The sequence below is a fragment of the Cupressus sempervirens genome, chromosome 3, assembly GCF_028749045.1.
Source record: "Cupressus sempervirens isolate cs-2001-9-10 chromosome 3, ASM2874904v1, whole genome shotgun sequence".
NCBI lineage: Eukaryota > Viridiplantae > Streptophyta > Pinopsida > Cupressales > Cupressaceae > Cupressus > Cupressus sempervirens.
The window spans coordinates 495,283,173-495,538,118 of record NC_143120.1 but is presented as its reverse complement, the minus strand read 5'-3'; the positions used below and the strand labels follow the sequence as shown (position 1 = coordinate 495,538,118).

General features: G+C 36.2%; 1 protein-coding gene across 1 annotated transcript; it reads left to right on the top strand.

Moving 5' to 3' along the window:
• The first annotated feature begins 28,322 nt into the window (after nt 1-28,322).
• SCY2 (SecY protein transport family protein) lies at nt 28,323-248,465 on the top strand. The gene is made up of 15 exons (XM_089820529.1): nt 28,323-28,660; nt 38,166-38,729; nt 61,231-61,319; nt 103,480-103,559; nt 103,711-103,800; nt 149,527-149,618; nt 167,507-167,590; nt 168,680-168,821; nt 191,696-191,812; nt 192,019-192,154; nt 192,718-192,841; nt 192,975-193,081; nt 247,325-247,444; nt 247,681-247,708; nt 247,860-248,465. Exons 1-13 carry the CDS (start codon nt 28,561-28,563, stop codon nt 247,412-247,414), a joined length of 1,815 nt encoding a protein of 604 aa, XP_089676655.1. The 5' UTR covers nt 28,323-28,560; the 3' UTR covers nt 247,415-247,444; nt 247,681-247,708; nt 247,860-248,465.
• The last annotated feature ends 6,481 nt before the right edge of the window (nt 248,466-254,946 follow it).

The window sequence follows — 254,946 nt, the reverse complement described above, 5'->3', positions numbered from 1 at the left end:
AGCTAGAGAATGTCCTAACAAAAAAAGTCCATTTACACTATAGTGATTGGACCAATATATTATAAGAAGTTGTTTGGGCCTATAGAACAACATGGAAGACTACTACAAGATTCACACCATTTGATCTCCTATATGGGAAAGTATTAATGCTCCCCATTGAATTTGAACATAAAACTTTAAGAATTGCTTCGGAGTTGGATATTGAACTTCCTATAGCACAAAGAGAATGTCTTCTACATCTTAACTCTCTAGATGAAATGTGCAAAGCTACTTTGGAATGCACTAAAATTATATAGAAACAAATAAAGTAGTGGCATGACTCCCACATTATTAGTAAACAATTTCAAGTTGGTGATTGGGCACTTCTATTTGATTCCAAATTTAAAAATATATGAGGCAAGCTGCAGACAAGATGGCTAGATCCATATGAAATTAATCATGTCTTTGATAATGGAGTTGTCCAATTAACTACCATTGATCCAGTGCCTTTTAAATTATTAGTCAATGGTCACAGACTCAAGTTATATAAACACCCCCAAACAAAAGAGGACTTCCTATAACAGTTCTAGTGGCCAAATTCAAATACACACCAAGTAACTCTTCCTACAGCTAAAGGTGTTAACCTTCCACCTACCGCTCTTCACACTAATTTCTTTGTGCATGCTCATAATAAAAACTTTATGCCCACATAAAGTTCTAGATTTCTCCATTCACTTTCTCATCTCATCTCATTTCTTTACCTTCCACCCATCCACCTTCAACGTCATCATTTTCTAATGCTTTCAATAAACACCGCAAGTTTGTTGATGGATGCTATCACTGCTGATGTAACTTCTACCACCTTTTGGTATATGCGACAATCAATTAATAGGTATAAGATTTTCAAATTATTATTCATTTATAGTACGCAAATTTTGTTGATTATATTTAATACTGCATTCTTTATATTATGGTGGCATTATGCCAGTTCCATACCCTGTACTAAGTCTGACAAGTGTCGACACTTGTCCATATTTCATAGGGGGCAGGGAAGGTTACTAAAACCCAATGACATTCCTATTTATTCGTAAAGATTTTTCCAAATCTTCATACTTCCTTTATTGATGAAATTCAATTATCATAAGTACACAAGTGCCTAGGTCTCGTACCCCTTATTTTTGAATGATTTTATTGTTAGGCTATGATGTGACTTGTATTTAAATTTTAAGTGATTTGAATCCCATTTTTGGACAATTTTCACACACATCCATGATTTACTCTCATTAAAGCCATATTATTGCTAAAAATGAATCGTTATGACATTAATTACTTATCAAATGAAATGTGAAAATGGGTTTGTAAAACAACAAAGGAAGCTTGAATCTGTAAAGGGGAAATAGTGCAAGTAGTGCACATAATGAAAGCATTCAACAGAAATGGGTGGACAATTACAGCAATGAGAACCCATGGAGCATATCATTTTGCTCTCAAATGTAGAGGTCATGAGGAGATTTAATGCATGTGGTTGGTTATGGTATTTCTTAAGTTTGACTACATTTGATGAAGAAGTAGCCATATAATTTACAAGGATGTTAGATGAAGGAGAAGCTTCTATATGGGGTTTAATGACTATTTCTATAGAAGAGCGTATAGTAGAAGTAACTGGGTTACCGGCAATAGGAGAACATTATCCCAATACACATGATGCAAGATCAGCCAAGGCTCAGTTTGTCATACCAATTGATCCTCAAATGGATATTACCAAGCAAGGTTACAAAAGAATTTCTTTTGTCACCATACAATGAGCTGGCCATGCACATTATCAAGTACCTCACATGCGAAGGAAGATTTTCATATTTGCATGCACATCATTTTAAATTGCTTAGTTGTATAAGGTGTAATCATCTAGTAAATGTTCCCAATTTCTTGTACAATATGTTGTGTATTAGTGCTAAAGAAACCCAAAATGGAAAGGACAATTCCATCACCCATCATGCCCTAATTAAATTACTCATAGAAAGATCACTTAGGGATGTTTCTCCCATGTCATGGGTGGAATTTGTCCAAGCTAAAACCTTACAACCCTAGGTTTCCCTTAATGAATAGCCCTTAATGAATAGCCCAATGAGGAGAATGTAGTTCCCACTAATGAACCTACTGAGCAAAGCACTCAAGAGGCTGAAGCCAAAAATGTGCAAGGCAACGTACAAGAAAATGTGCAAGAGATCATGCCTTTACATTTTCAAGAAACTTAGAAATCGACATCTAGTCAAGCAAAGAGAAAATGAAAATTGCAAGAAGAAATCTCTATTCTAGTAAAAGAAGAGCCAAACCCTACAGTTGTAAGGAAAAAGAGAACAAAGAGGGGTCCTACAGCAATTACTTCTGCAACAAAGACACCAAAAGGAAGAGGTAGGTAGAAGGTTGTGATTCCTGAAGAAACTCCTGTAAGAAGATGTCCTAGAATGAGAGGACGGATTTCTAAAGAATCCCCCTCATCCAAGCTATCTACTAAGAATCCCCCATACAGATTGTTCCTGATCACTCTCCTCCTCACCCTAAAATTGTAAACATTCCAAAAAAACCTAATGAGGAATGTAGGGTTGAAGTCAATAGAAATCCAAATGATACCCCAACAAGCTAACCAGGTACTTCGAGTAGTAAAGATGAAATAGTTCATGAGCAAGTTTATCTAAACACTACTCTAGTTCTCTATAAATCAACATGGCTTATTGATTTTGTAGAACATTTATGGATGGAATAGAGAAAGAGGAAAAGAAACCATGAAGAAGACAGTGATTCCATTACCCTACAAAACTAAGGCCTTATGGGAAGAGGAGAGGAAAAAGATGAAGAAAGTCATAGCATCCCAAGGTGAAGAAATCACAGATTTGAAAGAGCAATTAGCAAATAAAAAACAACGAATGGATCATGCCCTCAAATTGGTCAATCAAACACTTTCTTGCAAGCCACCACCTAGGATTTATGGTCTCTATTTAAAAGAACAATTTCTTTTATTCCAACTTATGCTAACCTTGAAGAATATAAATGCAAAATTTAAATCTGCCTAGGAATTTTATGGTTTATCTCAAACTCTACCATCTTGATAGTAGAATTTTCTCTATGAATTATATATGCATAATTTTGTTATCCCTTCAAAAACCCAATGGAATCCTTTACGAGATATACATTTAAGAGCTTTTATGTCCTAGATGTCTAATGAAGCAAACTATGATAGGCAACCAAATAATTACAGAGACGAGGAAAGAATAGAGCCCCTGCCATTAAGAGCTGAGAGTAGTAAACTAGAAGATGTTCTTAGGGACTAGTTTAGATTAACTTATGGGGATAAGAACAAGGGAGTAAGGGATAGAATCTTCATTGCCAGAACTAAGGCCTATGTTGATTATGAGAACTTACCCTACTTTTCTTTCCAGAGAGCCATGGATAGTGCTAGAACTAGATGGGCCAGATTACCTGAGTCACTTAAAAGGTCAGAGCCACATAGTCCCATCAACTTGGAGGCTACCCTTCATCGAGCTCCAAAGTATCTAGAGTTAGGGAAATAGGCTAGACCAAAACTATGGTGCCCACTCACTATGTAACCTCCAATGCTCATGTGGCCTTTATATGATATTAATTCTAATAGACTTGACAAGCTACAGGAGGACAACAGAAGGGAGGTTTGATGAAAGAACACGAGGATTCTATACCTTCAAGAGTAGCAGGAAAGGAAGGATAGAAGTGGGGGAATTTAGGTCACTGACTAGGAAATGCCATGCTTGAGGACAAGCATCACTTTACCAGGGGCTAGATGATGAGGCTAATTATTGCCTCTATTTTGTGATAGTTTTAAACACTTTTTTGAACACTCTATTTTATTTTCATCAGGACATTTGTGAACTTATGTTTACCTAAGCCAATGATTAACCTATGGGTAGATAGTATATCATCTTTTCCCAATATTATATATATGATGCAGTATTTCATATAATTATCAAAATGTGTTTTCTTATATTTGAATTTAATTTGATAATGCTTATTTGCAAATATCTCTGCATTATAACTAACCTGTTAGTAATGAAGCTGAAGATGACTAGAAGAATTCAAAGATGAACGTTGAAGACAACCAATAGCATTCAAGGAGAAAAGAACATTGAGGTTTAGCCACGATGGAGAAAAATCATAACGGTACTAAAGGAAATGGTTGCGAGTATGGAGGAGCTATGAAGGCTTACTACATTCTCTACATTTAGTATTATTTCAAGCGGTTGTTTAGACTTTATTATTCCCACCTTGAGCCATTATCTTTTCTTCCCACCTTGAGATGTTATCTTTCTTTCTTTCTCACCTACAGATTTGTAGCTAGTTTGTTTGCTCTTTTATTTCAGAATAAGTGTCGATCTTCTATATATAAGGACCAGACCAAGTGTGTTAGTGGAGTTAGAAGAAATTTTTTTATGAAAACAAACTATTAACTTTTGTAGTGAGTTGTTTTTACAGTTCTATGTATTGTTCCCATATAATGAATTTTTGAAACATAATGAAATTTTTTTGGCTTTTATCCTATGTTAGTAGATTAGTAGAAGCCAACCAAGGAGGCCCACTTGGGAGGTGGATTAGATTAGAGTAGTATAGATTTATTTTCAAGCATTTCTAGTATTGCAAGTAGAAGTTGTAAGTTCCTTCCTGTAGCGTCATACTTTTTGAATGTTCTTGTAGCATTTGTAAAAATAGTTATAGTAGATGAATTGAGTTGGAATATATGTTAGCATTTCATTGCATTTCCATTATTCATTTTAGTAAAGAGTTAAACATGTTAGTTTCCTATAGCAATAGCATAGGTTATTTTCCTTGCATTTTACTTTCCTGTAGCATAAGTATAATGACTCATTAAGAGATCTAGTGCACATATTGTGCCAACCATTTTAAGTATACATTCCTGGGTTGACAGGATTAAATGAACCTCATAGTGGGAAAAATAATCCTTAGAATGAATACACTATTCCTAAGCATGACCTAGAGCATGATTATTATACACCTATTGTGAGGCGGACTAGTTGGGTTGTTCATTAGATGGATGTAAAGAGTGCATTCTTGAATGGTGATGTTCTTGAAGAGATTTATATGGAGCAGCCATAGGGATTCATACAAGATTCTAATATGGTCTGTAGGTTGAAAAAGTCTAGCTATGGCCTCAAGCAAGCTCCTCGAGCTTGGTATGCCAAGATGGATTCCTTCCTCCTCTCAGCAAGATTCACTAGGTGTCATTCAGATTTGAATGTATACATTCTTTAGAGGGATGACTCACTCTTGATACTCATGCTTTATGTAGATGACTTGATCATTATAGGAAGTACTGCATCCATCATTGCCAGTATCATGACTTCTTTGCAGGAGAGATTTGCTATGATAGACTTGGGGTTTACTTCATTATTTCCTTGGTATTGAGATTACATAGTCTTAAGCTGAAATCACACTTTCTCAACCCATGTATGCTCTTGATTTACTTTCTCAATTTTGCATGAGTGATTGTAAGCCTACACCTACTCCCTTTCTTTCAGGTGTTAAGTTAGAGGCAAAGTGTTCCACTCCACTTGTTGATGCTACATTGTAAAGATAGTTGGTTGGGAGTCTCATTTACTTGACACATACAACCCCTGACATAGCTTTTGCAGTTGGCATGGTTTCTTGCTACATGCAAGAGCCACATGAGCTTCATTAGAAGGCTGCCAAACACATCTTGCACTACATACAAGGTACACATACACATGGGATACACTATGTAGTAGGTATTGGACTTTAGTTGGTTGGTTATACAGACTCAGACTATATAGGGGATCTTAATTCTCGCAAGTCTACTTTAAGTTACATGTTTCACCTTGGTTTTGGCCCCATTTGTTGGTAGAGTAAGAAGAAAAACACTATTTCTCTTTCTTCTATTGAGGCTGAGTATTGAGGAGCTATCACTATGGCTACAAAATCTATTTGGTTACAACTGTAATCACCTAAAAATGGTCATCTAGACTATTAGCCCCCTTCTCAGCATTTTGGCTAAATTAATTTAATCATTTACCTAGACCAAATTGCTAATAATCAATTTATTTGATTATAACCTATAGTTTGACTATGCTATCCTAAGTTCATTATTTGATTAAAAGAACATGTCCCCTTTTAATTAAATAAAAGACCCCATTCTTCTAACCCACTTAAAGTGCACACATAAAGTCCTTTTTCTATTTTGCAATTAAAAGAAAAGGTTTGTGAGACTTTTGTCTTATATGACAAGTCAACTTATATTCTATTGGTTGACTTGTGTGTGCACATGGATCACTCTTATTTTCGAATTCAACCGTTGATCATCCACCATCTTCATCTTGATCTCCACCGTCCGTACATCTTTAAAAGGGAGAGAGCTTTCCCCCTCAAAGGATCCATCCTCATTTGAATATTGTTATGTTGCAGGTTTTCTAATAGGTTTCTTTGGAGCTTTGTGGAGAACTTCTCATTTCTTGTCTCATTCTCTCATTCCATCACATTAGCATAAGATCATATGGCATTCTTAGCATAGTTGCATTTTAGTTTAACTTTGATTTCTTGCAATAATCTCACATAGTTTAAATATTTGGTTTTGTAACAATCTCATACATGCTTAGTATAGCTGCATTTTGCAGTATCATCTTAGCTTAGTTTCCATACTTGCATTGCATTCTTGAGGGATTCCTTGAAGATATTTGCACTCTTGCTCTTGTCTCAAAGAACCTCCCGTTGCATGGTTTACTAGCAAGAAGTACATTTTTAAGGCTTGGCTGAGAGCCTTCATGCTGAAATACTAACTCCTTGCACTCCGTGGATAGGGAGCTCTAAGCCGGCATCCAAGCATTCCAACTCATGGAATCATTTGGATAGAATGGTTTAGAGTGTGACACATTTCTAGTGTACAACAACATTTTCTAAAGGAGTTTTGATTTCACATACCTAAACCCACACTCATTCATTGTGATAATTAGAGTGCTATTGAGATCTCAAAACATCTAGTTTAGCATCAATGGACCAAACACATTGAGGTTCATGTGCACTATATCAGAGAGCTGATACATGAGCAAGTCATTGCATTGTAGTATTGTCCTACAACAAAGCAGGTTGTAGATATCTTCAACAAACCCTTCATTGAGGTCAAGTATATCCATTTACGAGATCTCTTAGGGGTGTGAGATATTTCTGAAAGGGGAGTACATTGATTTCTCTCTTCTTTCTTATGGGAGGGATTTTTTTCTAACATAAGGTCTTAAGATTCTCTCTCATCTTCTTTATTGTACTTATCTCTCTTTTTTGGGCGAGGGTTTTTCCCATGAGGTTTTCCCTCTTTCTCTATTTTCAGAGAGATTGCATTGCATTGCATCACATTATATGTAGAGCATTGCATTTGTACATAGGTATCTAACATGGCCTAGTAGCCGGGACCCATCATGCATTTTCATCCTAGCTTCTGTGAGCTTAAGTGCATTCCCCTAAGTTGCACATAAGGGGGGGTGTTAGTGTAAATAATTAATTATTATTACACTTTACTTAAGTTTACTTAGGTTAAATGCATTATTTTATTAGTTATCATATAAACACCTAGGAGGATGCATAGTCCTATGAGTTGTCTTGTTGACAACATAGGAGTTTGCATATTCATTTGAGTTGTGATGTAGACAACACAGTTGTTCACACTCTAATTAAGCACATGGTGTATACAACATCTCTTTACGAGATACACCTATGTAACCTTATCCTCTCATCATCGCACTAAGTTCTATGATCAATGGAAGATAATCCACTCATGGTGGACATGTGCTTAGTTGTGAGACTTATCACCTTGCTAAATCCTAGTCATTCTAGATGCGTTTATATATAGGCACTTCTCGTTGTGTATATACATATGATATTCTCATTATTGTTATTCTAATCATCCATTACTGGTCCATATTATGCTAGTTTTTGAGCTTCTTGATCTTGGTGTTATTTTTCCCTAAGGCAAATTCTCACAACATCAATAAAGGATTAGAGGTATTAGATGATTATGTAGGTATATGTTGTTGAGGAGCTAGATAAGCTCAATGATTGGATCGAAAAGATATACACGAAATAAAATAATGGAGGGATTGTTTGATGAAATCCAATAGATAAAGAACAAAGCTCAAGAGCAATTTTTGGAAGCAGAAAGGTACTATAGTGTTGCTAGCCTTGAGATTTTTGAGGACGAGTCAAAGACCAAGATTTTTGTGGTGTGATTCGTAATCCAAGAGTTTAGAGGAATATTTGAAGATGCTTTTTCTAATGATGACATAAGACAAACATTCAGGACTGAAGAAGCATTGTTGGAGTTGGACACCAAGCTTGAAGATTTTGCAAAGACAAGAATAGAAGTTAGTAATTATTAGCAAGTAGTAAAGGATAAGTATGAGGCTTTCGATTTACCAAAAGCTAGTCAAGTAGCAAAGATGATAGATAAATTTAAGAATAAACATCCATACATCATTTTGGTCTAAAGGGGAAGAAAACCCAGATGTTGGAAATTCAATTTTGACACTTGGACAATTTTTTGGATTTTTGGAACCTATCACCAAGGTGTGCAGGTATGCTTTTTACAAAGGTGTGCCGATAGTTTTGAAGAAGAAGTGGTGCACTGATAGTTAACTATTAGTTGCTAATTTAGATTATCCCATGCATTGAAAACACATTTTGATGATAGTTCAACTCCCAAAAACATCTATAGAAGGCCAAGATTCTCTTTTTAGAGCTTCTAAAGACTTCCAAATCATCTCACAGCTTCCTTCTTCTTTTATGCTTATTATTTAATTCTTTTGTGTCATGTAAAGGCTCATGTACCCATTAATTGATATAAACAGGTGGAGACCTACTTAGCACCATTTAGAGAGTCAATTTGTATATAATTGGATTTGTTTTATTAATTTTTACTATGAGTTTTCATTTTAAGATCTCTCACTCCTAACACAAAGGGAGGAGATGATTTCTTATAAATACATGGATGTAATATGTACTCTAGGCCATTATTTTGATACAATAATATATGTTATTGGTGCTCTCATTCTGATGTAGTTATTCTTGCCAAAGTGTGTTATTTTTATGAATGCGTGTTCATGAATAATAATGGAGCCAATGGTTTTATTGTGTTGTTATGAATGTACGACCTTTTAGTTCTAGTGTTTCCCTTGTATTAATGAATTCTACTATTCTAACAAATTGGAAAAAGGATCATCTATTGTTCTTGCACAATGTCTTGTCTCGCATCAGTGTACTTTCCATGGCCTTTCAATTTGATGAAATGTGAAACATCTTTTGGTTATTATTGAGTTCCCATCAATGATTGCACTAGTAGAGTTGAGGAAGTGCTACTCCTAATTTCATTGGTTTCCTATTCGATCCTTTTGATAATTAAATTCACAGATGTGTTGTTACCTTGGTTTATATCTGTTAGGAATTTTCGTTTCAATTATTTTCTTTAATCTCTCATTACTCTATCTTTGTTATTTTCTTTTCAAACAATTGGTTAAAATAGGAATTCATATAGTTGCATTGATAATTTGCATTCATCATAAAATGGAAAATACAAAAATATATCTCTTTTGTGGTTATATTTCAAACAACAACAGATTGTCCAAGAATGGTTTGAACCATCAAAGGCCTCCTCATGAACATACACATTTATCTTCAATTGAGTAAACCCACTAGGGTTGCAAAACCCACCCAAAACCTTCAAGTTGGTCCTTGATCAACTTTTCAAGAGAGGGATTTGAAAGTATTCCTATCATTCAACATCATGCAAAATGAAAGCTCTACACATACTAGGTAGAAGGACTAAAATACAATTTTTGGAGTGTGGTACAACTGAATAACACAAGTCATAGACTAGAGTTTTAAAATTGAAAGGTGAAGATCTATGATGATGTTGGAAATTTGATTGGTACTAGAGAACAAACAAGAGGTAACGTATTCCCTCTCTAGTCTACTAAGAATACATGTTTGATTGCAAGGATTAAAGATGTTTGGTTACAACAAAAAAGGTTATGTCATGTGAATTTTGATAACATAGTCAAGGTTAGTAGGAAGAAAAGAGTGTGAGGTTTACTAAGCCTAAGAAAACCTAATAAAGTGATGCATAAACAATGTAAGATTGATAGAATGACTAAGTCAAGTTTTAAAATCAAGGCTTACTCATCTAATTATGTACTAGAGTTGATTCATATTGATCTTTGTGGTCCTATGAAAGTAAAAAGTTATTAGGGTGATCAATATTCTATTTTATTTGTTGATGATTTCTCAAGAATGATGCATGTGATGTTTTTGAAAGAAAAATCTAATCCATTTAGAATGTTCAAATGATATAAGGCAAAGAGTTGAGAAATAAACAAGTAATAAATTGAAGTGTTTAAGGTCTAATAGAGGAGGTAAATCTATTTTTGAAGAGTTTATTATCTTTTACAATAAGAATGGAATTAAAAGACAACTCTCTACATTGAGGACCCCACACCAAAATGGTATAGTTGAAAGGAGAAACTGTTCAATCATTGATTGTGCTAGAACATTTTTGATTGAGAAGGAGGTTGTACAAATACATTGGACAGAATCAATTAACACTAGTTTTTATACCCTTAACCAAATACAACTGAATAAAGGTACAAACAAAACTCCTTATAAACTTTGGTATGGACATACATTGAATGTTAGTTAATTTAAAATATTTGGAAGTAGGTTTTATATTATGAAAGATGCTAGGGATGCAAATTTTTATTCTAAAGGTGATGAAGGTATATTCCTAGGTTACTCCACTAAGAGCAAAGCTTATAAATGTTTGAACAAGGTTAATACCAAAATCATGGAAAGTGCAGAAGTAAGGATCGATGAGTTTTCATAAAAGAATGATGAAGAAAGAAAGAAAGATCTTGAAGGCTATCAAATACAAATATATATATATATATATATATATATATATATATATATATATATATATATATATATATATATATATTGGAAGTTGCATTAAGTACCCTACTCAAGCGACAACAAGAAGTGACTAGGAAATAGCAAATGACAACCAAGCAACCTATTGAACCCCCATTGAGTGAAGAAAATGTTGAATAATAGAGAAATTAGCCTATATTAGCAAAGTGCATTAGAAGGAATCATTCACCGAACCACAAGTGGAGACAATAATGTAGGAGTGATGACAAAAAGTAGTTTGAGAGAAGATACACATCTGATTCCTGAATTTGAGCCTAGAACAGTTAAAGATGAGCTAGAAAATGAAGATTGGATTAATGCAATGAATGAAGAAATTGATCAACTTGAGAAGAAAAACACTTGGACACTAGTACTAAGACCCAAGTATAAGAATTTTATTGAGAAAAAGTGGATTTTCAGAAACAAGATAAATGAAAATGGAGAAGTGCTAAGGAACAAAGCGAGTCTAGTATGTAAGGGATATGCTTGGGAAGAAGGAATTGAATATGGTCAAACATTTTCTCCTATTTTTAGATTAGAAGGTGTGAATATTCTACTTTCATATGCTTCTTTCAAAGGATTCAAGGTTTATCAAATGGACATGAAGTCTACATTTCTTAATGGAGTTCCAGAAGAAGAAGTCTACATTACGCAACCTAAAGGATTTGTGGACTAGAGTCACAAAAATAAGGTTTTCAAACTACACAAGGATTTAAATGGATTAAAGCAAGCACCCCAAGCAAGGTATGAATGATTATACTCTTATTTGATAAAATTGGATTTGTAAGAACTTGTGAAAACAATAATCTATACTTGAAGAGTGAATATGAAGATAAGATCTTGATAGCTGAAATATTTGTTGATGATATCATACTTGGAGGACATGACCTAATGTATAGAACATTTTTTTATGAAATTAGAAAAAAAATTGAGATGTCAATGTTGGAGAGATCAAGATATTTATTGGATTACAAGTTCAACAAGTCAAGGATGAGATATGCATAACTTAGTTCAAATATATCCTAGAGATTTTGAAGACTTTTAGCATGGAAGACTCAAAACCAGTTGGTAATTGATGATCATAGTATGTAAATTATCAAACGATGATTATTCTACTGAGGTAAATGAAACACTTTACATATCAATGATTAGTAAGCTACACTATGTTGTTTAGAGCAAACTAGCAGACTACATATTGCTCATGCTATAGGTATTACGAAAATATTTTCTTCCAATCCTAAAGAAACACATATCGCTATTGTGAAGAGAATAATTAGATATATGAAAGGAACCAAATAATATGGTTTATGGTACAAAAAATATGGAGATTTTGAGTTGAGAGTCTATAGTGATGTTGATTGGACATGAAATGTGGGTGACAAAAAAAGTACAAGTGGGGGAGCTTTCTTTTTTGGAGAAAGATTGGTGACATGTAAAAGAAAGAAACAAAGTTGTATTTCATAATATATTGTAGAGGTAGAGTATGTAGGTATTTTAATAAATTGTTCTAAAATTGTGTGGATCAAACCGTTATTGGAAGGTATGAAAGAGGAAGTGACAGATCATGTTACAATCTATTGTGAAAAGACAAGTTCTATAAATATTTCAAAGAATCTAGTGATGCATGCAAGCACAAAACATATATCAATTAAGTATCATTATTTGAGAGAGAAAGTTTAGGAGAAACAAGTAAGGCTAGAGGATGTGAAGTCAAAGGAACAAATTGCAGATATATTTACAAATTTGTTACCTAAGGATACCTTTGAATATATGTGAGGTAAACTAGGGGTCATTCCCTTATCTAATGTTCACTAGAGGGAGATGTCAGATCACATCAATTCATGATTTATCAAAACATCTATTTGTGAGTTTATACAAGAGCTTATTCTTTAGGAGCAACATCGAGTAGTGTAAGGAAGCACAAGCGATCAATGCAAGCAAGGTACAAGATTAAATACATGAAAAATGAGTTTTTAGAAAAGGTTTGATGGATCCTTTTGCATTGTTGTCAAAGGGGGATAGAATTAGTAAGGGGGTGAGATATACTTGAAGATACAAGTATCCTAAGGGAGAAAATTAGAACCTAAGAATGAGTAAAGATGAAGAAAGAAGAAGGAAAAGCATAATTAAAGGGGGAGTCTTAATGATGAAACAAATGTGATGAGATTTGTTTCTGAGAATATCATAGCTAGTATTGGATGATATATTTTAAAGATGTGTTGCCATCAATGCCGAAGGGGGAGATTGTTGGATACAACTAATGCTGGTGATGAAAGTGATGATGATAAGGAATAAGGTTAGATAACCAAGCTATGAAATGTATGTAGACGAATGAGATTAGTTGTTATGATGTCATTGATGTCAAGCTGAGTGAATATATTAATTCATGTAAGTTTTAAATCATCTGAAGGATGTTGTGTTGAATACATAATGGATATCAAAAATAGAAGATGAAATGAATAAGTGATGTTAAGTATGTGAACTCAATTAGGCAACTGATGAATTGGTTTCTAGAAAGATAGTATTGGTTTGATTATTTTACATGATTTGATGAAGTGTTAAGATGATGCACAAGGAAGTTATTTTGGTCGATAAGAAAGGTATAAAGTTGTAAAGTGAAAAATTAAGCAATTAGTTAGTACCATTGATCTAGAAGAAGTGGTCAGTAAAAGAAGAGGAAGGAAGGTTAAAAAGGTAAGTTTAATTGGAAAGCAATGTTATTGAGAAATGATGGTTACCAAGTGAGCATAGTGTTAATCAAGTTTAATGTTAACCAAGTGATGGAGGTGATTGGTGAAGCAAGAACTTAGTTTGATAAAGAAGAACAGTTTATGGAAGATTGAGTAAAGGATAACATTAAGTGAAGATTTGAACTATTCTAGAAGATTCTAAGATAAGAACAAATCCAATTAGCAAGTTTGACAGATGAAATTGCAAGGTAAAATCAAATGGTGAAGATTGAAGATGTGCTTTGAGATCTGAGAAAAGTTCAAGGTCCTAGGTGAAGTTATAATTGACACAATCTATGAAATGTTTTACCTAGTGATAGATTCAACATGAATATAAGTTGGAAATTAATTGTGTGGATAAGAAAAATTCATGGAAACCCTAATGAATGTGATTAAATCAAAAAATTGTCTATATAAGGACTGAATAAAAAGGCAAATGTTGTTGGTCGAGTTGTAGGAAAAGTTGTTGAAAGAGTTGATTAAGCAGCTCAAAGTGTGAAGTGAAGTGGATTGAAGGAGATAGTGTGGTGACCAGTTAATAAGGACATATTTGAGTGAAATGGAGATTTGAAAAAAAAAAAGGTAGTTACATATTTATCGAATCATTTCACTGCTACTCTCTAACCATTATAGTAGAAAATATCTTAATCAAGTGGACTTAATAGTTCTATTAGTAAATCATTTTGTAAGGTGACATTCCATTGAATATTTCTAAGTCATTTAGATAGGACACTCATTGAAGGGTGATAATGTCTAGATAATCTTTGGTGAGAATCCCCTAACAGGGTCATATCTAGCAAATGTGTATGTAATCTTTGACAAGATTGGCTCTTAGCCAAGTTCACTTTAGAAGAGTAAATTATTTTTAGGTAATAAGTCGTAGGTGGTTTTTACCCATATTGGGTTTCCATGTTAAAAATATTGGTTTTAATGTGCATATGGATGTTTTGCATCTTATTTCCTATTTACATGTGAAAACAATTATTTATTGTTGTAATTCACTTGAATAAGGCTAATATATTTACCGAGTGAATTTGTTGATAAGTTAGAATTGTTAAAATTACTATGAATTATTTAAAGGGACTAAGGATAACTAGTTCACCCCCCTCTTAGTTATCTAACATGATGGTCAAATCAAAATTTCCATAAGACATTCCAAATATTTCTATTTTTGGTTCAGAAGTACCCTTTCAAGTGAAAATGTCGAATTTAGAAACCTTGTTGACTTTTGCAAAATTTTGATATTTTTATGATCTTGAACTCCTCAACGGATTAGGGGGATATGAGATATATCCCATATCATTTAGGGATGTTGGCATCCCATTTATTTATATTGAACCATCTTGGTATTTTTTCTCTTGGTAATGAGATTGTAATGATCCCATCTTTTAGCAGTTGACCAAGTGTGTGTGCGTTAGCCTTGTTCTACATGGTCCTGAGGGCTAACGAAGGGTTTAATGGGATCCTGGAGTGTTTTGGCCTAGTCATTTCCAGTTTGGGCCAAAACGAAGTTGATTTACTCAGTTTCAGGCATACTTACTATTTTTAGTAAGTCGGCAGGACACAGTGCAGGTCAATTTTGGTGATTGGAATTCGATACTCCTTGGTGAGAGCTTTCCGATGAGCTATCACTCGCATTATTCGGAGTCCGATTGCTAATACATTTTAATGCCTGAAGTTTTATTAAAGTAACGTCTAGTTAATTGTAAAATATTAAAGTGTTACTTTAATATTTATTTTATGGTAGTGTGTACCTAAGGGAGACATAAGGGGTATTTTAATATATGTTTTATATAGTACACATCTTTTATCCCACATTGCCCATATGAGTTGAGCAGACCCTTGGAAATAGAATAAAAGGAAGCATTTGTGGCTTCATTAGGCAGGTGGAATATGAGAAGAAATTGGTGTGTGAGTTGCAGCTTCGTTCTTGGCATTTGAGGACGTCTATCCTCTCTTGTAACATTCTAGACGTCATTCCCTTGGGGTTTTGCCTTTGGAATTCTTTCTTATTGGCTTCATTATTAGGCAGTTTAGTTGCATTTCCGGCTACAGGCAGATTTGATATTTTGCTCATATCTTCTTCACTACTTGTCCGACGCTTATGCCGCTTGGAGGGAATGGTATTATGAAGGTAGTGGATTGATTGGAGGACAAAGTATTGTAGCAGCAAGTTCGTAAGCATGGGCTGGAGTATTATGACAATATTTTTGAAGTAATTAGTGAGTTGATAAATTTGCCATGTATTTGGTTTTATGAATTCTGAAAATAACATTTTATTAGCAGCAGTTCATTTCCACTTTGCATATTATTGTAGTTTCTTTTTTGTTTATGTTGTATGATACCAATTCCATGCATGAAACACAACAAACAAATAAACGTTTGATTTCCAGAGTTATAAGGGGTTTTAAGAAGTTGAATGCAAACTGTTTGACATAATTCCTTTCAGCAATTTGGTTTAGTTTTTGGGACATCCAGGGGTGCCCATTACAGTGGTATCAGAGCTATAAGTCCTGCCATCCTGTGGAGGTCTTATAGGGAATTTGGAATAGTCGGATAGAGGGAAAAAGTGTTTGACGAAATGTCAAAACACTAAAATCAGAAATAAATAAAAAACACAGGCTAAGCATTTATGTTTGAGCATGCGACAGGGGTCTTATGATTTCCGCGATACCAGAGCAAGACAAAATAGGATTTCAGACTTGCAAAGCAAACAGTCTAGTACATTCGTGCAGGGGGACATTGAATCCAACCATACAGACACAGAGGAGATATTTTGTGATCAGGACAATAATATGGGTGATCGAGATGACAGGAATACAGGATTAGGCGGAGGCAGAAATGCTAGTCCAGATCAGGGGGAGGTACTGTTCAGACAGTTATTGGGTACATTAGAGAAGGGGCAACGTATGCAATAGGAGCAGAATAGGCAAATGGATATGATGTTGCAGCTTATGGCTAGACAAATGGGCATCAACATTGATGATTTGTATGCTGCTCCAGAGCAGAAGGTAGTTGATTCCTCAGGTGGGATCGAGACACGTATAGAGCCAGCCAGTTATGATGTTGGTGATGTGGGTATTTCGACAGAGTCTATAGAGACATGCGTGCAAAGTTAGGAGACCACATATGAAGCCTTGTCAGGGGATGATGATGTAGCAATAGTGGAATTAGGAGAATGCAAGGGAACTGTCATATCAACAACCACTTCTATGTCAGTTGAACCATCCAATGAGGAGTTTGGTAATAAGCATTCGGTTGTAGATGTGTGCTCTGATGATAGTACACTTGTTATTGCTAATGAGGTGAGCAATATAGTGACAGAGTCATATTATACTATCGATCAACAAAGTGTTAATGTTCACTCTTGGGATAATATTATGTTCAACATGGACAATCTGATGTTTGAGGCTGATGTTGATCATTCACCTGAGTGGAGTTGGGCTCAGTTTTCACTATCTACAAAGATTCAGTTTTGTGTTGCAGCAGTTGGGAGGAAGAGGTTTCATAGATCTTCTATGGAGCCACCTTCTAGTGACATCCAGACTTATACTTCATCAACACAAGTTTTGGGAGCTAACTTGCAGGACATGTGGTTGGTCCTAATGATGTTCATTTGTAATTTGTTTAATGTTTATATGGATATCACACATTACTTCAATTGGGATCCAGGTGGAGGTTGGAGTTCATTATGTTACTTAATTGCTTGAGGACAAGCAATTTCAAGGAAGGCGGATTTGTAATGATCCCATCTTTTAGCAGTTGACCAAGTGTGTGTGTGTTAGCCTTGTTCTACATGGTCCTGAGGGCTAACGAAGGGTTTAATGGGATCCTGGAGTGTTTTGGCCTAGTCATTTCCAGTTTGGGCCAAAACGAAGTTGATTTACTCAGTTTCAGGCATACTTACTATTTTTAGTAAGTCGACAGGACACAGTGCAGGTCAATTTTGGTGATTGGAATTCGATACTCCTTGGTGAGAGCTTTCCGATGAGCTATCACTCGCATTATTCGGAGTCCGATTGCTAATACATTTTAATGCCTGAAGTTTTATTAAAGTAACGTCTAGTTAATTGTAAAATATTAAAGTGTTACTTTAATATTTATTTTATGGTAGTGTGTACCTAAGGGAGACATAAGGGGTATTTTAATATATGTTTTATATAGTACACATCTTTTATCCCACATTGCCCATATGAGTTGAGCGGACCCTTGGAAATAGAATAAAAGGAAGCATTTGTGGCTTCATTAGGCAGGTGGAATATGAGAAGAAATTGGTGTGTGAGTTGCAGCTTCGTTCTTAGCATTTGAGGACGTCTATCCTCTCTTGTAACATTCTAGACGTCATTCCCTTGGGGTTTGGCCTTTGGAATTCTTTCTTATTGGCTTCATTATTAGGCAGTTTAGTTGCATTTCCGGCTACAGGCAGATTTGATATTTTGCTCATATCTTCTTCACTACTTGTCCGACGCTTATGCCGCTTGGAGGGAATGGTATTATGAAGGTAGTGGATTGATTGGAGGACAAAGTATTGTAGCAGCAAGTTCGTAAGCATGGGCTGGAGTATTATGACAATATTTTTGAAGTAATTAGTGAGTTGATAAATTTGCCATGTATTTGGTTTTATGAATTCTGAAAATAACATTTTATTAGCAGTAGTTCATTTCCACTTTGCATATTATTGTAGTTTCTTTTTTGTTTATGTTGTATGATACCAATTCCATGCACGAAACACAACAAACAAATAAACGTTTGATTTCCAGAGTTATAAGGGGTTTTAAGAAGTTGAATGCAAACTGTTTGACATAATTCCTTTTAGCAATTTGGTTTAGTTTTTGGGACATCCAGGGGTGCCCATTACAGAGATCAATAGAGCGTGATTGTGATTGATCTTATTTGTCAAGTTTCTTGCCCCTTTCATGCATGTTCTTTTCTTCTTCTTTGGGTTGTAAGATGTATGGTTAAGGCCACATCCTTGGGTGTAGTTGAATTAATCCTATTTGATAGGATCTTCAAAAATTTGTACTCTCAGTTTGTGACCAATTAAATGTCTTGTTGTACTGAAATAGAAACCTTATTCGAGCCTTCCATGTTCTCTTGGTTATGATTTCTTTTATTTTCCCTTGTATTCTTGAGGATGAGGTCACATGTGATATGTGTATGTAGGGTATTAATACTGCATCCAGACATATAGTTGAGCTATGTTGTTATGTCAAGGTCCAAATGATCTGTGATCTTGGTATTAAGACCAATTGAGTCACCATGTCGTTTATGGTTTCTATAACTTTTGAGTCTTTCTTGATTTATGCCTTGTTGCATTATTTTAGTTGTGCCTAGTTGTTATGATGAGACAATCCTAGCTGGTGTTTCAGTAGTCTCGTGGAGTGGCTCTCCAAGGTAGACTAGGACAAAAAGAGGTCCTAGGGTATCCCTTGGTAGAGTTCTTAATAAGTGAGAACTAATTAAATGAGCGAGATTAAAACTTAATGAAATTTTTTTGAAATGAATTTGTTAACTAATTAAAAGGTTTTGAAATTCATTTGTCAATACTTTTCATTTATACTTCATCACTACAAACATGATTCCCTATTTCACCTTCCTCAATACCAAGCCAAAATAGGGGGCATATAGCTAACCACGAACTTAAACATAATCCTTAATAGGTCCTATATGATTTATGTTTCTCACTAGCATGTCAGTTTTCAAGATGCAATTACTAATGGTTTTTTTCAATATATGCATTGAGGACTTTGATATATCACTTTTTATTTACCGACGTTCTTTATACTTTAGCTTGCATATCCACATAATTTCATGTCAACTAAAGTGGGGGCTAAATGCATCATACTAAATTGTAAGGACCTATGTGATCTACAATTTAATGATTGTTTAACACTGCATAATTGGATTTAATCACATCTAGTTCAATTTCATTCAATTCCCCCCTCTCTAATTAGTGTAGATAGTGAGATAGGATTTAATCTCTATGCATCATCCTTTAATTTTCCCTCTCTAACTTGTCAAAAAATCAAGCTAGGATCTAATTTCTATGCATCGTCCTCTATTTTTCCTCTAATAAAAAAAATCACTTTCCTCTTGGGATGTATCTTAGTAAAGTCATGATTTGTATGTATGTATGATCAATTTTCTTGCTTATATTTTTTATTCTCCCTAAAGCACTTAACATATTTTGAACACTGCAACATTATCTTGAAATTAACATCTTCTAGGTATAGTTCACTCTTGGGGTGACATATACTTGTAGAGGTCACACTTGGTGTGACGCATACCCCGAGAGTTTGATTTTGATGGTTATGGACCCAATGCAAGATGTTTTTATCTTTTTTCACCTAGTGAGGTTGACCTTCACAAATTTGGAACTAGGATTGCTAAAAAAGAAACACTTTGCCTCATCTTGAGAGAACTATACATGATCGAGAAAGGTGGATATCTCAATTTGACAAAAAAACATTTGCAAGGTGGGAGCCATATCTTTAAGTTATCCATTTGAAGCAAGAGGTGGATCATTCAAGAATTTTAATAAATCATCTCAATCAAGCATTTAAAAAATCACATCTACAATATGGAGTTGAAAATGGATTGTGAAGATGACTAGGTATTTTTTTTTCCTTGGGGGTTTGGTATGATTTACTTGTTAGTTTTAGACCTATGCCTTATTTCTTCATATTTACACAATTACTTGCATTCATGCACATGTTGTTTACATTTACATGCTAGGGTTTCACACTTTAGGGTTAGATTTTGGCATTTTACATTTACATTACTAGCTCTGTTGCATTCTATATATACAATATAGATACACACGTACTATCACACTTTTACACTTTTCTAACAACTATCCATAGAGGTGTGAATAACAAAAATGGGCCACCCACATGCACACTAGTTTTCTATATTTATAGGTTTTATATCTCATATTCAAATACAAATTTGAATACCCATTTGGAAGATTATCTAGTATCACTTTTCTATTTTGAATTTTGATTGTATTAGGTATAGGTGTCAAGTTTAACCTATACCTTTTAGTTAAGACCTGCATATCCAATTGTAGAACTAAAAAGACAATCTGAGAATCTTCCTAAATCCATTTTTGAGCTTCAATTTCTATCAGTCTTAGGTATAGTCTCCACAACGTTGACCTATTCTTGGAGTAGAATAAAGAATTGTAGATTTTGGTTTTGTAGTTTGCAAGTGGCCTGGTTCATAAATTAGAACATTCTGGTGTTCTGATATTCAAAAAACTAGTCTTCAAAGTATATCAATCCTCTTTCATTTTAAGGTGCACACATTCCTATCTCCTCTTCTTGCATCTGCTTTCATAGATTAGATTTATACATATGTTTCTTTTGTATTAAATTTAGGAAATATACGGACTGAGAAATCTAAGCCTTTTAGGGTCTAAATGGCATGCTTGTACCCTTGTTCATTTGGTCATCTTGTCAGATCCATCCTATCTAGCTAAGGGTTTCCTCCTTGATTACTAATATGGATGTGTGAAGTAGGGTTCTACCACTGATAACCATTTCACCATATACAAATACAAATTAGTGCATGCGATACCTACATTTTATTATTATATCAAGCAAAGGAAAAAACTACTAAATCTCATTCATTGCAATCACACTTTTAAATATTGGGTATAAACCTAAAATTATATTAAAAAACATGATAATAATAGTATTCTAATATTAATACTATAATGATATTAATTTAAATGTAATTTAATTATTATACCTTTAATTATTAATAAAATTGTATATCAATTAATATACTTGTAACATTTGTAAAATTAAAGACAAGTTTGAAGTATATCAATTAATATACTTGTAACATTTATAAAATTAATGATAAGCATTTCCCTTGGTTATATACAAACAATTATATATAATCAATCATATTGCAATTGTGAAGTAACATTTGTGCTCTTATAATTTGGACATGGTAACAAGAAATAACCAACTAGATATAATCATGATATTGAGAATCTCAAAAGATGCATTGATCAATATATAACACAATGATATTGTAACCATAGAAATAAGTTCCAAATCTTTCAAATTACACAAACTCCATAACAGTGACATCAAGGTTGTAGCGAACAATATTGTTACAACTATCATGCAACCATCGAAGACCTTGAGAATATGCACAATCCATTGAATCATAATATTGCAATTGTGAAAGAGTCATGTACACATTGCTAACAATTTATAGTTTAGTGGAAGCCTTTATGAAACACTATAACAATTACAATATGCACAATTTTGCAAAGTGAATAATTCATACACATCAAAAGAATCACTCCTCCATGGGAAAGCACTAAAAATAATTCAGGAAGACAAAACAAATCAAGTACATTATCATTGATGAGATGAGTTTCATCATACCAAAATTACTCATAAATATAGACACCAAGTTGCATGAGGCCTTTCTCAAATGACAAATTGTAAACTTTGAAGGGATATCCATAATTCTACAATTTAGGACTAATTCGACATTTGTAAGCTTACAAACCATATTTTCCAACAATGAAAAAAATCCAAAAAAATTCTGATTTTGATAGACATTAACAAATATGTAGAATGATTTTCTCGAGAGAATGGGAAACATGGACAATGTTATGAAGAACCTCATCCATAAGAGTCATGATATTTTGGGCTTCTCTATTGATAGTTTCAACAAATTTTTTGGTAAGTTGGTTCTAGTTCTCCTCTGGTCTTAGTTGTGGAAGTAGATGATGTGGCTAGACATTATTCTGGATCAGGCAGAAGGACTAAGACTATGACAAAGAAGATGATCGCCGAAGCTTTTTTGGTCCCTCTCAACATCAAAGCCTAGATATGTGTAACTTGTCAGTGCTTGAGGAAGATATAGTGGGTTGCATCAAGGAGTTGCTTTTATTTCTCTAGTTTTCTGTTGTTTGCTAGTTTATGGGTATGGGTTTTGGTTTTTTAGTAGGTTGTTCTTTCTAGTTTCAAGCTTTAGGTTTTGTTGGTTTTCAACATAGTCTCATATTGGGTTTCCTTTTGAACATCTTTATGTAACTTTTTGTAATGAGGTTTCAGGTTCCCCCAAAACCCATTTTTTCTATTAATTGAAAATAAATACTCAGAATGTAAAACCAAAACATGAGGACTCAAAAGTACTAATGATGCAGATAAGACAACAACTCACACTTGATGAAAATAAATAATTTAATAGTTCAATGAACTTATTCACCATGAATGATTTGGTAAGGTTGCATAATAAAAGGATGCTAAAATAATTAAATTGTTCAATTGTGATATGTACTCCAGTAAATGCTCAAAATAATCAAAATATTGAAGTTTATGAAGAACAAATTGACAAACATGTTCTACTATACCAATGCCAATTGATTACACTTACCACCAACATATGGACATAAATTAACCTTGTCAGTGGAGCACTTAGTGAAATTGTAACAAGGTTGATAACTCTAATGACCTACACTAAAACCCAAAAAACCTGAAGGTTGTACCAATAACACATATAACAGTAGACAATTGGAGGAAAATATCAATCACATTGGCATAAGATATTATAATTCACGAGTCTAAAGATTTAACACTATGAAAGTGACTATTTATATAAACAAAATTTAAAGACAAGGCCTAACATTCACACTATATCGAGAGTGAAATCATTAGATGGGCATATCTCACCTTGCTTGAATGTTCTATATTTTTGCATTCTGACACTTGTTCATCTTGCAGGGACACCTTGACCATAAGAGGTTTGGAGGAATTTTAGAGTCTAAAAGTAGAAAACTACATACCTTGCATTCTACGAATCTCATGACTATCTATAATTTTACTCTATTTGACGCTTCATTGTATAGACAATTCTGAAACTATTAGCATACAATTCTATTGGCACAACCATTGCATATAAACTAGTGTAAGTGCTAATATTTATAAGCTTGTTGGTTTGATAGATGGATATGTTCTCCTTGGTTAAACCCCTTTGGTAGGCTACATTAATTTTAACAAGTTATATATGGAAGACTATACATAGTCACAAATAACATAAATTTAATTTTGAGATTATTTCTACATACTAGAAATTGAACCAAATTAAACTAGAACTTCTATTTATTAGTTAAAATTAGATAATAATTTGAAAACAAAGAACAAATATCTAGCAATAAATAAAAATGAAAATGCAATTATAATTTTGAAAAGTGAATAGGAGAAGCATACAAGTAGATGTTATAACTAACTTCACATAACCATAGATCTTAAATGAGACATTGAATTTCAATGATTTTTTGGTTGTCTTCATATGCATCGTAACTACTTATAGCAATGAATAGTGCACAAAGTGATAATTTCAAAGTGTCATTCAATACCTACTTAGAGATGCCCGATAATCATGTAGATGTGTAGAATTATTTAAGATAATTTTTAATAATATATTTCTAATTTACCTATAATTAGTTGGGTAAACAATAGTAATATTTCCTTATATTAAATATATACAAGAATAAATAATAATAATACAAATTAAAAAATCAAACCACAACAACAAGAAGCAACAATAACAAAACAATTCAAGAAATCAAACAATAATAATAATTACGCTGAAGGTGTTTCCTTATTTGAAAGTAGTGAGATAAAATTATATATTGACGATTCAAAACCTACTAGAGTGGTGGAACATCATAGAAATTTGAGTGACCATTAGATTCTTCAGTCTTTGTTGCTATAGACTGACATCAACGCCTTTCTCAAAATCATCCCACTTGACATGTGGTTAATGTGACAAGTTATGGTGAAAATGCGTTGACAAGAATTTGCAACGAATGAGGGTCCAATTTTGCGAAGAGATGAGATTAAATTATTTGTGGTTGAAGCTTTCAATGTGTGTTTTCTTTTGTGAATTTGGGATTGCAATGAAATAGCTGCGATAGGAGTTGTTCACTTGATATCAATACTTATTTGACTAATGCCCAATTCTTTTGACAACATTGTACCAACACTTGTGACTTTAAAGTTGTTAATACAATGCTAATTACCCAAAATTGAATAAAATGTACCCTTAGTTATAAAAATTAATCAATGATGTGATGCCACATCAACTATTCAACTATGGGTACCCTTTATGCACGACCATCAGTCTCACTTTTTATTTGGGCTATTTTGGACAACTTGGCAAAAAGCATGTTGATGTGGCATCATAATGGGTGACGTGGACTTGAAACCTTCGTTATAAGTAGGTGACTTGCCAAGTAAGTTGCTATAAAAAAATGGGAGTGATTTGAAATTTTTATGTAGGGTTTTGATAAGTGCAAAGTTAGGGTGTTCAAGTACTAGATCCTCTCCCCTAAAGATTGTTTCCCAAATGTAATCACAACTTTCTTATAGAATGCATTTTTATGTGGCTTGGATTGAATTCCTCTTGCCTACTTTATGGCTTGGATGCCTGGTCTAACCCATTGATTGAAGCTCAGAATCTACCATTTCGACTGGGAAGACAACCTTCATCAATGCTGAGTTTGGCATGTAGGTCTCCTACACAACACTATGCCACAATGTCAGAGCCTTGGAAATGGGTCTAGAATGCCTAGGGATTCAAAAGTCTGACATTTTGCTTGTTATTTTTCCTAATGCCATTTACATTTTCTATGTATATTTGGCCATAGTCCCCATTAGAGCCATTGTAACCACTACCAATTTGCTCAACATCGAGGCTAAGATACAAAGGTAGGTCATGGGTTCAAATCAAATCCCCTCAATATTCACTCACATAGCCCATGTGACCCAACTACTTGTCATTCTCACACTTAAAACATACCCAACTGCAAATGATTGGTTATGTTTCTACACTTGACTACCTTTTTCAGGGACAATGGGGAAGAACAAAGGAGTGGTTTCCACTCACAGAAATCACATTGCAACAGTGGCAGGGTTTATGTAGAGTAGTGATCTTGAAAAGGACTTTACTTTGTGCATTGTACCATTATTTCATGTCTATTGGATTTTTCTACAAAGTTAGTGGAGTTTCCAAGGGCTCACTATGATTTTGGTGCAAAAATTTGAGTTGGCCTTGATGCTTGTCAATGTGGACAAGTACATTGATATATTATCTCACAATTGTTCTGCATTCATTTTGTTCATGATCAAATCACCTCTTGTTGTGAAGTAGGATTTGTGAACACTTACACATTTACTATTGTGGAGCCTCGCTTGGAAATGAGTTGATTGACAAGCTGATTAAAACATTCCCCCAATATTTAGGAACTAAAAATGTTTCGCTATTCCCTCAACACTCCTAGCCACTCCTCCACTTCTTGACTATTTTTCATATGTATACCATCTTGCATCCATGTCAAATCATAAAGAAAATAAGGGTGCATATAATGAGTTAAACTATGATAAAGTCAACTGATCAAAACAAAAAAACTATGATAAAGTCAAATTACACAACCTCAATAGACTTTATTGTGAAAATTAGTATTCTGCTTCCCAATATCAAGGAAATGAGTGAAAGTAATACTTAAACATGTCATGTAAGAATTTTATAATATAAATACACGATGAAGGATACAATTAAGATAGATATGTGAAATGTAACTTTTATATATGTAATTACGTGTCCACTCCATACTATGTATCATACGTTTTGTCAATTTTTATAAAGCTTATATTTGTTTACAACAAAGATGACAACAAGCATAAGTTTGCATCTACAAGCATGTATTAAAATAGATGTAGTTATTACAATTTTTTGACAAAAATCCAAAGGATGGTATGAATACATAAGGCAATATATGACTAAAATAGATAAGGAAAATGTGAACTTTTGTATAAGAAAGAATATGTCTATTCCATTCAATGTAACACATCTTTCTTCTATAGTTTTGATATGTACATTTGTTCATAATGTTTATAATAGTGTTTGTGAGTTTTCATCTTGTAGCATTATATTGAAAAAATTGTATACAGGTAAAAATATTCATTATAGTTTATGTAGTTTTCAACATTCTTCTCTTAACATACAAATTCCAAACTCTTGAGCACTATTTGTTCCGTACATGTTCATTATTCCTTTAAATTTTCCCAGAATAATGATTTCCAAGGGCACTAATGAGGGATATGAAATTGAGAAGGAGAGAGTGGAGATGGAAGGTATAAATATATAAAGAAGAGAGAATAAGGGAGGGAGAGACAAAGAGATAAAGAGAGAGGGAGATGTATAGGGTAGAGGGATATGGAGAGATAACAAGGTAGAGATAAAGATAGAGCAAGAGATGGGGAAAATGTATGGAGATGTAGAGATATTGAGAAGAGAGGAGGAGATAGAGATATATAAGAAGATAAGTGACAAGAGACATAAATTTAAGGAGATGACAAGGAAGAGGTAATCAATAAAAAAAAATAGCGATGAAGAGATAAAGAGAAAAAAAAGGATATATATATATATATATATAGAGAGAGAGAGAGAGAGAGAGAGAGAGAGAGAGAGAGAGAGAGAGAGAGAGAGGAAAATATAAACAAATGGTCAAACAAGGAGATATTATAAAAAACAAAGAGACATAGAGAGACATAATTTTACAAATTAGGTCAATCAAGTGAGAGATAAAGGAGAGAGAGAAAGACACAATGAGAATAAAGATATAGGGAGAAGGAGATTTTTGCAAGAGAGAGATCTATATTTAATTATCTATTTTTTTTCAAAAAATAAAGATAACATGTGCACTATGACAAACAATGACCAATCCAATACATAATTTGCTTAGGGACTCAACCATTGACCTTTAAGACCCCATAGTTGTACCCATCGCATATAATATTGACAATTTTTTTAGATGACAAAATTCAGCTACTCAATAAGAAAAGGAAGTAAACATTGATAAATAATGTTGATGTCCAATTTTCATGCGATGATGGGGATCTAGAATATCGGATTGACAATGCTCAAATATAACCTACCATTTACCACACATTCTTTGAATTTGTAAAAAATAATTTTATTGAAATGCAAACCACAATAAACATATGTCAATTCACTTCACATGCCTAAAATTTATAACAGTGAATCCTAGTTTATTACAAATAATGTAGATGTGTGATTTTTATACGATGATGAGGATCTAGAATATGGAATTGACAATGGTCAAATATGGCGTACCATTACAACAAATTCTTTGAATTTGCAAAAAATAATATTATTGAAATGCAAACCACAATTAACATAAAGAAATTCACTTCTCATGCATACAATTTATAATTGCGAATCATAGTTAGATTCAATGAATCAAAGAATATTCCAACTTACTTGACATATTTAAAGGTTCTTAACATGGCATGCCATTAAATATAACCTATCATGAATATTGTACAATTCTTTTCAAAGCATTGAGAGAGGTGAAGATTGAGAAGAAATGAGATATGGAGAAGAGAGGGATACATAGAGGAGCCAAGGGGGGATATATTGGTAGTGAACAAATAGAGAAGATGAGTGGAATAAGATCAAAATGACAAATGTTTAATTGACTTTTCATATTTTCCTATTACACACTAAGCTGCGATTGCTAGTAATAAGAAATCGAACAAGGCAATGGCATGGACGTCCAAATTTCTAATAGTACTACCAAAAGTTTGAGACTGATAGGGAGAACCTACGGGAGAAGTGGATAAGTAATATCTCCGAATTTCTTATCAAGTGAAATACTTGTTTTTTTTCTAAATTTTAAAGTTGTGAACAAGTGAAAATACTTCCCGGTGTATAATGGTTGGAAAGAGAAGAAAGCGGAGAGAGAGATTCTGAGAGATAGATTCTGAGGCATTCAAAAGAAGGGGAAAAAATGTCACAGGCTATAAGTCCGCTGTGCTTCAGTCATGGCAGTCATGGCCCCCGATTCACAGGACGCACGCAAACACAAATGCTTTCTCCTTCTTTCTATGGTCAGCCAAATTCTTTCAATTCCTCGGCTCTCAATTTTAGTTTCTTTGCGAGTTCCACTTCTCGGCAGTGCATTTTTTCTTCTGTTTTGATTTTTTTAACAAATTAGCTTTTTGAATGCTATAAATCCGTCAAATTGATGTTTTGGTGATATACGCTTAGCAGTTGTACACTAGACTAATTTCTAGAGAAGTATGGAAGCATGCACAGGTAAAAGACATGCATTTTGAGATATATTGAAAGAAAGAAAGAAATAAAATATTTTAATGTCCATGAGGCTAAAGATAGCCTATGGGACAGTTGGCTTCACACATTGATTTCTGCATTTCGGCTTTTTTCTTGTGCAACTTGGTGATGAGTGTCCCTAGCTGATAGTCCGTTTTTAGAATAGATTTATCCAGAGTTCGCTGTCAATAGAGTCTCAAAACTGCTTCGGCTTTTCTTGAAGGCATCACACTCTAAAATTAATTGTTTCTCTGTTTCCACTTTTCTGAAGGTGCAAAAAACACACTCCTCCCAAGTTTTTTTTAGATCTTTTGCAATGCCTGGTTTTACAGTGAAGTTAAAGAGAGTTGGTTCTTAACTGAGCAATAAGAATATTGGCTCTCAAGAGATATTGATACCAATGCAATCTTTTTGATGATGATTACAAGTTGGATTAAACTCTGCAATATTGTACTCTCTCTTTCTTGTTAATGCTTTATTCTGAGAATGCTTGTAATATTCATTCATAACAAAGACCTTTATCTCTTACTATTTGTGGGGCATGAGTTCAAGTAAATGTTTAAAAAAAAAAAACTGTTTGTTGTTTTACCGTATCCAAGTCTTCTTTCTTTTGCACAAAGTGTTGCCAAAGACAACCATAGGCCATCTACCCTCATCCATTTGCTCAATTCTTTTTAGATATCTTATGAGTCACACCATCGCAATTGGTTTGATAGAAGCAGCCCCCACCTAACTCGACATGATAAGCAACTAAACTTTTCATTTTGAACTTGTGTGAAATCAACCGTTTTTGAATTTTCTTCCCTCTAAAATCAGAAATTCTGCTGGCCCACAGTTCACATCCATAGAGAACAACTGGAACCACTAAAAGTTCAAAGAGAGTTAGGGTAGTTTTCCAATCCTATAGCACTGCCTCTCTACAGTTATTTGGGAAAGCATAAAACACTTCTCAACCTCCCAAAATGCACTTCTTTCTGCACCCGTCTCAACTTAAATGTTTTTTTGAAGTCAATTCCGAGAAGTTTTTAATCTGACACTTCTTTAAGAGTATTAACTTCGTGAAACTTATGCTAGTTCTGCTTTCTTTTATTCGAGAAAACCATCATTTTTGTCTTGTTGATATTGACTTGTATCCCATCTTTCTAGAAAAATGCTCAAGGGAATGTTGGTGTTTTTGTAAGCCAAGAGCAGAATATTCTGACATCTTCAGAGGTTCAACCGTGAGGTTTTAGAGAAGAAAGTTCATCAATATACAACAAGCAACCACTTTGTAATGGAGTTAAGAGTTACATATGGGGGATGAGTCAACATCACACAGAAAACAGATTGAAGATTGCAGGCTTCAAACTAGGGTTATCACAGTTAGATTGAAGGATAAATTCCATTATTGATAGGATTTTTGATTACTATGTTGATCTTAGATGGTGAAAACTCATGTTATCAGATTATTGTTTTGGGTTCTAGAGTTTCAAGGACAGTGTATAAAGAAAGCTCATGCAAAGAGGATGTGAAACATATTCAGATAAGAATGGGAATATGTGAATCAATAAGATCCAAACAACAGTACACAGAGCAAAGAGCTATGAGATAGATACATGTATACTCCAGGCATTGTTTTATGCATTATTCTATGTATAGTGTTAATGTGGAATTGTAAATATCCGTGAACCAATCAACTAATCAACTTAGATATAGAAATCAATAACATGGTGCAGGCCTACTTATTTAGATGAGGGTTTATGAAATCCTTAAAGGCTGTGAAACTTGGGTTGCTTCTGCAGCATTTGCTGCTACTGCAAGGATGGATTCAGCCAATATTGATCCTATAAGAAATTCTTATGGTAATAGATGCTTGGAAATTTCTCGACAAATGCTAAAACCTTCTTGATAATGATTTGAAGCAAGTGTGGAAGCTAGGCACAGCAAACAAATTTGCTTGCAAAGACTCAACTGATCCAGTACTTGTTGATCAAGTCTTCAATAAATTCTTCAATAAGTTAGCACAAATATGAACCTTGGTTTTGTTGATCAATTTCTAAATAATTTCTTCAACAAATTAGCACAAATATATGTCTTGGATGGAATCACCTCTGATGGACAACAGGGGTTTGGTCTTTTTCTGTAATAGCCTTTTTTTGGGCTGTCCAGATGAATTTACTTTTCTTCTCAAATGTTTAAAGCATGTTTTTAATTACACAGTGAATTCACTCCTCCCTTCAAGTTTATAGAACACTGTTTAAATTACATAGCGAATTTACTTTTCACTTCAAAAAGACATTATCAATGACTGTATGTGTGCACATTGTGTTTAAATGAATGCCTCACAATAGAGAAATTTAATGTAAAATGAAGGAAATTGCAATTTATAGGTAGACTTAGGCATGCTAGATGGAAGTTAAGCATGTCAACAAATTCAAAAAATTGTCAGGTATGTGTGGATATGTACCTCTGGAAAGGGCCGATGAGACTGAAATGGCCCAAGCAATAAAAATCGACAAAGATAGAAAATTGACGAAATTCAAGCCATGAATCAGAGATCAATTATATATCAGAATGTGATTACAATCAGAAATGCCTGGCAATCATGAACTATTGGCCTACTAACAATTGTTGTCCACATTGTGAGTTGCGGATACTGTTTGATATCCACTTACAATGTGCACAGGCGAGTCTCTGATGATCAGATGATATTTTGATCAGAATCTGAATGAGGTCTGTGTTGGTTTGCATGATCTCCACTGATGTATGCATGCAAACTATATTCCAGATCCATGAATGTTATGATAAGCCTCTGATCTGTGCCTTTGAAATCTGCAGGCCTTCAATCTGTGACTGTTCTCAGTAAACCTTCAATGTAATGTCCCTCACCTGAGTCAACTATCAAACTAGCAATATGCATGAAATCTTATCTTTGTTTCTGCTGATTCCTTGTCTATGTTATGAATATTCAGATTTATATGTGCCCCTTGCATTCTTGTTGCTAGTAATTTGAATATACAATTTAACACCAAAACCTTGCAAAGATAGTTATTTTGAAAATATATATCATGCACCGAAGAAATACTGAATTTCACATTTATTTGATGAAATGTGCAAATACAATTGAAGGAAATATCAAGTTGGACAATTGATACTGAAATTCCACCATGCAATTTTATTGAACTTCTAGAAAAACTGAAATTTACAAATGCAACTAATGGCACCTGATTTTTATAGCATATGCACTCTTCTCTTTCACTGATCATTGCTCAATTCTATGATAATGGCAGCCTTTGGCAAACTGCTGGCTCCAAAACATCAGATCGCAAGCTTATAATGTAGACCAAGACCCTCAAACTGAACATGCAGACCTGTTATAACAGTTTTGCAATGCCAAGAAATATGGAACGCAGGCCTTGTGCTGTGCATTTCCAGCCCTTAATAATTCGCAGCCTCCTGAATATGAATCGCAGGCACTAGAGAAATAACTTCCCTCCTCCAAGATTGATATCTCAGCTTTGGCAATGGCTGTAGATGTTAGCAATACCCAAACGTGGCCTCTAGATGAAAAATGACAATCTGAAATATGCCCAGATTGACCCTCCAATATGCAGATGCAAGCTGGTGTAGAAGACTCTAATGGATCAATTTGAACAGCTAAAAGAAAAGTATGAAAAAGAAAAAAATGAAACAAAAAGGGAAGACAACCGATGGTACAAAGGAAGACACAACCTTCATCCTTTAGAGCTAAGACAGTGGTAGGAAACGATTGGCATCGAGCTTGGAGAGTTATTTAGGATGAGATGAAACAGGTATTTAGGCATGCAAAGGTTGGCAAAGCCATACAAATGCCCATATTCAATTTCAGAGAATTCAAATAGGTCTTGAGAGCAATGCTGACTTGTTATGATCAACTCTCTCACCAGAGCACCATACCATATCAAGGACAAAGAACAGTTACCATATCCTTCTAGGCGGCAAAATTCAGTAGGGTATTCAACATACTAATTGATGGGGCCATAGTATTGAGGAAACCACCAAAGAAGTTACCAACAGAGTAGAAGAATCACCTCCTCGACTTAGTAAAATAACTTGTCTGAGAAAGAATGAAACATTCTATGGAGCAACACTAGCAGTCGTGGGGTGAAGAAGACATTCTTTGCCATTGCCACTTGGAAGTTTATTCTTGATGTTATTAAAAGCCATCTCATGGGTGCCAGTTAGGTGTTGGACATACACATAGTGGTGTGGCAAATAAATCTTATGGAAGGAGTAAGTATGTGAAAAGTGTATAATTGGGCAATGTACTTTCAGATGGAATAAGGGAGTTTTTCAATCTGGAACATAGGGCCTTTTGCATATCATATCATGCTATTGGCCTCTATCTAGATGTCATACAGACACAAGTGCTAGCAAAAGAATGGGGCACTTGGAAACCACTTAGTTGCACGGTACCTGTGATGCCACCAATTTTCTATTGGACCCACATTGACATAATGATAGGAGTTGACCCATCAAGCAGGAAAAGACCACATTAGGAGATGGTGCGCTAGGTTGAAGAGTCATTTGATAAAAACAAGGAAGAGGAAGAGATAGATGCCATTAAGATGGTGTCCCAACGAGTGATGGCTTGGTAGAAGTTACCATGACAACTATAGGTGGCGGGGAGGATGATTTAGATGAAAAGGTAGATGTGTTTAACATGACTCCTACCCCACAGGTGTTAGTATGCAACCCCCAATGTTGCTGAGACAAACACTCACAGGAAGAATATTGATAGGCGCGACCAGCAAGGAAGAAGGGCTACTTCTTACACTACCAACTAAGGGAATAGTCGAGGATGATCAACCTAAAGTGATCGAGGAAGGGGCTATACGTGTCTCCACTGATAACTAGTTGCAATTACTTGGAGTGGTCGTTGATACATCTACAAAGTCTCCTAAGCGTACACTTGCACTGCTTGAGTAGGCACAAGAGGTTGGCATTGTGATAAACAATGCCAATAATGAGAGACAAGAGGGATTAGAAGAATCTTAGGCAGGGGCGATGGATGCTTAGGCAATGAATACTTAGACACCCCATGTAGCATGCTCAGAGAGGGAATGAATGCGAGTAGAGGATACAGCGTTGTGTTACAACTTGTTTGGCCGGTTTGTGATGATCTTACGGGCACCCTCTAGAAATATGGGTGAGAGGTGGCTCACTTTATGGTCCATATGGGAGCAGCTACGAAGGGCATAGAAGTTGGCTGAAACAGAGTGATGGTAGAAAGGCTTTTAAAACTCATGAAGGAAGAATGACACCAAGAATTTACAAAATATTTTACAACTTAGGATTGGTCGCATGTAGAAAATGAGGACCTGATAGCAACCAGGCAACCTTCATCGTTGCCAATAGGTAGTCACCATGAAGGAGCCCTCTAGACATTCTACAACATAGAAAGTTGTTTTCAAGAGCTACTACTTTGCCATAATCAAGTTATTGTTGCATTGAAGAAGGCTAACACAACCAAAGGGAAGGCCATACAAACGTGGAGCAACACAAGAAAGCTTATATTGAGTTGGCACCAAAAAGCCACACAATTAACACAATACAGTCTAGAGTAACTACCTTATAGGAGGCACTCAACCAGCATTAGGAGAAAATAGGTCAAAAGAATTCACAAACGACAGGGCAGGCAGTGAAGCTGGAACAGATGAAGAAAGGAATAGACAAAGAATTGGAGAAGTTCAGGAAGTAGCTCATGGAAGTAGCCAACATGGTTTATGAAGCGAGGCAACTAGAGATGGCAGCCAACCAATGCTTCCACTGTTTGCAATAACAATCAAGTAGCCTTTCCAGTTCTAGGTACTCCCACTCGTCCCTCTCAGTAATATTTTTCTAGTTCATATCTTTTTGGTTTGTGTCATCTAGAAGACAACAAATTTTGTTTGGGGGGGGTGATGTAGACACTATTTAGGTTATATAATATTGTTGTTAGCAGGTTGGGTCATATAATAAATGATTGTTTTGAAACATCATCAATTATCGATGGTTGTGGGGCTTAACCAATGGTCAGGTCTATATCTACTCATGTCGAAACAAAGTTAGTATTATGAATGTTAGAGACTATTGTGTAAGGAACAGACATATCATTCTACCATTTACGTGTTATATGTTTCTATGCTACTTGTGTTTATGAATGGTATGCCACTATTAGTGGATAATACAATCTTGTTGTTTGGTCAATTTTGAGTTTACTCTATAAGCCAATCGAGTTAGGCATCTAATAATCCTCAAATCCGTGCATTGTCTGAGTTAAATCTCATCTGAATGCTCCATTAATACAATCTTTTTTGAATTAGTTTTTCATCTCAGCCAACGAGGGTGGTTGATCCTCTTGCAGTTTGTTCTTTCAGGGAAAAGTTAATATCACTGGTCTTGTATAGGATTGTTGGGTGTGCGATCTTCCATTTTAATTAGGGAGCAATATATTCTTCTTTGATACACAGTTAGCTTGTCACACATCCACCTTCTAGCAAAATCACTAGCTCTGATACCATTGAAATGTTCCAATCAATAATATTTTGTTTAAGTTCATTTTGTTGTTTAAGGTTTCTAAATTTAACTTGCACTTCATGCCTAACTTCAATAGACATTTCTTGGCATGGTTTAGCATCTGAACATGGTTTACATGCAAGATGCTATTTACTACTTCAATGCCTCTTGCATGCAAAGTTTGTTTTTTAATGAAAGCAAGTTATCTCTTCTTCCTTTCTGATAGTGATGTCATGTTTCCAATTAGTGTCCCTTCTAATGGGAGTTTTGGGCCTTGGCTGATATTGTACCAAAGACAATTTTTATATCTGAAGTATGCCACAATACCATATAGATAGAAAAGGTGATTAACTTCTCTGTTTAATAATTAAATCAATACAAATAAATCTAGTTTTTGCAACCACAAAACTAAAAATTTACTAGGGTTTGGTTAAATATTTAACACAACTAGGGTTTGTTCTTTGGTCCACTACAACAAAATAGAAAAATAGAAAAAAGAAATGTAAAAGAGAAATGAGGTTTTCAGTAAGAAACAAGTACCTTAAAATTACAAACTTATCTTTCAACTCTTGCTTGAAATCAATGGTGAGCTCTTCCCAATCCTTTGTAGAATCCTCTAGATACACCAAAAGTAGCTATAGACTTGCCCAAATGTGATTCAACCATCAATTTTTGCTAAATTCTCTTGTTGATTTCCCTCTAATGCAATCCATTTTTAGCTCAAAACTCTCCTTTTCCCTTCTCTTCTAGCTTGAAAATGAAATGAATTTGCTTTTAGTGCAGGTGACAAATATAAGACACTTTGATTTGAGTGAATTGCTTTCTTTACTCTAATGGCTACTTCTGTAAATGGGCTCGGGGTTTTTCCCATTGGACCCACCAAGTCCAATAAGTGCTTAGCTACTGAGACATCCAAACCTGTTTAGGGTCAATTGCCTTGTGACTTGTGAAGTTTGGTAACACTAGTTTCAACAAATCTAATCATCATATTTGAAGGATCCATTGTTATATGAAAATTTGAAGGGTTTTCTTACTTCAATAGGTTGCAAGTTCCTCTGCTGCTGAGTGGAATTGGAACACAATCACTTAAGCACAATTAATCTTTGTTAATCCCAATTTGCACTTCCTAATTACATAAGGAAGTTGACTACAAGGAATGGTCAATGAAGAATTAGGATACAACCTTCAGTGTGCCAAATTAGTTGCATTTAGTTTAGAGCTTGCTAAAGTTGGTTTATACGATGACAAAGCTTTTACGCATGATGTTCATGTGGTTGGTGGGAGTGACATTGCTATTGCTCATTGCTCAAATAAGTTAAAGTCAAATCAATTGATGACTTTTTTATGGATGCTTTTGATGGGGAGGATTTGGAAGATACAAATTATTGAATATATTTAGAATTTAAGTTTTACATGATTTGGTTCCTGAGTTTGACATATCAATATATGAAATGATAATATCAAGTTGTAATAAGGAATAAGAATTATCAACTACCTTATCAGTATAAAATTTCAAATGGTAAAATGTAGATATATGATATTTATAAAATTTCAAATAGTAAAATGTAGATATATGATATTTGCAAAATTACACATGATTCATGAAGTATGCACACACACACATGCATATGTACACACAATCACACATACATATACATACACATACAGGCACACACATTGAGTAATGAAATGTATTTTCAATTCTATTTTTTAACTTATTTTAGTATCAAGCATCAAGCTATACAATTTAATTCCTGTATATATCGACAACTATGTCCTTTCTTGCCTTACCCAAATCAATTTGAGCCTGCTTCTGTACCCATAGTAGCAACTTAGCAACTAGGTGATACTCAGTGGTAAAACACTTGGTTTTTCTAGTTCATCTTTCCTAGTACTTCTTTAGCTTGAACATTTTTTATGGCCACCAAATAGCATTGCTGCCCTACCAATATAAAGGTATTGATAATTGAATTGCAAAGCCACAATAGAGGGCCAATTTCTTCTAGAACAATTTTTTTTAACTGGATTTGTTAAATATTTCCAAGCCAAAAGTACCGTGCTAATATGACTTTAAGAGACTAAATAGCTGAATGCAAATAGGCCAAATATGAGAAAATGTCAAAAAGTGCATGATATATGAGGGTACTAACATATCAATTGACAATGAGCTCAATCTTATAGGCATGATTTCACTGTATGGAAAGATGCAATCCACTATCAAATACCTAATGTATAAATCTTGTGCCACCTGATAACAGCAAAATAAGTGTAGACATTTTTCCTACATACTACTAACAATTTTTCCTAAATGTCACTCATCAGAACGTGTGTACACAGATCATAGGACTCATAACCTAACTATACCCTTGTACTATTACGATGGGTATAGGTACATAACATCCAAGTTATCAGAAAGCACTAATGACAGCTGATAGAGAAGAGGACATCACAATGCGAGAGAAATGACCATTCTTATCAAAAGTTCAAGGTCTTGCTTACTGTTTTCTTCATGGCATTGATATTGTTGAGTATTGTTGAGTATAATTTGACCAAAGTATCATTTGCAGTAGATTTGAAATAGATTTATTAGCAATAAAAGTGATATCGATCTTTCTAAGTCAAATAAAGATTTGTTATATCAATAAGTACGAGTAGCATATAATAGTTTTGACATTGCTGAATGCTGATTTTTCATGGAACCTAATGTTTATTTTGAATCTCATGTAATGGTTTGCAAAGGAAATCTGACAGTATAGTCTGGTGTAGGTGCAATCCAGATATCAACAAAGGATAAAAAAATTGTTTTACAATCATTTTGTCGCCAACAATTATCAATCCGAACAGAATCTTTCAAGGGAAGATTTTCACCGTCATCAATGAAATGGGCTTTTCAGAGAGGTCAACAATTGCAGCAGCAGTCAACCTTCAATTCAAAAAAAAGCTTTGTCCTCCAGTGTTTGGGCTCTAGAGATGAAAATTCACAGCTGGATTTGGCTTCATTACAAGAGATACCTAATTCTGTAACTTCTGTAGATATGTTTGAAGGCAGAACCAGTTCACATCCACATTCCTCGCAGTCTGATAATAATTTTGAGGGAACATTGATCAACAAATCAAAGAAGTTTAAGAATAAATACTTAGGGTTGGTCAGATTGGGTTCAGTATTAAACAGTGCAGCAGAATCATTTTTCAAGAGTGAAATCCGGCGCAGATTATTTGTGACGGTAGTTTTGGCTGTTGCTAGTCGGGTTGGTTACTTTATTCCTTTGCCAGGATTTGATCATCGTTTGCGTTCCAAAGACTACCTTGATTTTGATTCTGGTTCTGGTGGTAAGGGTTTCTCTATTTGCACTGTTTCTTGTCACTTCCTGAATGCATGATCCTTGATCTGGTGTTTACATGTCAAGCCTAAGATGGTCCCAATGGTCAAAGCCTAAGACTCTATCATCCCATATTTCTAACAGATTTTAAAATGAATTTTATATGGATTACAGTCCAATTCGGAAAAGGTGAAATGCATTTATGTTCATGTTAAGCATCTTAACCTTCCAACAGCATTATGTTGCATATTGGACAACGAAAATATTAAATAGTTCATTAGGGGGTAACACCAAATTTTATGAAACCATGAGCATGAGCTCGAAATTAGAAATATATATATTGTGCTTTTGAACTTGTATGTACTTTTGCATTTTATTAGTATGGAAATGACTATCTATTTCATGAACATTCATTAGTTTTAAAAGCATATTTAGCTATGTACACACTCGTGCACACACATACACATATACTCAAGATTTCTACTTAATGACAGTCACGGATTATATAACCATCAAAAACAAAACTCACAGCACAGAGGCATGAACTATGTAGAGAGGAGCTTGTATCACTCAACCCAACACTCTGTAGCAGCAACACTCAGTCTCCTAGACCTTGGCATGAAAGGACGCTTCAGTGTCAGGAGTCACTTCAGCATTCCACAACAGTGATATTGACAAGCTTCCTTTCCAACTTCTGTCCACAACAACATTAGGATAAATTATGTGGATGTGATCTCTCAGCAATTGATATTCTTACAATGCTGCAATAAAGTGCCTTTAGAGATGGTAGCACCAGACTTTAGGAAAATTGCCAAATGTTAATTGAAACAATATCTGCGATCCTATGATTAATTATTCATCCAACATTATAGAAAATAGTTTTTGCGAAGTGTGGGTGGATATTTTGCAACTGACAGTTTGTAAAACTTCTATCACAAAACATGACTTCTAGCCACAACATGTGAGACAAAGTCTCTCCTACCTTATAGGGAAGGCTTCCCTTCTCATTGTTACCTAGATCAACTCAAGGTAAGGAAAAAGTTTAGAGATCCTCTTACTCACAGAGCGGGTAATGGGCAACTACACTTCTATCTTTCAATTGGAACAGTGATATTGATAAACTCAAATCAACTCACAGGCTGATTGTAAGTGTACCGGCTTAGATCTATGTCTATTTTACTAAGGATGAATAGGGAGCTCATAGACTCCTACATAATTCTTCAAAGATAAGATTACACTTATACTATTGGGGCACATAGGCTTCCAGAAGTAGATGATTTCTAATTCTAATTCCACCAACACAAATCGAGCACATAGACTTCCACAAATGATGATTTTTTGTTCCAAATCTATAAGTTATTTTAGCACATAGACATTAAAGTAATTGATTCTAATAAGATGCATGAACTAATAAAGTAATACAAATTGCATACACAACTTCCAATTTATACCACCACAATCGTTTCCATTTACAACTTTGAAACAAATTGATTTTTATATTCACTTTGCTCCAGATACTAACAAGATTTGCATGAACTAAAGAAAGTAACACAAATCATAGTGACAACTTTAGAACAAATTGCTTCTTTTATTCACTTTCTCTTTAAAACATGCACATACAAATCACATTTATATTTGCACAAATTCTGCAAAGCTCTCTTGCATATAAAAATATGATATTTACAATAGAAGCCACTCCCCTATATAGGCAAAGGAGTCAGAGGAAAAAGGAGAAAAATGTGACAGAAACTCAACCACCTTGACTAAGTCAAACAAGAAAGAAGACTTATTCAATTGCATGAATGAAGGCACATATATTTCAATTGCATGCAAATAAATTACACACAACATGTCCTCTGAATCTACAAGCTGAAAATACACCTAAACAAAAATGAAGAAAATGCTGAATCAATCATGCAGATTGTCAGCGAAGGCCTTCTACTTGGTGATGCAATCACGGATGATTGAAAGGTCAAGAGTTCCTGTGTTTCGCGCCATTGCATTCACCTTGATACCTGTGGCATTGCATTTTTTGACGACCTGATAATTCTCTTCGATAAATTGCCACAAGTGCTTTGCTGAAAATTTATTTATAATATGAACCCCAAAATCATTTGCTTCAAATAATGCATTGAGTCTATTGGTGAATTTTGAAGTTATGGTTTCCTTTGCCAATAGGTTATTATTATTAGTGAACACTTTGCATTCCATCTGATCAAGGTCATCTATTATGTCAATTTCAACAACACTGCAACTTCTAAGGCCTTCTTGCACCTTTGTCAGTACCCCTTTTATTACCTGTACCTTGTTGACCATGAGCCCCTGATGTTCATAAAACATTTCAGGGGATGAAATGATCTCTCATATGTGGTCAAGACATCCATGTCCATTTCTAGCATTTTGTCCGAGATGCTTAAGTCTCCATCCAAGGTTTTTAGTTCTTGGTTGAAGGAAGAGTGTGTACTTTTGAGCTTGGAGACAATATATTTAAGATGTCCAAGGACTTTATGTGCATTCCTTATGGTTTGAACCCCCTCTATGCCAATTCGCTTGAACCAACTCTTTTCTGCTTCAACTCTTCAGTTCACCTATTTAGAATGAGATGTGGTGACAATAGATTGTGAAGAATGCTGATGAATAACCTCATGAAGATGAGTATTCTCCAGCATGACCTGATTCATTCTTTCCTAGAGTTCATCATTGTGTTGAGACAAGGTAGAAACTAAATCTTGTGCATCCCTCTGACATCCCAACTGTGACTGCTTTCCAAGTTCATTTTTTGTGAACTTGTAATCTAAATGCTAAAGCTCTTTAGGTGGTTTGTCTACCAAGGGCTTTGCGATCTTAGCATATTTGACCTTCTTAGAATCAGGAAGAATCTGTGAGACAGTCTTGGCTTTGTGTATTGGAAGCTTGGGTTTATTCTTTTTAGGAGAAAGATTATTAGGTGGCAATTCTATCTTCCTCCTCTTTACAGTAATGTTGCTCAACCATGCTAGTAAACTGTGATCTTCCTCAGTGGACACTAGGATGGTTGTTATTGCAGACATTAATCGTGACTGTATTTTGCTGTCGTGATTTATGTATATATCTACACAATTAGTATCATGGGTGCTTGTTCAAATGATTGTCATGAACAATTTGAACCTGACGACTGAAGTATCAAGTTGGGAAACTTGACCTTCTGTGATAGTAGGAAAATTAGAGGTCTCAAAAAACATTTTCCAAATTCTCGCGTTGTTTCCTATGAGGGCAGAGGAGAAGCCACAAAAGAGATAGGTAGTGTCGAAACGTTCACTTTCGAGATGGGAATGGTGGGTACAAAAACTGTAGAAAGGGAACCCACATTGGTGTCTGAAGTGATTAAGAAAGGCTCATTTGGGATAGATGATTCTGTGACTTTTGACCATTGTGGAGGTGAAAGGATGACCACCTCATCTTTTTCATCTGAATCTTGCGCTTTTGGTAAAGTTGGAGAAGAATGAGATGCTTGAAAAATACCCTCTCGTTGTTTGATTTTCAATTTTGACTCCTTTTCTTATTCTAAAGTAGAAGAACCATCTTTCTTTTTTACCTCCAACTTGTGAATTTTGGCCTATAGGACTAAAATGATTGCAATCCGCACAAACTTTTAGCTTTATCCTTTTCAGACCCTTACTTTTTAGCCATGTGTTGGTATTCATGAGGATGGCCTTAAATATATCAAATATGGAAGTAGATTCCTTTTGTTGCCACTGGATAGGAGTAGGATGAAGCTTCACAATTTGAGTGCTATGGTACTCTAGATCCAAAAAATATCATCATCCTTAAGCCCTTATGGAATAGGAGCTAAGTGTAGATCTATGATCTCCTCCAATGTAAGCCTATATTAGTCTACTTTGATCACTTCTATCTCACTCCGAAGATGAATCCAAACATCCTCCATGCGATGAACATGGGTGAATGTTCTCTTCATCTTAGAGTTCATACCTCTATAGTCAAAATCTGCCTTGGATTTGAAGTTCCTCAATGTAATTAGCTGAAGTTCATTCTCCATACACTTGGCTTTAGGCACTATAGTGATTGCATACTTGCTGATTTGCAAAGGATTTGAGGAGGAGATCCCGAATCCTGGCTTGTGTTGAGTGGTCTAGTATGCTTGCACGATCGTGAGCTGTCTAGCCAATTCCATTAAGATGATTTGTTAGTGGGATACCTCGGTAGAGTGTAGGGTTCTTCAATGCAGCCAACACTCATGTATGTTGAAGTTGGGAACTATAGAAACAAACATCCATATTGACTTACTTTCTTCCATGCCTCATCAGATACTCTTCTCTTTGCAAACTCTCTATCAAAATGACATTTGAAATGTCCATAGAAGGCATCTTACACCCTTCTATAATGGTCCTTGCTTTGAGTAAGAGTGAGGTTTCCATCATAGTTCTAGATTGCAACTAAGGCCCTGTATCACTTGGTAGAGAGTTCAAAAAAAGTACCCATAGTTGCAGCGATGTAAACAAGGTAAGAATTCATGCTAGAAGAGAGAGTGCTCTTTACCTTAATTATTTGCTCACAAGTCGCTGTGCTTATGATCTCTCCCCAGTGGATGTGTTCTTTCCTTTCAAGGATTTGGTAGATGAACTTGTACATCCATGGTTCGAAATGATTGGACTCCTTAAGGCCACAAAATTGGCTGATAAGAGTAATCAAATCATTGACCTCGTGAGAGAAATCAGTCCTATGCATTACCTTTGGCCACCTAAAGAAATTTATGCTCTTCTTGATTAGCCAATTCTCATTGAATCACTTGATATAATCAAGTTTGTTCTCATTCCACATTTGCTGAGAATTCTCCTTTGTTAAGTTTACACATTCCATAGTCTTTGGTACTTTGAAGACTTTCTTTATAATATTTGTGTGTAAACTAAGGATGACTTTTCTACCTGCATCCTTGATTGACTTTGTTTTTGTGTCAAAATGCTCCCTGCATTCCCACGCAAACTCAGGTTCTAGGGCTGCCATTGGAAAAGTGGAAACCAAGTGAATGTTACTTCTCTTGATCCATAGCATATCCTCTTGACTGGATGTCTTGATCCTTTGTAGGAAATCTGCCATATCAACAGGGTCAATTTCTGTGTCTTAGATTCCATCGAATGAAGATGAAACCTGCGATGGAGTACTATGAGCCAACTCTTTTTCATATTGATATCTCATCTTGCCTATTCCTTTTGAAGGTGTACATTCTTCGGACATGTCACGACTTGGAGAATTTTCCGCAACATGAATGAATGATTTTAATGACGTCCACGAGACCACAGCAGTCCAAGGGACCAAATGAACACATCATTAAGCAATTCCCATATTCCTTTCCATTTCCAATCTTCTGATATGGATGTTAACCAAGAAATCCGTAGTTTGCTTGATCTTGTCGACTTCAAATAAGCTATGCATGTTGTTCGCCTTTGGGAGGACATCATAAAAAATTTAGATGTTGTTGTAAGTTGTGCACTCCGAGAGAAAATGCCATTCAGTGTCAATAGCTCTTGTCCTACAAAACATGCAAATCCTCTCCTCCCAATCCTCTTTGGGCCTCTTCCATCTACCCGTCTCGTACTTGATGTAATGGGATCCTGTCCTCAATTGTGCCACTAACAACCTTGCCTTACCTTTAATAGTAACCCCAAGGTATGCCTTCTTGTCATGATCCTCCGCTGGGTTGAATTCTTTAATGTAATATGCCTTTTGTCTACCAATGTTATTATTCCACATGGCACTTTGAAACTTCTTTCTAGCAAATTTTTTTTGGCCCACATTATTGTTCAGACACTCTTGCACCTTGATGTTCCATTTATCCATCCATTTAATGTTTTGCTTCATCCATGTTTTCTTCTTATGGTAAGAGCCTCTTCTTTCACAATTTTCAGCCAATAATGATCTTGCATGTTTTCAATCTTCTTTAAGTAGCTGAGTAACCAAATTATCGTTGAAGCCTCTAGTGGAAAAGCGTCGACCTCTAACAAATTTTTCATAGGGACGGAAGATTTGACTTTGAGATTGCTTGTGATTAAGTGTTTCTGAATTCTCTCTATTTGTGTCCATCTACATTTTGACATGCTGCTCCCCACACCTCGCAGCCATAAGGTACCATTGGCGTGACCAGCAAACCAAAGAGTCTTCTTGGTTTTCCAGTCCCATAGTTCTGCTGTCCTACATCTATTCTGAAGTAGAAATTAACCTTTCCAACCCCCTTGAGCCCTTTTCGCTCTATAAGTCTCCTAGCTGAGTTTATGATGAAAGTCAATCCCAAGGTACTTGTACTCTTTCACAATTTCTAGTGGGCTGCCTTCAAAAAGGAATGTAGTATGCTTTTCTTTTCTCCTTAGATACATGAAAGTTTCAGAGGGTGAAAACATATTCTAATGGGACTGGATACATGAGGATTAATGATGGATCTTGTTGGGTGGATATTGTGCAACTGACAATTTTGGGTAAAAATCCAGTCGCAAAATAGGATGACCAACCACAGCACGTGAGACAAAGTCTCTCCTACCTTAAAGGGAAGGCTCCCCGTGCTCATTGTTCCTTGGATCAACTCAAGGTAAGCAAGAAGTCGAGACATTATATAAAATGGGTGTTACCAATATCCTTTCTTTTTATCTTTCAAGAAATAATCCACTTACTCGTAGAGCGAGTAATGGGCAGGGTGAATCTCTAATTACACTTCTATTAAGAGCTAGAAACAGTGATACTGATAAACCTTCACTAACTCAAAGGCTAGCTGAAAATGTACCAGTTTGGCTCTAAGTCTGGTCATACTTCTATATGGCAAAGCTTTATAATTAGGGCACAAAGACTCCTAAAAGTAAGAATAACTTAACTATTTTGCGAATTAAGAAAAAAGTATAAGCTATAGACAAAGCTTCTAGCTACATATTTCCACAATTACTCCCAGTCAAAGCTTCGGCAACATGAATCAAACAAATAGGCACAAATTACAGTCAAAGCTTTTAATTTGCTCTAACACAATTGCTTCTAGTCAAAGCTTTGAATCCAATTGCTTCTTTTATTCACTTTTCTCCCAAATTCGTACTACACAATCAAAGTTATGCTTGCACAAATGTGGTAGAGCTTTCTTGCATACAACAAAAGATGATTTTTACAATGAGGGGGCCCTCCTTTATATAGGCACAAGAGTTGAGAAAAAGGTGGAGGAAAAAGTGGGAGCAACTCAACCAACTTTGACTTATTTTAACTAAAAGAGAAAATATAGGGTTATATGCAACTGTATGTGCAACTCGTATTACATCTTTTACATACACATGTACATGCAACTTGCATTATATGTAATTACATTTTTTCATGCAATGCATCCTTTTCAATTACAAACATGAAAGAAGAAGAAGAAGAAGACGGAAGAGGATTGAAACAAATCCTAGGGGTTGTCCTGAAAGGCCTTGTACTTGACGATGCAATCCCGGATGATCACAGGATCGGAAGTTCTTGTACTTTGTACCGCTGCATTCACCTTGATAATCATGTTCTTGCTTCTTTTGTAACCTTTGACTCTCTTTGATGAATTGTCCATTGTCATTTGAAAACTTGATGTGATCAAGCTTTTCTTGCTCAAGTTGTCATGAATTCTCCTTTGTAGATCAGCACAAACTAGAGTCTTTGACACTTTGAAAACCTTGATGATGTCCGGATGTGAACTCGGAATAACTTCCCATTAGCACATTTAATTTTTTTTTTTTTAAAGTAAAGTGCTTAGTGCATGAGAATGCATGCAAATGAAGATTGCTGATTTCAAAAGTGACTCAGTATTTTCAAAACATTATTGCATGAAAAATGAGTACATGTAAGTGCAACATGTAACGGGAGATGGAAAGCATGGAAAGACGTGGAAACATATATTTGCTCATGGAGGCGCTAATGCATATGGAGGGATGGAAATGGAAAATAGAAGTGAGATAATGAGTTTTATAGTCACTTTTGGTGAAAAGGAGAAGTCAAAGTACATGGGAGGTGAAAATGACATCTTTTTGACTTTTCAAAATGTGACTTTTAATCAAAATCGAACCTTTTGAATGTAATTACATGTAAGGCATTTTGTGTGATTGTGTCATGCGAATGAATGCAAAAAGTGAGATGAGTGAAATGGAAGTAGAGAATGGGATTACATGCATGTGCGGATGGTGAATGAGATGGAAAATATGTAATCGCATTTGTCGGATGAGATGTGAAGTATTGTGACATGGAAAATAGAAGTGGAATGTGATGATGCTTTCGCATGAAGTGAAGCAACAACAAGTTCTTGGAAAAGAACCAAGAACAATCGACAAGCAAGCACAAAACACAAAAACTCAAAAGAAAAATGTACCTTTGGTAAAAGTGAGATGAGTGAAATGGAAGTAGAGAATGGGATAACATGCATGTGCGGATGGTGAATGAGATGGAAAATATGTAATCGCATTTGTTGGATGAGATGTGAAGTATTGTGACATGGAAAATAGAAGTGGAATGTGATGATGCTTTCGCATGAAGTGAAGCAACAACAAGTTCTTGGGAAAGAACCAAGAACTTGTAACTTCTCCAAAGTGGAGAAAATCGGCAAGTAAGCACAAAACACAAAAAACTCAAAAGAAAAATGTACCTTTGGTATATGACTCAAACATGTCAATATGCAAATTGCTTTCTAGTGCAAATTCGAATTTGGAATTTGGAAAAATTCCAAAAGTGTGAAAATGAAAGTTTTCATCATTTTTAAAGGCAAAATGCACTTTTTATGGCATATATATGGACAAATATCAAATAACAAGCCATAATATGCATGAAAATAGCAAGATAAGTATGAATTGATGAGCAAGTTTGAAAATGTCCTCTTTGAGGTTGTGAGCCAAAATAGCAAGTTTTATAAACTTGGAAACCAATTTTTCCTCAAATCTGGATTTTCAAACAACTTTTTGACTTTTTCCGTACTTGCATTTAACAAAAATTAATGAGCAATGAAGGTTCGAATTTGACATGAAAGTGCCAAATACATGGTCTCCAAAGACAATATCATGCATTTAAAACTCAAAAATAATCCCTTTTGATCAAAGGTATGGGTTGGAAATGCATTCTTTTGAGTTTGTTAAACAAAAACATGACTTTTTAATGCAAAAATCACTTTTTAATGCAAAAATCTGGGCGGTTTTTGCGAAATGTGGCCAAAAAAATGGATTTTTTGAGTCATTTTTGACTTGTGAATGCAAAAACAACTTCCCTAAATGTATATACATGGATCAAAATGCAAAAATGTGACTCCGAAATGGAAAAAAGTGGATAAGAACCCCAATTTTCTGAGCGTTTTTAGCAAAAACGTGATTTATAAAAGGCATGAAATAAATTCATTTTTGGCTTCGAAGTGCAAAAATGTGAGCCAAGATGTATTGCAAATGCCAAAACGCCTCTTTTCGTTGCAAAAACATGATTTAAAATTTAAATCACTCAAAATGGATTTATTTGAAGATTTTTCCAAAAATGTGCCCTTGGAAGGAGTTTGAAAAATGTTTTTTTAGCAAAATAAATCAATTTTTGATTTCATTCAAAACCATCAAGTAAATCTCTCACAATCTCCAAAATCGGGTTCTTGGCGGCCAAATGCATGCATTTCTTCAAAATCGGACTTTTTGGAGGCCAATACACATATTAAAATATGTTTTCGGTCAAAATCGGACCTTTTTGGGTCACTTGCATGTTTTAAAATATGTATCTCATCAAAATCACACTTTTTGGGTGCTATTGCATATTTTAAAATATGCACATAAGCAAAATCGGACCTTTTGCGGGAGGATGCATATTTTAAAATGGAGGGATAAAAACTTCATTTTTGATGCAATTACATCAAAAAGGTTCACTTACATGATAACGTTTTAATGTAATGACATCAAAAAGGTCCACTTTTGATAACAAGTTGAACTTTATATGCAAAGACATGTAAAATGTCCACTTTTGTTGGATTAATACTTGTAAGTTGAAAACCATATGCAATGGCATGTAAAAAGTCCACTTTTGATGGATTAATACTTCTAAGTTGAAAATTTTATGCAATGGCCTGTAAAAAGTCTACTTATAATGGATTAATACTTCCAAGTTGAAAATTATATACAATGGCATTTATAAAGTCCACTTTTGATGGATTTTACATGTAATGACATATAAAATGTTCACTTTTGATGACTTAAAGTTATTTAATTCATTTAAATTTATAAAAATGTTACTAAATGGGTCATAAACAATATTTATATATCATATTAAAAAATATAACATATAAACATCATTTAAAAAGTAACATTTAAATAACCATTTGATTTAAAAATTAAAAATTAAACTGGAACTATATAGTTATCTAGTCACTTTAAGTGAAAAATTAAAAAGTAACTCAAAATTATAACATAAAGTGTGCTATAGTTACTTTAAGTGAAATCCTAATCGATAAAGTAATTTAAAAATATAACATAAAGTGAATTTAAGTTATATTCTTCAAAAAGTGAAAGTCAAATTAGAAATATAACATAATATTTTTAATTCGTATTGTTGTATCAAAAAGGTCCACTTTTTGGGCACTAAAATGGCCATATCTCTTGATTGACAACTCTGATTGAGCTCTAGGTTAGACCAAATCGAAGGGAAAAACGAAAGCCATGACATGAGCATAACCAAAGGACTTAAAACCAACAGACACAAACTCAAAAGCAAAGAAAAGGATGATGAAGGCCTCAAAAATTAAGCAAAGGCTCGATAGAAAGCAAAACGGAAAAAATTGACGAAAGCCTTCAATAAAAGGATTCATTATATCAATTGGTGCTGTTTGATTGATCAATACAAACCAATTAAATAATGAAATAAGCTTATAGAAATGCAAAACTAGTTTGAAAAAATTTCACATTGTTACCTACATTTTGTGGTGACAAAATGTAGGACAATAAATCTATGAAGAATAAGTGTTCAAAGTATGATCTAGACACTTTTTGAACTCTTAGATAGGCTGAAAATGATACAAACAACCTCTATTTTGGGCAAAAATGACCAAAATCAGGATTTTTCGGGTGGATTACATATGACCAGAATATGGTCTCTTGGCTTGAGTGGCTAAGAATGCAAGTAGATGTGGCTTGGGAGCATGTGGATAAGAGTTTTTTGAGTTTGAATATGGGTCTTTCCAAATTGGGTTTTAGTAATACATTTGCATGTGGTAAAATTTAATATTTTAAACTTATGCAAATGTGTAATCAGGTTTTAAAAGTTTGATTATTGTAAGAATTTGCCTGAGGGAAAAATTCACTCAGGAACTAAGAACTCAAACACAAGCACAACTGTAGACCAGAAAGAGAGAGTATGCTCAGAATGACGATATATTCATTCAATATGCAATGTGAAAGTACACTAGGAGTGCCTGTGTATAAAGGCCTCTTAGATACATCTAGAATGCCTCGTAATCAGCATTATGATAAGTCATACAACCAAGCACATGTCCATCAAATATGGTTTATCCTCCATTAAGCACAGAAGTAAGGGCGACGATGAGAGGATAAGCCTACAAAGGTGTAACACGCAAATCAGTGTTGTAGACACCATGTGCTAAAATAGAGTTGCATACTTTTGTGTTGTCAACATGACAACTCAAAAAGGTGCGCAAACTCCTAAGTGTCTTACAAAATAAAATAATAAAATAATACAAAATAATAAAATAATGCATTAACCTAAGTAAAGTAAGTGTAAATAGTAAATACGTATTTACACCAACACCCCCCCTTAAGTGTAACTTAGGGGAATGCCTTTAAGCTTACGAAATCTAGGATGAAGTGCATGATGGGTCCTGGCTACTAGGCCATGTTAGGTACCCATGTACATAATAAAAATGCAATCTCTCATAAAGTGGAGAAAGAGGGAAAACCTCATGGGAAAAACCCTCCCCCAAAAAGAGAAATGAATAGGGATGCATGAATGGATGGAGTAATCAAGACCCCCCCATTACGACATACATCCAATATATACAATAGTGAAGAAGGAGAAGAACAAAAACCTCATAAGAGGAAAAAGTCCCCCCCATAAGAAAAAAGAGGAAGAGAGACAAGGTAGTCCCCCCCCCCCCCCCCCAAATGAAGAATGCCTGTTAGTGAAAGTTGCTCAGATGAAAATGCTGGTCCAAGAGTGCAGAATGATGTTCCTCCCCTTAGGAAGAAACAAAGGCAAAGGTACAATCCTGAAGATGTATAGTGGCCCTGAAACTTGCTCAAATATCCCTGTGCTGATGCTGATGTTCACCCCTTCCAACTATGCTGAACAGAACAAATGCAGATCTGGCAAGGATGTCTATTGAACCTGTTCCAATGAACCATCTATCTCTTCAACTGACAAAGAGACCTCCGACAATTGCTATTCATAAGGATCCACAATCACGCCAACCTGTGAAGATTGATCATGTAGAGAATGGACATGAGGGTTAGAGTGAGCCCTCACAACAATTGTAGAAGGATCATCTTCAGCAAAGAGAAGATGTAAGTCCTCAAGACTGTCTCCCAAGTCTGCGGTGTGTGACTCCACGAACAAACCTGCAATGTCTGCCATGTAGTCATCAACTAAAGTTGGAGCTGGAAGACAATATGTACCATGTTGTGCTAGACCTTTCATTGTGGCAATGTATGCATGTGGAGTAGACTGATGATATGACCTCTCACTACAACTGTCGATAGAACCCCACGTGTTTGAATTTGTTGAAGTACTATTGCTGGTGTCACTATTAGTTTCCACAGTGTATGATGTGCAGAGAGGAGTAGAGGATAAGCTTGGTGAACTTTCTTCAAAGTGAACATCCTTGTCCACAAAAATCTGATGTGTCTCTGGATCCATAAGTCTGTAAGCCTTCATTCTGTCTTCATACCCAATAAAAGTACAAGGCCTAGGTGCTGGTGCCTTGCATCCCTTGGAAGATAGGTTTGCCCATGTTGGACAACCGAAGACTCTGAAGTGACTCACAACTGGTTTTCTGCTGCACCATGCCTCAAAAGGAGTTTTGCCATCTATGGCATTATGAGGAGACCTGTTAAGTATGTGAGTAGCACTGCTAATGGCTTCAACTTCTAATGTAGGATCAAGAGACTTGGCTTTTATCATGCAACTTGCCATGGATTTGAGGGTCCTAATCCTCATAGCTGCAACACCTGTCTTGTGCAGACTGAATGCTGGTGGATTTTGAAGATCGATTCCCTCAAGCTTGCAAAAGTCCCCAAGTCTTCTGTTCACATAACTGTTCTCATTGTCCACCCGTAGTACCTTGATGGTTTTCCTTGATTTGTGTTCAACTTGAGTCTTAAAGGCTTGAAGCTTATGAACCACTTCATTCTTGTGATGAAGGAAGTAGACCCAAGTGAATCGTGAAAAGTCATCAAGAAAAGTGAGGATGTAGTGGCCTTGGTTGACTGAAGTCATTGCAAAAGAAACTGCTAAAACCATGTGAACCAGCTGGAGAACAATTGGAGCTCTAGAAGACTTCCCTTTATCATACTTCTCCTCGAGATGCATATCCACTAAACATGATGAACACTCACCCTTAGGAAAGTTGATATTAGGTAGACCTTTGACCATGTGTTTTGAGCAAAGTTGCTGAAGATGGCGGAAGGCAAGATGACCAAACCGCTCATGCCATAAGTTGATTTGTGAAGTAGAGTGAGTCAACAAGGCTTGAGAAGGAGACTTAGGCACAAAGTGGGAGAAGGAATAAAGCCTCTTGTCATCATTGACTTTCGCCACGACAACTGATGAATCATCTCTAAGACTTTGCACCAGCACTAAATCTGGAAGGAACTCAACTTTATGACCATCTCCAAAGTGAGTGATTTGGTAAACTGATAGGAGATTGGAGCTAAGGTTTGGAACGTAGAGAACATCTTTGAATTCCCCATTTTCCATTTCCACATGTTCTTTTCCTTCAACTTCCATTTTAGTATCATCTTCCATGAAGATGTGTGGTACCTTTGACTGCTTCAATGAAGAAAAGTCTCCCTTTGAAGAACCCATATGGTAGGAGTCACTTGAGTCAAGTATCCATTCCGAATAAGAACTTGTGTTTGCCATATGTGCTTGCCCTTACCCTTTGAAGAGGTTGGAGTTGAATCTTTGGAAGTACTTGGCACTTGAATCTTGTTCATCCTGAGTAGATTTTGTAACTCATCGATTCTTTTAGTCTTGTAATGATGCTCGTCATGATTTGGCTTTTTGCAATATGCACAAAAAAGTTTGTCCTTTTCATTACTTCCCTTCTTGTTGGAAGAAGAGTTACCTTGCTGTGAGGAGGATTGTTGTGTCTCAGATTGTGATTTCTGCTTCCACTGCTTCTTGTTGTTGCTAGAACTTTTCCCTCCTTGACTTGATTGGTGCTCATCACTAGCCACCAAGGCTTTGGTCTTTGATGACTTGAGAAGTCCTAAATCCATCAAGTGAGATTGTTCAACAATCAACATCTTTGCAAATGCATCAAATGAAGGCTTTTGGTAAGCAGTTCCCATGGTCAATCTGTGAGTATTAAAACTCAAAACAAAGGAATCATACTTTGAAGGTAGCCTCTTCAGGATGTGATGAATCAACTTTTCATCCTTCATGGGATTTCCACAATCTTTAAGAAGTGCCTTATACTTATTGGCTTTGGTGATGTAATCCTGAATTGTGTCAAAATTCTTTGGATCCAAGAGAAGTAGATCATCCTCAATCTGAAATCCTTTTTCTTCATCCACGTTACTATACAATGATTCAAGTTTGCCCCAAGTTGCTTTGGATTCTGTACAATTGGCAATGTGAAAGAAGAGATCTCCATGTACACAACTCCTGATAATTCCTAAAGCTTGATGGTCTTGTCTTTTCCATTCAATGAGTTCTTTAGCATCAGTAGGTTTGGTAATTGTACCATCAACATAAAGACTATATCCTTTTTCCATTAATCTACTCCATGCAATATCATTCCATGTAGAATAATTGCGTGAAGTTAGAGGTGGACATTTAAACGAACCCATGATGCATAAATGAAAAGAGCACAAAAAAGAAACACAAGAACACAATACACCCCCCCCCTTTTCACTCAATCAAAAGACCCCCCCCCCCCCCCAAAAAGGATGCTTTTGGCACTTTATAAGTAGTGCATATATAGTGCGCCACTTGTCAAAATGAACAAAGTGGACTTTTTGATTTTGCTTTTACAACTGCCTTTTGAGGCCTAAATCTATCACTAAGCATTGTAAGTCAGATGTACAACAATTCTGAAAAGTAATCAAAGCTTTACAATGTAGAAAAAGGCCTAGTTCTGAAAGTGAGAAATTTGTCCATACAACCCTAGAATCTGACTGCAGATCTGGAAAGTAGACGAAAAAAATGCACTTTCAAAAAAAAGAACCTAAAAAGGTGACCAGATGAGCTCGTACGGAGTGTTTGAAATTGCAAAATGTAGGATTATGCAGGTACAGTCGCCAAAAAATGCAATTTCTAAAAAATCCTTGCACCAAAATCAGAAAAGAACACCACCATTGGAAAGTTCAGGAGATTCTACCCAATTTCAAAAAAAATCGCACTTGAATTGGAGTCCTGATGTCTAAGTTATGGGCTCGCAAAGTTAGGCTGCCAAATCAAAAAGCAATCTAGAGAGGGATCTGGCAGGAAAACTGCGTGCTTAAATTTGACAGTCAAACGATCGTTGCAGTAGTTATAAAATGACTAGGTTTGATGGTCAAACGACCATCAAATTTAACCTAGTGACTGGCTGACATTAGTGAAAAAAGAGCCCCTTGGTGACGTAGCACGTTGATTGGGCTGTCCGTATGGTACGAATGGTACAGATTTGCTGACGTGTACGATGTACAAGACAGTACGGACAAGTCTAGCAAAAAAATGACATGTCACGACCGCTGAGTTAGCAGGTCCTGTGATGTGGCAAAGGTCCACGTGGTGCTGTTGTAGGTTGCCATGTGGTGTAGGGCGGGTTGGTACTATGCATTGCCAAAATAGTCAAATCTTGTTGGAATGTATAATCGGCTACTGGAATATCCGCTGTCGTGACGAGAAAAAATGGCACCAAATGTGTCAATGCACGGGAGCCAAAATCAAGGAAAGGCGGTGCCGTGAAATGCACAGATTGCTGGAATTGTCCAAGATGCCGTTGGTAAATTAAAACCATGGATGGGAGCCAGTGATCAAACAACGACGGTATGGCGGGAGCAGGTATTAGTTTGAAATCCGTTAGAAAGTGTTTATGCGATGCCGAAGCCTCCAAGCATTAGTCCCACATTGCGCGTGGGTTAGGATCCGCAGGTATTTTTAAAAAAAGGTGCCCACAAGTTTAAACAAAGTAAGCAAGGCCGTTGGGAACAAGGGCTTTAGCCGCCGGTGTAGTGTTGAGGGGGCTGGAATATTAGCCGGATGTGACTGTTGTGAATGTTGTGCGGTGCCTGGAAGTAATGTTGAATGTCCGATGCGAAATTCTCTGTGACAAAATAAAATATTCCTCCAAATAGTAGAGCCGGGGTGTCACTGCCCGGTTCTATTAAAAAAAATGCAAATCCGAAAAATTAATTAAATCTGCAAAAAATGACCATACCCGAACTGCAAATTGGGGCCTTCGGGTTCCGATTTGCAAATTTTTTTTGCCTCATGGTCGACTTTGGCTGAAGATAGCCGAATTTATAGTCGATCTTCACCGAATCAGCGTTCTAGACGCAATGGCGAGGTCAGATCTGGCTCTAGACACTCCCAATTTTTGCAGTACTCCGGATTCGGGCTGAGGTGCTAAAGCAACAATGGTCTTGAACGGCTATGTGATGAGAAAATCTCCAAGCTTTGATACCATGTAAGAATTTCTCTAAGGGCAAAATTCACCTAGGAACTAAGAACTCAAACACAAGTACAACTGTAGACCAGAAAGAGAGAGTATGATTAGAATGACGATATATTCATTCAATATGCTATGTGAAAGTACACTAGGAGTGCCTATATATAAAGGCCTCTGAGATACATCTAGAATGCCTCGTAATCAACATCATGATAAGTCATACAACCAGGCACATGTCCACTAGATATGGGTTATCCTCTATTAAGCATGGAAGTAAGTGCAATGATGAGAGGATAAGCCTACAAAGGTGTAACATGCAAATCAGTGTTGTAGACACCATGTGCTAAAATAGAGTTGCGTACTTCTGTGTTGTCAACATGACAACTCAAAAAGGTGCGCAAACTCCTAAGTGTCTCACAAAATAAAATAATAAAATAATGCATTAACCTAAGTAAACTTAAATGTAAATAGTAAATACGTATTTACACCAACAATTATATATTTGAGAAACGTGGAGTTGGGCAGATTTGGAAATAGAATGAATATGAGGTTTGGAAATATGAATGGGTACTTGCATTCTTTGAGAGAAATTTCATCATTTTCTTCACAAACAAATAAAAAACAAACAAAAAAAGGCATACAAAGTACTTACAAAACAAAGAAAAGAAAAGAACATACCTCTTGCCTTGACACAAATTGATGACTTTCAACACTCCAATCTTACAAGCAATTTCATTTTTAAGAGGAAGAACCTTTTGCATTTGCAAAGAATGATAGTTTGAATTTATTTATGTTTTTAGAACAAAAATCTAGGGATTCAAATGAACAAATGGAAAGCAAAGAGCAAAAGAATGCACCAAATAAGCAACAAGAAGGAGAAATGCAAACAATACCCAAAACTTACACTTACTTGAGAGCAAAAAACAAATCTTGGAGCAAAAAAGTTAGAATGAAACTCTCTTATTGAAAATCGGGGTTTTCCAATGTATATGCATATAGCATTCAAAATCTTTTAAATATCTTTCACTTGGCCCTAAAATCGCACTTTTCCAGCTCTATTACACATTGAAATGACATTAGAATGAGTCCCTCAAGTGCAGACCGCACTTTTCATTACCCATTACACATTGCATTTTGAGTTTCTCTTGCAAATCGGACTTTCCATTTCTTTTGCATATTGAGTTTGGACATTCAAGTGCAAATCACACTTTTTGGAGGCATTTGCATATTATAAATAAGAGGCTGATTGCCAATCACAGTTTTCCAACTCATTTGCATGTTTATAAATGTGTAATTGTAAAACTTTTAAGGCAGATAGGGCATTTTGGGTTGTATTTACTATTACATGTTGCACTTGGGACCCTAAGAGGAAAATTGGGGATTTAGCAAGCATTTACACCTTGCATTTTACAAGCCAAATGCAAATCACACTTTTTGGTAGCCATTACACATTGCTCAAACATTCAAATGCCCAATTGTGGTTTTGGCCTTTATTTGCATGTTACTTTTTGCATGGAAAATGCAAGTATGAAGTCAATCACACTTTTTAGGAGTGATTGCATATTGTTTTCTTACATACAAATGGGCTAATCATGGCTTTCAAAATGGAATGCATATTTAAACTATCATGCAAAAACCAACCAGCCAAGTAGATTTTTCAGGGAAAACAAGTTTTATCAAGCCAATCGTGGTTTTGAGGGTGAAATACAGAATTGCATCTTGAAGAAATATTAGATGTAACGTGCAGTTGGCCTCCAAAAGTGCGATTTGCCTCTTAAAATGAAGCAAAACAAGCAAAATCAGACTGTTTAGATGGAAATCCATATTTAAAATAAGACATTGCACTTTTCAAGTGCATTTACATATTTCATCAAATACATATGTTGTTCTTTTCACTTGACTTCTAATTTGCATATGTCTAATTGATTCACTTAAGTGAAATCATACTTTTTGGGGTCCATTACATATTAATATATTATACATGACATTTTATGTGTCATGCATAAATGGGTTTAAAAAGTGCACTTTAAGTGATTTAAGTTATAACATAAAGTGCATTTATGATGTCTAAATAGATCAAACAGTGCACTTCATAACTTAAGTGACTTAAGTTATAACTTAAAAGATCAAAAAGTGCAGCTTTATAACTTTAAAACACATTTTAAAGTGATTTTAAGTTATAAATATCAGAATGTGCAACATAACATCAAAATATAAGGTTTGCAATCAGGGTTCTAAAGTCTGATTACACATTCACTTAATATCCTTTGATTGACAACTCCGATTAAGTCCTAAGATAGCTCAAAATGAGTGTGTGAGAGGAAGCAAGAGATTGAAGGAAACAAAAAGACCAAAACAATTAAACAAGCACGCTAAAACACAAAAAAGGATCCCGAAGGCCTAAAAAATCGAGAATATGCTTCTAGATTCGATAATTCTAATCAAGATTACAAAAACAAAAGTAACTTGACTAGAATCTTCCATAAAAAGACTCCTAATATGAATTGGGAAGGATTAATTGATCAATTTTTGCCAACCATATAATGAGTTAACTCAGAGAAATTTGAAACTTAATTGGCAAAGTTTCATTGTGTTGCCTCCGTTTTGTGGTTACAAAATGGAGGACAACACGAAGTAATGTTATGACATTAATCCCAATGTCTTCATGCTAAGTATGAACATAATAATTATTGCAATTATCAAGTATGATGCTTTGTTGAGTTACAATGATTTATTTATACCATCCAATAAATAGCCTTCATTCTTCTTATTCTGGCAGTAATCAAAGCTTAGCTGATATTGCAATAGATAAACATGGATCCCAATATTATGGTGATTGTAGATTACAGATTTTGAACCTTAGAATCATTAGCTGAATAGATTGCTTCAAAATGATAACATTCACGAGTAATGATATATTTCAATAACCTTACAATTTTGTATCTGAAAGAGACTTTACAAAATTGGAATTATTAGGCAGACTAGTGTAGATCCAAGGTCACTGGAACTGTGGATAGTAACCAAGGTTGATCACAAGACCAATGAAGAATAGATAACAAATTAATTCAAAGCAGACTCTTGTTATTTATCATTAGGTCTGTGGTCCTTTCAATAAAAAGGCTAGTTCCCTTCATAATTAGAAGGGGACATTACACATATCCAAATGCAGGAAGTATAAAATCCTTTATGGCCTGTTTGGTTGCTGGAATAGGAATAGAAAATTTGGAATACATTTTCTATTTTCAGTTTGGTTTGTCAATTGGAATAGGGAATAGGAATGCATATTCCCATTTTGCCTGTAAAATGAGCTTATACCCATTCCAAAAAAATGGCTGTTACTGGAATAGCCATTCCTATTCCCCATATGCTTTCCTATTCTCCATTCCTATGCCTGCAACCAAACAGGATATATTTGTTGTAAAAGCAGCCTTGGCATGCTTGTCAACTGTCCATCCTCTACAAACTCCCTGGTATTTTCAATGTTGAACTCTAGAAGCCTTGTGACAATTTTCCTCATAATAGGCAATGTTGGGTAATGTAGGTGCCCCATCTAATTGTGCCATAACTCACATAGATAATCACTGTTCTGAACTTAAGTTGAAATTAGTTCACTTTGTAACCTATATTGGCTTCTGTAACTTCCATAACTTTTGCTATAATTAGGCTAGATCTCTTTGGCCTGGTAAGAACTTTTTTGATCCTTCAATTCAATTGGAAAGCCTTATCCACCACTACCCAAATTGAAAGAAATCTTTTATTAAGACCAAGAACAAGATAAACATTATTTATGTTAAATTTGTGCATGCTTCATGATCATATTAAGGGATTTTTCAAATAGTTTAGACTTGTCCTGGTTTTTTCTTTCCTTTGCATACGCAACAATGACTGATGTTGACAGGACCACCATTTCAACAAACTACATATTTTGCTATCATTGAAGGTTGGGATATTGATGGATTATTTTTAATGCTTCAAAATTCTCTTTTGCACTTTTAAATTCTGAACTAAAGTGATGGTGGTGGAGTTAGTGAAGAAAATGATTGTAATTGCGAGTTATTACTCCCAACTATTTGTCTCTTTGGCATTTAAAATGAGTTTTGTGGAATTGGAGAAAGAGGACAGTGGAATGTTTTTGAATTAGCGACAAAAAGACTTGATTTAGTAGGGCTTCTTTTAGGTTTCTTATATTTGGATGACGAAAGCGAGATACAAAACAGTCATTCTCAAATGTTTAACTGGGCTCTTGGAAGAGAAGGGTTTTTAATGGTCAAAATTAGCTTTAGAATGGAAGAGGTTGAATAAAGATTTCAGAGGCTAAAGGTCTGAACATGAAATGTGAGAATGGTAACAAGTTGAATTTCTTCCTAGGAATGCTGACTTGTGAATTAGTACTGTCACTATTGGGATTTGGACCCAAAGGATAATTTTTTAAAGATCTCCATAAAGGTTCAAAGCTTTGTAGGAATAATATTATGGGAATCAAACATTGATTTTATAAAAGAAATTTTTGTTGTGGATCACATGATTATGCATATATGCTTTAATTGTAACTTGATATAAAATAGATCTTTATGCGAATTCAAACAACATTTGGAATGAATTTAGAAGAGGTAAATGAATAATTTGTGACTATCAGAAATTGATCATAATCTCCAAAATCAGACAATGAAGATTGTTGAATTATAAGAAGGATTTGTTTGGATCCATGATTTGGGAAGTTCCCAAAATGCTTATATCATTCTGCTGCCACGGTTGAAGTCAAATCCCTTTTTAAATTTTGAAATCTTTTGTTTATGAGTGTAGGGGAGGCTCATGGTTTTGAAAGAACTCATTGCTCATGATATCTGTACCTACAAACCAAACTTCCAAAACAGGGGGGATTAATGCTGAAAGGGAAAGTAGAGGTAGATGCATTGAGACACTAGGATCGAGGTATGTTGAATCATTTGTCAATTTTTTTCATCCTTCAAATTTTTAGATTCTTTTCTTTATGTGACTTTGTGGTAAAGAAAAGACTATGCTGACTTGGAACTTCACAAAACCTTTGTCACTTATGATTCAAGCAATGTTATTTCAAATGCATATTTCAAAAGAGTTTTACCTTGACACTTCACTATTCTGCTCTTTCTAGACTGAAATTCGACATTTCAGATGAGACCAAAATAATGAAAATAAAATTATAAAGCTAAAATTTTGTAATTATTAAAGTCTCCCTAAAAGACAATCTGATCATGGACCATTTGTAATAATTCTTAGTTGATTCCGAACACAGGAGTCATGATGAAAGCAATCCTTTGTATAGTTCAGAGTTCCTTGCCACACAAGAAAGCCAAACATACCCCTAGTACAATTGTGGCTTCCAACATATGAGTGGGATACAAGAAGGAAAATATTTGGTGAGGTGGCAGGGGGAAATTAATTTTGTCAGCATCACCTGCAGTATAAGATTAAATGGAGGTTTTTTTTAGCCTTCTTGTTTACACTTATTATGTGTGGCTTGGTGCATTTAGATTACAAATGCTTCTTATGAAAAGTTTGAAATAGTAGGTTAATGTTCTGTGAAGTTTCCATACTAATTAGACCATACAATAATTGTTGATTGTATGGTTATTTTGTGAATTTGGCTGTTTCTAACTTCTAGGCAATAAATTATGTGATTGATATATTCTCTTCTTTGCAGTGGATTCTGGGGACTTATCATCAGAGCTGCCACTTTCTCTTTTCCAGTTGGGTATCACTCCCTACATAACTGCATCGATTACCATACAGGTGAAATTTTGATTTCCATTCAGGAAATTAGTTTTGACATGATGCTTATAGAAGAATTGCCCACATCTTATTGCTAAGTTTTACTTTCATAGAAAGCAAAGTCAGAAGAGATTTCTGAAGTCTGAACTGATCAGTTATTCATATGTGATTTGATTCTATTTTCTTGGTTAAGGTGCTATAGCACTTATTATTGGATTACAAATATTTCTATTTATTAGAAAATCCCTGGACATATTTTCACTGGTGTAGCATAGGTTTACTTTTTAACACAGGATGATAGCAATCCTTTTCATAGGACAACAGTTATATATATAATAGGACCAAAATGGTAAACATAAATGGGCAAGTTGGTTTTGAAAGCTATCGTTTTCTCTGTTAATGCTTACTTCTTCTCTAGCACTTTCCTATCCTCATTGAATATGCCTTCGATTCCTTCACAACTTTCGTCACTTTTGGACTTAAATATAATTTCGATCTATCTTTTTCTCTCTTTAATTTTTGTAAGTAAAGAGGGTTTCAGTTAATGTGGTACTCTCTAGCAAGATATGTAACAGAAGAGCAGTTGGATCTCCAAAATATAAGGAAAGACCAGTCTAATCTGCATGGAAAAATCTTTGAGGAAAAGAAGTACTTATTGGTCTGATTGAAGCTCATAAATGAATAAATAAAATGCTACTGATATCTGATTGACTGGCAACTACATATATTAAATTTTTAGAGGCCCAATATTTGTGAAGATATCTGTTTACATTATAATAGTGCTACCTTAATTTGCATCATCAATCAAGGTAATTTTCCAGTGTTTCATAAAATCATGCTAAAGCATGATGGAAAACCAATCTAGGTGAAAGCAAGGGTAGAAATTATTTCATTTTATACCATGCACAAACTATAAGCTGAAATTGATGGAAAATGGCAATAGCTATTTTTTCCATGATTTTTTAGAGATGGAAGGAAAAATCTGCACAGCCTATTTGTTTTCATCTCTCTTTGCCGTCTTGTTTAGAAGGAAAGTATGGTTCAGCACCATATTTTATAGCCAGCTTCTTCTAAATTGTTTCACTCTGATAAACGATTAGCAGTGTAAGATATTGTCTCAAGTTGCCATCTACTTATGGAAATTTTTTATATTTTAAGCATAAGAACTTCCAACCATTGCTAGAGCTTCAGCTGTTGTTTATTTCACAACCATTTTATCCATTTCTTCTGATCTGTGCAGAGTTGAGGTATTTTATAACATCATTCACCTTATCTCTATGCTCCACCATGTTTGAGGGATGAGTACGGTAGGAGATGACGAGATGTGTTTCTGATAGGTGAGTACTTTTGAGCAATTTTAGGGGGCAATAGGGGATGGCTATTAAAAATAGAGAAATTAAAAAAATACAGAGAAATTTAAAATATTTATATCTTAACATGTTAAACTTTTCATCATAGACATTGTAGAAGCTTTATGCATAATGTTGGACTTGAAGTGAGATATGATATGAGCATTGGAAGATAAATTAACAAATGGCTTGAATTGAGATACCACTTGAATTAAGATATTGGAGCTTGAGTTTGAGTAACTGCTAGTAAAATGGGACGTCTTAGGCAATGTAGCCCCAAGTCCCCAAAAAGTTTCGGGGATGGGGATGGTGGTACCAAGGTAGGGGACGGGTCCCTATGGAGCAAAACCTTATCTTATAGAAGCATTTTCTTTTCACGGGGGTTGTAGCACTGTTTATCATCACACTAATAAATTTCTTGCTTATTGATTTTTCTACTATGGAGCTTGCTTTTAGTTTTTAGGAATAGATGAGAATACAACTTATCCTTGTGTAGTATTCCCCTAAAAATAACGAGGGCCTCTCTACCAATGGGTCATTCAGCCAAATCTAAATTTCTTGTTTGGGTTTGGGTTGAAGTTCCGGTCCAAAGAACCAGTTCACTAGTACAACAAAAGTTTGAAATGGGGTTTGAGTTTGTTAGTACAAAAACATATATACATATATGTATTTATGTATGTATGTATGGATATAGCCTAGAAGCATGAATTAAGATTAGAATGTCACATAGTATCTTAAAAAACAATAAAAATGCCAAAAACTTGTAATTATTAGTATCACATCATCAAAATTTCAAAATAATAATATTGAGTTCAAGTATCATTCTCTTGACTTTCCACGATTGGAACTTTATACTAAGTTTTAATCATCTAATTGATTATCTAAATCCTCATCTTCATCTTCCTCTTCATCGAAGGCATTAGTTGATTCACAAACAGTGCCAATGCCAATGGAATCAGCAGCACCAATAACATTTTCACTTTCCAAAGTCTCAAATGCTTATTACTTTTTCACTGTATAGAGAGCTTGTTTGTAATTAACATGCACCTGAAAAATGTTGAAAAAGTAGCTTGCAACTCCCTTCACGTATTGGAGATATTGTTTAGCGTTTAAAATATAATTTATCACTATAGAGATCTTGCAATTAATTGGGTAGGAGTCATTATCAGCAATTGGATATACAAATTTCATTGGAAGAAATCTTGAGGGATAGTTTTAATTTGATGTAATAAATGTTTGAACTTTAGCAAATTTTATTTTGGTACTATTAAAGATCTTATTCAAATTCTGTAATAATTGTTTCTAGCACTAAATTATAGAATGTTTATCAGTAGAAATGTACTTGATTTGCACTTGGTCTGCCCTGGTTTGACCTGGGTTTGGTTTGGACGAACCAGCCTACTTGGGTTCGAACCTTGGCCGAACCCACGACGATTTGGAGTCGAACCAGGAACCAGATCGAACCTTGGCCAAACCAGGGTACTAGGTAGGCAAACCGAACTTCATAGAGCGAAACACTTCACCTTGTAGGGCACCCATTGTCTTGGTATTGACGAGGGACAAACTCTAGGGAATGTTTGAAGGTTATATGGCCTAGAGAAATATTGCCATAAAAAATAGGTATCTGATTTTTGGAGGTCAATGATTTGTTGGACCAACTTCGGCATGCTACTGTTTTTACAAAGTTCAATAATAAATTTGTCTACGAAGCTGAATTAGGGGATGAATGGAAGAATAGCTTTGAAACAAAACAACGTTGTATGAATGGTTGGGTTCTTCCTTTCGTTTTTGTAAAATACACTTGCTACATTAATGAATGATGTAATGAAGCATTTGTCTCAACCACTTGAAGTCTAGGCAAATTGAAGTGTATGCAATTTGTAAAGTTTTATTGTAAGGAGGCAAGGTTGTTGCCATCTAGAAGTAAAATTGTTTTTGTAAGATATTCCTCTCATGATAATAAATGTATGCACTTGTTCAAGTAGTTAAGAGGTGTGAACATTCGTTTTTAGGCAGGAAATAATTGTTCAAATGGACCATAAATTTGTATAATATGGCTATGTAGAAGACTTGTGGGTTTAGAAGATGTTGCCAGATTTTCAGAAATGTTTCCCATTTGCATATTTTGTAGTGTTTAGGAAATTGTCTGTGTTTTCAGGCCCTTAGCTTTTTCCCGTCATACCTGATGGAGCCCAAATTTTTTTGGGCCTTCATTTGAGGAAAATGCAGCGAACAACCGGCATGAGAGAAGATTCTTGTTCCTGAGCGTAATTTTGTTGCCCAGCATGACATGATTATAATCTGATGATTCTGATCATTAGATGCAAATAAACTTGGTACTGAGGTTGATGGAATAAAAGTGGTGTTGCTGGTGAAAATATGCTGAGGGGTGTTTTGAAAATGAATTAAAAAGTTGAAACTTGTCCTGGCATTACTATTAAAAATAAGAATGACGATGTACACCTTGATGGAATCTAAGCTTTTTGCAAAATCTGAGTCTTCATAATTCATTTCACCAGCAGATACATACAAAGTCATAAATTCAGTCATCATATCAGGTTCAGTGCTGTGTATAAATTCTGAGTTACTCTGGACTGATTTTGAGGAGTGTGTGAAATTTAAATATTAGTCTAAAGTGCCTAAGTGAAGAAGTATCAACATTTTGTAATCCTTAGTCTAGCTATTTGTGTCAGTAAATATGATCTTGATTTGGAAAATCTTTTCAAAGTATCAGACACATTGACATACACACAGTAATGAAACACTCTGCCACAGTCTGTTATGATGCTCAAGATATGATAAAGATTGGCAAACTTCAGCTAGTCACTGGACATCTTCATGACATGTATGAACTATTCTCTGAGGCTTTTGTAATCCTTTAATATATCTTTGGTCCAATACATTGAGAAGTGCCTGCTTGCTGAGTGTCTGGAAATGTTGGCAAATAACTTCAAGAGTAAGGGTCAAAGAGCAGAAACAAAAAATAAAATCTTTTGCCAAAGAGGTGTCTGTTCCAGAGAAGGTAGTTGCAAGCACTGAAATGGGCCTGTCTACATTACCTACAACACCAAGATCAATATCTGGGGAGAATGAGGAGCTGGCATCTAATTTAGATGATGTTTTACCAGATATGAATGTAATGTCAACTCCTAAAACTCCTGCTGCTGAAGAGGGGAGACCCCGATCAAGGAAGAGAAAACACAAGTTTGATCAGTCCATTATTATGCAGGATGAGTGTATGAGAAAACACTTAGAATATACTGATGGCACACTTAGAGTTCAAAGAAAAGTTCCTTGCATGGTTATGGATGTTTGGAAGTCATATGGAGTTTATCGAATAGAACGATTTCTTTCAGAGCCTTCTGTTCCAAGCATGTCTAATGACCTTCGGGAGCTGAATGAGAGAGTCTTAAATGGTCAGGAATAAAAGTATTCAGTCTACAAACAAGGAGTAAAGAGGTCTTTCCAAAACCCTCCTTTGGAATTGGGAGGAACTTCTGAAGAATTGCAAGAAAATGAGCCTGCAAAGGATTTTTACGTGCCTGAAATGAAAAATGTTAGTGATTCTCATGAAGCTATGCTGTGTGACACAGTGACAAATTCTTCTAAGATGGACAGATATAGTGACCTGCAGATAACAGGAACTGGAGACGCATACATGTCATGGGGGCTCCAACGTTAACTTTTCATCAACCCGCATGTAATTATTTTGAATGATTGCAGACGTTTTATGTTTTGTTTTGCAGGGCTGAGTGCGTGGGAGAATATAAGAACCTTCCTACGGCAAGGATACTCATTCGAATATTGCTTTGCATTCCCATGTCCAGGAGCACATCGAACTTATATGTTGAAGTCTGGAGATTTATGCATGAATCAACAGGAATAATCAGAAGTCTCAGATGGGCGCGTAACAGGATATAAATGCTTAGCGATATTGAAATCTATGAAGGAAGGTTGGTCACTTGGGGACTTCATGTAAATGGCGGATATATGCATCAAGCGTGCAGTCGGGTGTAAAGAAGGGAAGGGCTTCATGCGGATGCACTGAATCGAAATTATAAAATATGACATGCTGATTATTGTTTAACGTATATGGAATTGCACAAGGTGTTGGCGGTTGTGTTTTTTTGGCTTAGATTAAAATTATAGGAGCATTGGTTAGTTTTCCTTTATGAAAGGTTGCATCGTTTGGGAAGCAACTGATTGCCCTTTTCATACTCTATAAATATATGGAATGCAAAGCAAATGGGAGAGATACACAATATTCATATTCATTCTTATATTTTAAAGTTTTACCTATCCTATGTGCTGTGATGTATTATATTTTTTAATGGGTAGAGAAGTGAATTTTTGAACTAAGCCCGTGGATTTGAGTTAGTAGGTGGATTTTGTGCGACCCGGATATGTTTGCAATAGATGGATCTTCTGTAAGGAATGTCTTTATTGTGATTTTATTTCCGACATTGTTATTTATTTTAAATTTTGGAGTTTTAAATTATTAATAAGTTGTGTCCTTTATAAATGTTTTTTATTATTTTCTATAAATATTTTAATATTCGGATAAGTGGATTGGGTCGATATTGCATTTTAAATTAGATAAACATAAATATTGTGAAACATTTACTTATTTCTGTATTTATGTCTAATTTGTCTCTGCAGGAGTTAAAGTGCATTTTAGACTAGTTTAAATTGCATTTATATAATTGATCTGTCGCATCTGAATTATTAAAATTGTTTATAGTTAAAATATATTAAACTTTATAAAGTTGTATGTTTTAACTTATAATATTGACTCTGATTGCCCATTTAATTAAGCACTGGTCTTTTACTTCTGATTCATAATCCATATGCTGGCAACTGATTCATTTCTGTCCATTGAAAAATTAATATATTCATTTGTTGCAATCATCTGTAATAATCACTTTTATTTAAAAAACATTCACACAATTATTTACTTTTATTTTAATTTGTAATTTGCAATCTTAAAGCTTTCTATAATTCTTGCTGTTTTGAAAGCTTTCATCGCATTCACGTTCTAATTGATCTGTTTTAAGTGTCTTGGATCTAAGTGTTTCGTCCAGGATCAGGTACACCCACTTTGGTCTTGCAGAATTGGAAGCACAGGGGATTTAGGTCGCATCGATCAATCTCGTCAAGTTGGCCTTAACCAGTTGGATATCCCAGCATCGAGCAGGCAAGGCTTGTAGGATTCCAATCTGCAGTTTTGAGAACCAACAATACCTATGTGGGCCCAATTTGGGTCTTGCTTCATTGTTGGTTTGCTCCTAGGTATGCCTAGGTTGCAAGTTCTTCAATTGAGTGGAATTAGAGCACATACTTCTTTATTTACTTGGTTAGGTGCAAACATTTGGGTGCACAAAAACTTGATAATTTGGTCTATGTACACTCTAACTTTCATTTCTTGTCACATAGGACACTTGAATATAATTGATGACATGACAAAGAATGTAGATCTAAGTTTTGATTGTGCTAATTTAGATGCCACAATTGCATAGCTTGCCGAAGTCTCTATAGATGAGGTAGCTTCTACTCATGATGTAGTTAGTGGGACTGTAACTCCATTTGATTGTGGTTCAAGTGAAGACTGTTAAATTTAATTCTAATTTAAAAACTTTTATTTATTGACATTTTGAGGTTTTAATTTTGTAATGTCCTGTATTCTATCCAACAACTCAATTTATTCCTATTACACCCAGAAACTTGTGTGACGACTAATTTGCTTGTAATTGTATTGAATGGAGGCAAGGATGATGTTGTACGGTGGAAAGAATTGGATGATCATACGTGGAAGGAACTGGATGGTCGTATGTTGAAGGAATTGGATGGCCATATACGGAAGGAACTGGATCGCTGTACAGGGAAGGAATTGGATGGCTATACGAGAAGGAACTGGATGGCCATACAGGAAGGAATTGGACGGCCTTACGGGGAAGGAATCGGATGAAGATACTGGACTTGGAGTGCGTAGTCGTTAATGATGTTGAGCCCTAGTGTAGATGAATGTAATAACATAAACAAGACATTTGTCACTCGCATTGATAAGTGCCAATGCCAATAATTGTAATCAAGTTAAGAAATGTAATTCTCAGACAAAATGGTGCTCCGGATGTGCCAATCTGAAGCAAAGTAATCTAGAGACAAAATAGGATGAGGATTGAATCCCACCGAAACCAGAATAGCCAAGTAGGGAAGATCTTCCACTTTCGAAATGGTGAACAAAGTAGAACTCCAATAGGAATTCAGAGTACCAAGAAATAATCCAAATCGCATACAAACAACTTCCTACATGCCACACATAAATAACCCTTCGGAGAAAACTCTCAAGGGTTTACAAAAGAATGCCGACACGACAAACACCTATGGATAATTAATAAAATTTGGGCCCCTTTATTAAATAATTGAAGGTCCAAATAATATTATTTAAATTTTGGGACCATTAATTGTTTTAAGTTTTTTATTAAAATTGGGGACATGCCAAATATTTTCAATCTTTGCAAATTAATCTATAGAAAGTTTAGAAAAGGGAGTTATAATTCCAATATTTTTTGGAGAATTTTGAAATTTTCCAAATTATTAATATTTTCTCAATCAAATTAAAGAAATTGCCAAGGATTGAATTTTTTTAGGAAAGGTTTATTTTCTGGTCTTCAAAGTAGAGTGGCCAATATCTACAATTTAGTAATTGTTGATCCATAAAATCTTAATACGAGAATTGTACTAGTTTTTTACCAAATTGTAGTAGGGGAGAGTTCTTTGTTAGAGCATCTTCTAATATTTAAGGATCTTAGTATTTAGCTCGCCTTTACCAACAAAGCATTAACTAATGACGATATGCTTAGTTCAACTGTAATTAGTGTACAATATCTGTGATTATTGTTTGCTAATATTGTTTATTTGGCTATTTAATATTTGTTTATAAGCTTTGGATGGTTATAAGTATTAGTTAGTTGAAGGTTGTGTTCATCTTGGAAATTCTTGGGCCTTTTGAAAATTTGTGTATTGTCAAGGAAAGCAATATGATCTAGTTGAATAGATTCTGATCTTTGGCTAACCATCTTTGGTCTTCTTTTGCAATAATTTCCTATATGAAAATATATTTTACTCTGGTATTTGCTATGCATTGTTATTTCTATTATTAATTCATATATCTATCTTTTCTTCTGTTCAAGATAGTTTATCAACTAGTTACAAAAGCAGTTTTCATCAAAAAACTGACTGCCAAAAAAACTAGTGAACAATTCTAAGTATGAAAGATCCTATCTCTATACTACCTATAGAGAATAATAGTATGCTTTACATATGCCTTTAGAACATTGTCATTTGATAGTATATGCCAGGATCCTGTAAACAAAATTTTACATCAAAGATATTGACAAAAATAACATAAACCACATCATTATTATTAATCGCAGCCATCATTAGTATCAACATTGCTTCTGTAATTCCGTGTCCTTTAGCTATCTTCATAGGATTCATCACTCCTTCAGATTTTGTTGTTGGTATTTCCATAGGTGCCATCGTTCCTTGAATCATCTTGAGAATCTTCATTACCTCATACTTCCTGATTTAACATTGTAGTTCCAATTGATTGTACCAAAAAGTTGTGCTTGAGTGTCCTATTCTGAATTTGAAGCTGGATTTTTGTTATTGGGCCATTGGCTCCCATGGCTGTTGTAACATCCCATTTTTCCGGGTCTAAATTAACATCTAACATACTCATAGAATACAGTTATTACTTCAATTTCAAAGGAAGACAGTTATATTAGTCATGTTCATGTGAAAGGGATGGATGGTTAAAAAAAGTTAAACAAAATTTCTTAACTAAGAACTTAAAACACCATCAATGAATTTAATATAGAAAATAAAATCCACATACCTTGGAATATGAATTGATAAATCATTGTAGGGATGCTTCTGCAACCACCCTGGTTAGTCTACAAATACCACTATAACAATATCAAATAATGAATTTCCTTCCAATATCGCTATATCAAAATCTAATGATGATTATCATTAATTACCACTATATCAAATTAGGGCATCACATACCACTGTATCAATTAGGGCATTGATTACTATTGGATCATTTAGGGCTTCTGATACCATCGTATCACTTAGGGCTTCCGATACCACTGATTCAATTAGGGCTTCCAATACAATTGATTCAATTAGGACTTTCGATACCACTATATCATTTAGGGTTCTAGTTACCACTAAATCAATTAGGGCTTTAGATACCACTGTATCATTCCTTTCCTTCCGATTGCTTAACTGTGACAATAACTCAAGATTAGAAAATATTCATATTCGATATTCATATAAATGAAAAACAATCCATAAATCTATCTCTCGCATCTAGGTGTAAAATATCTGCAATGATAAAATAACTCAATTAATCTTACCTTCTTGCATATACATCATAAAAGTAACAATACCTGTTTCCGACAACAATTGAATGTATAGCTTATCTTTGTCTGTTGTACATCCAACAACTTGGGAGGAGGTGAAACATTGTCAGGGGCTTTAACCACCCAACCTCGGACCCTAACTTATTCTCCACACAATCTCTAACGAGAAAGACTCTCCCTACTCAGAATTGGACTTGGAACATCTGTCATCTACCGAGCAATCCTGGTATCTACACCACTAAACTTGACAACAGGAGATTATAATAATAGGATTATGCATGAGCTATTTAATAATTCATATTAAAAATGATAAACATTGATATGTCATAATTGATATTGTTTCATGATATTGCAGATTCCTTTCTCTCACCTCATCACCCATTTCCTTGGCTACATAGCTAGGTGAGTCCTAGGTGTTTGGAATTCTCAGAACAACTAGTTCTGTCAATTATACAAGAAGATTACATGCATCTAGCATTTCACAATCTGTGATTACATGATTATGTTCTTAAAGGATTCCAGGATTTGTTTCTAATTTCCAGTGGCATAATAATTTATGGATCCATACCATGGTTACTTGGCTTCCACTTGCCACAAACAAGGTTAAATCTAAAGGTGGTCAATCTGTAAATATCAAACTAGATATCATCATGATTAATGTTGAGAATTGCTGCTATGAATTTTGATGTTATTGTACTTTTTATTTCAAGTTTTATTGCATTTGGAAAACTCTCCCGTAAGAGATACTATTCAACTCTTTTTAGGATGATTCTGGAAAACTATGAAAGTTCTGAAGAAAATCATTATCAATTAAATAGATTATACAACAAAGCTTATAACACGATCTTGAACAAGAAGGAAGTTTTCTGAGCCTAGCCGACTCTTATAGAAAATCGAATATAACCTGCAATCTATTGTTATGGAATTCATGAAAGCCATCAACAAGTATTCATATCATGATTCCAGTTCTATTATTAATCTCTCTTGACCTAGCCGACCACAATCGGAATTCATAAATCAGAAAGATGGAAGAATAACAGTAACTTGTTATGTATGTGGTTGGTTTTTAGATTGGATCTTGGCCTCTTACCATCCACCAACCAGTATTCTTGCTCAGCTTGATGCACCACCTACTTGTGATGATAATGCGATCCGAAAATAGGCAGGGTTTGAGAAATCCGACTCTCATACTGTGACTTAGAAAGAAATGAGCTTGGCTTGGATTGGAAAAATGCAGCAGAAAGGAAATGAATTGAGAGAGTGATAGAGATGCTGTCGTGGTTGATGTGAGGCTTGATTTGAAGGTTTAGCCATGGCTCCTCGGCTTCTATCGGTTTCAAGAAGTCCATTCGAATTCAAACATTAATTTGATTTGAAAAGAAGAGAAATAAAGAGCGAAAAGAATTGAGGAGGAGTTGAAGAGTTATAAACTTTATTTTATTATTATAATATGTTCTTATATACGTTCACATAAGTCTATTGATGAGGTGACATCATTAGATTATATTATAATAATTTATTGGTGCCATTTCATTTTTATATTTGTGTTCGTATGTAAGTGTTTATTATAATGATAAGATAAAAATTAATAAACAATCTCTAAAGGTATGTATTATATTTTAACTCAATTATTTAATGTTTCTAAATTTATTTACTTAAATAACTCATGCGGGTCCCACAGATGTATCCTGTTTCAAGTTGTTAGGTTCTCAACCCATCTGCCCAGTGATGGTGATGCTTGTGTGCCTAATTCTTTTTTGACAATGCTTCCACCCCACAATGTGTTTTCTGCAAAGAAATTCTTCGTAATTAAATTATATTATCATAATAAATTATCTAATCATAAATAATCATAACGGTTAACCATCTTCTCAATTCCATGAATTCGTGATAAATGATCAACTAACTTGTTATTCTCACTTGAAATTATAATGACTAACCATCTTACCATTTCGCAAGATTATAACAAATTAAACTGCACGAGGATAAACATTTTCTGAACCACTTGGGACATGCCAGCAAAAGAATGCATATGAGATTGCCATTTCAAGTGTTTGTTTTCATCCTTTTGTAAGATCCACACCCACATATCTTTAAGGGAGGGCTCAATAGCAAATGGGATTCCAAGATATCTGACAATGGAATGTGGGTCTGCCCATTGCTAGTTTCTGTCCTTAATCCATTGAGGAGCAGTATCATGCCAACCAATAATAGTACAATTATGGGGGCAAATTTGCTCCTGATGCCAAGCAGTAGAAATGCAATTTGTTAACTACATTATCAACTTTCCCACTGATAGTTCCACAAACAAGGTTGTATCATCTGCAAACTATTCTATAATAAGCTCTCCTTGGTTGGGAAGGGTAAAACCTTTAACAGGAGGGCCAAGTTCCTTTCCTTTGAGAATGAAAGAAGTGCATCTGTAACTAGAACAAACAATGTGAGCGCCAAAGGACACCCTTGCTTGATAGACCTGCCCAAAGGAATTAGTTTTGAGAACTCTCCACTAACTTCTATCACAGTAGAAGTCCTTGAATGGTGGGAACCCCACAGCATTCAAAAGTTCAAGCACAAATTGCTATTCAGTGTCGTCGGTAGAAATTGTGTATCAGCCGACGGGTCCCTTCGGAAAGGTTTTTGTTATGTAGCGACATGTTGTATGTGGCCGACGGACTCCTTCGGGAAAGTTCTTCGGAAAGTATTTATAACCCTTTTGAGAAGCATTGTATTCATGAGATCTTATCATTGAAGCATAATGTAATGTTCTGGCATATGCGAATAATAATCTAAGGAATTCTGCTGTTCGTGTTCATTGTCTGTGTGCAATTCTTAATTAACCTATGCGGTAAACATTTGACGCCGTTGCCCGATGAACCTGGTACGTAGGCAGGCGAATATGACTTAAATGTCGAATCAATTGAACAAAGATAAGAATAAGCTGAAGAAAAAAGATGACATACGCGTTGCACAGGAAAATTTAATTCTGGCTTAGCAGACAGAGCGCTGAAGGAGATTCCAGAAGATTGCCGACGAAAACAGGAGCGCGGAAGGATTGTTGAAGGAGACTCGACAACGGCTTGATTTGGTGGAAGAAGCGAGGGAGGAATTTTTGAACTTGCATACGCCATGGGAAGAGAATCTTGACGGAAGGAGATTGACTCGCACGGCTCAGAGTGCCGAGGAAGCACGAGCGTGGAGTGAACTCTTTGTCTGAGATATACTTCCAGAACGGACAGCTTTTGTTGACGAAACCTCTTCTTCACCAAATAGCGTGGAAGTCAAAAACAGCGCGGGTATTGCAAACAACGCGAGTGTTGAAAAAAGCACTGGTGTTGCAAACAGCGCGGGTGTGCAAAACAACACAAGTGTCCAGAACATCACGGGTGTTGGAAACAACGCGGGTGTGCAAAACAGTGCGGGTGTTCAAAATTGCGTGGGAGCTCAGAACAGCACGGGTGCTCAAAACAGTGCGGGAGTGCAAAATAGCGCAGGTACACAACAAAACCCTCAACATACAGTGATAATGGCAGGTCCAAAAGAAAAGTTGCCTAAATTTGATGGTGATGAAGCAGATGATCCCATTCGACATTGTAAAACATATGAAATGATTTGGAGGGCAAATGGCATAACAGATACAAACGAATGGATCCAACAATTTCTTGCTACCCCACGGGGTGTTGCGATTGATTGGTTTACTGATACTGATCCACAAAAGTTAAACAGTTGGGATAACATTAAGAAGGAGTTCATCGCAGAATTTCAACTTCTGTGCGACGATAATGAAATTGTAGTAGAGATATTCAATACCAAGCAAAAGAAGAATGAAACAGTACGAGTCTTCGCCAGGAGGTTGAAGGACTTAATCAGTAAAATGGAGAATAAGCCGGCAGATGGGCTCCAGAAAAGATCGTTCATTGAAGGCCTTCACTTGAAGTTGTGGAAAAAGATGAAGATCGTGCCACCATCGACATATACTGAAGCATACAATCGGGCATTGAACCTTGAAAGTGAATAGAAGACAAAGAAGAAGAAGAAGACTAGCTCATCCGATTCAGATGACGATGAGCCTTCAGGAGAAGATAGCAGCGACGATGAAGGCAGTAGCAAGAAAGTCCATTCTCTTCAGAAGGACATGCTTCGGATGATGAAAGAGTTAAAAAACATGAACAAGGAGACTAAGGGCAATGACCTATGGTGTACGAAGTGAAAGAAAGAAGGCCATACGAAGGGATCCTTCCCAAAAGATCAATTTTGTGAGATTTGCCAGATTATGGGACACTCAGTAAAGGAATGCCCTTTCAATTTGAAAACAAGAACATCGCAGCAAGTGTTCCTGACGCAGGAGGCATCCCCATCAGGAGGGAACGGGAACACCAGTACGGAAGGTGCCACATCGGGTGGATATAGAAACAACTGACACGGTCAAAACAACAACAATAGCAGCAACAACAATAATGGCGGAAGGATTCGAATTCAATATGATGCCAACAGTCGGCCGATAGTTCAATGCCGCGCATGCAATCTGTGGGGTCACTTCGCCCGAGAGTGCACAACAACAAACACACTGAAGTTGCTATGCCGATGGTGTGGACCTGGCGATCATGATGATGCTAAATGCCCGAAGTTTGGAGTAAACTTGATTACCGTCGGGACGGACGAGGAAGAAGTTCTGGCAATCACTCGGAAGCAGGCAAAGCTATACCCCGATCCGACGGAGGAAAAGAAGAGACTGGAGGAAGTACGGACAGAGATCCGGAGAGCAACACAGATAGAAACGGCACACTTGAAGGACACACCGAGTACCTCCGTACGAAACTGCGCAGAACAGAACACTGTACGGCAAATATTGCAAGTCGAGATACCCGTTAGGATAAATGATCTGTTGCTCACTATGCCTTAGCTCCGATCGGCACTCACAAACATCGTTCCCGCTGCTCAACTACTAGGAGAACATGGAACGAAGTAGGAAAGTGGAGCAAGTACAGTGGACAAAAAGGAGGAGGAAAATGGCGCAAGTGCAGAAGATCCGATGCTGTTAGCTCTTTCATCTGGACGCTATTTGGCGGTTGTTGAAATGGGCATTCTCGAGACTGTGCTAACGGACACGATCGTGGAGGGTCTGGTGTCAATGTGCTACCAGAGGATACCTGGAAAAAGTTGGGACAACCAACATTGTGGCCACCTACCTTCCAGCTGCTAACGGCTGATCAACATGGAATCAAGCCATTGGGAGTACTCACAACACAACCAGTGACGATTGGAACATAACCGTTCCTGTTGGACTTTGTCGTGATCCCACTGAAGTGGAGAGGATATGATGCCATTCTGGGCCGGGGGTGGCTGATACAAGCCAAGGTAAAGCACGATTGGAAAAAAAATACTTTATCACTTGAAAGCAAAGGCCGGAAGTATGTCATCGATCTACACACTCAGATGGTTGGAGAAGAAGCCCTATCGTCGGATTTTGAAGGAGAAGACGATGAGAGGAGGCAGAGTATGGAACCTGATCAGGAGGGAGTCCTACGATTGGAAGGAGATGACGATCTAGATTCAGTAAATGGTCTTTACCACTGGCAGATAGAGGATTACGAGCTCTTTCCAAGTTGTAATATGCTAAGGATCGACAAAGGTAAGAAAGAAGAAGGAAATGAATGTCCGAAGGAACACAGAGAAGCCGAAGGAGGAAATGAATGTCCGAAGGAACACAGAGAAGCCGACGGAGGAAATGAATGTCTGAAGGAACATGGAGAAGCCGAAGGAGGAAATGAATGTTCGAAGCAACACAGAGAAGCCGAAGAAGGAAATGCGGGTATGACTGAAGCTGAAGGAAAGAACATACAGTACGAACTCGAAAGAAGGAAAGATTCTATTGTACGACTGTGCAGGAAGAAAGTATTACGTCGAACCACAGATATAGCAGAAAGGTACCGGCAACAAGGAAGACACACGATACGGTCTGCACAGGCAACAAAGAGGAAAGGTTCAATAAAAGTTGTAGCAGTACAGAGTGAATGTGTTATTGACGGACAGAAGGGGCAGCTGACGGAGTCCATGGCAGCGAGCTTCGAGAACAAACTGGGCGATATGGAGATGGCACAGAACAGGCGTAGCAGGTTTCAACTCGGACAATGGGTGTTGAAGTACAACGACCGAAATGAGATCAAACCAGACAAGTTCAAAGTTAAGCGGGTCGGACCGTATCAAATTCGGGAAGTAGGGGACAATGGAGCAATAAAATTATGGACTTTGGATGGATAGGAAGTGCCTCAGGCGGTGAATGGCTTGAAGCTGAGGGTATACCACGGCCGAAAGACTTTTGCGTCAGAGAATGGCCTTCGGGCGATCCCTTTGTCGTTGCAAACTGACAATGCCGACGGTCGAAGGGAAAACTGACTTTGCTATTGAAAAAAAAAAAAAAAGGAAAAAAAAAAAAAAAAGTGATGAAAAAGCTACTGTATGGATTTTGGAAACAAAGCACCATATGGATTCTTAACTGTTCACCGTACGGTTTTGGAGAAAGTGTACGCTTTTTGCATATTATAAAGTCTGAGAGTGTATGGCTTTTCCTGTATAGAATTTCTAGTTCAGTGTACGGTTTTTCGTGCAGTACAGATTTCATCAAGTTTTTGCATCCTCTTGCCGTACGGCGTACGGATTTTGGAAGAAGCTGAAGTGAAGGCAATGTACGGATTTTTCTGGAGCTTGGAATAGTACGGATTTTAATATGTGATGTACGGATTTTATAACAATAATGCAATGTACGGTTTCTAAGTAAAGGTTACTGTACGGATTTTCTGAGGATTGGTTGTTGCACGGGTTTTAGACATTGTACGGATTTCTAGCAGGAGTCACCGTACGGAGTTCTGGAGTGAAGCTACCGTACGGATTTTTATAGTTAGTTTTTGATAGGCCATCATACGGATTTTAAGCTTGTGTTCTTGTACGGCTTTCTACCTCACCACACGGATGTTATAAAAATCTAAGTACCGTACGGATTTAGCAAAGCACTTGGCGAATGGACTTTCTTGACGTACGGATTTTTCAAGCAAAGCCTAGCATACAGATTTCTGAGACAAAACATGGCATACGGATTTTAAAGTTTTCATTATAGACTAATGCCGTGCGGATTCCATTTGCTGTACTGATTTGTATGGTTCTGAGGTCGCCGTACAGATTTTGCATAATATGGGGTACAATTTTTGCATAATGTGGCGAATTGATTCTATAGGTTTTGGCGTACGGCTTCTACTTGTTATTGCATTCAGACTTTGGAGGACGTTACAAGATATTGCATAAGGAGTCGATACGGTGGTAGGATGCATGGTGTAGCTGTACATTGGTAGCACAAAAGGGTGACAAGAGGTTTTAAAAAAAAAAAAAAAACGTTGACAAATCAAGAATGCTCAGAATGAGTAACGGATGATGCCACAAGGTAGAGGAAGAACTAGCAGTTGCCAGAAAGAGTGTAGAATTGGCAGAACATGACATAAACGGTGTGTTCTGTGCATTTTTCTTTGGGTTTTGGAGTGCTAATTTGGTCTTGGCGGCGAGGGGTAGCGGGGGGTCATTGCCCCCTGGACCCCTAGTCGTTGTGGATATCAGTCGTGAGAGTTTGACTAGTTGAGAAGACTTGGAGCTGCTGTAGGCATGGAGTGTCTGTGTACCAGAGGCACTGAGAGTAGGTGTTGGCTGTGAGGCGGCCTTGGCGGATGCGTAGAGAGCTCGGGAGGAGCTGATCATCTAGTTGGAGGTAGTGTAGTGACACTTGGCTTAGGGTACGGAGGAGTTGGAAGTAGAGAAAGCAGCACAGGTGGCTATCAAGGTCAGCTTGAGGAGTCAGTATTGTGTTAGCAAAGGCTATAGATGCAACGAGATGAATGTGAAAGTGATGTGGTAGATCAATATTGTTGTATTAGTTGTTTGAGTTTTGTTCTCTAGTCATCAGGAGACGACTTTTCTTTTTGGGGGGGATGATGTCGTCGGTAGAAATTGTGTATTGGCCGACAGGTCCCTTCGGAAATTGTGTATTAGCCGACGGGTCCCTTCGGAAAGGAAATTGTGTATTAGCCGACGGGTCCCTTCGGAAAGGTTCTTGTTATGTAACCGACAGGTCCCTTTGGAAAGGTTTTTGTTATGTAGCGACATGTTGTATGTGGCCGACGGACTCCTTCGGGAAAGTTCTTCGGAAAGTATTTATAACCCCTTCGGGAAGCATTGTATTCATGAGATTTTATCATTGAAGCATAATGTAATGTTCTGGCATATGCGAATAATAATCTAAGGAATTATGCTGTTCCTGTTCATGTTCATTGTCTGTGTGCAATTCTTAATTGACCTATGCGGTAAACATTCAGTTCAGTCATAAGCTTTTTTCTAAATCTAGTAAAACCATACAAACATTTTGGCCATCCTCATTTGCGAAGTGCATAGCCTCCCAACTGGTGATCAAATATTCCGAAATAAATCTCCCCTTGATGAAATCCAGTTTTAGTAACTGAAACATGTCATTCAAAATGCCTGAAAATCTCTTGGTGAGTAGTCTAGCAATTACTTTGTAAGACATGTTCAGTAATGTGATAGGTCTCCAGTTTTTAACCAGAAATTTATCCCCTTCTTTAGGGAGAAGTTTGATCAATCCTTTATCAATGTTCTCCCCTAAGGAGCCATGGTCAAAAGTCTCTTCATACACTTGCAATAGTTCCCCAGCTATCCATTCCTTGTTCTCCTTGTAAAATTCAGCTGGGATACCATACATCCCAGGATATTTGGTATTGTCCAAATATCCAATGGTATCTCCTATTTCTTTGCTATCAATCACCTAGCATAGAAGGTTAGCGTGCTCCTTATTAGCATTTCTTGTTACAAGCTGGATGTGTTGTTTTACTGCTTCTATATTCTTGGCCCCTGTACTGAAGTAAAAAGATGGCTGTAGAACTTGGTAAAGGCCTCCAAGATTTCTTGGTTATTTGAAGTCATTCCATTTTCAGTATGTATACCAGAGATCTCCTCCCTGCATTGTTTAACTCTGATGAGATTGAAAAAATATTTGGTTCCTTTATCACCATCTTTGAGCCAATTAGCTTCCACCTTGGTGCTCATCCCTTGAATTTTGAAATTTTGAAGCTTCGTTAATTGATCCTTGGTCTCCATCAATTCTTTTTCCAACTCACAGTCCTGCCCTATGTTTTGTAGAGCCTTTTTAATCTCGTTTAATTTTTTCTGATAATGATTTTCTAATTGCTTTCTATCCTTAGCCTCTTTGGAACCTATGATTTGAAATGTATTTCTCCAAGTTTTGACCATGGAGTCCCATTTATCTCTAGTAGACAACTTAGCATTGCAGAACTTGGAAAGAACGGATATTGTTTTTACAGCTTCCAGGGAGTCTTAATCTTGCAACAATGTAACATTGAGTTCGAAAAGACAGTTCCTTCTGCGCTTCATAATATCAGGAGATCCTCTGTATCTAATGTAAGTAGAGATGGGAGGGTAGTCAGACATGCTGGCCAGGGAAACTGATATGGGTGCTTGTCCTGCCAAATGTCTGCATTCAAATGTAAATTGATGGAGGTAACCCTATCCAACCTACAATAAATTCTGTTATGACTACCCTGATTATTATACCATGTATACCAAATACCATCATACACATTTTTGTTCTCCAAAAGGTCTTTAATATTGAATCTTCTCTCGAGTTTGGACAAAAAAAACAGTTCATTGCCTTTCCACTCATGTCACATCCCAAAGCATGTGTTGTGAGCACCAAAAAGTGTGTCCTTACTCATTTTATAACTATTGGGGCTTAGAGTGGCAATTTTTGCTTGAAAGCACATGATTTTCCTTCCTAAAGCCATGCCTTTACTCCTTTTTGCATGCAATTTTGAAGAGTGGCAATTTGGGCCAGAAAGCATGTGTTTTGGAGTCCAAAAAGTGTGTCTTTATTCATTTTACAAGGCATTTTTGTTTATCCAAGCATGGGCAGTGATTTTTAGATCAAAAGCATGTGTTTTTGACTTGCCAAAATCCACATAATTTGGGCATTTTTGAGAAAAACGGGATTTGCAGCAAAGGATCACTCATTTCATGGTCAATACTCAATGGATTTTTCTCTCCGTAGGGTCGTTTTTGTAGGAAAATCACCCAAATATCACTCTTAGCTATTCAAAAGTGCAGATTTAAGAGGTTTTTGTTCATATTACAGCCCATTTAGGGCATGTTTTGGTCCCAAAATGTCGTGTTTGTCTTCATCAAATCTTCAACTTTTTGGCTCAAGATAATATTTAAAGCATTGTTTATCATTTCCAGCTTGTATACAATCCTTTTCAAGTTGCATATAATGCTTTGGACACCATTTTTAATATTCACTTTTTATTTTATAGTACTTGGTTTTAATATCTCTAATTGGATATTTGCCCCAATTCTTGTAGCATACCTCAGAAATTTTTAAACAAATAAACTCATGCAATGATTTTCAGATTTCACCAGCAAAAACCCATTAAATAGCTAGGTAAAAGAAATCTCAGAATATTATGGCAATAAATCTTCAGCAGAAATACATTTTCAAAAGTAAATTTTCGATGTTAATTGAAGTTCTTCAACAAAATGACCAAGAAATCCAATCATAGATACATTAACTACAACAAGATTGGATAATAGAAAAGATGAACTTGGAATACAATGTGAAACACCTATGCTATGTCTCTAACCAACAATGGGATTCCATCCATTGTCCAAGCTTGAGTGTTTCCATCCTCTCACCTGTTGAATGCTGAAGCTTTCAAAAATAACTCTGCAAGAGAGAAAGTGAAATCCCAATCACAAGACCAAGCATGTTGAAAATGAGCTCTCTTCCCTTTTTAAGCACAAACAGGTGACTCTTTGCATTCGCCTTTCTATTTCTTTATTTCCTTCCTTTTTTAAGATAATACTTTTCTCGCACTTAAGGAAATAAAGTGCGCATACACAATAAAGTGACAATTAATAGTGTGAACTTATTTTATAAAGTCTCTTTATTAATAAATCAATCAAGTCTTCGGGCATTAAAACCTTTGATCAAATGGACCTGAATATGCATGTGTGATAGCTTGTCAAAAAGGTTTGAATGAGGCACTCCTAGTCCAACCCTGAAATGCCAAGAACGTTGAGCCTATTGGCTTACTAAAAACAGTAAGTGTCTAGAAACCCCATTGTGACAACCCTGATTAGCCTACAATTGAGACCACTTAGGCCAAAAATGCTTTGATCTCATAGAAAATGTGGTTTACCCATGGGACCAAGGCAAAATGGGCTAATAGTGCAACAAAACTCACGGGCCTAGAAAAGGGGCCATGACAGTCTTCCCTTCCCAAAGATTGCTTTCCCTCAAGCAATCCGCACTTTTAAGATGGAACTAAATGCCTAGATCCCAAATCTACCTCAAAGTTGATGCCTTGTCTAACTGTTGCGCTATACTGATTTAAACATCTCTAACCCTAGAGTCGTGAAACAATACAACATGAACCAAAACACTAGACAACTTAATATTAGGAATCCAAAACATTTCGTGTGTATGCTCAATTAGGACAAGTTGCCATGCGATGCTAGCATAAAAGAAAATGCTCTCTATTGAACTGAGTATCTCACTCTAGCTGTAATTTCACACACCTCTAATACTAAGAGGTGGCAAAAGCTCAATAGTGTACCAACCTCCATTAAGGAATGATTGCAACAAATCACTCCTCTCAACTCCTTGATCCACAACCCATGTGATGCTCCACCTGAATTCCAAGTGAGAACTTGTGTGATGTCCATGATATCTCTTACTAACTCTTGTAATACTTGCACCAATGAAGGGGATAATATCAACCCAATTGACACAATCACCACACCACCTTGCTAGAAATGGCGGGATGATCCAACAAGACATGTCACAGGGGTGAATATCCTAGTAGAGAGTAACTAAAAAGTCTACCCTATCACATCTCCCTCAGCTGGGCAAGGGTATAGACGATACCAACTATACAATGCTCACATACACACGAAGAATCCATCAAAATTAAAATGTGTTTGAGAAGATCATCGAACTCTTGTGGCTCAAATTTGATCACATCTTCACCATGCTACAAGTGGTGGAGCCCTTTAGTCAAACCTACCCAAGCTATACTGCTAACTCTATCAATACTTAGGTCCCAAAACAAACTTCTCTCCCATCCATTGGTCATAGGAGGCACAAACCACTAAAGGAATTTGCAACCTCACAACTACATCCAACCTCTACAAGACCCCTATGGAGGTATAGATTCTGCAAGTGACCCATTTGGTAGCAATTGACACCATAATCACCCTTCAAACCTGTATCTGCATGAGACCTCTGTGACATAGAAGTAAGCAACCCTTTCGAATACATATTGTTATAGTGGAAAATCGACTAGTGCCCCTAAGTAATCTCCTATCATCACCTGATTCGGATCCTTGCAACCTCTAATCTCATCTTCCAAAGATGGTAGACCTTCATCTCACAATTGTTGTGATGGTTAAGTTGTTGAGTTGTTACCCTTGCCATCAAGGTTCAAGTCTGATGGGGATGAGATCCCCCATTTGTGGCCTCAATGGTTCATAGCTCTAGGTCAAAAGCGTTTACCCCTCTTTAAAAAAAAAAAAAAAAAAAAAAAAAATTAATTTGGGGGCCTCGTGGACAGAAAGGCCCGCGGACTGAAAAGCCCCGCGAGCAACAGCCTGTCCGCAGGCGAAGTCAAAGATCCCGCGGACAACAGCCTGTCCGCGGGAGTGAAGAGGAATGTCCCCGCACAGACGCGGGTTGTTAAAAGCCCCAGGGCAGCTGTCCGTGGGCATAAAACATTCTTTGCCAAGGAAAGCCCCGCGAGCTTAAACACTTTTTTTTGTTTTTTTCCTCCGAAACCTCCTAAAATCTTCTTCGCGTGGGCAGTCTTCGCCAGTAAATAGGAAGGCCGTGGGCTTAAAAGAAAACAGTCTCACCAGAAGTCTCCGCTGGTAAAAGGAAGAGGACCGCGGGCATAGAACTTAGAAAACTCCTCCGGCCAACAGACTTCTCCACGGGAATACAAGATTTCGATGCGCTTTCTTGGGTTTTCTCCGTGCTTCAGTTGAACAACGTAACTGGCGTCGACATACAGGGGAAGGCTGTTCTCGGTCAGTTGGCCATCATTCTTTTGCCGCTTGGCGGTTCTCAATTTGTGCACTCGGCAGTTTCCATCCAGAGGATTAGGATTTCCGCCAAGAGTTTCGAGAGGCACAATAATTTCATCAGGAAGGAGAAATTGCAAAAAAAAAAAAAAAAACGACGACAGATTCAAGTTGTTTAGAATGAGTTACAGATGGTGCCAAAGGGAGTAGGTGTTGGCCGGGAGGCTATCTTGGTGGATGCGTAGAGAGCTCGGGAGGAGTTAATCATCCAGTTGGAGGCAGTGCAGCGACACTTAGCTCAGTGAACCCAGTGTTGGAAGCAGAGAAAGCAGCACAGGTGGCTATCAAGGTTAGCTTCATAAAGGAGGCAGTGTTGTGTTAGCAGAGGCTACAGGCATGGGACAAAGGTGACAGTGATGTGTCAGAAGCAGATTTCTCTTGTTGTAGTCACTTTGTTAATGTATTTTGTTTGTTAATTTGTCTCAGATATTTTGTCAGTCGTCAGGAGACGACTTTTCTTTTTGGGGGGGATGGTGTTAGTCGACTGGATGGGTCCGGCGGTGTTTTTGTAGCCGACGGATTGACTGTCGTCGGTGTTTTGTATTTTGTAGCCGACGGGTAAATAGTTTGTAGCGGATGTAATATTGTGGCCGACGGACTCCTTCGGGAAGGTTTGGCGGTAGTATTTATATCTCGTCTGGGATCATTGTAAAGCATCATTCATCTACTATTGCGAATCTTATGAAGCATATTGTATGTCTGGCGTATGCGAATATAATGTTGTTGTTCGTGTTCATTGTCTGTATATGTTGATTTCTTTACTTGTACGGTAAACAACAATGGATGATAGAATGTCTGAGTCAATGCACACCTACACCTCATCAAGTCCTCTATGTGTGGATCAAAAGAAAATGATGAGCACTCCTCACTGTATAGTCACGATAAATAACTCCAGCCTCTGTCAATGACTTCATCATAACGTACAATCTGCTTGTTAGAAGTGGATGAATCCATCTCAACTTGATCAACCCTCATGCTATCATCACTAACAACCACCTCAACGATCATATTTGAATATTGGGCTGGATTGAAGTGTGCTAATTCTAATTTCTGATTTAGCTCAACAATCTAATTTTTTGCTTCGTGGAATGCCACTAAAGTAGTGTTCAGGTTGTCCTTTGCAATCATGAGCTCATACTCTATTTATGCTTCCTTCTTCCTCAACGCTTTTGAGTAAATCTGTGTAAGGTTAAAGAGATGATCACGATTTGAAAGAAGGTGTAGGTAATCTGATTTAATAGTTTTCAACCCTTCTTGAACTATTAATAGCTGTGAAAATTCGTCTCTGAGTCCCCTTTGTTTCCCCTCCATCTCTGTCTTTCCAAAGGTGTTTTTCAAACATCCCATATATGTCATCAAAGCATGATAAAGCTGCAATAGTTTTATCTTCAATTACCTTCAGCTAATTTTCCAACATGTGAACTAGTAGGTGTATGAGAGCAACCAACTACATATGGGATAGGAAAATACATGTCGCCACACATATCAATGTTATGAGCATTATTTTCCATGTCCAAAAAAGATGTGGAGTCATCATCATTCATTGATTGGACAATCTTCTCCGTTGTGTTGTCAATATGCCCATCAAGAGCACTAGTGTAGACAGCCTCGCAAGGAATTGTAATATCCTTGTCATTAAATAAATAAATTAATACTTTTATATTTGGGGTCTTGATCGATTTATGTATATCTTGGGTCCATCTTTAATTTTTCGTTAGGTGTTTTCCGTGTTGTGTGTTCACACTTTGTTTCTCTTGAGAGTTTTCTCTCTGACGGGGTATATTTCTGTTGCTTGGATGTTTTATGTATGTGACAATTTATTTTGTATTTGCAAATTTAGTGGAATTCTACTTGGTCACCATTTCGAAAGTGCAAGACCTTCCTTACTTGGCCTGTGCAGTTTCGATGGGAATCACCCTCACCCTACTCTACTTGTATTACTGTGCTTATGATTTGGCAAATCTAGAACCCCATTTATGTCTGGAATATTAAGGAGTCTCCATATCTATACATATTGTTGTTTGGGCAATTGCAATTTCTGTTACGTACTGTGTCTGAGTGGTCCCACAATAACTCAACATCAAAGGCAAATTATATTTGGCACACCCTTTGGCACACCCTTTGTTCCTTCCCCATACTTCTGGCGATTAGTACACCCAACAATACCCTCCAAACCATTCTTCCTCTGTCTGACAGCTTATATCATCCTATCATATGACCCTCATAGCCCTTACGAATTGCCTCAAACTACAATACGTTCTCCATCCATATAGTATCCTCTACTGTATGCTAGCATCCAATCGTTGTACAACCCCCATAGACTATACAATCATTTTAGTCTACACCGTATGACAGATTTTGTCTAGCTTGTACACTTGTCTCTTGGCAACCGTACAACCACTTCTTACACCGTACATCAGGCATTACCCTCAACCAAGAACAGGTTTTGTGGTTTCACTTGGAAAGAAGAATATTATCGTGGTATCAAAGCTAGTGATTCTACTAGCCTGTGGGAGTGAATGCAAGTTTATATCTAGAGAAGAAGGTGGGATCACTCCGTTAGTAGAATGGGAGATCTAAAAGATCCTATTGAAGAAGTCAGAATCTTCTAAGAGAGCTCATCAGTAACCAAGTTTAGATCAACGAAACCTAATGGCTCATTGAAGAAACATTATAGAAATTGGCCAAAGGATAAGCAATTGGAGAAAAAAATTGGCACAATGACAACTCTGTTACGGGAAGGACAAACCCTCAACCTTCTCACTCTCGACCTTCGTTACCTATTTTCCCTTTAGGGATTGAAGTGCCGCACAAAGAACGAGATCCCACCTTCTAGGAAATGCAAGAGCAACTTCAAGAAGATTGAAGGAACGTGAATATGGAAGGCGATATATTCTACAGAGACCATGCTGATTTGAGAATGAGATACTCAAGCGGGGGAAATTGTGGTTATTTTAATGATGATCTCAAGAGGAAGATCGTCTAAGTGAACGTATCACCATTCAATGGATCTGGATCAATCTCAACATAAGCCTGGGCGTTGAAGGGAACCACATATTTCCAACTCAATCCAATGCTTGAGAGCCAACATTATTTCACCTTATTTCCGATATGCCAACATTATGAGAGCCAATGAAAAAAAAAGTATGTATTTTTGCAATACACCCTATTATTATTTGAACCATATATGAATCATTTGATGTAATTGTTTCCGCTAATATATTGGCATTTCGAAAGTCTTGGCTGAAATATTAACAAATTTTGACAAGCCTCCTGCAATAAAATCACAATATACATTTTAAAGTAAATATAATGGATTTGGCCATCTTTTAAAAAGTTCGTCTAACATTCTTGGCTAGATATAATTTTAACACTTCACTGAAATATTATGCAAATAATAACCAATGCTTGATTAATTTTCCCACGGTAAGGGAATTTTGAGAAGATATTAATCAAATAATATATTTCTTTGGGCGCAACATAACAAAGTCTAAGGTTACCTAATAACTCTTCTATCTTAGAGACAACACAAGATCACTGTATAAGCTGCTATTTTCAAATTTCTACAAATTGGATAGTCCTAGAGGTTGGCAGGATCGATGCTTTGATACCATTGTAATATCCCTAACTGAATATTTGCCCCAAATCTTATAACATATCTCAGAAATTTTTAAACAAATAAATTCATTCAATGATTTTCAGATTTCACTAGCAAAACCCCAATAACTAGCTAGGTAAAGGAAATCTCAGAATATTATGGCAATAAATCTTCAACAGAAATACATTTTCAAGAATAATGTTTCATTGAAGTTCTTCAACAAAATGACCAAGAAATCCAATTGTAGATACAATAACTACAAGAAGATTGGAGAACAGAAAAGATGAACCTGGAATACAATGTGAAACACCTATGCGATGTCTCCAACCGACAATGGGATTCCATCCATTATCCAAGCTTGAGGGTTTCTGTCCTTTCACCTATTGAAAGTTGAAGCTTTCGAAAATAATTCTCCAAGAGAGAATGTGAAATGCAAATCACAAAATCAAGTATGTTGAAAATGAGCTCCCTATTCCCTTTTTAAGCGCAAACAGGTGACTGTTCGCATTCCCCTTTCTGTTTCTTTATTTCCTTTTTTTGTAAATATGTAATGTCCCCATTTCTATTTGATGAAAGAACACTAGAACTTCTTGATTGCACTTTATTATTTTTCTTAAATTCTCACTTCTTCCAAATGTTCTCTATGATCTTCTCTAAAGTTCTGACTAATGATGTAACTTATTATTATTGACTGTGATTTTTGACACTAATACTGGTAATGCTCCTCTTGGCCTAATCACTTATATCTTACAAAAAATAGTTGATTCACTGATGAGTGATATGGTGCCTAGCTTAGCATCGATTCCTCTGAAAATTTCCTTCCTTTATGTCTGTAAAGTCATGCTAATTGTGCTTGACGATAATCTAGGCCACGTCTGATATGTTCCATATCTTATTATCTATCCTGACTTTGGCTGATGTACAAGCTCCCATTATTGGCTATATATTCAGTGCTGACTGGTCCTTATCATAACTATTGCAGTAGTACGTATAGTCTATGTCTCATTATCAGATTTGAGTTTTGATTGCTCAGTCCACTAGTGTTCTCAATATGTAAAGTCTTATGAATATGTGTGACTGAAACCCGAGAAGGTGCCTGAAACCCTTCCAATATGACAGGTATAAGAATGCCTGATTTAATATGAATGCTTGGATTAATGTGAGGAGGATTTTTCTGTAAAAATCTGTACTGGTCCTAATTCCAAGTATTTGGTAGAGGGTTTTGTTCCCAAATTAGAATCTGTATGTAATCAGTAATACTACTCCAGCAGTTCCGTCTTGCCAATATATTCTTTCAACTTCCAATAGTATTATTTGTTTGTTGCCGAGTGTGATAGATTATATTCTTTGATAATAAGAACTTAGATATTTCCTCCTGCTGTAGTAAGTTCAGAAGGCTGCCAAGATAGGATATCAAATATATTTATTAATTTGCTATTATGTCCAATTCATCCGCAAAAAGTGCTTGTTGGTTGTCTTTTATATATTCAGCCTTATCATTTTTGAATTCGATTCAGCCTTGATATGAATTCGATTCATCCCCAGGTGCTCAACATTAATTGTTTTAATAATCTATAATTATTGATTGTGCCTTTATTTATGGTGACATTATTTCTTCTTCCACATTATGAAAGGGATGCTGTGAGTTCTTTTTTCTATTTTCTGTATTCTGCATTGAGTATATTTTATAAACTATGATTCTGGTTTAAGGCTTATCCCTTCTCCCTGACTATGTAATATGATCTTCTATCTCTTTGAAGCTCCAGAACTGATTGAACAATTCTTGTGTAATATAAGTTATATTGGTCTAACTATGGTAGCAATCTTCTTTAGCTGACTTATATTTCTCTTTGTATGTTTCTCGTCTCCTCCCCAAATTATTATGGCCTTCATTAGGGCTGTCTGCTTTATACTAGATTGACTTAGATAGCCTTTCTTCAGTAACTCCTCTTGAGTATTTGAATGTGGATGCTCTCCTTAACCTCTGACTAGGATGGGCTACTTTGTCCCTGTCAATTATTCCTTTTTCGATGATTCTTTCTAAGAGTCCTCCTTGCTTCTTCCCCGATCCTATTGACTGTTCTTCTTCTCCTGTGCATTGTAGTTCCTCCCCCTCCTATTCTGCCTTCCTTCTTCAATCCTTTATAAATGCTTTCTATATACTTGCGTTGAGGTGAGAAGCCATGTTTGTAAAGGGTGCGTCTCTGCCTTAATCCTATTTAATTAATTTAGACCTTCATTTGGAGCCATGACAATATATTATTTTGTGAATTGTGGGACTGCTGTTTCTTTTCTTGCGTAAAAGATAGGCTTTGCTTTCTTTGATAGTTTTAGAGTAATTTACTATCTTGAAATATTATATTATGTCTATTATATTACTATTAATATATTATTATCACTATATATTCCTAATAACTTATTATACTAATATCTTGTATTATTCATTCTTTGTATATTCTATCATGTTCTTGTGTGATTAAAAAATACTATTATTTTATAACTATGTAATGCTTGATGACCTCTAATAATTTTCTAAATTTGGAATTATTAATATATATATTTTATTATTATTATTAAGTACCATTTACTTATTATATAATAATATAATAAAAGATTCTATCATATTATTATTTCCATATTATCACTACATCAATTGATATAATATAATATTATATCAATTTGATTAAAATATTTAATAATAAATTGCTAGAATATTTATTTAGTCGTTTATAAGATATTTATTAAATTGCTCTTTGAAATTGGGAACATCACAAAATAACACTTTTCTCACACTTAAGGAAATAAAGTGCGCTAGATAATAAATTGACAATTAATAATATGAACTTATTTTATAAAGTTACTTTATTATTTAACCAATTAAGTCTTCAAGCATTAAATTCTCTCATCAGATGACCTGGATATGCATGTGTGATAGCTGGTCGGAAAGGTCTCGATGAGGCGCTTCTAGTCCAACCTTGAGATGCAAAGAATACTGAGCCTGTTGACTTGCTAAAAATAGTAAGTGCCTGGAAACCCCATTGTGACAAACCCGATTAGCTTGCATCTGAGACTGCCTAGGCCAAAACTGCTTTGATCTTATAGAAAACCTGGTTTAGCCATGTGACCAGGGAAAAATAAGCTAATGGCACAACAAAACTCACTGGTCTAGAAAAGGGGACATGACATTGGTCAAAATGGTTGCTATTTTGATGCATTTTTAATAATGAACTTTCTACGCTTGGTAAGCTACGATTTTTACCCAAGAGTGCATTCATTTTGTAAGGATGGAATCAAGATTCAAAGTATATTAACTCTCATTCATGCAATCATTCTAAATCTGAAAATCTCTTGGACTTGCTTCAGATTTTGCCTAAAGATTTGAAGAGACTTCTTCTCTTGTTTTTGTGGAAAGAGGTAAACACTCCATGGGGCAAAGTTGTATATATGTGTTATTTTGTTTTTGTTTACAAATCTCTTTATTGCATTTTTAGATTTGCATTTGTTTTTTATATGATGTGTTCCTTCTATTTTTTGTATAAATTCTCCATGTTGCATGTGTAAGTAATTCACCTCACTTGTATGTGCAGTTGGTATTAAAAACCCCATTCTTGAAAGAAACTATCATAAAAAGTGAGCTCATTTATGATATGTTTTTCCATTCAAAAACCCCACTTCCATGCTTGCGTACAGTCCATTCATACTTTGCATACTGCTGCCACATGACTTAAAAACTTGTGATGGTGGTTGCTTGCGTGTGTTTGCACATTTACTTATAATGAAAACACAAAAGCTCATTATAAGTAGATGCCTTTCCATTCGTTTCCACACATTTTCCACTTAACATCATTGCTGTCTCCATATGCTTTCATACTCCAAAAACTCATTTTTGGGTTTTTCACCATAAAAATGCATGTTTTTGAGCTCCAACATTTGCATTCATTTGCTTTCCTAACAGTTTCCAGCAATCTCGATATGCCAAAATCTCAAAATCCATACTTATACATCAACAAGCATGCAGTGGACTCATCCATGCTTCATTTTCTCATCAAAAAACTTCTTGTCCATTCATATGCAACGCTCCTAGAAAACCCCATTTTAAAGATTTTCTGCTATTTAAGGAGCTAGTTTTACCTTAATTTCGACATCCTTCATGCTGAATAGTCCTTCAATCATGCATGTGAAGAAGAAAGAGGGACACGAGGCAAGTGAGATCACATAATGGAGCCTATAAGGAGGTGAAAAAATGATTACAAGCATAGAATGCTTTCAAGACAAAAATGGTCAACGAACACTTAACTAAACAATCAAGGATGCATATTCATATTCCGGTTTGAGATGCTTACACCAAACTTGAGCACATCATTCATAAAGCATTCCTTTGGTAGCATGAAGACCAAAAAGGATGATGTAATAGAAAGTTGTGTCTTATTAGGCACTTAGAATAATTTCATCATGAATTTGTAGTTTGTAATATGGAAAAACAAGAAGTAATTGCATATGATAGTATCACGTGCAAAGTTGTAACATGTAATTAGGTTGCAAGTGTATTAGACATGCAACTTTGAATAAGTCAAAGTTAGTTAGGAGTTGTTAGAAAATAAGTTAAGGTGGTTAAGGGTTTTCCCCATATTTCTCCATCTTTTCCCCCACTCTTTTCCTATATAAAGGAGGGAGCTCATTGTAAATAAGGATCTTTTGTGGGAAGGCAAGAAAATTTTGCCATGTGTATATGCACTATAAGACTTTGAGCTTAGAGGTAACTAAATCGCTTTCAATAAGAGGGGCAATTTGCTTTCAATAAAAGAGGCAACTTGCTTTCGAACTTTGTGTTGACTCAAGGTGTTATGTGACGACATTTTTTGAATATGGATTGTGTTGGAGCTTTGCTGATGAGGGATTTGAACTTAATTGTGTAGACTTGGAGTTGTGTATTGCTTTTAGAGCCTATTTGAACTTTTGAAGACTTTGTGCTGTAGGAGAATGAATTTTGATAGATAGTAGTGGCTTTAATCACTTAGAGCTGAAGACTTTGGTCTTTAGTTGTAACTTTGTAAGTGTTTTTACTTAATTTGAGAGAATCCACTAAGAGACTTTGTGCCTTAAAGGTTATTAGGCTTGAACCCTCATTCGAGACAAGTGCATGAGACTTTGGGTTCTTGTTTTTGTTTTACAAAATATAAAAAGTAAACTGTTTGTCCTAGTATTGTTCTTACGCCAATTCTAGGGTCAACGATATTATCGTAGCATTAAGGTACTTTTTGATAAGTTGGAAAGTTATTGTTGCATGCAAATCATTCTTGAAATTAGAGGAATTGATTAAGAGAACTGCCCTTTTTGTAATTTCAATTAAGTTCTTGTTGACTACAGTAATAATGGAGCCTCCCCTAGTGCTGAGAGGAGAGAGAAATCTCACTACACCGTTGCCTAAAGCCACAATTTCATAAGTTGTGATCATAGCAACTTCAATTTTTTTAGCCAACGTAGATCAAGACAAAAGATAGAGCTGTGGTACTATTGATTGACACACTACCTAGTTCATGGCGTGTTCCAATATGTGAACCTTTGGGTGGTTCTTTTCCATATATGCATGAGCAATGTAGAACTCAAAAGTGTTCCCATTCTCACTAAGGGTAAGCCCATGCAAAGTTAATCTCTACTTGAGATTATGTCTTCATTGCATTTTCTTATCATGCCTTGAAGGCCCCAATGGTACTTTGAAGGAGAGCTAAATTATGAATCCACCGATCTAGATGAATCACCTTGAAAGACATGAAAGCAAGTCACAAATTCCATAGTAGAGTGAGTTCATTTTTTTTTTTTTTTTGCATATCATTCTCATGTGCCTACTACCATGGGGATTGCTTGTGCAGATATTTCTTCCTATATTTACGCACATCTATTGTGATTTAGTGAATAAACCTCTAGTTCATCTTGGTTAACCATTAAGAGGGTTCAGAATTTTAGTCTGATATTATAGTAGTGTAATAAATAGTGGATGGTTTGTTATAGCTTCCACCTATTTTTACTTTGCAATTACATTCTATTTTTTCGCATATACCTAAGAGTGTAATGTGATGCTCTCAACCCAAGAAAGAAAACCATTTCCTCTCAATCTCATTCTTCAACTTTTACCAACAAATATCCAACAAATGATTGAGAAATTTATGACTATTGGCTTTTGTTGTAAGCTTGAAAACGATATGCATTGGGAAAAGACTCCATTGGATTACAAATTATTGTAGTCCATGTAGATACAAAAAACAATCACAAAGCAATATCAAAAACATTTTTCATATCTTTAGCAATTGCACTTGAACATCAAGTCATATAGGATAAGCTAAGATAAGGTAGTAGAATGTTTAAGTGGAACCTATGCCCGACCTTTTTCTACATTTGTGCAAAATAGTAAGCTTACTTTTTATCTAGAACATATCTTGCAAATTGAGGATGTTTTATTTTGTCCTTAGCGTATTGAGCATTTCGGTTATATGACATGAGGTTTTCCCTTGGCTAACTTGGGGTCTGTACCTAACAGCTATAGGTTGAGATGGATCATCATCTTCTTTGCTAGGATTGGATATATTGACTTTTCTCCCTTCAAGAGGCGGAGACTAAAGAGCATTTCATCTTCAAATGTTCCATTTACTGTGAGATTTAGGAGCAATATTAGTGCAGATAACAATGTTTCTCCTTTCTTAAGATATTTGGATTGATGGTGCTTGACCTATTATCCATGATAGACTACCATGCATCAACAGAGGTCCCTAGGGATCCTAAAGCTGTAAGGCTGATTGCATCCTTCTTCCAACACATCTAGGAGAATAACACTGTTAAATGAACTTTGGATATCACTATTTTACACATTGTCATAGGTATAGTTGTGAGATGATGTCTTACAACTTATACCTCAGCATGTTCCACCTCATCATTGTAGATCTACCCCTTGGCGGTGAGGTTTAGGTCCACTCATCTTCACTACCACCTCACTCATATTATCTCCTGTTTGTTCTGTAAATCATGCCCATCCTTGAAGCTGATTTCTTGCTCAAATGTCAAAATGCACCCACCTATTGGTTGTCATGTTCTTATGATCTAATTTGCACCCAACTTGAGCTTTCTTTCCCACCCAAGTCATGGAAATCCACCCAACATTGTAAACACTTCCAGCTTACCTTTTTAAATCGTCCTTGGAAGATGAGATTTCAAATGCAAAACATCAATAGCATAGTGTAGTGAGGTGAAATTAAGATCTCCTTCATGAATTGCTATTAATAAGAAAGCCACAATTTCATTTCAAAAAGCACAACTCAAGTGATTTAAGCTGAAATTCAGAATAGGAAGGGCAAAAATTAGAGTAGAGGTCAGTTTGGAGAATGTGCAAATATGAATTGAGTTAGAGAAGTGAGCATTCGACTTTGCAATTATAACCATCAAGCAACGGAGATTTCAAGAATATAGCTGGCCCGCTTGATTAAGATGAGAAAATTCTGAAAACCTTGAGGACGACCTAACATCAGAAATTTGCAAAGTTCGAATTGAAGATTTAAAAGGCTAGCGTTGGCTATGATTATGCAATTACAAATCCAGGTTGAAATCACCATATAAGGGATGAACGATATCATCATCCAAATCAAGTTCCAAGCAGATAAAGGGCGAGTAAGAGCAGAAATACAAATTTCAAGCAGACAAGGAGCAAAATCTCAAGTCCTAATTGCTGATTTATGACAAAACCTAGCAGAGCAGAGGCAAATCCAATCAAGTATCAAGGTGAATTTTGGAACCTAGGCAATCAAAAAGAGTAAGTTGAGTTTATTATAAAAAAAGCATTTGGGATTGGAGCTAACATGCTGATTTATTATAGTAAAACACCTTCAATATGCCTAAATAAACTTTACAAGAGTGAAAACTAAAATATTATAAAGGAAAAGGTCACTTTGTAGGAAGAAGATAATGTTAATATGAGAGGATGTGATGGAAAGGCATTAAGAGGCCATATAAGGGAAAAGTTGTAGATAAGAGCATAAATCATGTGAATTGTATATATCAAGGAATTAGTCTGAATGTAATATCCCCCTTGCAACAGTGAAATTTAATATTAAACTATGATGGAATTAAAATATCAAATAAATAAATAATAAAATAAATAATAAAAACTAAATATATATATTGATCAGTGATATTGCTTTTGATTGGAGCTTTGAACTAGTGGGGTCATGTTTGGCGGACCCCATCCCCATGGTGATATTCTAACTATTGCTAAGGCATTAACGCCTCTTAATTTTTTTTGGCTCTTGTAGACATCCAATTACCTTGAGAACATACCGCTTGAAATTCACACTTAATTAGACACCTTTCCATAGCCAATCAACATCATCTCCTTACCTTTTGTATTAACACCTTATCCCTCTATTGCAATTAACTGCAAATACCTTATATCTCCCCTTTTCATCTTATCATTCCGAGGCAACCTTATATCTCCCTCTTGTTGTTGTCTATTTACTACATTTCTGGCTAGTTGCATGTGTGTATGCAGGTCTGCAATCCAAGGATAGGGCACAAAACACGAGCTGCAGGTCAAACATCGCTGGACAAGTCACATCAAACTTGCCTACATCCCTGGGCGATCTACTCATGAATTTCAAAGCACAACTAGCTTGGGCAGGTTAAGTCACGGGGGATAGAACCATAAATTTTGTGGGGCATTTTCCATTGATGTTTGTGCATGTAGACTGACCACTATCAACAACGACGTAACCGAGAATACTCATTCATTGTGCTTGTTGGGGCTGACAAGGCTTGAAGACATGACCTGTATCATCACATGCTTGAAACATTAACTTTGTACTACGAGGTCAACCTCAATAAAATATATATTGTTTAAAATATAAAATATATAGTTAAATCCCTTATCTAACATTTTAAATATTTAATCTTTAATATTACATTATTAATATGTTTAATTAATTTTTAAAATTAATAAATTAATACTAACATTTTAAGTACCAATGATCGATTAATACCATTGAAATGTATGAAAAACAAGAAGTAATTGGAGGCTACTCTATAAAGAATTAATCACCATGATTTGATAGTAATCTGCCTTATAAAATAGACAAATAAAATTTTTTATTTAAGGAGGATCAATTTAAAAATGCAATGGAAAGAATGGTCAAGACTCTTTGTTAAGAGATGCCATTACCAGGTCATCTATAGAGATTGGCTTTCATTCCAATAGGAGAGAGGAGGCAGCAACTCCTTAATAGTTAAAGATATAATATCTTATATTTATTAATGGGTAATGAAAGAAAGTGATTAGTAATGGTCATCAAACAGCCCACTTAACATAAAGAAGATGGTGATTAGAGAGAGTGGCAAATTATATGACGTGACTCATCATTTCAGGTAAAAGGATATAAGAGGGAAATATATTTAAAGGGAAGAGGAGGAGATTGTTAGAATGGAGCATATTGAGCATTAATGAAAGGAATGGAAAATTTACAATTATCTAAGGAAGATATTATAAATATATCCAATACTCTTCAACAAAGAGTGGTGAAAAAATAAGAACTATTCATATTACTGACAAGATACTTGCCACTATATCCTACTGGAGAGAGGAATTTGTATATGGACTAATATGTATATTGTATCCATGTAGACATTTGTAATAAATGGAATCAGAATTATATATGTGTGTCTTAATAATCAGGATTATATATGTGTGTGTCTGTGTTATATTTCAGACGTGAATATATATACTAGAGGGATAAAAACCTTTATACACTCCATTATATATATTATATATTAAATGTTAACAAGGGTGAAACCCGAATTATATATATATATATATATATATATATATATATATATATATATATATATATATATATATATATATATATATATATATATATATATATATATATATATATATGTTCCATATCTCTGAATTATCTAATATTTACATATGTACCATATATACACATTAGGAATGGTGGAATCAGAACTATATATATGTTAATAGCAGTGAAATCAGATTATCATATGTATAAATATATACACACACATATACATGTACATATACATATATACATACACATACATACACATACACATACACATACCCATACACATACACATACACATACACATACATATACATGCATATATCTGATAATTATGAAATTAGGAATGTATATATGATATATTATATATTCATTTGTCCTTAAAATATAAAAGACAAATATAAATTCTCAGCCAATTCCTTAAATAATCGCTAACACCGTTAAGAGGATAGATTAGATTGTGAGGGATGGAGTAATACCACGTGATATAGGAGGAAGCTTCCAAGATTGGGGTAAAGATGTATATCATGAATCCTTGAGGACATTGTTTCAAAATAGGTAAGGCATATACATGCCACAAAGTTTTGAGGGAGCCTACTTACAAGTGGTTTTCAAATGCCAATGGATAAGTAGCTCCCCATCTTTCTTAAGGTTGTTGATTAGGAGGAAAGTAAGGAGTTAGAGCTTAAGTATGTACAAGGGTTGTTTCTTATTTTAATCTGACTTAAATAAGTTATGTATCTTAATCATTGGGAATTGACATTCTCCTTGTAAGGAACGTTTAAATTGCCATTTCCAAATGGAATCCAAACTCTAGTTGGGAATAGTGGAGTAAATTAGTGTAAATCTGACAAGGGGATGTTATAGTGGAGGTATTCGTGATATATATGTGATAATAAGGAAGGTGATAATGTGTGAGTAAAATATGATGAATGAATTATAACACATTGAAGTATATTAATATGTGATCTAATGTATATTGGTGTGTGCATATGTGTGGGTATATTTCTTATCATTTGGTTCATACTTGTTGCATATCTAAGCTCTTTCTTTTTTATCGCATAACACTGGGGTTTACTATATAATGAAAATTATAATCCCTTGGATTCCATTCTAGGCTATTCTATCAATAGTTGACCTCTTGGGATCTATTGAGGTTTAACACATACGAGTATCAACTTGATGCAATAAGTAGCTAACGAGGACCACTCATGCTCATCATAGATGGGTTTGTGGGAATCGTTATCCTTGAAATGTAGGTAAATGAGTTTGGCTCAAAAACCGTGCATAGTTAAATCTTGATAAAACATAAATACTTGATATGTTGTTAAAAATACCTCCTTGTCATTGGTAGAAAAGATGTTTATTTGGTTTTTAGTTAATTGCGCTTGGGATTAGCATCATCATCTATTAGATTAATCTTCCATTTTGTAGTTCTAATTGATGTTTATTTATTGAGAGTTTGTTTTTGAATAAATTTTAAGAGTTCTGAAAATTGTCATTCCCAATTTCCAAGTTCCAGTATTTAGTTTATTTTTTGTGGTAGATCTAGTCTTTGGATTAAATCTACATTGTATTAGACGTATTGCTTAGAAGAAAAAAACCTTCTTTGGTGGGTGCATTTACTTTTATAATGACCAGAAAAGTTGTGTTTTTACTTGTCTTAGTATTGGCTTTGCCTGTGGAGTTGTGGTTGTGTTATGTGCATTTTTCCATGTCTTACTCTTGGTGCTGTCTTTGCAAATGTGCTTATCTGCCATCTAATCTTAGTTGCTGATTCATGACATGAATCCAATTCGAGCATGTGAATTGGATCCATGGATTTGGGATTTTTTTTCCCCCAATTATGATTCGTGGAGGATTCGTGCATATATATATATATATAAATAAAATATATATGCATTATATATACTAAAAAATAGGAGAAATATACATAATTCTAAAACTAAATCATTTTATAGTATGAATCTATGATTCTAGTATGCATCTATGAATCTAGTATACTTGATCAATGACATTGATAATTAATCTATTTTCATGATTATAAAGAAAATCAACACATTCACATTGAATTACTGAAAGTGAAAGTTTGTAACATTCAAAATATAGATCATTAAACTTAAAGTTTGTAACATGATTTACTCATAAAAGAGTCAAGAGTCAAGACGAAAGTTTTTGATTTAATCATCAAATGGATTTTCAAGAAAATCCGCATTAGAGGGGTACTAATGAGTTGCAAATGCTGCATCTGTATTAGTAGAGGAACCCAAACCACTAGTAGTAGAGGGGATTGTTAACTCATAATCCTCCTCATCATCCACATCAATCAAAGTGGATCTAGCAAGATCCCTAATGGTCATATCTAAATCAGGAGTCTCGGGTGCTACATCCCAAAGCTTTTCAGGCCCCTTCTTGTACTTAGGATCCTTCCGTGACAACAAGCGCAAATTGTTGTGAATGAACACAAGGTCTTCTGATTTTTTTGGAGCCAACCGGTTGCGTTTGACTAAGTGGATAAAGGAGTAAGTACTCCAATTCTGCTCAGCTGCAGAAGAGCTGGCAACCTAAAGAGAAATTAAAAATCATCAATACAACAATCAAGATAAATAAATTAAATAATAAATTTAAGGAATTGAGAGTGTTAACCTTAAGCTTAATTTTACAAACTTACTTGGGATAGGACCTTTATGGCAAGAGGTTGGAGGTACATGAAGGCTTGCCCATGAAGGTACCATCATTTGATGGCACCCATCTTGCTTCGGTTTGTTATGGCAATAGGGTGGGAATCCTCACCTAAGTTGAAGGCAACAAATTCACTCCTCACAATTGCCCCAATCTCTGGATCTTGGGATATCTTAACTAGTGTCCTCTTATACCCATCTGCAATCTCTACATCTCTAAATGGTGGCACTCTACTTGGAAGGCGAAGTACATCTACACTATAGTACTTGGGGATAACAAAAGACAATTGAACACTATCAAATATCAATATCACAAACATTGGATAAAATAAGCACAAGCATTTGATAAGAACTACAGTACCTCGGGGATAGAGCATATGCAAGGAGGTGCAAAGGTGTGGTCATCTTGTTCCATCGATGATGAACAATTTTTTCCACCTTCTTGTAAAGGGTGTCCTCAGGATTGTTCTCCCTCCTCTGTATGACCTAGGACATGAAATATGAATAATAATTATAATTAATGAATATGTCAATCTAAACTTTAGAATCTAGATATCTCTCAAATAAAAAATTGTTGTAAAAAAGTGTAAAACTTACCATTTTAATTTTTTCTAGCATACTATCCATGGAATCATAAATATCCCCAAGGCATGGCTCATCATTGTTTGCGAAGTGAAGCATTGCCATTATTGGATCGGTGATTTCCAACACATAACTCACAAGACCCCACCAATCCTCATCTAGTATCATTCTTCTCACATTTAAGGCCCTTGTTGTATTGGAATTCTTCCAAATGCCCCATTGGGGGCTAATGACCATATGTTTCAATGCTTCATTTACCTTCACAAGTCGTCTCAAGATGATTGTGTGAGAGACAAAGCGGGTTTCAGCAGCCTAAGAACCTGTGAAACTCAAGTTAGTAATACATTTAAAGATTAAAACATGTTAATGTAAACAACAAAAATTATGGAATCCAATAATATTCAATTATATATTAAACCTTCAATAATTTCAAGCTTGAGAAACTCCTAAAAATTGCTTGTGACATGTGGTGATTTGTCACAAACATTTGAATCTCTTCAGCTTCCTCATATATCCTTTTCACCCAATCTATTTCAGTGCCAATTGCTTTCATCACTAAATTGAGAGAGTGGACGGTGCATGGTGTCCAAAAGATATGATCATATCTAGACTCTACAATTATCCCTGCAGCCCTACAAACTTTTGCATTGTCCGTGACCACTTGGACAACATTATCAGGACTCATTGACTCTATGGCATCAATGAGAATGCGTGAAATAAATTCTGCATCTTTCACTTGCCCTTCACAATCAACTGCCTTCAAGAACATTGCCCTCTTAGGGCATATAGCAATAACATTGATCAATGGAAGGTTTCTACAATCTTTCCACCCATCGGAAATAATAGACACACCCAATTGAACCCAAAAATCTCTTATTGGTTGAAGTTGAGCCTCTACATATTTCCTCTCATCATGTAATAGTGCGCAACTTCTCATAACTAGGTGGTTTGTAACCATGGGGTGCATCATTTATTGCTTCCACCATCTCCCTAAAATAAGGTGATTTCACAAAATTAAATGAAACACCATTTGCAATTAAACAACGTCCAATTTTGTGATCAGCAATGTCTCTCTTTTCATTTTGGAATGCCCTATCTAGTGGGCCTCTCTTACGGATGACTGGAGATGGGTCTTCATCTTCATCATTTGTAGTTGGCATAGGCAAACAAGGATGTTTTCTTGTGTTTGTTTGATCGGATGATGGTGTTGGTGTATTTGTTCTTTTGGAAGCACCATGTTTTGCTTTTGCAATTGCTCTATCAGCATCATCTTGCTCTTTTGCTAATGCTGCTATTTGTGCAACTGGTAACCCCTTCTTATCACCACCCTGACACATGTTAATTCCTTCAGCCATAGGGGCCAAAAAATGTAGTTTCACTCGGGAATAGGAGCTTCTATGTTGTATGTTGCAATAATTAGATTTCCATATGTATGCCCCACCCCCAAGACACTGTGTGACTCTTGTTGTGTGTCTCCATAAAGGAGACCCCTTATCAATTTTGAAGCTTGGTGATGCAGCCCCACCTCCACCCACTGAGCCTTGACTACTCATTATTCTATTCTTGCAATCTAGAAAAAAAAATGAAAGAAAACCATGCTTCACACTTACACAAAAACTTGAAAATTTGGAAAACTAAAAATAAATCAATAATCTATGAAAGGACTCAAGAATATGGTTGAAATGCATACCTTAAACACTTCTTGCAAGGTATTTGGAGCTCCACAACCGATCTCCTTCAAATTCAAGCACTTTACTTCAAACTAGCAAGTATGAGAGAGCAAAATAGAGAGTAAATGAACTTGCATTGTGACTTAGAGGGTCGTTTTTAGTGTTTAGGACCTTTAGGAAAAGAAAAAAAACATAAAAAAACTAACCTAGGCCCACTTTTTTTCATTTTTTATTGGCCCTTTCTGTGGATTCACACGGATCCTGCTTGGATCCTCACAAATCCACACGTGGATCCGGACTTGAATCGGACCTGAATTCGGATCCGGGGGTATATGCACGAATCCGGTAACTACACATCCAATATAATGGTAAGGTCTTTTTATCAAGAGAATAACTAGTGGCACTAATTTGTATATAATCATTTTAGTAGGTAAAACATGCTAAAACAAATTGCTTCCTGTATATTGTTGCCTTTGCATTGAATTCTTCTGATTTCTTGTTATCTGCTTTGTACTATCTTTGTTCCTCTTACATGAATGCCATGTATGATGGACAAAAAATTGCTCCAGATGTGGCATCTTGTTCACTTAATTACCATTACATATACAAGATGTACTTTCATTTGTTTGATAGGTTCATATGCATATGTTGTGTTACATACACTAATTTCATTTTAGTAGTTAGTGATAAAAGCAATTCACATCTTGTGGAGCCATTGTCACAGTATGGGAGTTTTAAATGAATCATTTTAAGGACTTTTATAGACTTATTAGGATGTATTATTTTATTGGCTGACCTTTTCTGGTATTTGTTGATCATTGCAGCTGCTTTGCTATTGTCTGCCTGCTCTTATCAAGGAACGGAAGGAGGGATTGAATTGGAATGAAAAAATAAAGAGATACATGTATGCACAATATTTTTTTTGAAATTTCATAATCAGGTAGCTCTGGCTGCAATAGTTACTACATTGGCTTATACACACAAGGGCTTTTCATGACTCTTTTGTGCCACTCAAGCAACTCTAAAGCTTACTGTTTCATTGATTGTGATTGAAGATGGTGGATGTCACTGGCAGTTGCAATTGTGCAATCACTAGTATTTGCATTCCTCTCACTTCCATATTCAGTATTTGCTGCTAGTCATAGGTATGTGGCATTTGATCAGAACACATTTAAAATCTTTTTCATCTTTTTATGTTCTCTAATTTGCCAGAGGAGAAAGAGAGAATATGTCTGTCTCTGTGTTGGTGCTACTTTAGGGACATTTTAATTTTTTGTGAAATTTTTTTATCTATTTTATAATTGCACGAAGAATAGCTGAAAGTAAAAATTTAGGATACAGATTCTAGAAGGGTGCCAATTAAAGAAGGAGGTGAATACGGATTTCTTAGGATAAGATTAGTAGCTAGGTTTTAGGAGAAGTAATTGTAATCCTGAGCCTATGTGCTTCTAGAAGGATCCCAAGTAGCAGTTGCGTAGGATTAAAGATAAATGAAAGCTAGAGCAGATTCAAACCAGATTGGAAGCAATGCAATTATAGCTAAGTAATTGCAGGGGAGAAAGCCTTTCTGAACCCCTCTGTATACATTTTGTAGCAAGCCTTTTCCCTGCTTGTTTGGTATGTGAGTGCTTTTATGTGTCGCACATATATTTTTTATGAACAACTGTTAAGATTCAATTGATAGCTCACTGGTTTTTTTGAGTGTATTGGGATTCTTGTGTGCCTCAAGTGAGAGGCCTTAGGACTGATATGCTGTTGCACAAGAGTATTACATGCTAACCAATATGTCATCAACATGTATAGAAAATGTGTCATGTAAATGCCTAAAGTAGTCAAGTAGACGAGAGAATCTACATAAGATGGCAACTTTGTGATATTTCCCTAGAGCTATGTACGTCCATGTCTGAAAATGCTAAAGGTAAAATACACAAGGGGAAATAAAAAGCCCAATTCAAGGTTTCTCGGTACATAAATATGGTCCACAAATATGATATGCAAAATAAAAACAAATAGATTAAGTGAATGTTTCTCATTCGATCCATTTTATTGTTATGGTAAATTGATGTTGTTGTATTTAATGAAGGAGATGAAAGGTCCTTATATAGATTTGCACAGACGATGTCTCTATAAGAAACAATCGTGAACTAAAGATAGAAATAAAATTGACCTAATAAACTAAAGATCAAGATGACCATTAAAGAAACATTATAATTTTCTAATACCCTCCCTTAATGGTCATTTGTCTAATTGTTGTCTTTTGGTCACAAATTCTTCAAAAGATTTTGCTGCTGCTGAGACCCTCCTTGGATCTGCAAAATGTTAATGACCAAGAAGCCAAAGTCCATCCAAAAAAGAAAGGAGCCCCCTTCTTTAGAAAGCTTTGCAAGAAAAGATAAGAGCCTCTCAGTAACTCTGCCATTGAGTTGAGTTTGCCACTAACCCTTCTAGAAACAACAAAACTTCTAAAGTGAATTCATCACAAACCTATAATGGAGTTGCTCTTCCCTGAAAACCCAACATAATTTTTGAGGTGAAAAATCAATCAAAACCAAATAGAATTCAAGACATAGATTAGATAATACAAAACATTTTTTTTGAGGGAAAATGGTAAAATCCAACAAATAACTTTTGAGGAAAAAATTATAAATCCACAAAAGAATCCTGCGCAACTTTGCAAATTACAAAAAAAAAAAATTGAGGAAAAAATTTATGAAAACCCATCAAATAATTAAGGGAAAAAATAATGAAAACCCACAAGAGAAACTTTCATCAGCAAAACATGAGACTTCGCATGATAAAACAACACATGCAAGTAACAAAATGCACATCCAAGCAACATGTAAGAACATGAAACTTTCATGTATATGCATGCAACTTTCGAAAATCAGAGACTTTCACCTAAACCAAGAAATCAGGCAATCATAACTTTCAACCAGGTTTGTGATTTTGGGAAAAATTCTTCAAAGACAAACCACAAATTTCATAAAATACTTCTAACGATTTTAGTTTAAAAAATCAAAAAACAAACTTCTGGAAAAATTCTAGATCAAAAGAGGCTAGAAATTTTCTTAAAAAAATTGCCAAATTTTATGACATCCCATTGACTCGCTCTGATACCATGTTATGGTAAATTGATGTTTTTGTAGTTGCATTAAACAAAGGAGATGGAAGCTCCTTAAATAGATTTACAAAGACCATGTTTCTGTAATATCCTATCCGGATATTTTCTTATTCCTCAAATGAATTGCAGAATCATAAACAAGTTTTGATAGAATAATAACTAGCAAATAACTAGTAAATGCTCTAGAATTCGTTATTGCATTATAAACCAACAATACAATAATAATCCAATTGTATAAACAGTGATAACAGTCAGATTGGATAATCACAAATGAACTTGAAATGCAACTGTGAACTTTGTCACGAATTCATCACTACTGATGAATCAGGGCTACGTCCAATCCACCCAAGAAGAACCTAAGGGTTTGCGTCCTTAGATCCTGAATAGAAGCTTAGGCTTCTTTTCTCCAAGAGAGATTTCAAATCAAATCAATATCCAAGCATGCTCAAATGAATGAAGCTTTGCTCTTTATGCTCAAAACAGTGACCCTTCAGTTCCCTTCCCTTTTCCTGTCCTTTCATCTTTTCTTTCTTTGTCACCTTTAAACCACTTTATAAGATTAATTTGACCCATTTCATAACTTTGCATTAAGCTCCCTTAAGCCAAATTACTATTATATCAATTTGAGTTCTGAATTCCTAATGTCCCAAAAAGGGGCATTACAAGTCCTCCCTACTCGAGATTGCTTGCCCTATCATGAGTCGACAATCTAATACTGGGGTCCCATATCAATATGAAGGAAGCTGCTCCACCAAGCCACTGCATAACTCTTATACAATTAACATGTCTCGAATTGTGAATATGCTCATCAATTATCCACCACAATGCACCAGTCATACTAATAACAGGATCTTGGATAACTCCATGTCCATAATCTATCAAATCAACATGCCCAGTGTTGCTATCATACATTAGAAGATGCTCAATCCAACTAAGAACCTTACTCCAACTAAGATCACAAGCACTACAGTCAAATGATGGTGGTAACTCAACATTATGCCAACCAGCTCCTTGAAATATCTGTCCATGTGATTGATCCTCCGGGATCTCACACACAAAAAGGCCATCCACCTTCCCATCACTTCATATTAAAAGACAGTAAAATGTCCAAAATATCTGGCTGCCACAACACTGCTCCTCTAACATGTATCCATACTGAAGAAGCAAACTAGATATGGCTTCCTCCTTCATGAAAAAAGGTGTAACAAACCAAGTGCTTTATTCATGCTCAACATCTATGATGGTAATGTAATTGCAGGCACTAGAAAAATGAGGAGAAGAATCAATCAATGAATTCCCAACAACACTCTCCTTTCTCCCTATGGGCTCCTTGGCCATACTGTTAGCTAGGTTACTATCCAAGCCTGATTTGTAATCAGCATTATTATGCTCCTCTGTCAAATATAATAAATCAGTCATCTTCTGGCTGAAATAAATATCAATTTGTGAATCTTGATAAAAACGTGTTCCATCCAAACTCAAATAGTGGATTCTCCACTGCCTAATCAACATCCATCTCAAAAAATGAGTTACTATGCTTTATCCAATCAGTATTATGCTGACTGAAAGTATTATCTATTAAATTTTCAGAAGATCGCTGCAAATGTAGTTACAATGCCTTTTGGGTATATGTGTTCGAAATGCAACATCCTCTTTGATTTATATGTAGAGAATAGGCCATGAATAGACATGTCTATTCATTTATCAGATAATCAATATAATAAGTACTTTAATTACACACACACACACACATATTTGTTATATAACAATAACCTTATATCTCAAATATAAAGAACACATATATAATAGGTTTATCCGACTCAAGCTATCAAACATTAACACTCCCTCTTCGCTTAGAAGGATAACCACATAAGAATAAATATTACTTCAACGTGATATTACAAATAACAATTTTAAGGATATTTCATTTAATATCCTAGAAGATTTCCACCATTTGATATTGCATTTGATATCATGAATATTGGTCTCCTAGAATATCGATGATATTCACCAAATACTATTTGAGTAATGGCCTTCTAGAATGTTTGTAATGTCCCCCACTTAGCGAGTTTGGATGTATGTTGTCGTTAGTCCACTTTTTTTTATGGTCCCGAGGGCTAACTAGGACTTCAAAAGGAATCCTGAGGTTATTTGGCCTAGACAAATTTAGTTACATGCCAGATGGAGTTCGTTTGTTGGGTTTTCACAAAGACTTACTATTTTTTAGTAAGCCAACGGGGATGCAGTACCTTCAATTTTCAGTGATAGGATGTGATGCATTTTGTTGAGCGCTTTCCGATGAGCTATTATATGTGGGATTCCGAGTTTATTTGGTATATTATTTTAATGTTTGAAGTTATAACAATAAAGTGACTATTTAAATTAAATATTATAATGTTTCATAAAGTCACTTTATTAAAAATCAAGATCTCCCTTTAGAGTACATACATGGGCTTTTGTAAAAGGGAAAAACTAATATCCCACATTGGCAAAACGGAAGCACAGTTCTAGTGAGGAAGGATTAAAAGAAAGAGGATAGCTCTCTTTCGGGTGCTTAGACTTGGAAATATCAAAGAAATTGGATAATATTCTAGAGGTTATTTCTCAATAGTTTGAAGGACGAAATCCCTTCAAGCTGGAAATCTTGACGCCATTGAAACAAATGGTCTTGAGATTCATTGAAATGGTTTGGGGTAGCGCCTGGTCAGCATTGTTTTGAGGACAACATTCATTTGCAAATTTGGTACCAAACTGGTGAATTCACAAGTCTGCCTGGAAGCACATTGGAGGTCATAAATCCATCATTCCTAGTCCAAATCACATGCTTCCGACTTTGTTGCATTGCTAGAGCCTGGGCATTTCAGAACAGGTCATTTTTGGCAGCCATTGTTGCAGCAAAAATTAATATATTTTTTTTCCATACAGTGCCGTACTGTACAGCCTGCTCCTGGACAGAATACGGACCTGCACCAAGGACAGTTCGGGGGTTGCTAAACTAGACATTCATCATCAAATTTCGATCAACAGCAATTGTATCATTTCCAAGTTCTTCTACACCCGATTATAATAGTTAGGTGAATGTATAGGTGTCATAATTGTAAAGGGGTTTGCATACTCAGTCACTGTGTAACAGTCATTGCATTATAAATTCAGTCACTTTTTGTACACAGCTATATGAAGTTTGTATATCTTGAATAGAGGATAAGTGTATGTGACATTCATGATCAGTCCATAAGAACTCTTTACATTGCATATTTGTAGTAGTGTTCAAGTGCTAAGATATTTGTCCTTGCTATTCTTTATATCATGTTGTCATTTGTTTGGTAGAGAAGCATTTTAACATCTGAACAAGAACTCAGAAATTTCAAATCAGACTTTGCACACCAACTGTTTGACAAAATGTTGTTGAGTCAAAAACTGAAAAATTCAAGGCAGAATTAGTAGGGTATGTTACAATGTTGAGATGCAAGACATTTACCATATACTCAATTTGTTTGATCTCATAATACAAGTTATTGAAAGATCATCACCTTACAGTAACTTTTGCAAATACAAGTGACATCATTTGAAAAGCGTCACTTCCTTATGATGTACATAGAGGGTAGGCTCATTAAAATCACACAGTCACGAGGTATAGTCATGCATCACAGTCCTGTTGACTTCTACAATTTATTGATCACTAGAGAATCCATCTCAACATGGTTTACTCTCTCTTAATCAATCTGACTGAGATCACCAAAGGTTGACTGAATCATATCCTCTATTTGCTCCCTCTCTTTCAAGATTGCCTCTAACGAAATGCCAGGCTCCCTCTAAATCTCAATCTTCCTCTTCTTGCAATAACATTCTTGGAGGAAAAGATCAAGGCACATAGCTCTTATAATAATGAAAATCACATATTATAATTATTCTCAATAATGTTATAAGAGCATGATGAATAAATTCCATTCCAATATTTGAAATAGTTATCAATATATTTATCATAATTTATTTTCATAAGCATATTATATATCCATAGATATATTATAATCACATATGCCTACATAAATTTATCTCAATGGACATATTTAACATCATAGTAAATTATTTCATATTTGCTATCTATTATACGTTTATAACTTAACAATTTTATTAGTTATTAACAAAACCCTCATCTCCTTTAGCATCTTCTAACAATATAGAATTTGGGCTAACATCTTTTAGTTAGGATAAGGTATCCGTAGCTCAATTGCGTAGACCCTACCTTATGTGCTTACGTGGACAGAGCACTAAAATCCCAATTGAGAAGTTCAGTTATGGATCAAAACTAACACACAAGACCATGCTGTCAATGGCATTAAATCTGACTTTGTCAAAATAATCAACCTTCAAACATATTTGTTATACTCTTAAACATATATTTATTATATGTCCCTTCCAACCCTTAATGGTCAACGGATAGTCAAACTACAAGATATTATCAATCTCGTGATCACTGTTGCACTTGATCTTATTATACATCATAAAGAAACTCATTATCATGCTGAATGGACTGATGACGAGTAGAGACAAAGCTGAAAAAATCTCCTTTATAGGCCTCCACAATTCTTCATCTGCAATAGAAAATGTGTGATCTACTTACGCCATGGATTATGACTACAAACCCTCGTAGACAGTCAAACCAAATGACTGACAAGATCGGGCGTGTGCTGTGATGCAGAGTAATTCACAAACTTGAACTTTACTCTTAGGAAACTATTATTTCTTTCAGAGGCTCAACATTTAGAAATTGAGGGCCTACGACCTTTATCATTCTGCATTTCTTTACAATGTGTGGGGTGTTAAAATTACTTCACACAACTTCCTCTTGATCCAAGCACATACACTACTTATCTTCCACATCCTTTATTGATACCTGATTCAATCACAATAACTAAGGGATTTGGGCACCGTGTGTTAAACCTTCATCTATTGTTGTCAACTCAGGCATCTCCCTCGATTTCCACTTTCCAACTTGTGGCATTTGTAATGCCCATCTCCACTTCATTCTCACAGGGACACATAACAATCACCCACAATTCGATCCATTTTCATTTGATCGGTCAACATAGTGATTCATATCAATCATATAAAATGTTTGATCTTCCGAGTCTCACAATTAAGTAGTTCGATGCTAAGACAAAACTACTTCAATAATATTTCCAGTTCCAAAGACAACATGAAATTAGATTTACTTATATGCGATAGTGAAATAAAATGAATTGCAATAATGGACGTCTAATTTTATTATAATAGTCGAATTTGAAACGTTTGTATTGCTCCCACACAACAAGCACTTGAGCTTTGGTCCATCTAACCCTATCAGCTCACAAAGACATTTGGGCACGATCCTTTGTGGGCACAGATCTATCCAGCGATATTAGCAAACAAGTATCTCTGTCTGATCCTAACATCAGCAGCCATTGCACAAACATATGATTATTCAAAGCCTGATCCATCATTGTCATTTGTAATGTAATTAAAGCCCAATCCATCTTAATTCCTTAAATCATGCTTTATCCAATTAGATTTAATCAGCCACCGAATCAACACATTCCATTATTAATAGTTTCTCATTTGCAGTGACCTAGGTCTGATACCATGTTAAATTTTTAGAAGCTCCCTGCAAATGTAGTTACATTGCCTTTTGGGTATGTGTGTTCGAAATGCAATATCCTCTTTGATTTATGTATAAAGAATAGGCCATGAATAGACATGTCTCTTCATAGGACATGTCGATACATTCATTAGATAATTAAAATTTAATATAATAACTACTTTAATTTTCTATATATAAATTTCTCATATAACAATAACTTTATATCTCAAATATAAAGAACACATATATAATAAATTTATCCAACTGAAGCTATGAAACATCAACATTATCATCATAAGAATAAATATCCTCATGCCTACCCTCCATCGCTGCTACACAAGAAGTTGATCCAAAAGTTGCTCCATCAATCCTATAATCATCATCCAATGGACATGAAGTCATAATGCATGGAGGCTCCATCAAATTTCCAGGTGGCTGATCCATAAGTGTGTCTTTTTCAACCTCATGGTCCCCCATAATACTATCAGCTTTATCTGTGTTAAGCTGCCCATATGACTGAGTTTTATCTTTTTCATCCTTCTCTATGAGCTGAAACAATTCTTTTTTTCTCCCTCTCTCAATTGTGGACCTCATTAAGAGTGATTTCAGTTTTTGCTCACATTGTTTGATGACATTGTTAATCAAACTACAAGCATCAACAAAAGTGACATGTGTTTGTTTCAAATCAGCCAATATGGTACACAAGAAGTTTTGTGAATCAACATCACTCTCTTCAATGATCAAAGACACAATCAACTGCATGAAAGATAATACATTTTGTGTGATTCCTTTTAATAGAAATAAAAATTTGATGGATCATATCATGAATTAAATCTTTACAAGCGAGATCCAACATAATGAGACAATCATGAAGTTTTGCAACTGTTTCTAAAATGCTGACTGTCTTCCCAAGCGATGAATTATTAATATTACAAATCCTTGAAAACTTTCCATCATTAGTTGGAATATCTCCTCTATAACCTCCTTGTTGTAATGATTATGTGGTGCTGTTATCCTCACAACATGAACAATACATTGGGTGACTGCAAGTTTTACCTCCCTATCAGTTGCCTCAACAATGCTGGCTTAGCCAAAGGAAGGATGTTCACTTGTTTACTCTTAGAACTTAGTATTTACCGTACAGGGTAAAGAAATACTTATCGCATTAATAGATTAGAATGTAACACAAAACAAATACTTCATTCATATAATCACATATGCAATTCCAATTACAATGATGATGATCCATAAATCCATTCGGACGATGTGCATATACTTCTTGAAGGGGTGACTCAACCATCACACAACCTTTTAGATACTAACTCAACATGTTGGCTATAATATAGTTTTTACCGACATCATCCCCCCCAAAAGAAAAGTAGTCTCCGGACGACAAAAAAGAGACAACTTCATTTACTAAATACATCAAGACTTAAAATAAACTACGAAGTAGACAGTTGCATCCTTGATCCAGCTGGTGTGGTAGATGCCCATTGTGCCTGCAACTCATGTACCTGCTGTGTCCAAGCATCCGAATTCAGTTTGACTTACATCAGGAGTTCTAGTGCTCTCTTCATCATGTTGGCTATCCTTCGGAGCTCCACTTCCTTTGTATCCGATTCTTTCTTTGCATCCCCCAATCGAGATAGAATTGCTGCCTTCTCAGCAATAAGTGTTGCCCACTCCTCCCAACCTGCCTGCTGGGTGGCCAAACTTGCTTCTACTGATGTCAGTTTGGTAGTTGTCTCCTCCCGAGCCCTTAATGCTACTACCTGATTCGCCTCACTCCTGTTCAAGTCATAGTATGCCTCCTGATACACCTGTACTGACCCTTGCCTGAGCTACTCAATTCTGTTCTCCACCACAGGCTCCTGAGTATTCCACTCCTTCCGCATCTCTCGGGTCTCTATGCTCGACCATCCTCTCGCCTTGAAACATACAAAGAACACCGCTGGACAACCAACCCTCATAAATGCCAAGACGTGCTCTTATTCCTGTATTACCGACTCTAAGGTGCATCTCTGTGCCGAGACTACTACTTGTCTACCTCGAGTCAGTACATCTGCTAAGTATGTCTTGATATTCTCCTCTATAGATGGTGAAGGGTCATATGGCATGGTGGGCTCTATGGCCATTGTTGTCTCTACTGCTTCCAACTTCCTCTTAGTCGTGGTCCCTGTTGGAGGTGGGGGTGGTGGTGGCTCCACTGTAGGACGACTCTCTGTTGGGGCTGGGGAATCTATCACCTCAGGTACCTTTCTCATGGGTGAGATAGTGACAAATGTCGGCACTACCGGTTTGATGTTGAACCTCCTACCCAAATACCAACTTAGCTCCTACTCACTTAAGTCCTCGGCTGAAGCATCCTCACTGGTCAATAATGCATCGTCTATCGTCACCACTACGCCTAGTCTAACCTATGGTGTCCTTGAACTCTCAAGACCCTCCTGCACAGGTACCTCCATTACTCCCTCCTTTGTCTCTACTTCGTTGTTGGGTGTAGCCGCGGTTGTATGTGTCTCAGCCTCTATCTTTGGTAGAACTATGATTGTAGCTGGCAAAGCCTCTTGGTTGATTGAAGGCTCAACAACCTCCGGAGGTGCTAATGCTAGTTGGGCTGATGGTTGTGCTACTGGTCTAGCTGCTATGGTGATTGTGGTCATAACCACAGGCTGCCTAAACTATCCAAATCCTAGAATGTGAATGCCTGCTGGGACTAGGTGATAGTGAGATGTAGCTGCAAGAGACCTCAGAAATAATAGTGGTGGTGTTGTGATAACCTCGACGTCCTCATCCTCCTCCTCCACCTCCTCTGAGTCATCAGTGTCTTCGAAGGATGTGTCCTGCCTCCCACTATCAGTGTTCCCATGCTTTGAGCTCTCTACCTCTTGTCGTAGCCTCTTCTGTCCAATGACCTTCTGCCCTCCTGGAGTATCAAGGTGCTTCTACTGCATGATTAGAGGCTCTCTTGGTTCTATCAAACCTGGCTTGATCTCCAGTCTATCATTAGGTATCATTTGTGCTGTGGCGTCGAGAAATAGACCGATGGCATAGTGTGACATATATAATGTTTTGTGTTGTAGTGTCATGAACTCATTCATGTGCTCAACCAATAAAGATGTCAATTCATATACTCTATCATTCACGATGTCGTTCATCATGGGCACCTGCAGAAATGAGAGATCTGATGCCCTACTCGATCCAATGAGTCTACTTTTCACTAGGTCCATCAGACTATGCCAGTGTCCTTGCTATACATTGGATTTCTTCAATCCTCTTCCCTTCGAAGTATCCATTACGGCTTTGCTTTTTGCCTGAGGTAGTTACCACATACTAGTTCTACTAGTTAAGCCTTCACTTCTCGACTTAGTTTCTTTGGATTGTTTTTAATTTTTCTCCCTCCCTATGCATGACTTGGTATGCTGAACACCCTTGTGAAATCTGCTGCTCTAAAAGATATCACGAGGTTCTGTCCCAGATACGGAAATGAACTTGTTTGTGAAAATCGATCGTAGGCTTCTAGCATGGTGCAGAGAAAATCCTTGAAGTCACGAATGCAGAATAGTGGCATCTGCAACACCTATTCCACCTATGCCCTCTGTATGCTTTCCTTAACAAAATAGTCATTCGGGGTCTCCTGCCACTATTTCCTACACTCCAACCTGTTAAAACCCTCGAACATCACATTTTGGGGTGTGAGGTGCATTGTTGCAGCTGGTTGTACTTGTGCCCTTGCTTTCTTTTTGCCTTTACTTCTTGCAATACCACTCTCGATGGTAGAGCCTGTATGTTCTTGTTCATTGTGCTACTGGCTGAATTTTCTTCTAATTTTTTCTTCCAAGTTCTCTTCCTTGCACTCTCCATGATTGTCCTTCCTTTTGTTTTGCCAAAAACGATTTTTTTGAAAATGGTTGGAACTGTTACCACACTTTCGAAATGTCTCTATACAACTTTGTACAACTTTTCGGAAAGCTTTGCTATCATTCATACAGTTCCTAGGGTTAACCTCATTGTTTTTTTGTTGTTGTACGTTGTCTCCTGCTCCTCAAGTATGCGCCTTCTCCTTTAATGCTATTGTGCACCTACAACTAAGTTGTATGGCAATTGTAGAACTAGAATACTGTACGACATTTGGAAATTTGCTTGTAGTAGAATTTATAACTGTACAACATAACCCCTTTCTTATTTTCTTATTTGTTCTAGCCGTACGACCCTTGCTTGTTCTCTCTCTCAAGCTGTATGGTAATGTTCCTTACCTATTGTCTTCGAGGCCGTGTGTCATGGTTAGCCGTACAGTATACGACGACCTTGTTTAGCTACGCTCCTTTCTCAAGACCATATGGTGCTATTCTTTTTATGTTTTCCCTATGTGTCCAACGGTTTTGTTTTCTTGCACTTCTTTCTTTCTCCAGACCATACAGTGTTCCATCTTTGTTTTGTTTCAGGCCGTAGATATATTGCATATGTTGTTCAACTTTCAAACCGTATGGTATCTTCTCACAATCTTCTGCTCTAGTCATATGGTGCCGTATGGTATCACTTGTGTATGGTATCTCCTCACAGTCTTTTGCTCTGGCTGTATGATGTCATATGGTGTCACTTGTGGCCTCTGCTTTGACCATACGGTGACCTTGGCTTTGTTTACCTTATGTCCGTATGACCGTACATTACATGCCTTCTCTCTTTTGCAAATCGTACGGTGTTCTTCCTAACTTGTAAGTGAGGCCGTACAGTGAGTTCACATATTTTTCGCCCTTCCTCTTTTCTACCGTACAGTGCATGGTCTTTCTGTCTCGGGTGGTGTCTTTGCTTGGCCGTACCGTATTCTTATCCTTGCTCTGTTACTATAATCTTTTACATAATCTTCTCCGTCTTGCTCTCATTTTGCACATATTTATTATAACTAATTGTATTTATTTATCTTATATATATTACTACTTATTATTATATTTTTATATTGGGTCTGAGTTGTTCGTCCGGGGAGTCTCCTCTTCTGACACCTTATTTCTTTCATGGTAGATTTTTAATTTCGACCCATTTACTGCATTCGTTACCTCCTTCCCATCCAACGTCCATAGTTTTATTGCTCCGTTATCGCCTACTTCTCGAATCTTGACTGGCCCGACTCACTTCACCTTAAATTTTTCAGGTTTGATTTCATTACATTTGTTGTACTTCAATACTAGTTGACCTATTGAGTTTTAAGTGCTTGTTGTGCCATACCTTGCATCTGCATTGTGAAACTTCGGTGGCCCATGGTGCTTGTAATAGGTGTTCGTCAAGTTTGTTCAAGTTGTACAATCTTTCCTTGATACTTTCCATTCCTCCCAACTTGTTTTCAATCGCTACTCGCAAACTTGGTACCATAAACTCTGTTGGTACTACGGCTTCCTGGCCATACATCAGCTAGAACGGAGTGTGTTCTATGGTGACTTTGGATGAGGTACGGTATGCCCATAATGTTGATAGCAACGTTTCCTCCCAATCCTCACCTTCAACTGCGCAAGACTTGTAGATTATTGCAACCAAGATTTTGTTTATGGCTTCCGCTTTTCCGTTTGCTCTAGGATAGTACGGGCTCGATACGGAATGGTATATTTTGAATTTTGTGGTTAGTAGCCAGATGACGTGATTGACAAAATTTCCCCCATGGTCGCTTTGTCAACTGTATTGGGATCTCGTACCTTGTGATGATTTGCTCATAGACGAATCTCTTTGTGCTCACTACAAAGTTGTCTGGTAGGGTTTGCGCCTCTACCCACTTGGTAAGGTACTTCGTTGCAACAATAGTGTACCTGCATCTCTAGGTTTTGCTCACCTCGAGGGGTTTGACAAAGTTCAATTGCGAACGTTCAAATAGTTCTTGCATGTGTGAAGGGTTCAGAGGATGAAATCCCTCTTGAGTGGCTTCCCGACCCTTTGACATGTATCGCATGCAATGACCCACTCCCTGGCATTGTTGTGCACAATTGACCACCATAACCCTACCAGAAGTATCTTCCGTGCAGTTGTATTTGGCCCCATATGTCCTCTTGCGGGTCCTTCATGTGCTTCCTTCAATACCTTTGGTATTTCTTACTCTAAAACACATTGTTGTAAAATCTGGTCGGGTCTCATCTTATACAGCAACCCGTTGATCAATTGGAACATTCGACTTCTCAGCAACAACTTCCTTTTCTTGCTTGGCAGTATTTCTCAAGGAAATTGCCCCGTCGAAAGATATTCCCCGATACTCACGTGCCAGGATGGTTGTACAACAATGTGGAATAGTTGTGCATCAGGAAAGTTATTGTTGACTCCCTCCGGCGGTTCTCCTGATTTGATCCTTGATAAATGATCCACACTTACATGGCTTTTCCTAGGCCATATCACAATTTTAAATGTAAACTCCTGTAACAATAGTAACCATTTGCTTATCCGTCCTTGGATGATCGGTTCGTTCACAAGATATAGCAGGGCTTGATGATCTACGTAGAATATGAATGGAGTCGCCAGTAGGTAGTGTCTAAATTTTTGCACAACATACACCATTCTGAGAGCCTCCCGTTTTGTTGTACTATAATTCTTTTCTGCTTTAGACAATAGTCTACTTACGAAGTACAATGGATGGTCCAATCCGTGATCACCCGTCTGTGCCAACGTTGCTCCAATTGCATAGCTCGATGCGTCAACATGTACATGGAACTCCTTGTCCCAGTTTAGGTAAGCCAAGATAGGTGCTGTGGCTAATCGTGTTTTCAATCCCTCAAAGGCTTCATTCTGCTTTGTTTCCCATTTGTAAGGTTCTCCCTTGTAGGTTAGTTTGTCAAGCGGGTAAGATATTTTCGCAAAGCTCTTAATGAACCTTCGGTAGTATCCTATGTGTCCCAGGAATGATTTTACTTTAGTCACATCTGTCGAAGGTGAAGTTTCTAGAATTACCTAGACTTTGTTAGGATCCGTCTTTAATCCTGCTTTGCATGCAATGTGCCCCAATAGTTTCCCTTGTGGTACCATAAATTTGCACTTCTTCGGATTTAGTGCTAGTCTTGCTCGTCTACATCTTTCCATGCATTCCCTGATTGCTGTCAGATGCTTGCCGTCCGCACTGAAAACTGACCAATTGTCCAAAAATGCTTTGAAGTTTCCGACTGACATCTTGTCGAAGATGTGCAGGATAATTCTTTGAAACGTTGTCGGGGCATTGCATAGATCAAACGACATTCTGTTGTAGGCATATACCCCGTCTTCTACTATGAAGGTTGTTTTGAGCCTATCTTCTTCTGCTATAGATATCTAGTTGTATCGAGAGAATCCATCCATGAATGAATAAATTTCATGCCCTGCCACTTCTTCCAAAATATTGTTAGTGAACGGTATTGGAAACAGGTCTTTAATCGTTACTGCATTCAAGCATCGAAAGTCTATACATATCCTTATTTGAGTGGTATCTTTTTTCAGAGATATCACAATTGGGGATACCCACTCACTCATCTGTACCCTAAAAATAATGCTTGCTTACAGCATCCGATTAATCTCATCTGTAACTTGTGTGACATAGTTTTTGTTCATTCAATATGGTTGCTTTCGTACGGGCACTGCTCCTATTAGTGGGATGTGATGGAAGCATAATTCTAGCGGTACCCCTTTTAGTTCCTTATACGTCCACACAAAAACATCCTTATATTCCATAAATATTTTAAATGCTGCTTCTTTCAGGACTGGATTCCAATCATCCCCTACAAATATATTTCTCGAGTTAGCCTCGTCCCCTAAGTTCATCGTCTTTACTATGGGTTCTTCATATTTAATAGGCTTTTCCTCACTAAATGTATGTGCAGGTGTTTCATCTATCTACGCCTCTTCTTTAACTTCTTTGTATTCCTTCGGGAATTCATTTTCCTCGCCTTTATCTTCTTTCTTTACACCTAACATGTGACAGCTTGGAAAGAGCTCATAGTCCTCCATTCGCCAATAGAGTAGGCTGTTCAATAAATCTAGGTCGTCATTGTTGGACTCTCCTAGTCTCAGAATTTCTTCTTCATTGGGTTCCATTTGTTTCTTCCATTCGTCATCTCCTTCACCTTCAGAATGTGATGATGTTGCCTCCTCTCCTACCATCTGTGTATGTAGGTCAATTACAAATCTACGACCTCCGCCTTCCATGGACAATGCTCTTTTTCCAATCGTGTTTTACTTTCACCTGTACTAACCAGCCTTGTTTGAGGATGGCGTCGTACCCTTTTCTTTTCAACAGAATGACCACGAAGTCCTGTAAGAATGGTTGTGTCCTAATCGTGAAAGGTTGTGCCATCAAAGTCCCTAGAGGTTTGATCCCGTGTTGATCGACGATGAGCAGCTGGAATGTAGGTGGCCATAATGTAAGTTGCCTGAACTTCTTCTATGTTTCTTTCAGTAGTACATTGACTCCTGACTCTCCATCTACAATGCTGTCCGTGAGGATAGTTCCGAGAATACCCATCTCCATTACTGTAGGGTGTCTTCCTGTGGTGAGTGTAAGTAACATTGGGTCCACCGCAGTCATTCCGCTTCCACCTTATGTGTCTTTTCCTAGCTCTTCCATTGCTTTCGGGGATGGTGTCATGTTTGGGATTGCAGTCCGTAACTAAGGCATTATAAGAAGATCATTAAGCTTCATGGGAACGTCAACTTGCATTACCTGTCGTATGATATTTTGTTCTACCTGATTCCTCCTTGAGGTGCCAATAGTATACTTTGTTTGCAATTTTTCAGCCTCCATTTCTTTTTCTAATTTTGCTTGCACTTGTTACAACCTTTTCTTTTCCTCTTCCGGATTTGGATACGTTTTCGCTTGTGCGTGAGTGATGGCTAATGTCTCTTCATCACATGTTTCTATACTTAACAGGTTCACCCCAGGGTTAGGGCATTTTGAATCCTCATGGTTTCCAGGGACACACCATCTACACAACAGTTGTGGTGTTCCCTTCATAGTACAGTCTTTGGCAAAGTGGCCCCAGAGGTTGCATGCACGACATTGTATCATTGGCCGTCCACTTGGATCATACTGTATCCGACTTTGGCCCCCATTATTGTTGTTTCCGCCTCATCCGTGTCGGTTGTTGTTTCTGTACCCTCTTGAGGTTGTTGTGTCATTGTTCGTATTTGTTCTCGCGCTCGAGGTAGATACTTCTTGCGTTAGTATTATCTGTTGGTGTCCTTTCATTTTCATATTAAATGGGCATTCCTTGGTGGAATGTTTTGCAATTTGGCAGATATTGCAAAATTGGTTCTTAGGATAGGAGCCCTTTGTGTGGCCCTCCTCCTTACAATGTGTACACTGCAATTCCCCTTCTCTCGCTTGGCCAGGATTCTTTTTCATGTTTTTGAACTCTTTCATCATACATAGCATGTCCTTCTGTAGTGCCCAAACTTTTTTACTTGATTCCTCATCACTACTGCTTTTGGAGGATGAATCTTCTGAGTACGACGATTTGTCTTTCTTCTTTTGCCTATTTTCTGCTCACTTTCCAAGTCCATCATGCGGTTATATGCATTCACATATGATGCTGGAGGTACAATTTTCATCTTTTTCTATAGTGATGGTCGTAACCCTTCGATGAACCACCTTTTTTTCAACCTGTCTACTGGTTGGTTTTCCATCTTTTCTACTAGCTCCTTTAGCCTCCTCGCGTATATGCAGACTGTTTCATTCCTGCCTTGTTTGGTACTATAGATTTCCGCTACTATATTGTTATCATCTTTGAGTAGTCAGAACTCTGCTATGAATTCTTTCTTGACGTCTGACCATGTAGTTAACTTCTTCGAGTCGGTGTCTAAAAACCAATTGGTTGCTACACCCTATAGGGTAGTCGAAAACTGTCGGACCCAGTCATCCCGTAGTCCAAATTATTTCACATGTTTTTCAATGTTTGACTAGTTCGGTCATCCCATCGCCATTAAATTTTGGCAATTTTTCCTTTGGTCCTGCCATTGTTAATTTCTTATGTATTTGCGGTACTTGTTGCACACCCATAATGTTTTACTGCGCACCTGCACTATTCTGCACACCCGTGTTGTTATGAGCACCCGTGTTGTTTTGAACACCCGCGCTGTTTTGCACAATCGCACTACTTCGGACAGCTGCATTACTTTGTGGTTTGAAGAGGTCTTCTACAAGCGAAGTTCGATTCTCAACTTGTACTTGTTCGTCAGGTGTATCGGGAATGAAGAGTTCAACCCACGCTCGTACTCCTTCAGCACCTTGAGCCGTGCGGGTTCCTTCCCTTTCTATCAGATTCTCTACCCTTGGCGTATACAAGTTTAGGAACTCGTCCCTTGTCTCTTCTACCAAATTCAATCTCTAGCGCGTCTCTTCAAGCAAGTCCTCAGCCTCCTCGGTCTACTAGGTGAATGCACTCTCTTTGTCTGTGCTCCTTCACCACTTCAGTGCCCATCAGTGAGCTGCTGAAATTTCAGTCTTTGCTCCATCTGTTGTGTGAGGATTAATGCTTCCTGTGCTGTGCATATATCATCCTTGTCTTTTATTTTATTTCTATCCTTATTGAGCAAATTTGGTATATATCTTCATAACAACTCTTTTGTACCATGTTCGACTGGCAATGGCGCCTAATGTTTACCGTACAGGGTTAAACAAATACTTATCGCATTAATAGATTAGAATGTAACACATAACAAATACTCATTAAGCACATATGCAATTCCAATTACAATGATGATGATCCATAAATCCATTCGGATGATGTACATATACTTCCTGAAGGGGTGACTGAACCGTCATGCAACCTTTCAGATACTAACTCAACTTGTCGGCTATAATATAGTTTTTACTGACAACACTTAGCTGTTCTATTGTGAGAAACAACTCTCAATCGCATCCAAGTCACCGAGTAGTCTATGCTTTGATTGTGGCAAATTTGTGAGTTTCCTTTCTATATTGAAGAGCTTTTCTTCAAGGACTTATTCCTTGTCCTTGGCAATGAATTTAGGTAACTGCCTGAACATGTTGGTTTATTGTCTTGAAATACTAGTTGCAGGCTTTGAAACCAACTTACAATACCAAATTGAATGCTTTGCAAATTCAGCAATCCACTGTTGTACCTCCCTTTGTTTGCACCCAAATTAGGGATGCACAATGACAATTGATGGGGAACTTAATCCTGCTCTGTATTTGTCCAAAGCTGAAACTGTGAGATAAGATAATGAATTCTTAGATTTTTTTCAGACCCCTGTCAAATTGATTCTCTGCCCAAAAATAGTTTGCAATATGTTGTTTGCAAGTGTTGATTTGGAAATTTGTCTGTGTTTAAGCAATTTGGAACACTGACAAACCTAATTAATTTTACAACTTCTTCCCTCTGTGATGCTCAGACTTGTAAAATGAGCAATTGATACTGAATTTTTTTCGCTCAGAACTTGCAACTTGACTAACGAAGGTTTTGAAATGAGTGTTTCAACTTGAAACTGTTTGAATCCAAAATTCCTATTGCTGATGGTCTGTTTTAGATTTCACTTGCACTTCACAATCTATTTTGGAGTAGATGTCTGGCTTACTAGTCACAAATATTTCTTATAGGGTCTGGACCAATTTTTTTTATCAATCATTTTGCTGCCAACAATAAGAAAACATTTCCACAAACATGTAGCATCAAGATGGCATGATTATTTAGATTGCAGAGATATTAGATCAAAAACATGGCACACCAGTGAATCCGCTGCTAGACTACAGGCTTGGCAATTGTGATTAGAGTTTCACACAATTTTCACTCCAGACCGGACAACTCTTTACTTAGAACTCTCAAACAAGTTTCTATTTCTCTTATTTATTTATTTTTACTTTCCTTTCATGAGCGTTTGGCTCCACACTGAAGATTGAATCTGCTTTGAGGAGACTCTGTGATTTAAGAAGTTGGTCAGTACTTTAAAATATTGAGCAACTCAATATTTGGAAAGTGCAAGTGGCTCCTCTGCCTCCCATGATTCCTTCACCACTAATCTCAATCAAGTAAATATCATCTTCATCATGCCTCCATTCTTCTGCAAACAACTAGTTACCTCCAACTCCACCCACTTCGAATAACTCCCACAATCTTAGCACATGTTAAAACGGTAATGAAAACAATGCTGGCTCAAAATCACCTTGGGCTCGACCCTCAGGAATTACTAAACCTGTAACCTTCTATCACCCGTAATCTTCTTGACCAATCACTGCAATTTGTCCTGCAATGATTCTTCTGCAATTCTACCAACTGCCAACGATTCCAGGGCTCATATTCCAGTACCGAAGCAACTGGTGCTGGGCGAGCTCTGTACACATAGATGTCACACAAAATCTGCACACATGACATTCTCTCTGCAAAAAAGACTTCCTTTTCCCTTTATTGTTGATTCTCAGAAAACTCTCTCAACAACAATTGTCGTTCAACAAATCCTTTACAACCTGTAATAACATTGATCTCCTAGTCGTTCAGTCCTTTTTATAGTATTACTTCTCCCCTCTGCAGCCTGCTGCAAGTTTGGACTATTGGTGGCAATATGCTTGGTGCGATGAGCACAATCTTATTTATTTATTTATTATTATTTTGCTGTCTTTACGGTAATGGCTCTGACCATTCAATTCCTTGAAATTCTCCAATAACATCGCCCAGGAAGGAATCCATGCTTCTCCTTCTCAAACCCAACAAGCCACAATAATACCAAACTGAACACAATCGCTGGCATACACCACCCCACACCGATCGGAGGAATCAAATTCATTTTTTGGAAGTTGTAACAACATTCTCGAAGAATTGGCCAGAAATGATAGAGCTTCGAATGCCTCTTCTCATAGATTAAAATCTCTCTGAGAAGTGGCAGATATCTCTACTTCCCGTGAGAACTTTTGTGGAATGAGAAAACTTGTGGTTTTCTGGCGAGACATTCAACCCAAGAAGAACCTTAAATTCTCGCCGATAAGTTGGCCACTTTTCTACAATAAATCGCAAACTTCTCACGATAACTTAACTACTTCTCTTGGGCAACACCAGCAAAAATGAGATGCCCAACAACTTGCCCATTTGTTGTATATTTTGTAATTTTGAGTGTTTGGAGTGGAAGAGAAGGGTTTTGGCAGAGAAAATTAGTTTTTGGCAGCCTTGTAGATCAATTACTAGTGGATTTGAACTGGATTCTAAGAAAATTCGAAGAGATTCTTAAAGCGAATCTGGATTCACAAGTAAGTTCTCTAAATTCTTTTTCTTTATAGTGGGAAGGGGAAGAGGAAGATGTAGATTAGTTTCATATTTTACTCGACATTTGTATTTGCTTATCTTTTTACAAAGATAATTTTCTATTTCTAGTTTGCTTTTTTAATTTTCTATTTCTAGTTTGCTTTAGAGTTTAGAGTCTTTGAATATGGCTGCCAATCATCAACATTCCACATGAGGATGCAATTTTGTTACATATTGCATTTATATATAGTTAGATCAGTTTGTTTGGTTTGTTTACTCATTCACTGACTCATTAGATGCATATCCTTGTTGAATTTTGCAAAAAAATGCATTTCTAATTAAATTTGTCATTTTCAAAAGTCTTGATATTTTACCGAGAAGTTGACAATTTATCTCTGATATTTTCCTCTATTGAGAAAACGATAATCTTATGTCTTGTTGATAAATATATTTATCACTTTAAAAATGATGTGATATCCCTCCTCTAGAAAATATTTAAAATAAATAATAATAAATAATAATAAATATTAATATCAAAATTAAAATAGCAAATAAATAATAAATGATAGTTATTATGAATAAAATAATTCAATAAATAATCATTGATAAGTAAATAATATTTTAAGATCAATAAATAAATTGCACAATGCTTAAGAGACTCAAGGAGCAATCAATAGCGGCTCATTCTTAATGAAAGGAACATGATCGAATAAGGGATCAATGACCAATAACAAGTCAACTTTAGAGTGCAGTGTCTTTAAGATATCAGTTTGAAGCATGTGCCTTACAAAGAGATCTATAACAAAGATTAAAGGTCGAACAGCGATCAGCGATCAGCGATTAGGAGGAAACTATTACAATAATAGATAAGTCGTCTATTATTAGTTAATGGTTATCTATTGTAAATATCTTAAGCTTTAGTTTGCTTTAGTTTTTTGCTTTCTCTAGAATAGAATGTTTCTATTCTTTACGATCGTTTCCTAAGGAAACATCGTCTCATTCTTTTGTATATATTGACCTTTCGGACTTTGTTAATATCAAGCAAGTATTTACCAATTACCTCGTAATATGGTATCAAAGCCAATACTTGAATTTTTTGGAAAATTTATAAATTTCATTCAAGATTATTTGCTAAAATTTTTCGAAATAATTCCTAAGGTTTTTCTCAAACAACCCATCTAGGGTTTTTGATTTTTGAGAAATTCATCTATGCAACTAGGTTTCTTTTTTGAAAATCACGGAAGTTTCGTTTTTGGAGTTTTTTCCTTGCAAAGTCTGCAAATCGCAGGAAGAATTTCGTCTACAACTCCCCTTTTTTTCCAAGAGACCTGTTTGCTACAAAACATCTAAAAATCGTGGCCTTTTTTTAGAAATCGTGGATTTTCTTTGGCGACAAATTGTGGTTTTTTGCATTAGTTTTGGGAGATCCGCGGCCTGCACCCGTGACTGGTCGACATTCAACTCTGCAACCGGTGAGCTTTTGATTGCAAACTCGAACTCACAACTCTGGTCTTTAAACTCACGGCTCTGCATTTTTTTAAATGCCTACTCCTGCCACATCTACCACCGTTTGGAGGTCAAACTCTATGTTTAGCGATGTCACGACCTGAAGGTGCAATCTGGGAAACAAATTTGTCTTTTTTTTACAAAAATTGTCATTTTTCTATTGTCTTTGACCTTCCAAGCCCTCGGCTAGGGTTTTGCCTGAAACCCTAATTTTTGGGGTTGAAAATTTTTTGATTGTGGATTCTTGGTAGGTTTTTCAAGAGCTCAACTGGGTTGTCTGTTTTTGTGGGTGCCTCGTTTTTCATGCCTTGATTTTTGAGCCAGCAGATTCATAAACCGATAAGAGATTCCTTCTGGGTTTTTCGAGCTCTCTTTTGGGTCACTCCGATTCTTTTGGGTCTTTTGTATTTTTTGCCTCAAAGAATGTGCCATCACAGATTTTCACAATTTTTCATTGAATAACGTGCCATGGCATCTCTGACAAATATTCTACTCAAGCATAACTCCAAATTCAATGGTCGCAATTATGGAACCTAGAAGCCATGCATCATCGCCATTTTTGAATATCGGAACACCGATCAACTTGTTCAGGGTGTTACGAAGCGTCTAACTTCTCCAGGTCCTAAATAAGATACATAGGATCTGAATATTCAAGAGGCAATGATGCTTCTCAAATTATCTGTGGTTGATGATCAACTTTCTCAGATTCCATCCGGCAAGACAACTACCGAAATTTGGACACATCTCAAAGGTCTTCATGAGACTTCTGATAAGTGCAGAGCCTTCTTTCTGAAAAACACTCTGTTATAGTGCACTTTGCTCCAGGCACACCTGAATTGGATTCAAGAAATCCGTGATCAGTTACTTGCCATCAATCGCAAGATGGAGGAAGAGGATATTGTGGTTATCACTCTTCGGAGTTTACCAAAATCCTATGAGCATTTTATCAAGACTCTCAACATCACATCTACTAGTGTTGATCTAAAGTTCACTAGTCTCTACACACTTCTGCTTCAGCAAGATCGGTGGAAACAACAATTCAGTAGCAGCTCTAGTTCCACGTCCATAGAGCAAGCCTTTGTTGCAAAATCCTTTCAGAAGGATAAGGGCAAGTTTTAGCAACCATCTCAGCAGAAGTCTTCTGCTCCAGCTTCAAATGGTCCAGAACGAAGAACATTCAATGCAACTACTACCACAAGTTTGGTCACATGAAGGGTGAATATCGGAAATGCTTAGTTGCACAATCTAAGCAGTCAGGTTCGCAGCCCAAAGCGACCAGTGTAGAGCACACTAAGCAGGCAGAATCTGCCTTTTACGCCGTCATGGCTAAAAGACCTGCAGATCATGTGAAGTCATCTGCCTGGTACATTGATTCAGGTGCCTCTTGTCATTTCACTCACCACCGAGACTGGTTTATTGACTACCAACCTTATTGAGATTCTGTTATTTTTGGTGGCGGAGAAGAGTACACAATTGTCAGTAAAGGCAACATTCAGATTCAGTCTGTTGGGAGGAATCTCATATTCCTTGATGTGTTCTATGTTCTAGGGATGAAACTAAATCTACTCTTAATCAATCAGTTGCTGCGACATTCTCCATACTTGGCAGTCACCTTTAGTTCACATCAATGCACCATCACTGATCGGGTGACTAAGTCTACTGTTGCAATAGGTCTTGAGGATCATGGTCTTTTCAGACTTTCTGATTCTGGTGATTCTCAAGACTTAGTTATGGCTGCTCGGCGATCTTCTGTCAGCACATTTTGGCATCAGCGATATGGGCACTTAAATGTGTATTATCTCTCACAGTTTGCTCAGGATGAGCTTGTTTTTGGCTTGCCAAAGATTCAGACTCAACACCTTGGAGTTTGTGATGCATGTCAGGATGGGAAGCAACATTGCACACCTTTCACTAGTGGTGATTCTTGACGAGCTTCTCAGGTACTTTAGCTTGTTCATGTCGATATCTGCAGCCCTATGGCCACTCCTTCTGTTCTTGGGTCTAAGTATTTTTTGTTGTTTGTAGATAATTTCAATAGAAAAATGTGGGTGTATTTCCTTAAAAAGAATTCAGATGCATTTACTGTATTTCAAAAGTTTAAACCCTTAGTTGAAAAATAGTTTGGGAAATCTTTTATTACTATTAGATCAAACAATGGTGGGGAATTTTGTTCTAATGCTTTCTCCAGCTTCTTGGATACACATGGCATCAAATGCCAGTTAACCACACCCTACACCACACAACAAAACAGTATTGTTGAACATCGGAACAAGACAATCACCAAGATGGCTCGTTCGATGCTCGAACAAAGACATGTTCCGAAGCAGTTTTGGGCAGAAGCAGTTAACATTGCAGTTTATTTGTTGAATTGGTCGCCCACAGTGGCAGTCAAAGGTAAAACTCCGGAAGAGGCCTGGTTAGGCCGCAAGCCTAGAATCAATCACCTGAAGGTTTTTGGCTTTCTTGCTTTTGTTTGGATCCCCGATGCTTCATGCACTATGTTGGATGCCAAGAGTCAGAAACTCATGCTTGCTAGATATAGCAGTCTTCACAAAGCCTACTGCTTGATCAATGTTGAGACATCTCGTCTCATTTGTAGTCGTGATGTAGTCTTTGATCAGCAATGAGGTCTATTCATGCCTGTTTCTCTTGTTCCTGATCCAACAAACTAGCCTATGATGGCTCATGATTCGGGAATTCAGCTTCCATTAGGTCCACCTGATGGGAGGGCTCTAGTAGCTCTTGCAGCTCCAATTATACTAGTGATACCTGTACAGACACCGCCGGCTTCTCTTGCAGGATCACCTTGCTTTGTAGATGCTTCACCTGAGTTTGATCTAGCTTCTTCTGATGAAGGTCTTGCTGATCACGCATCTTTTAGTACTATTGTTGGTCATTCTCCTATCCAGCCTAAGTGGTGGGCTAAGAAACTTGCTAATCTTCATGATGATGAACTCATTGATGGGAGAACTGCTCAGAAAAAGAGCAAAACTACAAATTTTGTTAACTTTGCTCTTATGGCCTACATTCACAGTGTGTTTGAACCTCAAACATATTCTAAGGCTAAAGGAATTCTAGAGAGGGAACAGGCCATGACATTTGAACACCAGAGCCTACTGAAGAACAACACTTGGGTCCTTTCTGATCTTCCACCGGGGAAGAAACCCATTGGCTGCAAATGGGTCTACAAAATAAATACAAATTAGATGGTACTTTGGATAAATGCAAAGCTCATTTAGTGGCAAAGGGCTTTTCTTAGCGTCAAGGCATTGATTATGAGGAGACCTTTGCTTCTACTGCAAAGATGAGCACCATTAGATTAGTCCTAGCCATGGCAGCACAGTTTGGCTGGAAGGTCCATCAGATGGATGTCAAGAGTGCTTTTTTGAATGGTGATTTCCATGAAGAGGTCTACATGATGTAGTCTCTTGGTTTCAAGGTTGATGGTAAAGACCATCAGGTTCTCAGATTGGTAAAAGCTCTCTATGGTTTGAAGCAGGCCCCTCAAGCATGGTACATCAAGATTGATAAGTATGTCAATGATCAAGGCTTCAAGAGGAGTACTTTAGACTCAAATTTGTACATCAAGACTACTAACAGTGACATCATCCTTCTGGTTATCTATGTGGATGATCTGATCATCACTAGCAGTTCAGCATCTTTGATTCAGGGAATCAAACAAAACTTATGCCAGTCTTTTGATATGATTGACCTTGGGCTCATGCATTATTGCCTAGGTGTTGAAGTTTGGCTACAGTCTTCTGGTATATTCATCTCTCAGTCCAAATATGCCAGGGCCCTGTTAGACAAATTTTCAATGCAGGATTGCAAACCTGAATCTACACCTATGGAGAAAAGTCTCAAGTTATCAGCAAAGTCTGATTCTCCTTCCGTTGGTGATACTACATACAGGCAACTAGTAGGCAGCCTCATTTACCTCTCTGCTACTAGGCCTGATATCAGCTTCGCAGTCAGCTATATTTCACGCTTTATGACAACTCCTAAGGCTAATCATTGGATGGTAGCAAAGTGTGTGCTTCGTTATGTGAAGGGCACTTCAAATTATGGACTTCTGTACTCTCGAAGTTCCAATTCTAAATTTAGTGGGTTCACAAATTCAGATTGGGTAGGTTCTGTTGATGATAAAATGTCAACATTTGGGTATGTGTTCAGTTTGGGATCCGGTGCAGTCACATGGACCAGCAAAAAGCAGCAGACAGTTTCTCTCTCTTCTACAGAGGCTGAATACAAAGGGACTGTTAAGGCAGGATGTGAAGTTGTTTGGCTTCGTCGGATGCTTGGGGATATGCAGATGTCACCGGCAGGTCGACTCCTCTGTTTGTTGATAATGAAGGTGTTATTAAGTTAGCACGGAATCCAGTCTTCCATGAATGAACGAAGCATGTGGATGTTCACTGTTATTACATACGACAGCTGGTTGAAGATGAGACTATAGATTTGCAATATGTTTCTACCACAGATCAGCCTGCAGACATTCTCACCAAGCCTCTTGGTCCTAATAAGTTTGTCAAATTCAGAGGACAGCTTGGTGTGTTAGATAGATTAACCATTAAGGGAGGGTATTACAAGAATAGATAAGTTGTCTATTATTAGTTAATGGTTATCTATTGTAAATATCTTAAGCTTTAGTTTGCTTTCTCTAGAATAAAATGTTTCTATTCTTTACGATCGTTTCCTAAGGAAACATCATCTCATTCTTTTGTATATATTGACCTTTCGGTCTCTGTTAATATCAAGCAAGTATTTACCAATTACCTCATAATAGAAACTAATCATTATAGATAATATAACCTATTACATAATGTGAAGCTGATTAATCAAATTCCAATTGCTTAATGTGTAGCCAATCAAACTAATATAATCAGCAATTTCTGTTATGATCGGAGGTGACATGATCCATGTATGAACATATGCAGTTTGTTTAGAGTGTATTGCCAACCATCAAATACAGCCATCAGCAAAAAGAAGCAAAAGGATAAATGTAGCAATAGTGACCATAAATATGATCAATTCCCACTCTATCAGCTGTCACAATAATAAGCAATAAGTGAAGTTGCAACACAGCACTTCTGTGGAGGATTTCATCGATAAATTCCTTCTGCAATGACTTATATTAACAGCAGCTATTTATTTAAGAATGACAGAAAGGCCACTTCAGCAATAAAGTTCCACATTGAGATGAAGTTGGTGATATCCAACCAGTATTCTTGTTGAGTGTATTCGTGATGGTATAATATATTAGCACCTTGAGTAATCATGGATACCATAAGTTACATTAAGTAAATAAGGGAGTGAATCAATTAGAATACAGAGATTCTACATGACACCTCCTCAATGGCCAATATATTTAGGAATGGTGTTCAGCTCTCTAAACTGCCATTAGACCATGTCTAGATTATTCTTTATTGTACTGTAACAATGAGTACAGAGAAGACTAAGTTGGTAATGCCAACAATAATCTAACCATCAATTGACTTCTCAATGACAGCTATTCATGATAACTAGACATCAACCTTGAAGAGATTAAGTAAAATGACACTAATTAGTAAGTAGACTAATTGGTTATGTATGGAATGATGCATAAGGAAAGGACACAATTATTACAAGACATGAGTCATGCCCTTTGCAAGGTATCTGAAGCCATTCATCTTTACTTAAGCAATCATTGAAAAGGAATATATAATATATCTGAGGAAGAGCTCAGAAAGGAATATATATATATATATATATATATATATATAGACACACACACACACACACCAAAGAAAAAAGGAGGGCTAGGTTTAAGAACTATTAGAATGGTGAATAGATCTTTGCTGGAAAAACAATGTTGGAGAAGAATGGAACTTGATCATTAAAAGAGAATATCTCCTTGAAACTCCTACTAAAGAGGACTTCTTTATGAGTAATCTTATCATTAATGGATCTCAAATCTAGAAAAACATTTAAAAGGCTAAAAATACTGCTACTCAACGGAAGAGATGGATTCTTGGAAATGATAAGAGAATTAGATTCTAGGATGATTGTTGGTTAAAGGATAACCCTTTGTCTGATGTGTAATGCCCACTCGCATTTTTTTTTTCCTGTTTAGATTGTCAAACTCTTTTAGACCTATTTCATGCATGTGTTAGTGTCAAAGATATTTGATTAATAGTTACATGGCATTTTTTTGTGACTCGGACTTGGATTACACACACACACACATAGATGGAATAGGAAAGAAATAGAAGACTAGGAGACTATTAAATATATATTTCATATTGATCACATGGAAGATTGATAAGAAAATTACTATTTTTATTTGGTATTCAGAAAGGAATACATATCAACAATGCCTATTAAAAGAGAATTCATGTTATAGTATTTGGCTGGCAAGTATCATAAGTCAGCATACTAATATAACTTATCTTTGAAACAATGTTGAATTGCAGAATATTATATATCTGCATTCTATTATGATCAGAGATTGTTATTTATTCTCGTGTCACAAGGTTTGGCGAATATTGGATATTGTCGAATGTGAAACTTGCCAAAAAAATTCACTAAAATCTCTTGTTGATTCAGCTGCCAAAAACGGACTTCCTATTCAGAGTCAAATAAATTTAGAAATTGCCGTATACAGGAGTTTGTAGGGTTTTCTCGAGCAGAAAAATCTATAAAATGCCATTGAAACCCCTCAAAGAGTCGAATGCGAATGCGCAAAGTTTGAGGCAGTGATTTTTTTGAGAAATTTGCAGTTCTTCCTCTCTTGCGTTGTGCCTTCCTTGGTCGTTTCCCTTCCTCGACCGTTTTCCCTCTCTCAGTGCTTTTTCGTGCACACCTATGTGAGGAGTTATAAAAAATTTGTATAGAATTTTGATGTAGTTATTAATTTTATATTTAGTTTTGTTTTTTTATATAGTTTTTACATATAATCTGTATATAGTTTTTTAATTTTTAATAAAATGTGTATAAATTTTTTATTTCATTTCATAAAGTTTTGTAATCAATTTAATTTTTTTATAATTCTTGGTAATCTATTTTGTAATAGTTAATTTAATATTTGATTTATTTTTTAAAATTGATTTAGAATAGTGATATATTAATTTTTAATTAACATAGTTCTTAAACTTTTAAAATATTAGAGTTTAGAGTCGATTAGATATATATTAATATGTTTATTTTGCTTTATAAGTTTATAATTTAATAAATAAATAGATATATTATATTATGTTTAATAAATGTATATTTCAATTTTTAAATAATATTAGTGTAAAAAGTTGAACTTTAACATGTTCAATTTTTAATTAACATTTTAAAATTATTTATTGAATTATTATGTTTTAAAGTTTGAAATAATAATATATTATTTTGTTTTTAATTTTACAAATTGTAATATGGCTCCCAAGAAATCAACTTTGGAGGTGTGGAAACATGTGCCTCGAAATGGTGCTAATAAAGCTTAGTGTAACTTGTGTCCAAAAGTTATTACTGGAAGTTTAACAAGGGTCATGGATCACTTGCTTGGTATTACGGCAGGTAAAGGTGGAAGTGTTACTGCATGTCCAGGTGTAACCCAAGAGCTTAGAGTGATTTTAGAGAAAGAGCATTCATCTTCTATTGCTGAAAAGATGACGAAGGCACAAAAGAAACAAAGAATTGAAGACATCTCTAGATTCACATCCACTATACCTTCATCTTCATGTCTGCCTCATGTTGTAAAGGCAACAAAAGAGAGTGGAACTCTGAATAGCTTTTGGAAACCATGTGAGAAACAACAAGTTGATGGTTTACTAGCTGATTTATTCTATACTAGTGCAATTCCATTCAATGTAGCTAGAAATCCACTTTATCGTTTGTATTTCAAAAGGTTGGAGAGTTTGGCAAAGGGTACATACCTCCTTTTGAGGCTTTGAGAACAACTCTCTTAGAGAGGTCAAAAGGTAGAGTGACTGATAAATTAGCTGTGGTGAAAGCCTTTTGGAAGGCAATAGGGTGCATTATATTGAGTGATGGATGGTCGGATATATGTCAAAGACTATTGATTAATGTTGTAGTGGCTTTTTTCCTGAAGGTTATTGACACTATGAATTATAAAAAAACTTCTGAATATATATTTCAGATATTAGAGGAAGCAATTCTTGAAGTAGGCATTGCAAATGTGGTTCAAGTGGTTACTGATAGTGCAGCAAATTGCGTGGGAGCTGACAAGCTGATTGTAGAGAAGTACCCAAAAATTTATTGGAGTCCATGTGCACCTCATTGTTTGGATTTGTTGCTTCATGATTTGGAAAAATTCCCTTGGATACATGAAGTAATTCATAGAGGAAGAGAAGTTGCGAATCTCATACGAAATCATCATCTCACATTGAGCCTTTATAGGCAACATGCATCTAGAGAGTTGTTGAGGCCTTGTGATACAAGATCTGCTTCGTTTGATATCACTTTGAGAAGAGTGGTTGAAGAGAAAACAGCTTTAAGATCTGTAATTTGTTCCAATGAGTGGGAAAATTCAACTCTCTCAAAAAGTGGTAAGAGAAAGATCATAGAGCAAATTGTTTTAAATAGTAACTTTTGGGAAAGTGGGGCAAAGGTCTTAAATATATGCGGACCAATTGTTGATGTGCTTCGCATCATTGATGGTGACACTCCTTGCCTTGGAATGCTTTATGAAAGCATGGACCATTACAAGGAAGCTATTCAAAGAGCACTAAATAATGTGGAAGCAGAGTACATAGAGATGTGGGAGACTATTGATTCAAGATGGAAAATGATGAACACTCCTTTACATGCAGCAGCTTGCTATTTGGAGCCTAAACTATGTCACATTGATAGACAAGGTGATGCTGAAATTATGGCAGGGTTTGTGAAGCCATTCGTAGATTTGGACCAGATCCAACAATTGCATTTCTAATTAGAGAAGAATGTTGGAAATACAGAAAAGCGGAAGGGATGTTTGGAATAGGAGCAGCCAAATATGATATGACACGAGATGAGGTACTTGGTTATAGATGGTGGATGAGCTATGGGGCAAAAACTCCTGAACTTCAGCTATTTTCCATTCGAATTTTGAGTCAAGGAGTAAGTTCATCAGCTTGTGAGAGAAATTGGAGTTGCTTTGATCACATCCATTCCAAAAACAGGAACAAGTTGTTGTTTGGAAAGTTGGGAGATCTTGTCTATGTTTGCAGCAATTTAAAATTGCTTATGAATAAATCAACAAATGAGTCATCTTCACAACAACAGACTTTAGAAGACATAGCCGTACCAGACGCAGATCAGCCTGACTTTTTTGTGGAAGAATTGGGTAGTGATATTGATGATGATGCTACACCATTTGAGCCAAGTTCTCTTGATGACTTCGAGTTTTCTTAAGCTATGAAGTCTTGACTTTTGATTGTACCTTCACAATAAAAACATATCTTTGCTATTGTGATTTCACATGTTTCTTATGTTTTGTACTTAATAAATGTCTCGTCAAGCTTATGAAGTTATGAGATCCATTTAGCAATTTTTACTATTTTGATAATTGATAAGATATATTACATACATCTAAAAAATAATTAAAATTGTATAAGGTGAATTTAATTCGAATTTTTACTCTTCCGGAACTTCATTCGAATTTTATAGTTGCCAAGCTTGAATTCAAATTTGAACCTTGTGACTTAGATTTATTCTAATATATTTGTGTGGATATATGTTATACATATATTAAATTATTGTAATACCAAAATTATCTATCTATCTATCCATACATACATACATACATACACACACACACACACATATATATATATACATAGATACATTCAAGTAGATAGATTAATCATTTATAACTTATGTATACAATCCTATTACCATTTGATTTATAGAAGGGAAGGCTGTAATGTTACCAAGGAGGGGCTTGTTTAAATTCAAGCAATGGATCTTTGTGCCAAGATAGGGTCAGTGTTCCAAAAGCCTTGAGGACAAAACCCAAGATGGGATATAGACACAAACCTGTAAACTTTGAGGGAATCCATTGCAAAGTTGGTATCTAGGAAACTTGGTTAACACCTACACCTTCCATCATTAAGTTGAATATTAATATGATTGATATGTGGGAATTAATAGATAATTTGTCCTGATTAAAGTAATGCTTTTTATGAATACCTTAGATTGAAATTATTGTATCTTAGGACATACAATGTAAGAATTTGAATTAAATATGTAATAATTATGTCTAATGTAACAGGGGACATTGCAGATGATGTGACTTAACCAATGGGAAGTAACTGAATTGTTACTACAATTGTATATATTGTTCGTGTGATAAAATCTTCCTTTGCATTGAGAGGGGAAACTCCCTCATATAATGTTATTGAGATTTTTAGGTGTGCTTTTAACCTGAAAGAGCTTAAAAGACTAACAAAAATGAAAATGAAAAAAGAAAGTGCTAATAACAAATATACAAACAATATCAGAACTTTACAAAATAACTAGGATTCCATTCATTCCACCATAAGAATCAAAGACGATGCATAAGAAACTCTATGATGAAGGTAACTTGAACTTAACACATTCTTTTCAAAATTCCTAAGAAGAATGTCCTAAAAAACTTCATTTGAATCTTGACTATTGCTTTCAGATAACCTGAGCTAAGGATTATCCACACATACATACAAAAGGTTAACAAGAAGTATAAACACCATGGAATGCTTCCAAAATATTTTGTATTAAGTTTATGAAGTTTTAAAACTCAAAATTCGTTTTGCCCTTGTATAACGTAATTTTGTGATTTTTAGGTGTGCTATTAACGCTTAAATACTAACAAAATTGAAACTGAAAATGAAAATCCTAATAAAAAATAGACAACTGCTATCAGAACTTCACAGAAAAACTAGTATTCCATTCATTCCTCCATGAGAATAAAAGACGACACACAAACTGTATTCCATGCAGAGTAGAAAAGGATTAGGCACTGCAATGAAGTCCCAGCTATTATTCCAGACCAGATGCCAGTTATTCCCGACTTGTAACAAATAAGTATACCCAGTGGTAGTCCCACTAAATAACAGTATCTGATAGCACCAAATCAGCATGATATATTGTGTGTCATAACAATATGAAGGAGACCTAATTTATATGTGGAAGCAGTTATCCATCAGACCACAAAATGGAAGATTAGCACTTTTCCAGAGATTCAGACTATTGGTAAAATTAAACTCTGTGCATATAAAAACTTTTCCAAAGATAAATTTATAGCAAATGCAAATGGTTGAGGAATTATCCATTTTGAGAGAACTCCAGACTTAGCAGCAATGGTGGTGGATTGTCCCAACAGTTTGAATATAGGCTCTGAAAAATTACTTGGTATAAACAAGAGCACTGCAGTTGCTGAAAGTATTGCAATAGATCGCTGTGTGTGCTTCAAAAGCTTGTCCACAAAATGTTCCTAGAGCAGTTTCCATTCTTAGCTGGCCTCCCAGGATTGATAAAACCAGAGACAATGAAATGTCTGATTACACTCAATCTGCAGTCCTTAGGACAATAATCTTCAACAACAATGATATCTGTCTCTCACACGAGTCTCAAACTGTACAAACCTCTCAATAAATTGATGAAAATACGATGCCCCTGTTGACTGATAGAAAAGGAAAGATGAATTATATGTGATCTATGTGTGCTCCAGGCATATCACATATAATTCATCTTTCCAGGCAGATCACATATAACTCATCTTTCCTTTTCTATCTTAGTGAAGAGCGTATATTTCCTTGAGAAAACTCTGCTATACAATAATATGTTTCTATCTTTTAATCATCTTCATTAGTTGATGCATTTGTCACATTAGTCATTGCTTTTATTCATCAGGAATACTCAAGCCATGCTACTGACAGCAGTTTCATAATTTTCACCTTGTAAATATACAACTCTTCTTTTGAGTCTTTATAAGGCTGTCAGTTCATCATCAATTATTACCAATGGAAGTGATATTCTTAGTGTTAATGACATCCATGACAATATTTTCTTAAGTCTCCAACATCATAAATGGAGGCCCAAATTTTTGCCAAAAAATAGGGCTCCATCAGGGTCAATCAAATCCAACATCCTTAATGCTGGTTATTTCAATTCTAATATGAAATCAATGCTTTATTTGACAACAAATCTCATCCACTCTCTTTTTCAAACTTCAAAATCATCTTCATAGTCGTCCCAAAGTTCCTTGATCTGAGGAAAATGTTGAAAACCAGATCTGATATTCAATTTATCTCTAACATAATCTTTCCTTTCGAAGGGGAATCTCATGGTGTAGGGATACAAATTGATTTTGGTGATTGATCTTTCAATATCCTGAGCATCTCAATTAGATTTGCAGCCTTAATAACCAATAACAATTAGAAAAGGAATTTTCCATTTATTTCTGCATATCATGTTGGCCTAGTTGACTTGCTTGCATACATAAATAAGAACTGGTTTATCATGTACAAATCTTGGTAGCATGAAGGGTATCCATCATAACCTTCAATTCCAATGTGAGTGAATCTCCGGAATTGGATGAAATAGGTTACAGACTGCTCAAGAATATCAAAATATTGTGACGTTTCTTTAATGGTCATCTTAGTCTTTGGTTTATTAGGTAGTTTCTATATTTGTCTTTAATTCACAATTGTTTCATAATAGAAAAATCATCTTTGTAAATCTATATAGAAGGAGCTTTCATCTCCTTTGTTTAATATAACACTGATTTACCATAGCATGGTATCAGAGTGGGTCAATTGGATTTCATTAAATTTGGCAAATTTATTAAGAAAAAATTGAGCCTCTTCTGATCGAATTTTTTCCTAGAAATTTGTATTTTCAATTTTGTAAAATAAAAATCATTGGAGGCATTTTATGGTAATTTAGTGGTTTTTATTCGAAAACTTTTACTGAAAATTGCAAGCTTGGTTGAGGCTTTTGATTGAGCGATTTCTTGGTTTCAAGAAAAGTTTCTGATTTTGAAGGTTGCATGTGAGTTGCATGTTTTTGCATCTACATTTTGCGAGTTGCATGTTGCTTGCATGTGCTTTTTGTGAGGTGCATATTGTTTGCATATCTTGTTTACCATGCAAGGTCTCATGTTTTGTTGCATGAAAGCTTCTATGACGGATATCTAATAATTTTTTCTCTTCAAACATTTTCTGATGGGTTTTCATAAAAAAAATTCTCTTACAAATTTCTAGTGGGTTTTAATAATTCTCTCTTTTTCAAAAGTTTGTAGTGCGCTTTGATAATTTTGTACCTTGATTTTTTTTAAATCCTTGGGTTAATAAAAATTAAGGGTTTGCTCCTATCAGCAGGGCTCTTTCATTTCTAGAAAGGTTCTACCATTTTTCTTTAAAAACAACGTTTCATATGTTCATCCATGTCTTGGATTTTGTGCCAGCCATTTGTTTGGTTTTTCAATTTTATCCTCAAAAATCATTCTTGGATTCTGTATTTCCTAAAATTGCATGGAATTCCTTTGTAGCTTTTACTAGCTTTTTAGAAAAAAAATGATGAAATGTAATCTTGGTTTTGGTATTTTTTCCTTAACAATCGTGATTTTTGCAATGTGTTCTAGGGTGTCGTGCTCTTCTACAAAAGTTTGAAGGGTTTTGCCGATTTTTTCTCAAAATCATGATAGTTGTTCTCAATGTGTGTCTCTAGCTATAGGGTTTGGGAGGGACAACTCTGTTATCCAACATCAAGTTGGACATTTTGTGATGATTTTTGGTTAGAAACTTAGAAGGGTTGTAGATTTTGGGAGGGTTAGTGGAAGACTCATCTCAGTGGAAGATTCAATAACATGATCTTGTGTCTTGTTGTAGAGCATTTTGAAGAAGGGGCACCCTTCTCTGTTTTTTAGATGAATTTGGGTTATTTATGGTCATCTTAGTTAGTCTTTGATTTATTAGGTAGTTTCTATTTTTGCCTTCAATTCACAATTGTTTCATAATAGAAACATGATCTTTGTAAATCTATATAAGGAGATTTTGTCTCTTTCATTTAATACAACATTGATTTACCATAATAGACAAGAGCCATTTTCTCTAGAGATATCTGAAGACCAATGTTTCTCTGAAGTTCTCTTACCTTAAGCATAGTGAAAACATCATTTACCCTTCAGAAAAGATGCTAACTTTGTTCTAATTGTAAATGTGGATAGTAGTAATAAATCCTAGTTGTTCTATCATAAATACTCTGACTATTGCTTCATTGCTGCAATAGCATTTAAAAGACATGATGTCATTAGAAGTACTGATTCGCTTGAAGCAAGGTTAGCTGGTCACATTGATCAAGAGGAACATCCATCCTTCAAGATATTCAAAATTCGTATTCCCCCTTAACCATTTTAGAAATTTGACCATATTGGAAACTGTAATATCCTCAGTTTGGGGAAAATTAGAAATATGATTAAAATATATTTTAATTAAAGATTGAAATTTATTGTAATAAATAATTTCCCACCAAACCACTTTACACTACACCCAATAGAAGTGTTGACTCTGGACAATACAAATCCTCTATTTGCCATGTAATCAATATTATGGAGAAATTGTCATCGTGTACATTCCAAACAAAGATAAGAAACCACATGTGCTATAGTTGACTTCTTATGTGGAAGAAGAGAAATTCTATACATTTTCATCAGAGGTCATATTCCATATAATTGTATAAGTTGACTAAATTAAGACAAGAATGGCAACAAAGGAAGTAGTACTGATATAATGAAGGCATTAATTATGTGGAAGTGTTGAAGATTAGAGAATACACAATGGTTGTAAGTAGCAAATGCTGCCCATGACTTGTTTAATCATCAGCAGCGATTAAAAGTAACAAGGATTACGATACCATCCAAGAAACATTGATTAGTGTTACAGAACGAAGGAACATTGATTGCATCCAAGTCTAAATACATTTAATAGATAGACATCTAATCTATGAAGGACATGATAATAATCTCTAGCGCTGGCGGCTGCAAATGATGAGAAAAAACTGTCAAAAATGGTTGGTATGAGATGACTAATCTGTGCTTAACAGAAGAGGAATAATTATGACCAATTCAACTTCTGTTATTGAAAATATTGATATAAGGAGACAGCAATTAGTAAGAACTATGAAGTATAGACCAATTGCATACTGAAGGGGTTCTGTTTGAAATTAATACCAGTCAACAACCGTATTCTAATTTGTGATACTTATCATACAAAGATTATAATTAATGACTACCATAATAACCATTCTTATGTTATACATTGTGACTCTTCATTGTCATTGTTTCATGATGAGGTGACCATTCTATTGTGCCTCCTCGCTTGACCGATCATGTATATATATGGATATCATACCATTGCATATAGTGAAGAAACTTGATATTTTGTAACCTTATTTTCCCTTTGTGGAACCCACTTGACTATAGAGCATAGCAAGTTGTGATAGCAACCATTGTTGCAAGCATCATAATCATATATCAAAGACAATATCTATCGAAGAGCATATAGCAGCAGATATATATTAGAGACGATTCCTATATCAAAGGACAATTGTATATATAACTCCAGAATATCAAAGACGACATATCTCTGGTTGATATCATTTGTTATCCTATAACTTGCAGCATATATTACATATGAAAGATCAGATACAACTACACACGATATCGTGCATGTTATATATTTTTATATCGAAAACAACCATTGCATCATAACTGCATCCTTGAGTTGCAATATTGCATTTGGAACTACCAATCATTTTTACAGAGATATTTCATTATTGCATTCGGAACTACTAATTGCATATACCAAGACCATTCATTGTAATTGCATTCATACTTCATTGTTGTATCATTTGGAGTTACCAGTCATTACTCATTGCTATTCCATTAGTCATACTCTGTGATTGTACAATTTACATTAAATCTGCAAGAAGGATTTTATAATTCACATTGTGTCTCATATAATCCAAAAGGAGATATTAAAGAAACTTGGTGTCAACCTCTAGTTTCTAGCTATGCTATTGAGGTATTGTGTTTTATTGTTGACAAAGCATTCTTCTGAATGCTCCTTATTGACATTTGTGAACTAGTTTGTAATGTTCCATTTTTTGAATGGTGGAAATTACATGACAATTAAAAGACACAACAAATCACCCAGTACAACCGCAATTGAATTGTGTGGGTTGCCTCATACAACTTGCACGACCACCATCAGTATAGTTAGTGCAATTGAAGCGATCAGCCTCTGAACAATTTGTATTGTTGAAACAAGTGCAGGGAGATATACAATGATCGAATCGATTGGAGAGGAGTGTCGAATGACTGACCTCTATATAGTCAGAGACAAAGATAAGGTTTGTATGGTTAGCACCTGTACAGTGAAACAAACTATAAAAGGTCAAATGGTGGAAGAGACATGAGGTAGTCGTATGTTGTCTAATTATTTGGCTAGAGCATATCCTAACAGCAGGGCCAACAGGGACAAAATGTGAACCTTGTACAAACAACAAATAGGAAGAATTGTATAGTACATACCATAAATGGAAGGGGGTGTTAGGAGTAAAAGTCTTGTTGGCACTTGGATGTATTGCTTATGTGTTGTATTGATGACTAGTTTTGTCATTGATGACAACACATGTTTATGTGATCATGACAGACAAAGATTGTGTATATCACAAGGTGATAGTTAGCACAATGAAGTTAACATATGATAGGTTAAGCTACCCAAGCTTAGATTAGTGTAGAACAATGAGTATAGACATCATGTGTATGTACGCCATATCTTATGTTCAATTATGGATGAGTTATAGTTTGTTTGGTGAGGACTAGCAGCAGATCAGTGTACATGGATTATTGACAAAAGACAATTGTTAGCATTTTTTATTTATCTTATTGGTGAGGTGGAATTAACATCAGCAAGCTTGGATTATGGTAGAAGACTTGTTTGTGCACCTATGTTCATGATAGTGAAACGTTTGGGTTATTCTGGAAAGGTCGTTGTGTAATGTGCAGTGTATTTTACTAGTAACCGACAGTGTTGAGGGAACGTATAGCTTATCATTGTAAAATATAATATTTGTTTTGTAATGTATGGGAACTATATTATAATATTTGTAATGATGCTTATGAAGGTGTGTATGCCTTAGCATGGACCTATGTTAATTGTACATTGGAGAAATCTTAACAAGCCGACCTAATCAATTATTCATAAGGGTATAAAGGAAATATGTTTTCCTTGGTTGTGTATGTTCATTGTGCGTATCATGTATGTTGTGTATGCGGTCATTGGATGCGAGCTTTCATGCTAGATGATTAGAGCCAAGCAGTGATTGAGTTTGTTGATTGAGGTGATATTCAAAGGAACTGTTTTGGCAAATAATTTCCAAATCAGTCAATTCATTGTTTTAAATATGTTGTCCTGATGATTTATGCTTCGCACTTGCTGGAGCATTTAGGCAGTGGGTCTATTTCTTTTGTATCAACCTTTAACAGGGTTGGAATCTTCTAACAAGGGTTCAAGGTCTCCTAATAGGGATCTATCTTATAACACGGATTTTTGTACTAAATGCATTATATTTGACTCCTAACAGGGTCACATCCTTTCACAAGGATCTTATATATTAGTATACTATCTTGTGGGTGCCATCCCCACCAAGGTTTTCCCTTTGATCAAGGGTTTCCCCAGTCAACAAAATCATTGTGTTATGGTGTATGGTTTCTTATTGTGCGTCATTGTTTTAATTGTTGGAGTTCAGTTTTATAAGTTTGGTTTTAAGTTTAATTGGAGACGACTAATTCACCCCCCCTCTCAATTTTGTGTGGACTTTACTTCTTAACAATTGGTATCGGAGCATCAAGTCCTCTTTGAGAAGGAAGCTTAGTAGCTTGAGGAGATCTATGGCTTATAGGAAGGAAAGTCCTAAGTTTGATGGAGATAACTATGACAGTAGGAAGGATAAGATGTGATCACATTTGATCTGAATGGGAATTGATTTCTGGTTGATTACAAAAACTCGAGTACAAATTAAAATAGAGAATGAGCTATCTTTGAGCACAAATGATGAGAAGATATTTCATTAACATAATTGCAAGGGAGGCATTTATCAGTGGACTATCTAAGCTCGAATCCATTGAGGTAAAAGAACTTGACCTCGCACATGATATTTGGACTAAGTTAGAAGAGTTATATGAAGGTGATGAATATACGAAGAAAGCAAAGTTGCAAAATTGGAAAACTGAGCTAGAGAATGCTAGAATGCAAGAAGACGAAATTGTTAGAGCATATGTATAGAGGATTACTAAGATTATTACAGGTATAAAAAGTTTAGGAGTAACCATATCAAAAGATGAAGTTTGTTAGAAGATTCTCAAATCCTTGACACCAACTTATGAGAATAAGGTAAATGCAATTAAAGAAGTTATTCCTCTTAGTCAAGGTATTAATAGAGAAAGGCTAATTGGAACATTGTAAAATTGGTAGATTAAAAGATGCTCTTCCTAGAGTTGAGACTACTTTTAGAGCTAGTGCACACAAAAATAAGAATGTACTATCAAAAGATGCAAGTACTAGTGGAAGCCTTCAAGATTATACAAGTGATTGGGCAGATGCTCAAGAAGAAGAGAGAAAGATGGATGAATTTATATCATTGATTACAAGAAGAGAACCTAAAGGTAAGGGTATTTTCAAAAACAAAGCTCCTTTTGTTCTTTGGCATTGTAAGAAGAATGGTAGGTAAAAAAAGAGTGTTCTCTGGCACTAGGATGAGAGGTGACCTTGCAAGCAAGTACGCTCGAGCAATAGAGGCTATCACTAATTTGGAGAATGAAACAAGTTAGGAGAAGGTAACACAAGTTGGGAAGGAGTAGTTGTCGGCCACTGTAGTGGAATTGGAGTGTACCAAGAAAGATTTGATGGATGAACTTAGGCCAATGAAGGTGGCTAGGGAGAAACATATGATAGCTACCCAAGACCTCCAACTCCTCCGACAACACCTCCTGTGACCAGCATCCTCTACCACTCCAAGGACGTCTTCTCATCTTTCAACTATTTCACCACGATTCCCATGATGTGGACATAGATCAACATCAAGCTGGAACTCACAGTCCAACCCAAATCCAAGATCCTATACATTACTATTTCCTACAAGTGTAGTGCTACAACAAGGAGCTATTCATCTCCCAACTCAAGAAATTGGTTGTCAGCTATGTTCTCAACACCCTCAAAAAATGGGTTCTCAACAGCTGCCACAAACCGAGTTTGCCAAGAATGTGGACTGCTGCTATGATGAATACTGGAATCAAAACTACCATACTTGCCTACAATAGATCCATAGCTGTGCAAATCTTCTGTGCATCTGCATTATCATTTTCAGCAGTATACTGTTTGTCCAAATCATCAAAGGCCGTTAAACTTCTGCTCAAAATCAGCCTGATGTGAAGATAAACCAGATTTTGTTTCTAGATTGTCATCAGATAGGGATTCGTCACAGATAGGGACCTCATCATGCTTGGATGCCAACACACTTGAATCCCAAGTATCAAGGAGCTTATCAGTTTATTCAGAAGAAATGTGTTCACTGAACCCCTGATGAATGGTAGACTCTATTATAGAGTCAATCCCTAACTTACTAGCACTCATCTTATCATAAACTCTCCTCTCCAAAGACTATTTTAAACCATTTGTTCAATATCCAACCAGACCAATATCTGTGGAAATTTTTAAACTCATACCTGGAGCTAATGTTTTGTTCTTTTCTTCATGCAAAATCTCAACCATAGTAATTGCATGCATGACCAAGGAGTTATTATGAACCTTTGTCACAAAGTTGTGTCAATGTACCACCATCATTTGTCTTGGGTTCTAACGTCTTATCTTTAGATTCTTCCTTATGTTTGGATTTTATCTCTGATTTAAGCTCTTTAATGTTCAAGTCTTCTATTAGATTAGAGATTTCTCTCATCACCTCAACTATTGATATATCACCTGTAGTCATCTTGTAAACTCTGTTACACTACTGATGAAAAGGAACAAGTGATCACTACCCAACAAGATGCCAGGAGAACTTCTCTCTGATATCATTGTAATAAAACTCCCTGATCCTTGCAAGTTTCTGATTTTTTGATTTCAAATATAGATGCTGAAGGGAAAAGAAAAGCTTAAGAAATAATGCCCCAAGTAAATGATTCCAAACACACAACAACTTACAACCTTATTTTACTTCAAGGAATCCAATAACATACCAAAAACATAAGCTACAACCAACAAAAGAAATTCTAGAAATATTGAATTATGGTTCTATTTGCAATGACTGAAATCTAAACATATCCTATCTTCAGTGACCAACTAGAAGAATAAATAATTTTCTGATGGACAGGATGATTCTAATAAATTAGTACGGTTTGAAGTAACAGTAGCAATTCCGATTTGTTTATGGTCTGAAAACCCTAATGTCACCTCCTGAAACAATAATACTCACAGGCAATTCGATTTGGCTGGCTGTAGATGCTCATGGAACTATTGTAGAGCGTTAAAAATGTTCAGATCTACCCTTATTCTGAAAATTACAGTGAACCCTGCCAATTCTTCCTGATGCAATTTGAAAATTTATCCTTCTATTAATTTTCTGAATGAAACAACCTATATGAATGCTCCTGGATGATCTCACACCCATAAGCACTCCATCCTTTGAGGGTTTTTGTTCTGAGAGTCTGAAAATACTACTGGAACCCTTGCTCTCCACAAGTAAAAAAATCCTAATTTTCAATGCCCAAGAATCAGTAAACAAAAGCCTCGAAAGGGTTTTAATTTCTCCACATAAAGCCATGCCACTTTTCTGTTATTGTGCCATGCCACTTTTCTGTTTTAATTTCTTCACACCCATAAGCACTCCATCCTTTGAGGGTTTTTGTTCTGAGAGTCTGAAAATACTACTGGAACCCTTGCTCTCCACAAGTAAAAAAATCCTAATTTTCAATGCCCAAGAATCAGTAAACAAAAGCCTCGAAAGGGTTTTAATTTCTCCACATAAAGCCATGCCACTTTTCTGTTTTAATTTATAAATTCCATCCCTCCTTTTTAATTTTTATTTAATTTCTCCTTATTGCCCCTCCATATTGAGATATTATTGACTATATAAAGTCACTTTATTAATAAACTATAAAGTAAATTTATGATGTATTTTCAAAGTCACTTCATTTTATTAAGTTACTTTATAATAAAGTAACTTTAATGTATTAAATTAAAACATTAAAATTAATACTTCAATATTTTTTTGTTATTTTTTAAATTCTAAAACCATCACCTAACCCCTCCAATTAAGAACTAATGTTGCATCTGGTCCTTGGGTGATGTCTAAAACCAACTGCCAGTCCTCTCCTAAAACTTAGGAAATTGTCTCTAATAATCCGGAATGGCTCACACAGCACAACAAGCTGTCTCCTAGCCTTGTAAAAAATAGGAGGCCTCCTCAAAATAGGAGGTTGTCTTTGAACATCTGAAATGGCTCACAGAGCCCGCTGGAACCACAAGCTCTAGATGGTCAACATGCAAAACTGTCAGTCTTGTAAGAAATAGGAAACCCTCATAAAACATAGGAGACTGGTTCTAAACTTTGAACCACCACACAAACATCCTTAAGGACCATGGGATCCTTTAATGGGCTGCATATCGACTGTATTATCCCATGAGACCCCTGCTGATAAGTCAACCTCTGCAAATGATACTTACCTAGGAAATGGGGACATTACACATCATAACATTTCCCAAATGGGATAAGTCTTATATACTAGAGATCAGAATATTGCACTCATATTAACAAGATATCATTTGTACATAAATTGAATATTGCACGTAAATAAAAAAGATATCATTTGCATATACGTTGAGTGGATATGGCGTCAGCATTTTGATTGATATATTGGTATAGGTATACTTCTTTGATCTTGCATATTACAAGCATTGGACTAATCATACAATATTCAGATCTCTTTTGTACGCCAAGTAATTCATTGCAATTAAATTCAATGTACATATCAGATCTGACCCTTGGTATTCAAAAGAGATTCATATGCATTGATCAGTTTCCACAAGTAAAAGTTTATTTTGTTGATTTTGGTTGATCATAGGAAATCACCATCATTATGCAAGTCTTGTTGGACAATCTAATACTTGCACAATATCAAGATATTTAACATTGCTTCAGTCAAGTTTTTCTGAAAGAGATGTAGCCACTCTCCAAATTCATTTTGAGTATAAATTCAAATAGAAAGAATTCTCTTGCAGTTGACATATAAGAAATAAACCCAAACCCTAAGGATCATATAAGGGGACATTACAGCTTTGAATTAATTCTATATGGTCTATTTCTTACAAGAAGAAAACCCACTATTAGATTAATGCAGTGCTCATGTAATTTTTCCAGGGCTCCTTTTAACACTTGATATATCCATGAAAACCATTCTATGTATGATATAAAAAAAAATTATATGCCTTGCCTGTTCTTCATCAAAATGTGCTTTCTTGGTAATTTTCTTTTGAGTAGTTTTCATCCAGCCTAATTTACCTCTGGCATGGTTGCTCAATTTTTTTAAAGACATCTTGCCTTTTCTTGATCATATGTGCAACTGTTTAACTTGTTTTTTATTATTTTTAATCTAGCTAAATTTGCATCTTGCATAGCTGGTTCTGCATATTAAACTATTGGTTCCAGTGACTGATCCTCCGTATTTGATCCTCCGTATTGGACTATTTGTTCCTGCAGCTGGTCCAATATATTAAAAATAATGCCAGTTTTTCTTGTTTTATGGACTCAGCAAAGTTTGCAAATATTAGCCGTGTTTTGTAAAAGTTTATTGGATATCAATACCATAATACAGTTTTATCACTTTTCTAAAGTTCTTTCAGCTTTGATGTTGTTCAAACTTCGAATGGAAAAGTGTTGTAGTGGGTCTTGAATTTAATGTATTTGTCAACAATATAGCGATGAGGAAGTCAGTTTACAACTAGCAGATATTTTCTAATGTTTTTTTGTTTGTATCTTCATATGATTTAATTTCTTGTGGACTTTATTTTATATTTAGCATGTAAATTAACTGTAACTAATGAATGAATTCAGATTTTTACCTGCAAACTGAATCCTCAAAACCCGCTTCCAAACACTATGGTTGATGGCTTTGAATCCTGTCTGGGATATTCCATATTTTCTTTTTCCAGGGAAATTGAAAAATGATTGAAATTTATTATTTTGTGAACCATATTTGAATATATATATGCAAGGAAAGGGTTTTCCCACTATTCTAGCACTTACTGTCTTTTTTGGATGAATGCTTCATGAAAATCTTCATTTCAAGTGAGAAGCAAGAGCAATTTAAAGTTTTTATATTACAAACCTGATATACAAAAAATCTTTGATGTTTCTTATTTTGTCTCATTATTATTTGCAGATTTCAACACTGTTTGGTGACTGCATGCCTTTTGACTGTGGGGTCTATAATCACAAACTGGATATGTGAAAAGATATCGGATGCTGGTTTTGGTACGGTTGAATGTTTTCTTGAAAATTGTTATATTATTTTAGTCATTTTACCTTTTACCAAAATGTCTAAAGAGAGCCAAAACAGAAGGATTCTATCGATATAATTTTTGTTTTGGTGTTAAATTGTAGTATTTTTGCATTGTGTGAGAGAAGTGAGTTATGCATCTTGGGAAATACTTTGGATCATTGAAAGCAATCCAAATACTTTGTTGTTTTTTTCCTTGAAATGCCTTCTGTTGAGATATTATCAGTAAGGGGGACAGTTTGTCATTGTAACAAGAGTTAAGATAGCGCTTGGCTAATCAAATCATATATTAAGAGCCACTCATATGGTGAATTTGTATCTGATCACCCAAGTTGATGCTTATTATAACTACCTGTGCATGACAGTAAATACAAGGATTGAATGTGTGGAAAATGGATTGCCATCGATTTACCATTCCAGGAAGACACAGAAAAACATGAGAATATAGAAGATTTAAAAGATGGTGTTCATCAAAAGGAGTCATATCATGGAATAGAAAATAAAATAATTATTTATAAATTATATCTGATATTAAGAATACATATCAACAGGATTTGTTTTATTAAATGGCTGGCAACTATCACATGACAGCGTAGTGATATGCTGTAATTTATCTATAAATCAAAGATGAATTACAGAATATTATAACTGCATTCTATTAGTATCAGAGATACCTTATTTTTACTAATATATATTGTATATATATAGCTATTAATAAGAATATATATAACAGATATATGAATTAAACATCAATAATCATATACAAAAATTATATTTCAATCCTATTAGTATATGATTAATCAAAGGGAAGTCTATAATGTTACCAAGGAGGGGCTTTTATAAATCCAAGCAGATGGATCTTATCCCAAGAGAGGGTAGGGATTAGCGTTTTGTAAGCCTTCATGATATGGACTTGGACTTGTAAACTTTGAGAAAATCCATTGCTGGTTTCTAGGCAACTTGGATAACACCTACATCTTCCATCCTTGAGTTGAAATAGTAATAAGGTTGGATATGAGTGTAAAGATAACTTAAATCTAAGATAATTAACTAATTCTATCAGGGAACATTCCAATTCAAACCCTAATTGAGAAATATAGGATAATTTAAGTAAAGTCCCAATAGGGGACATTAGAAGTGGTATCAAAGCATGATCTTGCCATCTTGTTAGGTAACAAATGAAAACAAGGAATCAATCTAATTAATAAGGAGAAATGTGATAATATAATGGATTATGTGTCTTCATGCATTTATGCATATACTTTTTGTATGTGTCGTGTCTTCTTGCATTAATGTGCATGCTTTGTGTCTTCATATATTTCATATTATCAACTATACAGCCTTAATTTTGATTAAACTAAATTGATTGGAGTAACGACACATGTTATCATGAAAACATTGATTTTGCAAATTCAATTATCACCATTATGGATCGGCCAATCATTTTCTCTGAAAAATGAAAGAACCTGTCTTAAGTTAAAATTTGCCAAGTTTTTACTATCAAATCATAATAAGAGAGAAAATGTATATGATAATAATAGAGTTGAATTCTCATAGCAATATCATAATTTGACTTTTTGTGGAAAATATTTCCTTCTTATCAGTACTAGAGAAGCATCATGGAATATGGATAAGAGAGGATCTCTATGAAAATTTAATCATTGCTTTAGGACAAGCAAGTTTGGAGAGGGAAGGATTGTAATATCACTCCTAAAAATAGACTATAATATTAAACTATAATAGAATAAATAAATAAATTTTTATTCAGTACAGATGACACAATAGAGACAAGGGAGTAAATAATAGTCTCAAGATAGCTAACGATCGTATGACAATATATGTAATATGCTAACTTATCATTACAAATGGTAGTCAAAAGCATCAATTAAGAATAATAGAACCACGTACTTGACATGAAGGAAGGGGTTAAATTAAGGGAATAGCTGCTATGAAGAGACAAACGTCTCTCTTGAAAGCATCATTTTACCATACATAAAATAAGATGGGAATCAAATACTCTCATTTACAAAGGAGGTATTTAGAAGATTGTCGGTGGTCATCAAAAGGAGTTATATCATGGAATAGAAAATAAATAATTATTTATATCTGATATTCAGAATACATATCGACAGTGCCTATCAAAAGAAGATTCATTTTATTAAACGGCTGGCAAGTATCATATGATAGGATAGTGATGTGATGATTGTGGGATTGGGAATTCTTGTGTTTTGCGCCACTGTATTCTCTTTGATGAGTTTCTAGTTGTTATTTTAAAAATTTGATGTGATCAAGATTTTCCTCGTTCGATAGTTGTCGTAAATTCTCCTTTGTAGATTGACATATTATGGAGTCTCTAACAGTTTGAAGATCTTTTCAATGGTGTCCGGATGTAAACTCGGAACAACTTTCCACCAACATCTTAAAAATTTTATTTTATTTTTGAAGCAAAGTGCTTGGCGCAATACTATACAAACTCAGGTTCTTAGACAACCATTGAGAAAATGGAGACCAAATGAATTGCCACTTTTTTGATTCGAAGCACGCCTTCTTTACTGAATGTCTTCATTCTTTATAAAAATTTTGGCATATCCATTTTGCCAATATCCTCATGGAGTTAGAATCCATATCTTCCAATGATGGATTCTAACTCCATGAGGATATTGGCAAAATGGATGTCTGAGGAACAATATATTCGGAGTATTGATTAGATACTCATGGAACATATGCAAATAATTGGATGTGATATAGAAAGTACATGTGGAGGGCTAAAATGGAACTTAGGAAGATAGATGGCATGTAAATGCGTATGGGAAAAGGATGAGTTCTTATAAAGATGCTTGGAGGAATGAAGATTGGGTACATGGGAATGCATGTAAATAACTTTTGATTTTAAGTGTGACCTTTAGTAAAAAACGGTTTCTCTGAATGTCATTACACATAAGTGAATTACATGTAAAAAAAACATGCATTTAGGTTCGAAAGATGGAAATGCGTGTAAATGGGAACGAAGGATGAGATTGCATGTAAATGCGGATGGAGGGTGAGATTACATGTAATCGCATGTGGAGAATGAGATGAAATGTGCTATGGCATGTAATGATGGAGGTGGAATGAAACAATGGACTTGCATGAAAACGGTGAAGAGATGGAATGGAGGGAAGAACTCAAGTTCTTGGGAAAGAACTTGCAATTTCTTCAACAAGAAGAAAAACGAAAAAGAAAACAAACAACCAACAAAAACAAGCACAAAGAAAACACATACCTTTGGTCTTAGACTCAAACATGTCAACAAGCAAGTTGCTTTCAAGTGCAATTTCGAATTTGGAGTTTGGGGAAAATCCAATTGTGTGAAAATGAAAGTTTTCATCATATTTAAAGGAAAAATACACTATTCATGGCATGACTTTGGACAAGTGTGCAACATCAAGCTAAAATATGCAACAAAATAGCAAGATAAGCATTAATTAATAAGCAAAGTTGAATTTATCCACTTACTTGGAGAGTAAAGAGTCAAAATAGCAAGAATTATAGACTTGAAGACCAATTCTCCTCCGAATCTGGATAGATTTGAAGGCTAAAACATGTTTTCAAGTCATTACATGGGCAGATATATGCATTTTTGATGAAAAACATGTTCATGGAGAGGAAAACATGAAGTTTTTTGCCCTTGAATCTTCAAATTCGAGTTCTCTCTTTGCCAATGCATGAAAAGAGATGCAAAACACACTCTAGGAGGGAGTTTGCATATTTAAAAAATATGAATTGGCTTCTTTATGCAAAACGCACTCTAGGAGTGCAATTGCATATTTTAAAAACATGCATTTGTCCTCAAGATGCAAAACTCATTCTAGGAGGGAGTTTGCATATTTAAAAAATATGAATTGACTTCTTTATGCAAAACGCACTCTAGGAGTGCAATTGCATATTTTAAAAACATGCATTTGTCCTCAAGATGCAAAACTCATTCTAGGAGGAGCAATGCATATTTTAAAAACATGTTATAATATGCCTTTTAGAGCAAAACACACTCTTTGGAGGTCATTGCATATTTTAAAAACATGTATAACTCATTTCTACTGCGAAGTGTGGTCTGTAGATGCATATGCATATTTACATGTAATTGGGTTGAAGGACATGTAATGCACAACTTAAGTGATGAATTAAGCACATGTCTAATTGATTTTTGAGGAAATATCATTTAATTGAGTCAAAAATAATATTTACACTATATAGCTTAATAAATATGTGCAAATATAATTCAAAAAATAATATTTACTTAGATGTATTAAATTTAAACACAAAGTAACTCAAATTTTTTAATCAAACTATATAGTTAATAAAGTCACTTAAGTGAACATTTTTAAAAGCAACTCAATATGAAAATATAACATGAAGTGCACTATAATCACTTACATGATAAATTTAAGTGATAAAGTAACTTAAAAACATAACATTTAAGTTATATTTTTCAAAAAGTGAATGTCAACATTGAAATATAACATGAGTTTTAAAATCATGCAGTTACACTTGGAGAGTCCACTTTTTGGGCACTAAAATGATCATATCTTTTGATTGCTAACTCCGATTAAGCCTTAAGACAGATCAAATCAAAGGGAAAATCGAAAGCAATGATTTGAACAAAGACAAAAAACCAAAAGCTAACAAACACACACTAAAAAACAATAAGAATGACTTTGAAGGCTTCAAAAATCAAGCATAGGCTCAACAAATAGAAAAACTAAAAAGACTTGATAAAAGTCTTCAGTAAGAGGAATCATTATATCAATTCGGGTCAATTGATTGATCAATACTAACTAATTAAATAATGAACTAAACTCAAAGAAATGCGAAACTAAGTTGAAAAGTTTCATACTATTACCTACATTTTGTGGTGACAAAATGCAGGACAACAACTGGCTTTGTCTGGGGAATGTTACTTGTTTGTTCTTAAAAACGAGTGACATAGAATCTAGTTCTCTAAGTGCCTTCATCCGCTCCATTGGGCTATAGAGTCAAGCGACCAAAAACAAAACAAAACTAATGCGACTAAAGAAAAGCAAATCTACTAAAACAAAAATTTGTAAGTGCACTTATCAAAACAAAGAAATCCTACCTAATTAAAACTAGCAGATAATGCAAATTCTCAGATGAAACCGTCTACTGGCTCAACAAAATAAGGAAGGCTCGATGCTTCACCCTTGTGAGCATCACCTAGTTCCAATGAGTGCTAAGTGTTCCATTTATTGTTATGAGAGACGGATTCATGTTGAGTCACTACTCATGAAACATGGGTCAATGAGTTTGACTCAAAATCACATAGTTAAATCCTGATAGCAATATCACAAGTTGACTTGCTGTGGAAATTATCTACTACTTATCAATCTTCTTTGATAGTATTTTCATGTTCAGGTACATGTGGAATCTCTAGCTTTCCATTAGCCTCCAACCAAGCAATATGTCGAATTGGACACCCCTTTAATCAAACAAATTTTGAACTCTTCTTGCAAACTGCAACTTGCTTTATTGGTTCACCAATCAGTGGCATCTTAAGATGCTTGAAAAAATCTTGCTCATGGGATTTCCGTAAGGATATGTCTGCACTACATAGACCAACATACTGCTCACAAACTTTTGACTTGGGAGAGTCTTTACTGTTTATGAAAAATTCCTTTTCAAGCTTCAGGGTAGAAAATTTATGCAAAGTGTATTCAAGTTCATGACCTTGAGACACAAACACATCATTTTCAACTTGATTAGAAATTGCTTGCATGTCCCCTTTTATGACATGATTAAATTGGAAGAAAATTTTTCCTTTCTCATCTTTTCATCTTTGGCTTTCTGAGACTGCATACACTAGATATGAGAGTCACCAGCTATGTCTTTTTCCTTTTCCTGGAAGAGACTAGCAAGATCACTAGCTTTGGATATAGGACGCTTCACTGTTGTCTTCGCTAATGGTTCCTCAATTACAAGCTTTTTAGACGGTGAAACCAATTTTTGTTGATTGCGAACAATAGAACTTTGGAAAAGGCCTCCTTTGTACATCTTCGAAGAACATGCTTTCAGCTATTTTCTTTTTGAGGGCAAGTAACTCATTTGCTAACCTCTGCACCACAAGATTTGTCCTTGTGCTGGAAGAAAATGAATTTGAAGAATGATGACTTTCTTCAAATCCTCTTGCTTTGATTCTTATGTTCCCAGCAAGAATAAGATCATCTTCAACCTCAATAGCCAATGTCTGTGCAACTGCAAGAGTAGCCGGGGCTGCTCTTCTTAATAGAAAACTAACTTCAGGAATTTGAGCACTGACAAAGGAACACTACAAATTTGCAATTTTAGGTTGAGTAGCAACTGGAATTATTCATGTCAATTTGTTGAAATGAGCAACAAATTCACGCATAGGCACATGAGGTGACTTTTTTAACTAAGCAAGTTGGGATAACTTTGCATGATCATCCTTAGAAGGCTTGAACCTTTCCTCGAACTTGACTATGAGAGTAGCCTAGTTTGTGATAGTACGTGGTGGTAAATGGTAAAACCAATCAACAGCCACGCCTTGGAGAGTTTCCATGATCAACCTTATAGAAACGTCCTCATATTCAAAAGCATGAACACCACATGCAATGTAGAAACCAGCAATTTGTTCATCACTGGAAAACTTGAGAAAGTTATTTCACAAACCATCAGGAAGATCCTGTAGAGATGGAACTAGATTCAACAGTCCAAAAGGATTTCCCCAAGGACCTTGGGCTATTTACATGTCCTTGGTAAATGCTTGAAACAACTTCAAGAAATAAGATTATAATGAACATTTACAATGAAAGAAGACATAGGTCTACTTCAAATGAAAGCATGAGGCTCTCAAATGTGTCATATCCCTAGCAGAGTCGCCAAAAATCTATTGAGTGGATATTTTGCAACTGACAATTTTGGGTAAAATCTAGTCGCAAAATAGGTAGACCAGCCATAGCATGTGAGACAGAGTCTCTCCTACCTTAAAGGGAAGGCTCCCCCTTCTCACCGTTCCTTGGATCAACTCAAGGTAAGCAAAAAGTTGAGAGATTTGAAAAGGTATTACCAATAGTCTTTCCTCTTAGCTTTTAGAAAAGAATCCCCGCGGAGCGAGTAATGGGCAAGATGAAATCTCTAACTACACTTCTATCTAGTAGCTGGAAGCGGTGATATCGATAAACAAACACCAACTCAAAGGTTGATTGAAAGCATACCAATTTGGCTCTAAGTCCTGTTTTAACCTATCCTATAAGAATAACCTCTACCATTGGGGCACAAAGACTTCCAGAAGTAGGGAATTCTAAATATTTTTTGTGAATTTGAGATGGTAATACAAGCTACAATCAAAGCTCCTATTCTATGTATCACCTCAATTGCTTCTAGTCAAAGCTTTGGCTTTGATTGCTTTTTAACTCACTATGCTCTATTACTGAACACACAATAATAACATGAATCAAAGACAATAGGCACAAACCACAGTCAAAGCTTTGGCTTCGATTGCTTCTTAACTCACTGTGCTCTATTAGTGAACACACAATAATAACATGAATCAAAGACAATAGGCACAAACCACAGTCAAAGCTTCGACTTTGATTTCTTCTTAACTCACTGTGCTCTATTATTGAACACACAATAATAACATGAATCAAAGACAATAGGCACAAACCACAGTCAAAACTTCTAATTTTCTCTATTGCAATTGCTTCTAGTCAAAGCTTCAAATCCAATTACTTTTTTTATTCACTTTTCTCCCAAATTCGTACTACACTATCAAAGTTATGCTTGCACAAGTGTGGCAAAGCTTTCTTGCGTACAAGAAAAGATGATTTTTATGAGGGCTCACTCCTTTATATAAGCAAAGGAGTTGAAAAAAAGGTGGAAGAAAAAGTGGTTGCAACTCAACCAACTTTGACCCAGTCAAACTAGGTGATAAATTATTGGATTACATGTCACAAGGACAAGGACATACAATTGAATTACATGTCACAAGGACATGCAATCAAATTACATGCATTTGAGTTGCATGCAATTGGATTACATGCAATCCATCTTCTGCATCTACAAAGCTGGGAAACACTTGAAGAGAATGTTGAAACCGTTTAATCCGAATGAATCAATCTTGTAGACTATCAGCAGAAGCCTTGCACTCCGTGGTGATCATGGGATCAGGAATTCTTGTATTTTGCACCTTTACATTCTCTTTGATGAGTTTCAAGTTGTTATTTTGAAAACTTGATGTGATCAAGCTTTTCCTCATTCGACAGTTATTGTGAATTCTCCTTTGTAGATTGGCACATTATGGAGTCTAACACTTTGAAAATCTTCTCAATGGTGTCTAGATGTAAACTCGGAACAACTTTCCACCAACACCTTTAACCTTTTTTTTTTTTTGAAGCAAAGTGCTTGACGCATTCCCACAAGAACTCAGGTTCTCAGACAACCATTGGGAAAATGGAGACCAAGTGAATTACCACTTCTTTGATTCAAAGCACGCCTTCTTTGTAATATTCCTGTCATAAGATAGATTATTAATCAAACTATTGTTAATGGGGCGATCAATTTAATATATCTCGGACCCATTTTTGTTTTGTTTTTGTAGTTTGTGTTGCCGTTGGCTATCTTTGTACAACCTCAGAAAGTCTTCCCTGGTGGGTATTTAAGCACGGCTTGTAGGTAGTCTTTAGGTATGCAATTTGGATTATTTCTTTGTATTGCAAATTCCTGTTGGAGTTCTTTGTCGTTTGCCATTTCGGAAGTGAAAGACCTTCCCTATTTGGTTTGTCTGGTTTCAGTGGGATTCAACCCTCACCCTATTCTGTCGCCTGTAACACTTCGCTCAGATTTGGCAAGTCGGAGCACCATCTTTTGGCAATTATTAATTGAAGGTTGTTTGTGTTTGAATCTCTATTCTTGTTTGGCATTGTTTGATGAATTCAGAATTAATAGTTTAAAGAACAGATCTGAAATCATTTTTTTCTGTACCTCCATTTCCTCACAACTCTTTGCGCAACTACCATTACTCACTATACAACCTCCAAGCTAAGCCATACCTCCTCCCAACCAACCGTACGACCTCCATATCCTCACTACACAGACCCCATAGTCCCTACCATATGGCTACTTTGCTAACCATTCTCACTTCACCATACGACCCCCTTATACCTCCGTACGACTAGACTGCTAGCTGTACATCATCTCTCTCTCATTGTATGACACTTTTGGTGTCCCATAACATACTGTATGGCCTGCACCATATGGCCTTCAGCCTTGCCCGTACACTTCATTTGACATCCGTACAAGCATTCCAATGGCAATATATTGATTTTTAGGGGAGTTGTAGGTATGGGTCATTATAGTGGTATCAGAGCTTTGATTCTGCCAACCTGTAGATAGTGAATGAGAGTTTATAGCTAGAAGAGAAGAAGAACACATTCTGTTGATATAATGGCTGTTGAACTCATGACGCTACTGAGAGAACTTGCGAGGAATCAGGCACAGATCAATGATACTCAATGACTCACAGAAGAGACTCTCAAGAAGTTGGCAGACAATAAAATATCTGGAGAACAAAATGGTCACAGCGCGGACTCGGTGTCGGGTAAAGCAAACCCTCATCGAGTATGTTCTTCACCTTCCATGCCGTCTTTTCCCCCATGGATGGAGACACCAGCCGGAGGGAAGCAACCGACCTTTGAAGAAATGCAAGAACAACTGAGAAAAGACTGGAAGAATGCGAATTTTGAGGAAGATATATCCTACAAAGACTATGCAGATCTTTAGAATGAGATATTTGGGAGGCAGAAACAGAGGTTATTTTAACGATGATCTCAGGAGGAAGTTGAGTAAAGTAAATCTGTCACCATTTGACGAATTTGGATCCATATCTGCGCAAGCATGGGTAATAAAGGCAAATACTTCCAACTTAATCCCATGCTAGAAGAAGCAATTAAATTTGTGGCCTTACACTTGGAGGGAGTTGCACATGAATGGTGGCATCATGACACCATCACACTAGGGCATGATCAAATAAATACCTATGTGGAATTCATTGAGAGATTGATAGATCAGTTTGATGATGAAGATCTGGAACTCAATTTCAAAGATTTACCACAACTGAGATAAACTGGATTGGTCGACCAGTACATTGTAGAATTTCAAAAACTCTCTATTTTGGTCACGAACATTTCTAAAAGAAGATGGATAGTGCTCTTCATAGACAGACTGATAGAACCACTGGAAGGTTGGGTAAAAGGGTCCAATCCTGCCACCTTGTCGGAGGCTATTAAGAAGGCAAGGAGTATGGCATCATCAACACTATCATCCTCTCAAAGTTACTCTCATTCCAAACTGCTAGTGTTTTTGAGGAACAAAGATAATAAACCTCCACCAAGAAAGTTGTATGTTATGTGGATGAAGCTACTAGACAAGAGCTCCACAGGAAGAAACTATGTTTCAACTACAAAGGACCATGGGAACCTGGGCACAGATGCCTCGGAAAAAGAAAGGTCCACTAGATTGAGGTCGTGACCAATGATGAGGACAAATAGGAAGAAATATCCTCCAAAGACAACCAACACCACGACACCAACATGCCTAGTTTGAACCATACAAAAAGAATTGCAGCATTGGTACGGCGCAGAGGAACTATCACCCTAGTCGGTACCCTGAGGTGTACGATTTTCCGTGTACGGGGAACCCTTCAAAGACAAAGGGTTACAGTGATGCTCGATAGTGAAGCCACTCTGAACTTCATAAGCTCGTCCCTGGTGAAATGAAGGGGTCTACCTATGGAGGCACACATAGGATTCCAGGTCAAGGTTACCCGAGGAACTCTTATGCCCTGCACACATCTTGTTTCTCAGCTAAGTATCACAATGGCGAATCACATGGTGACTGACGATTTTTTCATAGTGGACCTTGATGACATGGAGGTTATTTAAGGCATACAGTAGATGGAGACATTTGATGAATACACTCAAAGTTTCAAACGAATGGACTTCACTTTTGTTGTCAATGGAAAGAATGTTGTTCTCCGTAGAATGGCAAATGAGGGTCTGAAGAAAGTTTCTGCACATCAGATGGAGGCAATTTTTTGGCATGATGACGTTGTTTGGGTTGCACATTGTTTTGTTTCAGCAAAAACTATAAAAGGGCAATGAACACCTCCCCAAGATAATGATCTCCAGAATATTTTGAGTGACCATGATAAAGTTTTTATAGACATTCCTCTCGGCATACCGCCTCATCAAGGGTTTGAACATACTATTGAGTTGGAAGCAGGAGCCAAGCCAATCATAACCACACAATATCGCCATCCCAAGAAATTCAAAGATGAGGTTGAAAAAACGATTTAGGAACTGCTTGAGAAAGGATAGATCTATCCCAATACTTAGCCCTTTCGCATCATTAGTGATATTGGTCAAAAAGGACGGGATGATGCGCATGTTTGTGGACTACCGTACGTTGAATAAAAAAAAAGAACAGATACCCATTCCAAGGATAGATGAATTGCTGGATGAATTGCATGGCACAGTCTATTTTTCGAAAATAGATCTCCGTTCTAGATACCATCAGATCCACATGATGGAGGAAGATGTGGAAAAGACGGCCTTTTGTTGTCACTGCGAGCATTATGAGTTCCTGGTCATGTTGTTCGAATTAATGAATGCACTTGAACCATTCCAATCATGCATTAATCACATCTTCAAAAAACAATTGCATAAGTAATTACTAGTATTTTTTTATGACATTCTTATTTATAGCAGGACATGGGAAGAGCACCTGAAGCATCTAGATGAACTCTTAAGGATCATGAAGGGTCAGTCTTTATTCACCAAGCATTCCAAGTGTGAATTCGGTATGAAAAAAATATTATACTTGGGACATGTTGTCAATATATATGGAGTTCAAGTTCATCAAGAAAAGATTCAGGCTATCCTTGATTGGCCTCCCCCAAAATCACTCACGGAGTTGCAAGGATTTTTTGGACTATGCAGTTATTATTGGAGGTTTGTAAAAAGGTTCTCTCACCTCAGCGCACCATTAACATATCTGACAAGAAAGGGGTCCTTCCAGTGGATTGAAAAGACACAACTCACTTTTGATAAGCTGAAGGAAGCGACGAGCACTTGTCCTCTGCTTGCTTTACCTGATTTCACTCGACCGTTCATTATGGAGTGCGATGCCTCCGAAGAAGGCATTGGCGCAATACTGATGCAAGATAGACACCTGATAGCTTATGAGAGCAGGAAGCTTATGCAAACAGAACGTTTATATTCCATCTACGACAAAGAGATGTTGACCATCGTACATGCACTAACCAAGTTCCAACAATCTCTAGTGGGTGCTAGTTTGTCGTTCGTATGGATCACAATAGTTTGAGATATTTTCTGAAGCAACGAGACTTGAACGTAAGGCAACAAAAATGGGTAAACAAGGTTTAGGCTTTTGATTTTGACATTGAATATGTGAAAGGAAAGAATAATGTGATTGCAGATGCCTTGTCAAGAAAACCTGCCATCTCCTTACTAACCCAAATTTCAGCTGATTGGAAAGCACATTTGTTGGTAGAATATTCCAAAAACACATTTACCTGTGAGCTAATGGATGGCAACACCCAAGATGATCGGTACAAAGTGGTGGATGACATCATTTACTATAAGAATCGGATACTTTTAGTGCAGGAATCCAAATTGAAGCAAGAAATCTTGAAGGAGGTACAGGACTCACCCTTGGTAGGACACCCGGGCTTCCTCAAAACTTACAGATGTCTCAAGGAGAGGTTTTTGTGGAAAGGTCTTAAAAGAGACGTATTGCATTATGTAAGAGAATGTGTGGTCTGCTAGCAAAACAAATCCGAATATACTCTACCTGCTAGGTTACTGCAACCTCTGCCAATTCCAAAACATAAATGGGAAAGTATCTTCATGGATTTCATAACTGGACTTCTCAAGGTGAATGGAAAAGATTGTATCTTTGTGGTGGTTGACAGGCTAACAAAGTACGCACATTTCTTTGCCATTCCCTTAGATTTTTAGGTTGCACAAGTTGCAGATTTGTTTTTTAGAGAAGTCTTTCATCTGCATGGGTTACCCCAAAACATTGTCAGTGATCAAGATGGGCGATTCATCAATATCTTTTGGACAAAATTGTTTCAGTTGGCAGGGACAAAATTGTCACCAAGCACTAGTTACCACCCTCAGACAGACGAACAAACAGAGATTGTGAACAAATGGCTCGAAGGGTACCTATGGAACTACATTTCGGCACAACAATGGGCGTGGATCAAATGGATACACCTAGGGATTATTGTTACGATACCACGTACCACATGTCCATCGGGATGACACCATTCAAAGCTCTATACAGGTACGAACCCCTTTCCTTCATCAACACAGTTCTAGGAGACAGTCACACACCAAGGGCGAGGGATTGGCTTCAGGAGGGACAGGGCATCCTAAGATACCTGAAGGAAAATTTACAACGGGCACAAAATCAACAAAAGATGTATGTCGACAGACACTGAATAGAGAGGAGTTTCGAAGTAGGAGACTTGGTCTACCTCAGGCTCCAGCCATACTGACAATCCTCATTGAAAGATAAGGGGAAAGAAAAACTGAAGCCATGATTTTATGGCCCTTATCGTGTAGTGCGTCGCATCGGTGGAGTTGCTTACGAGCTGGAACTTCTGGAGGGGAGTCGTATCATAATGTTTTTCATGTTTCTTGCCTAAAGAAAGTTGTGGGACAGAATGTCACGGTAGCTATAGATCTCCCGCCGCTCAATGAAGAAGGAGAGCTCATATTGGAACTAGCAAAGCTTATTGAGGTACGTGAGAAGACCTTGAGGAATCAAATGGTGAAGGAATATTTAGCATGTTGGAAACACTTGCCACTGGACGACGCAACCTGGGAAGGTGAGCACATTCTACAACATCCGACATTGCATTTGCTTGAGGACAAGCAAATTTTGGGACAGGAGGATTATAATATTCTTGTCGTAAAATAGATTATTAATCAAACTATTGTTAATGGGCTGATCGATTTAATATATCTCGAACCCATTTTTTTTTTGTTTTCGTTGTTTGTGTTGCTGTTGGTTATCTTTGTACACCCTTGGAAAGTCTTCCCCAATGGTTATTTAAGCACGACTTGTAGGTAGTCTTTAGGTATGCAATTTGGATTATTTCTTTGTATTGCAAATTCCTGTTGGAGTTCTTTGTCATTCGCCATTTCAAAAGTGAAAGGCCTTCCCTATCTGGTTTGTCCGGTTTCGATGGGATTCAACCCTCACCTTATTCCGTTGCTTGTAACACTTCACTCCAATCTAGCAAGTCAGAGCACCATCTTTTTGCAATTAAAAATTGAAGATTGTTTGTGTTTGAATCTCTATTCTTGTTGTGCATTGTCTAATGAATTCAGAATTAATAGTTTAAAGAAGAAATCTGAAATCATTCTTTTTTGTACCTCCTCCATTTTCTCACAACTCTGCGCAAATACCATTACTCACCATACGGCGTCCAAGCTAAGCCGTACCTCCTCCCAACCAACTATACAACCTCCATATACTCAACTGTACGGCCTCCATATACCCACTATATGGACCCCCATAGTCCTTACCGTAGAGCTACTTTGCTAACCATTCTCACTTCACCGTACAACCCCCTTATACCTCTGTATGACCAAACTGCTAGCCGTACATCATCTCTCTCTCACCATACGACACTTTTGGTGTCCTATAACATATTGTATGGCTTGCACCATACGAGCTTCAGCCTTGTCCGTACACTCCATTTGACATCCGTACAAGCATTCCAGTGGAAATATATTGATTTTTAGGGAAGTTGTAGGTACGGGTCATTACATTCTTTATTGGATGTCTTCATTCTTTATAGAAATTCTGGCATATCTTGACTTACTACAACATGAAAGTTTCAATGGGATTGAATCCATCATTGGAAGATATGGATTCTAACTCCATAAGGATATTGACAAAATGAATCTTTGAGGAACAATATATTTGGAGTATTGATTAAACACTCATGGAACATATGGAAATAGTTGGATGTGATATAGAAAGTACATGCGGAGGGCTAAAATGGAACTTAGGAAGATGGATGGCATGTAAATGTGTATGGGAAAAGGATGAGTTCTTATAAAGATGCCTTGAGGAATGAAGTCTAGTTGCATGGGAATGTGTGCAAATGATAACTTTTGACTTTAAAAGTGTGACCTTTAGTAAAAAATGGGTTCTCTAGATGTTATTGCTCATAAAGTGAATTACATGTAAAATGAACATGCATTTAGGTTTTGAAAGATGGAAATGCATGTAAATGGGAATGAATGATGAGATTGCATGTAAATGCGGATGGAGGGTGAGATTACATGTAATCGCATGTGGAGAATGAGATGCAATGTGCTATGGCATGTAATGATGGAGGTGGAATGAAATGATGCACTTGCATAAAAAGGGTGAAGAGATGGAATAGAGGGAAAAACTTTTTATGCAAAACATACCCTAGGAGTACAATTGCATATTTTTAAAACATGCATTTGCCCTCAAGATGCAACATACATTCTAGGAGGAACAATGCATATTTTAAAAACATGTTATAATATGCCTTTTAGAGCAAAACGTACTCTTGAGGTCATTGCATATTTTAAAAACATGCATAACTCATTTCTAGTGCAACGTGTGGTCTCTAGATGCATATGCATATTTACATATAATTGGGTTGAAAGACATGTAATGCACAACCTAAGTGATGAATTAAGCACACACTTAATTGATTTTTGAGGAAATATCACTTAATTGGGTCAAAAATAATATTTACACTATATAGTTTAATAAAAATGTGCAAATATCATACAAAAAGTAATATTTACTTAGATATTTTAAATTAAAATATAAAGTAACTCAAAAGTTTAAATCAAACTATATAGTTAATAAAGCCACTTAAATGAAAAATTTATAGAGCAACTCAACATTAAAATATAACATAAAGTGCACTATAATCACTTAAGTGATAAATTTAAGTGATAAAGTAACTTAAAAACATAACATAAAGTGATTTTAAGTTATAATTTTCAAAAAGTGAATGTCAACATTAAAATATAATATGATTTTTTGGGAATTAAAATGATCATATCTTTTGATTGTTAACTCCAATTAAGCCCTAAGATAGATTGAATCAAAGGGAAAACCAAAAGCAATGATTTGAGCAAAGCCAACAAACCAAAAGCTAACAAACACGCACAAAAAAACGAGAAAAAGGACTTTGAAGGCTTAAAAAATCAAGCATAGGCTCAACAAGTAAGAAAACTAAAAAGACTTGACGAAAGCCTTTAGTAAGAGGAATCATTATATCAATTGGGGTCGATTGATTGATCAATACTAACCAATTAAATAATGAACTAAACTCAGAGAAATGCGATATTAAGTTGAAAAGTTTTGTACTATTACCTAGATTTTGTGGTGGCAAAATGCAGGACAACAAGTTGAAAAAGTAATAAGGTTGGATATGAGTGTTAAAGACAGCTTAAATCTAATAAGATAAATAACTAATCCTATCTAGGAACATTCTGATACAAATCCTAATTGAGAAATCTAGGATAATTTAAGTCCAGTCCCAACAGGGAACATTACACTTACTAAAGTTATAGTTTAAAATGTAGATCAAAACCATACAGCTCTGTAAGAAACCATTCAGACCTGAGAAAAGACTTCTGTTGGCGAATATCAAGGTCACTGTGCATAATTTTGGCATGCAGTGATTTTCATCAAATCTGTACATGATTAGATGGGGTCAGTAACTGGTTATTGATTCAAGAAAGTTCAAGATTCTTCCATTGTTTGAATGTACTTGTTGTATATGTTATTTTTCCGCATTTTGTTTATTTTTCATAATCATACTTGAAAAAAAAAATAGCAAAAAACAATAGAAAATCAGAAAACAAAAAAATAAATAAATCAGAAAACCAGAGAAAGACAAAAATTGGAATGTTGCCATTTTCAGAACAGGGATGGTCATTACACTGAAATTGTTTCTAGTCTATTGCATCCTCTTTTTTTATAGTTACTGCTTTCCATGGTATCTGGCCATAATCTCACAACTGCGACATGATATGGGGCTTGAGGTCACCCAGGAGTTTCCATATTGCGAGTATAAGTTCTTACTGTTTCCACATGCCTAATGCAAATCTTTTACAAGCATTTTGGCTTATCATTAACTACGTAACAGCTCTGGACTGATGTTTTTTCCATTTCTTTCAATGTGCTGATGAGGTTTTCAAAAGAGAAGACATAGTTTTATGTCCTCAAATTTGTATTGAGTTTTGTAGTTTTGTCTCAATTGTCAATCTGGCACTTGTAAGGCTGCTTGAATGGGAAGAACATTTTATTTGTCACTAATATTGTAGCATTGGTGCAGCTTGTACAGAACAATCTTTGTAAGCTAAGCTTTGTATAATTTGAATGTTAAATTGAAAAGTTGATGGAAATCTAAGTATAGGTTATTTTCTTTGTTTTTGTCTTTATATCCTAATAGCTATCCTGATTTTTAAAATTCTATTTATCTTTGCACCAACTTCTCTTGAGTCTCAAGCTGGTTGATATTCAACTAGGGAGAATTTTATATTTTATTTTATGAAATGCTGTATTTTGTAGCATTGCAGATTCAAATAATAAATATCAATTTAATTACAAGCTCTTATGTTTGCATTGTTCATACTTGCTAGTTTTTTCTCTTTGGGTTTTAGAAATATAAATTATGAGATTTAGATTGGGATATTTAGGTTCCTAAGGTCACTTGTTTTAATTTTTTTCTCATCCCTTGGTTTTTTTTTTCATGCAGGCCATGGGATATCAGTGATTATATGTGTGGGAATATTGTCTGGTTGTGCAGATGCACTGCAGCTCTTAATTACCAGAATTTCAAGTAAAAGTTTTACCTTTATGCTAATTTGAGTGTATGTGCATGATTATTAGCATAAAAGAACTCTTAAAACTGTGTTGCATTTTAATGATTTTTCAGAGTAAATGGTAGATGATACTGTAAAACACCTTTGTAACCACTAATATTATAATTGGTGAACATTACATGGCAAGTATTATGATGCTGGTCCTAAAGAAAATCATAACAAGAAAACAGAATTTCTGCACATGAAGAATATACAGCATGCATCAATGTCTTGATGCCAGACATTTCTGTCCTCTTATTAGCATTGTGAGTTTTTAACACCTTATTTGGATAGGATGATTCCTCACCTAGATTAATGGATTGTTCCTACCTCCCTATCAGTACATGAACCAATTGGCTCAGTTATCAACCTTGGTGTGGATCCAAGGTGGCTCCCCTTGGATCCTGTATCAAGCTCTTCAAAACTACTGCGTCTTGCTGGAAATTCCAATGAGAGTTCCAAGGAGGATCAGTTGATTCCAAATTGTTCCTGAGAGAGCCCCATGTTAGAGTGTAAAAGTTTCATGTTATCTTCTTAGCCCTGATTATATTTGTTACTTTAATTGTTGACTAGTGTAGTGTAAGTTGCAGGGTGGTTGAACGTTGATAGACCAATGATTATGCCTTCTGTATACAACCATCATCTACTTCATTACAGTAATTAGTTATAATCGTGTATCTTACACTATCTTAGCTGACAAATAAAATAACAAACCAAGTCGTATGAAAATATAATATAATCACATATAAATGTGTACACAAACTGTTGAATCTTAGCAAAATGATAGCACAAATTCTGGAAGACTTGGCAATACATTTTTGAGGACATTCCTATCATATCTGTAGTGGACAGCATCTTGCACCAGGTTAAAGTTAAACATGATTTTTTTTTATTATAAATATGTTTTGCAAATTCATTAAGGCTTGGAAATGTTGTGGAGTTTTTGTCAGTAGTTCTTGACACTTTTTTTTATTTCTAGATGTCATTTGTTTAATAAGCTAGGTGTTTTATGGACAGATATTATTGTTTATTAGTGCTTGACACTTGTTGTGGTTGATGGTGCTCAGGTAGTGGTGTGAACTGGGTTCCTAGTTTACTTTGGCTGTTTGGATTTTTCACATTTGTCACCGTTTCTGCAATATTGGTCACTGAAGGAGTTAGAAAGGTCCCTTTACAATATTTTGGGTTCAAGATAGCACCGACTTCAAGGTTAGATTTTTATATTAATGAGTGTGAATTCTTCAAAGCACGATTGAGTTTCTGTAAATACTGAAGCTATCTATATTCAGCATGTAATAGCTATATTTGTATGTAATGAAGTGTTGCTCACTGAAATTGTTGTCTTGCTCGATCAATGTTGCATTTGTTAAATTTATGCATTTCAAATATTATAATGGAAAGTATGCAAATGGATAGCCATATGAGATATAGTGGGTATTGTTGTACTCATGTATTTAATATAAATCAAGATAATTATATAGTTTGGGGTAAAATTACATCTCACAGTATCCCCCAAGCTATTGGTTCCAGTATGAGTGCAGGTACTGATGTTGGAATCTATTATGATGGTACAACTCTTTTTTCCTTTGGGTACAAGAATGGGAACATATGTATATGTATGTGTGTGTATGTATAAACAATATTATGCGTTAAAAAAATTGAAATTAAATAATTTATTGCAACTTATAATTACCAATAAAAAATATATTTGAATGCCTCATTATTTGCAAAATGAGTGATACTTATAAATTTATAGTTGAGCGATTTTTCAAATGTTAATACAAAACAAAAATTGCAATCAATATTGCACAAATTTTCAGTAAACAAAACATCTTGAATAAGGACGAATTGGATAAGTTGTGGCTTAATTTATTTAAATTATATACATGTTTAAATAGTTTTTAGTTTTACCTGCTTTATTGTTATATCCTTGGCTAGGTTTAGATTTTTAAGCTTTTTGGCTTAGTTACCTGGGTTCTCTGGTTTGCCCTTAGAACCATGTCTGGGTTCAAACCAGTTCGAAATACTGGTCTGGTTTGACCCAAATTCAAGCAGGGTTCCATTTCAAAGGGGGTGGTTCAAACACGTAGGTTGCAAATTTCTGGCAACAGACAGCTTTTAAGTCATTTTTTTATAACATATTTGATATTGTTTTGAGTTCCGCAGCCCTAAAAAGTGAATGCAAATAGGTTATTTTGGTTTCTAACATCATTTGTGGTGTGCAAATAGGTGATTTTGTGATCAAATAGATGATTGAGTGAACAATGATACTTGAACTTGCTGGTATGAGTCATGGATCATGATTTAATTGTAATGTTCTGAATCTTTAATGTTGAACTTGAATATTGAAATATATGATGATATGATCTTGATTTATGATGCTATGATTACAACTTACATGTTAAAGTTTATGCCTACGGTGTTTTTTTTTGTTTAAATGATTAAATCATATGATTTTATGATACACTATGCTTCTAGGCTTGATAAATATGTATATATATAATTTTTTACATGTTTTTGTATGAACGAACCGAAAACCCTCTCCAAAAAATTTCTGTACCAGCGAACCAATTCTTCAGACCTGTATTTCGAATCAAACTCAACTAAGCTTTTCAGTTAGTCTTTTGGGCATGATCAAAGGCTTTATTCAAACATTACATTATTGCCTTCATACACAGATTCCTGTTGTTTTGACAGAAATCTTCTCCAACCCTAATTTGTAAACATTTATAGTTTTGAAACTTTTACTCCTATGGGCTATTTTAGTCCTACCAAAGAAATCTTCAAATATAATAAATATTATTTCCATCATTATAAAAAATCCTAAGGTCATTGGAAAAATTTCCTTATCTACGAAGATTTTTTTCTAAATTTTAGGTATCGATTCGAGATATGATTATTTTGCTATTTTAGGCTTATTCTCTGCATTTGGCAGAGAATGCGTGACTTAGTTTTGTAAGATAGGAATTTGGCTTTCTTTCATTTAAAGCCATTAAACAGTTTTTAGATCTTTGCTGGAAGGGGTGACTGCGTCTACAGACATAGTGTGTTTGAGAATATTTTTCCCAAACATATCTATGTCCCCAGAAACGTCTGCCCCTTGTATTTTTCTCCTCATATCTTTGATGAATCTTTCGCATAAAGGATAAGTATGACTAAGAATGGAGTTTATCTTCTAGTATAAATCATGTTTTCTTTTCTCTTTAAGATTGGTTGTTTTCAGTATTTAGGGCTATGATCATTTAGTCTCTATTCTTTAGGTTTGGTTCTCTCCTTTCCTTGGAATATTTCATCCTTTTGATATTATTTCTTTGTTGCTAACAGACCAGATTGGGTAATTTGTGGGTCTTTGGTAACTCAGATTGGAAACCTCCCCTTTCTGCAGTGGGTCTTGTGGATAAAAATCTTCAGTAAACATCAAATTGGGAATGCTTCCTAGTCTTTGATACTCCTCTCGTATGATTTCCTTTTTTTAAGGTCATTTTAGATTTGAAGTTAAGGTGTCTGTATAGATTCTTGAAAATAACAATGTATCATTTTGTATTTATAGTTAAATTGACCAAGTTTATTCATCTTAATTAGCTAATCCTTGTCTTTCTCATTTGTTAGAATTCTATACTCTTCGTTTCACATTCCTTAATTTTAGAAAATGAAATCTTTATAAAGCACACATTGGTCATCAGCATATTATAGGCTCACTATACATTAGGTCCAAGAATGGAAACTATCATTAAGCTACCTAGACCTGCATTTCAAACAGCTTTTGATGGGTCTATAACAGGAATCATTATCAAAGGCATGCTGATGTCTTCACCTTTTATGGTCATTAGAGTGGTTTATCGAATACTAGGAAAGGAGTTTATCTTCAATCTCAATAGATACAGAGTTCCCTGTGATATTGCATCAATGCTTGTTGCAATGGTTCATATGGTGGAAGCTGGAAAGTATGGCATAGATCTTCTATACAGAAGACTTTTCAAGGACATGTATTTAGGTGATCTAGAAAAGGTATTGATAAATATAAATGAAAATCAAATGATCCCAAGGCCATGCAATTACGACATAAATATGATGGGTATTAATAATGTCCCTCTATTTCCTATTGTTTTCACTGAAGATTGCAAAATATTTAATAAGTGGAAATCTGTCATAAGGAGAAATGTGGACTTCCTGATGTATTTTCTTCATGTCAGAAACCCCCTGGTTTTGACTGGATTGATCAATTTATGAAGGAAGATCAAGTTGGTTTATGGGAGGACATTGAAAACATCAATCTCTAATTCATTAAGCCAAATAATCCCTATGATGAGATATCTGATTCAAATATTATGCCCTCTGAGTAATCCGGCTTCAAGCATTTTCCATTTTCTGTAAAAGAAAAGAAGTTTTTTTTATAATTTTTTTTCCTTCATAACTATGTTAAGAATGAAAAGGTAGATCAATTTTTCTGCTATCATATATTTTATGGGAAGTTTTGAATAATAAAGGTAATATAAAGAGAAATTGAAAATATTTCATAGGACCTTTTAGACTTTAAAATATTAGAAGTTTAATATATAAAAAAATTCTGAATATGAGGCATATCTTCTCTCTTTTTAATAGCTTGATCGTAGCAATGTTTTATTTCAGGTACTATTTTCAAGGATCTCTCAAGAATAAAGCTATAAATTCGGAAATTAAAAGCAGGCATAAAATTTAATTATCTTAGGGCCCATTTGGTTGCTGGAATAGGAATAGGAAATTAGGAATATGTTTTGTATTCTCTGTTTGGTGCGCTAAACTGGAATAGGGAATAGGAATACATATTCCCATTTTACCCCTAAAATGAGCATATGTCTATGCCAAAAAGTACTTGTTATTGGAATAGCTATTCCTATTCTGACTTTTACTTTTGATTATTTGATTGAAATTTGAAATCCATTGAACCATTTGTTCACAGTCCCAGGGCATAGTGCGTACTTTCTCTGCTTCATGACTCACAATTTAGCAGAGCTTCAGGTGCCCGTTCAAAAAAAAATCGCAGGAAAATGTTCAGGTTTTGCCTTGCCTGGCTTTCAGAATGTTTTTCCCCATCATATAATTTAATTTTGAGTGGCACACTGCAAACTGATCAAAGGAAAACGAATGAAGGCATCTCCCCCACTGAGCGTTGACCACCGAATGCATCATTTTTTAAGATAACCCCAGGCCCCTTGTGTAGATGGACAGAAACACTCCTCCTTTGTTGACTTCATAGCAGACCTCAGATATGAATCGACTCCATTTTTCTTGGCCAACAGTGATAAAAAGGTTTGCAAGATAACTTGAACAATGCATGCGAATGTATAAACATTGCAACCCCATCCATGCCTCTTGCATTTTTTTATATTTATAGAGGAGGAAGCAGAGGCAGCGGCTCATTTTGTGAAGAAATTTACAGAGATGTTGGGGAATAATAGGTGCTAGGGTTGACTCCTCTGCCCTATACACACATTCAAACTCTAGCAAGAAATCATCACATTCCAATTTCTATTTTGTCTAGCCAAACATAGAACAAATTTCTATTCCCAATTAACAATTCCAGAATACCAATTCTAGAATAGCAATTCCTATCCCTGCAACCAAACAGGCCCTTAAGGATTACTTGTAACGGCTATACCAAGGATACCTATCCATCTCTGAGCTTTGGTGTTCAATTGAGATGGTTTTTTAATTTACACATACTTTTGGGCCCAATGGCCTCTTACCTACCAAAGTTTTTTTTTTTAAAAATGCAATCAATATGTAATAATTTTCATGTTTCTCTTCAATTTCACTTGAAGCACAATGAGTTACAACACCACTTCCACCAGCCACATTGCATAAAAGTTGCCTCGTTAAAGATATATACTATTTAAGTTGTGCAACAATAATGTCTTAAGTCAACACACTAATGAGTTGGAACTTAGATCCCAATCCCTTTGTCACCACTTCATTATAATCAATTTTCTTATCTCAAAACCTTCCTGATGGATTACATTTTCACAATTTTGATGCATAAAGGTGAAATTATGAAAGATCCCGACTAGGATTTAAAGGCAATGTTTGATGGCTTGTTTTTATTTCTTTCTTTGACCAGCAATTGAAGAAGTGTTTTTTTGTTTTTTTGGTTTTTTCAAATTTTCGTGTTATTTAGTGTTTTTTTTGTCTTTTTGATTATTTGAATTGTAATGAATAAAGAACTAAAACTGAAGGATTAACTATAAACCTGATTTCACACTAAACTGAAATAAATCTGACTTTTTATTTCCAGCCAATTACAAGGAATCAGTACTAGGTTTGAACTGTACAAAAATGTTGATAAATTTCTACAACCCAACCATTGACTGTTGAATGATTCTGAGAATCTAGAACACAAACTAATTCTGATCTGCTCCAAATTGCATTGCTAATGCTGATGTCATACTGTACAGCCAACAAGAAGATGTAGGGTTTTGACTGTATGGTACGGCCAGCTGATAAGACCTGTGCAACATTCCAATTTTTGATCTCCAGCCACCAATCTAACTCAGATTACAAAAATAGCTCAAACCCTAACTGAAACAATGAAATCATCAGCTGAAAGAGGCGTCTACTTCCTCCCTAGCACTGTATGGCTAGTGCAGATGATCTATAAAACCACAATTTTGATGCAACTACTCTAATCTGCAAATCTGAGGTGGAATTCTGCCTCTGTTCCAACAAATTATAGTAGCCACACAACACACAATACTTAAATTGCTCTTCCTAGCTGATATATGAGTATCAATGATTACTCAACTTACAGGCAAACTGGGTGGACGTCCAACTTGTTTCTTCAAGAGTTTTCATTCTTGAAGCTTGAAACTGCTGCAAAGTCTGATCTTGGAGCTTCAACCACCTTATGCAATCAAAATAATCAAAACTTGGATGCACAAAATGGAGCTCCAAACTTCTTTTATTCCTTCTAGTTCGAATCGTTCTAGGGTTTCTTCATTTTATTATTAGGACTTCATTAAAATATTTGCCTCCTTCCATAAATCGAACCGCAAGTCATTAATAACATTGCCCCCTTTATCTAAAAAACTTATTATCATTGCTTCTAGGGAAATGGGCCCATGGATTATTATAAATTATTATAATATAAAGTGATTATAGCACTCACTTTACTATTAATTTATTCAATCGCGACTTAGGAAATATTTAAATATTTCCTAATTTATTAATAAAATGCTAATCTTGACTCAAAATTGGAATTTCTCTAAAGCCACCTAATCACTAATGATGCCCGAGTCCTTGTCATGTTGCCATCTCTCAAATAATAACTAAATTATAATAATTATAATATAGCTAATTATTAAATTGAATCTATGTTATTATTAGTAATAGCAACAAAATAATATATTTAATAAATAATATTATAAATCTTACATATGATATATCACAATTTGACATATAAATCCAAATAGATAACTGTTAATATTTATCATATTAATAATATATATTATGTTACAATATGATAAAATCTATAATTAATAAATAATGAACATACATTAAATAAGAATAATTGGACCATCTGCGTGAACATTGAATTCAATCATAGAGAATGTCAACAAGGTAATACTAATACAACAAATAAAATATTGTTATCAAGATCAACAGATGTAAAATCTAAAGAAATTATGGGATATGATTCATGCTGGCATGACTGACTTTACACATTGTCATAGTGTCACAAACACGATGACCAATCCTGTGATGTATTGGAAGCCTCGTCTAGTAAGGACGACATCAATATGGAGTAGCCAAAATCAATTACTGAGAAACATATCTGATGATCGAACTAAAGTGCAACCGATATCATTAGTAGAATTGAGTGAAAGGACGTCAATTGTTGGACCATAGTCATAGTTCTATCATATAATAAAATATTATAACGAGAGTGGCCATGATCAATCACATAACCTATATGACTAGGGAACTGATGTGACTCTTCCATCGTGGCACATATATATTATAGGTACACAGTGGAAAGAAAGGAATATCAGAAAAAAAACACTTTTAATCTCGAATTTGATATAAAAAGACCAGTCATACTGTGCTCTAGAAATCATTCTTGCTGTGTGATATTGCAAGATATGTTTGTGGTTACAAACATCAATCATCCAATGACAAGGCCAAAGTCCTAAATTTCCAAAAGCAGCGGGCACTGAGCAATAATGATACAGCCAACCAAATATAATAAGTGAGAGCATAGATCACAAAGCGTATCAGTAGTAAATGAAACATGAAATTATAATACATAGTCGGAGTTAATCAGTTGGAGCAGGAGTCAAAGAAATTCTTTTTTCATACAGGAATAAGAGAGGCGTCTAGATATTTACACAGCATTAATATTGTAGAATTTATATAAAAGGGACATACTTATGCAGTCTTAAGGAAAGAAAATCTTCTAAAGGAAATTCAGAAATTATATAGAGAGAGACATCACAAGGAGGAAAAAGAAACATTATATTAGGTTGGCATTTAGAAGTTATCCACAATCAATAGAGAATCCAATTGATGTATAACCAACAAACACATCAATAGAAATTATATATTACTCATCCTTAATAAGGCATCATTTACATTTTTTGCATTGAATAGCCATTTCGAGTAATATACTAATATTAAGATAAACTCCACATTCTATATAAATAAGATTCATAAAGTTGAATAAGTTATAAATATACCAACCTTGTGGGTTAGGAACTCGTTTCAATTGGAGTTAATAAACATTGTTATGAAATTACCAAGCAATTTGATTGGGGACATAACGGTGGTATCAGAGCATAATCCTGCCATCCTGTGAGTGAAGGCTTATGGAAACTTACGAGAGGACAAATAAACCACAATGAACGACTTAGCAAATGAGGTGAGATCCTATATGGAGAAAAACAACCAAACCAACCAAACTATATTGAATTAAATGGAAAAAACAAATCAAGCACTTCTCCAAGCATTGCAAGATATGAGAAATTCTATCAACAATTTGAGAGGTCAACCCAACCAGGCAAGAGAGACTAGCTCCACTCACTCAAAAAACAATAATGTGTTTTCTGCAACCGAAATACTACAACCATCATTCTTATGCAGAGTAGAGCTACCAAAAGAAGAAGAGGGAATAGAACAACCAATGACTAGGACTGAAGATATTGCAAGGGCATATGCAGTTGTAGAACCTAACATTAGAGAAGTGGTATCTTTCAGAAAATTCTGTGATGATAAACAAAGGGAGACATCTAGAAGGACTGTAAATGAAGAGCTCAAACATAAAGTCAACAAAATAAAGATTCCACATTTTGATGGGTCGGAAAAGATCACACCGTGCCAATGGTTAGAAAAATTAAACACATTTTTTATTCTAAATCCCATGATGGAAGAAGATGTCTTGGAATTCTCTATAGTGCATCTAGAGGGAGCAGCACATGATTGGTGGACCCATGGGCATATCTCATTGGGACATAAAGATGTAAAATCCTATGAAGAATTCTCCCAAAAGCTCATGAACAAAGTAGATAATAAGGACATTGAATGGTATTTTCAAGAACTAACTCAACTCAGACAAACTGGAACAATGGAAGAATATGCTCGCAAATTCCAAAAGTTATCAGTAATGGTCCCAGATCTTTCCCAAAAGAGACTCACTCATATGTTTATAGAAGGATTAAAAGATTCCACCAAGTACTCTGTTAAACTGCATGAACCTCAAAACTTGGAAGAAGCCATCAGTAAAGCAAAAATGGTAGAATCAAACTCTTCAAAAGAAAGATCTAAGAATTTTTCAACAAATATAGAGTATAGCAATGAAGACTCAAGAAAGGACCATAGGGGAAAAAAATGTTATTTCTACAAAGGGAAATGGAGCAAAGGACATCAATGCCCGAGCAAGGAAGCCCAAAAACAAAAAGATGACACATCAAAGAAAGGCATATGTTTCAGATATAGAGGCCCTTGGGAACCAGGACATAAGTGTGACAAGAAGAGGCAACTTCATAAAATAGAAGCCACACTTGAAATAGACAAGGAAGAAACTTCAAACAAAAGTGTAGAGTGTGATCAAGAGAATCTCAACAATATCTAAGTAGAATATGGGAATAGGAAATCACTGGAGCTTCAAGGAAGTTGAACCTTGGCCATACCCTAATTAAGAGATGTAAATGTTAAACAATACATATATGTAATTTTTTTTATAATTATTAATAGAAATTTAATATTTAAAATTAAATAAATGGAAAGAGTGACAATTAGGGGATAACTATTGTAGTAGCAATAAGGAAAATTGTTATGAGGAATCTTACTGCACTATAATCTTGGGAGAACCACTAAGGCGCCCTATGGCTAGCACCTTCCCAAGGCTGCAATTAAGGGAGAATTGCTAGGGCACCCTATTAAAATAGTATGTTAGGGAGAATCGCTAGAAGGGCACTCTACTGCTATGTGATTAAGGGAAAACTTCTAGGGCACCCTATTGTGCAATTAAGGGAGAATTGTGAAGGGCGCCCCATTATAGCAATAGTCAAGGGAGAACTATGTAAGGGCACCCTACTATTGTAAGTGAAGGAGAACTGCTAAGGGCACCCTATTGCAGAAGTAGTTTAGGGAGAATTGTTGAGAGCACCCTGTTGTAGTAGTAGTAAAGGGAAAACCACTAGTAGGGCACCCTACTACATTGTGATTATGGGAGAATTTCCAAGGCACCCCATTACAAAGTAGAGATTATGTTTTTAGAGGCCTAGGAAGAGATAAAGTTTGTCCTAAGGGTTATAAGATGGATAGATTAAAAGGGTACCTATAAGATTTGGGAAGAGATAAGGTCTTTATTAGAGATTATTACCAACTAGGACTTGCCATAGTTCAAGTCAATACACAACCGAAAGAACATAAACAGTACAATATCAAAGATAAGTTTTTCTTTTTGAATTAGTCTTATTATTTTTGTAACATTACAATTTCCTAAATTGATAGATTTATATAGTGACCTTCTAACCTCCAGTTGAAATTGTCTTTTTAGGATCATAAAAGTGGATAATAACATAGCAAGCCACCACTCACATTGGAGGTTTGAATTGCTTGAGGCCAAGCAATTTGGGAAAGGGCAGACTGTCATGTCCCCATCTCTCAAATAAGATTTAAATAATAATAATAACAACTAAATTATAATAATTATAATATAGCTAATTATTAAATTGAATATATTGTTATTATCAATAATAGCAACAGAATAATATATTTAATACATGATAATATAAATCTTATATTTGACATATAAATCCAAAGAGATAACTATTAATATTTATCATATTAATAATATATATATTATGTTACAATATGATAAAATCTATAATAAATAAATTATGAACATATATTAAATAAGAATAATTGAACCATCTGCATGGACATTGAATCCGATTCATAGAGAATGTCAACAAGGTAATACTAATACAACAAATAAAACATTGTTATCAAGATTGGTGGATGTAAAATCTAAAGAAACTATGGGATACAGTTCATGTTGGCATGACTAACTCTACACACTGTCATAGTATCACAAACACACTGACCAATTCGGTGATGTATTGGAAGCCTTGTCTACTAATGACAACGTCGATACGAAGTAGCCAAAATCAATTACTGAGAAACATATCTGATGATCGAACTGCAAGTGTAACTGATATCATTAGTAGAATTGAGCAAAAGGATGTCAATTGTTGGACCATAGTCATAGTTCTAATTATATAATAAAATATTATAACAGGAGTGGCCTTGATCAATCACATAACCTATATGACTGGGGAACCAACGCGACTCTTCCATCGTGGCACATATATATTATAGGTACACAGTGGAAAGAAGGGGATATCAGAAAAAGCACTTATATATCGAATTCAATATAAAAGGACTAGTCATACCGTGCTCTGGAAACCATTCCTACTATGTGATATTGCAAGATACGTCTATGGTTACAAACATCGATCATCCAAGGACAAGGCCAAAGGCCTAAATTTCCAAAAGAAGTGGGCACTGAACAACAACGATAAAACCGCCCAAATATAATAAATGAGAGCATAGATCACAAATCGTATCAGTAGTAAATGAAACATGAAATTATATTACACAGTTGGATTTAATCAGTTGGAGTAGGAGTCAAAGAAAAAAAAAATTCATACAAGAATAAGAGAGGATTCTAGATATTTACACAGCATTAATATTGTGGAATTTATATGAGGGACATAGTGTGTAGTCTTAAGGTAAGAAAATCTTCTAAAGAAAATTCAGGAATTACATATAGAAAGACATCACGAGGAAAAAGAAACATTATATTAGGTTGGCATTTAGAAGTTATCCACAATCAATAGAGAATCCAATTGATGTATAACCAACAAACACATCAATAGAAATTATATATTACTCACCCTTAATAAGGCATCATTTACATTTTTTTGCATTGAATAGCCATTTCAAGTAATATACTGATATTACGATAAACTCCACATTCTATATAAATAAGGTTTTGAATAAGTTATAAACATACCAAAGTTGTGGATTAGGAACTCATTTCAATTGGAGTTACATAAACATTGTTATGAAATTACCAAGCAATTTGATTGGGGACATCACAGTCCTACAAGCCAACTGATAGTTCCTCCTAAAAAGTAGAGATTCGCCCTAAAAAGGAGTTTGCCTCCAATTCACTAAGTTTGCTCAAAAGGGATTTTAATTTTGTCCATGGTCCTTTGGGCGGTCAACCGGTCAACTGGTTGACCTCCCTAAAAAATAAGACCCCTCCCTAAAATGTATGAACTGTTGTCTGAAAGTCCAAAACGTCTCAGAGCCCTTGCAATGCTCTATGACCCTCTGAGTTTTCTAGTATTTTCTCCCTGCTGTGTTGCTTACAACTGCTGACTGTAACGTACTTGACCTGGGTTTAGGTCCACCATTGACTCAACTGAGACTCTTACTCTGCACACCTACTAGAGGAAAATACCAGAACAAATATTTGAAAGGTTACATACAAATCTAGTAGAATGAGTGGAAAAGCTGGAGGCAGTGCTTTTGCAGCTTGCACACAAGAATTTCGTTGGGCTTTTATAGATAGTATACATTCTAGGGACAGAGAACATGCAATTGAAAGGTGAAGTGTAAGAGGTTTCTAACAGGCTCGTCACTGTCACAATTGAAAATAGTGAGCTCTGTCACCATTTTACAGAGCAAGGGGCAGCTAACCTGACCCTTTTGGAGTCGTAGGTAAAACAATCTGAACTTGGCAACAAGCATAACTCACATCAATCGGAAATGGAGAACCAACTAAATTCGTGGGAAGCCATCTGTAATGGCAGGGGTGCTACTCTTGCCAGGGTTGAGGCACTGTTTCATTCAATTTTTGCTGAAGAAAGAGTTAGGCAAACAAGGGAACACAATTTGAAGATTTGTGGCCTTTTGCCCATCAGCACTACCACCAACCCCTGGGATGTTGGTTATGCATTCCTATACAATCAACCTGAGATTCTTGACATATCCCTGGATAGAGTTTGGTGTAGAGTGGTAATATCACTCAAGTTCATAGATACAAAATAACACAATTGATATACACATGCATAAAACATAGAATGTACCAGTAATACCACAATCTAGTAGGCAAGGAAATGATTTCTTTATTAATACCAGAAAATCCACACCTGTACATTGACAATCATCCAAGTTCTTATAGAAGGGTCGGTTGTTTGGAAACCAACTGACACATTTCCTTACCACCTAACTACCCACCCCAATAACAAGTACTAACATAATAGTTACTATACTCCGACTAAATCTATCCCCCCAAAAAAGAAGTCGTCTTCCAAACGACTACTGAACATGAAAACAACAAAAAAGAACATTGACTGCAAGAAGATGGATGGGAGGACATCCCTATGGTTGGATCAACTTCCTTTATCTTGTAGGCTTCCTCCATGGCCACTTTTTCTGCCTCCCATTGATGAGAGGTGGCAGCCACAACTTGCCAATGGTTTTGCTACCCTTTGCCGTCTCACCCTTGGCCTTTTCCATCTCCCTTATTGCTTCTTCTTTAATTACCTGTATGTGCCACCTTTACCTACCGTTCCTATGATGTGACTACTTGTAACCAACTTCCAGAGGATGTCCCAGTTGCTGTACGGGTTTTTTAGGTACTAGGAATGTCTGTGTTTGTCGTACCTCTGTCTGCCATTGCAACCATACCTTCGTCTATAGTCTTCTAGACTGTTGTCGTATGGGTGTCTTCCCTTGCCATACGGAACTCCGTCATACACACTCTTGTCGTATGGCTGAAAGTCTTGGACTCTGATGCCGTCCGGATGTGAATGATTGTCGTACGGACACTGAACATCCTTGTCTACACCCTTGTTGTATGCGTACGGATGAGAAGCTTTCACCTTGATGTTGTACGAATGTAAGTTGTGGCTGTCGTACTTCCTCTGATTTATGTATGTGGTAATGCCATACTCCTTGTTCCCGTCCGTGGTGACACCGTACTCCCTCTCCCCGTATGGAATTTATGCGTTGATGCCGTACTTTCTGTGGCCCCCATATGGAATTGCTTTGGTGTCCAGCTGCCGTACAACTTAGTTTGGCACCCCTCTGTTTTGTTCATATGGCTGTTCGTACATCCAATCTTTTCTCCTGTCCAGCCGTTACAGCAATCTCTGCAACTTCTTCCTCTTGGCCACACTATAATTTCCTGGATGTCGTCTCTGGCACTCCCTTCTCTATCACTCCGAGTATTGTTTTGGGACGTGTTTTGCAACTTCGTCTTTTTATAAGGACTTGGTTCAGTTTTTTCTCTTATTGCCACTTTATTTCGACTCTCGTACGCTTTTCACTTAGACCCATTTACTAGGTCTTTGATAGGTTTATTATCTAAAATAGATAACTTTATAGCCCCATTCTATTTATACTTCATGTACTCCTGGGGGTACCATCCTTTTAGCTAAGAGTCTTGTATTTGTAACATATTACATTCTATGTGGAAAACGTCATAGTCTCCCATTTGCTAGTGGAATAATCCATTAAGGGAATTTGTGTCATCGTCTAAGCATTCCCCTAGTCTGAGCACCCCTTCCTCTTTAGGTCCCATCCCTTCATAGTTTTCTCCTTCAGAGTCTAATGCCAAGTCCTGACTTACTGACTGGTTCCTGAGATCTATGATGTACTTCCTTCCCTTTGATTCAATAGACAGGGTGTTCCGTTTCCAATTGTGATTGGCCTTTGCTACTACTAGCCATCCTCTCCCTAATAAAGCATCATATCCTTTCTTTTCCAAGGTAATAACCACAAAGTCTAGAACAAATTGTTGGGTTCCTATCATTACGTTTTGCCTTATCAAGGTGCCAATCGGTTTGATGCCATGCTGGTCTGCTCCTACGAGCTGGAACATGGGCGGCCACAAGGTAGGTTTCCTAATTGCTTTCCAAGTATCTTCCGATAGGACATTCACCCTGGAACCTCCATCAATTATCATGTTTGAGAGTTTGTACCCCATGATCTCCATTTCTACCACTGCTGGCACTCTCCCTAGTCCAATTGTAAATAAGGTATTTTCTTCCTTTTCCACGGAAGTTTCTTCTTTTTCTACCTGTTCTACTGCTTTTGGTTTTGCTTGTTGCACTATTTCTAGTTCCACTTGGGGATCCTGTTGAGTTGACAGTATTCCCTATGTCAATGCAACTTGTAACTGGGGTAGAGTGTCCAGTAACTCCTCAATGGAGACTGGAATGATAGTTTCTAATACTTTTCTTATGATGTTGGGTATCCCCTTGCTCATAGGGGTCTTGGCTGGCTTAGCTGTTGTTTCCCCTCTCGACTCATTTTGGATGTTCTGCTTTGCCTCCTCAAATCTTGCATTTTCCACAGTCACCTTTGGGTACACGACTTTCTTAGCTTGCATCCTTGTTATTGCAAGTATCTCACTTTCTGATCCTACAATATCCAGCATGTTCACACCTTTTTGCCTTGGGCAATTCACATCCTCATAGTTGCTAGGCCCACACCATTTGTAGAGCATTCCTCCATTCTGTCCCCCTCTGTCTTGACATTCTGGAGCAAAATGGCCCCATTCGTTGCATCTTCAGCATCGGATTATGGGCCATCCTCGAGAATCATATTGGATTGCCCGTTGGGGTGTGTTCATGTTGCTATTGTTATTACTACTATTGGCATTGCCTCTTCGGTTATTCTTGTACCCCCCTGGTGAAGCTTCTGTATTATTGTTCTTTGGGGGAGTTGCTGGTGGTGTAGAGCGTTCTCCAGTAAATAGTATCTGAGCGTTCCTTGTTTTTAGGTTATAAGGGCAATCTTTGATTGCATGACCCCCTATCTGGCAAATCTTGCAAAACATCTTTCTCGGGCATGCTCCTTTGGTATGACCCTCTTCGCAGTCTATACACCATAATTCTTTACCTTCCTTCTTCTCATCCTTAGTTTCAGCTACTTCCTTCATTAGCCATTTGAGGTCCTTCCTCAAGGCTTGGATCGTTTTCAACTCTTCCTCACTCTCCTCCAAGCTCTCACTAGAGCTTCCATGCCGTCTCCTCTTCGAGGTTTTATTTTCACTTTCAATGTCCTTGAAACGTGTACAAGCATCTCCAAAAGTGGATGGTGGAACTATCTTCATTTTTTTTCTTAAAGACGGGGTGAGTCCTTCAATAGACCATCTTTTCTTTAACCCGTCCGCAGGCTTATTGTCTAATTTGCTGATGAGTTTCTTCAGTCGCTTGGTATAGGCCTTCACCGATTCCTTCTTGTCTTGCCTGGTGTTATAGATTTCTATGACAATTTCATCATCATCTCTTAACAATTTGAATTCCTCCTCAAATGCTCCACGTAGGTTATCTCAAGTGTTCTTCTTGCCAGCATCCAAGTCTACATACCAATCTATGGCGATCCCTCTTAATGTGGCAAGAAATGCCTTCAACCATTCATTACTATCATTCTCCTCATTTGCTTGCCATATAGTTGTACAAGTTTTGCAATGGCAAGCAGGGTCCTCTGATCCATCCTTTGTAAATTTAGGCAATTTTTGTTTATCTAATGCCATTCTCTTTCCTTGTTGCCTCCTTCCCAATGGAACCCCTCCTCCCGAGGGAACACCACCACCGGATGGAACCCCACTTCCCGATGGAACATCACTTCCCGATGGAACACCATTTCTCGCTAGAACTCTACTTCCTGATGGAACACCACTTCCCGCTAGACTAGACTGTTGACTATTTATCTCCTCCTGATGGAATTCTTGTCGTGCAGCGGTTTTTGGGTTTTTGCACCCGAACTGCCTTCCTGGTGTTTTTGAAATAACCAAATTGGCTAGTTCCTCAATGGTATGTTCAATCCACTGTTCTTGACTTCGGTGGGGATCCCCTTGTGTTCTCAAGTTACGACATCTCTCTTCTTGCTGCTGGAGACATAAGGTTCTTAGGGCGACTTCTCCTCAGTTTTGTCCTCTAGTGTTGACCTCCTGTATTTATTTGGAATCAGGGGCATGAAGTAATTTAGTGCCTATCTCCCTTTCTTGGCTTATTGGGTTCCTCTAATTTGTGATCCTGCATCCTCCTCTCGGTAAACTATTGAAGAACTTGTTGCCTTCTTCGTTCCCTCTCAATTTGTGCTCTTTCTTCCTCAATAAGTACTAAGTTCCTTGCTAAAAGCCGAGGAATCTGTCCTAGAAGGTCATGCACTGCCGGTGGCACAAAGAGTTCATCGCATACCGTGCTCTCAAGAACCATCCTCTCATGGGCTTCCCTTTGCACATATTGTTCAATCGCAACTTCCCACGCTGTCACCAAGTCACGTGTCAACTGATCCTCCCTAGTTATTTCCTCCTCTCCGTTGCTGTTAGTAATTTGGATGTAAGGTATGAATGGTCTTCCCATTAGCCCATCCTATCTGGTAAAATACCTCCAAATCCGAACTTAGGCAATGGTGCCAAAAATGTAGAGTGGTAATATCACTCAATTTCACAGATACAAAATAACACAATTGATATACACATGCATAAAACATGGAATGTACCAGTAATACCACAATCCAGTAGGCAAGGAAATGATTTCTTTATTAATACCAGAAAACCCACACTTGTACATTGCCAATCATCCAAGTTCTTATAGTCCAACCAACCGATGCATTTCCTTACCACCTAACTACCCAACCCAATAACAAGTACTAACATAATAGTTACTATACTTTGACTACACTTGGATTGGATATGATGCCACCCTATTTATACAATTCACAACTCCTTAGACAAACTATGCATGCTCAAAGCATGTATGTAACTCTTTCCTCTACCCTCATAGATTTTTCTCAATGAGAACCTTACTAAATCCCAGGTTACTGGACTTAAGTAGGCTAGAGCTCTTGTTGCTGCTACATGATGAGATGATAAGTGGGTTGTGATCAGGAATATTACAATGGTGATTTGTGACAACTTTCCTCCTGGATGAGAGAGCAGACTAGCAGCTATGACCGCTAAAGGACGCTCCAAGTGTTGGGTTATAGGGGACATTCCAACGATTTAGGCCTTATAGTTTAGATGCTAGAACTCTAATATCTTCTATGGCAAGTGGCAAATCATGATTCTTGGAATCAAGCCTCTATAAGGCAATTTCAATTTGGGAAACTCTAAAATTGCATGTTCATGTGGCAGCATGACGATTGCAAGGTCATATGTCAATTTGGATTTGGGAGTCTCATGCGGTAGGACAAATGCGGAAATGAAGGCGTCATGTGGCAATCGCCACTTAGCATTATTGGAACCACATGCATATATGTCAAGGATTCAACTTGTTCATGTGTCAAGTCAAGTTGGGAATTAGGCCTCCATGTTGCAAAGTAAACTTGGAATCCAAGCCCTTATATGTCAGTGAAAATCAAAATTCATAGAGCTATACGGCAATGACAAATTCTAAAATCACACTTCAATGTGGCAGCTTGACCTATTAGATCCTAAGGTTATATGGCAGGTCAGGATTTGAATCTCCACATGTCTAGGTAAATGCCACTTGGAATTGTGGTAAGGATGTGGCAATGTCTTTAATGTGAGATTGGATGTGGATGTCGTATGAGGCAAAGGAAACAATTCTGGTATTCGTGCCTTTAAATGTCATCTTGAAGATCAGGATTCAAGCCTTGATGGGACAAAGTGCAACTCATAGATCAGGCTTTTACACATAAAAAAAAATCAGAGATTTTATGTCTATGTGTCAACCTTATTCAAAACCTCCAGCTTAAAGACAAAATTGGGATTTAAGTGCTTATATGGAAAGACAAAGTTCATATTTTGCTAGCTGGTGTGGCAACTTGAAGATCTGATCAGGAAGTCCTATGTGTTAAGTTAGCCATGGAAATCAGGCCTTTAAGTGTTAAATGCAATTCGGAATTTAGGCCTTCATGTGGGAGTTTGGGATTGAGGCCTCTGTGGCAGGGCGGAAATAAAGGCTTCATGTGGCAAGGGTGCCACATGAAGACCTTTTAGACTTAGCTTTGTCATGTGGCAGGCTTGCTGAATTTGCCAAAGTGATGTTGTATGTGCCATCAAACGTGGTTCAAATTTGATGAGTTCATGTGGCAAGTTCCTGTATTTCATTTGGACTCACCATGCTCATGTGGCAAGGTGCCACATAAACATTCATCATGCCTTTCATAACCCCTTGAGCATAGGCTTGATGCATGCCAACTAAAAGCTGATTTGTCCTTGATCAAACCTTGATGCTTACAATGTAATTGACTAAAATTTGGCTCAAACACTCGGCTACTTCCATTCCATCTCTACACTTGATTAAAACTGATCTTCCTTCATTGCTCTTAAGACATTCAATTTTAAATGAGCTGGAAAACTTTAAACCTAAGTTGCACGGGTTCGATTGGGTTTGAACAAGGGCAAACCACCTTGGAATTTTCAAACCTAGTTCAAACCGCAACGAATTGGGCCCTACGGATGGCTGGAAAAGTGTTTTATGGACAATTTTTAATTATTTTTTGGCGTCCATAAAACCTAAAAGTTGTTATTAATTGCTTTTGTGCCATCTCGTTGTCATTTTACGCTTCTAAACAAGTTATTTTGTCTTAAGGGAGAGCACACAAGTTCTTGAGCAAGCATCCAATTGTGCAAGGAGTTTGAAGATTGATTTGTTGGTGTTCTTCAAATGTTTGTGCATCATTCATACACATTTGCAAGCTTGCAATGGCTGGAAAAGGTAAGATCTTATTCCATTTACTATTGTTTTTGTTCTAGTTTTTTCATTTTTTCATTTCTCTTTCAATCTTCATGTTCCTTTGAATCTTTTCCATTATTCCAAAATTTGTCATTTTCTTGCATATAGATTATGAACATGTATCTAATTTCTTGCCATAGGGAAAGGAATGTCATCTACCTCTTCATCAATAGGCAACACCGAACAAAGAATGGAACCCAACTTTGATTCTCCTCTATGGAAGTATGTAGATATTTTAAAACCCCTTCCAGGAGGTAGTGCATTTCGTTGGAGATGTTAGGGATGTGGTGTAGAAAGAAATAGTTCTTATTATTGTGTGGTAGGTCATTTATGTGGTTACATTGGAAGAGTCAAGAAATGCCTTGGCAAAAAAGTTGCCCCTATACCAAATCAAAACGTGTTAAAATATATTGAAGAGCATGAGGCAGTAGAAGAGAGAGAAGGACGCAGAACAACAAAACACAATAGTAATGCCAATAAAAGTAAAAAAGAAAAGAGAATGCAGCCCCCCCAGATGTTATAGTACAAGACCACCCCTTCTTTAGTACAGTAGCGAACACTGACACTGAATCTATCCCCATTGTACACAAAAGAAAGGGGCCACTAGAAACTGCTTTTCAAAATAAGGGCTGAGAAATTGTTGACACTAAGATGGGAAGGTGCCTATATGCAAATGGGTTGTCCTTTAATGTTGTCCGCTTTCCATTTTGGAAGGACATGTTGAGGGGTGCCAATGAAGCTCCAAAAGGGTATTGTGGCTCCGGGTATGAGAAAGTGCGCACCACCTTGTTGGATGACGAGGCCCATAAGGGACTCATGGGTTGAGATAAGGGTGACAATTGTTTCAGATGGCTAGAAGGATTCCAGGAACCATCCCTTGATCAATGTCCTTGTGGTGTCCCCTAAAGGGGCAATGTTTCTAAAAGCGGTGGATTGTGAGGACAAAGTAAAAGATGGGTCATTTATTACTAATATCCTAATTGGGGCCATTGAACAAGTGGGTGCATGAAATGTTGTCCAAGTCATAACGAACAACGTAAAGAATTGTAGAGCAGCAGGTTTGTTGGTTGAATCATGATATCAACATATCTTTTGGACAGCTTGTGCAGTCCATTCACTCAATCTTATGCTACAAAAGATTGGGAACCAAATTGAGTGGATCAAAACAATGTATGAAGAGGCTGAGGACATACAAATGTTTGTCACAAACCAACACATGATTCAATCTCTTTTTAGGAACTACTCAAAATTGGAGCTATTGAAGGTAAATGAACTTGAACTCAAGTTAGTAATTTAATTTTTAATATTTGACAATTTCTGATTTTTCATATTTTACTTGTGCCCATGTGTATACTTTTCTAAAATATGTATCTAATAGTTGTTTTTTTCTCTAATTTATGTCATAGGTTGTTGAGACCTGTTTTGCATCACATATAGTTGTTTTAAGATGACTTGTGCAAGTGAAAGATGCACTGCAAGGTATGGTAATCAGCCACAATTGGAGTGTATGGAAGCAAAAGAACACTGAAAGAGCAAACAAAATAAAGGATAGGCTATTGGTTGAGTCATGGTGGGAACTTGTGGAATATCTCCTTAAGATCACCGAGCCCATTATGAGCATGCTTAGGTACACTGACATGGATAGGCCTTGCCTTGGAGAGATCTATGATGGCATATACTCAATGATTGAGAAGATCAAGCAAGTTATAAATGAGGAGGAGCAAGATTTGCAAGAGACCTTTTTCAAACAAGTGCAAAAAGTTATTAATGAAAGATGGAACAAAATGACCACTCCATTACATTTGCTTGCCTATGCCTTGACCCTCAAATACTATAGCTCACAATATTGTGATCTACTAGGAAGGTTGCCACCATATAGAGATATGGAAGTGTCTGACGGGTACTAGGCAGCATTTAGAAGAATATTTCCTATTGATGATATGAGAGATGTAATCATGGATTAGTTCATAGAGTTTGTCAATGCTAGAGGTTTAAGTAATGATGCTCTTTGTCATCGGTTCAAGAAGGATGCTCATGGTTGGCGGTACCTCCATGGCCAAAAATTCCAAACATTGCAGCCCCTTGCAATCAAAGTTATATCACAAGTAAGTTTTATTTTTAAAAAAATTAACTCACTTTATCTTCAAAAGAATCATGACTAGAAAGTGATTTTTAAATTTATTATAAGATTGAATTAATTCTTTTTAAATTGCTTGCCTATGTTGTCTTTATAGGTCGCTAGTTCTTTTGCATCAGAAAGAAATTGGAGCACCTATTCTTTCATCCACTCAATGAAGCACAATAGGTTGCAATCAAAAAAAGTAGAGAACCTGGTATTTGTGCATAACAACTTGCACCTTCTTTTTGCACAAGAGTCAAGAATACAAAGAAGGGGAGACAAAGAATACAGTTGATGATTTTGATGACTTTTATGTCAATACCATTGTTGATTTTGCTACTGATCCCATTGGCCTTAGTGCAAGTAATACCGGAGAAGAAGAAGATGAAGATTGAAGAACTTAGAACTAAGAATATTAATAGATTTCCATTCCATTAGTTAAACAATGAATGTGAAACAATGATAGTTGAACAGTGAACTTGATATTTTAAATGTTTTGAATCTTTGATGTTAAAGTTGATTGAACTATGTTACTATATGATGGTATGATCACTATGAGTACAAGTAAAGTGTTTATGGTGTTTTAAAGTTTTTGTTGTTTAAATGTGTTTATGCTATTATGCTACATTTTAATTTTAGCTCATGCTTCATAAAAATGTATATATATATATATATATATATATATATTTTTTTTTTTAAATTTTTTTAATTTTTTTTTAATTTTAAAAAATTTTAAAATTTTTTTTACATGTTTTTGTACTAACGAACCCAAACAAACCCAAACCCCTTTCCAAAATTTTGTCAAACTTGCAAAGCAGTTCTCGAACTTCGAACTTGGAACAGAACCCGAATAGGCAACTTAGCTTTAAACTAGTGCCAATATACTGTAGCACCTAAACCTATTGACAACAAAAGTGAAAAAATGGAGTCCCCATAACCAATGAGGAGATGGTGTGATGACCTCACAACAGGCATCCTCTTAGAGAGGGGAAACTCTAATGGTCCATATGGTTTTACTCATTGTAGGTTTGGCACATGTAACTTGTTTAGTCACCATGTTGTCATTGGGACTAGTTTTGTTTAGATCATTTCACAATTCCAATATTTGACTCTTTATTTTCATGATTATGTTTAGTTATTTGGATTCATTTCATCTCCACTATGATGCATTCTTCAATAGTCCTTCTATTGTCTTTTTTTGTTACATTTATGGATTCTAGGGAGATTTTGCCTTTTTAACACACCAGATTTAAAATATTTTACAGCTCTTTAGAAACTTTCTTGCTTCGGTTTTTCATGCTTTCTCTATGGCTAGTGTTTGTTCTAGTTTGTTGTGAGTGTAATTTGTTGTCATGCATTTGTTTTCTCATTTTCAGTAACTGTTTGTCATATTGGATTTATCCATGGCATTCCTTGCTTCTGTTATGCATTGTGCTTTTGAGTCTAAGAGACCAAGTATGGTTGTTTGTGGACATTACTACATATTCTTTCATTGTTTGTTTAATGAGAAATTATGGTTTCATTTGCATGTCATATGTTATAGAAGCTTCTTAGAGATTTTGTTTCAACAAGCTGCAGCATTGAAGATATTTATGCCAAATAAGTCAACATTTAAGCTATATTTTAATATTCTACTTTGCAAATATCTTTTCCTTTTGTTGATCAAATATTGTACTTATCTTTTGAACAACTTGGATGTGCAGGGAGGGTGCTTCACTTTCAGAAGTTAAACCTTACATTCCTTTCAGTATTAATCCAGCAGGAATGCATCCAATCATCACAACGACATATGTTCTGGCTATCCCCTCCATTTTAGCAAGGTATTCTGTTTCTAGCAGTCATTTGTAAATGACAAACATTCATTCCTTATCAATGAAGTAAAAGTATACATCAAGTTCTGGATTCTAATAAATCAAAATGCTCTGAGATGAAGATTTTTTTTTGCATCGAATTATCCTTGCTATAATATCATGTTAAAAGTTCTATTTTTTCCTATATCAATCATTTTTTTGGCTTTTGTTTGCAGAATGACACAATCTTCCTTTTGGAAAAGGATGCAAGACAATTTGAACCCCACAGTTGTGGCTGCTTCTGGTTCTAGATCATGGCTTTACTACATGTTACATTTTCTGCTAATCTTTTTGTTCAATATCTTAGACATTGTGAGTGAATTATTCAAGTTATCTAATCATAATGCACTTTCTTTTTTTTCTATTAATTTTTGAGAAAATTGAGCAGCTATATAAATTTTTAAAAAATTGTTGTATTGTTCTCTTATTTTTTTTCAAAATAGCTATTGAATCTTTTTCCGACTGCATTCTATATGCACCATATACTGATTTTAACTAACATGCAACTGATATCCATATTAAATTTTGAAACACAAGACAAATAGATGTAAACATGGTAGTCAAATGCTTTATCTAACACCTGGATCTCATTTGTTAGATAAGTAATTCAAGATAAACAGTTGAGAGATTCAAGAATGGTAAGGAGAAACGATAAGTAGTTAACATATTTGACCTGCATGAAAGAAGTGGGTTTGGTTTCAAAGAGCTGGATGAATGAGAATGTTTAGTGACAATAGGCCAGACCCATTGGACACCTTATACTAACTTATCTATGCTCAATTATATCAAGTAAGATACATTAAGAGGTGCTTGATTCACTTGCTCCCATGCTAGGCTAAATTTTTATTATGATACGTTTTCATTTTGTTACATAGGCCAACTTGCCCAAGGAAATTTCAGATTACATGATGAAGATGGGAGCACGGATACCTAATATAAAGCCCGGTCAAGCCTCTATGGATTATTTGGCAAAGATACAAGCTTCGACACGTTTTTGGGGTCCATTTACTCTCTTCTATTTTCTTGCATTAAATATGTTGGCACTTAATGTTAGTTTAACTGCAGATGTAAGGTGATTATTTAAATTTTGTATAGGATTTTCAAATTCTTATTTTTATCTTTTTTTTTGTAGGAGGGTTGTTGCTGAGTCTGCTAGCTACATTATCAACATTTCTTGACAATCATTTTCAGATCTTTGATCAGAGATTGCCAATTGGATTCACTTCTGTTCTTATAATTGTACGTGCTGCTAAACTCATACACAAAAATTTGAAAAAAGAAAAATGTTACGACTTTTGTTTGTGTCAGCGAAACTTTTTCTGGTATTACAAACATTAGAAAATTCTACCTATGGATCAAAGTTCTACATATAATGGATACAAAATTCCTAAATTTTACAATAAAAAATGTTAACAAGGACTCCATCGGTATCAACTTAGATCTAAGTTGTCAGTTTGGGTTCAGGTTCAAGTTCGGGTTTCAGGATCCAGTTCACTAGTTTGTCTAAATATTTTTGGGGGTTCGGATTCGTTTGAGGACAACTCCAAATAGTACTTTTACAAAAATAAGCCACAAAGTGCTCCAATAATATATTAGTATATTAGATTGGTATAGGTATAGCCAGTAGGGTACAAAGGGGATGCAGGTTTCTAAATAATTTTCTTTCTTCTAGCTCCAATGGCAAACTTTGACTAACGGGAGAATTTCTAAACTATGTCCAAGGTGTAGTGGCTATTCAGACATTTGAGGTGTGCTCCTTTATGCTAGCCTGATCGTTATGGTTCAAGGAGGGTGGCTCTCGTCATGGGGGGCATTTGTGGTAAGATGTCATAACAACAAACATATGGATGGGTTTTGCTAAGGGTGGCTTGGGGATCCAATGGAACGAAGCTGAAAATGCAAACTTCTAGTTCTTTGACACTTTGGTTATTGAAGGCAAGTCACTATTGTAGGTTAGGCAGTTGGGGGAAGAAAGCATTGAAAAATCCTTGTTTAGCAGAAGATTCCAATGAGTGAATGTTTTCATCCACCGCAATAATAGAGTCTAGGATTTGTCTGCCTGGAATGAAACCATTCTGCTGGCTAGAAATGATCCCAGGAAGAATAGTCAGTAATCTGGAAGTCAGCACCTTCGATGTGATCTTATATAAGGAATTGCAAAGACTAATAGGTCTAAAATCATCTAAAGAATTTGCTCCATGGTTCTTGGGAATCGGAACAATAAACATAGCATTTATTTCTTTTAAAAGAGATTGGGACCCAATGTATTCCTTGACAGCATATGTAACATCCTTAGAAACAATTTGCCAATATTTTTGGAAGAAGTACATCCGAAAGCCTTGCGGCCCTGGAGATTTTTCTCCTTCAAAAGAGAAAACTTCCTTAATTTCTTTGGATAGGGGAATCGCTGAAAGGGGCTTGTTTCAAGCTTCTCCAATATAAGAAGGGATAGAAGAGAGTAATTCATCTCGATCCGACAGGTTCAGATTCATATCAGTAGTAAAAAGATCTGAGATATATCCCACCATTTCATCATTTTTTTCTTCATCTCTCTCCACCTTCCCATGATGAGTTTAAATATGCTTAATTCTGTTGGCAGCTTTATGTTGTAGAGCAGTCATAAGAAAAAAACTTAGTATTCTTATTACATACTTCCAGCCATAGAGCTCTAAACTTTTGCCTCCAAAACACTTCTTCTTTGGATATAACGTCATGACATGTCACCAAATTTTCATTTTCACCCTTAATAAGTTGATCAGACTGTCCCTCATCTTGAATTTGATCCTGCACCATCTTAAGATCATTTTTAATATTAACCTTGTTTTCAAAGATATTCCCAAACACTTCCTTGTTCCAAACTTTAATTTTCTCTTTAATGTTTCTAAGTTTCTTAGCCACTCTGAATAAAGTTGTACCTTTCACCTTAATATCCCACCAATGTTTTATGCACTTTTCCAAATCTGGATGAGCTGCCCTCATTCTTTCAAATCTAAAAGGAGGTCTAGAATTAATCCCAGACAAAGGATCAGCATTAAAGGAAATAGGGGGATGATCAAAGAGGGGAATGATCAAAGACAATAGCAGCAAAACAAGACAAACAGAAGAAAAAACTTATGCAACCAGTCCTGGGATAAGAGAGCTCTATCCAGTCTTACTTGAATAAGATTCCAGTCCTTCTATTGGACCAAGCAAATTATATTCCTTCAAGTTCCACATCCAAAAGGGCCTGCCTGTTTATGAAATCCATGAGATCAACTGTATTCTCAGAATGAGAAGCAACACTCCCCACCTTTTCAATTTCTTTCAGAGGAGTATTAAAATCTCCCATAATCAGCCAACAATCGTTACAGAAAAGATTTCTAGAAGCTTCAATTTTTTTCCATAAATTAACACGATCGGATTTAGAATTGGGAGCATAGATATTTGAAGGAACCCACTCAATTGTATCTCAAATGCAGAAATTTAACAACAGCAAGATTATTATCAATGAGAATAGGACTATCTTTTATATGATTCATATTCTAGAAGATAATCGTACCACCTGAAGCTCATTCGGAGTCACTACCAATCACACCACGCTTAATTCTTTCTACTTTTTCCTTTAGCATTTTTGTTTCTTGGATCATGCTGATATCAGATTTATGATCCCTCACTATATTTCTTAAGACATCTTGTTTATGGGGATTGTTGAGTCCTCTTATATTCCAAGAGATGTTCTTCATTTCTTAACTGTTGAGCAGGCTTCCTGGATGGTCATTTGTTTTCCATCCATTATTTTCTGTTTGCTTTCTAATTCTCTAGTTTGTTTGTATGATCTCCTTCCATCTCCTTGTTTAGGAATCCCAATATCAGCTCTCAGTCTTGTAATAACTCCACCCTGAGAAGCAGATACTTCAAGAATAGGCTCTCCCTCTTTGTTACCTTTTTTTTCTTTCCTTTTTTTTCTGTTTCTATCGGCTACATTCTTCCAATCCTATCCCATTATTTTCTCTAAAAATGGATTCAGATCCTCATCTCCCCATTCTTTTACTAGAGATTCTATGCTTTCGTTTCCTTCTTTTTTATCTGAAGAGCATTGATTTCTTTTTAGTGTATCAGTCTAATCCCCTTCAGTGGTATTTTGCTTCTCATTTTCAATTTCTACTTTTTCACTACCCTCTAACTTGAGATCTTGAGATAGAGATTCTTCTAGAACAGTGCTGATTTCACTAATTTTATCATTTTCTTGTTGAGGTTGCTGATTATTCTCACTCTCTATTACCGTAACCTCCTGACTAGATTTTACCTCCTTTGAGGTGATATTGTTATGTACTATAGGTAAAGTTTCTATGCTTTTAGTATTTTTCTCGATGGGTTTATCCTTTTGGTTCCCAACAGTAGGATTAACTTCTTTCCACACTTTTTAAACTTCTTTTTGTTGCTCTTGTTTCTTCTGCTTATCTTTTTTAATCTTATGAGGACATTGTTTTGCCCAATGTCTAGTCTTCTTGCATACAAAGCAATAGAAAGGCATAGATTCATACTCCATATGTTGCATCCATTTCCCCAACTTTGAGTGAATGACAATATCATGTCGAATCCTTTTCTTGCATAAACAAATTGGGATCTAATTGTCTTTATAGGATCTATTGACAAAAGTTCACCAAAAGATCCTGCCAGCCCTTTGAAGACATCCTCATTCCAGTATTCAAGAGGCAAACCAGGTAGTCTTACCCACACATGAGCTATTTCAAAAACCGATTCAATCAAATTCTTATTAGGGGTCCATTTTTTAAGAGCTATAGAAGCCTTTCCATCATCTAGGGACCTCCCTTGACAACACTAGATAGGCCTTCAAAATTCAAATGAGAAGAAACCCTTAGGCATTGCTGCAATATTCACCTGTCCTTTCAATATCCACATGCTTTTAATGAAAGATCTAAGAAGATCAATGTTAGGTCTAGCACCAGTAAACTTGCCTACCAAATAATGCCATTGAAGATACTGAATAATCTATAAGAGGGTCAGACACAAAAATAACGTATTCCCCTTTTATGGATATTTGAAAGGCCATTGACTTCAAGGAATGAAGATTTATTTGTAGGTAAATAAGGAAGACCATTTACGGGGCATGACATCAGTTTTATCTCTATGCTGATCTTTGGTCCCATTAGATCCTCCTAGATTTGTGTCATGCCCAAAATACAAGGGCAAAAACACGTAAATTTTTTTTTTTTTAAGATTAAAAGAACTACTAAGTTGATAAAGGGTTTTGATATAGTCTGCTATGTTTGATTCACCAGTTAAACTATGGTATGTTGAAATGCAGATATAGTTTCCCCTAACAATACAATGAGTCTACATTTCAGCTTATAGCCATTGTGTAGAAATTTACTCGTTATATATACACATTCGTTATTAGATTGATTTCAATCATTTAATATATTACATTATTCCCTATACTAGGTCTTCTGTTTTTTTCTTAATTAATACTTAAATATTCAAGAATGAAACATCATTTACCATGAAGATAAATTTCAAAAAAAAATTAAAAAAATCTAAAAGCAACACATCTAATTTCTAACTAACAATAGATTGTATAAATAAAGCTTCCATCCATAATTTGGTTTAAAAAATAATTTAATATAATTTGAACCAATAATAATTAAATGTAATTATCATTTATCCACTTTAAACTTTAATTTAATCTTAACATACACTAACTATCTTAAATGAATTAGACCTTTACTAATTCTAACATTTCAATTTAACTACTAATTGAAAAATAAAAATAATAAACTAATATAATACTAATGTAAAAAATAAAAGAATAACTAACTATACTAATATTATCATCTATTATATTCTAACTTCAATTACACTAACATTACTAAATAAAATATCTTAACCCAAAATAAAAATTAACTTTCCACCTAACACTTAACTATAATATTAAAACAAAAATGTTAAACTAATTAATTACATCTAACTTAAATTATAATTACTAACTATACTTTTAATAAAATAAATAAATATTGAAACAATTAATAAACTGCATTTAACAATATTCTAACACTTTAATGATTTAATTTATATTACCTAAACTAACTTACTTTTACCTTTTTCTAAAACTAACAATTAATAAAATTATTTTTTGAAAACAATACTACAAAGTTACAAACATACCTACTAACCTATCCAACCACTAGCCCTCTTTCCTATCCATCATGCACATAGACCAAGCAAACATAAAGGACCTTGCATTTTAAAAAAAAAGAAAACAGCCAAAGGTTGACTTTTAACCTCCCCATGCCACCCACGTGGGCACACTGCCCAAACCATCTCCCTTCCACATTAAGTGCTGACCAAAAGGTAGGGTGATGGGAGGGAATTTAAAGCATTGATTTGATTTGATTTTTATTTTAAAAACAAACTTATTCCATTTCCCTTCACACTATCCAATTTTGATGCCTAGAAAAAAGGTAATATGTAAGTGGGGTGGGTCAATAGGACTTTAGGGAAAAAGGTAGTTATGGTAAAAAGTTTAGTGTGTAGGATATTTTAGAAATATATTTTAATGTATTTTCTTTTATTTTTTTTTTAAATTTAAATTTGAAGTATCTATTTATGTCCAAATAAGATATTTAAAAAGGATCTTTAAGATGCTCTATTCAAAGAAAAAGCAATTAACTTTTTTGCCCCATACAATTTCCAGAGAGCATAATTGCTCTAGTGGGGTAAATTTTTTTGCAAGTCCATTTTTTTTCTAAGTGTTGAAGAAATGTGTATTCAAGTAATAATTTCAATGGTAAGGGAAAATTATATATCTATATATATTTTTTCTAAGTATTGGATTGACCCATTTACTAAATTTACCAAGGGGGTTTATATTATTATTATTATTTTTTTAGGTGATAATAGGATTAAATGTAATACTTGAATATTCAAGTTGAAATTTTTATCTATTTTTTTTCTTTCTAACACTTATGAAAATTACAAAATGAAGTACCAATCAAACAGGGAATTTTCTTTAACATATTTTGAACTTAAATTGCATAATTATATATCATTTTATCTAATTAATCTAAATCAAATGAATATGATTACGAAACATAAGAATGCCGCAGGAAGAGTGAAACATCATTTTATCCATTTTTCGATACACACATACATATAACTGAATTGCAAGAAGAAACTCATCTGAAAGAATACTACTCATCATTTTTTTTTAAATTTGAACCACCTGATTCAAAGGCTCCACCGAGAAAGAACCAGGAAGAAAACCCGACATCATAGCCATTTCCACAATAAGTTTAAAATAACATTTTTACACACGATTACTATCCCAAGGAGAAAATCTCCCAACATAATTGAATTTCAATAACAATTTTGAATTTTCTTCTTGGCTCCATAACAAGGAAACCATTACGAAGTCTGCAACACTTCATGATGATCATGGAGAGAACGAAAACTGACCAGGAGACAACCAAACTTAACATGAAGACAATTTTAAACATTCACTCCCATCCAAGTTTGCACAATAGGTTCGTCATTGAAGCAGACTAGGGAGAAGGTGGATTTTTCCAACAGGAGACGTCAGTCACAACACCATAAAAGGTGCCCTTTCAAGGCTATAAACTCAAGAACTTTCATTCTTCTATTTCTTAAATTCCAAAACTCAAAACATGGTTTGTGCTGATGAGTAGGAGCCCATAACACCCTACTCTCTCTCCCGCTCCGCGTCCTGAGAAGAGACTCTACACTGTCGAAGTCCAAGTAAAGAGCTCCTCCTGTACATGGCCACTTCTGCCCTATTCGAGGGTGAGTAATGCCAATACAACCCATACAATCCTTACGAAAATCAAAGCAAAATACTAAAAAAAAACATTTAAGAAAAAACCCATTTCAATCCCTCCCAAACCTATTCAACAAACACATAAACATACATATGCAAACAAAATCACTTAAGTATGAAACAAAACATGAACCAAAAGAGCTTGAAGGGTTCCTATCTTCACAATAAGGTTATGGCAATTGGAAAATTAGAGATGAGCTTCCCTTCCTTCTCATTTTCCTTTAATCCTGAACTGCTCTCTAAAACTAGAGGTTGGGTGAACAATCATTCCCTCTCAAATTTGCCTCTAAATAAGATACTAACTCAACCACCTTCAAAATGTAATAACTCTCCCACTTGCCTAAGGTTCTAGAGACTTCTAACTCAACTTGTCATAAGGCTAACCTCAAAGTGGAGTTTAACTTATCCAACTCATGGTGAAACATTCAATTTTCGCAATTAAAAAAAATGAATATTTGGGTGACCATAAAAGTCAACAAAAGGGGCTAGAAGGGTGGAAAATGCCCTCAACCCATACCCATACCCCTTAAGTACTTAGTTTTCATGATATTTGGTCTCTAGGACTATTTAGGGACCTATCAAAAGCTTGAAAACTTATGAACTTTCTAACAACTCTAAAAAATGTAAATTGATCACTAATCTTGATTAGGGTAATTAATCTCGATTACTAACTGATTAGTAAAAAGGTCACTAACCTAGTCCAACTTAGATCTTTAGGTTACTTGGTTAACCCTAACTATCAAGCTGAAATGCATTTACGAGGCACAAGTGTCAAGCAACACTATAAAATCATTGTTACAAAATATTAACATTTAAAGATTACAAAATGATACATTCATTCAACTCACAATAGAAATAAAATATGAACAATGGGGTTTGCATCCTTTGTTAGAGTCAACCCTGGTTTCCACAAATGGTACGTAGGGTTCAATTCCGATTCTCCATTAGATTTTTCGACTAAAATATCCTATACATTCATTGCACACATCAGTAGCTCAAGAAAATCACATGCATATATATATAACTCATCAGGATAATCACATAACTCAGAACATAATCTTTCAATTAATTAACTATTTATCTCTCATCTTCTCATATGCTTAACCACTAAAATTGCATAATCAAAGTGTTAATCATATTCCAAATTTTGCATTCACTTTTTGTACATCATCATCAACATACATGTTTATAAAACATCAAATAGCATAATTAAGCATTTGAAAGTAAGACATCACACAATATAAAATGATATAATAAAGTTCAGTGTATCCGGCAATGTCTCGACATATCAAGTCATGAGTATCAAAATAATAATGTATCAACTATGCTATGATGGGTCGGGGTGAGGCCTCACAATTTGGATCACTATCCCTTGGGTCTCACTTTTCAGGGTCTTTCTCTCCTTCCACACTTACCTCAGAGTTGTTCCCGATCTAACCTACACTTTTGGTTTGCTCGAAAGATGCCCCAACATTGGAAGCAAAGCTTGTTGGATGATTGTCAATAGGACTGCCATTGCATACTAGACAACTGCCAGCTAGAGATCCACCATTACTTGAAGATAAACCCCCTGCCTGACCGCTTGAACTGCCTCCATTCCTAGCTCCTGTTCGAAATCCTGTTCCCGCCATGCATAAAAAAATAAGAAAGTTGATTACATGTAAATAGTGTTGCTATCTTTGATTTCCTTAATGTATTTTCAAAACATGTTTCATTTATCTTATGATATATGTTTATTACTCATATCTTCTCTAAGTATATCTGCATATGTCCTTTGGTTTGAAGAAATGGTAGATTAGTTTACTTGTAAGTGTGACATATATCATTCAGCCTGCCCCTTCCCTTCTTTTATTCTGATCTAAATATCTTATGTATATGCCCTTAAGAAAACGATGCCTCTTTAAGAGACTACCTTTTCTATTTGTTTCTCTTTGTAACATACCTTTAAGTATGTGTACCTCTTAATAATATACACAAAGATATTTGATGTAATCTTTGTTATTTTATTTTCTTAATTGCTATCACATTGAGTAATCTTTTGCATTGAACATTACTTCTATTTTATTGTCTTAAGTAATTGATTATTTAGTCAACAACCCACTGGTATCATATCGCTATAGTTTATTAATCAAACTATTATACATTTCATGTTATAGGCGGGATTTCATTTGCCTATCCACATCAATGACTGTGTATGAATTACTAGTGATTGATGCCTAGGTACAATCTAATTGGATTGCCACTTTATTTGATATTGAACCATTAGAGATAAGGTTTTATTTCGTCCAACCTCAATAATTGATTCCATTGTTTGATATAGCACTTATTGAATTACAAGGTTGCGTCCCCTGAATATTGGTCTGTGAATCTATTAATCTAATTTAAGATGCACCATATTAATCCTGCTCAATATTGATCCCTCCATATTAAGTTGTCACTCTTTACATGGTGATGGGTGTATGTTGAATAGATGCTCTATGGACTATAGGGATTACCACAAGTCACCAATTTGATTATTATCGATGGTAGATCATCTATTTATGTTTTTATATAGTGTTCAATATATAATATTGTAGTATTACTGTGTTAATATTATATCTATTTATTATATTTTCATTAATATCTTAGTTACCCGGGTTAGCTGTTTTGGCCCAAGAACCCTACCTGGGTTAGAACCAGTTCAAAATATTAGTCCGGTTCGACCAAAGTTCAATCAAGGTTCAATTTTCCTTGGGTTGGCTTGAACCCGCAATCCCAAATCCGAACGCCAGTGAATTTTGGCTGCCCAAATCAAATTTGGGACAAATTTGAGCAAATTTGGGATCTAAGATTCAAGTTACATAATTTAAATTTTACTTTAATTGTTTACATGTCATGTCTTCATAGATAGCTAGTTCATCTACTTCAAAGAGAAATTAGAGCACATATTCTATCATCCATTCAATGAAGCGCAATAGGTTGCAATCAAAAAGAGTGGAGAACTTGGTGTTTGTGCACTACAACTTGCATCTCCTCTCACACAAGACTAAAGAATACAAAGAAGGGGAGACAAGAGGTGGGGTGTAGATGCAAAGTTGACGAACTTGGATATTTCTGCTTCTCAGCTTACAATTGAAGACTTTGAAAATTTTGATACCCATAGTATTGTTGTTGGTGTTGATCCCATTAGCCTTAGCACTATTGCTAAGTCAACTAATACGGAAGGACTACGAGGAGAAGAAGATGAAGATGAATATTAATATTTTATAGATTATGATTAGTTGACTTGAAGTTGAAACAATGATACTTGAACTTGTTGTTATGATTCATGGATCATGATTTACTTTTAATGTTTTGAATCTTTGATGTTGAACTTGAAAATTGAAATATATGATGGTATGATCTTGATTCTTTACTCATGATGCTATGATTATAACTTATGTGTATAAAGTTTATGCCTTTGGTGTTTTTGTTGTTTAAATGATTAACTTAGTTTACATTATATATATGATTTTATGATACTCTATGCTTCTAGGCTTCATAAATATATATATATATATACATGTTTTTGTATGAACGAACCCAAAACCCTTTTCAAAATTTTGCCGTACTAACGAACTAGCTCTTTGAACCCGTATTTTGAACTGAACTCCAACCAGTAACTAATATTAATATTCATATATTGTCAATAAAATATTATTATCTTTGTCATTAATTATTATCATATTAATAATATATTATATTATTTCTGATATTTTAATTTTTTCTTTATCGCTAATAGCTTCATATTATATTAATAAAAGGTAGAAATTACATAGTAGAAGTCTGATTTTCCCCCTTACAATCTTTCACTTTGCAGTCATCCCCAAAAACAACACTTACTTTCCCTTACATGACTGGCATCTACTATTGACCAAGCTTACATTCACATTCATATTCGAATTGACATTTTTAAACATATTAAAATCTAATAGCAAAATAGCGCTTAACTTTTTGCCTGTGCTTTGTTAGCATTTACACCAGCGATCTTCGTCGGGTTCAAAACCAAAACCACCATCCTTCGTTGCCACTATATTCTTTTCCTCCTTGCCATGTAAACCTCTGTCCATAGCATCACTGCATCTCAGCAAAACACATCCCCACCTTCATCCTTCACATAACATTTTTCTGCTTCCTGCATCGCTGGGTTCTTCCACACCAGGGCACATTCATCATAAAAACATTTCCTGCAATATCCTCACGCCCTTCAAATTTTGCAATCTCTGCTTCCATTGCCTCCCAAGAGTCTGCAACTTGCCGCCTATATTCAATCTTATTAACCTTACCCCACCACCTCAGGAAAGGAACTAAACCAAAGCGCCACGCAGCATCTCCATCGTCATAACATACACTCACATTTGAACCTGCACCCAGCATTACCCAGTCTAAGATAGAATTCAAATCAACCAACAGATCATCTTCAGATAAAATTTCGGCCACCCTTCTCACCTCCTCCGTGCTCTCACCCAATTCTAGACCCCACACAACAATCACGGAGATTATATCCACATTCACCCTACTTTCAATTGCTTTGCTCTGAAACTGAGGGCCCGAAGACACCCATTATTGCTTTAATCATTTTTTAACCTTTGATTTTTAACAATCCATGGAGCTGCTCCTTCAACGCCAGGCCTTTAAAGCCCTTTTGTTATCTCTATGTGTCTATAGAGAAAGTGACCTCTATCATCTTGCTCTCCTATAGACACACTATTTACCTAGCAAAGAGAACACTGTTTGCCAAGCAAAGAGAAGCTAACAAACTCCACATTACATTCTCTACTTATGTTTGGTGCCAAGCATTCCTAGCTCTCAACATGATGTTGAAAAGACAGTTCTAGACTACCCGCACACTTCACCCGTCATGTCCCCTTCTCCACACTAGTGTTATAGCGCCAGGTTAATCTATCTCCACATGCGGATAGATTAACGACATCAATAGTCAGGATGCTTACTAGTTACACTGGAAATTTTATTTTAAGTACATCAGTTATTATATTAAATGTGCTTGGATAAAGTTACTTTATGTTTATTAAGTCATTTATTTTATAAAGTGACTTAAGTGACTACAAGACGAAATTGTTGTTTTATCCCACATCTCTTATTCCAATGTCTTCCCCTCACTTCGAGGTTATAAATAAGAGAGCTTGTCTTGGGATTTACACACAAGATTTTATGAGCTCAAATACATTGAAAGGTTTGGTTGCTTTGATGTGACTGGCAAACTCTGAGGATGAAATCCCTCGAGTTGTTTAGGAAATTGGACGTCACCCCAATCCTTCCTTTTGGAAAACAAACAATCACCAGGCAGAAATCAGCAAGAAGAAATTTGAAGCAAGTGAAAGTGAGTACAGTCAAGTTGTTTGTAGGAGTGAGAATTTAATGTCTTCATTTGTATTCCTGGCATCTGCATTTAAATCTTACCAGTTAAGTGGGTTAGCGTTGGACTAAGAATTAATAGCTAGCATAGTGCCATTGAGATTCTTATTGGAAACACACCACGTCCAATATAGAAAACCGCGGACTGTTAATAATACCTCACGTTGGAGATTATCGGTCACCACAGGTAATGCGGAAGCTGAGCATAGAGCCGTAGGTTATACGCAAGGGCAGATAACAATGTTTCCGAAAGTATTGGAAGTTCATCTTGAATTGCCTCTACTACATCAGCTCTCGGGTTGTCTTTCACACGGGTCGGGAACCATTCCTAGGTCATGTCCGAGTTTCCCAGTGGCTGTAGACGGTCGGTTGTCCTCTTCACATGAGTTCTCTCTGCATTTCTAGTTGGGTGGTGTCACAAACATTTGGACATAGGTATTGTTAGTTGTGGATTCTAAGCTCTCAACAATATACATCATAACCGGTCTGTACCATCTCATTCTCACTTGTTATGGTCATTTCTTTCTGGCTATACTTGACTAATTCCAAAGTTTCTACTATAGTCTGAATCCATTGGTTGTTCTTAGAATATGAATTGAATGCTGAATTAAAGTGTGAACTGATTTATGGTCCATTTAAATTGAATACATTATCATCTTGATTGATATATTCTAGGTATGAATCTCCAATTTATCATAAGAAGCTGAACAGTAAGACATAATTTATCCAATGCTGGTTATAGACCAATTGTTTGACGAAATTCCCTTCAGCGTTGTGTGATTTTTTCTAACCCAAATATAGCAGAAGTATTATAGTGGTATCAAAGCCACAAGACTTGACATCTTGTGGGAAATAACAGAAATTTTGCAGACCTATTTTTTAATCCAAAAATGACAGCCGGGAATGAGTAAAAGATAGCACAAATTTAGTCATCTATAGCCGGAACAAGCAGATTCTTTGAATCACATTGAGATTGAAGATAGTTTTACAGTGGATGAGGAAGTAATATTTGGAACAGGTGAACAAAATGATATTACTCAACGGGTTGATCATATAGGACAGGGTGAACCAAAAAACAACATTCAAATGGCACATCTTAAAACTGAACCGAATAGGGAAGTACGAGAAACATTGCTAATGCTCTTCAGCAACTAGCAGGTACTATGCAGCAATTGGTCCCAACCCATAGAAGAGCACCAAGCCATCACAGTGGAGGCGGTAGTGTAGTTGGATCTCCCCAAGCTATTAGAACTCTCACACATAATACTAACAGGCCCTTAATGTAATGTCCCCTTTTTAGCATTCATAGCATGATGTTGTCATTAGCCTATTTCCCCACGGTCCCATAGGCTAACCAGGACATTAAAAGGACTTAAAGGCCATTTGGCCTAGATAGTTTCAGTTGCAGGTCTTTTTGATGGGTTCTGAGGCAACTTTGGGCATACTTACTATTTATAGTAAGTCATCTTGGACATGGTCAGACATCCAATGGCAGCGGTATGTCGATGGTAATTGTTTAAAATCGACAAGAAGACTTGTTTATCATTAATAAGATTTGTTATGCATTGATAAAGCTATTTTATAAAGTTAAATTTAAATATTTAACTTTATTAATGCATAGACTATAGTTTGTGGGAAATATTTAAATTAAAAGAGTCCCCTTTATTTTATAACACATTGGAGACATAAGTTACATAAAGGGAGTTATGTTTTATCCCACATTGAGAAAACGAAGGATGGAGCTTTTGTGAGAACACTATAAAAGAAATGGAAGAGCTTCTTTTATGCATGCTTGAGAAAATCAAAGAAATTGGGAAATTTTCTGAAGATCATGTCTCAATAGTTTGAAGGACGAAATCCCTTCAAGCTGAAAATCTTGACGCCATTGAAAGATATGGTCTTGAGATTCAACAGGGTAGCAGTCTAAAAAAAGCAGATACGAAAAAGCAGCCCGAAAAAGCGGAACCGAAAAAGCAGCCCGGAAAAGCGAAACCGAAGAAGCAGGCCGAAGAAGCAGTCCGAAAAAGCGAAACCGAAAAAGCATGCCGAAAAAGCAGTCCGAAAAAGCAGTTCGAAAAAGCAAATCGGAAAGGCAAAACAGAAGGGGCAGCATTGAAGAAAATTATTACAGCCATCTACAACCAAGTTCTTTTATTAGTATTGTTTTTTTTAGGGTGTTATAAGTTTCAGCTGTAAGTGTGCATTATACCAGCATTATCATTTTGTAATCCATGTAAATGCCAAAAGTCTTGGCCATATTTCATGAGCATTGTATTAGAAATTTCATTGCAAATTAAGCAGATAATAGTTGCTGGTGTCATTTGAGCAATTCAATATCACTATTTATCATCTAGTTAGTTTGCACACCAACTGTTTGTTAAAATGCCAGTTGGCTGTAGGTGTTCATTTCTCATGCTTAGATCATATATATGCACTGAATATTGTCAAAAATTAGTAGCACACTCATGTTAGGCCATTGTGTAGTCCATTTGGAGTCTTCTACCACAAGATTCTCATTGATGCAAATTGAAAAAGAGTCATTTAAAGCCAGCTGAAAAACTATATCAGTCATACGTCCCTTGCATGTGAATTGTTTGATGAAATTTCTTGAGCTTTCATTAGCATTTTTTGAGGGCAGATTTGAGGAGGGTTATTACAGAGGTATTAGAGCTTGCTTGCAAAGTGTTTGACGAAATGTCAAACAACTGAAGTATAAAAAATTTTGGTGTTTGAAGAAGTTATAACCTATTGGGGTTATTACACTTAATGCCAATTTTTAATGTAGAAGAAGAAGCAGTATCCCTAGCAGCACCAAATTTACTACCGGACAATGTTATGGCAATGTTTGATGAATGGGATTTGTTTTTGGACCCAATTAAACAAAATGTAACCTTTGTCTAGTACCTAAATCAGAAAAGGGAGGCTGATAGACAGCAACAGGACCGGAGACCAAGGGCACCAAACAGGGACCTAAAACATGCTATGAACAAGTTAACTCTCCCCACTTTTGATGGCAGCAATCAGACATCTGGTAGAGCTTGGATTCACAAGCTTGATACCTATTTGACACTTAAGCCCATCGCAGAAGCGGAAGCCATCAGATTTGCAACAATGCACCTTGAGGGAGAAGCGTATGATTGGTGGCATCACGGATTAGTCACCCAAGATCATGGCCTCATAACTTCATCCAAGGTTTTTAGCTCCAAGCTGATTACTCACTTTGAAAGGAAAGATATTGAAGTCTATCATAGGGATTTGGCTTAGTTAAGACAAAGTGGGTCTTTGGATAAGTTCATTGATGAATTTCAACGTATATCCGTGATGGTGTCAGATATGTCAGAGCAGCGCAAGATGATGTTATTCACAGAGGGGTTACAGGACAGGTTTAGGGGTTTGGTTAAGGTACTTAAACCGAACACCCTGCATGACGCAATTACGATCGCCTATGATTTGAATTCACCTTCATCACTATTGCAGCCTCCGAAGAAACCCTATAGAGGGTCTACATTGACACAAGGAAAAAAAGCCAGCAAAAATCAAATCCTAGATTGGATTTTGAGACATGTAATGAACTTAGGAGGAAGAAATTGTGCTTCACTTGCAAGGAACCTTGGACCCCTAATCACAGATGCCTTGGTAAAGGTAAGATTCACTATGTTGAGATTCTTTTCGAGGATGAAGGAGAGCAACCGGAAGGTGATGAGGTTGAGAACAGCGAGGAGGAAGAAGTTGAGGAGCAACCCCGTAAAGATAAAAAGAAGGCCACTACGAAACAACCTCCTATTATAGCCACTCTTTCTAGTGATCCGACATGTCATCCTTTTAGAGTGAAGGGTGTGGTTAGGGGATAGCGCATTGTTTGTCTTTTGGATACAAGAGCATCCCATAATTTCATTAGCACATGGATGGTATCTAAGAGAGGATTGCAGACAACTGACATACTCGAGTTCGAAGTGAAGGTAGCCGGTGGTGAGGTTTTGAGTTGCACAGAGAAAGTACCCAATCTTCAGATACAATTTGATGATTATCTTTTAGAGACTGACTTCTACGTTGTTGATTTGGATAGGTTGGATGCCATTCTGGGTAGACAATGGTTAAGGACTCTCCACAGGTACACATTTGATCACGAGACCATGCAACTGGAATTCTCATAGGGTGATCGGTTAGTAGTCCTAAAAGCCATACCAGATAATGGACCCAGGTTAATAACAGCTCACATGATGGAAGCCATTTTGAGGCACGATGATATAGAATGGACAACACAGTGCTTTATTTCTTCCAAGGAGACACAAGATACAGGACAATAGTACCATTGTGACATTCAGACAGTTCTAGACAAACACAGGAGGGTATTTGAGGATTTGCGCCCAGGTATTCCACCAAATAAAGGGTTTGAGCATATCATTGAGCTAGAGGAGGGCGCCAAACCCATCTTTACCACTCCTTATTGCCACCCCAAGCATTACAAGGAAGAGATAGAGAAGACAATTAAGGAACTTCTAGATATGGGTCATATCAGACCTAGTTTCAGCCCCTTTTCCTCTTCTGTGGTGTTGGTTAAGAAGAAGGATGGCACCCTTCAGATGCGTATAGATTACTGCACCCTTAATAAGAGAACTATAAAAACAAGTATATGATTCCTTGCATTGATGAGTTACTAGATGAGCTCCATGGAGCTGTTTATTTCTCGAAGATAGATCTTCGATCAGGATACAATCAGATACAAGTTTGAGAGGAGGATATGCATAAGACAACTTTCAGATGCCACTATGGACACCACGAGTTTTTAGTGATGCCATTTGGGCTCACTAATGCGCAAGCCACTTTTCAGTCATGCATGAACCATATCTTCAAAAAGCAGCTGCGGAAGAGTGTGTTGGTTTTCTTTGATGACATATTAATCTATAACAAGACATGGGAAGAACATTTGCAAAACTTAAATGAGATCCTTAGCCTCATGGAAGAACACTTTTTATTCGCAAAAGAGTCTAAGTGCGAATTTGGGTTAACTGAGATTCTCTATTTGGGTCACGTGATTGGTGCCGAGGGAGTTAAGGTGCATCAAGAGAAGATACAGGCAATCTTCGATTGGCCACCACGTAGAGATGTATCTGAGTTGCAGGGTTTCCTTGGCCTTTGTTCCTATTACCGGCGATTTGCCAAAGGCTTTTCCTAGGTAGCGGCAGCCATTACCGATCTAACACGAAAAGGGGCAGTTAGATGGACAGAGGATTCAGAGGCAGCCTTTGATAGATTGAAATAGGTGATGAGTACATGTCCAATGCTAGCACTTCTTGATTTTTCTAGACCCTTTGTTTTGGTGTGACGCTTCGGGAAGCGGAATCAAGGCAGTTTTGATGCAGGATCATCACCCTGTAGCTTTTGAAAGCAAGAAACTTAGGGGCAGAAAAATTACTATATTCTACTTATGATAAGGAGATGCTGGCCATAATGCATGCCCTGGCCAAGTTTAGACAATACTTAGTGAGAAGTACATTTACAGTGAAGACCGATCATAACAGCTTACGTTACTTCCTGGAACAAAAGGAGTTGAACGAAAGACAGAAGAAATGGATCAGCAAGGTCCAAGGTTACGATTTTGACATTGAGTATGTCAAAGGGAAAAATAATATAGTTGCTGATGCACTTTCCTGAAGACCCCCAGTGCTAGAGTGTTGCACCATTTCCGAGATTTCAATAGGCTGGAGGTCCCAACTGTTAGTGGAGCATTCTAAAAATGCTTACGCATGTTAGATTATGGATGGTATACTTCAGGATGACCGATACAAGGTAATGAATAATGTTATATATTACAAGAATAGAATCTACTTAGTGCCTGAATCTACACTAAAAAGGGATATTATGAACACCTTACACGATGCACCTTCAATAGGGCACCCAGGGTTTTTTAAAACCTACAGGCAGATTAGGGAGAGATTCTCTTGGAAGGGGCTAAAGGACGATGTATTGCAGCATGTTAGGGAGAGTCAAACTTGTCAGTAGAACAAGTCAGAACAAGGCTTTCCTACAGGATTACTTTAGCCTCTCCCTATTCCAGCTCAGAGGTGGGAGAGTATCTCCATGGATTTTATCACAAGGTTACCTAGAGTCTAAGGCAAAGATTGCATATTTGTCGTGGTGGACAGATTGACTAAGTTCACGCACTTCTTTGCTATTGCCACAGACTGGTCAGCCTCTCAGGTTTCTGAGTTATTCTTTCAAGAGGTTTTTCGTCTCCATGGATTACCCAGGACTATTGTGAGTGACAGGGACAACAGGTTTCTCAACAGCTTTTGGCAGGAGATTTTTAGATTGATAGGCACAGAGTTAACTCCCAGTACTAGCTATCACCCGCAGATGAATGGTCAAACCGAAATAGTAAATAAATGGGTGGAAGGGTATTTGAGAAATTACATTGCAGGTCAGCAGAAAGCATGGCTTAAGTGGCTGTATTTGGGGGAGTATTGCTATAACTCCACATATCTTATGTCTATTTGGATGATTGCTTTCCGTGCTCTTTATGGTTACAAGCCCCTATCTTTCATTGATTTAGCTTTGCAAGACAGCAAGGCGCCCTTGGCCAAAGATTGGATTTTGGATCAACAGGATATCCTCAGAGCTCTCAGGGATAACATTCAGTAGGCACAGAACCAACAAAAGTTATATGTTGATCATTGTTCTGAGCGGAGTTCTGAGTTGGGTGACAGGGTCTTCCTTCGTCTACAGCCATATATATAGAGTTCCTTGAAAAAAAGTGGATCAGAAAAACTTAAGCCCAGATTTTATGGCCCTTATTGCATCATCGAGAGAGTAAGAGAAGTTGCTTACGAGTTGGATTTTTCGGGTGACAGTCGAATCCACAACGTATTTCTTGTCTCATGCCTCAAGAAGGTCGTTGGCTAGTAGATTGTTCCTTCAGCGGGCTTGCCTCCGCTTGATGACAAGGGTAAAATTATTTTGGTGCCGGATGAAGTAATTGAAACTAGGGAAAGGAAGCTGCGAAACAGGACTGTTAGAGAATATGTGGTTCGTTGGAAAGACTTACCATATGAGGACGCCACCTGGGAACAGGAGTCTATTTTGCAGCACTCGGCATTGAGATTGCTTGAGGGCAAGCAATCTCAAGAAGGGAGGATTGTCATGTCCCCTTCTCAGCACTAGTGTTATAGCACCAAGTTAATCTATCTCCACATCTGGATAGATTAACGACATCAATAGTCAGAATGCCTACCAGTTACACCGATAATTTTATTTTAAGTACATCAATTATTATATTAAATGTGCTTGGATAAAGTTACTTTATGTTTATTAAGTCATTTATTTTATAAAGTGACTGAAGTGACTACAGGACGAAATTGTTGTTTTATCCCACATCTCTTATTCCAATGTTTTCCGCTCACTTCGAGGTTATAAATAAGAGAGCTTGTCTTGAGATTTACACACAAGATTTTATGATCTCAAATACACTGAAAGTCCTAGTTGCTTTGATGTGACTGGAAAACTCTGAGGACGAAATCCCTTGAGTTGTTTGAGGAAATTGGACGTCACCCCAATCCTTCCTCTTGGAAAACAAACAATCACCAAGCAGAAATCAGCAAGAAGAAATTTGAAGCAAGTGAAAGTAAGTACAGTCAAGTTGTCTGTAGGAGTGAGAATTTAATGTCTTCATTTGTATTCCTAGCATCTGTATTTAAATCTTACTAGTTAAGTGGGTTAGCATTAGACTAAGATTTAACAGCTAGCATAGTGCCATTGAGATTCTTATTGGAAACACGCCACAAGTCCTGCAAGTTATTCGTCTTGGGTTTTCCGATTGGGATATAACATTAATATCTTAGACTCCTTACTTGACGTCCAATACAAAAAATCGTGGACTGTTGATAATACCTTACGTTGGAGATTACTGGTCACCACAGGTAATGCGGAAGCTGAGCATAGAGTCGTAGGTTATACGCAAGGGCAAATAACAATGTTTCTGGAAGTATTGGGAGTTAATCCTGAATCACCTCTGCTACATCAGCTCACGGGTTATCTTTCACGCGAGTTGGGAACCATTCCCAGGTCATGTCTGAGTTTCCCAGTGGCTACAGACAGGTGGGTTGTCCTCTTCACATGAGTTCTCTCTGCATTTCCAATTGGGTGGTGTCACAAACGTTTGGACAAAGGTACTATTAGTTGCGGATTCTAAGCTCTTAGTGATATACATCATAACTGGTCTGTACCATCTCATTCTCACTTGTTATGGTCATTTCTTTTTGGTTATACTTGACCAATTCCAAAGTTTCTACTATAGTCTGAATCCATTGGTTGTTCTTGGAATATGAATTGAATGCTGAATTAAAGTGTGAAATGATTTATGGTTCATTTAAATTGAATACATTATCATCTTGATTGATATATTTTGGGTATGAATCTCCAATTTACCATAAGAAGCTGAACAGTAACACATAATTTATCTAGTGCTGGTTATAGACCAACTGTTTGACGAAATTCCTTTCAGCGTTGTGCAATTTTTTCTTACCCAAATACAGCAGAAGTATTACATCACCAATCTTTTCCGGCCAGAGCATATCATTTACACTCCCACCTCATAAATATTCTGACATCCACGGCTACAAAAGGCATCAAGCACCATTGTTTATTGATTCACATCATAAACACTCATTTTGATTTCCCCAAAATTCCACCTTTCAAGGTTATTTGTCGAGTTTGTTGAAGTCCGTCACACATTGGGTTTTGAGGCATTAAATAGGCTGAAGTAAAGTATGATTATAAATTCAAATTAAGGCCATGCATTTCTTGCACCAATGGTTTGTCCATAATTTTAAATGAAAGAGCCCATTTTGATAACGTATCAACCTCAATATCCCTTTAAAACTTTAAAACTTATCTTATAATCTTTAAAACTTCGTAGTCCTTCCCATGTTAAATAAATTAAGCCTTCCAAATGCCAAGCTCTGATCTTAGTACTTACCTTCTTAATTTGCTTCCACAATTATTTTTGAATCCCCTTCTGCATGTAATCTTTCAACCCTTAGCCTTCTTCCAAATCTTTTTGCTTCTATAGCCACAATTTCACTTTTAGAGTCCCGAGCTATAGCCCCAATTCCCAAAGGCCTCGGATTCCCCCGCACAGCGCCATCAAAGTTTACTTTGATCCATCCTTCATCCAGTTTTGCCCATGCATCCATCTTAATATTCCTCATCAAGGAATCGAAGAGCCTCCCATATGGCCTATATTTGACCCTAATACCTAGCCAGGATTTTTTCAGTCCATCCAATCGAGTAAGAGGAATTGAGGTTTTGATATATCTAGTTGCCGCACTCATTACTTCTTCTATTGAAGAGTAATTCTCTCAATTGATTTTTTTTGTCTTGAAAATTTTGTTTGTTCCTTTCCTTCCAAATTTCCTAAATAACTATTGATGGGCAAACAATCTAGATTTTTGAAAGAACTGATTTGCTTTCAAATACAGGCCAGCCTCTAAAGAAATTTAAGATTGTGTTTTGGAGAGGTCCAGCCAAGCCAAGCTAGAGATAACCTCCTCGCAACATTCCTTTGAGAAACAAAAATTCACTAGTAAATGCTCTACATTCTCACACTCCCTTTCACATAGCACACATTTGGTTGGTCCTACAAAGCCATATTTCTTCCTTCTTTCCTCTATGAGGATTTTCCCTTGAATGGCTAACCAAGAAAAAGCACCTACTTTAGGAAGACATTTCCTATTCTAGCACAATTTGTAAGGCCATTCATCTAGAGCCTGTTCATTCGTCAGAAAATGATAACCCAACTTAACTGAATAGGTCCCACTCATCGCTGCACACCAAACTAATTTGTCAACACTCCCAAAAATTAGAACTTTCATTTTGGAGAAAACTTGCCGCATCGTTTCCACTTGTTGCACTGACAGGCCTAAGCCTTCCACACTTTTCCATCTCCACTGAGGATGCAAATTATTTTCCTTTACTTCTAGATAATCTATAAGCTTCTCCCCCCTCAATCTGCTGGAAAAAATTCAAGATCATTAAATTCCCCCTCCTCATTAAGGGATGGCATCCCACTTCAAGAATCCTTCAAGAGGAAGTGGACTTCTCATCCCCAATCTTCCATGTAATATGGTTGGATATAACCTCCTTGCATTCCAAAATAAAATTCCAAACTACTGAGCCTTTTGGTGGATCCCTCACTGGGAAAATCCTATAATCATCCATTGAATCCAGATATCTAGCCTTCAACAGCCGAAGCCAAAGCCTTGTAGGATTTGCATAGATCCCCCAACCAGCTTTGCACCTAGAGCCTTGTTCATTGATTGACAGTTTATATTACCCGCCCTTCCCAACTTTTTTGATCTGCACACTTTGTCCCATGCGACTAGAGGAAATTTTTCTTTTTCCTCCAGCCCATTCCAAAATAATTCCCTCATCCTTCATTCAATGTATCTTAGGACTTTGAGAGGGATCTTAAGACAGCTCATGGAGTAGATAGGGATTGCTGAAATTACCAATTGCAACATTAAAATCCTACCAGCATACGATAGTAATTTACTCTTCCATTGTTCAAATCGTTTTACAAAACTATCAACCAGGCCTTTTTAAAGATTAGCTTGGCATGCACCTTCAAATAGAGAGATACCTAGATATTTCCCAGGTAATTTGCCCATCTTCATTCCCAAAACTTGATAAATCATTCTTTGTTGGTCAATAGGAGTGTTAAAAAAGAATTTTTTTAGATTTGCTCCAGTTAAATTGTTGTCCTGAGGCATCTCTATAACAGTCCAAAATTATCTTTATTACCTTAGCTTCACGAACTGAGGCCTCACACGTTAAATAGATGTCATCCACAAACTGTAGATAAGAGAGCCGATCAATACCTTCAGCCACCTTAATACCTTTCCAAAGACCATCATTCCTAGCTTTTGTAATTGCCTGTCCTAACACCTTAGCCAAGATGATAAAAAGAAAGAGGCAGATAGGATCCCCTTGACTAATCCCTTTTGCTGTTTTGAAGAAGCCTTGAGGAGTTCCATTCACCGTTATAGATATCCTTGGAGCGTTAATACAAATGCTAATCCATTTGTTCTATCTTGCACAATAGCCAAACTCTTCCAACACCGCCACAAGAAATTCTCTATTCACATTGTCACAGGCTTTTTTCACATCCAACCCAATCCTCATCCTATTGGTCTTCGACTTTCAGACTGAATGTATAGCTTCATGAGCAATAAGAACACCTTCAAAGATGGATTTATCTGGGGCAAAATTGTTTTGTTCGGATGAAATTATAGATTTCAAGACTGTTCTAAGTCTGTTAGTGTAAAGTTCTTATCAGATTTCAATGTAATGCTGACTGATGCACAATTTTATTTGCAGGTTCAAACTCTAATGGCAATGGACCTGATTTACTTCAGAATATATATGTATTACCCTATAGTAATATAACAGAGATGCTATTAAATGTGATGCTTATGTTCCTCTGGATATGCTTGTAATTAATAGACTTCAATGCCTAGCAATATCAGGCAGATCAATTATATATATATCAAGGAAGGGTGTGAGAGTGAATGGGCATGTATCCATCCATTCACTGTCACACCTGTTCAATGCTCGACTATCATACCCATTCTGAGTTTAGTTAGACATAACACAAGTCTAAACTTATATCAATGAGCATAATGAACTCATTTCAATCGCAGCCCGATAATGATAATTATGCAGATCGATAATGATCTAAACAAATAGGGATTGGGAAATGTCTTGATCATTACTGAGTTATGATCTTAGATGAAAGTATATATATATGAACATCGGTTAGATGCAGTGATCATATGCAGAATATCATTCAATTGGATTATAGATATATGTATGTATATATATCAGTATGTAAATCATACCGGTATATATATACATATGTATATACTATTGATCACAGATATTATTTGACCGAAGCTACATACTTTGAAAGTGTGTATATATATATGAACATCGGTTAGATGCAGTGATCATATGCAAAATATCATTCAATCGGATTATAGATATATGTATGTATATATATCAGTATGTAAATCATACCAATATATATATACATATGTATATATCATTGATCACATATATTGTCTGATTGAAGCTACATACTTTAACACTCCCTCTTAGCTAGGGAGGACAAAGTACATATATATAAGTTCTTATTTTGAAAAGTGATATCACCTAACTTGTGATATGCTTAAGAAAATCAAGTCATAATATTCTTTCCAATTATGGTGTGTGCACAGACATCAAGTCTCATGATGTGTGCCATAAGAGATCGTGGTATATCCATAGATATTACGTCTCATAATATCCACCATGATAAGTGAACATAATGATCTTCTACAGATATCACGTCACATGATATCTATCAATATGTCATTTTAACTATCATGACTTGTCCATGAATATCAAGTCACATGATATTCATCGTGATAGTAATCTAATCATTATAAAGTCGTCACCTTATAATGCTAGAGTCAACATTTCATTATAAAAGATTGTCACCTTTTAATAATGTACATAGGATATGCCCATAAGTCATAGAGTCACACATATGACAAAAGAGTTTACACTTTAAACATCTTTATTTATATTATTACAAAATTTACAAAGTTGAGACTCAATCTCATAAACTCACATTTCAACCATACCACATTTCTTTCTGAAATGATCAAACTTTCACCTTAGGAAGAGGCTTGGTGTGAATGTTAGTTTTTTGATCACTTGTATTAATATATTCCAACTAAATATCTCTTCTTTCCACCATGTCTCTTACGTAATGGTAAGGGATTTCGATATGCTTTGATCTATCATGAAATACCGGATTCACAGATAACTTGATGCAACTTTGGTTATCACAGTGAATAGTGGTAGGTTTCAGAGGCTCACAGAATAAACTCGCAAGCAATTTTCGAAGCCACACTGCTTCTCTTGCTCCCATTGGTGCTGAAATGTACTCTGCCTCGGTTGAACTCTAAGCGATTGAAGCTTGCTTCCTGCAAATCCATGAGATCGTAGCTAATCCTAAACTGAAACATTATGATATGCTTTTCTGGTCTTTTACACTTCCGGCCCAATTAGAATCAGCATATCCATGTAACTCCAAGATGGTATTCTCATGTTTAAGTTCATACCCAACAGTGCCTTGAAGATATCTTAATATATGCTTTAAAGCAACAAGATGTACTTCTCGAGGTTCACACATGAACTAACTTAATGCATTAACAACATAGTAGATATCTGGTCGAGTATTCACAGGGTACATCAGAGACCCAATTATCTATTTGTATAAAGTGGGATTGATAATTCCGGATTCACCAGTTGCTTCTTTTAGCTTGTGTAAGTTGGTTTCCATAGGTGTTGATATAAATCGACAATTCCATATTCCAAATCTTTTCAGAATATCAACTGTATACTTCTTTTGATGTAGGAAGATGTTTCCTAACTTCTGACAAACTTCCAATCGAAGGAAGTAATCTACAAATCCCTAAGTCCTTCATATCAAATTCAAAAGTCAATTCTTTCTTACACTGATTAATGAGATGGTATTCTCTTGTAATCAGAAGGTCATCAACATAAAGGATTAGAATCAACATATCAACTTTAGTTACTTTAAAATAAAGATTTGGATCAGCATCATTCTTGGAGAATCCAAGACTTATTAGATATTTATCAATCCTTTCATACCAGGCTTAGGGAGCCTGTTTGAGTCCATATAGAGCCCTTTTTAATTTACACACATAAGAGGCAACATCATGAGTCATAAACCCTTTAGGTTGCTCCAAGTATACTTCTTCCTTAATAGTTCCATTTAGAAAGGCAGTTTTCACATCGATTTGATGAATTTTCCAACCTTTGGTTGCTACAATGACTACTACAGCTCTAATTGAGGTATACCTAGCAACTGGTGCAAAATTTTCTTCAAAGCCTATTCCCTCCTTTTGAGAGAATCCTCTAGTTACAAAATGGGCTTTATGTTTTTCAATGCTACCATTTGCAACATACTTAACTTTGAAGAGCCATTTGAATGAAACAACAGATTTTCCTTTATGTCTAGGAACTATGTCCCAAACATCATTTTTTAGTATTGACCGATATTCTTCTACTATTGCATCTTTCCAAACTTGATGCTTGAGAGCTTCAGAAGCATTAGAAGGTTCAGAGTTTGGAATCTCACACACGAATGCATTGTATGATAATCTGTGAGGTCTTTTGCTTTCTCTGAATGTCCTTGAAAGTGCTGCAAATTCATCTCCTTATATTATTTTTCTTGCTCAAAGTGGCCTTATAGAATTATTGTCAAGACTCTCTTCTTGAGTCTCTGGAAGGATCTTATTTCATTTGAAGTCTCTTCAGGGTGCTCCCTTCGAATCTCAGGAGTAGGAACCTCTTCTAGGGAACAAGGTGAATCATCTGTTTCTAGTTCATCTAAAATTTTGGCTCTTTTGAAAGCAATGTCTTCTTCAAAAATGACATCTTTGTTGAGTTCTATTTGTTTTTGTCTAGGTATGTAGATTTTGTAACCCTTTACTATTTCACTAAAACCAATAAGAATTCCTTTACTTCTAGTAGATTCTAATTTTGTCATTTTCTCCTTAGGTACATGAACATACACAGAACATCCAAATATCCTCAACTGACTAATGTCAGGTTTCATATCTAAAAAGGCTTCTTTAGGAGTTTTGTCTAGATGTGAGTGAGGACATTTGTTTTGAATATAAACTGTTGTATTAGATGCTTCAGCCCAAAATGACATGCCCAAGTAGCTTATACAATAGTTCTATTTTTTCTTTCAGCAACTCCATTCTGTTGTGGGTTGTAGGGCACTGTAAACTCCCTCTTAATCCCAACAAGTTTGCAGAATTCTTTAAATATTTCAAAGTGTATTCTTTCCCATTATCTGTTCTTTGATTTTAATTTTCTTTCCCGAGGAGTTCTTAGTGATAATTTTGAATTCTTTAATTTTAGAAAGAATCTCTTCAGATTCTTTGCACTTAAGGAAGTTTATCCATATCTTCCTCGAAAAGTCGTTAAAAAATATCACATAGTACAAAAAACCTCCTAAGAATGGTCAGAGTGTACTAATTCTAACACATCTTTAGTTTTGCTCAAACTATGAGGGAATGATTTTTTTGTGTTTTTCCCCAAGCCACAACTTTTGCAAGATTCATTTTGAATTTGACTTAATTTAGGCATTCCAATTACCAACTTCCCTATAGATGTTAGGGCATGAAAGTTGATATGACCTAATCTTCGATGCCAAATTTCATTTGAATCTGAGGTCTCATTGACAAGTGCATGATTTGTCTTAGTGCAAAACTCATATAGCAGTCCTTGTCTTACTCCTATCATTTGGGCCTTCTTTATGGTTGAATTCTTTGCCCATGCTAGTACTTTACCTTCCATGAATGTAACTCTATAACCATCATCTTCAAGTGCTGATATAGAAATTAAGTTCCTTATAATACCCAGTACATATAGAACTCCACAAAGATAAATAGATTTTCATGATTTTAATTTGATGGTGCAGGTCTCAATTCCTTTTACAAAATGTGCAGAATCATCCCCAATTGTAACTTCTTCATCTATTTCTATTTGCATGCTTTCTAGATTATCTTGATATCCAGTGATGTGTCTTGAAGATCCACTGTCAACTATCCAAGTGTTGGACTTGGTTGATATTTGACTAGACAAGGCTGAGTAGAAGGCATACTTCTCAGAATCTTGACCCTTCAATTGATTTATCAGTTTTGACAAATGATGCTTGAAGTTTTGATAGATTAGGACAATTTAGTGCATAATGTCCATATTGATCACATCTGAAACATTGAACTTTAGACAGGTCTTTCTTTTGTTTTGAATGTCCTTTTCCATGAAAGTTTCTTTTCTTTTTGGAGTTTTTCTTCTTACCCTTCTTATGAGAGTTGGTGTTAAGAATATGAATGTCTTCATCTATACTCTTTTGTTTTCCTTTAGTCATTAGTCTCGACTCTTCTTGAAGACAATCAGATCTTAATCGATCTAATTTTGGAAGTTTAGATCTTGCACTTATACCTTGTACAAATGACTCCCAAGAATTTGGTAGTCCTCCTAATGCTATTAGGAACAACTCTTGGTTGTCAATCTCGTAACTGACTTAAAATAATTGATCTCTCAATTCAATTATTCTCATGAAGAAGGCATTTACTGATTCTCCTTTATTCATGCTAATATTATTCATTTGTCTTTTAAGAGAAAGTTTTCTTCCAATGTTATTTACTATAAATGCATTTTCAAGGGCTTTAAACATACGATATGTTGTTACATGTTTTTGCCACAATAGGTACTATATGATCTCGAATAGCATCCACTATTATTTTCATGGCTTTCTCATTATTCTCAATCTATGGAGTTTTCTCTAGATCATCTTTTGGTTCTTCCTTTTCTTCTTTTACAAAGGATTCTAATTTGTTCTCTTTTAATAGCATCATTATTCAAAGTTGTTAGCACTTGTAAGGTGGTTTTCGAATCTTAACATGTTTGTCATTTTTGAAGAATGGTGAGAGACTGCAACTTAATGTCAAAATCTGATCTCTTAAACTTAATAAGATCTTGCCTTAACAGGGCTCTGATACCATGTAAAGTTCTTATCAAATTTCAATGTAATGCTGACTAATGCAGAATTTTATTTGCAAGTTCAAACTCTAATGGCAATGGATCTGATTTACTTCAGAATATATATGTTTTACCCTACAGTTATATAACAGATGTTCTTGAATGTGATGCTTATGTTCCTTCGGATATGCTTGCATTAATAGATTTCGATGCCTAGCAATATTGGGCAGATCAAGTATATATATATCAAGGAAGGGTGTGAGAGTGAATGGGCATGTCTCCATCCATTCACTGTCACACCTGTTTGGTGTTTGACTATCATACCCATTCTGAGTTTAGTTAGACATAACACAAGTCTAAACTTATATCAATGACCATAACGAACTCGTTTCAATCACAGCCCAATAATGATAATTATGCTGATCGATAATGATCTAAACAAATAGGGATCGGGAAATATCTCGATCATTAGTGAGGTACAATCTCAGATGAAAGTATATATAGGAACATCAGTTAGATGCAATGATCATATACAAAATATCATTCAATTGGATTACATATATATGTGTGTATATATATCAATATGTAAATCATACTGGTATATATATATCATTGATCACAGATATTGTCATTAAGAATTATGAGGGATTAGAGCAAGAATGGCATTATTAAAGTCTTTAAAACTAAAGCCTCCATCACCTGATTCTTCTACTACCTCTCACAATTGCTTGCCTACAATACCCCATACATTTTGAAAGAACATTGCTGGAAAACCATCCGGCCACTGAACTTTGTCCCCACCCATCTGAAAAACAACATTCTTGACTTCTGCTATAGTGACAGGCTTCATCAGCATTGAATTTTCTGCATCTTAAATACATTTGGGAACAACCTCTAATATATTCTCATAGTCCTTCCCTTGCCCAAGTTCCTTGGAAAAAAAAGACTAGTACCAAATCGCTTCCTTACTAATGTCTTCCCCCTCAGTCAATATTTTGCCATTGAGATCTTTGGTACTATAAATCCGGATTCAAGATCTCTTCGTCTTAACTAAATTATGGGAGAATTTTGTGTTCCTGTCTTCCTCCAACAACCAGGTCTCCCTTGATTACTGCCTCCAAAATATTTCTTCCCTCGCAAGGATTTCAGAGTAGGCCTTATGTAACTCCTCTTTCTGAAAATTAGACTCCTTCATTCCCTCTAGGATGACTTTGGAATTCAAAATCTCTGGTTCAACCTCCAAATTGAACTTTTCCATGAAAATGTTTTTAAATTCCTCAATATTATACATTCAACTATTCTTTTAGAAATTGCAGCTTCTTAAAAAAGATGAAGGGCTTATTTCCAGTAGTAGGGGGAGCTGCTGCCCACCATTGCTCAACCTTATCCAGAAAACTTGTAGCTCTGAACCACATCCCCTTAAATCTAAAGGGGCACGAATAGGAGTTGATTCCTCATAAATATTGAAGCATATTGGGAAGTGGTCTATGCCCGTGAGAGGTAGAGTTTCTGCTATATAAAACCAATCCTTAAGCCCCCAATCCCCATCAAGCATAAAACGGTCCATTTTCTCAGCTATGTTTAAGAAGCTTTTTCTATGGTTTGTCCAAGTGAAATCTCCATTCTTGAGTTCAACATGAGCAAGACCACCAAGCTGCAAAATCTGAAAAATCTCTTTGGCCCTGTCCCAACCAGCCTTTCCCACCTTTCTTGTCTAAGTGTCCTTAAAGGATCAAAGACAAATCCTCCCACAACCTTCTCTTTAGAGCAGGGCTATTTGGTCCATACACATTTAGAGCATAAAAATCATCTAATAACTACAATGACCTTTATTCAATCGATTGCCCATTGATTCCATACATTAGGCATCTTACCTCAACCAATTTGTTATTCCAAAAAACTCACAGCCCCCCCGAAGCACCTTTTGCCCCAACATAAAAGCCTTCCCACTTAGGCAACCTTCTTTTGAGCCACTCCGCATCTTCTTGTTTGATCTTTGTTTTCTGCAAAAAAAGCACATTTGACTCTGCTTGATCAAAATGAGCTAGTTAGGGGCATCGCAGCCCTTGACATTCCAGGAAAGGACCTTCATTGTTGCCAAGAAATGGTATATCTCTTTCCCAATCTCAACAGTTTTTTCTGCTTTGTTGCACAACCAACCATAACTAGCTTCATCCTAGTGGTTCGAGCACCCCTTTTCTTCTTCTCTCCAACCTGTGATTTAGAAATCATAGAGGTGGACTAATTAATTGATCTATTTCTCAGAATATCACGCTGATCATAGAACCTCAAAACATCTTGGTCCACATCCTCTACAGACTCAAGGTCTAATTTCGAGTCAATGATATTACCCCCACTGTCTCTAACACCTTCAACAACATTATCCAAGTTCTGAATAAGGAAGATTTTGATATCTTTGAATGGGGATTCATTAGCTCCTCATTCTCATTTGCACTTCCGAAACCATTACATTTTGAACCTGACAATCTACCTCATTTACAGGCTTACAACATCTACTATCTAGTGATCTTGAAGAGAGATTGACATTCTCAATTTGAAAGGAATCGAGGATGATTGGATTTGTTAAGCTTACCGTTTCCCTCTACTTGCAATAATTTTGAGCAATGTCTTGATCTAAGTTTGGTATTTGTTCAAGGCCCAACACCTTAGCTTGTTGGCTTGCTTCAGCTTCCTACATAACCTCTTGTAGGTGCGTATTTTTGAAGATGTTGGAGTCTCCTCAACCACTTGCACTTAAGTGTCAGATACAAATTCTCACCGATAACCACCCCACTCATTCATTAAAGACCTATTTATAGCTGCTATCTGTTCCTTTTCCTATTCCAAGCCTCCTAAAGGGGGGAGATCCCATTGATTTCCAAACCCAACGTCATCTATAACGATATTCTTCAACAGGTCTCTCTCTGGAGCCTCAGTTACATCTATAATCTTATCAAGCAATTTGTTGATCTCGAAATGTTTTACTTTCCCTTTCTTGGCCCTTAAAGGTTCCAAAGACAAATCTAAGTCCAGCTTCTCCATCATCAGAGGTTGTCATGATTCCCCTTTTTTCAAGACCCTAAAACCATAAATTTTGGGATCATGTGACATTCTTGCACCTTCACCAAAATTCTTGGATATATAGAAAAATCCCTTGGTTCCACTATTTCCTCTACGGAGATGAAGGAATTGAGATTGTCACCCATCCTTTTTAAAGCTTCCTCATCCTAATATTCGTATGGAAGGTTATGCAAACGAATCCAAATTGGCACATGTTTGACCTTTTCCACCATTGGATTGAAATTTGGTGTCCAGTTCCTAAGGTTAACCCCTTTGCCATTAATCAAATATGGTCATCCATTTACAATCCATTCATTATCCTCTTTTAAAGAACATATTACCATATAGAATCCATTCGATTGAGTTTTTAACACAACCTCTTTCCCCTAATGCAATCACATCAAGCTATCATCTTCATGATGGAGGGCCACACTCCCTTCCATTCCATGATTAGGGCTTTTTCCTCTCGTTTGGGTAGAGATTCTTCCCAGTGCCTATTGTTGATCAAAATAGAGGACTCTCTAACCACATGAATATTTTCCTTTGTCGCTTGTTTATCTGTAATATCGGCTCTTTCAATTTTGGCTGCCAAAATTTGTGTTTAATCTTGTTAAAGTTGTAGCTTCAATCGGATTGATTCGATCTAATATACATTATTGTTATTGGTAAATCATCATTTCCTATATATACTTATCCATGTTAAATAATATATATTATTGGATATAATACATATTATATAATAATATATTATATATATGGTTATTTATATTACTAATATATTAATATGTTAACTAGTGATGATTAACTGTAGAGACATGTCTCCTCTCTATTTATAAGCCTTCATTTGCATTTGGAACACGATCAATATAATGGTGATTGTTAGTACATTTGCAACAATCCTAGAAATCAACATGGTATCAAAGCCAAACTGCAAATGTAAGGAAACAACTTGTTTTAAAATGACAAAAAATTCCATTCTATTGAAAGGCATCGAATGGGCAGGGAAACAAAGGGGTATGAAATGATAATCAATTTAGATCCATATTCTTTCAGCGCTGATTCCTATGCATTTATCAGCATGATCATGAAAGATCCTCAAAGGTTTGTCAAATTCTAGATGAAGTCGTCTTATGTTCAGAAAAATCTAACCGTTTTGCCATGAAGATTTTAAGAAGGGAAATAATAATGATTCAACCCTCCTTATATCTAAGTTGTGCTTATGTTCTAAAAGATGAAATACACACCAGCCAAGGATGATATAAGACGCACAAAAAGTATTTATATAATAAGGAATGTCTAAACTCTGTCAAGCCTCATCATGAGATATCATCACATCCGGATGCGAAAAAAGAAGCAAAGGGTTCCAGTAATATTCAAAGAGAAATGATATTAGCAGATAACAATATATTAAAAAATAAAGAATCTATATGGACACTTGGTGAACCCTTAACAAGTCATTTGAGCCATAAAAACATTATTGGTCAAGATGATCCTTTAGTTAGACAAATCTTATAAGGGATAAAAGGGTTGTACCAATGCCAAATAAGACAAGTAACATTCAACTTTGGGAGCAACTTGTGATTCAACCTGTTGTTATGTGTTCCAAAGGGAGGTTTGGATGCCTATGCCACATATAAAGGAGATGGTCAAAAAAGGTACATAACATATTCAAAGGGAGACATCCTGATTGAGTGACCCATCAAGATATGGAAATAATGGCCATTAAGCGTAAATGATATACCATTCTATTGTGTTTTATAAAAACAAATATTATACAAGTGGCAACCGAGTTGGTATGAGGGATGAAATAATACGACAACACACAAACCAATTAGAATGTGAGATAAGTATATCGTGTATCAAAGAGCGTATATAATCAGATCGAGCGCGAAAGAAATGCAAAGTGGCAAACATGGGTATATAAGTTAGACATAAGCAGTGACCAAATACAATCACTGACTCATGGCACAAGTAGAATACAAGCAAGATCCACTGTGTAAGACAAACCCTTCTCCTAGGCACGTAACAAGTACGATAGAGATGAATTACAAGTCTAAGGGGAAAACAACCGACAAAGGAGTATAAGTAGCGGACTAGTAAGAACCCATCAATAATAAGAACTAAACATGTAAAGAATAATATCAGGCAAAACAATATAAATGGTGTACCAAAATATCTTCCCTAGTCAAAGGTATGAACAAGTGACGTGTTTTGATACATCGGGTTTAAAGGAGAGTGGGCAAGCGCAGGTCCTCACAAGGATGTAAGGCTATGAGGTATAGTATGATGGATACCTTTTTCTCAATATTTTATATATTATTATATAAGAATATGATTCACAATATTTTATATAAGGATAATATTCGGATTTCTATGGTTTGAGGCATATTGAGATAGTTTGTGATTTGATGCAAAGGAGAGAGAAGTATTTTTGTTATGTCCAACATTATTTCAATTTATTTTTGTGATCATTTTAGGTGAAATTAGTAAGGAAATAATATGTTGAAAATAGAGTAAAATATATATAGAAGATTGAATATATATATATATATATATATTCAAAATATATTTATTTGTATTTTATTATAATAATATTGTTATGTTTTCAAGCCTTCGCAGGGTCACTGTCTACTAAGGTTCTTAATTGAGAGTTGTTGACTTTGACCCTTGGTGAAATAGCGGGGCTTCTTGCCTATAGTGCTTACAACCAAGGGTTAAAGAAAATAAAGCCAAAAGTTATATATATATATTGTTATGTAAAATTATTCTTATTTCTAATTTCAATACATATTATAAGAACTATGTGCCTTGATCTTTACCTCTGAGAATTTTAGTGCAAAAAGGAGATTGAGATTCAGAGGGAGCCTAACATTTCATTAGAGGCAACCCTGAAAGAGGGAGCAAATAGTGGAAACATGTATTCCAAAGAGTAAAACATATACGATCTCCTTGAAACCAAGGCAAACCCTACTACATATCAAAACGAAAAGTGAGAAATATTCTACAAGGAAACTACAAGGATGCCCTTGAAATTGGGAAATCAGATAGAATGAAAGTAATTGTATAGAGGGAACATTACATACTCACACCAAGGAGATAATGATATGAGGAATAATAGCAATGATGGATCAAGTCTTTATTGATCACATGGATTAGTCAAATAGATTATTGGCAGTCCCAATTAGAAGTAATTTAAGTGGAATGTTAATATGAAAGGAACATCAATTATGAAAGTAAATAAGGAGACTGTGATTTCATAATTACAAAGGTTGTGAATTTCAAGAAACAATAAGAGGCAATCTACATTTAATGAATGAGGATTAGTTTTATTGAAAATATTGTAACGAGTTTGACAATGTTGGATTTAGGGATGACGATATTTTGTTAAGTATGAAAACATTAATATAATGGAGTTACCTATAGTTTCCAAGAATTGGAGATGGAAGGAGCTACCCATGCGAAGTTGGTGATGAAAGAATATGTTGGAGAGAATCATATAAGGAATTTGAAGGTGTGTTACTTGGAGAAGTTGTAGGTCACAAAAGCGCAATGAAAGTGATGGTAGTACCTCAAGGTCTTATTGCACATAAAAGCACGACATGCATCAGTGATATAATAAACTAAATTTGTCAATTTTCCGAGCAATAATGATTATCTTTCAAAATATCGATTATCATATGAGACATTGATGAAATAGACTAAGATTTTGAGATCTATTAAGTAGAAAGAAGGTTGATACAAAATTGTTCAACAATATAAGAATGTGTGAGAATTTTACATCGTTAGCGGAATAATAGTCAATGTTCCATTCCCACTTGAACCTTCTTTAGAGAGGAGATGTTCCATTCTCAAATAATCTAAGAAGACAATTTTTGAATCTTCATGTACAAATAAGTGTTCTTATCTATTCTATTTATCTATTCATTGTAGTCTCTTTCTTATTTGTAATTCTATACATACTATAAGGGTTATTTGCCTTGATATTTTCCTTTGGTTGAGGATGTTCTTACAAGAAAAGAAGGTTGGTACTTTACACATGCTACCAAATATTGTGCAGGCTCAATCTAATGACAGTAGCTCCAAAGACCCTATTGATCAAGATGGATAAAGTGAGGCTTTTGAAGCAAACATCCTTGATGATTGAGATTATGAGATCCTTCTACATTAAGAGGGAGTCTAACACTTCTTCTAAGGCAACATAGGAGCTTAAAAGATTGATACTCAAAGGGAGTCTAGAAATAAATGTGTGTGACTGCATGATTTTAATGGGCCTACTCCTATGTATATCATGAGGAAGTGATGACTTATCACTAGAAAATCAGAAAATCAATATCAGATTCAGAGTGAGTCTGACAAGAATCCTTGGAGGAAGAGAGCCTCTAAGGGAGTGGTTACTGGACCTGCCAAGATCATTGTTCAGAGGGAGAATTTTTTGAGGTGCAATCCTTTGTGAATGATATCTTCTCTATGAGGAGAAGTTCTAAGTGAAATTCCTTATAATAAATTCTTCTTTGAGAGAGACTTGAGGTGAAAGCCTTTACACCACCCTCTAACTTGGTTCATGGTGGTTACTATTTCACTTATGATACGTAATGAAAGATGACGATCTTTCATGTGTGTAAGGTTACTATTATAAGGTGACGACCTTATCAATAGTTTGACCAATCTCCTAGACACGCTACATTAACTTGTAGCACCTAAATGTGCTCAATGTCTAGGAGCAAGTGTTATCATGGTTTTTTGGGCTGGATTTTGCCGGACACCATGATAACCAACTCATCATGGTTCTTTGGGCCGGATTTTGTCAGACGCTGTGATAACAACCAACTCGTCATGGTTCTTTGGGCCGGATTTCGCCGGACATCATGATAACTGATGCAGGAGCATCCAGAGGTATAAGGGCAATCCTGTGTCACCCAAAAAAATGTACTTAGACTTAGTTTCTGTTTCATGTTTTTACATTTTTGGATACCCATTTGGCTCAAATAAAGGTTCCAACTCTCATAGTTCAACTATCAGTGCGTTTGAAAATCCCAAAAAAATACGAGCATGTATTTGGGCCATCATTTCGGTAAACTAGAAGGTGTGAATTGGCCAAATGAATGTAATCATAATTTAGAGCATTCCAGAAAAAGAATCAGGTCAATAGGCCCCACGGTTTGAAAGTTATTGCAGTTTTTCGAGTTTTGGAGACCTCCTAAGAATGCTTCAAAGTCAGGTTTGGGGCATTAAATGACCTCGAAAAGGGTCGAAAAATGGGGGACGAGCGAAGCTGGTCCATAGGGCTATAGAGCGCTTCGAGAGCTTTCCGAAAATGTAAACGGTTCGTCAATCGGAGCTACGGTTCAAAAGTTATGCCTCCCGGAAGTTCGGTTACCGTTTCTGGATTCTTCTAGATTTGCACCGACTTCTAACGCAGCTTCCGGAACCTTCTATTTCGTCAATGGATGCCTACTAGCACTTTCTAGAATGTACTCCTAGTCCTTAACCCTCCGGGGTCTATTTAAGGAGATTTCTGGCATTGTAAAAGGCAGTTCGGAGCGGAGTTTGAGAGGAGGTGCTAAAAGGAGAAATATTCTCCAGATTTATGCTATTGTAAGCCCTTAGGGCATGTTCTGAAGTTTATTTTCTCTGTACTATTTGTACTAGCTTATTTTCTCAATTAATATAATTTCCCTTTTCTGTTGTGTCCATTCTGTTCTTGGGTTGTGTCCCCATCAAGTGGTATCAGAGCGGGTTTTCCTGAGTGTGTAGACAGAGCGGGTTTTCCTGCGTGTGTAGACAGAGCGCCGACTGTGAGGCAGTTTGCACCAGGACTGTGTGGTTGTGGGTTCGAGTTAGAAGATTCCTCCATGAAGAGAGCGTGGCGGAAGGTCCAGAGCTATTGATCCTGAGGAGGTTAGAGCCCTCCAGAGGCAGGTACAAGCATTGCAAGAGGAGCTTCGTAGAGGAGCAAATGTTGCCGCAGGTGACAATAGTGAGGATGACAATGAAGAGGAAGTAATGGGACCAGAAGAGGAAGTTGACGGGGAAGTTCTGAATTCTGTAGAGGAAAGGCTTTTTAGGGCCATTACTAAGTTTGGGAAAAGACCTACAATTGAAGTGGGTATATTTTCAGGAAATCTGAAACCAGACGAGTTGATCGATTGGATCAATGAACTGGAAGAATACTTTGAGTATGAGGATATAAGGGACCCAGATAGGGTTAAGTTTGCAAAGGCCAAACTGAAAGGCCATGCCAAAATCTGGTGGCAAGAGATTCAACTGGAAAGACTTAGAAGAGGAAAGGAGAAGATCACAAGATGGGATCGCATGGTGGAAAAATTGAAGAAGCAGTTCATTCTTGTGGACTACGAGCTTGATCTGTTTAAGAAGATGCATGGGTTAAAGCAAGCAGGAAGATCAGTCCAAGAATATACAGAGGAGTTTTACCGACTCTTGATTAGAGCGGGGCATGCAGAAGCAAATAAGGAGAAGGTTGCTCGTTATATCAGTGGGTTGCGACCTAGCATCCAGGAGGAATTAAGTCTGGTAAGAATGACCAGCGTTGAAGAGGCATACCAGTTTGCCCTATGAGTTGAAGAGAAGCTGAATAAAAGGTTTGAAGGAAGACAAAGAGGGCGCGGTCAAGGAGGAAGGGGAAGTGGTAGATCATCTGGAGGCCGCAATGAAACCCAAAAGAAAAATGAAGATGTGGGTACTAGCAGAAACTAGAGGAATGAGGGTTTCAACCGCTCCCATGATCAAGACTTTGGAAATCAAAGAGGAAGAGGTAGAGGACGTGGACAAGGAAGAGGAGGCTTCCGTGGTACCTGTTTCCATTGCAATGAAGAAGGTCATCGTGCCTTTGAATGCCCTCAACGACAAGAAAGGACAGATAGGAGAGTTGAGGGCCAAGCTAGGGTTGCTCATGTGGATGAGGATGAAAAATCATCACATTAAGAGGATGCAGAAAGAGGAGAGACCTTGGTAAATGAAAGAGTCCTACTAAGTGGTGAGAATGAACCAGGACAACGAAGGAGTTTGTTTCGTACCAGATGCAAGTGTGAGGATAAATGTTGTGACGTGATCATTGATGGTGGTAGCACTGATAACCTGGTATCAGAAGAGATGGTCTCTAAGCTAAAGCTCAAGAGGGAGAAACATCCCCAACCCTATCGGATTTCTTGGGTAAAAGATGATCATAAGGTCCTGGTAAGTGAACAATGTTTAGTAAAATTCAAAATTGGGAGTTACCATGATGAAGTTCTCTGTGATGTTATTTCGATGGATGTTTGCCATCTATTGTTGGGTAGACCATGGCAATTTGATAGACATGCAATACATGATGGACATGCAAACACATACTCTCTGACAAAGGATGGAGTTCGCCACAAATTGAAGCCCATGAAAAAGGAAGGTGAAAAGGTATGTAGCAGTGCTAGGATTTGTCTTGTTGATGGCAGGAAGTTTTTAGATGGCATGAAACATCAGCATATGTGCTATGCTTTGATTCCTAGGAAAGATAAAGAAGGTAGTAGTGAAATACCATTTGAAGTTTCAGATTTACTAGGGGAATTTGGAGATATTATTTCTGATAATGTTCTAGATGGATTGCCACCAGTAAGGCAAATCAGTCATCATATAGATCTGATTCCAGGAGCTAGTTTGCCTAACAAGGCTTCTCACAGGATGACTCCTACTAAAACAGAGGAGCTAAATAGACAAGTTCAGGAGTTGCTGAGGAAGGGCTTGATTTGAGAGAGCCTGAGTCCATGTGCAGTACCTGCAGTACTTGCACCAAAGAAGGATGGAGAGTGGAGGATGTGTACAGATTCTCGAGCTATAAATAGGATAACCATCAAGTACCGGTTTCCTTTACCAAGGATGGATGATCTTATGGACTGCTTGAGTGGAGCTCAGTGCTTCACAAAGATAGATCTGAAGAGTGGCTATCATCAAATACGGATTCGAGAAGGAGATGAGTGGAAAACAGCCTTCAAGACCAAGGAGGGTCTTTATGAGTGGTTAGTCATGCCCTTTGGATTGACGAATGCCCCAAGCACCTTCATGCGGCTCATGAATGAGGTACTTAAGAAGTTCTTGGAAAAATTTGTTATTGTCTATTTGGATGATATTTTAATTTTCAGCAAGACTTTGGAAGAACATTTACTGCATATTCGTAGTGTCCTTGAAAGGCTAAGGGAAGAGAAACTGTTAATTAATCTCAAGAAGTGTGTCTTTGCAAAAAGGGAATTAGTCTATTTGGGGTTTGTTATATCACCTGAAGGTCTCAAAATGGATCCAGAGAAGGTAAAAGCCATCTTGGAATGGCCTACTCCGAGGTCTGCAACTGAGGTAAGATCATTTCATGGTCTGGTTAGTTTTTACAGGAAGTTTATTAAGAATTTCAGTGGCATATGTGCACCCCTAACTGATACAATAAGAGGGGATAGAAAAGAGTTCAAATGGACTGCAGCAGCTGCGAGAAGTTTTGAATTGCTGAAGAAGAAGGTGACTGAACAGCCTATGTTGGCACTTCCAGATTTTAGAAAAGTATTCCAGGTGGATTGTGATGCTAGTGGTAGCGCTATTGGGGCTGTATTATGTAATGACCCTCACTATAAAGGCCACAGAAACCCTCAAACTGAACTTAGGAATTTTGTCAAACACTTGGCATGTAACAGTAACAATATTCAGAATATGGTAATTTTAGATTTGATACTTTCAGAATATAATCACAAAATTACAATATATATAAAGCCATTGAACTATATTTCAATTACAATGCAATAAATTCTGAAATTATTTTATTACCAATTCTGGACTGATTATTACAATGACTGTATGACAGCAAATTTACCCAAAAATTGACATATATTTCAGAATGCAAGAACCTGGTTTGAAGAACTATGGAAGAACACCACGTTTTGCTGCAGATCGTTGATGAAGACCTCCAACCGCACCCCCAAACTGTCCTTAATTTGCTGTTGCTGCCCAAACTAGCAGGGCCGTACCAGGCCGTACCTGTACGGCTGCTGAAATAAAATAATATTAGGGTTTTGGGACCCCCAAATGCAAGGAAAATGGGCGCCTAGGGTTAGGTAGTAACCCTGTAAAACCATAAAAAATAACTCCAAGAGGTTGAGGAGATATGAGCAATTATGTGGTTCTGAACCCTGCTTTGCCAATTCTGAAAATGCACTTATTCTGTCTTCAAACTCTTGTCAAATGCTTTTCCAATGATAGGGCAAATTTGAAATCCTTATTCCAACCAAAAACAAACCCTAACAACGAATTCTCAATAAGCTCCAATGAGATGGCTGAATACCAACTCCAATTATGCAACAATTCAGGTGATATTTCACACCCTCAAAGTCGCCAATCCAAGGGAGTGATTCGTTCCCAAAGATCGAATAATTTGCAGATCCAAAGTCCACAAATGTCTTCACAATGAAGAAGTAGAAGAGTTCTCCAATCCAAGCATGTCCAAATGAGAGGCCCAGCCCTCTATTTATTCACTTTTCTAAGAAGTTGCTAGAACTTCTAGAAACATCCTTTATAATTTCTCATTATAATGCACTTTTTTATAATAAAGTAATTTTATAAAATAAAAAGTGCAACTCAAATTAAAATTATAACATGTGGGCCCCAATATCACATAATGATAAAATATAACCTCTTAACACTTCTTCAAGAGCAAGATATGACTATCTGATCCGCAAAATTGACTCTCTTTCCACACCATTTGCCTACGAGAGTCTGGAATAGGCAAATCCATGATCAATGCCATGTCAAACTAAAGAGGGGACATTACAGTCCACCCTTCCTAAAATTGCTTGGCCTCAAGCAATCTCAACGCCGGGTGCTTCAAAATAGCCTCCCCCTCCCAAGTAGCATCCTCAACAGGTAAATCTTTCCACTTAACCAAGTATTCTCTGATCACCCTTCTACGAAGCTGCTTTTCTCTACTCTCCAGGATGGATTCTGGTACTAAAATCAATTTTCCCTTATCGTCTAAAGGAGGTAATACTGCAGAAGGCACCACATTCTGACCCAACGCCTTCTTGAGGCGTGACACATGAAACACATTGTGCACTCTGCTGTCTGCGGGAAGCTCCAACTCATAAGCCACTTCACCAACTCGCCTGATAATCCTGAATGGTCCATAATAGCGTGGCTTAAGTTTCTCTGCCCCACTCTTCTTAAGAGTAGATTGCCTGTATGGCTGCAACATGAGGTAAACCATATCATCTACCTCAAAACTACGCTCAGTTCTCTTCTGGTCTGCATACTGCTTCTGCTGGTTCTGAGCTCTTGTAATATTGTCTTTGAGGGTAGCAACTATATCCTTACTCTCCTGTAATAATTCACCTGCACTGGGTACCCGGCTGTCGCTCAACAACAAATCCAAGAAACTAGGTGCTTCATAACCGTAAAGTGCCATGAAGGGTGTCATCTGTATAGTCATATGATATGTAGTATTGTAACAATACTCGCAGAGATATATCCATCTGACCCAAGCTCGCTGCTGAGCTGCCACATAATTCCTTAAATACCCTTCCACCCATTTGTTCACAATTTCTGTCTGACCATCGGTTTGTGGGTGATAGCTAGTGTTGGGTGTAAGCTCCGTGCCACATAACCGGAATACCTCCTGCCAAAAGTGACTCATGAAACGGCTATCCCTATCACTCACAATGTAATTTGAAAACCTCCCGAAAGAAAACCTCTGCCACCTGAGCTGCTGAATGTGTAGTGGTGATAGGAAAGAAATGAGCATATTTCGTTAATCTATCTACCACCACATAAATACAATCTCGTCCTTGTACCTTGGGCAAACCTGTGATAAAGTCCATGGAGATGCATTCCCACTTCCTGTCGGGAATCGAAAGTGGTTGTAGGAGCCCTGCCGGATAGCTGTGTTCTTGTTTGTTTTGCTGGCAAACAAGACACTCTCGAACATACTGCAAAACATCAGCTTTCAGCCCTTTCCAAGTGAACCGCTCTCGAACTGACTTGTAAGTCTTGAAGTACCCGGGATGGCCTGCTGTCGGTGAGTCGTGAAGTGCTCTCATAATCAGTTGCTTAACCTTCGATCCTGGGACCAGGTAAATCCTGTTCTTGTAAATGATCAAATCATCCACAAGTGTGTATCTGGTATCAATCACTGTTCCCTCTACTATATCAGAGGCCCATGTATCCCTGGCATACTCTGCTATAATCAAGTGTCGCCAATCCTCTGATATCTGAACCATAAGAGTGAGGTGTGGCCTTCGAGATAGAGCATCTGCAACAACATTCTGAGTTCCCTTGACATATGAGATGTCAAAATCATATGCCTGCAACTTACTTACCCACTTTTGTTGGCGATCATTCAGGTCCTGCTGTCCCAAGAAATGCCTCAGACTGTTATGATCAGTTTTAATACAAAACTTGCTACCCACAAGATATTGTCTGAATTTGGCCAAAGCATGCATGATGGCCAACATGTCCTTATCATATATACTGAATGAACGCTCAGGGCCTCTGAGCTTCCTGCTCTCATAAGCTATGGGGTGCTTATTCTGCATAAGTACAGCACCTACTCCCTCTCCAGATGCATCACATTGAAGCTCAAATGGCTTCGTGAAATCAGGTAATGTTAGAACTGGGCACGTAGTCATTATTTCCTTAAATCTCATAAAACAGTCCTGTGCCTTCTGAGTCCACACAAATTCCCCTTTTTTCAGTAAATCTGTCATGGGAGCTGCATGTCGTGAGTAGCCACTGACAAACCTGCGATAAAAACCACATAAACCAAGGAACCCCCTCAACTGTGTAAGGTTCTCTGGTGGAGGCCAATCAACAATAGCGCGAATCTTTTCAGGATCCATCCGCACTCCCTCTGCACTAATGATGTGTCCTAAATATAACAGCTCGGTCATCCCTAAGTCACATTTGGACTCCTTTGCATACAAGGACTCCTTCTGTAGAATGCTCAACACCGTCTCCAAATGCTCTAGATGCTCCTGCTATGATCGGCTATAGATCAAAATGTCATCAAAAAACACCAGCACGAATTTCCTCAACTGATGGTGGAAAACTCTGTTCATAGTGGACTGGAAAGTGGCAGGTGCATTGGTCAGACCGAAAGGCATGACTACAAACTCAAAGTGCCCACAATGACATCTGAAAGCAGTTTTCTCAATATCCTATTCACGGACTCTGATCTGGTGATATCCTGATCTCAAATTAATTTTCGTGAAATAACAGGCCCCATGCAATTCATCTATCAACTCATCAATGCGAGGAATAGGATACCTGTTCTTAATGGTTCTCTTATTTAATGCCCTGTAATCAATACACATCCGAAGCGTTCCATCCTTCTTTTTTACCAAAACAACAGAAGATGCAAAAGGTGACTTACTAGGTCGGATGTGCCCCATAGCTAGCAACTCCTCAATGGTCCTTTCGATCTCATCCTTGAGTCGCTTTGGATGTCGATATGGTGTGATCATGATAGGTTTAGCACCTTCCTCCAGTTCAATAATATGCTCAATACCTCTGTCCGGTGGCCTGCCTGGTGGAATCTCACTGAATACCTTTTTGTACTTAATCCTCAACTTCTGAATATCAGGATGATATTCCGCCTTATGTTGCTCCTCATGTGTAGGTATCAAAGTACAAACTGCTGCCCACTCTATATCATTATGCCTAGTTAATCTCTCCAGCCGCCTAAATGAGATAGTCCTGATGTCTCCATTACGGATAGCCTTTAGCACATGAATCCTACCATTCATTTCGAATTGTATCTCCATATCCTCTAATCTCAGGGTAACCACCTTCAATGAATGTAGCCACTGCATCCCAAGTACTATGTCCATGTCACCCATGTTGACCACATGATAATCCGCCTTAAACTCATAGTTGTTCAAGCGCAAAGGTAAGTCTCGTACCATCCTGTCACAACGAAGAGTGTATCCATCAGCTACCTTGACTCTTAGTCCTTCGAACTCCTCAGTAATGAGTCCACGCTTCTCTACAAATCGTGCATCAATGAAATTATGCGTGCACCTGTGTCCAACAATGTAATAACCTTCTGTCCAGCCAAGACTCCTCGAAGTCTGAAAGATCCCTCTCTCTGGATACTAGACAGTCGTGCTTCCTGTAAATGTAGCTCTATTTCCTGCCTTTGCCCTGCACTGTCTATCTCCTGCTCTCCCTCTGCTTCATCAGGATCCTCATCATGATGTTCTGAACCATCTGAATCTGAGCCTTCGTAATAAGCCCACATTGCCCGGTTGGCCTTCCCTTTTGGCCTCATAGGACAGTCATGGCCGTACTCATACGGGCCTTTGCAATAGAAGCATAGCTTCTTCCTACGCAAGTCATTAAGTGTCTCCTTGTCCAGCCTCTTACTTTCTTCCTTAGGTAGTTGTGCCTCTCTATGAAAGGGTTTCCTGTCCTTATCTTTTCCTGCAGGGAAACTCTTTGCCTGAAATTTATTTTTAGAAGCTGAAGAGGAATCCATGTCACGAGCTTTCTTAATGGCTTCCTGCAAAGTGGGAGGGTTGAGAGCTTTAATCCACCCTCTCAACGGATCAACTAACCCATCCATAAATAAAACCAATAGCCTTCGTTCAGATACATCTGTTACTAACACTGCAAGTTTCTGAAACTCTGAAATGTATGTTTCCAATGAGCCCCACTGTTTAAGCTGGGCTAATTCCTTGAAATGGAGTTCTGGATCTTTCTTATCAAAACGTTCAATCAGTCTCTCCGTAAACTCCACATATGAGGTAATGTGTGCATGACCCATAGTGATCATACCATGATGCCACCATTCGTGTGCTAACCCATCCAGGTGAATTGCTGCATACTTAATAGCTTCTTCCTCAGACATAGGATTCAATTGAAAGTATGTGTCAAGCTTTTGAACCCAAGCTCTTGCTGTAGACTTCCCCGAGCCATCATAATATGGTAACTGTAGTTTTCCTACTTTCTTTCGTAGCTCATAGTTCTGAGTCCTGTCTTGTCCACGGGGCATATGCTTCATCCGCACATCCATATACTCTCTAAAGGTGATTGCAGCTGTAAAATCTGGTCCTCCTGCTTCCCAATCTCTCCTCAGCTGATCCTGTATGTCAGTGATCTGGGGTTCTGGTACCGGCTGCTCTGGAGCTCTAGGAAGGAACGTAGGAATCATAGGCCTCGAACTCACTGTCCTAGCTTGCTGGGGGGCATGACCGAAATTGTTCCCAATTCGTTCGCCTCCATTATGTATCTCATCCTGATTATTCTCATTCTGATTGTGACCATTCTGGTTATTTCCTCCACCTATGTTAGCGTTCAACCCCATTTGTCGAGCCATCATCTGCATCATAAGCTCCATTCTCTGGTTCTGTTCCTGTGCTCTCTGTTCTGCTAATCGCTGTCCCTATGCCAAAGTGTCTAATAACTGTAAAAATCTTTCCTCTCGCTGATCTGGACCAAGATTCTCACCTCTATCCATATTGTAGTCATAGTCTTGATCAAAGAATACCTCCCCTGTGTCTGTATGACTGGATTCTATGTCCACCTGGATAGATGAGCTAGACTGTTCACTCTGCAAGTCTGAAAACCTATCTTGTCTTGCTTTGGTATTGCGGAAATTATAAGGCCTTTGTCGCATGCTCTGATTTTAGTGTTTTGACATTTCGTCAAACACTTTCCCTCCTATCCAGCTGTTCCAAATTCCCTATAAGACCTCCACAGGATGGCAGGACTTATAGCTCTGATACCACTGTAATGACCCTCACTATAAAGGCCACAGAAACCCTCAAACTGAACTTAGGAATTTTGTCAAACACTTGGCGTGTAACAGTAACAATATTCAGAATATGGTAATTTCAGATTTGATACTTTCAGAATATAATCACAAAATTACAATATATATAAAGCCATTGAACTATATTTCAATTACAATGCAATAAATTCTGAAATTATTTTATTACCAATTCTGGACTGATTATTACAATGACTGTATGACAGCAAATTTACCCAAAAATTGACATATATTTCAGAATGCAAGAACCTGGTTTGAAGAACTATGGAAGAACACCACGTTTTGCTGCAGATCGTTGATGAAGACCTTCAACCGCACCCCCAAACTATCCTTAATTTGCTGCTGCTGCCCAAACTAGCAGGGTCGTACCAGGCCGTACCTGTACGGCTGCTGAAATAAAATAATATTAGGGTTTTGGGACCCCCAAATGCAAGGAAAATGGGCGCCTAGGGTTAGGTAGTAACCCTGTAAAACCATAAAAAATAACTCCAAGGGGTTGAGGAGATATGAGCAATTATGTGGTTCCGAACCCTACTTTGCCAATTCTGAAAATGCACTTATTCTGTCTTCAAACTCTTGTCAAATGCTTCTCCAATGATAGGGCAAATCTGAAATCCTTATTCCAACCAAAAACAAACCCTAACAACGAATTCTCAATAAGCTCCAATGAGATGGCTGAACACCAACTCCAATTATGCAACAATTCAGGTGATATTTCACACCCTCAAAGTCGCCAATCCAAGGGAGTGATTCGTTCCCAAAGATCGAATAATTTGCAGATCCAAAGTCCACAAATGTCTTCACAATGAAGAAGTAGAAGAGTTCTCCAATCCAAGCATGTCCAAATGAGAGGCCCAGCCCTCTATTTATTCACTTTTCTAAGAAGTTGCTAGAACTTCTAGAAACATCCTTTATAATTTCTCATTATAATGCACTTTTTTATAATAAAGTAATTTTATAAAATAAAAAGTGCAACTCAAATTAAAATTATAACATGTGGGCCCCAATATCACATAATGATAAAATATAACCTCTTAACACTTCTTCAAGAGCAAGATATGACTATCTGATCCGCAGAATTGACTCTCTTTCCACACCATTTGCCTACGAGAGTCTGGAATAGGCAAATCCATGATCAATGCCATGTCGAACTAAAGAGGGGACATTACATATTAAGCCAAGAAGGTAAGCCTATTGCATATTTTAGTGAAAAATTGAATGATGCAAAGAAGAAGTATTATGTTTATGATCAAGAGTTCTATGCAATAGTTCATGCCTTAAAGAAATGGAGGCATTATTTATTGCCAAAGGAATTTGTTTTGTATACTGATCATCAGGCATTACAGTACCTAAATAGCCAAGGTAAATTGAATCAGAGGCATATGAAGTGGGTAGAATTCTTGCAGAGTTATACATTTGTGTTGAAGCATAGAAATGGAAAATCTAACAGGGTTGCATATGCACTAAGTAGGAGACAATTGTTGCTTACAACAATGTAGGTTGAAGTAGTTGGGTTTGATGAACTCAAGAATTTGTACCCCGAGGATCCTGATTTTGCTGAAGCATGGAAAGCTTGTAAAGAACCTGTTGTTGTAGATAGAACCAAGTGGTTAGACATTTGATTCAGGATGGCATGTTGTTCAAAGGTAGTCAATTGTGCATTCCAAGGAGTTCCATGAGGGAAAATCTGATTAAGGAGAAACACAGTGGAGGGATGGCAGGACATTTTGGTCAGGATAAATCCATTGCCATTCTTAGAGAACATTATTTTTGGCCTCAAATTACACAGGATGTGAAGAAGTTTGTACAGAGTTGCCAGGTTTGTCAAGTTGCCAAGGGGTTTAGTCAAAATACTGGCCTATATCAGCCATTGCCTGTTCCATCAAGGCCATGGGAGGACATAAGTATGGATTTTGTTCTTGGATTGCCAAGGACACAAAGGGGTAATGACTCAGTATTCGTGGTGGTTGATAGGTTCTCCAAAATGGCACATTTCATTCCATGCCACAAAACTCATGATGCTGTCCATATTGCAGACTTGTTTTTCAAAGAGGTGGTAAGACTACATGGTCTTCCAAGGAGTATAGTTTCTGACAGAGATACTAAATTTGTGGGGTATTTCTGGAGGACATTGTGGAAGAAGTTGAGAACAGACTTGAAATTCAGTTCCACGCATCACCCACAGACTGATGGCCAAACAGAAGTGGTAAATAGAAGTCTGGGCAATTTGCTGAGATGTTTAGTTGGAGATAAGCCCAAGGGATGGGATTTGATTCTACCACAGGCAGAGTTTGCTTATAATAACTCTGTAAATAGGAGTACTGGAAAATCACCATTTCAAATTGTATATGGGAATAGCCCAAGGACTGCACCAGAATTGAGGAAGATAGAACAAGGGGAAAGGACAAGTGCTGAAGCTGAGCAATTTGCTGAACACATCAAGCGTCTACATGAGGAGGTTCAAGCACACATTATCAAGATGAATCAAGAGTATAAAGCTAGGGCTGATCAAAGGAGAAGACATAAGGAATTCCAAGTAGGGGATCTAGTGATGGTGCACTTACGAAAAGAAAGATTTCCAGTTGGTACTTACAACAAGCTGAAAATGAAGAAATTTGGCCCCTGCAAAGTTTTGAAGAAACATGACTTAGGAAATGCATATGAGGTGGAGCTGCCAGATGGCATTCACATTTCTCCCATTTTCAACATTGCAGATTTAACAGAGTATCATGATGATGGTGCAGATGAGGAGCTGGTTTTAGAGCCATGTCCAATTCCTGCTTCTAAGAAGGAGGAGATAGAAGACATTCTAGATCATCGTGTGGGTAGGAGTACCAGAAACAGGCAGCATGAAGAGTATTTGGTCAAATGGAAAGGACGGCTAATCGAGGACTCAATTTGGATTTCAGCAGCTGAGGTTTCCCATTTGGGATTTCCTCTACCATCCATAAAGTGACAGGGTCACTTTTCAATATACCCTGTGTGTCTGATGCAGGAGCATCCAGAGGTATAAGGGCAATCCTGTGTCACCCAAAAAAATGTACTTAGACTTAGTTTCTGTTTTATGTCTTTACATTTTTGGATACCCATTTGGCTCAAATAAAGGTTCCAACTCTCATAGTTCAACTATCAGTGCGTTTGAAAATCCCGAAAAAATAGGAGCATGTATTTGGGCCATCATTTTAGTAAACTAGAAGGTGTGAATTGGCCAAATGAATGTAATCATGATTTAGAGCATTCCAGAAAAAGAATCAGGTCAATAGGCCCCACGGTTTTAAAGTTATTGCATTTTTTCGGGTTTTGGAGACCTCCTAAGAATGCTTCAAAGTCAGGTTTGGGGCATTAAATGACCTCAAAAAGGGTCGAAAAATGGGGGACGAGTGTAGCTTGTCCATAGTGCTATAGAGCGCTTCGAGAGCTTTCCGAAAATGTAAACGGTTCGTCAATCGGAGCTACGGTTCAAAAGTTATGCCTCCCGGAAGTTCGGTTACCGTTTCTGGATTCTTCTAAATTTGCACCGACTTCTAACGCAGCTTCCGGAACCTTCTATTTCGTCGGTGGATGCCTACTAGCACTTTCTAGAATGTACTCCTAGTCCTTAACCCTCTGGGGTCTATTTAAGGAGATTTCTGGCATTGTAAAAGGCAGTTCGGAGTGGAGTTTGAGAGGAGGTGCTAAAAGGAGAAATATTCCCCAGATTTATGCTATTGTAAGCCCTTAGGGCATGTTCTGAAGTTTATTTTCTCTGTACTATTTGTACTAGCTTATTTTCTCAATTAATATAATTTCCCTTTTCTGTTGTGTCCATTCTGTTCTTGGGTTGTGTCCCCATCAATAACCAACTTGTAATGGTTCTTTGGGCCAGATCTTGCCGGACACCATGACATAGTTACTATTATAGACCACACTTAAGGTGGTGTTTAAGCTTATATTAAAGTTATGGAAATTGTTTCAATTGTGTGTTATGGAAGGTAAGAAATTTAGCCTCATAGTGAATTGAATATCATACTGAGGTGATTTCTCTTCATATACTTGAGAGCATAGTGTGTTCTACAAATCCTCCCTAGCTAAGAGTGGGTGTTAAAATTGTAGCTTTGGTCGGATTGATTCAATCTGATATACATTATTGTTTTTGGTAAATCATCATTTCCTATATTCACTTATCCATGTTAAATAATATATATTATTGTATATAATACATACATACATACATACATACATACATATATATATATACATATATTGTTAATATGTTAACTAGTGATGATTAACCGTAGAGACATGTCTCCTCCTCTCTATTTATAAGCCTTCATTTGCATTTGGAACACAATCAATACAATGGCAATTGTTATTACATTTGCAGCGATCCTAGAAATCAACAAATCTCTTTTTAGTTAAAAGCTTTACACACTTGGTTAGCTTCACTCAAGAGCTAATCTGCACCCCAAAACTTCTCCCAACCCCTTCCGTTCCTCTTTGATCCTTGATCTCCTCCCAGCGCATTCTAACTAACGGTTCATAGTTTCACAAAGTGTGCCCATGCTTGAAATGGTGTTTGATTCCATTGGGAGAAAGGCCACCGATAGCCTTGGATCCACACACCTCTATCACCGCACTTTGCCATCTATCTCTCCTATTCCAATCCCACCATCTAGTGTTCGCTTTGAATGTTGCAGAGCGAATTGTCTGATGATTCTTGCCCTCAATCCGTCGCCATGCTTCATCCCTAGTTGATAGTTGAGGAGCCATCTCCTAGTTAATTATCTATATTTATATTTTAAATTCATACAAAATTATCTTTATATATTATTTTTTTAATAATATTATTATATTAGGAACAGATTATAATTATTCTTTATTCTTTCTTTTATTTTAACATCTCTTTTATTCAAAAATCTATTGTTTAGCTATTATTTACTATTAATTCCTATTTCAAAGTTGTCATGTCACACAAGCCTAGGCTTATGCATAGTTGTCAGTCTGAATCCGAATGTTTTCTATGTATACAAGAAGGGTTGGATGTTAGTCTCTAAGAATCTTACTAATGATCACCCTTCGTAGATTGGAATTCCCCCCGTTAAAGCTTGATTAAATATAAGATGAAGTCAGGGGATGCAATGACAGCATGGTAGCTCTTGGAACAAGAATATGTCTAATGACGTGGGATCTCTCAATATTTAAGGACCCAAGTACATTGAAATGTTTGTTAAAGAAAAGAAAAATAGTCTTGGAGGATGTGGTGATTGCACTTTAACAAATGCCCCAGCAAATAAATCTTGGATTTAATAAGGGACAAGCAGTTTGCGATTAGATACTCAGTGCAGAATGAATTCCATTAAAAGAAAGCTAACTTCTGTGGTGCCTACTTTTTCAGCAGTTTGTAAAGCAGTGGTGGCTAGAAGCCATTAGTACACATGCATAATTACACTAAAATGGTCCCTTATTTCATTTTCCATTATACAGTTAAATACATAACTCGGTCCATACATGTTAGAGTATAGCACATCATTTGCAAATTTTATAATTACCAAGTGGTATGCAGATTTTGCTCTCTAGGATTTGAAATTATTGATATATCTTAAACTTCAATCAAGCTTGCAGCATTCAGCGCAATGACCTGCCCTACAAACATCTGAAAGTATACAAAAAATACAATGAATAAAATTAATATCAGAGTGTATCAATTGCTATCTGAAATATATCTTGCCAGCGATGCTTCTTAGATAGGTCTGTAAATACCTGAATGGTTAGATCTAGCATTTCTTTTGATTTGTGCTTAACAAGTGCACATCCCTTGCATATGTCAATCTTTTCTACCTTGAAGCAAAATAATCCAAATATCATATCCTTCAAAACAGGTAGAGCTCCATTGTGCAAGAGGTCAAACCTTTTCTGTGAAAGCTGACACAATTTGTCACTATCATGTATCAAGCTTACCTACATGATTGGCTCAAAAGTTAGTCTGTGAAATCTTCAAATGCATTTCTAGCCAATTCTTGACTAGGATCTTGGCCGTGTTATTTTATCATAACTTGGTCATCAAATTCAACTGCACATGTCAAATCCATCAGGGTTGAAATTGAAGTAAATTCTTTGTTAATCCACAAATATAAATGATGTCAGGAGTGGAAGCTTCTTGTAAGCACAGATGCCCTAAACAAATGGGTCATAGGACAAATAAGATTGATTTAATGTTGTGAGTACCAACTTTTCATCGTCCACCTTAACCACAATTTCTGCAAGCTAGTCACGAAGTTCAGTGATCTTCATCAAGGAGATGGCTGCGGTGTTCCTGTCATTCATGCATGTGGTGTTGAGTTGTTCTTAGCATCTTATTAGATATGTTCAGACTCTGATAAAGAGTAGTCAAGACATCAAGCATCTCTTTTGCTCATTTCTTTTCAGCAATGTGAGGAATTATAAGATCATATAATCAAGGATTACATGTTTTTGCTTGGTCATCTTCTTGTTATGTTCAATTAATTGAACATCATTTGAGGTGTCAACATGGTTTCCACATAGACCAAAAGATAAATTTCTTCAAACAACATTTGCAATTGGCACTTTCATAGCATAAAATTTGTAAAACCATCTAGTCAGTCAGATTCTCCAGAAAAAAATATGATCATGTTTGTAGCTTCTAAAAACATATTGAAACTGAACAAGCTGGCTAAAAACAAATCAGGTCAGCAGCCTATCATGGGTACAAATCAATACTTTTGGCATTTGAGCAACTAGGACGTCACAGCCTAAAATCAATCATAGGTTCAATCACTGAAATAAAATTTCCTGCAAATTTCTCACAGGCAACATATTCTATTCTTGAGCATAGAAGGTCTCAATAACATATGATATAATGGCAATATTCAACACCTGGTATACATAGTTTGCATTCTAGGGTTTGAAACAAATTTCTAGCTTAAATTTATATCAGACCTGCATTTTGAGTCATTAAGGTTGTGGTCATGGTTATAAACATGGCATGTTGATAAATCTACCAAGGCTCAAACTGCTGCTGGGCTGTTCAGCTTGCAGGCCTTGTGCCATTCCAGGCTGCTGAGCTTGTAGTTTGGATTTCTTGTGTTAATGCTGTGGGGTAATAATACCCAAGAATGTAAGAGGTCCTGCAGAAGCAGCTTCTCTAGCTTGGCCTGGCTAACAGCTCCCGAGTTAACTAACAAAAAAGAAGCAAAAACACGAAAACAAATTTGGAAAATGAGTGCTATAACATGCACATAGTTTTCAAGTACAAAAATAAAATGAATAAAAGAGAACGGAATTGCTGATTAAAGTTTGAGCCTTGCCATGTTTTCCATCACTTAGAATCTTGTCAAAAATGAAAAGGTTAATTGCTGCTGCACTCAAAATAAAAACCAAAAATTAGAAATAAAATAACTCTAATTTCCAAAAGTTGAGTAGACATTTGTGCCTAAATTTGGGAAGGATAGATTTGGTATCCTAATTTTGGTAAAGCTGAATATTGTATCCTAATATAGGATGTTTCTACTTATTTTCTAAAATTGGGGAAATTCTAAGCAACCATAAAGTTTAGCAATAAGAACCTTTCTCAGCTGAATTCCCAATTCCAAGAACATGTTTGCTGTATAGTAACTACAGGAAGTATCTTTTTTATTTTTATTGTCAACATCTATATGAATAATGAGTTTTCTGAGATGTTTGAAACTAGGTATATAAGTGTAACTTCCACCTTATGTAGTTGTTTTGTTTCTTAAGTTGTGGAAAAATCAATTTACTTGCAATTATTTGAGTGTTATAAATGTTTCAGGTAGGCTCAATAATAGAGTTGAGGAGATCTTATCAAGCTTACAATGTCATGCCTACATTGAGCAAGGTCTTGAAAAGATATGGAGTGTAGTTTTCTTCAGTAGGATGCCAAATATGTCATGTAAGTTACTTGTGTTTCATCCACATTACTGAATATAGTAAACAAAATGCAACTCTTTTGGTGCATTTGGCATATCTATTCACAAATGATGCATCACATTTTTAGCTTTGGAAATAAGTAGACAATATAATGTGAATGGTGATGGACAATGATAGAATTGTCTGTTCTTTGATCATCTGCTGGCTCTTATTATAAATCTTGAGTGTAATGTAAAAACTTTTTTGTTGTGTCTGCAGATATGGCCTTCATCATTCACATGAATTGGTACTTAGTACACTTCATTAATTAAAACATGATTATATTTATGTGGCCTTCACAAAACTATATTATTTTGGTCAATTGCATGCTAATGATGCATAACCATAATCATTTGCAAATTTTAGAAGTAATCAAATTGAAATTGAATTTTCTGCAGTTAGCTTTCATGAAGTCGAAGCTCGAGAATTTCTTGTATACCATGTCTAGATAGCCCAAGGTTATCTTTTGCCAGGAATGTCAACTTTGTAAATACTTCATTTGTTGGTGAAATCAAGAAGAAATTTTACTTTGACAAAGGTTGATCCTTTTCAAAACCCATAACACATTATGATCACGAACAGTTCATACTAACTGGAGGGCATCTGGGCACAGTTAGCAATAATATTCTCCTTTCAGAAGTGATGTAAAATATCCTCTTCAATCAAGGCCTTTGGAAAGCATTCTAGCTCTTGTAGTTATTTTTCTATGCTGCTTATCTTGATCTGGCTTTACCGTGCCTACAGGTTTCAACTGCCTAGTTTCATTTTTTTTTATTGCTATTAATGTTGTAGTTTATATTCATTAATATTCAATCCTGATATAATGTTTAAATAATCAGTATGAATACAGTGATAATAGCTAGGCCATGTAATTCTTTTCCTCTATTGTTTACATGATCTGGAATCTCAGGAGGACTATAGATATTCGGCAGGTCAAAAGTAAACATACTTGAGAATGATTATTATCCATTATTATTCAAAATTCAGAATAGTTTGTGGATTCAGCTAGGCTGGTTGAGGCCATACTTTATCTTTTCACAATTAGAGAGATACTTTTGCAAAGGAATCATAAACATTTAGAAGTATGTATAAAACTTTGAAGCTATTTGACCTGCAGAGTGCTGACCATTGACATGCGAGGGTTATAATAATCTTTAGGAGCAATGTGACCATTGCAAAAATGTGTTGTTTTTTCTAACATTGAGCCATATGGCTAGTCACTAGTGTGAATGCTATTTCTTTTGGGGTTGATGTTCAATGGTTGTCATGATCTCTGTATTAGTTAAAGTTAAGTTATATTGGGTTAGCATTAGCACCTTGCCAACAAAGTGATTGTTTGCACTAAAAAGTACAGGCAATATGACGCTTGGAAAGAGAACAATGGAATATCATGCAACTGTTCTCCCAATGTTTAGCATCCTCTAATTCTTGGAAGTTAATAATATTTGCTAACATAATTTACAATATGCAAAATAATAGAGGGCACTTATTGCTCCAAAGTGAACAATCATCTCATAGATTTTTATTCTTATCTTGACATAAATGAACTTTCGATTTAAATTGTAATCATAAATTTAATTCCAATCAAGGTTCAACTAGAGATATATTGGACTTTTAGTAGTCTCATTTCTTTCTTGCTATTAGTTTACTCCGAAAATGGGAATGCACTACATTATACAAGCTTACACCCTTGAGAAACTATAAGAGGCATTGAAATAGTACACAATTAGTTGGAATGAAGCAATAACCTACTATGTTCTAAAAGAAATTAACTACCTAAATATTGATTGTTATTGGAACCTACACTTGTTTTAGATAGTAAGCAAGGAGCCAAGCCAAAGTCGAGATTGTGCGTGGAAAGAGGGTTATTGAATTATATTGTTGGGTGCAGGTTTTAAGGTTCAAATTGTTTTGAAAATGAACCCTAAACAAAGAGATGGGGAAATTTCTAAACAAAATGAGATAATAATTGAACTATAGGTGAGATTAGGTTTCACAAACCTTGAAGCATCTCAAACAAATATATAATCTCATGATGCTGCTCTTCATGATATTTTCCCTAGTTAGAGTCTCTTGTTGTTAGAAAAACCATAAAGAGTAACATAAAAGTGTCAAACACTAAATATGGTGATTTAGAGATTCTTTATTAAGTAGAGAAAAAAAGTAATATCCTTGAACAAGTACCAAGTAGCAACCAAAGGAGTTGATAGTGCCCCAAATGAGATAACATTGTGCTAGGAAAAGGTCTGTAAAGTTCTTCCTTATCAAGTTCACTCATTTCATTATGAGAGCCCTTGAACATGCCATTGAGATGAGACCCTTCAACAAATATTCATCCCATTTTTTGAGGTGGTCAAATTTTTTCATCCCAAGCTAATTCATGGCTAAAAGGTGACTTGGCTTGTTAGCACCTCGCCTTAATGTCTCATTCCTATGTGTCATTACTCTCATTAGTTGCATTTGATTCACCCATTGTTGATAGTCTACAAAGTCTAGAATTAGGTTCCCATTATTAAATTCAGCCAAAAGGTATTCATTATATCATTATTAAAATTTTCTTAGTGAATTTGGTAGTATTGTGGTCAATGCACAATTCTATGGGCCTTTCCCTAGGTGAAATTAGGCCTTTGAGCTTTCCAACGGTATAGGGACAATGGAACATGTGCTCTTCCTAGTTCCTTTGGTTTTCTGAATCCGTGCGAGGAGTCATTTTTTCCAAGGCCATGTGTTTGGTGTAGTTGGAAATTGATAATATAGAAGAGTGGTTGAAATTATTCATTTTGAATTTTGGTGTGAGAAGAATTTATTTGTGTGTTTTCAGTCTAGTAAGTTCATTGTATTCCTTGAGTTTTTAGACTTTTAGGGGTTTCAAGTACTTTTGTGCCAAGTATCAAGGTTCCAAATTCTCTTGGAACTTCAAACTCTACTGTCATGTCCCTTTCCCTACGCTAGTTCTTTAGGCGCTAGGTTAATCTATCTCCACATCCAGATAGATCAATGACATCACCTGTCAAGATGCTTACCAATCACAAAGGGGAATTTATCTTAAGTTGTCACTTAATAAATTAAAGGTGCTTTAGTAAGTTACTTTATGCTTTTAAAATCTTTCTTTGTTAATGACTAGAGGACGAAAACGAAGTTTTGTCCCACATTCCTTGCTCCAATGCTTTTTCCCTCACTGCGAGATTATTTAAGGAGATTTAGTCTTGCGGAGGAGATACAAGTACATGATATTATAAGACTCTGAGTGGTTACTTTCTGACTAGATTGCTATAGGACGAAAAACCTAAGGCAATAGAGTGGTGGGACGTAGCCCCAAACTACTCATGAAAGTTGACTTTGAAAAAAAAGGGAGACATTTCTAAATAAGTAATTTGTTTTCTTCACTAGCTGGTTGAGAAGTCTGGAGTTTTCCATCATATTGATGAAAGGAAGGTTTAAAGAGCAAGTTGTAGCCCCTAGTCCACAGGAAATGAGAAGATGTCACAGTTGAAAGCCCACAAGTTGAAGTTAAAGCAGGATTTCCAGTGGTTAAGTGGAATACAAGAGACACCAACTCCCGAGATCAGGATTTGATGGCATTGCAACACGATACAAGAAAATGTGGGTGAGTTATTGAAGTTTGTGTTTCCTTCACGAACTGCAATTGAGATTTGGGTCACCTTCAATACGGGAGTTTGCATGCACAGTGGTTATTAGTTTCTTGTTTGCAACATATTCAGCTCATGCTCAGATAGTATATCTAGCCGAACTCATTTTGACATGATTTTATTACAACCATCCTCCACGGCACTTGGTTCAGTGTAGCAGCAACTTATCAGTGGTACCAGTCTTGAAAGGGTATGTCAGTATGTGGGAGAGCAGTTTGACTACAATCACTCTTGAATGGTGTGTGATTTACCTTTAGCAGTGCCACTGGAACTTAATAAATTCGACCAACTGCAGTGCATCAAGTTTGGGTGTTTAGATATTTAATATTACTGAAACTTCTTGCATTCAGGCTTTATATAAAGACTAAAAATATCCATATGTAGCGATATGCCTGAAAACATTGGTTATGTGCTTGGTTGTTTAGAATTCGAAATATGGTTTAGAACTACATTCTGAAACTTCAATTGATATATATGTTATTTGAAAATTAAGAGTTACTTGATGATGCAACAATAATATTGCACAAGACATGTATGCATAATAATTGTTTGACAAAATTCCTATTGGTTCCAAGACAACCTTATTTCAAAAATACTAGCAGAGAAACATTACAGTAGTATCACCACAAGACCTACCATCTTGTGGGAAATAACTAGATTTTACTAGACCTATTTTTTATCCAAAAATGATAGCTGAGAATGAGTAAAAGATAGCACAAATTCAATCATCTATAGCCAGAGCAAGCAGGTTCTTCAGATCACATTGAGATTGAAGATAGTATTACAGTGGATGAAGAAGTAATATTTGGAACAGGTGAACAAGCTGATATTACTCAACAGGTTGATCATTCAAGATTGGAAAACAACATTCAAATGGCACATCATGAAACTGAACAGGACAGAGAAGTTTAGGAAACATTGCAAGCTATCAAAGATGGACAGAACAACATTGCTAATGCTCTTTAGCAACTAGTAGGTACTATACAGTAGTTGGTCCTGGCCCATAGAAGAGCACCAAGCCATCACAGTGGAGGCGGTAGTGTAGTTGGATCTCCCCGAGCTGTTAGAGCTCCCACATGTAATACTGACAGGCCCTTAATGCCAGTTTTTAATGTAGAAGAAGAAACAGTACCCTAAGCAGCACCAAATTTACTACCAGACAATGTTATGGCAATATTTGATGAATAGGATTTTTTTTTAGACCCAATTAAACAAAATTTGACCATTGCCCAGTACCTAAATCAGAAAAGGGAGGCTGATAGATAGCAGCAAGATCGGAGATCGAGGGCACCAAATAGGGACCTAAAACATGCTATGAACAAGTTAACTCTCTCCACCTTTGATGGCAACAGTCAGGCATCCATTAGAGCTTGGATTCGCAAGCTTGATATGTATTTGACACTTAAGCCCATGGCAGAAGCAGAAGTCATCAGATTTGCAACAATGCACCTTGAGGGAGCAGTGTATGATTGGTGGCATCACAGATTAGTCACTCAAGATCATGGCCTCATAACTTCATATGAGGTTCTCAGCTCCAAGCTAATTACTCGTTGTGACAGGAAAGATATTGAAGTCTATTACAGGGATTTGGCTTGCTTATGATAGAGTAGATCTTTGGATAAGTTCATTAATGAGTTTTAGTGTATATCGGTGATGGTGCCAAATATGTCAGAGCAGCACAAGGTGATGTTATTCACAGAGGGGTTACAGGATAGGTTTAGGGGTTTGGTTAAGGTACTTAAACCGAACAACCTGGATGATGGATCGCCCATAATTTGGATTCACCTTCATCACTATTGTAGCCTTCGAAGAAACCCTATAGAGGGTCTAAATCAAACCAAGGAAACAAAAGCCAACAAAAATCAAATCCTCCTAGATTGGATTTTGAGACACGTAATGAACTCAGAAAGAAGAAATTGTGCTTCACTTGAAGGGAACCTTGGACTCCCAATCACAAATGCCTTCGCAAAGGCAAGATTCACTATGTTGAGGTTCTGTCCGAGGATGAAGGAGAGCAACAGGAAGGTAATGAGGTTGAGGATAGCGAGGAGGAAGAAGTTGAGGAGCAGTCCCTTAAAGATAAAAAGAAGGCCACTATAGAGTAGCCTTCTATTATAGCCACTCTTTCTAGTAATCCGATATGTCATCCTTTCAAAGTGAAGGGTGTTGTTAGGGGACAACGCATTGTTTGTCTTTTGGGTATAGGAGCATCCCATAATTTCATTAACACACGGATGGTATCTCTGAGAGAATTGCAGATAGTCCGCGTACTCAAATTTGAAGTGAAGGTAGCAAGTGGTGAGGTTTTGAGTTGCACTGTGAAAGTATCGAGTCTTCAGATACAGTTTGATGATTATCTTTTAGAGACTGATTTCTATGTTGTTGATTTGGATGGGTTGGATGTCATTCTGGGTAGACAATGGTTAAGGACTCTCCATAGGTACACATTTGATCATGAGACCATGCAATTGGAATTCTCGCAAGGTGACCGATTGGTAGTCGTAAAAGCCATACTAGATAGTGGACCCAGGTTGATAATAGCTCACGGGATGGAAGCCATTTTGAGGCACGATGATATCAAATGAGCGACGGTGTTTCATCTCTTCTAAGGAGACATAGGATATAGGACAACAATACCATTGTGACATCTAGACAATGCTAGACAAGCAGAGGAGGGTATTTGAGGATTTATCCCTACGTATTCCACCAGATAGAGGATTTGAGCATATCATTGAGCTAGAGCAGGGGGCGAAACCTGTCATTACCACTCCTTATCATCACCCCAAGCATTACAAGGAAGAAATAGAGAAGATGATTAAAGAACTTCTAGATATGGGACATATCAGGCCTAGTTCTAGCCCTTTGCCTCTTGAGTGGTGTTGGTTAAGGAGGATGGCACCCTTCAGATGTGTATAGATTACTGCACCCTTAATAAGAGAACCATTAAAAATAGGCATCTGATTCTCTGCATTGATGAGTTATTGGATGAGCTCCATCGAGTTGTTTATTTCTTGAAGATAGATCTTTGATCAGGATACCATCAGATACGAGTCTATGAGGAGGATGTGCATAAGACAGCCTTCAGATGCCACTACGGATAGTATGAGTTTTTGGTGATGCCATTTGGGCTCACTAATGCACTAGCTAGTTTTCAACCATGCATGAACCATATCTTCAAAAAGAAACTATGGAAGAGTGTGTTGGTTTTCTTTGATGACATATTGATCTTTAGTAGGACTTAAGAGGAACATTTTTAGCACCTAGATGAGATCCTTAGCATCATGGAGGAACACTCCTTATTCACAACGGAGTCCAAGTGTGAATTCGGATTAACTAAGATTCTCTATTTGGGTCACATGATTGGTGCCAAGGGAGTTAAGGTACATTAGGAAAAGATACAGACAATACTTGATTGGCCACCAACGAGAGACGTATCTGAGTTGTGAGGCTTCCTTGGCCTTTGTTCTTATTACAGACAATTCCCCAAAGGCTTTCCCAGGGAGCAGTGCCCCTTACTGATTTGACACAGAAATGGGCATTTACATGGACAGAGGATTTAGAGTCAGTCTTTGATAGACTGAAATAGGTGATGAGCACATGTCTTGTTCTAGCACTTCCTGATTTATCTAGACCCTTTGTTCTGGAGTGATGCTTCGGGAAGCAGAATAGGGGTAGTTTTGACGCAGGATCATCACCCCATAGCTTTTGAAAGCAGGAAACTTAGGGCCAGCGAGTTACTATATTCTACATATGATAAGGAGATGTTGGCCATAATGCATGTTATAGCCAAGTTTAGACAATACTTGGTGGGAAGTAAGTTTACAATAAAGACTGA

What these genes read in the sequence shown, in the direction of transcription:
- SCY2 (XM_089820529.1), top strand. Translation starts at nt 28,561, where the DNA reads ATGTCACAGGCTATAAGTCCGCTGTGCTTCAGTCATGGCAGTCATGGC. An exon ending in CTTAATTACCAGAATTTCAA is followed by an intron (nt 167,591 to 168,679) that starts GTAAAAGTTTTA and finishes GATGGTGCTCAG; the next exon opens with GTAGTGGTGTGAACTGGGTT. An exon ending in AGCTTCGACACGTTTTTGGG is followed by an intron (nt 192,842 to 192,974) that starts GTCCATTTACTC and finishes TTTTTTTTGTAG; the next exon opens with GAGGGTTGTTGCTGAGTCTG.